Source organism: Toxorhynchites rutilus, chromosome 3, assembly GCF_029784135.1.
Source record: "Toxorhynchites rutilus septentrionalis strain SRP chromosome 3, ASM2978413v1, whole genome shotgun sequence".
Lineage (NCBI taxonomy): Eukaryota > Metazoa > Arthropoda > Insecta > Diptera > Culicidae > Toxorhynchites > Toxorhynchites rutilus.
Window position 1 is genome coordinate 70,406,449 of NC_073746.1, and position 288,358 is coordinate 70,694,806.

The 288,358-nt window shown below is 39.4% G+C and overlaps 8 protein-coding genes and 4 non-coding genes across 15 annotated transcripts; 4 read left to right on the plus strand and 8 right to left on the minus strand.

The window, feature by feature from the left end:
- Positions 1 to 2,216: 2,216 nt before the first annotated feature.
- On the minus strand, positions 2,217 to 2,298 carry Trnal-aag (transfer RNA leucine (anticodon AAG)). The gene has a single exon. It is a non-coding gene; the product is annotated as a tRNA-Leu (tRNA).
- A 24,827-nt stretch (positions 2,299 to 27,125) lies between these two features.
- On the plus strand, positions 27,126 to 67,543 carry LOC129777283 (insulin-like growth factor-binding protein complex acid labile subunit). 2 transcript variants are annotated; one of them, XM_055783487.1, is made up of 5 exons: positions 27,128 to 27,188; positions 27,257 to 28,736; positions 28,840 to 29,397; positions 43,092 to 43,283; positions 61,264 to 67,543. In XM_055783487.1, exons 2-5 carry the CDS (start codon positions 27,828 to 27,830, stop codon positions 61,357 to 61,359), a joined length of 1,755 nt encoding a protein of 584 aa, XP_055639462.1. In that variant the 5' UTR covers positions 27,128 to 27,188; positions 27,257 to 27,827; the 3' UTR covers positions 61,360 to 67,543. The 2 variants fall into 2 exon arrangements, with proteins under 2 accessions (XP_055639461.1, XP_055639462.1); XM_055783486.1 differs by lacking the exon at positions 61,264 to 67,543 and having other exon boundaries at positions 27,126 to 27,188; positions 43,092 to 43,576.
- A 2,930-nt stretch (positions 67,544 to 70,473) lies between these two features.
- On the minus strand, positions 70,474 to 164,555 carry LOC129777280 (very long-chain-fatty-acid--CoA ligase bubblegum). Its single transcript, XM_055783482.1, has 10 exons — positions 164,308 to 164,555; positions 147,762 to 148,091; positions 122,622 to 122,756; positions 122,195 to 122,405; positions 90,359 to 90,460; positions 89,899 to 90,299; positions 89,386 to 89,836; positions 89,043 to 89,312; positions 88,863 to 88,983; positions 70,474 to 70,973 (listed from the first exon to the last, which is right to left on the minus strand). Exons 2-10 carry the CDS (start codon positions 147,998 to 148,000, stop codon positions 70,900 to 70,902), a joined length of 2,004 nt encoding a protein of 667 aa, XP_055639457.1. The 5' UTR covers positions 148,001 to 148,091; positions 164,308 to 164,555; the 3' UTR covers positions 70,474 to 70,899.
- A 12,049-nt stretch (positions 164,556 to 176,604) lies between these two features.
- On the minus strand, positions 176,605 to 177,454 carry LOC129777288 (BLOC-1-related complex subunit 8 homolog). 2 transcript variants are annotated; one of them, XM_055783494.1, is made up of 3 exons: positions 177,305 to 177,454; positions 177,071 to 177,248; positions 176,605 to 177,011 (listed from the first exon to the last, which is right to left on the minus strand). In XM_055783494.1, exons 1-3 carry the CDS (start codon positions 177,348 to 177,350, stop codon positions 176,699 to 176,701), a joined length of 537 nt encoding a protein of 178 aa, XP_055639469.1. In that variant the 5' UTR covers positions 177,351 to 177,454; the 3' UTR covers positions 176,605 to 176,698. The 2 variants fall into 2 exon arrangements, with proteins under 2 accessions (XP_055639469.1, XP_055639470.1); XM_055783495.1 differs by having other exon boundaries at positions 177,071 to 177,194; positions 177,305 to 177,436.
- Positions 177,455 to 184,820: 7,366 nt separating this feature from the next.
- Positions 184,821 to 186,914, plus strand: LOC129777284 (COP9 signalosome complex subunit 2). 2 transcript variants are annotated; one of them, XM_055783488.1, is made up of 5 exons: positions 184,821 to 185,056; positions 185,238 to 185,432; positions 185,490 to 185,615; positions 185,670 to 186,505; positions 186,639 to 186,914. In XM_055783488.1, exons 1-5 carry the CDS (start codon positions 185,003 to 185,005, stop codon positions 186,781 to 186,783), a joined length of 1,356 nt encoding a protein of 451 aa, XP_055639463.1. In that variant the 5' UTR covers positions 184,821 to 185,002; the 3' UTR covers positions 186,784 to 186,914. The 2 variants fall into 2 exon arrangements, with proteins under 2 accessions (XP_055639463.1, XP_055639464.1); XM_055783489.1 differs by having other exon boundaries at positions 185,691 to 186,505.
- Positions 186,915 to 191,873: 4,959 nt separating this feature from the next.
- LOC129777281 (slit homolog 1 protein-like) lies at positions 191,874 to 210,310 on the minus strand. The gene is made up of 6 exons (XM_055783483.1): positions 209,965 to 210,310; positions 194,040 to 194,179; positions 193,680 to 193,983; positions 193,086 to 193,612; positions 192,915 to 193,024; positions 191,874 to 192,859 (listed from the first exon to the last, which is right to left on the minus strand). The coding sequence occupies exons 1-6, from the start codon at positions 210,264 to 210,266 to the stop codon at positions 192,317 to 192,319; spliced, it is 1,926 nt and encodes a 641-aa protein (XP_055639458.1). The 5' UTR covers positions 210,267 to 210,310; the 3' UTR covers positions 191,874 to 192,316.
- Positions 210,311 to 232,063: 21,753 nt separating this feature from the next.
- On the minus strand, positions 232,064 to 234,370 carry LOC129777282 (probable ATP-dependent RNA helicase pitchoune). The gene is made up of 5 exons (XM_055783485.1): positions 234,149 to 234,370; positions 233,948 to 234,067; positions 233,212 to 233,886; positions 232,853 to 233,154; positions 232,064 to 232,787 (listed from the first exon to the last, which is right to left on the minus strand). The coding sequence occupies exons 1-5, from the start codon at positions 234,213 to 234,215 to the stop codon at positions 232,140 to 232,142; spliced, it is 1,812 nt and encodes a 603-aa protein (XP_055639460.1). The 5' UTR covers positions 234,216 to 234,370; the 3' UTR covers positions 232,064 to 232,139.
- A 16,547-nt stretch (positions 234,371 to 250,917) lies between these two features.
- Positions 250,918 to 252,531, plus strand: LOC129777285 (short-chain specific acyl-CoA dehydrogenase, mitochondrial-like). Its single transcript, XM_055783490.1, has 2 exons — positions 250,918 to 251,146; positions 251,199 to 252,531. Exons 1-2 carry the CDS (start codon positions 251,125 to 251,127, stop codon positions 252,380 to 252,382), a joined length of 1,206 nt encoding a protein of 401 aa, XP_055639465.1. The 5' UTR covers positions 250,918 to 251,124; the 3' UTR covers positions 252,383 to 252,531.
- A 5,716-nt stretch (positions 252,532 to 258,247) lies between these two features.
- On the plus strand, positions 258,248 to 258,319 carry Trnae-cuc (transfer RNA glutamic acid (anticodon CUC)). Its single transcript has one exon. It is a non-coding gene; the product is annotated as a tRNA-Glu (tRNA).
- Positions 258,320 to 258,433: 114 nt separating this feature from the next.
- Positions 258,434 to 261,197, minus strand: LOC129777279 (glycine--tRNA ligase). Its single transcript, XM_055783481.1, has 4 exons — positions 260,716 to 261,197; positions 258,975 to 260,655; positions 258,729 to 258,916; positions 258,434 to 258,671 (listed from the first exon to the last, which is right to left on the minus strand). Exons 1-4 carry the CDS (start codon positions 261,073 to 261,075, stop codon positions 258,561 to 258,563), a joined length of 2,340 nt encoding a protein of 779 aa, XP_055639456.1. The 5' UTR covers positions 261,076 to 261,197; the 3' UTR covers positions 258,434 to 258,560.
- Positions 261,198 to 273,375: 12,178 nt separating this feature from the next.
- On the minus strand, positions 273,376 to 273,447 carry Trnae-uuc (transfer RNA glutamic acid (anticodon UUC)). The gene has a single exon. It is a non-coding gene; the product is annotated as a tRNA-Glu (tRNA).
- Positions 273,448 to 287,363: 13,916 nt separating this feature from the next.
- Trnal-uag (transfer RNA leucine (anticodon UAG)) lies at positions 287,364 to 287,443 on the minus strand. The gene has a single exon. It is a non-coding gene; the product is annotated as a tRNA-Leu (tRNA).
- Positions 287,444 to 288,358: the final 915 nt, after the last annotated feature.

Here is a 288,358-nt window from a genome sequence, read left to right on the forward strand (position 1 = left end):
ATGATACACAAACATAGGCATGTGAAAACAAACACGATGTTTATAATTCAAGAACATCATGTACAAACATATCACCCGATGTCGCAGTATTCATTGCTTTCGTTTCGTTTCTTTTCATACACGGAAAGAAATTATTCATCCCAAAACATTTCTTCGTAGAATACTTTTTCACAGAAACGAACTTGAAATTTAGTTCGCATTTCAAAAATTGCACGAACTAAGAGGCTATAAGTTCATGCACCAAAATATATATATTTATTAAGGCTCATATGGCGTCAGCCTAACGGGGCCGGGAGTTCAATATTCTGACAATGTTTGCTTACAACTATATTAGTAATATGTAACCGATTACTCGCGGTTGGCTCGAGGTTAGTATTACAAGTGTTCTCATAATTGGGATGTTGCAGTCTTCAGTGCTCTGTACGTGTGCCCGACATGGGATACTTCCTATTGGGATGCAGCTGACCGTTAGTCTGCACCCCATATCCAGCGTGGTACGTCTTTTTCGACTCGAGGAATCCGGGATAGAATGATCACTAGCCGGCGCAATCATCAGCTCGTGTAGAGTTGTCATGAGCTGTACAACCTTTGGCTCTTGTTGAATCATCAGTGGACTGCACAACCTTCGGCCCGTGTATCTGTAAAGAGTGTGTGTATGTATTGCCGCGACTAAGTAGAAGTTTATAGATCGTTCATGCACATTTTGCAAGTCTGATTAAATAATCCTTGGTTTCGTTCAAAGAAAACATTCTCTGAATAGAAAGAAGCTTTCTATTTTTTTTTGCGTGCATGTTGGCAATTAAAGTCTGGGGAGCCGACTGCATAGCGGGCGACGTCGTACAAATGCTGACCAAAAAATAAATACCCAAAAACTAGTTTTAGATGCAACCATCAGCGGCACACAGCAGAACCAGCAGAGAAATTTCAGCGGCTAAAACACACCATTAATTTCTCGATGTTATCACAAACTGAATGAAGGAAAAAACTAAAAGCTACACTTACACTGCACCACATATGCTATGTGTGCATGCGATTGCATCATCCTTTCTTCTCCTCTTCTCCGCTCGTTTTATAGCTCGGGTCGCGATCGTCGCGAACAAGCAGTATTGGCCATTTGTTTTCAAAGATCCAGCCAAAATTGTTGCTCCCGTGGTCGAGCGGTTAGCGTCACGCCTAACATGTCACTGCTGAATAATTCAATTTTAGTACTTGTTCAAATAGCTAATAATGGCGAATGTTACATGAATTCAATATATAAATTGATGCGTGCACTAAATAATGATATCAAATGTGAAAAACTCTCATGTCAATCGATGTTTATTTTGTTCAGAACAGAAAAAGAGGTTCATTTTATTTGCCCAATATTTTTGATGAAGCACCCATTGTAATGAAAGGAAAGCATTTTTTCCATGTCAACATACCAACACACCACGCGTTGAGTGGTGGTGGTGTGGTGTCCGATTCGCTTCTTCTACTCTACGCACTGCCGGTGCTTGGGGTGAAAATGCAAGAGAAACTGTACACCATGTTCGAACATCATGTGAAACATTGGGATTAAACATCGTATGTCCAAACATACCACGAATACAAACATGTCACATTTTCTAACATAGGTACGAAAAAATCATGTTTGTACTCAAACACAAAACTGTGAACAGCAGCGTGGACATGTTTATTCCGGACGCAGTGTTTTTTGTGAAACATGGAAGACTGATGGCAGCTATGCGAAAATCGCTATTTCTATTATCAGACTTCCAATTTTAATTACGATTGATTTTTATAAGGGAATATATTAAGAATTGACCTTTTTTCCAAAAATTCATAACTCCCAAATGTCAGATTAAAATACGATGTACAGAAAAGCTGTTGAAAAACCTGTGAAGTGTTTACGAAAAATCACATTTTAAATACACTCCTAAAAAGCTTAATCAAATATTGAATTCAATATAAAAAATGTTTATAACTCAAAACAAATCCCGTTCAATATTTTTTAATAGTTTCATTCGAAACCCTTTTTAAGTTTCGCGTATAGTGATGCCGTGTCTGACACACCAAAATAAAGATGTGAATATTTGAATGCTTAATTAACTTCAATACTTCATTTTACACTCGCATGATATGTATAGGCAAAATCTAAATGTTCATATATTATCATCGTCAATAAAAAAATGAATAAAATATCATCATCAATTAATATCTCGAGACTAAAATATCATTGGCAGCGGTGGGATTCGAACCCACGCCTCCGAGGAGACTGGTGCCTTAAACCAGCGCCTTAGACCGCTCGGCCACGCTACCACGGTGATAACGTATCAGTGAATACACACCTCGATTTAAACTCGCTTCCGAACAACCAGACCTCGCTTCTTTCCATATCGAGCGAAGCTGTGAACGTCTGAACGACAAACATCATCAAAACAACATCCATAATTCTCGCCATTTTGCCCGAATATGTCGCCTTTCCGTCGACACATCTCATAAATTATTCAAAAACTCAAACAATCCTACATGCCGCCAAGCTCCGATACGGCTTCACGGCTACTCGGCTTCTCGCTTAGTGACAGCGCGCCACCAGCCGCTGCCGGATTAAAAAATATGCCCATTTTACGCTTCTGCACTGAGCGTAACCCATCTGCACTTATTTAAAATATCGTTCTCCTTCTCCTCCACCAGCTTTGCCCCAATTTGTTTGACAAATGTAATTAAGAGCAGGAAAATTTCTCTCCAATTTCCCTCGACGGTGTATTCGAATGTTCGCTTCTTCCTCTTGCTGTGGCGCGACGACAAGACACAATGGATTCCATTGTTCTTCTATCCCGTCGACGTCGTGATGAGCGACAAAAGCGCAAACGATGACTGCAAACGGTTATCAACAGAGAGACGTGTCACGCTGGGGAAATTCGATAACCTGCAGATGAGAAAGGTGAATTTATGAGTCATATTTTGGGAAAGTTCGCGACAAGCCAATCCCAGCCATTCATCCATCCATCCGTCCATCCATCCATTCGGGAACATGTGGTTGCTAGAGTGAGGGCATGCTCCCAATTGTAAGGAGTGGTTCCAGTTTTTACCTCGATTAATATCGCATATGATCTGTTTGGAGAAGGGGTATGGAAATGTGATATTTGGAAACGTATTAACTCAGCAATAACCCAAATCAATTACCTATCTACCGATATAGGTAGAGTTCCACTGTTCCTCGTACAAAATAGATTAACTGTAATGTAATTGGATTGTAATTTATTTAGAACCAGTTGTCAGCAAATCAAACTTCTAAATATTTTGTATTAGTCAATGAGCTTGGTACACACCGCTTCAATCTTGTATTGTACACAGTCGGAGTGTCGTCAAATGTTTTATATTTTGATTTTTATAACAGATTAATTGTAGTGGAAATTTTTACATGAAATTGAATGTTTCTCTTAACATATCTTAAATTATTAAAATTCAAAAATCAAAAACATGTGAATAGATTGTTGAAATTTTTAATTGATAGAAGAGTGAATAATTCAACTTGTTGGCCCCTCAACACAGTACCACTGTTGAGATCGGTATCAACGACGGCGGAAGTTTGTTTCCGTTATAGATACTTACAGGTCATTCGCGTTTAAGCTTTATTCAAAGTTAACCTGAATCCTACAATTTTGGATTTTACAATTGCTTTTACAATCCTTTTACTGTTTCCTTATCATTTTTTAAAATATCTTCTAGTGATCTTGTTATTTTGTATTTCCCTCTGTCTCTTTTGTATGCTACGCATTCGAATAATAAGTGTTTCAAAGTTGATGTACCATTACATTTTACACAACGGGAAGGATCTTCATGTGGAGTAAGAAAGTATACATGTGCCCAATCCTGATCCTAGTCAAAGCTTTTTACTAGTATGTATGGGTGCGATGTAACCATTTAACTACGTCCCTTTCAATTTTGTTTAGTTGAGTTCCTGGATTTGCGGTATTCTATTCTTGTCTGCCATTGCCTCTCTAATATATTTATTGAATAGAAAATTTACATCACTTCTAGTTCATTTATCATTATTTATGCTGGAGTATCTCTCGTCCATAGCTAATTCATCCGCTTCGGTGTTTCCTGGAATTCCAGCATGTCCTGCAGCAATGTCCTGGGATCCAGACCATCTTTGTATGTTTCGTTTTTATAGATTCGACGCAACTATGAACCTACGAGTTTTTGAAAATTCCGCTTTTCACAGTTTGGAGGCCGTCGCACGGGTGTCAGTTTTTGCAGAATATTTCGATATTGCCATATTCAAAGCCATGAATGCGGTCAAAGTCATCATTGAGCATGCCTTTGAATGAGAATGCTGTAGGGTAAACTCCATAGCCGGTATTACCGCCCTGTCTTAGACCCATTTACAGTGATACAAACTCGTAATCGTACTCCACCGTGCAAATCTCTTTTCCCTTCTTTTGAAAGTCGAAAACAAGGTTTCGGAACATTCTATTTAGATGAAGTCATAGTGTCATGTGTGAGTTAAAAGGTTTGCTATCTGTTTTCAGAGTAATGGTTTTTATTTTTCTAAGAATTGAGAAGTATGTGCGAATGTATGAAAATTGACTCAAACTCATAATCGTACTCTGGTTGAAATTTCAACTCGATTCATAAAGCGTTAATCAATTTCAGGATTCCATCATTAGTATGGTATCCCTTGTTCATTGCAACTATCTTTAGCTGTCTTTAGCCGTTATCTACGAGTTTTTTGGTGTATTCTGAAGGAATACTCATCCATTTTTTGATCAAGTGGTTTTTAAAATCGTTATTTTTGGAAATTTGATGGTTTCTAAATATCCTACACAGATAACTTCCATATTATTTAACTGGGATTGATGGTGGGAGATTGGGGAGAAGTATCAATAACTTTTGAGCAATTATAATGTAACCATGTGCGAACTATATGTGACTTATACTTAGGGTCATTGTCTTGGTAAAACTTGAATCCTCCATTCAATCTCATTTTGTTCACACTTTGCTACAAGTTTTTCTTTAGGATGCTCAAGTAAACATTCTGATCCAATACACCATCGATGAAAATCAAATTGAACAAAAAAAAAGTTTGTAATGTGCCGTGGAAGAACATCTTGAATGTCCGAGCACAGACGAACCGTTCAACGGTAAAATAAATCAGTAACTCCAATTTCCATTTTTCCAAACAGCATGAAACACACCAATGTCTTACTAGTAAGATGTAGGTGAGTCGAAATTTAATATTTTTGACTCCGATGATTGTCGTTTCGTATCGAGGAAGCCGAACAATGAATTGAGCATAAACATCTGAAAGCAACGTATAAACATGTTGGTGGTGGAGGGATGGTATGAGGGTGCATGTAGGGGGTAATTTGGTTTCCATCGATGGTGTATTGGGTCAGAATGTTTAATTGTACACACCAAAGAAAAACATGCAGCAAAGTGTGAACAAAATGAGATTGAATCGAGGATTCAAGTTTTACCAAGACGATGACCCTAAGCACATGTCACATATAGTTCGCACATGGTTACATTATAATTGCTCAAAAGTTATTGATACTTGTTCCCAATCTCCCAGCATCAATCCCAGTTAAAAAAATATGAAAGTCATCTGTGTAGGAAATTTAAAATAATCAAATTTCTAAAAATAACGATTTTTTTCTAAAAATAACGATTTTTGAATCACTTGATCAAAAAATGAATGAATATTCCTTCCGAATGCACCAAAAAACTTGACTAAAAACAGCTAAAGATAGTTGCAATGAACAAGAGATACCATACTAATGATGGAATCCTGAAATTGATTAACGCTTTATGAATCGAGTTGAAATTTCAACCAGAGTACGATTATGAGTTTGAGTCAATTTTCATACATTCGCACATACTTCGCAATTCTTACAGAAATAAAAACTATTATTCTGAAAACAGATAGTAAACCTTTTAACTATCATATGGCACTATGACTTCATCTAAATAGAATGTTCTGAAACTTTGTTTTCGACTTTCAAAAGAAGGGAAAAGAGATTTGCACGGTGGAGTACGATTACGAGTTTGTATCACTGTATATATACTTCCAAATACTCCATGTGTTTATCTCTCAATTTTCCTCGAAAACAGGGATAACCTTAGCTGGATAGCTTTTACTTGGATAACAGTCAATCTTGGGGGCGTTATAGTCCCCTTTCTGTGGTCCCCATCAGATGAGTGGAGTATATTGTGGAGAAACCAATGACACTATCAAAGAATGTTATCGCTTTTTGCATCATGATCTATAGCCGTTCCGAATTCCACTATCGGTTAACCATTATATTGTTTGCTCTGCAACCCACTAAACAGCGGGTTAAATGCCATCAAAAACAGAGTTTCTGATATAGTTAGACCTTGTGGATCTCCTCGTGGTGTTGAGCAAAACAATGAAATGATTGATCCGATTCTTCTATAAAATTCTTCCAAACTTTTTTTTCTTTTAGCTTCTTTGATAATCACCCCTATTCTTGTTTTCGAACGAAAAGAAAACATTCGAAAGTATGCCCCATTTGTATACCGTCATCCGAGGGCAAATTGATCACCCAGGTGAAATTGATCAAGCGTATTACTGAAAACAAACATAAATTTTCAGAGGTATTATGCAATTTAATTTTAAACTTTTTTGATCTGACATGTTCAAGAATCATCTGAAGATTCTGTTTTGCCAATGGCTCTCAACGAATCACCTTTTAAATTGCATAAAAAACATATTTTTCTAAATAGCATTTTCGTTTTCATTTTTAACTATGGTAAGGAAACATATATTTTCAACAAATCAAAACAATATTTATAGACGCTAAACATATTAATCCACTTCTAGCCGATACTTGATGGGTTGAATAAGCATTCAAATACTTGTAATTACTATTCAAACAAGTGAGAAAAACTGTTTTACAAAAATAGCACGACGAATGACCAGAACCGAATCCCATCATGCGACATATCGAACGTCTTGGTTTGGCAAAACTAGCTCATTGGTGACAATTTCAAGGATTTTTGACCACATTAGGATAATCGGAATGGTCTCCGGATGACCTACAGATCAGTGTTTAAATCGAGTTATGGAAAGGCATGACCCCAACTTTAGGTGGATTAACTCAGGTTTTTGTATCCTCAAATCCTTGAATTATCATTAAAATGACCGTAGGTGAAGAAATAATAGATTTTGTATACATTTTTGTGCATATGACACTAGAAAATCCTGAAAAACATATATCGATCAATTTCACCCTGAAGCCAAATTTTGAAATTTTTCGAATGATTTATCCGCGAACGAGCCTCTTGTAACCCGCGACGCCGGGTAAGCGCGCGCGAGTTTGTCGCGACCGGAGGGTTTTCCGCAGGTAAGCGGTTGGCTTAAGCGCCACTCCCGCGAGGGAGACCAACCGCCGTGTTCTTTTGCCTTGCCCGGCAATGAGACACCCAACACCTGAGGGCGGGTTTTTCCTTCGTTCCAAACCCCGGTTTGCTCCGCGACTTGCACCTGCGCACAATTCCACAATTCAAGTAAGTAACAGAGGCACTACGGCACTACGGTTGTTTCCAATGAACACCGTTTATGCCAAACTTCTCATCATTGAACCTACGCAATGATGCCAAACCCACCCACCTTGAAGTTTCAGAGGACGAGGTGCGGAGGTTGAAAAGTTGTCCACAACAGAAGAAGAGCCCCAACCCTAGGCTCGTGACCTATCAGGAAACTTAATCGGGTTTTTAGGCTACACCGCTAGCCAGTAAAATTGCACAAAGTCTCGTCTACTTTACATTAACATTAACACTAAACTAATCACGGAAACATTTATTCACCTAATTTAACAACATCATCTATATTCCCACAAATCTATGTTATAACATCTATCTTATATACGGCATGATTACAACAAAACTACATCTAACGAAAAATAATTGGGACTAAATTTGGGGTTTGAACATCGGACCCATGAATTCAAGTCCAGAGATCTTTTTGTCGAACCTAATTCCGCAACTTGTGTTACCTTGAACTGGTAGCGATCAGTATGTGCGGGCTGTCGATATTGTTCTACGCTTCGATTGCATGTGGCATTGTTGTGTGGCGTTGTTAGTTGTGTGTGGTTTTATTCTTTGGTTCTTTTAACCCTACATGCGCATGTTATTTTAGGGTAAAAATAGGTTTCTACTCACACTACCTAGGTTTTACGTGGAGAATCTACCTTATCGCCGTTCCATACCAGGCGATGAATGGTAAGTCCGTAGGCGTATGTAATGATCCGTCTACGTTGAGCGCGCATACGACGTGTAGTGGTGCCGTGCTGCGTCTTCCTTTGATGCGCGAATGACGATTCGCGCTTCACGCGGCAACTTGGATTTGACGGTCGTAGTGGCGAAGCTCCAATCTCTGATCGTGGGGTCAGAAGCGGCTTTTTCCTACACACGACAGTCAAAAGAACACCACACACAGGCCACAATTAAAATTAATGCTAGCCACATGTCACATGCCGAAGCTTACCTTCAGTTCCGCTCAATGGGGACACAAGCGGAGAGTTAAATTCACGGAAAACAACTACTGGACTAAATTTAATTGCTATTCTAAATATGAAAATAAAAAAAATCACAAAATGAAACTTTATCATACTGACTAGCACATGTAGCCTTTCACCTAAATCTACCTTCGGATTTCAACTCGCGACACCAGAACAAACTAATCCGCTCCTGCCTTTTTCACTTTCGAAGTCGGAATGGCAAGCATATCTCAAGATCCTCAGATCAGCGAGACATTCATTGGAACCGGAATTACGTAATAGTTAACGATGTTAACTATTTTGTATTCAAACCGAAATTCCCCTGCGCTTTCATTGGTCGCGCATTCAAGCATTCGCGGGCGATACCCTTTAACCTCCCGAGCAGAGTTCAAGTCGAAGCGCTCGCCGGGTTTTGAAATTTGAAGAACAAGAAAACCCCGCCGAAAGACTCTGCTATTTGGGGGAAATATCCAAATGAAAAAATAGCAACAAAAAAAGAAAGCATGAGTGTTTGGGAGTGTTGGTATGTGGGAGTCTTGGCTAAAACAGCCGCCCAGTCACATCCAGCACCCATTATGGCTAGTTGCTCAAATCTAAAATCGGGAGCGGCACTCGCGTTGCCAAACATCCAATACATAGAAAGAAGAGAGAATCCCAGATCCATACAGGAGAGATTGTGTTGGATCTGAAATTCAAAATAACGAAACGAGGGGCTTCCAAAAGTCGAAATCAGTACCGTGCTACATTCTATCTAATGCTCCAAACGAAGGTAGTACTAATAGATCTAGTTCAGCTACCTCCGTACATCACAACTTGCCCAGCAACAGTAACCACAATATTACTCGGAATACTACTGGGACTTTGAGTGTTGCCAAAGTCAGACAACCGACTAACGACATGATAGATTTCTACGTGACTCCATTCGCCCCAGAACAAAAAGAATGTGGTATAAAACAACATGTTCATGAGATCGCAAATGTAGACCCATCGTTAGTCAGCGTAGTCAAGCTGGTTCCCCGTGGTAAACGTCTGGAAGATCTATCTTTTGTCTCTTTTAAAGTGACCGTGAATAAAGCTGTGTCCAACGTAGTAGGCGATACTTGGTACTGGCCAGAAGGAGTCACCATCCGTGTTTTCGATTACGACCAAAAAAACAGCCCTACGTCATCTCGACAGAACTTGTCATAGAATTTACTAAAGCCGATCAAATATTATCAACATCGATCATCGAGGCCAACCCGGGACGCACACAAACAGGCTCTATGGACAGCCCTTATCCTTTCGACACAGTCGAGCCATATCTCATCGGTTCCTGCCGCAGTCGTCCCGGCCCTGTGTTCGATAATGGAGATAGGGCAGTCCAGCCTGCTCCATCAGGCGAGTACAATTTTTTTCCAAACAGACCAACCTCTGATTCGTTGCATGGTTTCAGCATTACACCGTTCAATCGTCAATCATCAAGATTTTCTACGCAACACGCTTCAACTCCAGGACGCAATGAAACTGGCCGCATGGAAACCCCTAATCTCCCCACCACAGTCGAGCTCTTCCAACCATCGTTCAGCAATCGTCCTGGGCCTGTGTGTGGGATCAGAGAAGGGGTCTTCCACCCTGCAACTCCTGGCAAGTCCGACAATGTATTTTGTAGTTCAGCTTCTGATTCACCCACCGGTTCTAGCGTCTCAACCAACTGTCACGTCAGGGGGTCCGATTGTTCACGCACCACGGCAACAATCAGTGTCAAAAATGGTGTGGCTCAACCTGATCAAAAAAAATTATCTGTCTTCTACCAGAACGTCAGAGGTCTACGCACAAAAAAGTCACTCCAGAAACTGAAACTATCGTGCTGTGACTACGATATAATCGTCTTCACTGAAACGTGGCTCAGGTCCGATATCTGTAACACAGTGCTTACATCGGACTACACAGTATTCCGGTGTGATCGCAATGAGGCTACTAGCAACCTTTCGAGGGGTGGTGGCGTCCTTGTAGCTGTGAAATCTAAGCTTCAATGCACGACGGTTTCCTTAGCTGATTGTAGTCAGCTGGAGCAGGTTGTTGTAAAATTAACACTTCCTCAACGTTCGCTGTTCATCTTTGCTATCTACCTTCCTCCGGGCTCCGATGTCGGGCTATATTCGACTCACGCTGTGGCTGCTCAAAACATATCGGATCGTTCATCACTCAACGACGTTATTCTGCTCATTGGAGATTATAATCTTCCTCATCTGCAATGGTGTTTCGAGGAGGACATCAACGGATATTTACCCTCTAATGCATCCAGTGAGCAAGAGACAAATCTAGTAGATCCAATCTCGTCGTGTGGTTTGGTTCAGGTGAACTCATATGTCAACTCTAACAACAGACTTCTGGATTTAGCCTTCACGAGTTCTCCTGATATAACTGAGGTATTCGAACCACCACTTCCACTGTTGCCCATCGACACACATCACCCACCGTTCATTCTGGTGGTGGACATACAGAGTTCGGTCACATACCACCAACTTCACTCTGCTACGGATGAATTCGACTTGGACTACAGACGTAGCAATTTCGACTCGCTGAATGCCGCGTTTTCGTCCATCGACTGGTAATATTTTCTGAATAGACGACAAACTGATCGAAATAATCCGCTCAAATGTTCGGCGCCGTCGTCGTAATTCAAGCAACGTTAGTAAAAAACCTTGGTGGACAACTAAGCTTCGCAACTTGCGTAACCGATTGAGGAAAGCACGCAAACGATTTTTTGCTCTCAGGTCAGATGTGAATAGAGAGTGGTTACGTGGAATCGAGTCATCGTACAATGAATTAAACATCTCCACCTACCAACAATACTTATCAAGAGTGGAAGTAAACTTGAAACAAAACCCATCGATGTTCTGGAGGTACGTTAAAGGACAAAAAACTAACAACCGCGTCGTGCCAACCAATGTCACATATAATGACTACACAGCCAGCACAGCTAACGAAGCTGCCAATCTTTTTTCTAACTTTTTCACTGCACGCTCTTTCATATGCGTGAGTAATTTTCGTGTACGAAAACGGAGCTCACCTGCAGTATATGTACTCAAACATCGATACTTGCATACGTGATACATGAAAGAGAGAAACGAATTCATTTTGGGGGGAGTTACCTCAATATGCATTGAAGTCCATTTGACGGGGAAGAATGAAATGCAATCGTCGAGTCGTAGAGTGAGATAGCAACTAAGCGCCCGAACCACTGTTAAGCCATGTTGACGGAAAACTGCTGGATGAAGTCAAAACTCATTTCCAATTGAATGCGAAGGCGAATTTCTTCATAGTCCCCTGACTATCCTCAGTTGAATATGACTTTGCCGAGCTCTGATTACAAAGTCATTTTCCGTTTAACAGAACAATAAGCTAATAGAAATAAAATAGTCGTTTTATTCCCATACCGGGTGAGAGCCGGATATCCTAACCACTAGACAATATGGGAGATGTTACGTGAACAATATGAATATTCGACATACATGTATAGAAAAATGACAAGAATCCTCAACCGCACAAAATGTTTCGGTCGCTGGTCGTTAGTTAATTGTTTTTCTTCTTTCTGCTCTAGATGCGGATGAACTCTATAAATTCAACAGATCTTCATCATCATCTCTTTGCTCTCGTGGGGTCTCAGAATAGATTGCAAACCACGAGACAGCTGCAGCTGTTAAGCAGTTAAGTTTAAAAATAAAGGAGTGAAAAAAATGTAATTAAAATTTTCATTCTTATATGATCCGACTCATCCGATTCTCATGTGCGTGAGAATATTCTCATATCAGCATCATTTGTGGCAAGTATCAGTACTTACTGCTAGCCACAGTGTATTTGCACCTTTACACAGCGCCTGGCTTCGTCTTTCCCACTCTGACCCAAGCCCCATGCATATGTATATACGGTGCATATTTCATGCAATTTCCCACAAGTAAACAATATTTACATAGGATATTGCCTGCTCCTGGGAATAAATTCCTGCAATGCACGTAAAACTACCTGACACACTCCGCAGAGGATGCGATGGTTTTGTTCCAGTGTCAAATCAAGGCGTTCGGTGTGAGGCACAATCACACCTGAGGTATTCTTTTCCAATTTGACCCTGGCCAATAGGCTGGCAGAGGCTGCAGCATCACCAACGGGCGCTGGAGCATACCCGGTGCAGTGTAGCATAGATATGCTTGTAAAGCGCTGTCGGTTTATGATACACCATGCGAGGATTTTTAATAGATTTAACTCCCCAGGAAAAGTATACACCACAACCGAGACCGTTATTAGTGCAGTTAATGCCTTCCTCCTTAGTGGGGTTTGTAGCGTAGGAAAATGTGCGTTGGGGTATGGCATCCTTGCCGGGTTGTTTTTTAATGGGGAGAAGAAAAATTGAACCGTTAATGATGTATGCAGCATAGTCTTGTGAATGTAACACACGAGAGAGAAAAAAATTGGTTTTATGTTTTCCAACAAGGTGTTGTGTGCGCATATAAGAAGCGTGATGAAGTTCTACGACAGGGTACTTTAAGTTTCTAATGCGTGTTTGTTAAACATGACGTAAGTTTACATAAAACCACAAAGATCTCTTGGAAAAATTAATATAGACTACTTCATCGCCAAATCAGTCGGACCCTGTCGTTTTTTTTAACTTTGTACATATGGTGTAATCTATCTATCTATGTATATAAAAATGGAGTGATGTCTGTCTGTCTGTCTGATTCTTATAGACTCGGAAACTACTGAACCGATCGACATGAAAATTGGTATGTAGGGGTTTTTGGGGCCGGGGAAGGTTTTCGTGATATTTTGAGACCCCTCCCCCCTCTCTAAGGGGGGGCTGCCATACAAATGAAACACAAATTTATGCATTACTCGGAAAATAACCAAGCAAACGAAACCAAAGTTGGCATGTGAAAGTTTTAGGGTGCAATAAATGTTTCTATGATGGTTAGACAGTCCTTCCCCCACTCAAAGGGGGGGCTGCCATACAAATGAAACACAAATTTCTGCATTACTCGAGAATTAATCAAGCAAATGAAACCAAATTTGGCATGTGGAGGTTTTAGGATGCAATAAATGTTTCTATGGTGTTAAGATACTCCTTCCCCCTCTCTTAGAGGGGCTGCCGTACAAATGAAACACAAATTTTTGCATTACCCGAGAATTAATCAAGCAAATTAAACCAAATTAGGCATATGGAAACTTTAGGGTGCAATGAATGTTTCTATGGTGGTTAGATACCCCTCCCCCCTCTCTTAGGGGTGGCTGCCATACAAATAAAACACAAATTTCTGCATTACTCGAGAATTAATCAAGTAAATGGGCGGGACGAAGCTTGCCGGGTTAGCTAGTTCCGAATAAAATCGAACTAAAAATGCAGATTTTTAAATCTTGTATTTTTGATTCGAACGAAAGTTTATATTCCATTTGGGTTGAAGGAAATATGAGTTTTCCACAACATTTGGGATTTTTTTGACTCAAGTGTAACTTTTGGAAAGCGCTTATCGATTTTAATAAGAGAAATCTTTCATAATTTATATCTCAAAAACTATGAGTCCATCCGAAATAGTGTCTTAGAAAGAGTTATATTGATGTTCAAACGTGAAAAAAATACACTGAGACAAAAATAGTACTTTTTTTTATTCACAAAAAAACTTTAATTTTTATTTGTTCATATAGAATACAAGTCATGTACACAATTTGAAAAAATGGGGACAAGGTGGTAAAACTATTTTTGATAAACTTTGTGGAACATCGAATTTTTATGAATTTTCGAAACTTCGAATTTTTGTATGTTAACAATCATTTTTAGCCACAAATTTTGAATTCTGATGTGATTTTAAACAAAGAAGCTCTTTATAAATTTTTTTCTAAATGCAGCCATTCTCAAGATATTTGAAATAATATTTCTAATATATATTAAACAAAAATATTTTAATTTCACAGAGGCTTTGCAGGATAAAGAGGAAGACGTTTCTTCCAGTCTTCCAGCAAATAGCAATTTCGTTCGATGGCAGCACCGGGTCGACTTTCATGAGGTCTGTCGAGAGTGCTCCTGTATTTTTTGCAAGGCACGCACACTTTGTTGTTCTTATTTGTTGCCAAAGATAGCTTGGGAAGGTTAAGAAATGTACAATGGGGTTGAGGGAGCGAATATATGATCGCCTGTGATCGAGTGTGTCACCGACTGTCGCGAAAGGAGGTTGAATAAAACAAACATGGTGACAGTTGTTGTACTTTATTCCCTAAAAGTATGAAGACGATCGGTTCAATTGGTGAATTTTGCCAAATCTTTTTTGTGATGCAATTTGACTCGGGACAGCCTTTATTTCTCATTTTCTTTTCTACCTTCCTAGGTCCATTTTTTACGCTACCTTTAAGAGGAAAGGCAATTTTGTTTTCATTGCAATTTATGTGTTAGGTTTAGGGCAAACGTAATAAAAGGGGCAAAGATGGGCTAATTTTTACTCTTTTTCATATGATATTTTCATTTATCCTTTCATGCTAACATAGGGACCGTGGAAAACCATTGATTTCATATCATAAAATGTAATTCTTCTCAATTATTTCAGATGATTTATTAATTTTTCAGAACCATCTGCTTGTTACTGTCTCAATCTGATACTGCGTGTTTCAATATGCGATTAGCAACAGTACTACGCGCATTGATTTTCAGTTTCGGCGAATCGGTTTTTTATGGAAGAATTCTTTCGGTTCATTTCTCTAATTATCTTCCGCGGTCACTTCTTGAAATACATTGGTATTGTACAATATCGATTTCTTTATGTTCCTGTGAAAATTGAAAATTCGCATCACACACCGCAGTGAATCCACGTTGATATCCACCCTTCCCAAGATAATCGCAGGGGAGCCAACGATATCATAATGACATCTGCTAATCCTCTCCTACTGTTATGACTGTATAGACAAGTCCAGCTTCGTTATTGACTACAATTAAATATGAGATTTCGTTAAATTCTGTTGACATAGGCGAAGCTCCTATATTATTTATTCTGCCAATTTGAATTATTCCATATGCATACACAATCATTTGTATAATTACAAATTAATTACAAAATAACCCAGACTTGAGCCAGAGATACAACCTATGTGTATTTTGCATGATTTATCAAAAAGATTCGAAACAATTCATGAGGCCCTTGAAGACCTACCTTCAAGAAAAATTGATTGAACTATTTCAGTCTAGTTATCCTACGGGTCAAAGTTCCAAAAGGAATGCTTGATAGGGCCTGGTGGGGTATGGCAGTAAAAAGTGCCCCCAAATCAAATCACTAGCTCTATGGAAATATCGTATAGGGTTCCAAATGAAAAATTTTGACTTTTTTTAACCTCAATGTGGATAGTGGAAAACGGTTTTTTCGATTTTTTGCTCGTCATTCTAAATACAGTCAACTCTCCCAAACTCGATGTTCTGTATCTCGATATTTTCCCTAACTCGATGGATTTCATGGCACCTTCGATTTTACAAACATTCTTCTCTCCATAACACGATACCTCCCTAACTCGATGCCTCTCTTACTCGATGTGTTTTGATTCATTTTTCCATGGATTTTCACCTCCCTAACTCGATTGATTTTCGCGTACATGTTTTTGTGCGTTATTACCTCAGATTTCAATTGCCCTTGAAAGTGAAGACGGAGTGTTCGTGTCATCAAACAATTTCTTTTCAAGTATGGAAAACCACGAGAAACCTTTCAAGCGAACAATCAAAACGCTAACCATTGCGCAAGGTTTGTGCATCATCGAGCAGGTCGAAAAATATGGACGGAAGGGGTCTGAAGCTGCAAATAATTTCAGTATTGCACAAAGTGCGGTATCAACACTACTCAAACTAAAGTAAAAATGGAATCGGAATGGAAAATTGTATCTAGACCAAAAGCATATAAGGTTGGTCAGAATCGAGAAGCTGGAGCGGTCAATGAATTTTTGTCTTGTCAAGCTAGACAAAATCATTTACCCCTCTTCTATTCTTCGGGATATGGCTTGAGAATTTGTCCAGAAACTGGGAAATCCTAACTTTAAAGCACAACCAACATGGACGGGAGTGATATTCCGCTGGCATAATTAATGTGTCGTGAGCGATGTCGACGGTACAATACCGTTCGATTGCTCAATGTCTTTTAATAATTAGTGCAAAATGGACCAAAACGTGAATTGCTGTGATCTGATGCCAGATACCGATATACTAGAAAGTGTTGAAAAACCTGAGAAAAACGTCGAAGATAGTAGTTCTATTGAGATGTTAATTCGAACGTTAAATCAAACCTGAAGAATATGTCCGGAATATTGAAATCAACTGAAAATGTTCCTGTGAAACTATTCGAACATTTCTTTGTGATTGAACAGTTCCTGCGTGATCGTTACAATTCAGTTTGAGTAACATACTTAATCAATATTTTCTTTGTTAACCTAGTGCCTCGTGCAAGTCGGACTCGATTATATACAAACTCGATGATATACAAACTCGATTATATATGATTCGATTATGTAAAATTTAGGACTCGATTGTATACAGTTTGAAAAAAAAAGTTTTTTTTTATAATTCAAATATGAGTAATTTCAAGAAAAAAAAGTAACCTTTCAGCATTAAGGTGAAATTTAAGTGGCTTTTATAAGTACAGTGGATTAATCAGAATTCAATTTCTTCATCAGGAATTGTTTATATCGATATTGCAGCGAAATTAAGAGAGATAGAAGTTTGTTCGTCAAAGAACAAATTGTAGAGAGGTTAGAGAGCTTTAATTCAATTGATAGAAACAATCAAGTTTAGTATGAATTTTTAGGATAAAATTAATAATTACAAATAAAAAAAAACTTTTAAATTTTCCACTTCAAAAATGTTATTTTAATCCACTAATTTAGATGTTCCACTACTATATCCTGTACTAAATTGTCTCATCTTTCAAATGAAAGCAACAAAATCGGATTACGTAGCATACTTTTCAATGTAGAGTCAGTTTGAGCCTACAGAATCCGAAACAAAGAAAAAGTTTTATAAGTCTGTCATCGTTGAAATTCTAACATATGCGTAGAAGGATTTTTTTCGTGAAATATAACCGTCTATCACCTCCTGAAAGATTCTGGGAAAAATATTTTTGACGTAGGACTACGTCTAACCGGAAGATATAGGGGGTGAAATGGAAATCTAGGCACTGAACAAGTAGGAAAAAAATGCAAGATTTGGAACGTTTATAACTCGAGCATTTCTCAATAGATCGCAAAGGTTTCTGCATCAATTGATAGGAAATATATCTACGCATCTATCATAACGAATAACATTTCATTTTTCTTGAGATAAATAATTGAATAATTGTGAAATATCAAGCATTGTCCAAATGCACTATGTGCCCATTTTTGATTGGTCCATTTTGTGCTCCTCAAATCGTACCGACCAAAACGGGCAACCAGAGCAGCAGCGAAATAGAATGAAGCACGATTGGAAAGGAAAAAGAAAAAAAAAGAACGAAACATTGGTCGCAGTCTCACACATGCGTAATTCTCGAGCCAGCCAGTCAGCTTAAAAATCCCCGCTCCGCTGCCGTAACGATCATTCTCATTCAAACCGTACACCACATCAGTTCGCATCACAACACATCAACAAACCAAACCAAGCAGCCAAATCTGGACATGGCAAAGGAAGAAAAATTAAGGGAAAGGCAAAACCCGCTCGAATCGTGTCGGTCTGGAGTTCCCCGCAAGGGTAGCTAGGCCGAGCGCATTAGTACCAGTGCACCAGTCCACCAAGCCGGCGTTATATAGTTTCGGCCGCCGAAGTGATCGAGTTAGCTGCCAAAGCTGCTCGCGCCGAAAACAAAACCCGCATTCGGAACAGAACACATTCGGTTCGGTGGACATCAAGTCAACAGGCAGTTGCAGCGAGTGGTGAGTGGCAAACGCAATCGCAAAACGGCAGCTGGTAGCAGAAGAAAATAGTTTGTTCTTTATACAATCTGCTTTGGTGGCAAATCCAGAACAAGGCGGCATCGAGGGCGTTCGAAATGGTTTTTTTCAAAACCACGAGTACAAAGTTTTCTAAATTGGAACCATTCCATAAAACAAGGCGCTTATCAGGGCCATTAAACCTTTCAAAAAAGAGTTTACGAAATATAGTTCAATGCTTTCTAAAATAATATCCAAAATAATAATAAAAAACAATTTGATTTTTTCATAATTTGTTTGCCAGGATCTGCTGAGTATGTGAATTTGGCAGTTGTTCTGAGCTTATTGATAGTTGGGGACTTTCCTGATTATTCAATTTACACCAATTCTTAAATTGTTTCCAGATTGAAAGTACAGTAATTTACAAATAGTTCGACATTTAGCTAATTGGACGGACATGTAATGCGACTTATTTAGTTGGACATTTTTGTAAACATAGAGATCCAAATTATGACCCCACATTGAAAGTCGACACTGTACCACTGTCATCGCAAATGTTCAATTACAGGTTGAAATCGCCTCCAATGCGACACTGAGTGGCTCTTCGGCACGTCGCATTGAATGTAATTTACTGTAAAATATGTCACAAGCTGGATGGGAAGAAATTTTCCAACTGTGAAAGCTGTGGCGAGTGGCAAATGCAATCGCTAAACAGAAAGGTTTAGCCGAACAAGATGGGGATATCGAGTGATAACAAAACAATAAACTCTTTAGATTGAAGATAATTTTGTGATCCTGAAAAGGACCCTTTTTAGCCTGCATGTGAATCCAACGAGCGAACAAATCATAATGAATGTATTTTTTTGCCATCGCTGCCTTTTAACGCTCATTCGTTCGTCTCGTTGGACTCGTCCCTTTGGCTGAGTCTGCCGATTTGTCTCTATCCTGTGAGCGTGTACCGCTAGAGTATAAAGCGCGCGGATCCAAAAAAAAATATCTCATTTTCTTTCAAACCGTAAACCAGTGTGGTTGTACGGCATCGTTTAGCATCGCATCGCATCACATCATTAAAAGAAAACAAGCAGCAACGTGGACGTGTTGACATAACAAAGGAGGACAAGTTAAGGGAAAGGCAAAGTCTCACTCGAACCGTGCATGTTTCCAGTTCCCTGTTGGTCGCATTCATTGATTGCTCCGCAAGGGTAACTAGGCCGAACGGATTGGTGGCGGAGCACCAGTATACCTAACAGCGGTTATAGAGTTTCGGCCGTCGGAGTGCTCGAGTTGGCTTGCAAAGCTGCTCACGACAATCAGAAAACACGCATCAAGAACAGAGCAGCTTCAGTTCGGCGCTCGTCAAGGCAACAACTAGTTTCAGCGAGTGGCAAACGCAATCGCAAAACGGCAGCAGGTAGAAGAAAGAAAAAGTTTGTTTATACAGACCGCTTTGGTGGCAAAACCAGCCACCGTAAAACACGGCGCTTTACAGGGCCATTAAACCATTCAAAAAAGAGTTATTAAAAGTTTTTCACAATACCAATGCATTCTAAAGTGACATAATATGACATATAATATAAACTGTTTTGTTTTGTTTATGCTTGTTCTTGAACTGGTTGGGGTTTTTTAAATTGATCATTCAGTTTTCACAAACCCATGTACAGTTTCCGAATTAAAAGTGGCTTCAAATTACAACACATTGTATGCAGGATGGCATTAACGAATTTTCTCGGTAGCAAGAACTGCTTTCTTTGGTTGACTGACTGACGTTACATCTGCATTGTATAGGAAAATAACTAAGGAGCAACATGATGAGCTATGTATTTCCTGCTGCTCTGTTCTTATTTTAAGTTCTTATAGTTCGTTTATTTTTCAACAGATCGTCTCCAAAACCTCAGTTCTTTTTTATTTTTATTTACTTTGTTTACGGATACTACAAATCTTACAATTCATTCGTCTCCGAAACCACAGTTTAAGGTACGGTAATGTGCTCAATAATGAAATATATGATATTGAATGAGTTGATGACTACCTATGCATTCCCTATCACAGCCATCATTTTGATTGTACGATATATGCATACGCCGAAAGATGCCCGGCGTTGAGCATTTAATAAGTACAAAGCCTTTAGAAAAAAATCAAGAATCAAGTTTGTAAAAAAAAACGCAAAAACACAACACCAAAGGTTCTTTTCAGACCCCCCAACATGTTCATAAAAAGTAAACAGTAAAGTAATTCATTTTTCAGGTAGATAGGTAGGTAGAAGAAAATAAAACAATATAATTAAAATATATATTTAGCAAAAGCTGTCCCCTTTGTATAGTCCTACGTCACTCCGGTTATGTCCCCGACATTACCCACCCGTCTTTTTTATATGAGAAAGGTGTTTTTTCACTTTAAGGGAATGAATCAAAAATTCAAATTAATATCATAATTGGGACACTTACCCTAATATATGACAATTTAAGACATAAAAAAAATTAGGAAAAAATGTTCTGTATCTCGATACCTGCCTAACTCGATGGTCCCTTTGGATATCGAGTTAGGGAGAGTTGACTGTAGTTTCGAAATAAAAAATTGGAAAAAAATACTGAACCACACCAATTGATAGAAAATATAGTAAAAGAGTCTTACTAAATTTACTGAATTTCTTCTCTTCTTCTTCTTCAATGACACTAACGTTCCTAGAGGAACTTCGCCGTCTCAACGTAGTATTACTTGCGTCATTTTTTATTAGTACTTAGTTGAGATTTCTATGCCAAATAACACGCCTTGAATGCATTCTGGGTGGCAAGCTCTAGAATATATTTTTTTTTTTTATCTGTATTATAGTGATTTTCAACTCATTTGGCTGGTTCGTCACTTTTTACTTCCATTTTTGGAAGAATGTCGGGAGTGAGAATTGAACTCGTGACCTTCAGCGTGAGAGGCATGGATGTTACCACTACGCCAGATCGCCTCCACAGCTCTAGAATACGCGTGATCACAGTGCAAAGTCGGAGGAAATTTCTTTGACGAAAAATTCCCCCTACCAGAACGGGAATCGAACCCGAACACCCGGCATGTTAATTATGACGCTAACCACTCGGCCACGGGAGCACCATTGACTGAATTTATTAAATTAAATTTACCAATCGAAAATGGCGACACAACGTAAAAATGAGGTCCATGATAGTATAGTGGTAAGTATCCCCGCCTGTCACGCGGGAGACCGGGGTTCGATTCCCCGTCACGGAGATCTCTTTTTGGACGAACATTCATATGGCCTCAAATCACCTAGTACAGGCTGCAGTACAGAATCACGTTCATATAGCATCAGCGCTTGCTCTCTGAAGATATTCAAACAAATTTATCAACACACGACAATCAAATGAATCAGTCGCTTCCCATATCGAGCAAGACGAGAGCTGCCCTCGGAAGCAAACAAGCAGACAGACGACGCCGAGAATAACAACCGTGAATAACTCTTTTACGATACGGCTCTTAATCATCTCTCACCTTGATCTCGTCCCAGGCACATATGGGTTATCCCTCCACAAAGAGCCCTCGTGCTGCTGGCTGGCGCCAGAACCCGTTGATATCGCACTGAGAAGCTGCTATCATCATCATGAATAGCAACAAGAACAACGGCAATAGCTACGTTTTGAATATACAGAGATTCACGAAAACAGCATTTAGCCGCGCCTATGCCAAAACAGTACCGCACGAAACAACGTTGCGCCCGAGACAGACCCACCCGAGGGCTGAAGCCTACAGGGCCCGTGCAAAATCCCTCTAATCCATCACCTCGAGGCGTCGAGCGGAGCGCACACAAACACACACACGCGGTCGCGACGGCTGTGTCATAAATTACAGAACCGTAAAATGCGACGAGAGTGTTTCTCGGTGAAAAGATTTTCAAAGACACCCACAGAGTCACGGGAAAGCCACGGTCGGAAGGGGGCAGGTAGGTGGAACAAAGATAAGGGAAAAAACGCAGAAAAACACAAACGGAGCGTGTCTCCCGAGAGTAGATGTGCTGATGGAAAGCCGTGACAACAGCACGGTGGGTTGGTGGACGTGTTTTCTTGCGATTAAAAAAGTTTTACCCTTGTTTTTTTTTTCAAACGTTGCATTGCTAGGTGCAAATTGAGACGCGTATAGTGTGAGTAGATTGACGCGACATAGCACCTGTTTTTGTGGCTAACAAAAACAGATAGATCGACGCAAATTGGGCAGGCGACGCGAAATAGCGCAGCACTCGTAAGGCTAGGCGCAAATTGAGACGCGTACAGCACGAGTAACTTGGCGCGATATAGCGCTTGTTTTTGTGGCTAATGAAAACAGATAGAACGGCGTAAATTGGTCAGGTGACGCAGGATGGTACAGCGCTCAAAAGACGCGACTCGGTTGATGCTGTAGCTGAACCACAGTTTCTCGTGCTGATCGTGCCGGGTGTGGTGGTTTGGTTGGTGAACAATTATGTAGCGCTGGGAGTCTGACATTGTATGGTTGTGCTGATCGGGTAATTGTGTTAGTAAATAAATATATCGCGCAACTATGTGTGAGTTAGACATTGTATGCGAATAGCACGTTATTTACACTAAACTGCGACTCAATATGCGCACCACCACGCGACGTGTGTTGCACATATGAGTCGGGTTGGTTCGAGTCGGTTTACGACACCTCGGCAATACAACCCCCCCCCCACACTCCTTATCGGCGGATTACGTAATTTGTGCACGACGCCCTACTGATACTTCTATCGTATTTAGGTTATCGACTCCCCCGAGTTAAATGGTCGAATGTAGCTGCCTGGCGAATCGCTGTCCGATCATTAAGAATCCAGAACCTTCGCCGAAATACGTTGATCATTGTTTCTCAATTGGTGTATTTCTCTTGGTAGAGCTGAATGAGCTTCTCCGTAGTCGCATACTTTCATGGTAAGATTCTCGTAAATCTTTTTCAAACGGCATCTGTACCCTTTCACCCATTCGAAGCACGATGTCTTGGTCCGGGAACAGAACCAGTTTGTAGGAGCAGCTGGCATTCTTCATCGTTCCTTTATCCGATTGTAGATCCAGGTTCTGGGCGTACGTACTTATCTCATATGGGAAGCCTACGCGTTATGCTTGCTTCCACAGAATGATGTATGTTCATCGCGAGTCTCGCGAATGTTCTACCTCCTCTATTCAGCCCATATTTGGCAACGGCTCTTCCAAATCTACTATTCAGTGTTTTGCGAAAAACAACATCATTTACGTTGAAAAAGACGTTTACGTTGTCCAAAACTGCTACCATTCGTATATTACTGGAAAATTATCAAGGGCATATTCAAACATGGTGGTACAGAGCCTCAGATTTATCATGTCAGAATTCTGAGATGAATTGATTAGTAGCGTCCAGGAAGTATACGAAGACTTCTGTGCAGAAGTCTGTGCAGGTTAGTAGCGTCCAGGAAGTGTACGAATTGACTTAAAAATTTGTTTCAATAGCTTAAAAATTGCTTTCAAAACAGGCTATAGAAATCACCAAATCTGTATATAAGCCGGTGCCCGCTCGAAAACCCATTTAGTCATGATTTCCCTGTGGAAGGAGCATATTCTCGCTGCCAGTCAAAGCAATGCGCTCTCCCAGACCGATCCCGTTTTCCTTTTGCTATCAATCTGAATGAAGCCTAACCTAGCGAAAAACGATGTTTGGATAATAATTCGAGAGGGTAGCGATGAGTCAAATAGTGGTCAATACGGAATGGGATAGAACATATTTCACCATGTCAAAGAGTCCGCATTATTTCGCTGGTTTACATTAAATATTCATATTTGGTCGGGGTTCTGCCAAAACGAACCTAGCGCCAAAAACATTGTTCAATTTGAAGTTTGGACTCCCACAAATTGACTGTGTTGGATCAAATCTATCATTCTATCACTCACGTGTTGCAAACAGAATGTCAAACATAATACTCCATTTCATGCTGTGAGCACACATCTTCGTCAATTTCTGATTCAGAACCTTTAGAAACAATAAATAAACAAAATTATGTTTCTGCTAGACACGTAAAACTTCGTTTTCTATGCAGCCAGAGCGAACCAAGTCCATGCTGGCTATTGACATAATATCATTACTGTTGGAGAAACTTTATAATTTTCGGATGGTTCCCTTGGTTGAATGCAATTTCGTTTTTTTTACAGTCTGCAGGAGCTGTTGTCATTTATCCTAGAGATGGGAGAGCGCTCACGATCCGCTCATTTGAACCGGTACGTTAGAAAGAGCGTACGATACACGGTTCTTTAAAAATGAGCCGCGGCTCTCAAATGAACGGCTCTTAAATGAACCACGGTTCAAAAAAGACCCACGGTTCTTTTATGAACCGTGGCTCTTTTTGAACCGCGGTTCATTTAAGAGCCGTTCATTTGAGAACCAGGGTTCAAAAAAGAACCGTGTTTCTTTCAAGAAACGGCTTATTGATAAAGAACCGTGAATCGTACGCTCGTTCTGACGAACCGTGGTTTGCGGCAGTGCGGAAGAAATATATGTTTCCCATGCTGCTTTTTAAGCGGAACTGTTTGTATGTTTGTAAATTTTGGTGGATTACATATTTTCTCGAAACCCCATAAATATGGGTATATAATGAAAGGACTTGACTAGTAGGACACAGTTATTTATGTAAAATGGAAATCCAAGATGGTGGTCGTTACAAAATGGCAGACAACTAATTTCGTCAAAACCCCATCAATATGGGTTTCAAATGAAAGGGCTTAACTAGTAGATCACAGTTATTTATGAAAAATTTAAATCCAAAATAGCCGCCACCCTCGAAATATTTTAAAAACGTTTGGGATATAAAACGGGGAGAAAACTGTGTCGTTATTTAAGTTATTTATAAATTTAAATTACACTGATTATTGTCTTAAATCTTATTTTTTACGTTTTCCATTCTTTACATATCCGAATAAACCAGTTCTTTAAAAGAGTCGTCGAGCCGCTCAAATGAGCCGGTTCTTTTCATTGAGCGCACGGCTCTGAGCCTCTGCATGCAATGGTGTAAGTAACTCAATTTTGGCAGAACCCCGACCATTTGTGTAGTGAGATCTCATCAAGAGGCTATTTTGAGCGCTAATATATCTTTGCCAGCTGAGTGAAGCATAAAATGAGCAAAATGAGAGAAATAGAGACTGGATTGATGAGGGGACCACAGTGCTTTGTCTAGTTGCTTAAAAGGAGAAGGGGAGGAGTGTGCAATTTGTGCTGGATACTTTCAAACAGGAATCGATTGTGCCGAAGATTTTGTTGTGCCGCTGGTTTACACAGAAAAGGATCATGTTGGTTTTTACATCAACGTTGTCGGGATCCTTTCGGATGGACATGATAACTGCTTGAATTGACTCTTAACATTCATTTCCGTCTTCTTTTGACAATACATTCATACCATCTACTTATTCCATTTCGTTCCTATTTTTATCTCTTACTGCATATCTCCCAGGACGTTGCAAGACAAAGTTCATAAAACCTATCTCAAGATGTTGATGGATTTACCTCCAACGAGGCTAAATCCTGAATAAACAAAGTGGACGATAATGATCGTCTGTACCACAACAACGTTATCAAACACTTCGAATGGATCCATGCGGAAACTTCTATGGGTTCTGGAATTTTAGAAATATTGTCATCATAGCTTATCCCTACAGTATCAGAAAATTATTCATTTTTGTGAAACCGACAATGTTGATATCTCTTTGCCGGTTGAGTGAAAACAAACATTTCACTCGAAAGATGAAAGGTCTATGAAATACCAAAAAAAAATGTTTCAATAGCTCAAAGATTGCTTTGAAAATGAACTATTGAAATCAAAAAACAAAATCTATCATGATTGTTTGATGGGTTAAGTATACTCGCTCTGGCTAATTCCGTTTCTATTTTGCTATCGAGTCGAACGGACAGTAAAAGTTTTCACCTCAGAATGCATACGCAGAATATGCATGAAAGAAGATATATTCTTGCACTTGCTTCGACTTTTCAGTGATTCTTCAAAATATACATTTATTGGGAATTAATTCAGATGTAATTTCAAACGAATGACTCAACGGTAGTCCTACGTCAATTTTGCGGTTGTATCACATATATAACCTACCCCTAGTTTTTTTGTTTTTATGAATAGGGTAGTGGTGCTTTGCAATTTTTCAAAAAACAAAACATTTTGAAATCTTTGGATAGTTAAATTAGCATGTGGAATCTCTGAAAGGTGGCTGCATACACTCGATCAGTCTGCAAGTCATGTTGATCTCTCAACATATACATCGATGCCGGATGATTCCGAGAAAAGAATCACACAACCCGCGGACGCGTATGAAGATTACGACATCTTTGAACTCTTGCTTCCTTCTGTTTATCAGTGGTACTGTGAACGCGTAAATTTCTGTAAGCTGTAAGCTAAGGTTTGGTTAAACTTTTTTCACCGCATGTAGATCTCTGACGGGTCGTTCAAGTCCAGACTTTGGTTTAATTTTCCATGAACCAGTCTTCTCGAACCGATTTATGAGGCGTTCGCTCCGAGCACAAGACAGTTTCAAAAATCTGTGACATTTACTCTGTATCACCCTGTATTAGCCTAGTAATATATACAATTTATATTTTTTAGAGTAAACGCCGAAAACAAACCATTATGAATTTTCCACATCAAATGGCTTACCAAACCCACCGTGCACTTGTTCCCGGCGCTGCGGGGCGACTCCGCCAGGGTGTGTGTTGTGCTCGTAGCATATGTATGGACCATCAACTGCGCGGGAGTATATCTTCAGGGAGAGCAGGGTGACAAAAACAAAACATTAAAAATAGGTACTTATAAATTATATTCTCGCTCTCCCGCTCCGATGTAGATGGCCACTTACTCCGGCGCTTGAATCAAGTGCGCGCGCTCGTTTCGCTGTCCATCCGCCCGCCGCAGTCGATAAGAAGTGGTGCTCAAGAAGCGTGCACGTTTTGGCCAATTTGTGGATCAGCAGGATCATTGATGAATTTTCAATAACGCGAACCTTGAGAGAATAAATAAACACTGTTTCAGCTTCGCTTTTCCCCTCTAGGGTGGAAGGAAAAGTTTGACACTAGCAGAAGAACAAGTTTGCGACCGGCCTTCGCGGCTAAGAGTCGTTGTGTAAATAACTGCTGCAACAAAATAGTAAAATTATCACTATCACATCTTTGGTTTGGGTTCGAAGTAAAAAGTTCGGAAGCGGAAACGTCGGAGAAAAACTGACAGCAGAGCAGAAAAGGGTCTTATTTTCCCAATTTGCGCATCCGGGAGAAAGAAATCGGAAACAGATCGCACGACCAGTCTGCTACTGCTGCTGCTGTTGCTGAATAATTTAAATAAAATTGCAAAAGTTTTATTGCAAAGGAGGGGTGGCGGTATCTCTGATGTAACATAACCTCAAAATTAAACACTAAGCAATGTTTGGTTGGTGGTTTGTCATTGCCGTTCTAGGAACGTTGAACGTGAGCCCCCGGTGGAATTCCGTTAGTGCCGAGCGCCGCAATGCTGCCGATATCGAACTGAACGAGGAACATCATGTGGTTTCGATGAAAGCGTGTTATGTGGAAGATTTAAGAAATATTCGAGAGTACAACCAAAGCCCGCTGACAGTACTCATAAACCACTGCTACCTTCAGGAGCTACCGAATGCAATATTTATACGCTTCGCGGACCTTAACACCCTCGAAATATGCGACAGTAGATTGAATAACTTGCAAGATTTCGCCCTGAATGGGTTGAGGAATCTGGAGGTTTTGAATTTCTCCAGAAATAACCTCACGACAATCAAGTCCTGGAGCGATCACAATTTGGAGCGTCTCCAAACTTTGGATCTACGACGAAACTTACTGAAAGGCATCAACGCAGAATCGTTCAGAAGGTATCCAAACTTGGTAAAATTAAATTTGGCGGCCAATTTGATAGAATCGATTCCCGAAGGAACTTTCAAAGTGGTTCCCAATCTCAAGCACCTGAATCTCGGTCGAAATCTATTGACATCCATCGAAGAGACAACCCTCAAAGGGCTTAGTAAATTAGCTCACGTATCCTTCCACCATAATCAAATCAAGTTCGTTGACTTCTTTGCCTTCGTCGGGAATAGCCACCTGAAAACGCTTCAACTACAGGGAAACCAAATCAGTGTATTCGAAACGGATCTCCTGTCCAATTTGCCAAGATTGGCCTTATTCAATATCAGTGATAATCGATTGGACAATCTCGCTGAGAACACATTCAAGAAGAACGCCGACCTCAGAGTGTTAGATTTGAGCTACAACAACATCGAGGTTATCCACGAGGATAGCTTGAAGGGATTGGCCAGCTTAGAGGTAATTAGACACACGCTGTGAATTATGGGGCGATTTTACGACCGACAATGTGCAAACATCTCGCCACCAGCGTATCTGATGTGTTATCTTCATCCCAACGCAGGTCTTCAACGCCAGCCACAATCAACTCAACAAACTGAACAAGTACATGTTCAAGGATTTCTCAGCCGTTCGGATTCTGGATCTATCCGGCAACCGGCTGCCGTACATTGAAAATAAACTATTCGAGTACTCCCCCCGCTTGGAAGTCCTGAATCTCTCCCGCAATGCAATCACCGAAATCGAGCCGAACATTTTCGAAGATTGCCACAAAATGCACTCCCTGGACCTATCCCACAATCAGCTGCAGGAGGATGCATTCCTTTGGCCGATCATCGAACTCCAGCATCTGAACATGAGCCACAACAAGTTCCACCGGCTGAACACTTCCTTCCTGGAGGGTGTGGAGCAGGTGGAACTGTACGGCAATCCCTGGAGCTGTCGGTTTTTGGTTTTGGAACTGATGAAGCACGGCAAGAACGTGCGATACGGCAGGAATTACGTGGTCCAGACGAGGGAAAGCATTCTCAACGCCGCGGGCATCGAGTGTACCGACGAGGAGGGAAAGCTGCGGGATTTCGTGATGGTGGAAAGTGCACCCAAAGCGGATTATAGTTCTTCGGTAAGTTTGCAGCTGATATATGTGTGGGAGGCAGAGATGCCAGTTTTTTCTCACGATTTATACAAGTTTTCGAGTCTATTGTCAAACTTCGCGATAATAATCAAGCCGATTTCAGTGGTTCATAAGAATCATTTTAAATACGAATGTTGTTTTCTAATAACGGAAAATTCACTGATATACAAGTCTGTTTGCTTAAGAATTATTAAGAGATGCAATGAGGAGCCATTGTTTGATGCAACCAAAAATTGTGCAAATTACAGGTCAGATTCAAATTTTCTACCAATGAAAATTAGATTAATAGAACAACTACGCAATTTCTTGTTTCAACAAACGGTAACGCCTCATAAACTGACTAAAATTCACCATATCGGAATTTTAGAAGAAAAAAATAGTGGATCTCAAACTAAAGTTGAGGTTAGTCATATTCACAAAAATAGATGGAATAAAATCGGGTTTTTTCTTGAAAGTATTACCCGTCGTCATCTACAACCTTTTCCCTTTTTTTTTTTTTGACAGCATATGCATTCCTCGTCTGAAAGAGTTCTGGTCTTTCGAAGCGATTGGATTATTTTTTAGCCTTTTCGTAAAAACAGAGGTGCTATTGAGACATGCCATGTGTCATCGATGGGACAAAAGATAAATGGAAGGGACAATATCTGAAGAATTGAAATGATTTCAGATAATTTTAAACGACTTGAGCAAACATGTAACCAAGCGTTGTCCTATAGCACAATCACCCTATTACTGCATTTCCATCAATGCTCACTTATCCACCAATGTTCAAATCAAATGTATAAGTTATGTCCGGTAGCGAGCTACGGTGATAGTTTCAATAATTAATAATATGCAACGCTGAGTTGTCCCCCCAAATACAACATGAGTTTCAAATCATGGGGCCTGACCGACGATGTTGATTTTTCGCTTTGCACTGTCGAGATTCACTTTTCGTCTACTTCCGTTTCAATCTTTAAGGAGCAGTTGTTCACCTGCAAACCAAGGCCGTTCAACGTCGCTTGGATTTTATTCGTGTTGAATTAAACTGTCGTACTTTTGGATGACTTGGATAGAAGGTCGCAAACGATACAAAAATGCCGATGATACTGCCAGTTGCGTACGACTCAACTCATGAAGAAGTTTCTCAAATTCTGCCTCTCAAAACGTTTTCCCATTGTGGGGAGCTCTTGTATTCGATACTAAAGTTTACACTTCTGGAGCGTTGAAGCTATTCGATACAAGTTCTTCCACCAATAGCGGTCTCGCTACTTCAATCGCAAATTTCTTTGAATTACCAAGTGCGCACACAATTTTCAGGAGAACCATAAAATATTTTTATTCGAAGTAATCCCTATTTGATACTACATTTCGCCTATCTAACATGCAAAACGGTGGATTCCGTTATAATAAGCAAACGTTCAACGAAAACGCCGATCCATTTTCCGACATCTTTAAATTATACATCGACATCTTTTTATGACCATGACCAGGGGCCAGCCCCGAAAAATACGGCGGGTGCAATAACGTTCCTCAGTTAAGGTTTTTTATTGCGTCCTTTATGGCTTGAGCAGTGTGCGCCGGTACGTTATCATTCTGTAATATCACTTTAAAGTGTCTTCGGTCCCATTCCGGTTTTTTTTTCATCAATATGAAGTTTAAATTTATCTTTTTTTCCGTTCTACGCATAGTTGTCCCATGTTCCAAAAACAGCAACTGAGAAAAACGCATTCAAAGTTTTCTAGCATATTTGTCTAACAGAAGCCTTCAGCATTTCGGTTTAGCAATACACTGGGTTTTTCATAAGCAGAGAACGATTGTTTAATGAAATGTGAAAAGATCACTTCATTTGAATCAACCAATCTTTGTTACAGGCTTAAAAACACATCGTTTTATGAAGAAAGGAATGATCTGCAATAAATTGCAGAGTATAAATCTCGTTGTTGTATAAGGGATTCGCTAACAAGGTGTACATAAGGGTGGTAATGGATGTATGGAAGAAATTTCATCATCAATTTCAAATACCGACCATGTACATTTAGGTTATTGGCCCAAAAAATTACCTGTGCAAAATTTCAGCTCAATCGGACATGATTTAGTTGTGGCTCGAAGCACTCAAAGTTTAGGTTTTTTTGCCACTCAGGCCCAAAAAGTAAATTTCCGGTAAATTTTGTTCCGAGATAACACCAAATCTCGAGGTTTTGTGCGTTTTTAAAACATTTGGCATCGAAAAAAAAATCGATTTTCCAAATTTCCTCTATTACTCCCTAGGAAGATTTTCGAGGTTTAAAAAATCAAAACTTTGAGCGCTTTGAGGCACCACTAAACCATGTCCGATTTAGCTGAAACTTTGCACAGGTCATTTTTTGGGCCAATAAACAAAATGTACATGGTCGGTTTTTGAAATTTGACATGACCATTTTCGCTGCCACCATTGTATTGTATACATGTGTTCTTTTAAACTTTTTTTCATTTGTTTGAGAATTAGTTCGTTCTTCCAAACCAGAAATGAGTACATTGGTCCTGCTCTAGGTAGTGCGGACTGAATCAAAACGGCTGTCAAAAAAGATCCAATTGAAATGTCAATAGAGATCCAACGATCAGGAGTGTTATTTTTCTTATGATAATCAACACTATAAAAGAGGTATTGTTGTCAAGGGCAAAAATAAGTAAAATTATAAAATAAACGAACTACATTTTTCCGTCAATTGTTTAATTAACCATTGCATCTCTAAAAGAGCATCTCAGCCTTTCACTGAGCAACGCATTTTTAATGTCCCCTCTCTTTGTCATAACGTTTTTCCGAACGTAATAAAATCAAACAAAGTCAGAGTCACGTAAATGTTTGCTCCTGCGATTTGGAAATATTCGATAAAAAAATGGAAGGAAGAGCTGCCAGATGATTTTTTTAAAAAGTATTTTTTTAATTTGTCATTAGGGTGCCCATTTCCATTTTAGGGTGATCCCAAAAATCATTTTTTTCCACTTTTTCCCAAAATGACTTTTTTCAAAAATTTATAACTTTCGAACCACTCAACCGATTTAGATGATCGACATATCAAATTTAAGCCAATGAGCTTTAATTGAGAAATATTTAACTTGCATATAATATGGATCCTATTTTTAATATGGATTGAAAGCTGAGAATTTTTGCATAAAATATCTCGATATCAGAGATGCTATTTTTTTCGTTTTTGAAATATGATTTTGCAAAACTAATAGATGGTTCGAAAAACAAATTTTCCCCATTTTTCCATAACTTTCGTCATAACTTTCGAACTATTGGACCGATTCATATCATCGACATATCAAATTGAAGCTTACGAGTTATTTTTCTTTGAAAAAATATTACTTTTGCGAAAAAATAGAATTTTGTGTTTGTAATTATGGATTGAGTTAGTTTTTCATAGTTTTCTCGGTTAAAGATAGGAGCGCTATATTTTTTTATATTTTTTATGGAAAGCTGAGGATTATTTACTTAACATATCTCGATATCAGAGATACTATAATTATCGTTTTTAAGTTAGAATTTTGTAAATTTAACATTTTTTAAGTCTTCGATCTATATTCATATGTGACTAAACTAGACCTATGCTACTAGAATCCAATCTTCCCGCAAGTGTGAATTTTGCTTATTGGCTTCAATTTAATATATCGATCATCTAAATCGGTTCAGTAGTTCAAATGTTATGATTTTTTGCAGAAAGTTATTTTTGGACAAATGGGGAAAAATGATTTTTTTTAAAAATCATATCTAAAAAACGAAAAAATAGCAACCCTGATATCGAGATATGTTGTGTAAAAAATCCTCAGCTTTCAAGAAAAAATATAAAAATATATAGCGCCCTCTAGTCCAAAGTCATAAAAAAATAAAAAACGACTACAATCAATAATTACTAAAATATAATTATGTTTTTCGCAAGTTAAATATTTTTTTATAAAAGGCTAGGTCAATTTTATATGTCGATCATCTAAATCGATTCAGTGATTCAAAAGTTATTAATTTTCATTTGTCATTTTTGGGAAAAAGTGGAAAAAAATGATTTTTCGGACCACTTAATAACTTATGTGCTGTAAGTGTGTTTAAATGTTTCAACGATCTACACATACATACATACACATACATACACAAACATACGCGTTGTTAATTTTTCTCCGTTGATACATTGGACATCCACACATGTCGTTTTTATTTATAAAAAGTCACAGGAGGGTTGTGTCCAAGACACGACCGCATAGTTGACGTAGGATTCCGTTAGGCTATCTGCTGCATGCTGATTTTTGATATGTTTGAAGAATTACATTGTTAAACTCTTCGATAATGATTTGGGTCCGTTTTATCTGGTTGTAAGGTATTGTTTGTTCACTCCACCAGTGTCCATAACCGAGTGATAATGCTAGAAAGATGGTGATTATTCATTAGATGGTGCGTATCACGAACTAAAGCCGCCCTCTGTGGTCCTGGACGAGATGGCTCCTATGTTATGTATAGATGGAATTAAGAAAAAAAAAGCTCATCAATGTAATATAAGATAATTATCATTATCGAACACAAGTTTTCTCACCAGAAATGAAGTGTTACTTTAGTATAGAGAAAATATATTTGAAATGGAAAAGGTAATTTCATTTATATTTTTATTTTCTGAGTGTTTATACAACCCATGCTATTTGCCTCAATACAAATTTCAATTAGGCTAACAACACCCAATACGATATGTAGAGCATATGTGAAATCACTTTTTCGAATATTCCTTCATTTTTCCAATTTTGCTCGTCGCATGAACTTTCCTTGGGAGAAAAAAAATCGTTTCATATTTCAAGTCATTTTAACACAATAGCTACCATATACAATTTTACTCTTACAGTTGTGCTAAAAAATTTACAATACATGATCGGTCATTGATATGAAATTTCACGAAACATGGAACAAGTGAGCTTGATGTTGTTTTTTTAAAAGCTGGGAACAAACTATAACTTTTTTTGAGTCTAGGCATAAAAACATCGTTTCATGAAGACAAGTGAAAATTTTCAAAAAGTAACATGGTACAACTATGTGTAGAACGGCAGTTTTGTTGTCGGTAGCGATGTCCCATAGCTCACTGCTCCCACCACACACAGAGCATCGGCAGAAACGATTTGACTTTGCAGTGGATCAGTGGGCTTCATTAAAATCGTCATTTTATGCGCTTAGGGTTCTCAAAATAAATCTATTTTTCGTCATCAGTCACAATTCGATGCAGAATTGATGCCGTGGAAGAAACATTTCACAAATGGTTTTGCGTTGCTCGGTTCGCCTGTCGCCTAAATGTTGTGATACAATTTTTCCGAGCTTCTGGATCTTTCCCATGGCTTCCAACCTATGACCAAATCCTGTTCGGGACATATTCAGTGTTTCTGTCAATTTTTGTTGTACTATACCTGCGTCTGCTTCCACCAAATCCTGCAATTCTTCGTCTTGAAACCGTTTCTCTGCAACAGGATGATCATTGTCCTTCAGACAGAAATCCCAACTTTTGAATTGCCGAAACCATCACTCAAATGTTTTTGTTTTGAAAATATTCAATCGTTCGTTGCTTCATTAAATTTCTCTTACATCGCCAAACGAAATAATAAACATTATTATATGCTTGTAAATGAAATTATTATTGTTATTTAAACATGACTGTTGAAACACATGAATGTATTTCCGCGTGCTGAATCAAAACAATTCAGAAAACCATCCGGCATAAATGCTGATGATTGATAATGGTCCTTTTGTTACCTTTGTCATCGCGAAGAATTATTTCTCGTTGCGTCTATTAGTGGATTCATATTTATATCCTTGGATGCAAAAAAATATCTCGGAAGTTTTATCAAGAAACGTTGTCTCGGCCAATATTTCTGAAGGCATTTTATTTGGCTAGTGCTGGTTCTTCTGTTGTTTAAGTTCAGCATATCCTATGCATCTTCTATGTTGGATTTCAGCATTCAATATTTGTTGTATATTATATTATTAGAATTCATATTAGTTTTAGTTTGTGTACAATTACATATTAAATTCGTTTTTTTTTGCATTCCGTCCATTATGAAAATGTACACTATAAATTATCCCATGGTAGTTATGCAATTGTGTGGACAACCGCAAATTTCAACTGAGCTGAAGAGCTGTTCCAAATGACACTCACCATGATGAGCTGATTTGCCCATCTCTAGTCGACGCAGGATGCATCGAACAAGGGTAAAACATACAGTTTGACGAATCACGTATCTGTATGTGATGAATAATTGTTACAATGATCTTCCCAAAATTAATGTCTCTGTTCTTATTACAGCTTCATTTACCTGCAATTCAGTATGTAGCAACTGTCTAATAAACTGAAAACCGTCCAACCCTTAGTATAAAGTGTTTCGTTGGTTCATTGTATAAACTGTATGAAGATGTTGCGATGAGTAAATCGTAAATTGTATTCTTAGATTCTAATGTTTAGAATCTATATATATAAAAATGGAGTGATGTCTGTCTGTCTGTCTGATTCTTATAGACTCGGAAACTACTGAACCGATCGACATGAAAATTGGTATGTAGGGGTTTTTGGGGCCGGGGAAGGTTTTCGTGATATTTTGAGACCCCTCCCCCCTCTCTAAGGGGGGGCTGCCATACAAATGAAACACAAATTTCTGCATTACTCGGAAATTAACCAAGCAAACGAAACCAAAGTTGGCATGTGAAAGTTTTAGGGTGCAATAAATGTTTATATGATGGTTAGACAGTCCTTCCCCCACTCAAAGGGGGGGCTGCCATACAAATGAAACACAAATTTCTGCATTACTCGAGAATTAATCAAGCAAATGAAACCAAATTTGGCATGTGGAGGTTTTAGGATGCAATAAATGTTTCTATGGTGTTAAGATACTCCTTCCCCCTCTCTTAGAGGGGGCTGCCGTACAAATGAAACACAAATTTTTGCATTACCCGAGAATTAATCAAGCAAATTAAACCAAATTAGGCATATGGAAACTTTAGGGTGCAATGAATGTTTCTATGGTGGTTAGATACCCCTCCCCCCTCTCTTAGGGGTGGCTGCCATACAAATAAAACACAAATTTCTGCATTACTCGAGAATTAATCAAGTAAATGGGCGGGACGAAGTTTGCCGGGTTAGCTAGTGAACAATAAAACATTGTTTTTGAAATGTATCTTTATATAAAATTGAATTTTAATTGCACTGCAGAAAGAAGATTTCAAATTGTCGGTGCTGATTCCATTGGTAAATTTTCCTTGTAGCCATACAGTGTTACCATTGTACGTTCAAGTAATTCCTTATTGAGCTTGATATGCATAGTGTTTTCTAGTGATTCATCTCCTCGATGATTAGACAGAACAAGAGCCACAGCGCTGAAACTTCTCTCAACGGAAACTTGAGTGGATGAGATTGAAAAGACCACCACAGCTAAGCTCTGGATGTGTATTTTTTCGCTCTTGCCAGTGACGCCAGACATCGTAATCATGATGCTGTCGAGACTCAGAATCGAAAGCTTTCAATTGTTCAATGAAGGACCTGTCCTCAATGTTACTGGGCTCCATTCCTCTGAACGTTTCGGTCAGGAAATCATCGAATTCGTGACTTGTGTTCGTCACCTGCTCGACTGATTTCTCGATGAGATCGGGTTGTGTCAGTTGACAGATTCGTGTCCAAGTATCCTGGATGTATCCATAAAAGACGAAAATATATTAGTAAGCAAAACAAACAGCAACGCATGGCATGCATATTACTTGTATTTCAGGGGCTTAGAATGCAAGGGGTGTAAGTGACTTGATCGATTTCTCTTCATCAACTTTTTCTTTTTGACGGCGCCAGTGGTTGTATGGTTAGCGTAACAGCCTCACAATCCGATCGGCCTGGGTTCAATCCCAGCTGGCGTCGTTGGGATTTTCTGAGGCGAAAAATCTCTGGTTACGTCTTCCTTCGGAGCGGAAGTAAAAGAAGTTGGCCCGGCTCATGAGTTGTTGAGTCTGATAGGTAGGAACAGGTGGAGTCGCCTCCCTGATGTCGGTGATTGGCACTAAAGTGGCGGAAATAGGCCGACGAAAAATAAGCGAAGATAAAAAAAAAAAAAACTTTTTCTTTAGTTAATAACTCAATTACAAAAACGTTCCAATTTAAATTTGCTATAGAGTCCGATAGATGAGGTTCTGACCTATCTTCCACATTGCCAAATACAGTACGGAATGTATTTGCAGCTAAGTTATGACCAAAAGAGAGAGTCGATGTAGAGAAATCGATCAAATCACTTACACCCCTTTCATTCTAAGCCCCTCATTTGATCCTTCTCTCCGACGCTGAAAATTTTACTGTTGACTCGTGGATCCAAGTATAAAGACATTTTGAGCGCTCGGGACTCTCTCAACTTGGTCAACCTGTTCGTCAATGATTCAGTTAAGGCTTGTACGAATGGATTCGAGACTTGCTTTTTTATATCATTAATGACCTTCAGCCATCGTATATGAAATTCTGACAATGACATGTGTACGGCTTGCATGTCCTTGATGCAAACATGAAGGGGCTTAAAAGCCACATGATAATCGTTTATAAATTTCCAGTGATTTGAGAGATCTGAAAAAAACAACATATTTATATTGGTTTCGGGTATCTGAACACGATAAAATTTCTACCCAATTCTGGAAACTCTTCTTCCAAATTTTTGAAGAAAATTTTTTGAGATTCGAAATTGTCAATCATTTTGTATACTCCACCAGTCCATCGAGTTTGGCACCAGATTGGTGGATATTTAGCGGTGTGAAATTCGAAATACGTTTTGTACTTTATGTTTCTGCAGCGTTTGGCGATCTCAATGATTTCTTTCACATTCTTATCCATTTTGTTCACAACATCGAATATTGCGAGTTGCAGTATATGAGCCGAACACCTGACAAGATTTATCTGGTTTTGTAGTTCCTACGATAGCTCATAGGTTAGTTTTTGCTCGGTTGCATACTCTCCATCTTCATCGTAATCTCCGATTATCAACATTTTCTCTAACTCTTTTTTGAGTTGCTTCGCCCCGTTGTCCACGGTTATGACAAATATTTGGTCAAGGGTTACACCATAGCATCTAATTACTTCCAGAATTTTTTCCTTGAGCATTTTAGCTGTTTGGCGCTGATTCACCTCCAGCATGCCTGTTCATGTGCTCCCTTGGCCGAGTGGTTAGCGTCATAACTAACATGCCGGGTGTTCGGGTTCGATTCCCGTTCTGGTCGGGGGAATTTTTCGTCAAAGAAATTTCCTCCGACTTGCACTGTGATCACGCGTATTCTAGAGCTTGCCACTCAGAATGCATTCAAGGCGTGTTATTTGGCATAGAAATCTCAACTAAGTACAAATAAAAATGACGCAAGTAATACTACGTTGAGACGGCGAAGTTCCTCTAGGAACGTTAGTGCCATTGAATAAGAAGAAGAAGAAGATGCCTGTTCATCACGAAATAAGAGACGATGGAAATATATTGGAATAATATACCTTATTTAGCGTATTAGCGTACGGACGAAGACCTCGCCATCCATTTCAAACTGTGCATTTATACCTAATACTTTCCGGTTAAACCTCGACGCCGAATCAACCTCGAGACAAACCAACTGTCCTTGCATTTCTTCGGTCAGGAATAATCGAATTTTTTGAGCAATGTTTTTCAGATGATCCCTAATATTTGTTCGATTTAATTTAACACCCAACACTGTCCCAATAGGGTAAGATAACTGTTTGAAACCTTCCCATTCAAAACAGTTGAATGGAAGGTTATAGAAGCTAACAAGTTTTACTGCCGAGTCAACATACAGTAGTTTATCGATAGAGAATGACCGCTTTGATACCTGTCGAGGCTTTCTGGCGAAACTTCCATTATCCGAGAATAAGTTTTGTGACTTTGCTACTTCAAAATGTTGTGTACAAACGTGTCTTATAAAGTTTCCAATATCGTCTGATGTTTGGGTGTATGTACATCTACTGTCTGTATCGATCCGGCAAGAGGCCGCATTGCCGTTCCTTATTATGAATTTGGAAGCAATAGATGTCATCGAAGGCTTTTTTGTCTTGCGCTTCCTGGATTTTCCGCTCGACTGTGAAGGTGAATCCATTTTTTCACTCCGATCCTATAACCTTCGAGGAGATCTTGGTCAATGACAAACGAATGACTAAATAAGCGAGCAAAATTGACAATATCGAATATGACTTTCAAAACACTTTTTTGTCAGAGCAAAACGACACAAGAATGAACTTAGAAACAACCGTAATGAATGACATAAGCATACAAGGGTCAGTGCCAGTCTAGCGATAGAATCATTTGTTTTCGAAATGTCAAATGTGAGCCTATCAAAAGTTGCTGTGAAATATTAAGGTATGCAACTGATTGAAATATTCCAATTTTTTCAAAGATACTCGCTGGCAAAAAAATAACACAGAGATGTAATGAAATTTTCGCTTCGCTTCTTCTCTTCCATAAATTGTATTGAGTAGAACTATTGTGTGTGATATCAGCATTAGGAAAGACTGTTGTCTACTTGCTAGCTGGTGAAAGTCTATGATTTGAAATTATTTAAATGTTTCCTCTTTCAGTGATGAAAAGTTCGTCACGATTTGTTTTGTTTCAAATAAATTATACGTGATGGAAGCCGCGAACCGAATATTAGTTTTGGACACTAACTTCGAAAATCCGATGTCAGGTCAGGTCAGGTTCGAAAATTTCGACGTCGTTGAAATTGGCTAAATCGACCGTGTGCAACGTTCTAAAACATTTCCGTGAGCAGTATACTATCGATCGGCAGAGTTATAACAATATCCAAGGCATTCACTGAGTCATCATACACCGCATAACTTGCAGTCTGGCATCAACTTCATGGGACAGTGCGGTAACTCGGCACATCAGTTTCGTTGAGATACAACGATGCTTTCAAAATCCATGCTGACCGTCGAAGTTTATAGGAAACGTTACGTCGTAACGCCTGCATTAAAAAAATGGACAATTTTCAGATAACGATAAAAAAAACTACAAAAGATAATTTATTGGGACAAATTTCCCATGAAACATAATGTTACTGACCATTTTACAAAAATATTTGGACGTCCTGTCGGGTGGCATTCCGGCGGTTGACCTGAACTTTCGCCATTGCTATCGAAAACATACTTTTTTGGCATGTTTTTCTTCTCTGTTTTCACCACGCAATTGTGGGAGTAGGCCTTCCACTTCAGGTTAGGCAAGAAATTCTCGATGGAACGCAGCTGGGGACGCTCGGAGAGTTGGCGGACTTCGGAACTACATCTATCTTCAAGCGGTTCATCTCCTTCAGCGACTTCTCCGCGTAATGGGCGGAGGCCATGTCCGACCAAAACACCATATCTTCGCCTGGTTGATATTTTCGGATGAAGTAGGCCTTGGCATCCCCTTTTCGGTGCGGTTTTTTTCCTACTGTTTGGCCCCTTTGCTCTGACCTCCCGGCCCAAAGCCCTGAACGATGTAGCCACCTTTTCCTCTGTCTTCTGCTTTAGCTACAGCTGCAGTTTACGATCGTGTGGCACCGTCAGACGATTGAAACCAAGCTTCCGTTAAATTATCTCATTGTTCTCCAGACATGTAAGGATTTTATAGATACCGGACGGTATACTCAAAGAAATTAACCATTTCCACTTTCTTCGCAATTGGATGAAGCTTCCAGTACGCATCAATCCCTCTAGTTGCAGGTCCAAGTGTTCGTGTTTAAACCCTTTGAGATACAGAATTTTGGAGAATAAAAATATCCATGCTGTACAGAAATTTTATATCATTAAAAATGGAAAAAAATGGTGTGTTGTCATAGGATAATAAACCTTGACAACGTAATTGAATATATTGCTGACATTTGCTAATGATGTTGCCAACTAAAGGGTGTGTCACATCAAATTGCATCACGGAAAAAAGGCTGTAGAAATTTAATTTTTAGGAATTATATCTTCAGCATTCGCTTATAATCAGATAAGAGTGTATAGATCACGTTGGTCATGTTTCACTGTCAATTTTTCGTAAATTTGGAAAAATGTCGTCGAACGAAAAAGAGCGTCGTGAATTAATCCTGTGCACTCATTTCGAGAATCCGGAGTTGTCACATCGGGACATCGGTAAGATGCTGGGAATCGTCCAATCCACGGTCAGCAGAGTACTAAAACGATACTTCGAGAACCTAACCATCGACCGGAAGGTGAAGAACGGCAAAAATGGATCCGTCAGTGAAAAAGATCACAAGCGCGTAGTTAAGCAGTTTAGACGTCATCCGAGAAGTTTGGTCCGGGATGTCACCAATAAGCTGAATTTGTCAAGTTCATTCGTCCAGCGGACCAAGCAGCGGGAGGACCTGCGTACATACAGGGTCAGAAGGCTCCTAACCGCGACGAAAGGCAAAACATGGTAGGGAAGACGCGAGCCCGGAAGCTGTACACCGAAATGCTGACGAAGCCGCATTGCCTGGTAATGGACGACGAAACCTACGTCAAAGCGGACTTTCGTCAGCTGCCGGGCCTGTTATTCTTCTCCGCAGAGGACAAATTCAGCGTTCCGGAGGAGATTCGCAAGCAGAAACTATCCAAGTTTGCCAAAAAGTACATGGTGTGGCAAGCAATCTGCTCTTGCGGGAAGCGGAGCGCCCCCTTCGTGATGACCGGCACGGTAAACGGGCAGGTTTACCTTAAGGAGTGCCTACAGAAGCGCTTACTACCTCTATTGAAGCAGCACGAGGGCCCGACCATCTTCTGGCCGGATCTCGCTTCGTGCCATTATTCAAAGGACGTGTTGGAGTAGTACGAAGCCAACGGGGTCACCTTCGTGCCAAAGGAAATGAACCCGCCCAACGCGCCGGAGCTTCGCCTAATAGAGAAATATTGGGCGATTATGAAGCAGGCCCTCCGGAATCGGAGGCGAACTTCAAGAGAAAATGGATTTCTGTTCAAAAAAAACTACAACCTGACGTTGTACAGAACCTTATGGACGGGGTAAAGAGGAAGGTGCGAGCATACGGGCTTGGACTCGGAGTATGAATAAAAAGAAAATGCCAAAAGTTGTTTAATAGTTTTTATTTTACTGTCTAAAATTTTCAAAAGGATCGGTCTACTGGGCGAATTTCTACAGCGTTTTTTCCGTGATGCAATTTGATGTGACACACCCTTTACTATGAATAAGATGGTTCCGAAAAAAATTATGACCACGCAGCTATTCTAATATTTCTAGGTGGGTCAACAATTGTCCCACCGTACGTTTTTACGTATCAAAAAGGTGGAACATTTTTAATACCACCGTGCCCCCAAAGGGTTAGGCGATGAACATAATTTTGAACAAAACAAAACTGAGCGTGTTGATGTCTTTGCCTTCGGAATCGAACTTAAACGGGTTTTAGTTTTATGAGCCGTTCCCTAAATTTGGCATCTCTGTCAGTAGGACACATTTCTTTCAGGGAACTGCTTTTGAGATGTAAAGCAGCCAAAATTTTCACTTTATTTTGTAGTTTAAAGAGAACCATGAAAAATAGACTTTCGTTATATTGGCGTTTTATTATATTTATTGCAAGTTATTCGTCAAAAGTCCAACATCGTAATGCCATATTTGTACTCACATGTATACACACACACTGCCCAGTTTCTCCAGCGGAACTCACCCTCTCGGAATCAATTAATCAACCCCCTTTCCGTTGTCCCTCTTTCCAGGAATATCACCGCTACAAATTCTTCCACGACTCCCACCAGGACACCCGCCCAATCCAGGATAACTTTGACACCAAATCCACCATTTTGTGGCTAATGTCGGGCGTGTTTCTAGTGTTCGGCGCGTTCAAGCTGATCCAATTGATCCTACGGCAGTCGGAGCATCAGAGCGAAAAGTGGCGCCTCGCACAGCACGTGAGTAAACAAGCGGAAGCTGAATTCGTCCTGTCACCAGCAACGACTGCGTCGGCCACCAGCTTCCTGTTCCCCCTGGCCCATTCGGCCAATCAGCGGCAGTACACTCCAACGATAAGCTAATCAGTGTATCGACCGGCGCTAATGTTGCGGGAAAATATGTGTAATCATCTAACAGAAACGTTGTTCTGTCCCTACTAATGCTGTTAATGTTATTTATTTAAATTATAGATAAAAGTGTTATGTTTACCTAAACTGTGTTGTCTATGTCCGCTGTCCCCCAGTCTTTAATGTCGATCGATGTGAGTATGTCGAGCAAAAAATTGCTGTAGATCCGTTTGTGTCCCCTCTGCTGATGTACGAAAGAACTCTCTTTCGTTTGCTTCTCCAATGTCTATCTAAAACGAATAACAAACTTTCTAATTACGCATTTAATCACTTCTGAAAGTCATTCGTCATTGGATCAGGCTTTCGATCGGAAAATTTTGCTGGGATAAACACCCCATTCAGATACACATCCAAACATGGAAATATATGGAGTTCACTTCCAAAACCATTTCATAATGAACTTCAGGGATATAAATTAATGTTTCACTCGAAATGCACATCGGAGCTGCATCCGATAGGGAAAGTTTACCTCTCAATAAATAGCTATTTTGCAAGGCAAACTGAAATCCAAAATTTCATCCCGCCTTGGGGCGCAACAGAACGATGAAAAGAGGTGGGAGCACAGAGTTTAGCCACTATCTCTGACAAATAGTAATTTATTACAATATACGGGATCAATACCGAATCGGAACAATGGTTCGATTGACTTTCACTCCGTTTGCTTCTCGTGGAACTCTGTACAACTGTAGAGGGCAGCACATTTTATTGCCAGCGTAATGTTCGGTTCACCTACAGTAAGAGATTTGTCGAGAACATGGTTTTGATACGAACGAACATTTATTGACATTATATACATAAAGATTAGCATTTCTGTCTTTTCCGTAATGAACATGAGAAATGGCCACTCGTGATGTCCTACATTCCTTCCTTATTTGTTTGGAAATATTAGGCGATTTGCTTAGGGCATCCCCACCGATGGGTTGCTATAAGCGTTGGAAATTTGACAACTTTAATCGTTGCTACTTTGGATAGCAACCCATTTTTGCACCGGTTGTTGCTATCATGGTTGTCATTCCAGTATTTTCTTTTTCGCACCGGTGGTTATCAAACGAGGATGATATGATTGTTTGCTCCGAGATTTGAGAAACTCACGCGTCGTGGAAAGAAAAGCAAAAATCACTGTTTTATACAACAACTTAATCATAACCATCGCAGAATGGAAAGAATCGAAACAAAATTCTGACTTCTGCTGTAAATAGCAACCTTGCGATGAAGTAACTACTGCGTTCCCAAATTTTTGAACCGGCTGCTACTTTGGGGGTGCGTTGTTATTTTACTCACCCGAATGGCAACTCCCGGTGTGGTTGCCAAGTTATGGTGAAGGGGTGCCTAATCGTTTTTAGCAACCGAATTTAGCAACTGGTGGGGATGCTCTTAGGTGGTCCAAATTCCCTCCTTTTCCCCTATATATAAAAATGGATTTCTGTCTGTCTTCTTATGGACTCGGAAACTACTGAAATGATCGACATGAAAATTGGTATGTAGGGGTTTTTGGGGTCGGAGAAGGTTCTTATGATAGTCCGAGATCACTCCCCCCTGTTTAAGGGCCATACAAATGAAACACAAATGTCTGCATTACTCGATAATTAATCAAGCAAATTAAACTAAATGAAGCACATGGAGGTTTTAGGGTGCAATAAATGTTTCTATGGTGGTTAGACACTCCACCCGCCTCTCTAAGGGGGAGCTGCCATACAAATGAAACACTGAAGCATACATTTCTGAAGCATTTCTGCATAATTTAAAAACTAATCAAGTAAACGGAACCAAATTTGGCATGTGGAGGTTTTAGGGAGCAATAAATGTTTTTATGGTGGTTTGACACTTCTTTCCTCCCTCTAAAGAGAAGGGGGAGGGAGGTTGCTGAACAACTCGATAACTAATCAAGCAAATGGAATTAAACTTAGCATATAGAGGTTTTAAGGATCGATAAACATTTCTAATTGATAAGATAATTAATATATATCCTAAAAAAGGATACCCCCGGGACAAGTGAGGTAAATAAACAAAAAAGAAAGTCGTTTAATTCAACCGCTTGCTAATTACTTAATAGCTATTGAAAGAAATACTCAATATTTAATACTGAAACCTTACTATGATAGCTTTCAATTTTCGTTCAATATTTATTTTATACCACTTCTTATAGAAAACTCCCAAAAAGTCGATTTTCGGCAAAAAGTTTTTTTTCCGACACAACACCAGATCTCGACGTTTTATGCATTTTTAAGTCATTTGGCATCGAGAAAAAAAACTTTACTCCCCCCTTGGAAGATTTTCGAGGGTGGAAAAGTCAAAATTCAAATTTGGTCAAATTTGGAAAATCGAATTTTTTTTCGATGCCAAATGACTTAAAAATGAAAATGAAAATGAAAAAAAAAATTTGGCCGATAATAGACCTTTTGGGAAAGGCAATGAAGGTATGGAGGAAAAAAATCGAATTTAAAGAACCGACCATGTGCATTTTGTTCATTGGCCCAAAACAAAGACCTGTGCAAAATTTCATCAAGTTTCAGCTCAATCGGACATGATTTAGGGTGCCTTAAATTGAGAGCTTTGAGGCATCCCTAAATAATGTCCGATTGAGCTAAAACTTTGTTCAGATAATTTTTTTGGGCCATAAACAAAATGTGCATGATCGGTTTTCGAAATTTGACATGACCATTTATCGCTGCCACCCTAATCTATATAAATAAAAATGGATCACCGAATGTGTTGATAAGAGCAAAACTCGAGGAAGGAATCGTCTGATTTAGGGCTGTTATTATTCTATCATATTTTCTGTATCAAATATTTATTCCATGTAACGGAGAAACATGCTGTTTGCAAGTGGATGAAAAATCTTGAACGGGAATTGTGTCTGAAAATAATCTGATATTGTAATGACGAGTTTTGGTAGAAGTACTAGGAATTTTACAGTGAAAGTAATGTTAAGGGGTCTATTAGAAGACCAATCAATGAGCAGTTCTGCGATTGGACCCATGAACATGCACTTTGTAAGAAAACGTGGATGTTTGAAGGCATTGATAACAAAAAATCCATTTTGGGCGGGCCGAAGTTTGCCGGGTCAGCTAGTATATTATACAAATGCTGTGCCAGTATGGGAAGATAGCAAATTTTCTGTTATTTTCAAGCCCGTTTCATATTGTATATCGGAATGTCAAAACATGTGTAATTTTGGGTGTAGTATCTGTAAGTCCGATTCCTCCAGGCTTCTTGATACTGGGCAAACATTATTTCGCTATTACTCTGGTTGCTTCTTTTAATCAGTACAACAAATCGGGCCAACCAAAACGTGGGATTCAGTGCGTTCAGATGATACTTGACATTTCAAAATTATTCAATTGTATATCTAAAAAAATTATTCATTGTAATATTAGGTTGGGGAAAAAGTTATCCATTATTTTCTCGTTAGCTGGCTTTAGTGATCGATAACTCGCGTAATATCTATCATACAGTTCCAAGTTTAGGCTCTTTGTAAGAAGATATTTCTCACTAAAAAAAACTGTAGTTGTTCAATTCAGTTGTGAGGTACAGGGCGTTAACAATGGAGATCAACAAACAGAAAATTCGGTACATTGTACACTTTTTATTTTATAAATGCGAATATGCAAGCCAGGCCGCTGAAATTGTGATTGACGTTTATGGTTTATATTTATATTTATTCATTTGCCAACAGATACAATGGTTATCCCAATGACATGAAAATTACGATACTACACATATTAATTAAAAACTCTACGGAAACAACTCTTATTTCTACAACGTGAAACATTAAAGTCAAACACATCGTAGTATCTGTTGAAGACACGGCACATCCTTCGCATGGGCTCGTTAAATCCATAATTTGTTCGCGAGGGATGGACGCATAAGAAAACGTGAGAGCGTAAATTACGGCGGCTGATGTTTATGTTAAGACAGCTTAACAGCGAAGTACAGTCGATGTTACCTTGAAGCAGGTCACCAATGAAGCATGCCATCGTGATGTTACGTCTCGCCCCAAGTGATTCCAAGTGTATTAACATGCAACGACTTTTGTAGCTGGGCAAGTTGTGGACGTCATTCCAAGGAAGATGCCTCAGAGCGAAACGGATAAACTTTCGTTGGATTGCTTCGATGCGGTTCACCTCGTTTTGGTAGTATGGGCACCACACTACAGCCGAATATTCCAGTATTGGTCGAACCAAAGAACAGTACAAAGCCTTAAGGCAATATATATCCTTGAAATCTGTGGCGAAGCAGAACATGAACCCGAGTTGAGATGAAGCTTTCGACACCACGTAGGCGACGTGGTCCTTGAATGTAAGCTTGGAATCAAGTAGTAATCCAAGATCCTTGACCGTCTATTCCCGTTTCAAGCTTATCCCCCATAGAACATAGTTGTGTTGAATCAATGCACGTTGTCTACCGAATGAAATTATAGAGCATTTCGATGCATTGAGTGACATGCGGTTTAGTTGGCACCACTCGGCGAAAGCTTCTAATTGCAGCTGTAGAAAAACAGCATCGCTTGGTTTCCGTATCACGAGATACAACTTGAGGTCGTCGGCGTACGACGACTTACGGCATTTCAGAATGTAGTTGACGTCATTCATATACAGCAGAAACAGGAATGGCCCTAGATGGCTGCCTTGAGGAACGCCAGATGTCACGGGGAAGGAAGGAGCAACATAGTCCGCAATTTTGACAGACATGCTTCGACCAGTCAAATAAGAATAAAGCCAAGCAAGCAGGTCGTTCTGAACACCTAACCTGTCATGTCGTGATTCATTCTATCGAATGCTGCAGAGAGGTCTGTATATATAGCATCTACTTGATGGCCTTGCTCAATTTCACGGATGATGTAGGAAGTGAACTGTACTAAATTGGTAGTCGTTGAGCGCTTGGACATGAAACCATGCTGGTCCATCGAAATGCAGTGAGCGAAGTTTTGAACCAATTCTTCGAGAATAATTAGCTCGAGAAGTTTCGACGTAGCACTTAAAGCGGCTATTCCACGATAGTTCGATACAGTCCTTTTGCAACCTTTTTTGTGAATCGGAAAAACGGCACTACGGTGCGATATGCAAAAACACAGATACAGCACAGGACCGATAGAGAGGCTTCGTCAGCTTATGGGCGAGAACAAACGGGGTAAAAAAAACACGTAAAAAACGTAAATAAACAGGACTGTAGAAAAAACAGAAGTCCACACAAAGCAGTGATGCCAGAAGTGGTACCGATACTGCAACAGTAAAATAGGTGCAATTTAATTTATTTTCAAAATAATTTATTTGTGATTTTTGTTTTTATTTTTTTCAAAATTTTTTTTTCAATACAATACACTAAATTATGAAATCTACTGTCAACAAATGGACCGTTTGGCAGAAGTAGCTTGATGAGGATGTTTTAATGCATCCACCACATAGTTCGGACCTGGCACCAAACGATTATCACCTTTTTCTCACATTGGGAAATTTCCAGAATGATACGAAATTGGGATCAAGAGAAGATTGTAAAAATCTATTGCTATGGTTTTCCGCTAATAAGGACCAAGACCTTTATGATAGAGACAATATGAACTTTTGGAATGGCAACAAATTTTCCAACAAATCTGTGTATATTTGACCCAAATCGGACAATCCGAAGCATATTAAAAATAGTTTTGAATGTCACCTAAAAATAATGGATTACTTTTTCTCCAACCTAATAGATGCATAGAAATAATTCCAAAAAAGTATTGCAAACATCTTTGCGATCTATTAAAAATTGCTCGAGATATAAGCATTCGAAATATTCAGTGTTTATATTTTCACTTTACCCCAACATATTCATGTTGATGTAGCCCTACGTCAAAACTGAATGCTGAACGCTATACTGTGCTTCTATACACATGCTTCTACGGAAAGACTAGAAATGTTATCAGGCCTGTAGGCAACCCAACACAAAAGCCTCAAACAACAAACAGTGGCCAGAATCCAGGCTCGTAAGTTGTGCGAAAGTCGATTTCAACCAAATTTCGGGGTTCAAATTCTAGGATCATGCTCGCGACCAGGTTTCTGGCTGATTTATGTTTATTTTCGCGAATTTTGTGACTGATAATACCATGCATTCGGAAATATACAAAAGTAAGTGCTTCACCAAAGTGGGTCCCACATTTAATTGAGTCCCATGACGACCCAATTACTTATTACGTTGTATTGGTGTGGCAAGGCGCTGTCATTTTATGAATCACTATAAATTATATCGCTTAGATAGTCAGACGAATTATTATTAAAATGATTGACAATAAGTGTCTTCAATAATGTGAAAGCTAGGCTTTCGACAGTCGATCTAACCTCAATCCATATTTTGCCACCTTACACAGTCAATATCGCCCTCAACCCGAGACAACGAAAGTATCCGCGATGGCTAGTGGCGACATTCGAGTTTGGGATCCAAACTATTCTCCATCAGATTAGAAGGCTAAAAGGCCATTTTCAATTGGTAAAATTTGAATGAAAATATCTACTTTGTATAATTTAATTAGTGGAAGCGCGTAGTCCTAACCCTAACTTAACTTATTTCCTCTGAATTTTCAGATATTCCTACTAAAATTAATTATTATAATACTAGCTGACCCGGCGAACTTCGTCCCGCCCAAAATTATTGTTTTGATATGAAATCCACGTTTTACAATCTTTACAATTTCCATTTACTATAAATTTTCTATTACTTCTACCAAAACTCACCACTATAATATGAATTTATTTTCAGACATGATTTTCGCTCAAGATTCTTGACGCACTTGCAAATAACATGTTTCTTCGTTTTCGCTTCATACTAACGGAACATGGATCTTAATTCCGCAAACGAGAAATCCAACTGGGCTAACAACAATGTCATAGTGGAACCAATGAGAATTTCTAACTTTCTCTCAAAGCTTTTCAAAAATTTCAAAACTTTTTCTCACCATAACATTGATCTACAGGCAGAGACGAATACAACAAAATAAAGACAGCTCAATTCGGATCATTCCTTCTTTGGATTTTGCGCAACACATTTGGCCTCCCATTTTCATTTATATAGATATAAAGTCATTACCGGACACGGTTTTTGTGCAAGTGTTTTCCCACTTGCAGAGATTGTATTACCTTTTTTACATAGAACACATTTGATATATAGAGCTAATTTAAAATTTAAAATTTTCGTTTTAAAAGCGTGTTTATTCCATCCAAAAATCAAAACCATTTTTGGTTCACATAAATGGAACACCGAGCTCAATGTCGACTATGTCGAATTGTATGGCAGGGTTGCCACATTTGCACAACTCGATTGGTTTTGAGTCGAACGGATTACAGAGTGCAAAACTGCAATCAGTTCGGGTAATTATTGACTCTATCGGATTTCAGAAATCGGGCTAGTAGTTGATCAGTAGACAGATTTGGAATTTCTAAGGAAATTACATTATCGGTATCCTCAGGGTCTATCGATTTTGTCGCCTAACCAAACTAAAAATGTGTGTATGAGATAATCGTCATATCTTCCATTGTATCGAATACATCCAGCAATATGTGGGACCGATCCCGACACGACTTAATTTTTTGTTTGTACATACGCTCTTTACCTTCGCGTGTATGTCGATCATAAATTGTTGGGACTGCTCACATCGTAGAATGACGTCGTCCTGATCATATAGAATCAGCATATGATACAATTCAAAATAAGAAATTATGTTCATAATGAATGAATTACCTTTAGCTGGGTCTCGTTTCATGTTTGTGCAATATCCATCTTGTCCCTTCAGAACATTTCTCGGATTTTTCCTCTAAGAGGCCCTTCTGACTTAACGCTTGCAAATTGAATTTACATATGTGTTCTCCAGCAGGTGTTTTATCAAGATTGATGACAATAGCGTGATTGTCATTTTGAAAACAGAGCAAGTGAGATTTGAAGTATGTCAATAATTCGTTTTGCTCATTCAAAAATACATTGGCGAAAAGTCTGGCTTCAGACGAAGTGAGGTTCCTTGCGAATGTGTGGATGAAAGTTCGATGTAGTGGACGTAGCGCCATCTGTCATTTAACAACATAAATTAATTCGTTCGGTTTAAAAACGAAGGACGGTTAAATTATTTGAATATTGTTTATACAAAACTACAAAAATCACCATGAATAATAGGGTATGGGGCATAAATTTATGGTTATGTAAGGCTGTCAAAAAAGTCCTGCGGTATTTTTTTTGAATTTTCATTTGTTCATAAAATTAGTTACAATCATCTGTTTTAAGTCAAATATGCGCCGTTTTGTTCGATGACTTGTTCCCAACGAGATGCCAACTTCATAATACCCCTGTCATAGAAGCTCGCTTCCTTATTGGCAAAAAACTCGGATAGCCAATTTTCATAGGCCTCTTTTGTGGCTAACTTCTGACTACCTAGCTCGTTCGCCATGAACAAAAACAGGTGGTAGTCACTTGGTGCAAGGTCCGGACTATACGGCGGATGCAAAAGAACCTCCCATCCGAGCTCCCGGAGCTCCCGGAGCTTCTGGCGCGTCACCAAAGAAGTGGCCTGGCGTTGTCCTGATGCAAGATAATGCGGCCTCTGTTTATCAAAGATGGCCTCTTCTTCATGAGTGCTACCTTCAAGCGGTCCAGTTGTTGGCAGTACAGGTCCGAATTGAGCGTTCGGCCATAGGGAAGCAGCTCATAATAGATTATTCCTTGACAATCCCACCAAACACACAGCAGAACCTTCCTGGCCGTTAATGAGGGCTTGGCCACCGTCTGAGCCGCTTCAGTGGGCTTCGACCACGACCGTTTGCGCTTCACGTTGTCGTAAGTGACCCACTTTTCATCGCCAGTCAAAGATGTTTTTTTGCGTCAACGTGTGTGGCACCCATACATCGAACTTCTTTGTGAATCCAAGCTTCTTCAAATGGTTAATAACGGTTTGATGACTTATCCCCAGCTCTTGGCCGATGCTACGGCTGCTACTATGCCGGTCTTTCTCGGCTAATTCAGCGATTTTGTCGCAATTTTCGACGACAGGCCTTCCGGAGCGTGGCGCATCTTCGACGACCTCTACACCAGAACGAAAACATTGAAACCATCGTTGTGCGGTGGAAATGGAAACTGTATCGGGTCCATAAACTGCACAAATTTTATTGGCAGTTTGAGATGCATTTTTGCCTTTGTCATAGTAGTACTGTAAAATATGTCGGATTTTCTCTTTATTTTGCTCCATATTTGCGACACTATAACTCACGAACGACTTAACCAAACAAAACACTGACAAGGACTATATTATAGCGCGCAAAAATACCTTTCCAACAAGCTATAGTATGACTCGATACAATGAATACAACTAGAACTACGCGCTTACAACGACACCTCGCGGAAATACCGCAGGACTTTTTTGACAGCCTAATATCAATTACTTAAAACCAAATTTAAGAAAAAAGTTATTCAGATTTTTTTTTCGGCATAGAGCCACCTTAATCGGTATTAAATATAGAGTATTCGGTATCCTAGCGGTATCGTATATAGTTTACAACCTATTCTCATGCCTATCAAGTTTTTTGATCATAATTTCATCAAAATCGGTCGAGCCGTTTCGGAGGAGTTCGACCACGAACATCGTGACACGAGATTTTTATAAATATAGATTTATATATATAGATAACATAAATTTCCGACACAATTTTTGTATGGGATTTTCTCACCACTTGCAGAAAAGAAGTGATTTGCATTCACATAGAATACTAATTTGACTCGAAAAAGTTAATTTTCATTCATAATTTACACTTTAAAACTCGTTTTTCCTTCTCAAAAACACATCATAACACTCGCTTCACAAATACAGACTGTTCTTCTAAGTTTCAAAGATGCCAGATTATTTTAGTTTGCGAAAATATATGCAAGTTATATTATCTGCAAGCGAATGCTTTTATTCCATACATGAGACTATGACAGTTGAACCCCGATTATCCGCGAGCGGGTGATCCGTCGTGCGGATTATTCGCGACATAGTAAATCAATAGGCCTTTCCGGAATTCGTTAGTGAGTAGTAGGCCCACGATCTTTTGTTGTGGTCATGGCTTTTACATTATTTAGCCACTGCTATACACGACCTTATAGATGGATAGTTTGATGATTTCTGTATTGATAAAACATAGTTTTTATGTTGAAACATCTTTTTTCGTATTTGCATATTTTTTTTGTCCTTTAATGGGTCATTCGCGATTTTCGTTATTCGCGGTAAGTTTACTCGACTATTCCGCGGATAATCGGGATTCTACTGTAACTTTAATTAACACGTGATGATTTTTCACCTGTGATTTTCCCAGATCTTCTCATTCTCCAAATTTTATAGCGGAGTGTGAAGAAACACACAACTTAGACTTAAGTGTCTACCCCGCTAGTTAGCGCAAAAAATGACCGAGTTCAACGTTAAAAAAAATCCGAAGACGTTGTTAATTTTCATTAACTTCCTCACCATCACATTGTCAGTTTACTTTGAGGTTTTGATTTGTTTCGTGAAAAGTACCGTATTTTGCTATAATTTACATTTGATGCGACATTTTTCTAACTGGACTTGTAATGCGACACGTTTAATTAGACATTTATGTAAACATCGAGTTCGGGGCCCAAATTATGGCCCCACATTGAAGTTCGCCACCAGACGTCGAATCTGTACCACTCTCATCGTCAATGTCCAATTACTGGTCAAAATCGCCTCCAATGCGACACTGAGTGGTTCCTCGGCATGTCGCATTAAATGTAATTTACTGTATCAGTTTTCCAAACCAAAAGCTTTCATTTATTATTCCTACATTTACAGAAGTTTATAAATTTTAATTGCAATCGCAAAAAACACTAACAAAAATTAAATGTCCGCTTGCAAATCTGGCAACTCAATCTGGAAGTCTGTCAGGGAAAACCGTCAACATCATGCATCCATATGAAATGTCACGATATTGATGCCCGAAAATCAGAAAATCCGGATTTCTGCGTTGTCGGTCATGTTCAGCTACCATTATGCTTTCAAATGTCATAGTATTGTCAATAAAGTTGACCGTGTAAGGTCCGCTTATGAGAGCTTTATTGGATCATCGCAGCACTAACTTACCAAACCCAATTAAGGGAGGAAGGTATAATATAAAAATCTATTGAAAAACCAATATTCCATATTTGTGCTCTCCAAATAGGCAAAATCATAGGAATTATAGCTTTACGCTCCAAAAAATTATATAATATGCACCGGAACTTATCAAGCTTACACAGTTACTTATTTATTTATCACCGTCTTCGCCCTAGCCGCACAGACTGAAATTATTACTTAACTTAAACTACTTAAATTATAAAATATTCCTAATCCTTCTTTGAAACGAGCTTTTGGGCAAATTCATATCGAACTCATCACTCACGTTATTGAAAGCACGAAGACACGAGTCGAACGGATTGTTGTAACCATAATTGGTCCTGTGGCGGGGAAGTGCCAAAAACGAGGAGCTCCGGAAACGACGCGGTGGAACGTAGAATGGAATTTGTTCCAGAAGTTCAGAGCAGTCAATGTAGCCTCGTAGCATGTCAAAGGCGAATAAGCGCTGCATGTAAACCCGTCTGCTGGATAGGTTACCCAGGTCGATCAGCTGGCAACGGTCGGAGTATGGAGGAAGGTTAACAGGGTCATTCCATGGAAGATGACGTAGTGCAAACCGTATGAACTTCCTCTGTATGCGTTCAATGGTGATTATCTGCGATGTGTGATACGGGCACCAGACAGGAGCAGCATACTCCAGGATACTGCGCACCAGAGAATAGTATATCGCCTTCAATGCGTGAACATCGGTGAAATCGGAAGCGTGTCGACGGATAAATCCAAGAACAGAGAAAGCTTTGGCGGCCGTGATTTCTATGTGTTCGTTGAACCTAAGTTTAGCGTCGATGGTCACTCCTAGATCGCAGATGGATTTGACTCGATCAAGCGATTTTCCTTCCATGGAATACTCGTGGTAGGCAGGGTTATAACGTCGACTGAAGGTGATAATCTTGCATTTCTTATTGTTTACCCGCATACCGTTATCGCCACACCATGTCAGCACAGTGTTTATGTCGTCTTGCAGGGCGGCATGATCCAGAGGCGAGGTAATACTCCGATAAAATTTGAGATCGTCGGCAAAAGATAGCTTAGACGAAGAGAGCAGTGAAGACAAATCATTTATGAAGAGATTGAAAATCAGCGGGCCGAGAACACTACCCTGGGGTACGCCAGATGAAATATTGAATGGTCTAGATTGTGAAGAATTCACCACCACATAAGCGGAACGATCCGATAAGTATGACCACAGCCACTCCATAAACCAATCGGGAAATCCCATGTGTTTCATCTTGCTGATTATAAGGATATGCGGAACAGTGTCGAAAGCCTTCGCAAAATCGATATACACCGAGTCTACTTGCCGCCTGAGTTCTATTTCACGGGATACAGCGGTGACGTAACACATCAGATTAGTTGTAGTAGACCGAAGTTTCATGAAGCCATGCTGGGTATCAGAGATGATTGGAGCTGACACGTTGTGCAAAGCCTTGTGCACTAGCTTTTCGAAGACCTTGCTCAGACAGCTCAGTATTGATATGCCACGGTAGTTGCTGACATAAATGCAGTTTCCGGATTTATGGATCGGAACAATAGAGGCGCGTTTCCATGCAGCCGGAAACGTTCGGTCGCGCAGTGAACGGTTGAGTATAAATGCGATGGGCGTCGCCAAGGTGGAAGAGCAGTTTTTAAGAAGCAAGGGAGGTATTCCATCGGTACTCGATATTTTCTTGGTGTCAAGTTCTTCAAAACATTTCCTCACATCTTCAATGGTGAATTGCAAAACCGGGAATGCGATGTCATACGATGGAATGTTAGCAAAGCAATTGCGACGACTAACGGGCGACACTTTGCTGAACACACTCTCAAAGAATGCAGCAAAAAGTTCCGCTGCTTCTGCATTTGAGCTTGCATGAGATTTTCCATATTTAACATGGTATGGAATACGAGTGAATGATCTTCGTTTTTTCACAAAGTCCCAGAAGAGCGAAGGATCACTTTTTACATTCGACTGAATCCTAGATATATAATTTTCGTAGGTGGACAGAAGAAGTGCTCTGTAATTTGATTCCACTTCGCGAAGTTTGTTGCGTTCTCTCTCAATTCTCGTCCGGAAGTACCTTTTACGTACTTTCCTAAGTTTATTGCGTAGGTGCCGCAGCTCAGGAGTCCACCATTTAATTTGCCAATAACCGAGGTAAATGCGCGTCTTTTTCGAGGAACGTGTTGAATGAAAACTTGATACAACTTATCGTAAAAAGTCGAAAGTGATTCGTCCACGGTTCTGTCACTCATTAAAGCGCTCCAGTCGATGTTGGTGAGTATGTTGTTCAAACGGTCAAAATCACAAGCTTGAAAAAAGGTGCTGAATCGTCCACGTTTTCGTCAAGTATTAAAATAAAAGGAGGGTGATGATTGTCCACAGGTAAAATTGGAATAGGCGGTACTATGAGGTCTAGTTCATCTGGCCTATTAACAAATACTAAATCCAGAAGTCTATTATTCGTGTTCACGAGATTGCAGATTTGTTGGAAGCCAGTAGTAAACATGCTTTCTATAAGAGACTGCTCGGCCTCGGATGAAACGTTCGATGGAATGTAACCATTTATGACATCGTCGAAAAGCCACCGGAGATGAGGAAGGTTAAAGTCGCCTACCGATATGACGATGTCAGTCCCAAATAAACGATCCGCTATGTGTTGCACTGCGTATGCGTGTGCGAGATATAAGTCTGGAGTAGAGCACGGTGGGAGATAGATGGCCACAATATACATTGAGCGATGTGCGGTTTTCACACGAACTGCGATTTGTTCAAGCTGTTCGCAATTCGGAAGTGGAACATGCTCATATTTCAGGTGCTTTTTCACCGCTATCAGCACCCCGCCTCCCATAGAAAAATTGCTAGTTAGACTACTACGGTCGCATCGGAAAAGCGTGTATGCAGATGTAATTTCGGCGTTATCAATATCGGATCGCAACCACGTTTCCGTGAGAACAAGCACGTCGTAATCGCAGCTGAGAAGCAGTAATCGTAATTGAACAATTTTAGTACGCAAACCTCTGATGTTCTGGTAATAAACCGAGAAAGGATGGTCGGTCGATTCGGGGATGCTTCTCGGTATCCAAACTGATGATGAGGATGGATCAATAGACGGTGTCGGTTCGCTGGAATCGTATGGAGTATCAGGTACAAAAATCAATTGCGTTCGAACATCGGACGTGTACTTGCCTGTGGCGACAGTGTGGAAGTCCCCGTCTCCATACCCAAACACAGGGCCGGGACGACTGCTGATCGGTGGTAGCGTAGGCTCGACTGTGATGGGGGGGATAAAGGGCTTCCATGTGTCTAAAAATCGTTGCGTCCCGGGATGAAAGCGTCATGTTTGATGATGTGTTTGTAAATGTCGGCTTCAAATGCGTTGTTGTTGATATTCGGGTACTCGAAATTTTTGGGAACCGTAGTCCTCAAATTCGCGGAATACTAAACCCTCGTACCATGTTGCAGGATCAAGGGCCTTGTTTTGATGTAGGACTACGTCTTTCATTTCTATACCGGGGTGTAAAATCAAAGTTTCGAAAACGAAAGCGTTACGCCGGAGACCGAGATTTTGAGTGTTAATAGCTCCTAAACAACTGAACGAAATGGTATGATAAACACTTCATTCGAAAGATAAAATGTCTACGCGTTCTATACTTGTTACTTTCTGATCCAAAAACTTGTTTCAATAGTCTTAAATTTGCTTTCAAAATAGGCTATTGAAATCACCAATCGGTATATAAGCGAGCGCCGCTCGGAAATCCACTCAGTTCTAATTGAACAGCGATTGGAGCATGTTGTCGCTGTTGTGGGGAAGCTCTTCGTTTATCATGAAAGCGCTGATGAACGGTGTCACCAAGAGCCTGTTTGTGCACCTTAGGCCAGAAGGGAATCCATCAGGAGGAGAGTGATGCTACAAACGGTTCCCCGGGAAGATCTCGAAGCAGCCGCTACACACACACACACATACACGCACGGAATTCTTTCCGTTTGGATCGAGAAAGATCCGGAAAATAATCTGCCAGTTCCTCTAGGAATTTAAAAATACATTCATGTGAAAGAGTTTATTTGAATGTTTTCTATCCATGTAACACTGTGACCAAATTTGTTTCAATCAAGTGCTATTAACAGATGGTTATCGAGTTAGCATTAACCACTGGTGGGCTTCCAGTATCGAGGAAAATGTGGAAATATCTAATCGTTACTGAAAATAATCTGCCAGTTCCTCTGGGAATTTAAAATTACATTCATATGAAAGAGTTTATTTTAATGTTTTCTATCCATGTAACACTGTGACCAAATACATTAGGTTTTGTGATTTTTCAATCAATCGCAATCAACAAGATAGCTTCTGAAGATTATTCTTCCCCATCAGTAGGATATTTCGGTATCCAATATTGGATGCATAAAACCTTGTGCATCCAACGTAACGCTCTCGTTTTCGAAGTTCTCCAAATATTCATTCATTCAGAATGAATTCAGATTCAACTTCATACAAATGATCTCTACGAGTCCTACGTCACCCTTGCGGTTATACCATAAATATAACCCACTTCCTGTTTTTTAACGACTGATCAAGGCCGATTTTAAAAGAGACGAAGGACAGCGTCCCTATTTCCTTTTCTCTGGGGACGAGTTTCATCACCATAGGATCGACGTCGATTTCAAGATTGGCTTTAACTAAAGCAGTAACGGATTCAACTGTGACGTCTGGTCGAATCCTCGAAAGATACAACCAGAACTTCTGGTCGATATCGTTGTTGCAAGTGGGAACCATCACAGCATTATCTTGTGGTTTCTTGCAGCCCACACGGCATTCAGGGACACGAGAAGCAGTGTCAAACTCACGCAGTCTTTTAGTAGGCCTTCGGGGTTCGATAGCAGGCCACTGCACACTTGCTGCTTGTGAGGGCGGAACTGCAGGCTTAGAGTGCAGCTCTTTGATCTCAGTTCTTAATTTGGTGATAGCTGTCGTCAAAGAACGGAGTGGAGATTTATCATCAGCTACATCCGATATAGCACGGAAATGTGAGTTTTCAAATAGCTCCGCGCATCCGTCGCACATCCAGAAAAGATTTTTCTTGTGGGATGTGAAGTAAGATTGCATCGCACGAGTTACCCCGGAGCAATTATTAATATGAAATAAAGCGCCACAGTATCCACGACAAACTACGACGTCGATACCGGTGATTGCTTCTGAGCACTTCGCACAATTTTTAGCCATAGTAATGCGCCTACGCTTAGATGATACAGCTGATGCTAAAGCGCCTGTGCTTAGGTGATACAGATGACGAAATCGAGCAGTGTAAATCAGCTTTGCTGTCGCAGGTGGCGGTTTACTCCAGCAGATGTCGCTTCGGGTTGAAACAATAGACGAGGGGAGTGGGAAGCAATCGGTGAATGGCTGAATATCAACAACCAAACTACTGCTAATGCCCAAAGCAGTGTTTTGATATTTTATCTCTACGGCGGATGTGCGAATTAGAACAAACACACACGATTTCACTTCACGGCACGTACATAGAACATCAAACAGCGATGGAGTGATTTTACAGCTCGTAATTCACGGATAATAGTTAAGACAAATCACAGTCCATGGAACAATGATACAAAACGATAGCTCTTCGATAGAAAAAAGAGGTGCTGTTATTGAATATTAAAATTTCCCACAAGTTTTGCATTTATACATTTCTTAGTTTCTATGAAATTCAATTGAGCCGTTTTGCTTGACAGAAGCGTTTTATACCATTCTCCCTCAAATGCAATTAGTGGGGGTACAACATTAACGTTGGTCAGCAAAACAATAATAACTACAAACCGTTTCATTTCTCCCCCCAAATGTGTATCCTATTACCACGAATTACTAATCGTGTGGCAAATTATCTAATTTAATTACTATCCCTTATGCTTATGCTTATGCGTGAATTTCCGTGGAAGTTTGTGGGTGCGGTGTTAACCGAGTTTGAGTATTTCCCAGCGCATGGAAAAGCATACACGGAACGAAAAGTTTCCCTCTCGGTTTGCACGTTTTTCGTCCAAAAATTCGTTGATTTCCTATCGTTGTATATATGTCTTGGGTGCACGTGCTAGTGTTCGCAAAAATCCTACGGTGGCGGAATGGAATGAGAGGAAATCGGTTCCGGGTATCGTGTGGAAATGGGAAAACGGAAACTTTGCCATTAAATTGATACGCCAATTGCGAGGGGAGCAGACGGTTTAGCAAATGAGTTGGTAATTGAGAATTGTTTAGTGTTTTTCGTACGATTTGTTTTCTTCTGGCCATACCAGGTTTTCAAACAGGATTATCACCATTTACAATGGATGTTTCATCATGAACATGTGTGTGTGCGTTTGTGTTGTTTCCAATTTTCTCTGCTTGAGTTTTATTTGATTTATTTAATTAACACATTTCTCTGTTTTTTCTATCGAAATATCGGTCAAACCGAAAACCTGCATCGACTCGCCATTGAACACGAACACCTCGCTGTCAACAACCATTTTCATACGCAAAAACACCAAACCCAACTCGTTATAAACCTGGACCGCGGCCAACGTGAACCTCACCCCATCGTGTGCACCGTTGCTGCTGGTGCGCAAATCCGGGAACTGCTGTCGTCGTTTATCCCACTGGAAACTCTTTGCACGCCTGGGGCATTACAAATGGTGCGATAAATTTTGCACAACACACAACCCGGAACGGACCGGATGATCCGATGCAGCTGGAGGAGTTTAATGAAGCCGACGAGATCGATGACAACCGAAAGTTCGCTCTGCCAGTGCAGTCCCCGGTCCACGGAGGAGGCCACTCGCAGTGAGACCGCCGCTTCCTGTGTTGAGTGTTGAGGCCTGTGGACCAATAATGTCTCCCCCCACCGACTGACTGGTGGTAGATCAATAATCTGGCGCGCTTGTCTAGAAACAATTTAGGAAAGTTAATTGGAAATCACTGCTGGAGAGAGCGGCTATTTTTCGGCGCTTGCTAAACACATTTATCATATTTGCGTTGTTTATAACGGTCATTTTGTTTAATGGGTTAGTTACGGCAGCCGCAGAATATACTGCATTCAATTTATTTTGTGTACTCGCTCGGCTCAGATGACAGTTTTGTTGCTGCGCAGTGATTAATTGTACTCGCGGGTTTATATCTATTTGTAGTCAGCAAAAATGGTCCGATAACGCATTCCATTAGGTTATTCACAGCCAGACTCAATTTCAAATCAAGTTTTAGGAAAAAATGTATAACGCTATCAGAGTTTTCACTAGTTAATGAATTGGGAATTTTTTGAATCGTATTGACGTCATACTATGGAAAAGCTATCTTCAGCTAATACTTTTTTTTAAATTAATGTAAAAAAGACATACAGTGACTCAAACTCGTACCCCGCCATGCAGATCTTTTTTCACTACTGTTGAAACTCGAAAACAAGCTTTCGGAACATTCTATTTAGATAATGATACATACATCATTTCAAAGCTTAAACTTTCGGCTTGGGAATATTTTACGAACATATTTTTGACTTGATGTGTGTAGATGCAGCGGACAAAAATATCGAGAAGAAATCGATTTGTATCGGTTTTTGACGCAGAACAACGTCTTTCAGGAAGGGTGACAAATCTGAAAACAGGTCACGTTTTTATGAAATAAAGTTAACGTTAATAACTATTTTCACTGTGAACGAATTCTCATGATTTGGATACCAATCAAATCGAAAATTCTCTAAGATTTGTTTGATATGCTATACATTACAATTCGCTAATCTCTAAACGGTTTAAATACATGAAAACTGGAGAGACTTTCTTTTTCCCATACAGTTGCTCTGCTGATTTGTGTGCTGACCCTACCCGTATTTCGAATGCACCTATCTTGAATATTTCTTAACAGATCGGAAAGATGTTTGCATCAATTGATAAAAAATATTTCTACGCGTCTATCACAATTAATAAAATATTATTTTTCATGAAATGAACAATTGAATAACTGTAAAATTTCAAACGTTTTCTAAACGCCCTAACTGCCAAGTTTTGACTGGCCCGCTTTACGGTTTCCCCAACACAGGCTTCAAAATCGATGTACCTGTGGAAATCCGCTCTGCAAATAAACATGCAAGTCGGAGATATTTTTGTCCCCACTGAGCTGTGTTTCCCTAACACGGACTTCAATATTAATGTGCCTGGAGGAATCCGCTTGGCACATACATGCAAGTCGGGGGTATTTTTGTTCCCACCGAGCTGTGTTTCCCTAACACAGACTTAAAAATTAATGTGCCTGGGGGAATTCGCTTTGCGAATACATGTAAGTCGGGGGTATTTTTTGGAGTTTAGTACTTTTGTACTCGCTTGTCGTTGTGCAGACCGGAATATGTTTCCCTAAAACGTACTTTGAAACTGAGAAGCCTGGGAAAATCATTTCAGATACTAGAGGTGAATGAACTTTCGATATTCGAGAACTACGTAAACATGAAATGTGCAATATTTTCAGAGGGAAATGTGAAATACAATGATCGTTTGAAAATTCTTCCGTTCACATATTTTGGTAGTCCAAGGCATCATATCAAGCGTAAAAGGACGTTCATCAAATTTATTCGTACCGAGGAACATAATATATTACAACAATTTCGATGCATTTTTCGAAGTGGTAAACAAGTGGATTGCATAGTATAATTGCGTAGTTCTACGTCGAAAATATGCGGTCGTGTCCTAGATACAACGCCTTACAATTTTTTGAAAATCGAAAAATCACCCAAGGAGGAAGGAAAGGAAATTGGGGTTTTCCAAAAAAAATTTAGGATGCCAAATGCCTAAAAATTGCATGAAACGTCGAGATCTAGTGTCATCTCGAAAATTATTTTTTTTTTGTCAAAAATCGACATTCTGGGTTGTTTTTTCGGAATACGAACGAAACATATGGTTTTGGGTACCAATGAAAATAGTTATCTCGATTTTTCATTCGGAACTTGCTGCAAAATGTTGATTTTCACGATAATATACCCTTTGCAAAATATTAGCTCATTTGAACATTTATATTATTTATATTATATTATTATATTATTAGTGTCGCAGACGTAAAAATTATTATTAGTGTCACAGACGTAAAAAATTGAGGTTTTTTTTTAAAACAGAAGATCACCGAAAATTGGGGTTTTCAAAAATTAAGTCTCAGAGCGTCGATTTTTGATAAAAAATTGTTTTTCGAGATGACACTAGATCTTGACGTTTCATGAAATTTTAAGACATTTGGCATCAAACAAAAATTCGAAAACCCCGATTTCCTTTACTCTCTCCCCTTTTGGGTGATTTTTCGGTTTACAAAAAACTCAAACTTTGACCACTTTGCGCCGCTCTCCCTTAAGTCCGATTGAGCTGATATTTGGCATTGGGTGTTTTTTCGAGGTGTTAAATATTTTGTATATGGTAACTTTTTGAATTTTAGGGGCGGTTTTTTCCCATACATTAATTGGCACCCTAGTGTAGATGCAGTGGACAAAAATATCGTGAAGAAATCGATTAGTTTCGGGTTTTTTTCAAAAAGCTCGTGAGCTAACACCTTTCTTCCAACTAAGTCAATAGTAAATCCATTTAACCTTATCAAGCAACTTTCATTTGATTCCTATAACGTTTCTGTGGGATCTTTCAATACATAAATATTTGTATTTGAATGAAAAATTTACCATTCATGTTTGATGATGTTTGTGGGTGAGGAGTGCTTGTATATGTGAAAATGCGTATGCATACGTATGCGTATAATCACTCCTTGTAATCCTCGTACCTACAAACGTATGGAAACGAAGGTTGCGAATCGTTCATTCTGAGAGTACGCACATGGCCACGCCATATCTGCAGAATAATCTGTATTTTTACAGATTTTTCAGACTTTTTGAAACCAAGAATCTGTAGATACAGATTACAGATTTTTTTGGTTTCCATACAGATTTACAGATTTTTTCAAAATAACGTTCCAATATTAGTTGTGGCTTGATCTCAATAATATTTTTTCCTAACTCACCAATGTTATTCACATATCATTCGAATCAATCTGAATGAGAGCCATTATATTATTCATATGCGGTATCTAGTACTGCTTTCTCATGTTCAATCTAAGGCGAAAAGATGCAAAAATCTGCGTCATCGGCTAGCCTTTCAATAAGAGCCGCAATATATGGGATTTTCCATTAATCCTTTCCTTGAGCACGGGTGGCAATTTTTATTCATACTGAGTACCGTTATCCATTATTCCTAGTAGTACCGTTTTGCTTAAACTTCGTTTAGAAAAAGTTTGAACTGATGAATTGTTGCATAAATTATAGTATTAGTATACCTTTTGCTGTGGTGACTGAAAGTAGACAAACCACCGTAAAGGGTTAATACAGATTTTGATACAGATTTTATGAGAAAAAAACACAGATAAAAAGATTTTTTGAGACCAAAAACACAGATTTTATTATGGCAACCCTGTGTACGCATAGCATTTTGAACCTCTGGTAAAATATGCGTTGAAGTGCTCCTTTAATTCACTTCAAAGTTTGATCGACGGGCTAAAAAAACGCTGAACCTATCAATATGAAATGTTCACAGGTGTTTTGCGGATACACTAGACTAAAAATGTTCGTGCTAACATTTGAACTAACAGCAATACTTGCAACATTACAGTTGATCTTCAGAAACAATATTGAAAATTGATGCAACGAAATAAAATAAATTTCCTTTCGTCAAAGCAACAAATTAAATCAATACAAAATTTATTTCAGTTCTCAAAACTACTTTTCGGTTTGCATTGTTTGTTGAATTATTCATCATCAAATACGAAGGGGAAAATGTTTCATTCAAACAAAAATGTCTCTGTATGGAAAGATCCTACATGAATGTTATAGGAACCAAATGAAAACTGATTGATTAGGTTAAGGGAGTATTCTAGTCTAGAAATTTCAAAAAAATCAATTTTTTTCCCTTCATATTTGTGTAGCTTAGTTATATTCTGTAAGAATATACCCTAGAAAGGACTTATCGAAAATCCTATTATCAACAGAGTTAGAGCCATTTTAGTTATGCGATATGTAACCTGGTACGCCTATAACAATGAACTTCAAACTCGTTTTTCTCGAAACAAGTATTTTCAAACTGGCATGGCTTGGCCGAGGTTTCAGAATCTGTTCGATTTTTCTGTTTCAGATAACCAGAAGGGCTGGAATACGCCACCCCAGATGGGCTGGAATACGAATATACGCCATGGCACAACTTTTTTTGAGGCCTCTCACTTCATCAACTCTTAACTATTCTAGTTATGAATATTTATTCTCCGTTCAATTTTTGTTTTATTGTAAAAAGGTAGATGAACAAATAATGATATAATGGATAGTAAAAATATTCTTTGTTCTATTCTTACGGAGCTTGAAAAAACGTCCGGAATTCGTGTCTCTACACTAAAATACCTTCTCAATTGGATTTTGTATTAAGTTGGTTAGCAAAAAAATATGTTCTTTGAATAAACAAAAAAATAGATTTTTTTATTTCTTCCTGATTTTTTTCAAGATAGAAGTATTTCGTAAAATATTCCAAAAGCTAATGTTTTGAGCTTTAGAATGATGTATATACCACTATCTAAATAGAATGTTTCGAAAGCTTGTTTTCGATTTTCAAAAGTAGTGAAAAGAGATCTGCATGGCGGAGTACGAATTCGAGTTTGAGTAAATGTATGAGAAACTTGTAATTCACGCGACGGAAATAGTGGAATTGTAAGATTAGTTGAATAAATGCAAGTTCAAACGTTCAAATTCTTATATTCCTCTTAATAAACATTGAAAGCCACTAAATCTCAAATTTTAGATAAGACACAAAAAAAGGGAGAACTGTTTCTAAATTCATTGTCACGTCAGTAGGATTTATTCTCATTCGACCTTCGTGTCTAAACCCACTAGCAAGAGAAAAATGGTGAACAAAAATTATGATATAACCTTTGTATCTTCTTCTTCTTCTTCAATGGCACTAACGTTCCTAGAGGAACTTCGCCGTCTCAACGTAGTATTACTTGCGTCATTTTTTATTAGTACTTAGTTGAGATTTCTATGCCAAATAACACGCCTTGAATGCATTCTGAGTGGCAACCTCTAGAGAATACGCGTGATCACAGTGCAAAGTCGGAGGAAATTTCTTTGACGAAAAATTCCCCCGACCAGAACGGGAATCGAACCCGAACACCCGGCATGTTAGTTATGACGCTAACCACTCGGCCACGGGAGCACTCCAACCTTTGTATCAGTGATCGACGAATAGAGAAAATAAAACTATGCATTAGGGTAACCATGAAAAAACCAGTCATTTTACTCTAACTTTTATATTCAAAATTCTACATCAAAATTGTTTTCGTACGACTTTTAGATGCCAACATTTTGCGAGGCAGAATTCGTCAATATCTTAATCCTGCTCAAAGTTATTGATGGGTTTTTCCCCAGAAACTCATGAATTCAATTTTAATTTACTCAAATACAAAAAACAACATATCTTTGAAAATCACATATTTTATAGAGTGAAGTTTGTTCTTTCAAATTCCGTCAACAAACATTTTTTATGTTAGCACCAGAAAGAACGGCAAGCAATTGAAGAAAACGTATTTTTTGGGAAGAAATATCATTAACTTTGAGTGAAGTTGAGAAAGTATTTCGAAGACAGTTTGTGTGTAGAATTTGAAATATAAAAGTTAGAGCAAAAAACAGTTTTTTTTCATGGTGACCCTAACGCAACTTAGAAAAAAGTCGCTATATCGGTTATTACAAAGATGTATCAAATAACTTGGACTACAACATTGTCGAACTATATTAACCTCTATCTTTAAAGATAAGAAAGTTAGTTTTTTTATTTCATCGAAATTGTTGGTCACCCTATTTTTGGCAAAATGAAAATGAGCGCTCTATCATATGTAACAACTTTGTCGAAGACAATTTTTGTCTAGAAAATAACCGTCAAGTAAAAACAAGATAATAAATACGTTATAATAAATCATCGAGTATTCTTTACCAAATACAATAGAAAGTGTCATTTTATCATCGAATTGGGCCAGAAGTTCCTCTTTTTCACAAAAGAACTTAAGGATTATGAGTCCAATGCTGCATTTGTGATTCATAAGTGTCGGTGGCTCATAGCGGTATTTAGATTTAGCAGAAGTTTGAAACCAACAATGAAACATTGCAGGTATATTTGATTAGGAAAAGCATATTCAAACACCGAAACATTGCCAGAATATCCGAATGACATCCACTTCTAAATCCTTGCTGAACTATGGGGTGCAGAAATTCAGCCGCTCAGAAAATTTGGGTTGCAGAAGCTCTTACGTTCCATACCCGTGGCTTGTACTTCGGTACTATTGCACTTGATGTTTAATGACCCTGGACCCACCAAAAAATCTCCAATGCTCGTTAAAAGATAGAAGTCATCATCTCCGGAGTATTTTCACCGCATAGATCGTCCAAGTCATATGTTAAATAAATAAATGTTTTAATTTAATTATATCTCAAAGAACCCCAATGGTTTGGCCATAATTGTAACTGTGACATGTGTCCTGATTTTCAACTCCGACCAGCTGGTATTCCTAGACATACAAAAATTGTTTGTAACAAAGACCTACACGATAAAGACGTGAATTGAGCCCGCATTGGTCGATCTTTGGGGATAAGCGAGTCCATCTTCCAAGATCATCCCTCCATTGATTCTGCCAACTTATAAATGCCTGTTTGTCCGAAAAATAGAGAATAATTCGTGATTCGCATCGATTCACATTATGAGCTAACGCCGAATTGCAGGCAAAAAGATTCCAAGTTGCGTCGGGAAGGAAAGTGAGTGGTTAGTGCAATCGAAAAAACATACCCGTTTTAATCTTTAAATTGTTTAATTTTTTGCTATATTTTCTGTTCGTGCTTCAAGCATAACACAAAATATGTCGCAATAACGATTTTGAGTAACATGCGTTTAAAATCTCCTTATGAATCGTTACATTTTTCGTAGAGTGATCCTTTTTTATAGAAATCAAAGATATAGTCCTATGTCAAAACTCTCGATTCTGAGGTCGTGCAGAATCTTATGGCTTGGGCAAAGGCAAAGGCTCGCGCATTCGGATATAAATGCCAAATAAATAGAATGAATGATGTGAAAATTAACTTTAATTGTTTCTGATAAATTTCTAATTAATTGTTTCTGATAAATTGATGATAATCGAATGAAAATTCGAATTTCGAGAATGAATTTTTTTTGTGCGGATTTTGAACGATACACCCTTTATTGTAGTGATTGTAATAAAAGATCAAGATATTCGCTTGGTAATTGATTGCAACGTTTCAGTAAACAAGTCGACAGTAGAGTCGATATAATAATCAGGATATTCTAGCATTTTTGGCGGGAGAGAAAGTTGTTTGTAATCAACACTATCAAAGGTCTCTTCCATTATACGAGATTACCACAGGGTGCATCGTGAAGCGCCTCAATTTTTCAAAAGGTTAGGGTTCAAATTTTGTGATTTACTATTTTGTAATCTTGACGACGTTTTATATGCTGGGGTTGACTACGAAAACTGTGGTAGAAATCTTTATTTAGTTTTAGGCTGTCTTTCTAAAGCTAAAATAAAGATAAATCTCGCGAAATACACATTACCTCTGGTAAAGGTTTAATGCCATGTCCGCTGAACGTGGAAATTATTTGTGCAGCTAAATCGCAACGAAATGTTTCAGAATTAGAAACATCGTTGGGACTTCTGAACATTTATGTAAAGCTCATTCCCCATTTGTCATCCCGTTTGTGTTGTCTTTACAAATTATTGCAAAAATACTAACATCAGTTTGTTCAGCAAATGTCAGAAAGTCTTTGCAGAAATGCAAAGATTATCTTTTGAAGGAAAATCTTTTGGAGTTTTGTGATCCGAAGAAACTGGTAGTGGTGGTCTCGGACGCTTCCAGCTATGGGATAGGTGGTGCTATCGCTCATGTGGTTGATGGCGTAGAAAAACACATTTCTTTTAAATCATTTTCCCTAAAAAATACTCACAATAGTAACACAAGTATCCAAGCATCCTATTTTCGGAACATACTGATTTCGAACTTTCAGAGCAAATAAATTGAGTTTGAAAGAACTTCAAGGTCGCGGAAGACGCCTCCTGTAATATTCGTGCTCCAATTCATCGTATACCGTCTGCAGCTAGACCAGTGAATGAAGCAAATCAAACTGACAAATCATTCTCCGGCACAGCAGAAACCACCCCGAATAGAATATTCGTTAAATCAATCAATCAATCAATTTCCTTTTTTTTTTTCTCAAAAGCACTATCTCTTCCGCATCGTTGAGTGGAATTAATCATCATTTCCCTTAACGTTGCCAACCAGACGAAGTTCGGTGCAGAACTAAGGCTCTACGACTGGGCCAAAAATCAAATGCAACTTTGCTGAAGTTACGTCTTTTCCCAGAACGCAAACCACGAATCCAAATCTCGTTTACACATCTCAAACAACCAGGACCGGGAGTGCTCTCACTCTCAGTCCATCCAAAATGGGCAACGGAAAATTCCGTTGAAGGGAAGTTTAATATTTCACTAATAGCCGACAGGGGCGAAAAGTTCACCAATATGCTTCACGCACGCTTTGCGCAACCACACGGAGACACGGAGTTCAGCCCCAAAGAGGCCGATCCTGGGGGGTGAAAGCAAACTGATGTGATGAATTTTAAATGCACTGCTTTCTGGTGCTGCTGCTGCAAACCATCCTTCTTCTCTCGAGAAGTAAAACTTTCACAAGGGCTGGTTCCTCTAATACAACACGCTGACGCACACACCCACACACCCACGAACCGAAAGGACTGGTTGCGAAAGTTGGCTATAATACTATTGATTCCCTTACGCCCGCCAGCATTCGAAACATGTTCCTTCCCTCATTATTTGCCCATAAAACTTAAATGACTTATAGGAAAATTGATTTTATTCAATTAACATCTAACCTAACGCTCGATAGAGTGCTTTGTTTCGATTTTATCCTTCCGCCGAAGGCAACGAATAACAGCAATATAACACTAATGAGGTACAAATTATATATCCCGGTCCTGGCTTTTCTCAAGTACAGAAATTCTCCCTACTAACTACACTTAAAATCTAGCACTAAATCAACATTTTAGATTTACACAACAAATAAACAAAGGATTCAATGTATCTAAGTCTGCATTTAATCACGCGCCCATCGTATGTTATTTAGGTTGGCTGAGTAGCAGGTGGTAACCAGAAGCGCAATCGCTACGTAAAATCAACGGAAAAACAGGAAAAACTTCTCAGTACCGGTGGCGCAGCGTTGTCATTTATTGGTATCTATCACGAGATGACTGCCGGAGAGTTGTTAAGCGTAGAACTTTTCGATGATGTCCTTATACTTTGCCGCCACAACATTGCGTTTCACTTTGAGTGTTGGTCCTGCAATTATAGAGAAGAAAAAAGTGTTCAAATTTTGAGAATCGGTAAGTTTGTACACACATGTTTCAAAATTATATGTATGTAAATCAATATGGAATATAAATGTATGCAAATATGTACAATTCTCACGGAACTATTTACATAAGTCGAAGATTAATCTTCTGTACATTTCCTGGCAGTAAAATTATATTTGTTTTTTTGACAAAAAAAAATTAGTCATAATTCAACGTTCTGATAGAGAAAACAACTCTATTTAAAGTAGGGCATAGTTACATGCTGATTTAAAAATTCAATGAGTGCCACATGCGATAAAAACTGGATTCACTATAATTCTTACTAGACTGTTCGGACACATCCCAGTCAAGTTCAATCCTAGATGCTAACTAGAGATGAAACGGATTTCCGGTAACTATCCGGTATGCAGCCATTGTTTGCCTTTTGCCTTTTGCCATTGCCATTGTTTGCCGAGCGTCGTTTTTTTTTATTAAATCGTTTATTTTTACAGGCTCAGTTACATAAGTTTAAAGGAGTCAAACTCCTATCTGTATAGCTACAAGTATATATAAACATTTTTCATTAATTTTAATGTTAATGAAGTAGAGAACCGATTACTCGCGGTTTGCTCGAGTTTAGAAGGGTGACATTTTTTCCAGGAAAAGGATGGGATATAAGGATATGTTGACAATGTTCACACTCACATTCATCATACTCAATTCTTAAGCCTATCTTATATCTAATATGTATTTACATTTCACCTTATTCTATTGTTAGTAAGAAGGGATTTGATTTCTCGTGATGGAAAAGGAAAAGGAGAATATAAGGATATACGGACAATCACACACGAAGATCGATAGCTTTCAGGAAGACATATATTTGAGACATGTAATCAAGGTCTAACCGAGCCAACACATCTCTCACCGGCACATTGGGCTGCCTTCCTCTAGCCCGAAGAGAGTTTTCTAAATTCGATCTGGCAACAAGATAATCCTCGCACGACCAAACAACGTGTTCGATGTCGTGGTAACCTTGGCCACAAGCACAGATATTGCCATCGGCAAGATTGAAACGAAAGAGTAGCGCGTCTAACGAACAGTGATTGGACATGAGTCGAGAGAATGTGCGAATAAAGTCCCGACTCAAGTCCAGACTTTTGAACCATGGTTTGAGGCTAACCTTAGGGATAATCGAGTGAAGCCACCGACCCAATTCATCTTCGTTCTACTTACGTTGCCAGTTAGCGATGGTATTTTTACGGACTAAAGAATAAAATTCATTGAAGGGAGCGTCGTCTTTAAACGACATGAAATTCATACTGCTCTTCGATCACACCAGCACGATGTGCATACTTTTCGGTGCAGTGCTCCGTACAGGGGTAGCACTTCGGCGGAGCACACTGCCGTAATGAAAGAGTTAAAGATAAACTCTAGCAAATCCTGCCGATTGCTTAGAATTTAATGACCACCAGATGTAAGAATCGTGAATGCGAACGTTTTCAAATAAGTCAATTTTTGACGTAGGACTACGTCTTTCATTTCTATACCGGGGTGTAAAATCAAAGTTTCGAAAACGAAAGCGTTACGCCGGAGACCGAGATTTTGAGTGTTAATAGCTCCTATACAACTGAACGAAATGGTATGATAAACATTTCATTCGAAAGATAAAATGTCTACACGTTATATACTTGTTACTTTTTCATCCAAAAACTTGTTTCAATAGCCTTAAAATTGCTTTCAAAACAGGCTATTGAAATCACCAATCGGTATATAAGCGAGCGCCGCTCGGAAATCCACTCAGTTATAATTGAACAGCGATTGGAGCATGTTGTCGCTGTTGTGGTGAAGCTCTTCGTTTATCATGAAAGCGCGGATGAACGTTTTCACCAAGAGCATGTTTGTGCACCTTAGGCCAGAAGGGAATCCATCAGGAGGAGGGTGATGCCACAAACGGTTCCCCGGGAAGAGATCGGAGCAGCTGCCACACACACACACATACACGCGCGGAACTCTTCGTTTGGATGCCATTCAGCATCGAGAAAATTCCGGAAGGATCTAATCGTTGCTGAAAAATAATCTGCCAGTTCCCCTGGGAATTGAAAAATACATTCATGTGAAACAGTTTATTTTAATCTTTTCTAACCATATAACACAGCGACTAAATACATTTGATTTTGTTATTTTTCAATCAAGTGTAATTAGCAGGAAAGCTTCTGAAGATTATTCTTCCCCATCAGTAGGATATTTTCGTATTCAATATTGTATGCGCGCGCAACGGAAAATGTTTCGTATCGCGAAAAGTATATAATTTTCAATCGATTATTGCTCAGTCTCCGAAAGTTCCAAACTCAGAGAGTTCATTTCCGTCTAGTTTGCCTTCCAAATTGCCATCGTAAACCACACCTTCTCTCGATTCAATCACGCACACAAAGCATACTTAAGCGATATTCTGGTGGTGAAACGCATTCATTTTTCGTGAGGACATCAACAAGACAACATCGTTACTGAACGAGCTAGACGGCGAGGGATAGAGGGATTCATTACCTGGCCTGACCTGACCTGAAAAGCAATCAGTTTGTTTTAACTGTGAGGGAGCGCAGAAAAACCGATCGACCAGAAGGAGAAGAGAAGGTGACCAAGAGAGTATCAGCATCGAAAAACGGTTTCCCGGGAAGATATCGAATCAGCCGCCACACACACACACACATACACGCGCGGAATTCTTTTCGGTTGGATGTCATTCAGCAAAGATCTAATCGTTGCTGAAAAATAATCTGCCAGTTCCCCTGGGAATTGAAAAATACATTCATGTGAAAGAGTTTATTTTAATGTTTTCTAATCATATAACACAGCGACCGAATACATTTGATTTTGTAATTTTTCAATCAAGTGTAATTAGCAGGAAAGCATCTGAAGATTTTTTTTAATACCCTCCACTAACCCCCACACCAGAAAGCTCGAATAGAGAGCCCCCTGGTAGTGGACTCTTGCTAACAGACAACAAACATAAGAAGAAATAGCGGAGAATATAACAACAAACGAAGAAAACAAAACATGTGAAATCCCAGTGGAACATTAGAGTTCCTTTGAAGGGATCCACCATATTATAAAGGGTCAACAAATTGCATCACGGAAAAAAACGCTGTAGAAACTCGCCCAGTAGACCGATCCTTTTGAAAATTTTAGACAGTAAAATAAAAACTATTAAACAACTTTTGGCATTTTCTTTTTATTCATACTTCGAGCCCAAGCCCGTATGCTCGCACCTTCCTCTTTACCCCGTCCATAAGGTTCTGTACAACGTCAGGTTGTAGTTTTTTTTGAACAGAAATCCATTTTCTCTTGAAGTCCGCCTCCGATTTGACAACTTTTGGGTTCTTCCGGAGGGCCTGCTTCATAATCGCCCAATATTTCTCTATTGGGCGAAGCTCCGGCGCGTTGGGCGGGTTCATTTCCTTTGGCACGAAGGTGACCCCGTTGGCTTCGTACCACTCCAACTCCAAAGGGTCGGGCCCTCGTGCTGCTTCAATAGTGGTAGTAAGCGCTTCTGTAGGCACTCCTTAAGGTAAACCTGCCCGTTTACCGTTCCGGTCATCACGAAGGGGGCGCTCCGCTTTCCGCAAGAGCAGATCGCTTGCCACACCATGTACTTTTTGGCAAACTTGGATAGTTTCTGCTTGCAAATCTCCTCCGGATCGCTGAATTTGTCCTCTGCGGAGAAGAACAACAGGCCCGGCAGCTGACGAAAGTCCGCTTTGACGTAGGTTTCGTCGTCCATTACCAGGCAATGCGGCTTCGTCAGCATTTCGGTGTACAGCTTCCGGGCTCGCGTCTTCCCCACCATGTATTGCCTTTCGTCGCGGTTAGGAGCCTTCTGAACCTTGTATGTACGCAGGCCCTCCCGCTGCTTGGTCCGCTGGACGAATGAACTTGACAAATTCAGCTTATTGGCGACATCCCGGACCGAGCTTCTCGGATCACGTCTAAACTGCTTAACTACGCGCTTGTGATCTTTTTCACTGACGGAGCATCCATTTTTGCCATTCTTCACCTTCCGGTCGATGGTTAGGTTCTCGAAGTATCGTTTTAGTACTCTGCAGACCGTGGATTGGACGATTCCCAGCATCTTACCGATGTCCCGATGTGACAACTCCGGATTCTCGAAATGAGTGCGCAGGATTAATTCACGACGCTCTTTTTCGTTCGACGACATTTTTCCAAATTTACGAAAAATTGACAGTGAAGCATGGCCAACGTGATCTATACACTCTTATCTGATTATACGCGAAAGCTGAAGGTATAATTCCTAAAAATTAAATTTCTACAGCGTTTTTTCCGTGATTCAATTTGATGTGACACACCCTTTACATTAGAACGACGCAGGAAAAAGAAAAGTGACGGAAAATATTATTAACCAAAGCATACATATACATAAGATGGTCGGCACATTTACAGAATATATTGATTTATGTGGATCGTCATATACTGTTTCAGCTTATTTTAAAAAATATGTTTATTGCTTATTGCTTTCAGATTATTGGGAAGCACGTTGAATTTTAATGGACCGTAACTTTTTATGCGCGTGAGTCCCAATTTCGTAAAAGCTCTGGTTCTCATTAAGTCATTTGCATTTCTCGTATTCAAACGGTTTATTCGAGTAGGGAATGTGATATCATGGTGAAAATTATGGTTATGCAAAATATTATGAACAAACATGATACTTTAAATATCACATAGGCCTGAAATAGGAATAATTCTATTTTGTATAGTAGTGTAAAGCGCAACTGTCGGATATAAGTGAGGAAGATTGAAAACTACTTTCACACATCTATTTTGCAGCGTTTGAATTTTTTTCAATTTTGATTTGGCAGCATGACCCCAGACTACAATTAGGTATTGGAGGATGGAGTGGAAGCATGCAAAATAAAACTGTAACAATTCTTTTTGGTATGAAACAGCGTACTCTTTTCATGAGACCACATAAACTTCCAACTTTACTCGATACATGTTTAATGTGAGTATCCCAGGAAAGGGCAGAATCTAAATACAATCCTAAGTATTTGAAAGAGAAGACTTTTTCAATAGACAGGATTCCCACACATGGATCACGGTGTTGAGGTATTTTTTTTTTCGTGGCGAATGGAAGACCATATACTTTGTTTTAGTGAGGTTAATGGTTAGATAATTGCCACTGAAATATTCCATGAGTTTCACTATATCTGATTCCATGTCCGCTACAATAGTTTGAATATCAGGACGCGGATAGAATAACGCCGAATCGTCTGCAAAAAGTCTTGGTATTCCGTGGAGCGTTAAATTACCAAGATCATTGATAAAAATCAAAAAGAGTAGAGGACCTATGTTGCTTCCTAGAGAAACTCCTATATCAATCGGATTATTCTTCAGAACAAGGTTTTTTGTATCCAATATTGGATGCATAAAACCTTGTGCCTCCAACGTAACGCTCTCGTTTTCGAAGTCCCCCAAATGTTCATTTATTCATACATTCAGAATGGATTTAGATTCAACTTCAAACAAATGATCTCTAAATCAATGATAGTCCTACGTCACCCTTGCGGTTATACCATAGATATAACCCACTTCCTGTTTTTTAACAATAGGTTTTTTCCCTGATGCTGTTGTTTCTGTTTTAAAAACTCCTAAATACATAGTCTGACTTAAACTTCGGATCCAAAGAGGTTATAATTAGGTAATCTGGATATTCTCCTAAGTGGTTGAAATGACTTCCCCATCCAGCGTTCAAAGATGCTCACGTACGATATGAATCAGGTGTTCTATGTGCAGTCTTATCATTGTCCAAATACTTTTTTTAAGGCAGCAATATGCGAAATTACATCAGTTATACAGGAGAGGCCAGAACTTTTAATTTTTTTTGTCATTTCTTCAAACGGTTTCAGAAGTCAAAGGCACTGCTCCACTGTTGTTGCGTTAAATTAATGAGTGTGTAGCCCCCATTGATAGTTTTTATTTGTAGTAAAGTAAATGTACCCTCTCTCAGACTATCATCACTGAAGACAGTTTTAAGATTTTTAATCTAGAATGAACATAATCGATTGATGTTCTATGCTTGTTTAAGTTCGTAGTACCTACTCTTTTTCGACCAGTATTCAAATTATTTCAATACATCCAAGAAAATAACATCGTTGTAATAGAAATTCCTTATCAGGAAAAATTGTTCAAGATTTCTTGTAGAAAACTTGATATTTTTCTGATAAGGATTTTCTATCACAATGAAGAGATTTTTGTGGGGTGTGTCTTCAGGGATGATAATCCGAGAGACTTCACTGGAAAACATGCTCCATGGATGTATGGAGCAATGCGTTTGTCTTCTAGTATCGTTTGATGAAATAACAAGGATTGTAAGTTTTAACCTCTCCTGTACATTCGAGGTAGTGTATCATTTTTCTGCATAAAAAGCATTTGAACTAAGATATAGTCATATTGCACATATAGTCAGATATGGGTTCAGTAAAAATATTCCAATCCTAACAAAATCGACTGTTATGTGAAAATACTTCGAATCGATCGCAATCAGATCTCTACATTTGGTGGCCATTCTAAGGAGTATCGCCAAATAACAAGATTTGCTAGAATAAATATTAATTTAATTTTGAAGAAAAAGCTGGCATTTCAGTAATAAAATTCTTTTCAATTATGAATGAATGATGTTAATGGGCTATTTATTTATGATTTATCTTGTGGTAATAAGAAATTATTTCTATTTTCTAATATCCGGTATCCGGCCGGATAGTATGTCCCTATCCGGAATGAGACCGGATAGCAAATATTGGCGATAGACCGGATACCGAATAGTTACCGGATATCCGTTTCATGTCTAGTAAGTAGTGATTGTGACCGAAATTAGTGCCGCACCTGCACATAAATGTTGAGTGGATTTTAGGTGAACTGGTTTTTTACGCTGACTTTCTAATTAACGCGGATTTTCTAATTAACACGTTTTTTTGCGCAGTTTTTTACGCAGTTTTTTTACGAGGTAGAGGAAGTGGGAAATACATTTTTCGTCATTAAAAAGAAACAAAGTTGGAAAATCGTTTCAAATCGTTAGTTAGTAAAAGATATCAGATTAAATAAACTGAATTTCATGAGAAATTTCTTAGATACGATGCGCACAGAACTACGGCGGAATGGCTAACGAGAGAGCAATTTCTGTTTTTATTTGTATTTTGACATGCGACAGCTCTACTGAAGTACAGGATGGCTCAAAATTCCTGAAACTCATCCAACATAAGGTGACTATCTATAAGGCAGCTATAGTTAATAGTTATACTATCGAAAAAGCAGGTGACCCATTTGCCCTCACTACCCCTACGTATCACCCGCGTAAAAAAATGGGTGGGTTGTATCTATGATATAATTCCCGATATAATGGGTTGTATCTATGATAATAATATGTTGTATATATTATAATAAATTTCCGAATTCAATTGAATTCAATATATTTGCTTTGTGAGTAAAAAGATTGTATAATGCCATGTGAGGTCAATCATTTGGATAGATTATGTCCTTCGTTACAAGTAAATTTAATGACAGTCCTTTTACGTTTGGTATGATGACATCTTGGTTTTGAAGTCTGTGTTAGACAAAAACATTTCAGTCGGTACAAAAATGCCCCCGATTTGCATGTATTTGCAATTCCGAGTTCCCCAGACACCATCGTTTAGAAGTCTGTAATAGGTAAACACATTTCAGCCGGAATAAAAATGTCCCCGAATTGCATGAATTTGCAATGCCCCACGCTCCTTGGATTTAAAGTGTGTGTTAGGGAAACACATTTCAGTCCGAACAAAAACAGGAAGTGGGCCATATCTGTGGTATAACCGCAATGTTTACGTAGGACTATCGTTGATTTAGTGATCATTTGTTTGAAGTTGAATTTAAATCCATTCTGAATGAAAGAATAAATGAATATTTGGGGGACTTCGAAAACGAGAGCGTTACGTTGGAGGCACATGGTTTTTCGCATCCAATATTGGATACGAAAATATACTATACTACTGATGGGGAAGAATAATATTTAGAAGTTTTCCTGTTAATTGTACTTGATTGAAGAATCACAAAACGAAATGCATTTGATCGCAGTATTATATGGACAGAAAACATTAAAATATACTCTTTCACTTGAATGTAATTTTAAATTCCAGGGGGAACTGGCAAATAATTTTTCAGCAACGGTAACATCTTTCCGGATTCTTCTCGATGCTTGATAACCACAAAACGAAAAGAGTTGCGCGTGTGTGGCGGCTGCTCCGATGCCGCAAGCGGAACCAATTTTCGATGCTGTTACTTTCTTGGTCGCCCTCTCAATGGCATCACTCTCCTCTCCTACACCCGACCTCCATGAATTTGTAATGAAAATTTCCTCAGACACCTTGGTTCTGAAGTTTGTGTTGGGGAAACACATTTCAGTCGGAACAAAAGTGCCCTCGACTTACATGTATTTTCAATACCAATTTCCCCACGCTCCATGGATTAGAAGTCTGTGTTAGGGAAACACATTTCAGTGGGAATAAAAATGACCCCTACTTGCATGTATTTGCAAAGCGGATTCCCCCAGGCACATTGATTTTGAAGTCCGTGTTAGGGAAACACAGCTCGGTTGGAACAAAAATACACCCTACTTGCATGTATATTCGCTAAGCGGATTCCCACAGGTACATTGATTTTGAAGTTTGTGTTCGGGAAACCGTGAATCGGGCCAATCAAAACTAGACAGTTAGGGCGATTAGGTAACGCTTGACATTTCAAAGTTATTCAATTGTTTATCTAACGAAAAATAACATTTTATTAATTGCGATAGAAGCGTAGAAATATTCCGTATCAATTGATGCAAACATCTTTTCGATTCAGTAAGAAATGTTCGAGTTATAAGCATTTGGATTCTTTCAGTTTTTTCTGCATGTTCTGTGTTTAGGTTTTCATTTTACCCCCCATATACTCCGGTTAGACGTAGTCCCACTTCAATTAACCTGCACATAAATGGAAAGGGAAAACATTATATTTCCCTCGTTTTAAAAAATAAATTAGACTTAGAAAATTATTCTCAATCATGTCAATAATAAATCCAAAATTAGAGGGCAATATCATTGAAAATTGTACCGAATTTACAGAATACTAAGCGTACCCTTGATATGAATTATTCGTACCTTGCGTTTCCATACGCTTGCCGATATAAAGTAGAGTGCCAATGAATGTAGAGAAAAGAAGTGGCCTTTGAATTTTCGAAGGGACTTTCTGCATAATTTTGATTGCCGCAGAAAATACCCTATGCAAATTTTCAACTCAATCTGTTGTTTGTTGCAAAGACGTCATAGTTTGAGTTTATTGAAAACCGTAAAATCATTCAAGTGGAGAGTACACGAAATCGGGATTCAAAAAACAATATGCCAAAATTAACTTTTTGGCCCTCGGCCGTTTTTTGATTTATTTATTTTTTTAAATAACAGTAAATCTCGACGTTCCATAGAATTTTAAGACATATAGTGTAAGTTGAGGTGATTTAATCATACGGGGTGATTTGAACCACCCCTTTTATCTCGAAAAGTACGGCTCAACTTGGATTTTTTATGATGTCATATCCTTTTATTGTTAAACCGGATGTACCTAACGTAAAAAAAAAGTTTGGTAAAATTTAACAGGTGGAGGGAAACGGTAGCACGAACTTAGCAAGCACTTTGTTTGTCAGAAAATGTGAGTTTTCCGATCGTGGATTTAAGGTTTTTTCGCTGATTAAACAAACTTTTCGTGTATTGTGCAGTAAAGTTATGTTCGCCTACAGAAGAGGAACAATTTGATGCAGCGAAACTGTAAGTTTGATAACAATAAATGAAATTATTTTCATCTCATTTTCTGCATGTTGTATGGGGTGAATTGGTCCTACAGGTTTGAGGGCTTTTCTTTGGTCTAATTGATTCCAGATGCCGCTGAATTACAAAAAAAAAAGGATGGACAGACAACTTTGAAACAGAAATGAGCTTGAAAGAGCAACGCAGGCCATCAAGGAAGGATTTTCTTTGACCGAAAGTGTTTGAAAATGTTCGAACAGCAGTGAAAAGATCCATGCAGAGTTCGAAAAGGTCTAAATGACATTTGCTGATTGTCACACACTGGACCAAATCATCCCGCATCATATTTTAATGTCCAAAAATCATCTCTTTCACTTTATGATATATTTGGTAGTTTGAAGCTTGATACAGGTCGGACTCGATTATCCGGAGTATTGAATTTTTTTCACTCCGGATAATCGAATCCTACGGATAATCGAGTCATAAAAAAACGATTTTTTTTCTCGGTAAACGTGATATAATTATGATTTCCACTTATTTGTTAAACAATTTTTTCTAGGTTGACCCGTTTGTATTTTTGTGACTTTGTTACTTTGTCTGTAGCGCTGTACCACATTAATAGAAATTTAACCCCCTTGCAGTTGACCGATTGATCTGAAATTTGGAACACATCTTTGTCTCTGGTGCCATTGTAAAACTGCGTATTCCATGATCTTGAAAATCCAAGATGGCGGTCGCTACAAAATGGCGGATTATGTACATATTTTCTCAAAATCCCATCAATATGAGGTATCGGGTATCGAATGAAAGCAGTAGAACACAATTATTTATGGAAAATGTAAATCAAAAATGACGACCGCTACAAAATGGCGGATTACATATTTTCTCAGAACCGCTTCAATGTGGGTATCAAAAGTAAGTTCTCGACTAGTAGAACATACCAGATCATAAAAAATTCAATTCCAAGAAGATGGGCGCAGTCCCCGAACATCTAATTACTTGTTAATTCAGCTTGACCTGTTTGTATGTATGTTTGGGTGTTTGTAGGGTTGTCACAAATTAATTGAAATTTGACCCCGTTTCTCATCACTGATTGATCTGAAATTTGGAACATACCTTTAATTCTACTGTCATTATAAAACTGCGTATTCCATGATCTTAAAAATTCAATTTGGCCATCGCTAAAAAATGGCTGAATGACTTGACTTGGAGAACACAAAACATAATAAACAACATAAATTCAAAAAGGTCGCCGCCACTAAATGGTCGACTATGTATTTTTTGCAATCCCCTCAATATCGGGAACAAATGAAATGAATAAATCCGACATTTTTCATAAATAAGTGTGTTCTACTAGTCAAGCCCCTTCATTTCATACCCATTTTTTTTTTTTTAATTCGTTTATTTTTACAGGCTCAGTTACTTAAGTTTAAAGGAGCCGAATTCTTAAATATATTTTTAAAACTATATATATATATAGAAACAATTTTCTTACATCTATGGTTAGTAAGGTGGAAAACCGATTACTCGCGGTGTACTCGAGTTTAGAAGGGTGACATATTTTTAGGAGAAGGATGGGATATAAGGAAATTGTAACAATGTTGATGAGCACTCAATTCTTAAATCTATTCGTATATCTATAGTTTATTTACATTTCAACTTATTCTACTATTTATAGCAAGGGGACGAATTACCCGCAAAGGAAGGAAAGGAGGGTATAAGGATATAAGGATGTAGGGACAATCACACACGAAGATCTATAGCTTTAAGGAAAACATATATATGGGACATGTAATCAAGGTCTAACCGAGCCAACACATCTCTCACCGGCACATTGGGCTGTCTTCCTCGGGCCCGAAGGGAGTTTTCTAAATTCGATCTGGCGACCAGATACACCTCGCACGACCAAACAATGTGCTCGATGTCGTGATAACCTTGGCCACAAACGCAGAGATTGCTGCTGGCAAGATTGAAACGAAAGAGTAGTGCATCTAACGAACAGTGATTGGACATGAGTCGGGAGAAGGTGCGGATAAAGTCCCGACTCAAGTCTAGACTTTTGAACCACGGTTTGAGGCTAACCTTAGGGATAATCGAGTGAAACCACCGGCCCAATTCATCTTCATTCCACTTGCGTTGCCAGTTAGCGATGGTATTTTTGCGAACTAAAGAATAAAATTCATTGAAGGCGATTTGACGCTGATAAATATCGCCTTCAATTGCACCTACCTTTGCCAATGAGTCAGCCCTCTCATTACCCGGAATTGAGCAATGTGAAGGGACCCAGACAAAGGTAATGACATAACAGCGTCTGGATAAAGCACTCAAAATTTCTCGTATTCTCTCAAGGAAGTACGGCGAGTGCTTTTCCGGCCTCACTGAACGGATAGCTTCGACAGAGCTAAGACTATCCGTTACAATGTAATAGTGTTCAACAGGTCGTGAGGCGACGCTGTCCAGCGCCCAGTATATCGCTGCCAATTCAGCAATATATACCGAGCAAGGATTCTGAAGACTGTGTGAGGTGCTAAAAAATACGTTGAACACTCCAAATCCTGTGGACTCATTCATAGAGGACCCATCAGTAAAGTATATATTATCACAATTGATACGCCCATACTTTGCATTGAAGATTGTAGAAACGAACCCCAATCTAAGATAATCTGGATTTTCATGGATTTTCTCCTTCATGAACAGATCGAAATGTACAGAGGAATTGATGTAGTCAGGAAAACAAACACGGTTGGGAATATACGAAGAAGGAACAACCTGCATAGAGGTGAATTCATGATATGAATTCATGAATCCAGAATGAAAATTTAGCTCGATCAATTGCTCAAAATTTCCGATCACCAATGGATTCATAACCTTACATCGGATGAGGAACCGAAGAGGTAATAAATTGAAGCGATCTTTTAGTGGGAGTACGCCTGCCAAAACCTCGAGACTCATGGTATGCGTTGAGGGCATACATCCCAACGCAATACGGAGACCAAGATACTGAATTCGCTCGAGTTTAATGAGGTGTGTTTTGGCAGCTGATTGAAAACAGAAACTGCCATACTCCATCACTGAGAGAATAGTTGTTCGATACAACATAATAAGATCTTCGGGATGGGCTCCCCACCAGGTGCCGGTAATTGTACGGAGAAAGTTTATTCTTTGTTGACATTTTTTACTCAGATACCTAATATGGGCCCCCCAAGTACATTTGGAGTCGAACCAGACCCCAAGATACTTGAAAGACATAGCATGAGTGATCGGTTTACCCAAAAGTTGAAGCTTTGGTTTTGCTGGTCTATGCTTCCTAGAAAAAACCACCATCTCTGTTTTCTCCGTGGAGAATTCGATCCCTAGCCCAATGGCCCAGGTTGAAAAACTGTTCAAAGTATTTTGTAAGGGTCCTTGCAGGTCGGATTCGTTTGATCCTACGACAGACACCACTCCATCATCTGCAAGTTGTCTTAGGCTGCAATTTTGTGTAAGGCAATTGTCGATGTCGCTTACATAGAAGTTGTACAAAAGGGGGCTTAAACATGAGCCCTGGGGGAGGCCCATGTAAGAGACCCGACTTACTGCCGAATCTCCGTGAGAAAAGTTCAAATGTTTCTCACAAAGCAAGTTATATAACATATTATTCAATAGAGGCGGCAGACCCCGAGATTGTAATTTGTCTGACAAAACCTCTATTGAAACAGAATCAAAGGTCCCCTTTATGTCCAAGAATACTGAAGTCATTTGTTTTTTTTTCGGCGTAAGCCATTTGAATATCTGAAGAAAGCAACGCAAGACAATCATTCGTCCCCTTGCCCCTGCGGAACCCATATTGTGTATCTGAGAGTAGGCCATTCGTTTCAACCCATCGATCAAGGCGAATCAAGATAATTTTCTCCAACAATTTCCGTATACAAGACAGCATTGCTATTGGGCGGTACGAATTGAAGTCGGACGCGGGTTTTCCGGGTTTTTGAATAGCTATAACTCGTACTTGTCTCCAATCATCTGGGACAATATTATGCTCCAGAAACCGATTGAATAAGTTCAACAAGCGATGTTTCGCCACATCAGGGAGGTTTTTCAGCAAGTTGAACTTAATTCTATCCGATCCCGGAGCAGAATTGTTACATGAGAGCAGAGCAAGAGAGAATTCTACCATCGAAAACTCGGAATCAAGATCGCACCTACCTTGTGCTATATCTCGAACAATTTTTTGCACAGGAGCGGAATCAGGACAAACCTTCCGTGCAAAATTCAAAATCCATCGATGTGAATATTCTTCGCTTTCATTCGTTGAAGAACGATTTCTCATGTTTCGAGCCACTTTCCATAATTTTTTCATTGACGTTTCTCGTGATAAACCTCCCACGAAATTTCGCCAATAAGCACGTTTTTTCCCTTTGATCAAGTTTTTAAATTGATTTTCAAGGTCCAAATACGTCTGAAAATTTTCAGGGGTTCCACGTTTCCGAAAAGCTTTAAATGCATTCGATTTTTCTACATAAAACTTGGAACATATGCTATCCCACCATAGATTGGGAGGCCTTCGACGAATAGTGGAACCTGGGATAGGTTTCGTTTGAGCGCGAACCGCGCTGTCATAGATGAAACGAGAAAGGAAGTTATACTCCTCCAATGGAGGTAAACCATCTCTGGAATTGATGGCTAGAGCAATCGCGTCCGTATATTTTTTTCCAGTCAATGTGTCTTGTGAGGTCATATGCCATGTTTATAGATTCAGAAGAATTCGACCCAATGGTGATGGAAATTTTGATTGGCAAGTGATCACTACCGTTGGGGTCCTGGATTACATTCCACTTGCAATCTAACGATAGTGAATTCGAGCAAAGCGAGAGGTCAAGAGCACTTGGGTTAGCAGGAGGTTTAGGCACACGTGTTGTTTCCCCAGTGTTCAAAACGGTCATATTGAAGTTGTTACAAAGGTCATATATCAACAATGAACGATTGTCGTCGTACTGTTCCCCCCAGGCAGTTCCATGAGAGTTGAAGTCTCCCAAGATCAATCGTGGCTCAGGAAGGAGTGAGCACATGTCATCAAGTTGTTTGCGGCTAACCGCAGCTCTCGGAGGCCAATACAAGCTGACAATACAGAGGTCTTTGCCTCTGATGTTTGCATGACAAATTTCATACCCATGTTGGCTATTCAATTTGGAATTATTATACAAATTATTCAAAATTTCCGAAAATCAGAAATAAAATACTCCGGATAATCGGATCCCGGGATAATCGAGTCCGACCTGTAGAATGATTAAACATTATTGATTGAGAGAAAACAAGTATAGTTCAGTGTTCAATGTGACATTTTTTATTTAGACGTATTTTTTAGACCGTACAAATTACCCCCACTTACGCCCCTTTTGGATGATTTTTCGGTTTTAAAAAAACTCAACTTTGACGTCGTTGTGATCCATTTTTTAAAACCCCCGAAAAACATTCAAGCGGGACGTACATGAAGTCCCCCTTGAATGTTTTTACGATTTTAGAAAAACTCAAGTTCTTTGACGCCCTTGCGACATTAGTAAAATCCAATTGAGCTGAAATATTGCACAGGGTATTTTTAAGCGTGAATAAAACTTTGCAGGAGGTCAGATTCGAAAATTTGAGATGGCCATTTTCATTGGCACTTTAATACCGTTCTGAATCATATTTATGTGAAAAATTCAAAATTCATGTGAAATGATAGTGAAACCAAGAGATTACTCTAAAGAAGCAATTGTGATATTAATTTGATAGTTATATCATCAGTGCATTAAGCATTTAAAGATATTAGAACAAAGTGTCCGCAATATGATGTTGTCCGAAATATGATTTAGAACGGTATACAGGTTGTAAGGAGTCAGGACACTTACATATTCAGCCATTTTATGCCAAACCGATATAGTGGTTCTCAGATTTCCGTGGAAAGTGGTAGTTTTGTTCTTTATCGCAAAATATTAGACCCGTATTTTTTTTATTTTTCAGTTAGGGTTATCATCTCCATTTTAGAGAGGTCCGTAAAATATTTTTCCCCATTTTTTTTTCAAAAATGACTTTTTTCTAATTCATAACTTTTGAACTAGTGTACCGATTTCGATTGTCATATCAAATTAAAGCCAATTGGCTGGTCATTTTTGGAAAAATAACACACTTCCAAAAAAGTTGAATTTTGTTTTCAAAATTATTGATTTAGTTTTTTATAGTTTACATGGTTTCGGGACCAAGGGAGCGATAAGGAACAAAATTACCATTTTTCACGAAAATCTTAGAACCACCAAATCGGTTTGGCGTGGAATGGCTGCATATACATAAGGGTGCCGATAAATGTGTAGAAACACATCGATTAAAAAAATTCAAACCCCATTAAAAATATTCACCACGTCGAAAATTGACCCTATGCTAAATTTCAGCTCAATCCGACTTAAGACAGAGTGGCGCAAAGCGGTCAAAATTTGAGTTTTTTGAAAATCAAAAAATCGCCCAATAGTACAATAGTTTCATGGAGTACGTAAAAATTAGTTTTCTAAAAAAAATTTTGATGCCAAATCTATTAAAATTGCATGAAACGACAAGGTCTACTGTCATCACGAGAAAAAAAATTTGTTAGAAATCGACACTCTGTTGGACTTAGTTTAATTTCGGAATACCAGACAAAACATATGGATTTGGGTGCAAATTCAAATAGTTATCTCGATCTTCATTCGGAACTTGCTGCGAAATTGATTTACACGATAAAATACCCAATGCAAAATATTAGCTCAATCAAACTTCAATTACTAGTGTCGCAGGCATTAAAATTTAAGTTTTTTTAAGCCGAAAAATCACCACAAATCAGGGTTTTCAAAAAAAAATGATGCCAAGCGCAGCCGAGCTACTTCAAAGGTTTTTGTTTTTAAACGGACGAGGTCTTCCAGTTATAACGGAAATCGAATATGAAACGAAATAAATCAAAATAAGCGACACTTTTTATAAATATAATATAATAAACATTCTGGAAAATTATTGAAAAACTGGAATTGGGATATCTGTGATATAATCGCAAGGTGGACGTAGGACTAACGTTAGTTCAGTAATCAAGAAGTATATGCTTGTTACTTCTTGATTGCTGAACTAAGACAGTTTATCTTTCGAATCAAGTGAATATCATACCACTTCGTTTCGCCGGAAAAGAATTTTTAACGCTCAAAGGAGGAATCGATTCCTCATCGGAAATACTCAGCGCAAAAAATACCCCCTCCTCAAGCCCCGACAATTGCAATCATTGGTCGATAGCGGCATTGGTGAGCATTCGATAACAGAACTTTGAAAATGAACGGAATTGGGAGGGAAGGGCATAATTCATAGCCGTGTGAGCGTGACCATTATTATCTCACATCGGAATAACAATTAAATGGATATCCGAGCGGGCGCCAACTTATATACGGATTTGTGTGATTTCAAAAGCCTGTTTTCAAAGCTATTAAGCTATTGAAACATGTTTAACATGTTTCGAATGTAGTGATTGTCGTACCACTTCCTTCAGCCGGCAACGAGGTATTAACGTTCAAAACCTTGCACTCCAAGCGTCTCGCTCTCGTTTTCGGTACTTTGAACTTACACCCCGGTACAGAGATAAAAGACGTAGTTCTACGTCTAAAACATTATCATCATTTTACTCGCTGCCTTATCTGGTTGTAAATCTAACGTAGATTAGTCAATAATGTGCAAGCGATAAAGCAAAATCGCTCGCAAATCGCTCATGGATTATGATATTCAAACTGAAACCGTCGATTGTTTTATTCTTTTTTTACTCATAGTAAACTACATGCAACAAATGTCTGTTGTAATAATGTGTGTAGAGGTTCAACACTTTATGTTGGCAAAACTTTTTATGTGCGCCATATGCCATTTTGATAACAAATAAGAAATACGCGCTCAAAATCGCACAAGTTTTCGTGACGAGACCGATTTTTAGATTTTCGATTTACATCCCAAAATGTTCCAGAAATACTAAATGATTCATCTTCCACAAAGCATTGGACAGAATGAACCCAATAAAGCAAACGGAATAACTGAAAAAAATATTTTTTCCAACTCACCGAGCTCACCGCCAGGCACGGAAAAGTCCACTGGAAGAAGCGCAAACTTCTGTATCTTTTGTGCGTTGGAAATAGCTTTCTTGTTGGCACGATCGATACCCTCCTGTATGGCTTGCAGAACCTAAATTAAGAGTCACTGTTATTTAAACTGAACAACTGATGTCGCTAATCAATCATCACCTTCGGACAGGGACCAGCCGCATGGATCTGGCTCAGCTTAGTGTACTCCACACCGAGCCCCTTCAGCCACACGATTGTCTCCGGCGCCAGCTCATCTTTCGGCTCGCCAGAGCTCAGGTCCACCACCGTTTTGAGCGAAACGAGCATCGTCAGGAATTTCCGCTTATCGCCAACGAGAAAGGCGCTGCTGACTTGCATCAGTTCATTTTTTACCAGATTCTCAACGTGCACCGGAGGAATGTTCTCACCGCCTGCAGTGATAATCAGTTCCTGGAAGATGAAAAAATAAATTATGTGCATACTAACACACCAACCAAGGTACAGCCCAGCCACCAGTGTATACCTTTATTCTTCCAGTGATGTAAACGAATCCCTGCTCGTCCACGTACCCAACATCCCCGGAATGTAGCCACCCCTCCTCGTCGATGGCTTCCGCAGTTTTTTCCTTCTCCCCGATGTATCCCATCAGAATATGCCGCCCTCGCATACAAATCTCGCCATGGCCACGTTCGTCCGGTTTGTCGATTTTCGTCTCACATCCTCCCAACGTTTTACCTATCGTGGCAAAATTGTAACTGTCTGGGGCGGTAAGCGAATGAGCTCCCGAGGTTTCCGACATTCCAAACGCCTCCATGATTGGCATATCCAAACTCATGAAGTACTTTTTCGTCTCTGGATCCATGGGTGCGGCGGCTGTCACCAGTGTCATACAACGGCTCAGCCCCAAAGCATCCTTGACCTTAGAAAGAAGGAATCGTCGCACCAACCGGTACTGAATGGAGTTGGTCGGTTTTCTGGAACGAGACCAAAAATCTGAGTTATTCTGAAGTTTGCACTTTGGAAACACCGAACATACCCCTCCATGGCGTTTGTGTGATGCTGAAGGGTGACACTTTTAGCCCAACCCGCGACAAGTTTCTTGGCAGTGCCACTTTGTGCCCCAACTGCCATCATTTTCTCCTGAATTTTCTCGTACACCCGTGGCACACCGACCAGTCTCGTGGGTCTCGCTTCCTGCAGGGTACTCAGCAGCGTCCCCTTCATGGCGTCCTTATCGGCGAAGTATACCGTGCAGGCGAACTGCATCGACAGGAAAATGTCCACCATCTGAGCGGCAACGTGACTTAAAGGTAGGAACGAGACCAACACCTCCTGCCCGTACTGTATCTGATCCAAACGCTTGCCAATGGTGTAAGAATCCCATGTGAGGCTATCGTGAGACAACATGACGCCCTTTGGATTGCCGACAGTCCCAGACTGCAGTGGCAAGATGTAATCAATAATTGAATACTGAAAATTAAATTTGGCACACTCACCGTGTAAACCAAACAGCAGCATCGATTAACGGCAATGTTTGCCAAACGTTCACTGAATTCCTCTTCCTCGCCATCGGTGTTCATTTCCTCCAGCTCAGACCACTGAAATGGAAAAACGACAGAGAGAATGAAGAATTGCATTACCATCAATTTGGAATTAAATTAAAAACTCGTTCCCACTGAAAGCAACTGACAGATTTGTATCCAATTCTGCCAATTTCATTCCGAAGCTTATTCTCCTTTGTTCTGGAGCACACCGTCGCCACTGTCGTCATCACTATTATCATCACATCATCATCATCATCATCATCGCTATCATCAGAAATTGATGTGGTTCGAAGGGATGCGATTCAACTCCCGAGACGCGAGATGATGCTGATGATTGTGGTGGTGGGAGCAAGTGCAAAATCTTGCTATTACACAACCGGAGAAGTCAAGAGAATATGTTGGAAAAGTGCGCAATGAAAGTGAAACACAATAAGTTCGCGATTCATCCGGGAATCGAGAGGAGCGCGATTGGGGTTCAAACTGATAAAAGTGTGTCGCCAATTGATTCAGTCGCCCCCGGGTGGGAGGATTTGCTGCTGCACCTTTCATATGAAACAAGAAGAATGCTTAATGAAGAAAATTAGATTTCTTGTCAGACTTCATAACATAAAATTCTATGCATCTCTGCGTCATATGAATAATGCTGAAACAGAAAATCATTCTTATTTTCAAACGAATTCTCGGATTCTAGAAATTCGTTTCTTGCCAGTTGGGATGGAATGATTTTTTCCATGTTTTTCACTCATTAAACACAAATCCTTTAAGCATTGTCAACCCATCAAATAAAATGAGTTTTCATCTCATTGGATCTCTGTCTTTTCTGAAATAGACTTAAATACAATTCATTTATACTGTTGTGTTTCCCGTAGACTAGCCTTCCATTTTTCATCATTTAGCTACATTGTCTTTTCCAACAGGACCAATAGATGTTTGAAAGATCACTGACTAATATCTGATAAAAAATAAGTTAAAAAAACTTTTTAAGTTAAACGGTTTAATTGTGATTAAACATAATAATGTACTAAAAGCTAGAAAATAATTAGGCAAGTAGCAGTTAGCAGTTATCACACTTCTCCTTCATTAGTCTAGGGCATTGATAAGACTAAAATAAAATCGTGGGACATATGATGAAGTCGCTAATTGTGGATAATGGAAATCCAACGTGCACCACGATTTTATTTTAGTCTTATAAATGCCCTAGACTAATGAAGAAGAGGTGTGATAGCTGCTAACTGCTACTTGCCTAATTATTTTCTAGCTTTTAGTACATTATTATGTTTAATGACAATTAAACCGTTTAACTTTAAAAGTTTTTTTTACTTATTTTATTTTCTAGTTTTAAGTACATTATCTGTTTCATTAGAATATTTCTCTACAATAAAACCATTGTACTGTATTCTATCAGTCAAAACATTTCATTTGATACCGATATTGAGTGGATTGCAGAAAATACATAGTGTGTTCTCCAAGTCAAGTTCGTTCGTTTGATACACATATCTCAATCAACCTTTTTTTTGAGATGATATGGAATCAGCTATTTTGTAGCGGCGCCCAATTGGATTTTTCAAGATAAGCAGTTTTAAAATGACTGCAGAGATAAAGGTGTTTTATAAATTCGGTCAGTTCCTATTGGTCAAATTTGTATTATTCTGGGACAACCCTACAGACATACAAACAGTTCAAGCTAAATAAAACCGTTTAATAAATTAATTTGCTATTTTGTGATTGCGGCCATCTTGGATTTGGATTTTTCATGATCTACTGTGATCTACTATTCAAGCCCTTTCATTTGATACCCATATTAATCGGGTTTTGAGAAAATATGTAGCCCGCCATTCGGTAGTGGCAGCCATCTTGGATTTGCATTTTTCATGAATAACTGTGTTCTACTAGTCAAGCCGTTTCATTTGATACCCATATTAACGGGGTTTTTACATAATACGAGGGTCACTATTTATATTTCGGGAATAGGAACAAAAACAAATAGTTAAGCTGCGAATATATTTTTATTGTTTTTCAAAGTACTCGCCACGATGATCGATACACTTTTGCATGCGCTTAAACCAATTTTCAAAGCATTTATTCCAATCGACACGAGCCTTTTTTTTTGAGCGATTGTCAAATTATGTGGGATCCAACGTGAACATAATTTTCGCACAACTAAGTGTTCATGTAAAATCACATATATGCTGGTGGAACTAATGCTTAGGGATGCCTCAAACTCACAATAGGTTACATGACGATCTTGCTTAATCATTTCGTGCACAGCATCGATGTTTTCTGACACTACAGCCGATTTTGGACGACCTTCGCGAAACTCGTCGGACAGCGAACTACGACCACGATTGAATTCACTATACCAGCGATACACAGTGGTTTTTGACGGAGCTTCGTCGCCAAAAGTCAAATTAAGTTGATTTACGCTCTCTTGTTGTGAAAATCCTCGTCGAAAGTCGTAAAAAATCATCGCACGAAAATGTTCACGATTCAGTTCCATTTTTTTGCCGAGACAAAACTTTCAACTAAATATAAAATAAACAAATAGCGTCCGTATGACAAAATGTTCTGAGTACGTATATCGTCAAAAATGTCAAAAACTTTACGATGGAACCGTCAGATGGACTCACATGACATCAGTGTTGCCAATTCCCGAAATATAAATAGTGACCCTCGTATTATATGTAGTCCGCCATTTGGTAGTGGCAGCCATATTGGATTTGCATTTTTCATAAATAACTACTAGTGAAGCTCTTTCATTTGATACCCATATTGATAGTTTAAAAAAAAAAATTATATATGCCGCCATTTTGTGGTGGCGACCATTTTGGATTTGCATTTTTCATAAATAACTGTGTTCTACTAGTCAAGCTAGTTCATTTGATACCTATATTGATGGGGTTGTGGATAAACCCATATTGATAAGGTTTTGAGAAACTATATAATCCGCCATTTTGTAGCGGCCGCCTTCTTGGATTTTCAAGATCATTAAATACGCAGTTTTATAATGACTACATAGATAAAGGTGTGTTCCAAATTTCAGATCAATAGGTCAAATTTCTATTATTTCTATTAATTTCTATTATTAGAAATTACAAATGCATCCTAAGAAATTATTTTTGGACCCATTCTGTATAATATTTATACTGCGAACTGCGTTGATGGTATTTTGTCCCAATTTGCCGATGACACTGCGATTTTTATTAAGGGTCGCATCACCGGTGCTCTGACAAGCCATCTGATTTTAAGGTCTAACGTTGAAAAAATCACCACAAAATGTAATATTCTGCTGCGGTCTTTGTACTCTTTGATTGGCAGAAATTCCAAACTTTTTCTGGAGAATCAGAGAGTCATCGTTTGTTCTGCAATTGAAAACAGAGCGTTTATCCTACGATTGAATATGCGATTCCTGTCTGGAAGGGATGTGCCCGGACACACAGACTTAAACTCCAACGTATTCAAAATAAATTTTCACAAGTTCATAATGAACTTGCCTGCCTGGATACCCTAGATGAGAACATTCAGACATGCATCCAGACATTTGGAGAGAGGTGCTCGTATTCCGAGCATGAAATTGACCGGAATCTGTTCGTTGTACAGTAAGATAATATGTTTAGGTTGAGGTTAAGTTAGGTTGATAGTTCATTTTTATAATTTTCTAAAAAATCAATATGTTTAACATTCAAAATCATAAAAAAATCCAATCATGCAAAACAAGCTTTTATATGCATTTTTTATCTAGACTTAAGATGAATAGCAATAGCTGATCACTTAATATGTTAAGAACTTTGTACCAAACAAAATAATATGAAATAAATATATTTTTTTATTCGCTTAGTAAGCGATCGATCGTGAGTTCAAAACTCAGGGCCCTCATTGACCATCTTTGTGTTGTTACAGAATAGCTAAGTCCACGCAACAATCATCAGCGATGGAGATCGATCCACGGTCGAAATAAGATCGATTCATCCATACAACTGTTCTGCTCTGCAAGACACATCGGGCTGCTGTTCTATAAATAACTCAACAATGATCAATCAACTGTCTCCGTTGTCCGATGGAGAAAGAATACTCTTACGCCTAAATGGCTACTGTGTGAATGTACCATATGTAATGGTATAGAAGGAATACTGGCGAATGACAACTGTGTAATGTGCTAATTATAGATATGATAACCATGTGACATGTACACGATTAAAATTCGGCTCTGTTACATCTAAAATGCTAATGAGCCTTAAAATAAATAAATGGGATAAAAAAAAAAAAAATATATATATATATATATATATATATATATATATATATATATATATATATATATATATATATATTTATGCAAAAAAAAAAAAAATAAAGTTATTACAAGAATTTTTGAACTTCTTCGAATATTCTGATTGTGTCAGATGTGGAAAACCAGGTGTCAAAACCGAGGGGTGTATCGATGAAAAAACACGATATAACAAATTTAGGCAAGTTGATTTTTTATATCATACCTTAAAAGACATCATTTAGGAACAAAAGTATTTTTTTTTTGTTTTTCCAAAAAATGAATCAACGATACTAAATTGGCAAAAATGATTTACCAATCACCTACTTTTATGTAGTACTGACGGTGGTGGAAGCATCATGGTGTGTGGCTGTTTCTCGTGGGCTGGGGTGGGAAAGTTAGCGCAAGTCAACGGTATTATGACTGCCGATGGGTACGCGATGCGAGAACCTGGAAGTATCCATGCTGAAAATGGGGATGGAGGATAACTACAACTTCTAGCAAGATCATGACCCGGAGCATACTGCGAAGAAAACAGCAGCCGTATCAATCCAATGGAGTGGCCACTCCAGGGCCCCGACTTGATTCCTAATAGAAATTTATGGGCTACTTTGGACAAGCAGACACCAAGCAGATCCTCAGCCAGCCGACAAGTTCCTTTTTACTCTTAGAAAACACTGATCAACTTAATTTTACGATGAGGTGTAATATCACGCATTTATGCAACAGCACCAGTAACTATGTGGATAGCGTGGTCGTGTAAAACAGCCTCTTCTAGCTGGCCTTGGTTCGATCCCCATCTGAAGGTTATCCGGTGAATATTCGACTTAAAATGAATTTTTAGTCATCATTTTTGTCTGTTGTTTTCTTTTTTCGGGTACGGTGAGGAACCCATGTGGCTTCAATTATTTTAATTGTAACATTCGTGGGATCGGATAACGATTGGAACAACACGCGGAATTGTTTTAGGTAAAAGTTCTTGTATTTTCTACAAGCTATCCATTTATATAAGAAGAGAAACAATAGTGGAATTTAAAAAGTGTTGCATTTCGAATGTCACGCAGGGGCTGCAATATATTTAGCAGATGACGCTATATCAATATTCTAAATGACTTGAATATAATTCAATATAAATGTCACGTGAAATAAGAATTCATATTGTCTGAGTTTCAAGAACGATTTCCATTCAACCGTTTGACATAGAATGGCAGGTATGGTCCCACAAACGTATTCATGAATGACAGTCACATATGTGTGACTGTAACCTGTGCCACAACGCTGCTTAGTAGATCTTCAGCTATCGTTTTACGTTGACTAGAGAAACAATTGAGTAAGCGACGATGAGAAAACTTCCGAAAACATTAATTCGAGAATGAAGACAAACGAAATAGTCCCAGCAGTTTTATTGATTGTTACCAAGGTACGAATCTAATTGAATCTCACACAGGAAACCCTTCGAAGACCGTCTACCCAGAACCGGAGGGTTTGTGTATTCAGCAGAAGCGTGAGCATTTCATTGGGCCATTGTATGCTTCCAATAAATCCGGGCTTTTCGATGTTGTCTTTCCGTCCTTGTTGTTGCGCACAACGGCAACGATAGAAAAGCACAAAAAATACGGTTGCCCTCGCTGTTAACATGCTGCCTCCCTCCTTTTCGATGCTGTGTGTCATCATCATTAGTGTGTCACATTCCAGTCGACCTCATGAAAAATTTAGAGCAATTTTTCCCCACGATTCCCGCATGTCGTACGCCCCATCCCTATGGTAACCCAACACAAAGCCAGAAAAATGAACCGGGACTTTTCACCTGTGTCGTCTGCGCTTCTTCTTCGAAGGGGGTGGGGAGGCTGTGGAATTGGCGCGCAGTCTTCATTCGCTCTGTACCTTTCCCTTCCGATTCAATGAACAGAACGCTCCCGGTGAAATATGCCAGCATATGAACAACAATGGGAATGGGAAAGGAAAAGTCGGGAAAATTATTACCGAGTTTGTACAGGAACAAAAAAAACTGAGTAAGAAAAATTGTCCACAGAGGCTCGGGAGCAGGGGAGGATAATTAGATTTCATTCCTCTGTGTTTATTTTGAAGGTGTTCTGTATAACAATATGATAATAAAGGGGGATGAAAGTAAGTTGTAAGAGATTCTAGCGTAGGCTGTGTAAGTGCAATGAGTCCAATTGATTGAAACGAGAAAAAATATATCGAAATTTGATTTAGATTGGATATCAGTGTTTTTTTATAAATAAATATATATATATATATATATATATATATATATACATATATATATATATATATATATATATATATATATATATATATATATATATATATATATATATATATATATATATATATATATATATATATACGTTACACCACAACCGACCGACCAAGGCGTCCCAGAAGTCAAGACGTCAGCAAAAGCCCAGCCGAGACCCATAGCAACAGACAGAGGCGTCAAAGTTACACCGCGCGTGTAAACCAACATTTGCCGACGCCGCGGAAATCAATCGAACGACGCGAACAAAGGTTCGATCAGGTTCGAACCACCGACGGAAATAATGAGATCAGCAGATGTAGTCTATTTAAGCCTTGTAATACGATTATAGAATTTAGTCTTGAGCGTAGCCGAGTTGAATACGGGCATAAAGGTTTATGAACCGAATGTAAAGTGTTATAAACGAATAAAAAGGGTAATTAGAAATTAAATAAAAGTTTTTTTTAAACCGCGAGTTAAGTCACGGCATAATTGGCGCAGTCATTGGCCAAGTGGTACAACGAAGTGAGTAGTGTTTATAGAGCGGATATCTGGAAGCACCGCCACCGAGTTAAAGAGGAGAAGTTTACATCTACTGAAGAAACCAAACGAACAAGCGAGAGGACCCCCTGAGCGAAAATCAAGGACTCGCTGCCGTTAGGAAAACTAATCCCGCCACCTGGAACGAACGATCTACGAGGAAACCGATTCAACCTACCCAGACTCCAGGAGATGAAAGCAGTAATCTTCCTGTAAGTAAACACGAACAATTATCTAAACCTAACACAACAAAATACTAATTCAGAAGTGCGAGCCCCCACCAGTGGTAAGCGGACACTTGATATATCACAAAGTGAATAACTAATTCATTAACAAGTGAAGTGTAGAACAACACATTTTCTCGCGCGTATAAAGTACGTAAGATTTTAAAAAAAAAAAAAAAAAAAAAAAAAAAAAAAAAAAAAAAAATTTCGATATATTTTTTCTCGTTTCAATCAATTGGACTCATTGCACTTACACAGCCTACGCTAGAATCTCTTACAACTTACTTTCATCCCCCTTTATTATCATATATAGGTTCTCAAATGGGGATCAACACTAGGGTAGGAGCCTGCCCGTTGGTCTCAAATGTTCCTATCTCACGCCTCCACGAAGATCATATGACGACATTTTTAGATCGGGCGTGAACTGGAAACACACACCTGGTCTTGGCTCCGAGAACGGGTGTCGAAAGTGGCTAAGTGAGGGGGTGCGAGCGAGTCAGAGCGCTATATCTCTCCCGGGGAAGGCCTCCCGGGTCATGGAGGCCTTGCATACCCGCTGTCTCCCGGGCAAAGGAGATACACCCAGAAAATGGAGCTACGTTCACGAAGAATACTTAGAATGCGATCGCCCGAGGAGGGTCCCCGAACTGGAGCTGGTCCTGGAACGGGCGTAAGAGCGAGCGGCCAGCGGCTGGAGGGCGATGTGCAAGAGCGGGCCACCAGCCGGGTTCAACCCGAAGAGCTACCGCCACACGGAAACAGCAGCCATCGACATCACCCAAGAAACGCTGCGCCTACGAGACGTGTTGCGACTGCCAGACGACAGTCGTCCACACTTGTGGGTACAACTAGGCGCCGGATCATGTGGACACACGAAATGAACGAATTCGTGATCCGCGCCTATTACATCTGCACTGCTTTGGAGACGGACATGAGCGGTCGCCCTCGAATACTAACAATGTTCGAGGAAGCGTATCCAGAGTTCGTCGGGAGGCTTGATCAGAACGCGATGAACGCGAGGCGTAGAGCGATAGTACGCAACAACATGCTCTCCCAAACGCAAATCGACGAGATCAAGCAGCAGGTGCAGAGAGAAATAAGCTCCAGGAACAACAGAGCAAGCGATGTGTCGAGACGAAGTTCAGTACGGCTGAGCAATTCATTCGCGAGTGGGGCACGCGAATCAGCACCAGTGGAGGCCACAGTACTACAACCCCCTGAGCCGGAAGACCCACAGCCAGATCAACAACTACTACGCGATCTGGTCTTCCACTACGACGAGGCGATCTCACAGTTCCGCGACACAGACCCATTGTCGCGCCCCAGGATCCCGAAGTTGCAGCATTCCCGCAGGCTGACAAGTGCAGTAAAGCTCATGAACGAGCACGTTCTTCCGCTGCACTTGGTTGATGCTGAGAACATGGAGGAGCTGCAACTGAAAGTTTACTGTGCTGCTGTGGCGACCGCCAAAAGTTTAGGATACCGTATTAGGCCAAGAGGCGGACTGCTCCAACATCTCCGTGAAAGGCGTGAGCCTCCATGGCGAAGGAGATTGGAGCAACGGATCCTAAACAAGCGCGCCGCAATTGGAAGACTGATGGCGTACAAAAGAGGCAGCAGATCGGCGAAATTATGTCGCCAAGTTGCTGTGATCGTGCGGCCTACTGAACTTCGCCAGCTGGGAGCTCACCAGCTGACGGAAAAACTCGACACACTGGTACAGCAATTGAGCGTCCTAACTAAACGGCTGAAACGTTACTCTGACTCTGCAAAGCGCCAGGAACAAAATCGGATGTTCAGAGATAACGAAAAAGCGTTCTACGACCACATTAGCGACGAGAAGCCCGACTACCGCGAAGGTTTGCCAGATATTAGCGATGTGACGAACTTCTGGGCTGGTATTTGGGAGACCCCAGTACAACATCGCGACGGGCAAATGTGGTTAAGACGGGAGGAGGAGAGTTGTGGTGAAATTGGAGAGATGCCAGCTATCATCGTCGAAGAGAACGATGTCCGCGAAGCCTCGCGGTACCTGAGGAACTGGGCAGCACCGGGCCCCGATGGTGTCCAGAACTTTTGGCACAAGAAGCTGACCGTCGCACATCCAAAGATAGCTGAGTGCTTCAACAAGGTGCTACGTGACCCACACAACCTTCCTGAATTCGCCACCCGTGGCGTCACCTTCCTCCTCCCGAAAGACAGCAACACATTGAACCCATCAAAGTACAGACCGATAACGTGCCTATCGAGTCTGTACAAAATACTGAGCAGCATAATTACCGCCAAAGTTTCTGCTCACTGCGAACAGCATCACATCATCGCAGAAGAGCAGAAAGGATGCAGGAAAAATACGCATGGCTGCAAAGACCAGGCCATCATCGACGCAGCCATAGTCGGCCAGGCGGTATATAACCAGCGGAACCTAAGTATGGCCTACATCGATTACAGGAAGGCTTATGACTTCATACCTCACTCGTTTCTCGTCCGGGTATTGGAGCTCTACAAAATTGATCCCGTCGTCGTTAGGTTCCTGCAGCATGCGATGAGGCAGTGGAGCACGTCTCTGCACCTTAGTGATGGGGAAAATGTGTTGCAGTCTAGAACGCTGCAGATAAAGAGGGGGATATTCCAAGGCGACTCTTTCAGCCCGCTTTGGTTTTGTCTGGCACTGAACCCCCTCAGTAGGACGCTCAATAGAAACGGTCATGGCTATAAAATAAGGTATGGCGACGGCGCCCACGAAGAAGTGACCCATACCTTTTACATGGACGATCTCAAGGTCTACGCTGATTCACGTCAGCGTCTAGGTGTAGCTATCCGGGTTGTCGAAGACATAAGCAGGGACATCTGTATGGAGTTCGGCCTCGACAAGTGTCGCTGTGTCCACCTGCTGAAAGGACAACTTACCGAATCCGGAGGCTACGAGGTCTATGACGGCGAGTTTATAAGAGACATGGTTCGTGGCGAATCCTATAAATATCTTGGATTCCGACAGCTCACCGGGATTCGCCACTCCGACATCAAGACGGAGCTGCGAGACAAGTTCTTGAGTCGAGTGAACTGTGTCCTGAGGACTTTCCTCAACGCGGGGAACAAGGTACGCGCGATCAACACATTCGCGGTTCCCCTGCTGACCTTCAGTTTTGGTGTAGTCAAATGGAGCAAAACTGACCTAGAGGACCTTGAGAGGAGGATGAGGAAAGCATTCAAAGAGGCCGGAATGCACCATCCTCAATCGGCACTGGAGAGAGTTTCACTACCACGCAAAGAAGGGGGACTTGGAATCGTCGATATTTCTGCACTGTGTGTTGCCCAGGTACGACAACTGCGCGAATACTTCGCAGAACGCGCCAACCAAAACGCGCTATACCGGGCTGTCTGCGCCGCTGACAGAGGATACAGCGCTCTGCACTTGGCGCAAGCGGAGTACCAACTAAATTGCAATCTGCAGACAGTGGAGGAGAAGATTGCAGCTTGGAAGCAGAAGGCAGTGCATGGTGCCCACCCCCATCAACTGGACCGGCCACACGTCGACAAGGCCGCATCTAATCTGTGGCTAACGCGTGGTGAACTCTCTTCAGTAGTAGAAGCCGACATGATAGCCATCCAGGACAGGATAATGCCGACGAGAAACTGCAGGCGGTACGTCTGGCATCAAGACGTTGATGACATTTGCCGGATGTGCCATCAACCAGGTGAAAACATAGAACACATTATGGGAGGCTGTCCCGTTTTGGCCAACGCAGCCTACACCGAGCGCCACAACAACGTGGCCCGTATTGTTCATCGACAACTGGCGCTCCAATGTGCTCTACTGGAAGACAACGTACCAAACTACCGGTACCTGCCTGCACCTGTCCTGGAAAATGACCGTTTCAAGCTGTACTGGGATCGCACTGTTCTGACCGACCTCTCGATCCACCACAACCGCCCAGATATAATGGTTTACGACAAGAGCGACCGCAAAGTCACCATCATCGATGTCGCTATTCCACTGAACCAGAATCTGGAGGAGACCCACGGTCGCAAAATCTGCAAGTACCGACCATTGGCCGTGGAGCTCAAGGAAATGTGGGGGCTAAGGGAGGTCCCAAGAATTGTTCCAGTCGTTCTCTCTGGAACTGGAATTATCCCGAAGACACTTCTGGAAGCGCTAAAGGTGTTGAACATCGAGAAGGAATTGGCCGGCATCCAAAAGTCGGTCATCCTTAGCACCTGCGCGATTGTCCGACAATTCCTCGGTCAGGACTAAAACAGCACGAGCATGCAGATACGTGCATTCCGCAGAGCCTAGTCCCCCTTTGGCATTCAGAAGCCCGGGGGCAGGTGAAAATTCTGGCTAGGTTCGCCTAGTTAAGAAGTGAGATAAGTCTGCCAAAAAAAAAAGACGGGTGGGTAATGTCGGGGACATAACCGGAGTGACGTAGGACTATACAAAGGGGACAGCTTTTGTTAAATATATATTTTAAATATATTGTTTTATTTTCTTCTCCTACGTGAATACCTACCTATCTACCTGAAAAATGGATTAGTTTACTGTTTACTCTTTATGAATATGTTGATGGTTCTGAAAAGAACCTTTGGTGTTGTGTTTTTGTTATCACTCGATATTCCCATCTTGTTCGGTTAAACCTTCCTGTTTAGCTATTGCGTTTGCCACTCGCCACAGCTTTCACAGTTGGAAAATTTCTTCCCATCCAGCTTGTGACATGTTGTTCAGTAAATTACATTTAATGCGACGTGCCGGAGAAACACTTTGCCACTCACTGAAACTAATTGTTGCCTTGATGAGCGCCGAACCGAAGCTGCTCTGTTCTTGATGCGGGTTTTCTGATTGTCGTGAGCAGCTTTGCAAGCCAACTCGAGCACTCCGACGGCCGAAACTCTATAATCGCTGTTAGGTATACTGGTGCTCCGGCACCAATCCGTTCGGCCTAGTTACCCTTGCGCAGCAATCAGTGAATGCGACCAACAGGGAACTGGAGACCTTCACGGTTCGAGTGAGACTTTGCCTTTCCCTTAACTTGTCCTCCTTTGTTACGTCCACGATGCCGATGCCGTACAACCACACGGGTTTACGGTTTGAAAGAAAATAAGATTTTTTTTGGGGTCCGCGTGTTTTATACTCTAGCGGTACACACTCACAGGATAGAGACAAATCGGCAGACTCAGCCAGAGGGGCGAGTCCAACGAGACGAACGAATGAGCGTTAAAAGGGAGCCATGGCAAAAAAATACATTCATTACGATTTGTTCGCTCGTTGGATTCACATGCAGGCTAAAAAGGGTCCTTTTCAGGATCACAAAATTATCTTCAATCTAAAGAGTTTATTCCCATCCAGCTTTGTGACATGTTGTACAGTAAATTACATTCAATGCGACGTGCCGAAGCGCCACTCAGTGTCGTATTGGAGGCGATTTTAACCTGTAATTGAACATTTGCGATGACAGTGGTACAGTGTCGACTTTCAATGTGGGGTCATAATTTGGATCTCTATGTTTACAAAAATGTCCAACTAAATAAGTCGCATTACATGTCCGTCCAATTAGCTAAATGTCGAACTAATTGTAAATTATTGTACTTTCAATCTGGAAACAATTTAAGAATTGGTGAAAATTGAATAATCTGGAAAGTTCCCAACTATCAATAAGCTCAGAACAACTGCCAAATTCACATACTCATCAGATCCTGGCAAACAAATTATGAAAAAATCAATTTGTGTTTTATTATTATTTTGGATAATGTTTTAGAAAGCATTGAACTGTATTTCCTAAACTCTTTTTTGGAAGGTTTAATGGCCCTGAAAAGCGCCTTGTTTTATGGAATGGTTCCAATTTAGAAAACTTTGTACTCGTGGTTTTGAAAAAAAAAACCTATTCGAACGCCCTCGATGCCGCCTTGTTCTGGATTTGCCACCAAAGCAGTTTGTATAAAGAACAAACTTTTTTCTTCTGCTACCTGATGCCGTTTTGCGATTGCGTTTGCCACTCGCCACTCGCTGCAACTGCCTGTTGTCTTGATGTCCACCGAACCGAATGTGTTCTGTTCCGAATGCGGGTTTTCTTATCGTCGCGAGCAGCTTTGCCAGCTAACTCGATCACTTCGGCGGCCGAAACTATATAACGCCGGCTAGGTGGACTGGTGCACTGGTACTAACGCGCTCGGCCTAGCTACCCTTGCGGGGAACTCCAGATCAACACGGTTCGAGCGGGATTTTGCCTTTCCCTTCACTTTTCCTCCTTTACCATGTCCAGACATGGCTGCTTGGGTTGGTTTGTTGATGTGTTGTGATGCGAACCGATGTGGTGTACGGTTTGGATGAGAATGATCCTTACGGCAGCGGAGCGGGGATTTTTAAGCTTACTGGCTGGCTCGAGAATTACGCATGTGTGAGACTGCGGCCAATGTTTCGTTCATTTTTTTCTTTTTCCTTTCCAATCGTGCTTCATTCTATTTCGCTGCTGCTCTGGTTGCCCGTTTTGGTCGGTACGATTTGAGGAGCACAAAATGGACCAATCAAAAATGGGCACATAGTGCATTTTTACAATGCTTGATATTTCACAATTATTCAATTATTTATCTCAAGAAAAATGAAATGTTATTCGTTATGATAGATGCGTAGATATATTTCCTATCAATTGATGCAAAAACTTTTGCGATCTATTGAGAAATGCTCGAGTTATAAGCGTTCCAAATCTTGCATTTTTTCCTACTTGTTCAGTGCCTAGATTTCCATTTCACCCCCTATATCTTCCGGTTAGACGTAGTCCTACGTCAAAAAAAAAAAAAGAACAAACTCTTTTGAAAAAACAAATTTATTAAAATGGCCGAGCGGGAGCAAATGATTTCTCCGGAACTTCTGGCCCCGGAATTGGATGATCATGCACCAATTCCGCAACAAGAAATAACAATTCAAGGGTTACTCCAACACATAAGGAGCCTAACTCACAATCAGAACGAACTGATTGGGCAATTGAGAACACTTAAAGCAAAAGCGGAGGATCCGTTTATGCAGTTTAGAACTCCGGATCCTATTAAGAATTTACCAACATTCTCCGGAAACAAACGGGAAACAAACGCATGGCTTGAAGACGCCGAAAACACCCTGCATCTTTTTGAAAGATACAGAGATGATCCGGTCTACAGCCAATTGGTCAGAGCGGTAAAGAATAAAATCGTGGGAGAGGCCAAAGAAATTTTGATTGCTGCCGGCAACCCGAACAGTTGGGCAGAAATCAAAGAAATTATTCTAAATTCATACGGCGATAGGAGAGATTTGACATCTCATATCCAATCGTTGTTTTATATAAACCAAGGAAAAAAATCCATCACTGAATACTACAACCGAATCAAAACCATAGACACTGCTATTAAATCCACAGCAGCGACAATGGATGATTATAACAACTCTACAAGAGCAATAAATAATCTAGTGAGCCTTATGACTCTCACTAGATTCATAGATGGGCTCACAGAGGAATTGTCTATGCACGTGCGAAGCTACAGACCTAAAAGTCTGGAGGAAGCGTATGCAATCACCATACAATATGCCAACGCTGCATATAGGCAGAAGTTAAACCAAAAACCATCTGACACAAATAAAAATATCAGATCCAACAATAGTAACGGTTCACATAATTCGAAACCGTCTCCCAACCCCAATAGTAATGGCAATCACTTTAACGCGAAGCCATCCACCTCAAATTCTAACAATAACTTGCATAATCAAAAACCATACGGGTCTGCGAAATTCAAAGCTAGAGCTCCACCGCCAGATGACGATGTCTCGATGAGGACAGCGAAATCGCGGGCAGAGGTTAACAGCCACGAAACAGCAGAACACAGCAAAAATCATCAAACAGAACCTGACACTTCGGAACAGCTGGACGAATCCGTCCTCGATTCGGAAGATGACGATTATTTCGTCAACGATGAACTAAATTTTCACGTGGCCGAGGCGCTACAAAAAGAAAAATAATGAACGATAATAACTTTATTCCCTACATCACCATTGCAACATCCAAAGGCGAGATGAAATTTTTGATCGACACAGGAGCGAACAAAAATTACATATCACCCGAGCATGTAAACATAGAAAACTGCAAAACAGAACCGATTTCAAAAGTAACCAACATTAAGGGAACCTTTACAATCGATAAATCCGCTTCCTTCGACCCATTTCTTATAAATAAAAAACTGAAATTTTTCATTTTCAAATTTCATAAATTTTTCGATGGACTCATCGGATACGAGTCATTGAGAAATTTAAATGCTAAAATCGACGTCAGTAAAAATACATTGAGGATCGGGAGAAAAACTTTCGCAATGAAAAAGAGATTTCCCGAGAAACATAAAATCAATTTAAATGAACAAGAATATCAGTTCATAAAATTGAAAACCAAGAAAAATGGAGATTTTCTTATAAAGGAAGAAAAGCCTCACGGAAAATTTTCTATCTTGCCAGGCCTCTACAGAAGTGCTAATAACACAGCCTTTGTAGCAGTGCAAAATTATACAAAAAAATCGATGGAAATCAATTCGAACGAGATCAAGCTTTGCAATGACTTGGATACAGAGGTTGACCCATTCGAGCTGACAGAGCTACCGAAAAAGGTTGACTCTGAAAATTACACCATAAGAGACGATCATATGAATGAGGAGGAGAAATATACCCTCAGGAAATTGATCAGGAAATACAACGACGTTTTATATGTGGAAAGTGATAAGTTATCATTCACCCATAAAATTAAACATAAAATACGCACCGTGGACAGTATTCCGATACACTCCAAATCGTATAAGTACCCCTACGTGTACGAAAGCGAGGTGCAGGAGCAAGTTAAAAAGATGCTGAAAGACGGAATCATAAAAGAGTCAATCTCGCCTTACACGTCACCTGTGTGGGTGGTTCCTAAAAAGTCCGATGCATCTGGACGAAAAAAATTCCGTTTAGTGATCGATTACCGAAAACTAAACGAGAAAACAATTAATGACAAATACCCTATACCAGAAATTACGGATATTCTGGATAAATTAGGAAAGGCGAAATATTTTTCAACAATCGATTTAGTTTCTGGCTTCCACCAAATTCAATTAGCGGAGGAAGATACAGAAAAAACTGCTTTTTCCGTAAACGGTGGCAAATATGAGTTTACTCGTATGCCATTTGGCTTGAAGAATGCCCCAGCGACTTTTCAAAGAGTCATGGATTGCATTCTGAGAGATTTAGTAGGAGTATGTTGTTTCGTCTATATGGACGATATCATCATCTTCTCCAGCTCGCTTCAAGAGCACTTGAAAAATTTGTCGCAAGTCTTCGCAAAATTGAAAGAAGCAAGACTAAAAATTCAGCTGGACAAATGCGAGTTCTTTAGGAAAGAAACGCAATTTTTAGGTCATACAGTCTCTGAAGAGGGAGTACGACCAAACAGCGACAAAATTGATGCAATAAGGCAATGGCCAATACCTAAAAGCGAAAAAGAAGTGAGACAATTCCTAGGAATGCTTGGCTACTACAGGCGATTTATTAAGGATTTCGCAAAAATTGTAAAGCCGTTAACAGCACTTCTCCGAAAGGATATTGAATTCGAAATTACACCAGAAGTAGTAACATGCTTCGAAAAGTGTAAGCAACTTCTGACGATCGACCCGGTATTAATTTACCCTGATTTTAGCAAAGAATTTTCACTAACAACGGATGCGAGTGACCACGCTATTGGTGCAGTGTTGTCACAAGGGCCAGCAGGTAACGACCGACCCATCGCATACGCCTCACGTACTTTGAATAAAACGGAAGAACGATATTCCACTACCGAAAAGGAGTTTCTCGCGATAGTATGGGCAGTGAAACATTTCAGACCATACCTCTATGGTAGAAAGTTTAAAATGTTCACCGACCACCAACCACTAACATTTTCTTTCACGAACGCTAACCACAGAATAATTAGAGGAAAGCTGGCTTTAGAGGAATTCGATTACGAACTAATCTACAAACCGGGAAAACAAAACGTTGTCGCCGACGCGCTGTCGCGCGTAAACATAGAAAAACACCTGAACGCACACTCGCAATCATCGCTTTCCCTAAATGTTGAACCTTCTGAGCGAGGAAACGAACCTTCAGACGACGAAAGTGACGGAACGACAGTACACTCAGCGGATACGAGTGATGACTACTTTATTCGGTATACTGAGAGACCTATCAACGTTTTTCGGACACAAGTCATATTCAAAATAGGAAATGTAGAACTTGCAGCCTACGAACAAATTTTTCCAAAATATCACAGACACACAATAGTAAAAAGAACATACACCGAAGAAGACATAGTTGAAACGTTGAAACGGACCCTGAATCCGAAGGGTTTGAGTTGTATAAAAGTACCTATCTCATTAGCACAACTAGTGCAGGAGACGTATAAAAAACATTTTTCCTCAAATATTATTTACAAAGTATTTATTTCAGAGACCATGTTGGAGGACATCAGAATGGAAGTCGAGCAAGACGAGATCATAAGAAGAATTCACCAATACGGACACAGAGGAATCAAAGAAAACCGGAACCAGATTCTACAAACACACTTTTTCCCGCAACTCGATCGAAAGGTCAAAATTTATGTCGATTCCTGTGATATTTGCAAAAAAGCCAAATATGACAGAAATCCACCCAAACTAATTAGAAAAAGCACATTTGGACAGAAACCTTTCGACAGAGTCCACATTGACATTTTCTTCCTAAAAGGTCAAAAGTGGCTCACCATAGTTGATTCATTTTCAAAATTTGCAAACGCGATTCCATTAAGCACAAGAACAATAGTTGATATCAAAACCGCAATAACCGAACACATTCGAAATTTTGGAAGACCTCAAACTATAGTGAGTGACCAAGAGCCATCTTTCAGGTCCATAGACTTTATGGGATTCCTAAATGATCTCAATATAGAGATACACCTCGCAAGTGGATCCAATTCAAATGGTATCGTGGAACGTTTCCACTCCACTTTAATTGAAACCTTCCGCACAAACAAAGCAAAATTTAAAGATTTAACATTAAACGAGCAAGTAAATATCGCCATCGACATTTACAATAATAGTTTCCACTCAGTAATAAAAACCCAACCGCGAAATTTGATTTTTAATAACTCTGGATCTACGAATATGGAAGAAATATCTGAAAAATCTAAAAACCTGCAATCTGCAGTTAAAATCGAACTAAATAGACGAAAAGATAAATACGAACAACAAAATATGAATAACGAAAAACCTGAAGATCTTCAACCAGGCGAAATTAAATACATAAAAAACTCTCAACGTTTAACAAAGGACAAAGATCCGTTTAAAATAACAACGATTAAACACAACAACGAACTAACATTTGAAGACGTCAATAATATTAAAATCCACAAAAATAGAATAAAGAAATAACCGATAAATCAATTATTTAACTCTCGTTGCAGATTTTCATGCATCGTCATAATAAATTGCACAAAACTTAAAGATCTATCTCACAACAATGGTATAATTGCCATAAAATTAAAACAAGTCAGGATTAGGATAGGATTCGAGAGAATTATCCAAAAGATTAATATCCACTCTATCGAACATAATATCAATTACATTGAAAAAATCGCAGGAAATATTAAAGTTATAGACCACTTAAGAAGTACTTTAGATTTCAAAATACAAAACTCAAAAGGTAAATTGATGAGCTTGTATTCCCACAGAAGTAAAAGAGCATTAGTAAACGCATTAGGAACAGCAATAAAATTAATAGCAGGAAACCCTGATAATGACGATTTAGAAATTATAAACCATAGTTTGGGAACTTTAGAGAAACAGGAAAATTTACTATCGAAATCTATATCAAGACAAATAATCATTAACGAAAAAATACAAAACAAAATTAATAACATAACAGACGTACTCAAAAAGATCAATAAACAGATTGTGGAACAGAGGAACAATTCTTTGGTAACCAGAGCAGATTTGGAATATATCAACATGATTGTAAACCTTGACTCTATAATTCAGATTCTCGGAAATATTGAAGAACAAATCGAGTTTGCTAAACTCAACATTTTAAACAGAAATTTATTTTCATTTGAAGAGAAGAAGTACATTTTCAACAGACTCAATGCTCAAAAGCTAAAGCTAGACTATTTAGATCAAATATTCCAGTACAGCTCAGGAAGCGTTATTGTAAGCCAAGGTGAAATTATAATACTGGTGAAAATACCCATCCTCGGGGACAACGAGTTCGACCTGATCAACATTCAGACGCTCAACATAAACAGTACACGAATCAGCACAGACGTAAAACTGGTGGCAAAGCATGGAGACATCATTTACAGACAAAGCGAACTTTGCGACATTTGCGAAGCTACAACCCTTCTCGAAAATGATTGCATCTATAACCTTCTGAATCACCAAACACCAAAATGTATCATAAAACCCGTCAGACAACCCATCCGTGTCGAAGAAATTAGGAAAGGAGTCATACTTGTTGACACAAACAAAAATGTATTGATCTCTGATTCATGCAACAATTCCAGACTGATCAACACCCCGACAATCATCGAAACAAACAACTGTACAATCAAAGTGATGAACATCACCTTCAATAACCAAGTAACTTTTGGAAATAGTGAAGAATACCTTCTCCCAATATACGGAAATAAGTTGATACAATTAAACTATACAGAGGAGAATAATGAAATCAACCACCTCAAATTGGAAAACCTTAACAGTCTGCAGGACATAAAGTTAGACCTGCATCGTTCAAAAAGGACAACAACCATCGGAGGAGGAGTCCTCCTCATGCTAATCATTATCTGTTCTTTTACCATTTATATCATCGACAGAAGATTCAAAGCGAAGGAAAGAGCAACTCCGGAAATTCGAAGGCATGTTGGAACCACCACGGAACTTAAACAAACCATTGGAAAAGGAGAATTTGGACCATTACCGAGTCTCGTCCTTTTCGAAAGATCGTCCGAGGACGGACGAGAATCTAAGGGGGGAGGCGTTACACCACAACCGACCGACCAAGGCGTCCCAGAAGTCAAGACGTCAGCAAAAGCCCAGCCGAGACCCATAGCAACAGACAGAGGCGTCAAAGTTACACCGCGCGTGTAAACCAACATTTGCCGACGCCGCGGAAATCAATCGAACGACGCGAACAAAGGTTCGATCAGGTTCGAACCACCGACGGAAATAATGAGATCAGCAGATGTAGTCTATTTAAGCCTTGTAATACGATTATAGAATTTAGTCTTGAGCGTAGCCGAGTTGAATACGGGCATAAAGGTTTATGAACCGAATGTAAAGTGTTATAAACGAATAAAAAGGGTAATTAGAAATTAAATAAAAGTTTTTTTTAAACCGCGAGTTAAGTCACGGCATAATTTATATATATATATATATATATATATATATATATATATATATATATATATATATATATATATATATATATATATATATATATATATATACATATATATATATATGTCCTCGTATACATATATATATATATATATATATATATACATATATACTAGCTAACCCGGCAAACTTCGTCCCGCCCATTTACTTGATAAATTCTCGAGTAATGCAGAAATTTGTGTTTTATTTGTATGGCAGCCACCCCTAAGAGAGGGGGGAGGGGTATCTAACCACCATAGAAACATTCATTGCAGCCTAAAGTTTTCATATGCCTAATTTGGTTTAATTTGCTTGATTAATTCTCGGGTAATGCAAAAATTTGTGTTTCATTTGTACGGCAGCCCCCTCTAAGAGAGGGGGAAGGAGTATTTTAACACCATAGAAACATTTATTGCATCCTAAAACCTCCACATGCCAAATTTGGTTTCATTTGCTTGATTAATTCTCGAGTAATGCAGAAATTTGTGTTTCATTTGTATGACAGCCCCCCCTTTGAGTGGGGGAAGGACTGTCTAACCATCATAGAAACATATTTGTTGCACCCTAAAACTTTCACATGCCAACTTTAGTTTCGTTTGCTTGGCTAATTTCCGAGTAATGCAGAAATTTGTGTTTCATTTGTATGGCAGCCCCCCCATAAAACACAAATTTCTGCATATATATATATATATATATATATATATATATATATATATATATATATATATATATATATATATATATATATATATATATATATATATATATATATATATATATATATATATATATATATATATCGGAGCATTTCATTGGGCCATTGTATGTAATATACAAAAATACCTCCCACCATCTATACCTTCCCCAGTAAATTAATTTAATTAGCAATCTAGTTCAATGTGTCATTATTATTATCGCTGGTATAACCATAAATTATCACCAGTTTGCACATCTGTTCGCTCCACTCCTTGAAGGACATTTCTCAACTACCGTTGATTTCAATCATCACCTACTTGCTTTCTCCCTCAACAGTTTTTTTTCTTCCTTCGCCGCCATCCTTCCTATCCATTATCTCATATTTGTCACCCGCAGTGCCGTGAAATGTTGATTTCTCATTTACTTGAAGTTGAAGTTTTCGTCGCACAGTCGCCCTCGGTTCTTTCCGATGATCTACGACATTCCGACGAGCTCTCGATGGGGCGCTTGCCGATGCCGTACAAACCCACACTCCGACGGACGCTCCTTAATCATCCTTCGGCGTGTCCTTCAGCGGTCTGCACTAGCTAGCGCCGGCAGAAGCCAAACACTTCACGAGCAATTTATACCACAAATGTGGGAGTACACATTAATCATCGGCCATTCGGCTGGTCGTAGTTACGCACTGTTATACAACAGAGATGATGGTAGTAATATCGTTCGTTCGTTCGAAAAGGTATCAAACTGACCATGGATTTATTTATGAGCAATAGGATACTAGTTGGTAGGATATTAGGACTATAACTTAGTTTCCGCCCGAAAAAAAGTCCGTTCATGAGAAAAAAAAATTATTCAATGAAGGGTTCTCTATCACTTTCTACAATTATCCCCATCTCTCCATGTGCGCGAGCGAGCGTTTATCATTCAATATCTACAATTATCGTTTGTAGACATCGGCAGTTGTTCGGTTTTAGCAGCTCGTAATACTGATCTGCTTGCTGATATCTCCAAATACAAAACTTTTCACTATAACCAGTCCCGTTTAAGCTATTTCGGTTTTCCTGGGTTTACCTGCGTAGGATTTTGTACTTCTGGTACGATTCGCGATTGAATGATCCTCTAATTTACTACAAATTTGGAAAAATCGGATAGAAAATGCGTTTGAACGTACCAATATGAAACGTTCACAGATGTTTAGGAAATACACTAGGCTAAAAATTTGCCTGAAAACATTAGAACTTACTGCGATATTTGCAGAATTACAGTACACTTTGTAAAGCACTATAAAAATCCTGTTTTTGGCACTTTTTTGATATTGGTGCAAAAAAATATTTTTTTTTTCGTCAAAGTAACAATTGTGCAGAATTTATTGGAGTTTTTTTTCCGCCTTTCGATTCGTGGTGCGATGGTTATTTATTGAATAATTTATCATCAAAGACGAAGGGATAATTTTTCATTCAAACTGAAATATCTCTGTATGTGAAGGTCATACAGGAACATTCTAGGAACCAAATGAAAGCTGATTGATATGGTTAATTGGATCTCTTGTTGAGGTGATTAGAAAAAAATTTTGTTAGTCCAGACAATATTTAAAAAACAGAGAAAAATCGATTTTGAATTTCTTTCCGATATTATTGCACACTACACCTACGTTAACGTTAAATATTCTAATACCTGAAAGTTATAGCTTCAAAATTATGTAGATCCTATCGATATGCGTTGATTTTTCACGAAGAGACAGCATATCAAAAATCGCATAAAATTTCCGACTTCGCACTCTGTTCCTCTAATTTTTTTGTCGTGTGTACCGGGAATTTGTTTTTTACAAGAAAAGGCTTTTATCGTCTAAATTTATATTATCGTCATCAAAATAGACATTTTCTGAAGCAATACACATATTCCAACGAACAATCCAGTCATCGAAACACTTTTTATAGCAGGAATTACTTTCAGTTCACGCAGCGAATTCGTTTTTATGTTTTCCATGCTGTCAAAATGGACCCCACGCAGCGGTGTTTCGAAAAAAGGAAAAAGTCACACCCATGTCTCATAGCCAACAATTATGCGTTAGATGAACCTGAAATCTGCATTTGATCGTTGAAGCATGTTTTCAGCCACTTTTTTTTTTATCTTCGCTTATTTTTCGTCGGCCTATTTCCGCCACTTTAGTGCCAATCACCGACATCAGGGAGGCGACTCCACCTGTTCCTACCTATCAGACTCAACAACTCATGAGCCGGGCCAACTTCTTTTACTTCCGCTCCGAAGGAAGACGTAACCAGAGATTTTTCGCCTCAGAAAATCCCAACGACGCCAGCTGGGATTGAACCCAGGCCGATCGGATTGTGAGGCTGTTACGCTAACCATACAACCACTGGCGCCGTCTATTTTCAGCCACTTGACTGCAATGAAATTTTTGAGGAAAATTGAGCTCTTCTGGCACTAGTCGTGCTGTTACTTTTCTCATGACCAAAACATCCAAAAATAGACGGCCTCATGAAAATAATTCAATTGTTTTGATGCTAAAAATTTACGATATCAATTTAGGAGTCATTTTTGTGTCTCGAAAACACGATTTTAGAGCACCGGCAGAAAATTCGGTTTAAATTCGTTGAAAATTCAACAAGTTGATAAGTTTTTAAATAACATACATGGTGCATTCGATAAATAAAGGGTGTGTCACATCAAATTGCATCACGGAAAAAACGCTGTAGAAATTTAATTTTTAGGAATTATATCTTCAGCTTTCGCTTATAATCAGATAAGAGTGTATAGATCACGTTGGCCATGCTTCACTGTCAATTTTTCGTAAATTTGGAAAAATGTCGTCGAACGAAAAAGAGCGTCGTGAATTAATCCTGTGCACTCATTTCGAGAATCCAGAGTTGTCACATCGGGACATCGGAAAGATGCTGGGAATCGTCCAATCCACGGTCAGCAAAGTACTAAAACGATACTTCGAGAACCTAACCATCGACCGGAAGGTGAAGAACGGCAAAAATGGATGCTCCGTCAGTGAAAAAGATCACAAGCGCGTAGTTAAGCAGTTTAGACGTGATCCGAGAAGTTCGGTCCGGGATGTCGCCAATAAGCTGAATTTGTCAAGTTCATTCGTCCAGCGGGCCAAGCAGCGGGAGCGCCTGCGTACATACAAGGTTCAGAAGGCTCCTAACCGCGATGAAAGGCAAAACATGGTGGGGAAGACGCGAGCCCGGAAGCTGTACACCGAAATGCTGATGAAGCCGCATTGCCTGGTAATGGACGACGAAACCTACGTCAAAGCGGACTTTCGTCAGCTGCCGGGCCTGTTGTTCTTCTCCGCAGAGGACAAATTCAGCGTTCCGGAGGAGATTCGCAAGCAGAATCTATCCAAGTTTGCCAAAAAGTACATGGTGTGGCAAGCGATCTGCTCTTGCGGAAAGCGGAGCGCCCCCTTCGTGATGACCGGCACGGTAAACGGGCAGGTTTACCTTAAGGAGTGCCTACAGAAGCGCTTACTACCACTATTGAAGCAGCACGAGGGCCCGACCATCTTCTGGCCGGATCTCGCTTCGTGCCACTATTCAAAGGACGTGTTGGAGTGGTACGAAGCCAACGGGGTCACCTTCGTGCCAAAGGAAATGAACCCGCCCAACGCGCCGGAGCTTCGCCCAATAGAGAAATATTGGGCGATTATGAAGCAGGCCCTCCGGAAGAACCCAAAAGTTGTCAAATCGAAGGCGGACTTCAAGAGAAAATGGATTGCTGTTCAAAAAAAACTACAACCTGACGTTGTACAGAACCTTATGAACGTGGTAAAGAGGAAGGTGCGAGCATACGGGCTTGGGCTCGAAGTATGAATAAAAAGAAAATGCCAAAAGTTGTTTAATAGTTTTTATTTTACTGTCTAAAATTTTCAAAAGGATCGGTCTACTGGGCGAATTTCTACAGCGTTTTTTCCGTGATGCAATTTGATGTGACACACCCTTTAATACAAATTTTAATTATTTTTTTCGTTGAAACTCTATAGAATAAAACAGTTTTTTCGCTGCACTAGAGATATTGTTTTGATTTTAGCATAACCAAAGGTGCAATTAGGCGAATTTACAAGGCAGCTGCAAACAGTGCATTCGGGATTAACGGATAGTTAATTATTTTTTCATCAATGGTAGATATGTGTTATTCCTCATATGAGAAATATGTTCTCTGAAGTTGGAGTCGATTCGTTGCCTAGTTTCCACGTCCTTATAATGGTTAAATGACGATTTCCGAGCATCATTCCTTTTATTTTGTCGATGTTTTCATCAGTTGAAGAGGTTGATGGTCGTCCTTAACGTGACAAATCGTTCATCTTTTCTTGGCCGTCTTCGAATGCCTTATACAAATCATACATCCGTGTTTTCGATATAGTTTAGCCACAGATGTATTCTGCAACCTTTTCAACGTTTCGGCACAAGAAAATTTTGTTTGCAACATAACATTTCACGCTTAGCTTTTCAATAGGACCTATCTGTTTTGATCGATTCTCTTCATCGATATTCTTTATCGCTAATAACTCAGCGGGAAAAGCAATCCCTAATCTGTTCGATGATCAGGAGTGTAGAAGGAATCCTCATTTATCAAACTGTGTGGTAAAACTAGCACAAAATCTGTATGCCAGGCCGTGGTGATTGAAAGAGAAAGTCAGTAAAGAGAATCGATCAAAACAGATAGGTCATATTGAAAAGTTAAGCGTGATATCACACAATATTTTAAACCAATAGAATTATCAATATCAAAAATCACCAAGCAACGAAAAGTTAACTTGTTTTTAATGACGTTGTAATCAAGCTTAATGACAGATCGCGCTCAAAATTCTTATCAAGATCATTGACAGTAGTACAAACTTTAAAAAAAATTAAAAATGTTCAGCGGGAAGATTTTCATTTCCCGGTATATATTTGACATAATATAAGTTTTACTTCCATGATATTTGATAAGATAAACGAATTGCTTCGAGTACTCAAAGTCGTTTCGAAGATATGTTTTTTTTAAATAAATTTCTTTAGTTGTAGAAGCATATATCGCAGTGTAATAACATTCCATTTTTGAAAAAATGAATCGAAATTTCCTTTTTGTATTTCGAAATTACAAATATATAATTTTTTTAATTTTGAAACTCACTTTTTGCTCATTCGTATGTTTTTTTTTAAATATTTGTGTTTTATTTTTTAATTTAAAGGTTCAATGCTTCAACTGCATGGCATGAAGCAATTCCTCGTCAAACAGCCGATTTTGACACGAACATATCCTATATTATTTTATAATTTTAATCATCAGATGATCAATTTTAATCGTGGCTGATTTTTTATAATGGCGTATCCAGAATCACTGACCTTTTTTGCAAAAAAATCATAATTTAAAATCCGAATGTCTGACTACGAAAACGAAAAAATGAATAAACATTCGGATGACTACGAAAACGAAATGTGATAAATCAACACATGCTGATGGGATGTACATTTTACAGTTTTTTGAATAGTCTACGAACATGTTTTTATCTAGGTGTGTGTAAATGTAGTGAACAAAAACATCGAGAAAAAATTAAAAATCGTTTTATTTCTGTTTATACAAAGATTTTGTACACTAACACAATTTTTGTGCTTAAGGTTGATCTTGGGTAGACTGTACATTTTTAGTTGCTCTCCGCGATTGACCTAAACCAGCGAAATTGATTTGTAGACTAACCCAAATTTTGCCAACTAAGTCAATAGCAAATCCTATTATTCTTGTCAACCAGCTTACATTTGATCCCTATAACATTCATGTAGGATCCTTCAATACAGAGCTATTTTTGAATGAGTTTGAGTTTGAGTTTGTCACTCCAGAATACATTCAAGGCGTGTTATTCGGCATAGAAATCTCAACTAGGTACTACTAACAAAAATGATGCAAGTAATACCTATGTTGAGAAGGCAAAACTTCCACTGGGAACGTTAGTGCCATCCAAGAAGAAGTTCTACTGTTTGCAGAATTTTTTTTATTATAGTGCATTCTCAAAGCCCCTGTAAGCGTTTCATATTGATACGTTTATTCATTAGAATATACTTGAAAGTTGAGGCTGATTTTTTACCTCAAGATTTTCTTCCCTCAATATTGTTGTAAATGATCCAAGTTTCTCCAAAAACGCTGTGCCGGATATGAGTTTTTGTCGAATCTCCTGAGAATGATAATCCTGATAATCTTTATACATAACAGACAATTGCCCATAGACTGGGAGTATGAAGAAGTACCGGAATACAAGAAGACAAATTTCGAAGCAATCAAATGTAACCTACAAGCCATAGAATGGCAAACTTTATTGAACAGCGAACGAGATGTCAACTTATACGTACATATTCTTCACGAAATTCTGAATAACATAATAGAAATGTGCCGAAGAAAAGAAGACAAAGAAATTCAACCAGCAAATATCATTTTTAGTTTACCGCTAAAATAAGAAATTTAAAGAATAGGAAACAAAAAGCACACATTCATAGAACACTACAACTCTGTAATCAATAAGGGAAATAGTGTGTTAAGTTTTGTCAAATAACGTCCAAGACCCATACACAATAAAGCTTTTATTCATTTATTTATTTATTTAGTTACATGTAAGGCCGTTCTAGAATACTATAATATCGTTTAGAACCCGTATATGGTCGTACATGAAGAACGCATTGAGTCACTCCAGAAACAGTTTCTCTTATTTGCACTCCGTAAGTTGAACTGGACCTCATTTCCACTTCCTTCATATGAAGCACGCTACATGCTCATAAACATCCGAGCACTAAAAGAACGCCGTAAATTCGCAATGCTTTGTTTTGTTAATTACCTAATTTTGCAACGAGTACAATCAGCTGAATTACTAGAAAAAACCAAATTTCTATGTACCTGGCCGTCAACTAAGAACACGCAATTTTTTTCTAAACAAAACATCCAGAAAAAACAATGCAAACAACGCCCCTATCAATTGCATGGTGCGTATTGAAAATCAGCGAAATAATTGACACAACAATGAATAAAAAAACAGCTAAAAAAACACCGTAGAAGTAACATATAAACTAAGAAAACATTGTAACATTAACTTATAAGTATGTAGTCTACATTTGTTTGACGAAAGTGATTAAATAAATATATAAATAAATAAGACTATATGACAACAACATGAAAGGGCAACAAAAATACGCAATAAAATGACGGCCGTCGACCCGCTGTCGGATGCGGCCTCTCGCGAGCAAACCTGTGTTCCACTGATTGCCCGGTTAATTTGAAACATAGGAAACAAACCTATAGCATGGTTTATTTTTGTTTCGAAATATGAATTATATGTTTCAAAGCAAACATTAACCGAGCAAATGTAATGCACTATATTTTGTAGATATCTCATAGATTATTTCTTCTTTGACAAATTAGCTACTCTGTCGGGTGGTGTTCAGCAGTTTTTAATTTATTATCAGAGTTGTTACTAAAATTAAAATCTTCACCATTCGACAATGGTGCAGGAGACGTATTTAGGTGGAAATTAGCAATTAGAGCTTGACAGTTATTCTCTAGACAAAGTCAAAGTTATTCTCTTGACAGTTATTCTCTAGTCTTAGACAAAGTTGTTACATATGATAGAGCGCTCATTTTTATGTTATCAAAAATAGGGTGATTAAAATTGTCGATGAAATAAAACATCTAACTTTCTTATCTTTAGAAACATAGTTCGACAATTTTGTAGTCCCAGTTATTTGAGACATCTTTGTAGAACAAAGATTATCTCTATCTCTTAAACTAATCAATATAGCGCCTTTTTTCTATGTTGCATTGGGGTGACCTTGAAAAAACATGTTTTTTCTGCTTTAACTTTTATATTTCTAATTCTATATCAAAACTGTCTTCGTACGACTTCTAGCGCTTATCGATACCAACATTTTGCGATGCAGAACTTGTCGATATCTCAACTTCACTCAAAGTTATTGATATTTCTTCCCAAAAAATACGCTCGCTTCAATTGTTTGTCATTCTTTCTGGGGCAAACATAAACAAAGTTTTTTGGCTGCATTTGAAAGAGCATATTTCACCCTACATGATGTGTGATTCATGATGTGTGATCAAAACTATGTTATTTTTCGGGTTTGAGTAAATTAAAATTGAAATCATGAGTTTTTGGGTAAAATACCATCAAAAACTTTGAGTAGGATTAAAATATAGACAAGTTCTGCATCGCAAAATGTTGGTATTGATAAGCTCTAAAAGTCGTACGAAGACAGATCTATAAAGTTAGATTTTTCATTTTATCGACAATTTTGGTCACCCTATTTTTGATAACATAAAAATGAGCGCTCATATGTAACAACTTTATCTAAGACAGTTTTGGTCTAAACAATAAATCTCTCCCACAAAGTTGTTTTTAGCGCTTTCTATGTGAGTTGCATTAGGGTAACTATGAAAGAACGGATTTTTTTGCTCTAACTTTTATATTTCAAATTCTACATCAAAATGGTCTTCGTACGACTTTTAGAGCTTATCATGACCAACATTTTGCGATGCAGAACATGTCAATATCTTAATCCTGCTCAAAGTTATTGATGAGTTTTCATCCAAAAACTCATGGTTTCAATTTTAATTTAACATAGTTTTTAACATTTTAATTTAACAAAGATTTAACAAAAAATAACATAGTTTTGAAAATCACATATTATATAGAGTGAAATCTGTTCTTTCAAATTCCGTTAACAAACATTTTTTATGTTTGCCCCAGAAAGAATGACAAACAAATGAAAAGAGCGTGTTTTTTGGGAAGAAATATAAATAACTTTGAGTAAAGTTGAGGTATTGACAAGTTCTGCATCGCAAAATGTTTGTATTAGTGAGTTCTGAGAGTCTTTCGAAGACAGTTTTCATGTAAAATTGGAAATATAAAAGTTAGAGCAAAAACACAGTTTTTTTTCATGGTGACCCTAACGTAACTTAGAAAAAAGGCGCTATATCGATTATTTCAAGAGATAGAGAAAAACTTTGTTCTACAAAGATGTCTCAAATAATTAGAGCTACAACATTGTCGAACTATGTTTACCTCTATCTATAAAGATAAGAAAGTTATATTTTTTTATTTCATCGACAATTTTAGTCACCCTATTTTCCAAGTTTTCCAACTTCTAGTTTTTTCCTAGTTTTCCAACTTCTATCTCTTTCAATGCGTTGGTCTGTCTTATTTTCTTTTTGTTTTTTACCCGATTTCATTATTTCATGACTGCTTAAAATTGACAACTTTCTTCTACGTATATGAGGTGATTAAAATTCGGGTGGATGTCTTTCGGGTAAATGTTACACAATCATCAAATGTTCCTCGGTCGAATTTTGTGCAATCCATGCATTGTTGCGATTTACGCAACCAAGCTCCACAAGATGCTCATGAACAATGGTTTATGATATCTATAGAGAGTCGACAAATTCACGTGTGATATACCGATAATTGTTCTCGATTTGGGCGTCTTTGGTTGCAGCACGAACCACCCTATATAAATGGAAATTTTTATTTTGAAAAATTTGTCAACATTTCCGAAAGCTGATGTTGAAAATTAGGGTGATCACAAATATTTTTACCAGAAAGACTAGACTCTGACTGAACGTAGTTCTACAATCCAAATGTCGGAGAAATAACATAGTATTCACAATAATCAATAATGAAATAAACTGGGACCAACTCGAACTCCCTTGATTCTGATTCAAACAACGGCGCATGTATACATCTATTTCAAAATAAATACACTTGTGGTACCCTCGGGGGAAATCTATTGCGTCACACTCGAATCCAACAACGGAACGCAATTCCAGAAGGTAGCTATGAAGTGAAACTTTCAATTTGTGCCAACGCTTGCGACATATATTTGTCGCCCCACAAGAAAAAAAACCACACAGCAATTGAGCGAAGCATGGCAAGAAAAACAACACTGAAGTGAAACACTTTCACCGAAGATCGAGTGTTGAAAGATGAATGAAGAAAGGAACCCACAAAGGCCACCTGCATCAATCCAATCCCGACCACCAGAGCTGTCAGAGCCATGGAACGAAATGTGTTATAAATTGCTGCGACAGAGAGCAGACATGTCTTTCATTTCCGCGCGGTTTCCGTACTCTGCCAAAAAGGACACATCCCAACACAAGGTTGAGATAACGCAGGCAGATAAGAAGCATTGTTTTCTTACATTTCCGCCTGGCCCCCCGCAGTCAATATGCTGCTATGATGGCTATGTCACAGCAAACATGACAGTCTCTGACGGGTAGTTTTTTTTCTCTTGTGAGATACTCCCACAGCTTTAATTTTGCCCCAAATTCGATGGTTTCAGGTGAGTCGAATAAAGGAGAAATTTAGAACTAGTTTTAAAGTAACTGTGACATACCCTATAATATCCATCCTCTCGTCTAACGTACGGCGCGTATGGAGCGGTTGTCTGGATAACCGCCTTCAGATGCGGTAGCTGGCTCTTGATCGAATGAATTTTCTCCATCTGCTTGGCATCGTCCACAACCACAATGTTGGCCCGGGAGCTCTCCAGCACATGTCGAACCGATTCAGCAGAGTTGGTTGTATACACACCGGTAATAATACCACTAATGGGGTGAAAAGAGTGAAAAAAGCAATCAACAAAGAACAACAACAGAGAACCGGGGAGCGGGATAAGATTGATTATCATTCCACATCAGCATCATTCTCGCCCCTCCCAATTTCTGGACCGGTGTATGTATGTGTGTATGTTTGTTGATTGGCTTTGCTGATTAGGGACGATAAATGTTAGTGTTGGGCTCACTTCTCGAGCCGATACTTACCCGGCGTGAATGGCCGCCAGCTCGGAGACAAACCACTCGGGACTATTGAAGGCCAGCACACCGACCGTATGGTGGGGCTCCAGACCGAGCTTGATGAAAACCTTCGCCATCTTATGCACCCGGTCCCGGTATTCACTGGAAGAAACGGAGTTGGGGAATCATGTTAAATGGCGCATTTGGGCGAGATGATCAAAATAGAAAGAGACTCTTTTTATAGACTACCTTTCGAAAACATATTTTTTTTAATTGATCAGAAAATAAAATACAATCCATAGAACAAAAATAACAATGTAAAATACAAACTTAATCAGGATGTTACATTCACTTGAATGTCTCACATCAACCCTTATGTACTTTTTACTCGAAAATACGCAAAATTTTATTGTTATAAAATACTTGTATTTTTGTTTCCCACAAGCGTCATCCAAATCAGTACATTTGACTTGTGCGTTAATTTCTGCCAAAAAAAAATACCTTTTATTGGATAGGGCAACAAGAATAATAGCAGCGTTGAATTCTACCTTTTTGAATGTGATGAGGCAGTGACAGAACATGTCCGTTTTTCTCGATATCAAAGAGGCATTTGATTCAGTTTCCATGGAAATTCTCTCAGAGAAGCTTCATAATCGTGGACTTTCACCAATTCTGAATAATTTCCTGTACAATTTACTGTCAGAAAAGCATATGAATTTCTCTCATGGCAACTCAAAATCTGCTCGTTACAGTTTTATGGGCCTACCGCAAGGCTCCTGCCTAAGCCCCCTCTTGTACAGTTTTTACGTCAATGATATAGATGATTGTCTAACTAGAGACTGCACGCTGAGACAACTTGCAGACGATGGAGTTATTTCCATCACGGGTACTAATCCCGTCGTTCTGCAAAAGTCGTTGCAAGATACCCTGAACAATCTGTTCACGTGGGCCCTCAAGCTGGGTATCGAATTCTCTACGGAGAAAACTGAAATGGTCGTTTTTTCTAGGAAGCACGAACCCGCCCAATTCCAGCTTCACCTATCCGGCAAAACGATCCAACACTCTATGTTTTTCAAATACCTGGGTGTATATTTTGATTCTAAGTGTACCTGGGGGAGACACATTGCGTATTTGAAACAGAAATGCCAGCAAAGAATCAATTTTCTCCAAACAATAACCGGAACATGGTGGGGTGCCCATCCAGGAGACCTCATTCACTTGTACAAAACAACGATATTATCAGTGTTAGAATATGGCAGTTTTTGCTTCCGATCAGCTGCCAGAATTCATATTCTCAAGCTGGAGAGGATACAATATCGTTGCTTGCGTATAGCCATGGGGTGTTTGCATTCGACACATACGATGAGTCTCGAAGTTTTGGCAGGAGTACCCCCGCTTACTCTTCGGTTCACAGAATTATCCTACAGATTTCTCATCCGTTGCAAGATCATGAATCAATTGGTGATTGATAACTTCGAAAATCTACTACAACTGACTCCTCAGTCAAGTTTTATGTCTTTATACCATGAGTACCTTACCCACGACGTGCACCCTTCACCAGGTATCTCCAACCAAGTTTGCTTCCCATACTTTTGCAATTCCTCTGTCATTTTTGATCTGTCCATGCGACAAAAAATCCATGGAATACCAGATCACCTACGCTCCAATGTTATTCCGTCGATATTTTCGGAAAAATATGGGAAAGTTGGATCTGATAAAATGTTCTTTACTGACGGTTCATACATAAACGGGTCCACTGGCTTCGGCATCTTCAATGAAAATTCCAGTGCCTCTTTCAAACTCAAAGATCCTTGTTCCGTGTATGTCGCAGAAATGGGTGCGATATACTATGCTCTAGGGATCATTGAAACACTGCCCATCGACCATTATTTTATTTTTTCAGACAGTCTCAGCTCAATAGAGGCAATCCGCTCAATGAAAGTTGATAAACGCTCATCTTATTTCCTAACAAGAATAAGACATCTATTGAGTGTTTTGGTCGAAAAATTCTTCAAGATTACCTTAGCATGGGTTCCCTCTCATTGCTCGATTCCGGGGAATGAGAAAGCGGACTCGCTAGCTAAGGTGGGCGCTTCAGAAGGCACACTTTTTGAAAGGCAAATTGCCCATAATGAATTTTTTTACATTCCTCGTCAGGACACACTCGTTAGTTGGCAGCGCATGTGGAGTGAAGATGAGTTCGGTCGTTGGTTACACACGATTATCCCTAAGGTCTCGACGAGTGCATGGTTCAAGGGATTGAATGTAGGTCGTGATTTCATTCGCGTGATATCTCGGCTTATGTCCAATCACTACAACCTAAACGCGCATCTCTATCGCATTGGGCTCGCAGCAAACAATCTTTGTGATTGTGGCGATGGCTACCACGACATCGAGCATGTTGTCTGGTCGTGTATCCGGTTCCATGCTGCTCGCTCTCAGCTCTCTAGAGCACTGAGAGCACAAGGCAGACAATCGGATATCCCCGTCCGGGATATCTTAGGTAGCCGTGATCCTGATCTTCTGCTTCATCTATACTTGTTCCTCAGAAACGCCGATGTCAACGTTTAATGATGTTTCCTTCGTTGTTTCCCCGTTTCATATCCCTCCTATCCGATCGATAAACTTTTACTTAGTCGCGGCAATACATACACACACTCTTTACAGATGCACGGGCCGAAGGTTGTGCAGTCCACTGATCATTCAACAAGAGCCAAAGGTTGTACCGCTCATGACAACTCTACACGTGCTGATGATTGCGCCGGCTAGTGACCATTCTATCCTGGATTCCTCGAGTCGAGAAAGACGCACCACGCAGCTACATCCTAATAGGAAGTATCCCGTGTCGGGCACACGTACAGAGCATCGAAGACTGCAACATACCAATTATGAGAACACTTGTAATACTAACCTCGAGCCAACCGCGAGTAATCGGTTACATATTACTAACATAGTTGTAAGACAAAAATTGTCAAAATATTGGACTCCCGGCCCCGTCAGGCTAACGCCACATGTGCCTTAATAAAAAATATATTTTGGGAAAAAAAATGTATGAAATTTGATTACAAACTTTATTCAATTGTTTAAATGAAGTAGCTTCTTCTCGTAGAAAAAAAATCCAGAGATTGTATCGAAGACACGATCGCTTAGGACGTAGGACTACGCAATCTTTTTTTTTAATTTGTTGGTTTATCATTCCGAATATTATTTTCTCTTTTCGCCGTCCCCCTTCGTTGTTTCTATTCTAGCGGCTGCATAAGTTGCCCGTTGTTGACAGCTCTGTTCGGAAAAGCACACAAATGGACAGAACAAATGTATGGGGAAATGGGATTGCTTCCAATTTTCATCAATTTCAACTATATACAGACTACGGCAGTCTTCCATTATTCACAAAAAACACTGCGTCCGGAATAAACATGTCCACGCTGCTGTTCACAGTTTTGTGTTTGAGTACAAACATGATTTTTTCGTACCTATGTTAGAAAATGTGACATGTTTGTATTCGTGGTATGTTTGGACATACGATGTTTAATCCCAATGTTTCACATGATGTTCGAACATGGTGTACAGTTTCTCTTGCATTTTCACCCCAAGCACCGGCAGTGCGTAGAGTAGAAGAAGCGAATCGGACACCACACCACCACCACTCAATGCGTGGTGTGTTGGTATGTTGACATGGAAAAAATGCTTTCCTTTCATGACAATGGATGCTTCGTCTAAAATATTGGGCAAATAAAATAAACCTCTTTTTCTGTTCTGAACAAAATAAACATCGATTGATATGAGAGTTTTTCACATTTGATATAATTATTTAGTGCACGCATCAATTTATGTATTGAATTCATGTAACATTCGCTATTATTAGCTATTTGAACAAGTACTAAAATTGAATTATTCAGCAGTGACATGTGTGAAGGGGGGATAGATCAAGACTACAGTTTTCGGATATTAAACGCATCAACTCGCACGGGATACTTTTTAGAGACTGACCATTTTATTTCTGGGTAGTAGATATATAAAAATTCTTTGGACAAAGTGTAATTATGTAAGTGTTATATGCACTGTGGGTTCATCCCATTTCGTATAATTGTTACATCCGGACACCCAGACTTCACCGATGTCCTCATCGAATTCAAATAGTTCACAAAAACACGAGTAATTTAATTTTCAACAATGTTTTCTTCTTCCTCATTGTCATCGTTGCTACGCACTGTTTCCTCCAAATCGGCTACATTGCACCAACGTTTCATCCGGTCCGCCGAGTAAACCGTAGTGAACTTTCTCGGCGCCTCGAAACCAGGAACAGTCCTGATTTCGTCATTAGCACACACCTTGGACACGATGAAAGGACCTTTGAACCGGGGCTCCAATTTTCGACTTCCACCCGGAACGTACTGATCCTTAGCCACCAGGACCAAATCGTTTACCTGGTACCTTTCTGCTTCACGTCGATGATCGTCAAAGTATCTCTTCTGCCGCGCTTGATTCATCTGCGTGGCGTGCTGCACTCGTTCACGTAGCTCCCTTGACGGCATCCGGACATCGTCACTTTCCACCGTTATTACCGCAACAATTTCGTTCTGGACGACATCTTTAGGCCGGTACGACAACACCAGAGAAGTTCGTCGTTGCGTTCGGCGCTGTATTTATCGCACTCTGCACTGATTTCACCTTTTCGTCCCACTTTCGATCAGCTTCATCCACCATGGTACGAATGGCGGTCAATATGGTGCGATTACTGCGCTCTACTTGCCCGTTTCCTCTCGGGGTTCCTACCGCTACCAACACATGGTCTATGCCATAGTCTCCACAGTACATCCGCAGTATATTCGAGGTAAATGCGGATCCTCGATCGGTCACAATTCGGGACGGTAACCCAAAAACACTCGACATTTCCTCCAGCATCCACACCACTGGTTGAGCATTGGTTGACTTCACTGCCTTCATCAGGAAGAACTTTGTAAATCCACAGATTAGCACCAGAATATGTTCATTTCCCTTCGAGGACCTAGGAAACGGTCCTAAGTGATCCATATGCTTTGTATAGAACGGTATGGGCGTCTTAGGGATCGGATTGAGGAATCCCTCAGGACGGCCTTGCTTCTACTTGAAAAACGCACACTTTGGGCACGCTGCGATATACGCACGTACGTACTTCCGCATCTTCGGGAACCAGAACAACTCCTGGATCATAGCCACCACTTTCTGCTCACCAAAATGTCCTTTCTCATCGTGGTAGCGTTTCACTATACGCCAACGTACATTGTACGGAACTACCCAGCACTTTTTGTTCCCCACTATTCGATACAGTCGATTATTTTCCAATGCATAATTCTGTTGTATTTGACGGTCTTCATCACACATCGGGTCACGATTCAGCTTATCAATTACGTCCGTCAGCCGACTGTCTTGCCGCTGCATACTGACGAGGAAATCCATGTTGGATAGCTCCAGAACCATGATACACTCGGCCACGGTTTCGATTTCTCGCGGTTCTTCAATCGGTGACCGGCTCAGGGCATCGACATGCTGCATCTTTGACCCAACTCGGTGCTCGATACGGAAATTATACTCGAGCAATTTCAAAAAGTATCGGGCTACCCTTTTGTTTAATTCTTTCTTCGAATACGCATCACGGATGGCCGAACAGTCCGTTTTAATCACAAAAAATCTGCCAACAAAATACTGTCGAAAACGCTCAACGCTCGCCACCACAGCTAACATTTCGAGCTCATAACTGTGATAAACCGCTTCTGTCTTCGAGTTTTTCTTGCTAAAGTAGCTCACCGGCTTCCAACACTCATCCACTTTTTGCAGCAAAATCCCCGCCACTCCTGCGCTCAAAGCATTCATATGCAATTCTATTTCTGCATTCTGATCGTATAGCACCGTATAGCATACTAGTATAGGTCGGGTCACCAACAAGCTCTTTATCCGCTCAAACGCCTGCTGTTGTTCTGCTGCCCACACAAACTCAACCTCTTTCCGCAGTAAGCGAAACAAGGGTTCCGCAATGATACTGTAGTTCTGCACAAATCTTCTGAAGAACCCTGACAGCCCCAGAAACTGCTGGACCGTACGCACATTCTCCGGAACAGGGAACTCAGAGACAGCCTTAATTTTCGTCTCACCGGGCCGTACACCTACCGCACTCACTTCGAATCCCAAAAAATCGACTTGGCATTTAAAGAACTGGCTCTTTTTTAAGTTTATCGTAAATCCTTCTTCTCGCAATGCAAGTAACAGTTTCTCCAACTTAGTCAACAATTCTTCTCCACTATTGCCCGGCAGAATCAAATCGTCAATGTATGCCACCGCTACGATTTTCTGTTTTCGTAACTTCTCCACGATCTTATTCATCGCCCTTTGAAACACTGCACACCCGTTAGACAAACCGAATGGCATGCGAAGGAAGCGACAATGACCATCTACCGTCGAGAACGCCGTATAGTTTTGGCTTTCGGGCTCTAGTGGAATTTGATAATATCCACTGTAGAGGTCAACCGTCACAAACAGTCTCGCACCTGCCAATTTTCGGAGACACGACTCTATGTCTGGCATCGGGAATTTGTCTTTCACGGTACGCGAGTTCAACAAGCGGTAATCAACTGCCAACCGAAATTCGTTGTTTTTCATCGGAACCAAAACAACTTGACCTCAAGAACAACAACCAATCAATACACACAATGTCTTCGCTACGTTGCCAGTTGACGAAATGGAAGCGGATACAGCTAACGGGGGCACGCCGTTTATTTCTCAAGGGAATTCCCGGCGCAAAAATGTGACCACTCCCAAAGTTCAAGGACAAGTCCCTCCGGTGATACCCCCTGTTAGCTTGCCCAAAAAATCGAGTGCAGCGGATAAGCAAAATCAGGTCCCTCCTGGCCTCCGTGGTAATAGTTCACCTTCGAACGACCCAGCACTCGAGGGGACATCAAAAACCCCAACTGTCCCTGTTTTTCCGTCAAGTTCAACTTCCCAATCGGGATTTATAAAGTTGTCTGACCTTGTGGATCAAATCTTCACGTGTTTTAATGTTTCCGACTCCATCAGAACCATTGTCACCGCAATGCTTCCAGTACTAAAGACAATTTTGCAGCAATTGATGCAAACATGGCCCCTCCTTGCAATGATTATCTCTCTTGATGTCTAATTTAAATAGAGAGGTCGGAGATATCACTGTTTTACAGTGGAATTGTCGTAGTCTTATCCCTAAATTGGATACATTCAAATTTCTAATTCATAAACTCAATTGTGATGTTTTTGCTCTATCCGAAACCTGGCTCTCTTCTCAAAATGATCTCTCTTTCCACGATTTTAATATAATACGCTTGGACCGTGATGACAGATACGGAGGGGTACTATTGGGGATCAATAAGTGTCACTCATTTCTTAGAATTGACCTTCCACCTATTGGAGGGATCGAAGCTGTTGCTTGTCATGCAAACATCAGAGGCAAAGACCTCTGTATAGTCAGCTTGTATTGGCCTCCGAGAGCTGCGGTTAGCCGCAAGCAACTTGTTGACATGTGCTCACTCCTTCCTGAGCCACGATTAATCTTGGGAGACTTCAACTCTCACGGAACTGCCTGGGGGGAACAGTACGACGACAATCGTTCATCGTTGATATATGACCTTTGTAACAGCTTCAATATGACCGTTTTGAACACTGGGGAAACAACACGTGTACCTAAACCTCCTGCTAAACCAAGTGCTCTTGACCTCTCGCTTTGCTCGAATTCACTATCGTTAGATTGCAAGTGGAATGTAATCCAGGATCCCAACGGTAGTGACCACTTGCCAATCAAAATTTCTATCACCAATGGGTTGAATTCTTCTGAATCAATAAACATGGCATACGACCTCACAAGACACATTGACTGGAAAAAATATGCGGACGCGATTGCTCTAGCCATCAATTCCAGAGATGGTTTGCCTCCATTGGAGGAGTATAACTTCATTTCTCGTTTGATATATGGCAGCGCGGTTCGCGCTCAAACGAAACCCATCCCAGGTTCCACTATTCGTCGAAGGCCTCCCAATCCATGGTGGGATGGCCAGTGTTCCAAGCTTTATGGAGATAAATCGAATGCATTTAAAGCTTTTCGGAAACGTGGAACCCCTGAAAATTTTCAGAAGTATTTGGACCTTGAAAATCAATTTAAAAACTTGATCAAAGGGAAAAAACGTGCTTATTGGCGAAATTTCGTGGGAGGTTTGTCACGAGAAACGTCAATGAAAAAATTATGGAAAGTGGCTCGAAACATGAGAAATCGCTCTTCATCCAATGAAAGCGAGGAATATTCACATCGATGGATTTTTAATTTTGCACGAAAGGTTTGTCCCGATTCCGCTCCAGTGCAAAGAATTATTCGAGATATACCACAAGATAGGTGCGATCTTGATTCCGAGTTTTCGATGGTAGAATTCTCTCTTGCTCTCCTTTCATGTAACAATTCTGCTCCGGGATCGGATAGAATTAAGTTCAACTTGCTGAAAAATCTCCCTGATGTGGCGAAACATCGCTTGTTGAACTTATTCAATCGGTTTCTGGAGCATAATATTGTTCCAGATGATTGGAGACAAGTACGAGTTATAGCTATTCAAAAACCCGGAAAACCCGCGTCCGACTTCAATTCGTACCGCCCAATAGCAATGCTGTCTTGTATACGGAAATTGTTGGAGAAAATTATCTTGTTTCGCCTTGATCGATGGGTTGAAACGAATGGCCTACTCTCAGATACACAATATGGGTTCCGCAGGGGCAAGGGGACGAATGATTGTCTTGCGTTGCTTTCTTCAGAAATTCAACTGGCTTACGCCGAAAAAAAACAAATGGCTTCAGTATTCTTGGACATAAAGGGGGCCTTTGATTCTGTTTCAATAGAGGTTTTGTCAGACAAATTACAATCTCGGGGTCTGCCGCCTCTATTGAATAATATGTTATATAACTTGCTTTGTGAGAAACATTTGAACTTTTCTCACGGAGATTCGGCAGTAAGTCGGGTCTCTTACATGGGACTCCCCCAGGGCTCATGTTTAAGCCCCCTTTTGTACAACTTCTACGTAAGCGACATTGACAATTGCCTTACACAAAATTGCAGCCTAAGACAACTTGCAGATGATGGAGTGGTGTCTGTCGTAGGATCAAACGAATCCGACCTGCAAGAATCCTTACAAGATACTTTGAACAATTTTTCAACCTGGGCCATTGGGCTAGGGATCGAATTCTCCACGGAGAAAACAGAGATGGTGGTTTTTTCTAGGAAGCATAAACCAGCAAAACCAAAGCTTCAACTTTTGGGTAAACCGATCACTCATGCTATGTCATTCAAGTATCTTGGGGTCTGGTTCGACTCTAAATGTACTTGGGGGGCCCATATTAGGTATCTGAGTAAAAAATGTCAACAAAGAATAAACTTTCTCCGTACAATTACCGGCACCTGGTGGGGAGCCCATCCCGAAGATCTTATAATGTTGTATCGAACAACTATTCTCTCAGTGATGGAGTATGGCAGTTTCTGTTTTCAATCAGCTGCCAAAACACACCTCATTAAACTCGAGCGAATTCAGTATCTTTGTCTCCGTATCGCGTTGGGATGTATGCCCTCAACGCATACCATGAGTCTCGAGGTTTTGGCAGGCCTACTCCCACTAAAAGATCGCTTCAATTTATTATCTCTTCGGTTCCTCATCCGGTGTAAGGTTATGAACCCATTGGTGATCGGAAATTTTGAGCAGCTGATCGAGCTAAATTTTCATTCTGGATTCATGAGCTCATATAATGAATTCGTCTCCATGCAGGTTGATCCTTCTTCGTATATTCCCAACCGTGTTTGTTTTCCTGACTACATCAATTCCTCTGTGCATTTTGATCTGTCCATGAAGCAGGATATCCATGGAACATCAGATTATCTTCGATCGAGGATCGTTCCAACGATCTTCGATGCAAAGTATGGGGATATCAATTGTGATAATATGTACTTTACTGATGGGTCCTCTATGAATGAGTCCACAGGATTTGGAGTGTTCAACGAATTTTTTAGCACCTCACACAGTCTTCAGAATCCTTGCTCAGTGTATATTGCTGAATTGGCAGCGATACACTGGGCGCTGGACAGCGTCGCCTCACGACCTATTGAACACTATTACATTGTAACGGATAGTCTTAGCTCTGTCGAAGCTATCCGTTCAGTGAGGCCGGAAAAGCACTCGCCGTACTTCCTTGAGAGAATACGAGAAATTTTGAGTGCTTTATCCAGACGCTGTTATGTCATTACCTTTGTCTGGGTCCCTTCACATTGCTCAATTCTGGGTAATGAGAGGGCTGACTCATTAGCAAAGGTAGGTGCAATTGAAGGCGATATTTATCAGCGTCAAATCGCCTTCAATGAATTTTATTCTTTAGTCCGCAAAAATACCATAGTTAACTGGCAACGCAAATGGAACGAAGATGAATTGGGCCGGTGGTTTCACTCGATTATCCCTAAGGTTAGCCTCAAACCATGGTTCAAAAGTCTGGACTTGAGTCGGGACTTTATTCGCACCTTCTCCCGACTCATGTCCAATCACTGTTCGTTAGATGCGCTACTCTTTCGTATTAATCTTGCCGACAACAATCTTTGTGTTTGTGGCCAAGGTTACCACGACATCGAGCACGTTGTTTGGTCGTGCGAGCTGTATCTTGTCGCCAGATCGAATTTAGTAGTCACCCTTCGGGCCCGAGGAAGGCAGCCCAATGTGCCGGTGAGAGACGTGTTGGCTCGGTTAGACCTTGATTACATGTCCCAAATATATGTATTCCTTAAAGCTATCGATCTTCGTGTGTGATTGTCCTTATACCCTTAGTTTTTCCTTTTCCTTTTCCTTTGTGAGAGATCGGATCCCTTCTTAAGAATAAGATGAAATGTAAATACATATTAGATATAAGATAGGTTTAAGAATTGAGTGTGATGAGTGTGATTGAGAGTGTGAGTGTGATCAATGTCAACATATCCTCATATCCCCTCCTTTTCCTGAAGAAAATATGTCACCCTTCTAAACTCGAGTTGACCGCGAGTAATCGGTTTCCTATATTATTAACATTAGAATTAAGGAAAAATGTATATATACTAGTAACAATACAGTAAGGAGTTCGGCTCCTTTAAACCTATGTAACTGAGCCTGTAAAAATAAACGATATAAATAAAAAAAAAAAAAAAACAACTTGACTATTGTAAGGCGACTCGGTTTCGGCTATGATTCCAGCTTCAAGCATCTCATGTACCAACTCCGATAAAACACTCTCTCGGACATACTCCTGCGTCCGAGGTTTCACGTATACAGGCTCATCACTGATCAAACTGATCTTCATTTCGGCTGAAGTAGCACAACCTATCTCACTCATCCGCATGGCAAAGCAGTCTCGATAGCTGTTGACCAACTGGCACAAACGCACATTGTAGCCAGCCGGACCATCGCTTTTTATCTGCTCTTCGGTTATTGGTTCTACTTCGGATTCAACGTCGATTGTATACATGCGAACCACAGAGTCATCATTACTACCATTCGCCCGAGAATGTTCACCCGATGGTGATGAGGGTTTAGCTGCAGCCTCCCATTCAAACTTAACGTCCCCTTTGCGTTTCACCATCACAAGTCCGTCACGATCGATGATATCTTCGCCCAAAATCACTGCCGTATCTTGGGCCCAGGTCGGCACCACCTGAAGCTCAACAGGTAAAATCACACCGTCTACCTGCAAATCAGCGCACACTTTCGACGTAACGTTGATCTCTCTCTTCCCGAATCCTCGGAGGACTTTCTGGCTAGGTTTCACTTCTCCCACATTCTTCGCCATCTTTTCCTGTATGGTCGACACCTTTCCTCCTGTGTCAACGAGTGCTTTCATCGTAACACCATCCACCAGCACATTTTTGACGAAAATATTCTTCTGGTCCAACATCTGCATCGTCTTAGAGTTTAGACCTTTTGACTCCCGTTTGTGGCTAGTCTTAGGGCACTCTTTCTTCATGTGACCTTCTTTTTTGCATAGATGGCACACCACATTAGGACAACGTCGTGCAATATGCCCCGGTTGGTGGCACTGCAAACTGCAAACATCAACAAAAGACTCACTGTTCCGTTGACTAGAATGCCCAGGCGGGCTAGGTTCGAATTTGGGGAGTACTACTGCATCAACACGATCGATCCACCGGAGCTCTTCAAGCAACTTCTCCACCGTATCTACCTTGCCTATCGTCATTCCCGCACGTTTCACATATTGACGAAGTCCACTTGTAATGTACGTCACCGTGGTTTCTTCGCCGAAGACACCTTTTCTCCCGAATGCCAGCATCTCATACACATACTCCTCTACAGTCTCTCCGGACTTCCATTTGCGAGAGGATAGCAGATTGTGATAGTAGATGGGGTTTTTCTTCAACGGAAACCCCTTGACGATTTCGGCTTTGAACGATCTCCACTCTCGCCAAGCCTTCGGACAACCGTCCAACCACAACTTCGCACAACCACCGATATTCAATCTAGCGCAGTGTAATCGTATGGCCGATGACCACTCGTACACATCACCAATATCGTCTATAAACTTTACCCATGTATCGGCCGATAAACTTGACGGTATCTTCGGGTCAAACGTGGAGACATACTCTTTCAGCTCACGAAAATCGAGTACTCTTGCCGCATTTGCACTACTACTACCGCTGACCACTACTTGCGAACTACCTTGTGTCGCCTGCTTCACCTGATCAAGCTCCAACTTGAGTGCTTCAATCTGGGCTCGTAGTTGTTCTTCCATCTTCCAGCTCTTCGCACGTTTGTATTTCTCCTTTCGATCAACTACGTTCGGCGGTAAACCACTGTTAAGTTTTTTCGGGATTACTGTCGATTCAGAGTGTTCATCGGAATCACTCGCGATACTCAAATTCAGCAACGCTTCTTCGAAGAATAGCTCAGGATCACTGTCACTCATAACCCTCGCTCCAAAGCGAGTTCTCCGCAGTAGTGCAACGTGACGAACTCTTCTCACAGCCCTCACGTATAGGCCACACTTGCAACATCCAACGTGTCGCACCGTCGGTTAGAGTCAGAGTTGAGAGAGTTGAATACTACCCTGTCAGAGCTATCCGTCTATTGTCTCCGACGCACAATAACCCTTTCAGCCAGTACTCAACTGTACTGAATAACACGGCTCTAGTTCGACCACGCGGTCGTTGGTCTGGGATTAGTAGCAAGAAGCTAACTCTATTAAATCCACCACTTCAACTAGCTTTACGCTCACACAAAATAGCTAGCTACACCGCTCGATTCTAGCTATATTGCCCTTGCTACCACTTCGAATGATTAAGCGGCATGCGGTTTTGCAGTCTCGATTCCGTGCCTCACACGTACTCTAGCGTATCACCACCGCGAAATTCCTACACGGAATATATTCGCGATTAACACCACCGACTAGTTTTACACGCTCTAATTCGGCATTACCCGAGTTATCTATCCTGTCTACAGTATGTGAAGGGGGGATACATCAAGACTACAGTTTTCGGATATTAAACGCATCAACTCGCACGGGATACTTTTTAGAGACTGACCATTTTATTTCTGGAAAGTAGATATATAAAAATTCTTTGGACAAAGTGTAATTGCGTAAGTGTTATATGCACTGTGGGTTCATCCCATTTCGTATAATTGTTACACATGTTAGGCGTGACGCTAACCACTCGACCACGGGAGCAACAATTTTGGCTGGATCTTTGAATACAAATGGCCAATACTGCTTGTTCGCGACGATCGCGACCCGAGCTATAAAACGAGCGGAGAAGAGGAGAAGAAAGGATGATGCAATCGCATGCACACATAGCATATGTAGTGCAGTGTAAGTGTAGCTTTTAGTTTTTTCCTTCATTCAGTTTGTGATAACATCGAGAAATTAATGGTGTGTTTTAGCCGCTGAAATTTCTCTGCTGGTTCTGCTGTGTGCCGCTGAAGGTTGCATCTAAAACTAATTTTTGGGTATTTATTTTTATGGTCAGCATTTGTACGACGTCGCCCGCTATGCAGTCGGCTCCCCAGACTTTAATTGCCAACATGCACGCAAAAAAATAGAAAGCTTCTTTCTATTCAGAGAGTGTTTTCTTTGAACGAAACCAAGGATTATTTAATCAGACTTGCAAAATGTGCATGAACGATCTATAAACTTTTACTTAGTCGCGGCAATACATACACACACTCTTTACAGATACACGGGCCGAAGGTTGTGCAGTCCACTGATGATTCAACAAGAGCCAAAGGTTGTACCGCTCATGACAACTCTACACGAGCTGATGATTGCGCCGGCTAGTGATCATTCTATCCTGGATTCCTCGAGTCGAAAAAGACGCACCACGCTAGATATGGGGTGCAGACTAGGGGGGCGTTGCTGATTAACGGTCAGCTGCATCCCAATAGGAAGTATCCCATGTCGGGCACACGAACAGAGCACTGAAGACTGCAACATCCCAATTATGAGAACACTTGTAATACTAACCTCGAGCCAACCGCGAGTAATCGGTTACATATTACTAACATAGTTGTAAGCAAACATTGTCAAAATATTGAACTCCCGGCCCCGTTAGGCTGACGCCATTTGAGCCTTAATAAAAATATATATTTTGGTGCATGAACTCATAGCCTCTTAGTTCGTGCAATTTTTGAAATGCGAACTAAATTTCAAGTTCGTTTCTGTGAAAAAGTATTCTACGAAGGAATGTTGAGGGATGAATACTTTCTTTCCGTGTATGAGAAGAAACGAAACGAAAGCAATGAATACTGCGACATCGGGCGATATGTTTGTACATGATGTTCTTGAATTATAAACATCGTGTTTGTTTTCAAATGTTTATGTTTGTGTACCATTGTTCGTGTTTGGGATAGACAATCAACACTAGCGATAATCATGTTCGAATTCAAACAAGAACATGGAATTTTCACATCGCGTGGACATGTGTAAGTGTTTTTCGGAAGACTGGACTACGGGATTGTAATGTATAGCATATAAAACAAATCCTCGAAAACTACCGATTCGATAGGTATGCAAATCGTTAAAATCCGTTCGCAGCAAAAATAGTTATTAACATTTACTTTATTTCATGAAAACGTGACCTGTCTTCTGATTTGGCACCCTTAATGTAAGACGTAATCCTACGTCAAAAAAGAATAGGAATGGTGAACACGGCTATATGGGCTCGCATACATACTGAAAGGCAGAGAACACATTTTAAAAAATATCATTCGAGCGATGAATTTCACTCAAATTCCCTTTCCTATTATTTTTATTTTTAAATATTTTTATATTTTGTATAAGGTGTTATGAACATTACCGGGAGTTTATTAAAAACGGTAAAGCTCACAATTGGAACTGTTATTCCTTTTATCTGGGAGTATTTTCTCAAACCTCAATATCTGTTCATTTAGAAGCTACCTATTTTTACGTAGAACTACGTCTTTCAGTAATGGTGCCAAATCAGAAAACAGGGCACTTTTTCATGAAATAGCAAATGCAGCGTTCGTTCAACGGACAATGTGGATAGAGAAAATATAGATATAAATAAATTTACGCTCAGCTCGTTTTCAATTGATTGAGTATCAATAAGCTATTCGTTATTTCACAGCATTCATCATCTATCTAGCGACAAAGTACCGTCTGGTGGAGAGTGTTCGGTATTCTTGAACCACATCATTACTACATCTCTACTGGCGTATGAATGATGAACGAAAGCGTATTTTTGGGTGTAAAGATTGGAATGTTAATACCTCTTTGCCGACTGAATAGAGAAGACATTGTTACATTTCCATTATTATGACATTATTACATTCCCATTATTATTATTATTACATTTAGGGAATGACAATCACTTTCGAAAAATTAAAGTTGTAAGAGTGATGTTTGTTACTAACGGGTATTAAATAAAAAATGAGAATTTTTTGAATCACATATAAAAAAAATTTTTTTTTTTCATCGATTTCAGTATTTTTTATTAATAACATAATGTATTTTCTTCAAAAAATGTCAGTGAATGTTTGAGTAAGGGCCGTGGTCTGCTGTTCGACGCAACTTTGTCGCGGTGCTCTCACAAGAACGTTGTACGGCACATACGTCCATTTTCCGGATACAATTCAGGATTCTTGTAGTCAGTTGCTTCGTGTCCTTGGCCCTCCAGTTGTTTTTATACACTAGGGCACTGAGTGAGCCAAAGAAACCTCTATTGAGCGGCACTGGGGCAAGTTTGTTGGGTTACGATCTTTCGGCACGAACGGTATCTTTTTCTCCTCAAGATACGCCAGCGTCTTCTTGACGTAATGGGAAGACGCCTTGTCCGGCCAGAAGACGTACTTCCCATCCGCGTGTTGCTCGTTCAGGAATGGCAGCAGAATTTTATCAAGGCACTCTTCTCGATAGATTTGTTGGTTGATTGACAGACCGCTCGGCTTAAACCAAGGCTTTGAAATGCCTCGGTCGGAAATGGCGATGTACAACATAACCTTTTTTTCAAACTTGTGCTTGAACTTGTATTTCATTTCAGGCGGTGTGGATGACTTGTCGCTGGAGTAGTAATTATCATGTCCTGGAATAAGCGTTTTGGACAGCGGAAAATAGCTTTCGTCGTCCAGAACGAAAGACGTCCCGCGGTATTTTTTGATCATCCACCGACATTGTGATTTAACCGTCTCAATCTGCTCCTCCGTGTACTCCGGCGACCTCGTCTTCTTCCTGCAGACGATTCCTTCCATCTTGAGGGTCCGATGGATCAATACGTGGGAGCAGCCATATTTCCGACCGGCGTCACGCAGGCTGGTTGCGTCCTTGTTATCAAACAGCTTCTTTAACGATGTCTTCCTCTGCTTCGTCATTATCGTCACCGGACGACCACTTCCGACCTTCCGCTCTACATTCAGGGAATCCAGGATACGATATACCGTACTGACAGGTACATTTTCTTCCTTAAAATGTGCCACCGTGAACTTTTTTCCTTGCTGGTAATGCGTTTCGTAGAACCGTACAATGCGTTCGCGGAGCACGTGCTGTTTCGACGCCATCTTTGCTTTGACTAAATTCAAACTAGCAAAACCAAACACGCCTACTGTTTCTAGGGAGCCCAAAGAGCAATTTTCTTGGAGAAAGAAAATTTTACGTTCTTTATTTGAGTTACTGAAAGGTATTGAAAAAAATCTCATTTTTCATTTAACACCCTTTAATTGACCTAAAAACCATTTTCAAAATGAGGGACAACATAAACTTTTTGAATTGTAATGAAAAGCCGGGTAAACTGTTCTTTAATTATCATGGTTTGAATTCAACCAATTGTACGATACCCAGTGTTTTATGATGAGATAAAGTTAGTACAAAAAAGCAAAAAGTATTTACTTGAATTCGGAACATCAGTTTTTTTTTCAAATCTGCTGACAATAAATTGGATTAAACACTACTTCAATGGAAATATTTAATTGAAATTGTTACCAAAGCTCCTGCTCATATATTAGAAATTATCAAAATCATTTGCCACAGAAAGGGTCAGGTAATAATCACTTGGTGCCATGTCCATATCAGTCCATCGGACTATAAGGAGGATGCATCAGAACCTCATAGTGGCGTCATTCACAAAATTAAGATAACAGTTCGGCTGAAAAGTTTATAAGGTAACACTGTAAAACTATTTTTTTTTTGCAAAATTCAATTTTATTATTCAACATAATTGCCTTATTCCAAAGTTGTAATAGCTGGAACAGAGTCCGGATAACGCTTATCAAGCCATGCTTTTGTTTGCACTGTATTTTTTTTTTCAATCAAAAAGCAATCAATACACGAAATTCGGATTCTCCATTTTTTTTACAATAACAAAAGTTGCTTCACTCTCAATGCTGTAATTGTTATGTACGTGTCAAATTTTGACACGTATCCATTGAAAGATGGTGCTTTGTGATAGTCAAGTAGATTTTTGCAAGAGGCGCCATCTTATAAACTTTTCAGCCGAACGGTTATCAATAGTTTTTAACCTTTTAACTTTTATTTCATTCCACTTCAACCAGAGTCATTTAGGAATGATAAATTTCAATTCATCCGGTTGAAGGACGAATTGGTATTCACTACGCATATTGCATCGCATCGATCCTATTATTTCGGTCATTTCTGTTGTCGTTTCCTTTCAATTTGGAAAGTAGAAACTTTCATTGAAACTGCTAGGATAAGCTATATTCATTATCATCGTTTTTTAATAGTTTAATAGTTTAACAGTGGCGAAAAACTGCTCGCAGACCGCGGACCGTCTTCCAAAAGGTGGTTTAATACACACGACACACATAGCACATAGGCATAGCAATTACGCTTACCACTACAAATCAGCAGCGGTAACTGATTATCCAAACAGACCTAAGTCATTAGCGAGTACGTTTCGAATACAGCAATGAAACTTCTATTTGTATATGCACTGCTCGAATAGATCAATGTTTCGAATCACTTAGAGAAGGGCGATCCAAAATTTCGCTTCAGTGTGAAACATGAAACGAATGAATATATTGAGCTAATTGCTAAACTGCAACTTCAAAAGCGGCAGTTTCATAATGAGGTATCGATTCGTCAATGATAAAGTAAAAACTAACTAAGCTTTCTGAGTACCTGGCAATTCATTATCGATGGAGATTTACACTTACTTTTGTTTTAGCGTAGGTCTTTTTTAAAATCTCGACAGTTTTTCTATAAATAAAAACAGTCTTCGACAGAGTTATTACATTCTAGCTGATCCGGCGTACTTCGTCCCGGACAAAATTAATTGCTTGATATGCATTCTTTCGAACCTTCACGTTTTCCTACTAAGCGGACTAAGCGGAACACATTTGGCCTTCCATTTTTGTTTATATAGTATCTATGTTATAGATGAGAGAGCGCTCATTTTTATGTTCATATAGGGAGACCAAAATTTTCGTTGATATAAAAAATCTAACTTTCATATCTCTATAGATAGGCACAAACATAGTTGGACAATGTTGTAGCCTCAGTTATTTTAAGCATGACAAAGATAGGATAGAGTTTCATTTCTATTTCTTAAAATAACCGATAAAGCGCTTTTTCCTAAGATGCGGTAAGGTCACCAAGTAAGAACGGTCGAACTTTTGCATTTCGAATTCTACAGTCCTGCATCGCAAAATGTTTCTCTTGATATGCTCTAAAAGCCGTCCGAAGACAGTTTTGACGTAGAATTTTAAAAATAAAAGTTAGAGCAAAAAAGCGCTAAATCGATTATAATTCTTCTTCTTCAATGGCACTAACGTTCCTAGAGGAACTTCGCCGTCTCAACGTAGTATTACTTGCGTCATTTTTATTAGTACTTAGTTGAGATTTCTATGCCAAATAACACGCCTTGAATGCATTCTGAGTGGCAAGCTCTAGAATACGCGTGATCACAGTGCAAGTCGGAGGAAATTTCTTTGACGAAAAATTCCCCCGACCAGAACGGGAATCGAACCCGAACACCCGGCATGTTAGTTATGACGCTAACCACTCGGCCAAGGGAGCACAAATCGATTATAATAAAAGACAGAAAAAAAATTAAAAAAATACTTAAAATAACTGAGGCTACAACATTGTATAATTAGGTTCGCTCAATTTAAAAATTATCTCTGTCTATAAAAATAAGAAAGTAAGATGTTTGATTTCTCCTAAAATTTTAGTCACCTCATTTTTGACAACATTGAAATGAGTTAGACCTTGATTACATGTACCAAATATATGTTTTCCTTAAAGCTATCGATCTTCGAGTGTGATTGTTCATACATCCTTTTCCCCTCCTTTTCGTCCTTCGCGAGCTATCGGTTCCCTTCCTACTAACATTAGAATAAGTTAAATTGTAAATACATATGAGGAGGCGATCTGGCGTAGTGGTAACATCCATGCCTCTCACGCTAAAGGTCACGAGTTCAATTCTCACTCCCGACATTCTTCCTAAAATGGAAGTAAAATTGACGAACCAGCCAAATTGAAAATCACTGAAATACATAAAGAAAATCACTATAATACAGATAAAAATAAAAAAATGTAAATACATATTAGATGTAAGGATAGTTTTAAGAATTGAGTGTGAAGTGTCAGTGTGAATGAGAATGTGAATGTGAATGTGAGTGCGAGTGTAAACACACATCTCCTTACATCCCATCCTTTTCCTAATGAAAATGTGTCACCCTTCTAAACTCGAGTCGACCGCGAGTAATCGGTTTCCTATTTCATTAACCATAGAATTAAGGAAACAACATGTTGATATATGCTAGTTGAAATATAGTTAAGAGTTTGGCTCCATTAAACTTATGTAACTGAGCCTGTAAAAATAAACGGATTAATAAAAAATAAATAAAAGACGGGTGGGTAATGTCGGGGACATAACCGGAGTGACGTAGGACTATACAACGGGGACAGCTTATTCTAAATATATATTTTAAATATATTGTTTTATTGTCTTCTCCTACGTGAATACCTACCTCTCTACCTGAAATATGGATTAGTTTACTGTTTACTCTTTATGAACATGTTGGGAGTTCTGAAATGAACCTTTTGGTTGTGTTTTTGCATTTTTTTTTTGTAAAATTTTTTTTTTAAATTTTTTTCTCACTGTCTTATAGTTGATTCTTGATTTTTTTTCCGAAGGCTTTGTACTCATTAAATGTTCAACGCCGGGCATTTTTCGACGTATGCACATATCGTACAATCAAAATGATGGCTGTGATAAGGAATGCATAGGTGGTCGTCAGTTCATTGAGCACATTACCGTACCTTAAACTGTGGTTTCGGAGACGAATGAATTGTAATATTTGTAGTCTCCTCAAACAAAATAAATAAAAATGAAAAAGAACTGAGGTTTTGGAGACGAACTCTACAATCTGTCGAGGAATAGACGAGCTATAAACGTTCTGAAAAATCAATGTGAATACAGGGACGGATGACCTTCGAATTAAAGTCCTTTAAAATAAGAACAGAGTAGCAGGAAATGCATAGCTCATCATATTGCTCCTTAGTTATGTTTCTATACAATGCAGATGTAACGTCAGTCAATTTTCAACATCAGTTATCAACTAAAGAAAGCAGTTCTTGCTACCGAGAAAATTCGTTAATGCCATCCTGCATACAATGTGTTGTAATTTGGAGCCACTTTTAATTCGGAGACCATGTATGGGTTTGTGAAAACTGAATGATCAATTTAAAAGACCTCAACCACCAATAAGTTCAAAAACAAGCATAAACAAAATAATTCAGTTCATATTATATGTCATATTATGTCACTTTAGAATGCATTGGTATTGTGAATAACTTTTAATAACTTTTCTTTGAATGGCTTAATAGCCATGAAAGGCGCCGTGTTTTACGGTGGCTGGTTTTGCCACCAAAGCAGTCTGTATAAACAAACATTTTCCTTCTTCTACCTGCTGCCGTTTTGAGATTGCGTTTGCCACTCGCTGAAACTGATTGTTGCCACCGAACCGAATGTGCTCTGTTCTGTAGGCGGGTTTTCTTATTGTCGTGACCAGCTTTGCAAGCCAACTCGAGCACTCCGGCGGCCGAAATTCTATAACCGCTATTAGGTATACTGGTGCTCCGGCACCAATCCGTTGATGCGATGTGATGTGAAACGATGCCATACAACCACACTGATTTACGGTTTGAAAGAGAATGATATATTTTTCAGCGGATCCGCGCGTTTTGTACTTTAGCGGTACACGCTCACAGGATAGAGACAAATCAGCAGACTCAGCCAAAGGGGCGAGTCCAACGAGACGAACGAATGAGCGTTAAAAGGCAACGATGGTAAAAAAATATATATATCAAGGTGCTACTGACATTCAACCGATTCGGACGTGTTTTTAGCGCCCTTGTAAAAGAGTACGGAAAAATAGGAGTTTTCTCGCACAACTAATCAAATGCTTAGAGCAGCCTTTCTGAAGGCTTGATTAGTCCTAAATACAAATTGATTTTCAGCATCGCAACCCGAGGATAGCAGAAGAGGATATCAACAAACGTTCACTGCGGTGGCGGTGCTCACCGGTTCGCCGGAAAAAGCGCGCGCTTTTTCGGCATCACGCCCCTTTCTGGATCGGCGGAAGCCGTTCGAAAGGCATAAGCTGTGTGATAGTGACTAGTTTTTGGTAGTGATAATTATTAATAATATTTTAAAAATATATCCGCATACTGACGGTGAAGTGAAGAAAAATTCTAAAACGAAAATTTTATAGTGAATCGCTCGCGTTCTTTCGAGCACATTGGTGGTTCTTATAAGTGCTTTCAAAAAAATAGTGTATTTCTTGGTACATATCCGCAAGTGATTAGCCCAATATTCAATTTTTTCATAAAGTGCTCTGCAAAAGAAAAATCTTTTCTCCGGCTACACCTAAGGTGTAGCCGACAATCAACATGGCTTCCAGTAGCTCAGGGCCTCCGAGAGGCCGGGCTACAAACTTCTATGAAGGTAAGCCAACCGAAGCCACCGCTCCACTTTGGGCGGACCCATCGAATGGCAACCTGCAGATACTGCTCTTGAGGGCTACAGGAGACAAGGCTCTCCCATCCAACCCCTTCGTAGTCAGCAAGACTATAACGTCGGCAATAAAAAATTTCAATAACTGCCAAACCACAGAGAGACGAAAAAAAGAACCTTCAATATATTCTTACCACCAGGGACGAGGAATCAGTAGGTAAGCTTCTCCAAATTAACAAACTTATTGACAACACACCTGTAGAGATTATTTTCCACCCCACCCTAAACCAACGCAAATGCGTGGTTACATGCAGAGACGTGATTAATATCACCGAAACCGAATTGCTGAAAGAGCTTTCCGATCAGAAAGTGATCGATGTCAAGCGAATCACCAGAAAGGTAGGAGAAGAAATTATCCCCACAGCTACACTAATCATAACGCTTCGTGGAACCGTTGTTCCCGAATTCATTTATTTCGGTTTCATTCGCGCTGGGACTCGGAATTACTATCCGAATCCAATGCAGTGCTTCAAATGTTTCAACTTCGGACACACCAGCAAAAGATGCAAGCGTGAGAATCCGCTTTGCAGAAATTGCAGCAAAGAGCACCCCAAAGATTTTGATTTTAAATTGTGTAATACACCAGCACTATGCATTAATTGTCAAGGGAACCACTCCTCTTCCAGCAGGAAGTGCCCCGTATGGCTAAAGGAAAATGAAATCATAAAAATAAGAATCGATCGTGGTATCTCTTACAAAGAAGCAAAAATCATTTCCAACACCCAAAATGGTCCAACTTATTCGAGCGTCTTGCAAGACAGGCTCAACATTCGGGAACCAGTAGCTGGCTGCAAGTGCAAATGCAGCTGCGCCTCGGCCGTTTCGGCCGCTTCTAGTCGCGAAAGCACCCCCTCAATCATAGACACAACCATGACAGAATCGTCTACTGAAAGTTCAACAACCGAATCCGATAGTGAATCGGTAATTTCAATGGATACTTCTGAAGGCCTGAAAAAAAAAAAGAAAAATTTCGAAAGGTTCATCCTCAGATTCAGATCCAAAATCTGAAGATGAAACCCAAACTAACAAAGACAAGAAAAGAACAAAAAACGATCTAAGAACTACATCACCAACAAATAACAACTTTGCAACACCAACAAGAAACAACAACACACATCAAACAAAAAACAACAACAACAAGGCACATACCACAAAAAACAACATACACACAACAAACTCTCCAAATACCTCTACACCAAACAAGAACGACATCAATACCTCGAAGAAAGCTTCTCTTTCCAAGGGTAAAGGACCATCGAACTAATCCTCTTTGGATAGTTCAAGCATACACACAATTAAGACTTAGGAATTAGAGTTAAAAACACCAACACATTCACTCCAACACAGAAATTCGGGATACAATGGAACATCAGAAGTATCCGACGAAATATTCTAGAATTGAAAATGCTTATTTCAAACTCTAATCCCACAGTCATAGCCCTTCAAGAAACTATGACTCCAAACAACTTCGATAAAAATTTTATTTCAAAGTACATCACATACTTTAAAGAGGGTCCCAACCCCTCAAAAAACGGAGTTGCAATCGCAATCAAAGATGGCACTCCACATGATCTTCTTCCCATTACCACTGATCTTCAGGCAGTGGTAGTGCGCATTAAACACCCCTTTCCAATCACCGTCGTTAGCATCTACATCACTAATGATTCCGATCCGAACACTCTACGCGGACAACTGGACCATCTGTTCGCCCAACTTCCCGCCCCAATCATGCTTATGGGTGATTTCAATGCCCACTCACACGCCTGGGGAGGTGCATACCTCGATCGAAAAGGAGGTTCCCATAGTGTACTACCCCCGTGTAATTCTACTCAAAGTTATCGAACGTTTTTTACCCAAAAACTCATGATTTCAAATTTAGTTTACTCAAATGCAAAAAAAAATAGTTTAGAAAATTCCATATTATGTAGAAATTGCCGACAGTATACTTTTTTTTCATTATTGCCCCATAAAAAACGACAAACATACATATACTCGTCATTGCTTGATTTGTAATCAATGCTCTATGACTCTATGGTGGATTTAAAAATATTATTATAGGTGACAGCTTTATTCTTGTCAGAGCAATTATTATACGGATAATTTTCTTGGTCCACTGCAAAATCATGAAGCGCCCAAAACGACAAAGGCAAATAATATAACATAGTCAAACTGAGTCAATCGCTTTGCGTTACAACGTGTCATTGAAAGCAAAAGCATAAACTATCAAACCTGCCGCTTGCTTCTCAATCTCGTCGCATAACGCTTCAAGAAACGAACGAAGCAACACATCTATGCTAAAGTATGCTTCGTTTTCCTTCCTTTGTACATAGCAATTTGCCTGTCGTTTAAAAATGTCTTCAATAAAGACTGCTATCAATCAATCAAACTTGAAAGCAGCAATAGATATAGTCGAAGCATTCTATGTTCACTTATAATGCCACAAAGTCAAGTTTAGGCACCATTGAGAGATACCTGGGGATGTAGCTCAGATGGTAGAGCGCTCGCTTAGCATGTGAGAGGTACGGGGATCGATGCCCCGCATCTCCAAAGGTTAATTTTTGGTTATTTGTTTCGACTGAAAAGAAAAATCTTTTGCCACCAAAAAAACGCTATGCACTAACCTGTAAGTGATTTTCTGCCAAAGCTTCTGCGGATTCCTAAATACCATAGCCGGATGATCGGGATAATCCCGAACGGTGCGGTTCATCAGGTCTGGTACCGACATCGGATCCAACGACGCCACCCCTTCCTTTGCGATGCGTAGCTTCACCGGAACGCCTGGGTCGGTGCTGGTATAGTTGTCGGCCGGTAGCACACGTGCATTCGGCTGGAATGAGTCTTCCTTCAGTTGTTCAGACATTGTTTTGGTTTCTGTGGTGGGGTCACTCCAACACGACTGTCACTATACTTTTCTCAGTTTAGATTGTGAGATGTTGTCCGATTGATATGTACTGGAACGAATGACAGGAAAGGTAACAATTAGCGGTCGTAGTTATTATTAGTTGCTAAACCAGCAATTTAACTCTTCGGCTATCGAAACAACAGAAAAGCATAATTTGGTAGCGATTCTAATTACTACATGTGACTTGTGTGTATATTTGATTTTTTGATGTTCATTTCTGTCTTTTTCGCAGCATCAATCTCAAACATTACATCACAATTTTGTATGTGCTTCATTCATGACCAATTCAATTGATACTATGAATTGTACCGCCATACGAATCAGTGATAGCGCATGGCTTCCATGTCAGTCGAATGTAGAACGATTTTGCTACTCCGATAAGATTACGTAAATGACGACAGATTGAAGTGAGACATCTACATTTTCAGTTAATTATCCTCACATTGACGAGTGTTCGTAATTGTCAGCAAATGACAACAGATGATAATTGTTTTTCAACATTTGATGCCGGTTGCCTGCAACCTAGCCGGCTGCAGTTTGTATAACATTAAAATGTCGATAAAATGAAAATGCATTTCACGTAACTATTGCCTGAGTGTTCTTCTATGCAAAAAGATTTTCCTTTTCCACAAGCGTTTCAAAACCTCGTATGTTCACTCAATAAAAATCAATTCGTTTCTTTGGATTAAATTGAATAATGTTACATCTCATATGATAATTTATGAACGTCACTAATTCGAATACAAGAATTAGCCGCCCTTCCCCAATAACAAAATCGAATGAATTACGGTTATCGCGTTTTACAACATCAACCAGTCATCAATCACAATAAATATTTTTGACCGATTAAAATATAGGCTTAGTAACCTTGAAATTTTTTTATACCCGTATGATTATCGCTCCATAGTATCTACGATGACGATAACATTTTTTCATACCTAACAGTAGTGACAGAATTAATAGGAACAGGTTCGGGTTCTACATCTTTTTGAAAGTTTAAAAATTTGAGGGTTGTGTTACAAAATGTATTACAAGGAGAACTTCATTGCGAATTTTGCAAGGGAGAGTACCAGAGAAACATGTGAAAAGAACTATTTATTTTATGGGCAAATTGTATTCGTTATATTTAGCTACAAAACTATAAAAAACTACAAAAGATTTGAAAAACAGAAAAAAGTATTTTACTCTCTTTTCCGATAATTGACCATAAAACATACGCACATATCACATATCATTCATCTATTGCTATTCATCCATCATCAGGTTACAGATGTTTTCAGAATTATGACTACGATAAAAATTATAAAAATGATTCGATAACCAGCTATGCTTCATCTAGGTCTGATTTCTTACCTTTCCGTATTGCTCTTTAAGGTTAAGAGATCATTTAGAAATGAACACGGGCTTTGGAATATTTTTCTCGAAAATGATAATAATGTTTAACATAAGAAATATAAAGCATAAATGTCTTGAAAATCAAAAACAATGAATTGCCGACATTACTGCATGAAAAATCAGCTAGAATGTTTGAAGAACTTAAAACGAGCCAAGAATTACTGAGGCAACTGTTTCCAAAAGTGTGCCGTTTCAATATCACAACTATTTCAATTTCACGGTTTCTATGCTCTTCAGGAAAAAGAACAGTTTCCTGTGGCATATATAAAAATCTACAGCTGAAATACGCTTCATGACTCTTATGTTAAAAATTTAAAAAAATGTCACACATCTACACATCATTCGTACGTTTTGCGCTATTTAAAAAAAAACGCTTCCTGTGAATATTACTGGCCCCGTAAATAGTTGCGTTACTTTCTCATGCTCGACATAAGTGTAGCTGTTGTTCTTACTGGAGAAAGCATTGCTACTGGCAAGCGAAACCAGATCACAAATAAAATTTCAGAACGACATTCATTTTATAAAAACTCTTCCCGTTATTCTGATTAATCTCGGAAAGAGTTGCGTCGCTTCATTATGCTCAAGATTAGCGCAGATGTCAACCTTGTAATTCACCGCATCAGTTAAAAAAGTTCGAGGGTTTTTTTTTAATTTGTTGGTTTCTCATTTCGGATATTATTTAGGAATACGTTAAAATTTCATAAATAACTCTTTAGTAAAAAGTTCCGGGGACCCTGAAAAGGTTTGATCCCTTGCGTGGTTTTGTAGAATCATCTCGAGAAGCAACGATTATTTCTTGCCTTTGCGAGAACAATACTCTAATTGGTCATATGTCGCAATTTGTTTCTTTATATCAATGAACGTATTGCACAACGCATAACAAGAGGCATCTTCCGTGCATCGCCATTTAAAAACTGAACTTTTCCATGCTTGTTCACATGTACAGGAAATGAACAAGTTGTAAGTTTCGCGAAAACAAGCAGCACACTCAAAGCCAAACACTGATGGCTAGAAACGACCTACAATCATTTGCACTCTTCTCTTTTTTCGCCTGATTTGCCTTTCGGATGGTGGTGTTAATTGCAATGTCAGGGGCACTTCAAGTGAAATATTGGCTAGCGTTCACAGCTCGAGGGGAAACATCAAACACAAAACGAGCAGAATAAGAGACCTTTGTTGTTTCGGGCACAGAAAAATTCTGAGAACTTTTCTCAGAGGAGATGCAATACTTATACGCTAGCCACAGCTTACCTACTACGCAAGGGTGGAGTTTACTTCGCAAATATTCTCTTTTCGCTATCCCCCTTCGTTGTTTCTATTCTAGCGGCTGCATAAGTTGCCCGTTATTGACAGCTCTGTTCGGGAAAGCACACAAATGAATATAACAAATGTATGGAGAAATGGGAATGCTTCCAATTTTCATCAATTTAAACCATATACAAACTATGGGATTGTAATGTACAACATAAAAAACAAATCTTAGAAAATTTTCGATTCGATTGGAATGCAAATCGTTAAAATGCGTTCGCAGCAAAAATAGTTATTAACGTTAACTTTATTTCATAAGAACGTGACTTGTTTTCCGATTTGCCACCCTTAATGTAAGACGTAGTCCTACGTCAAAAATTGTGTATGGTGATCAATATTTGGACATTGAGGCCACGACTCAATGTTAAAACCCAAAACGCTTTGAAAGTCACTTTCCAGAGCATAGTTCTGTTTTTGATTTTGATCAGGAATGTGACAAATTTGATGATAAAATTTCCAAAAATCATGATCTCCTTCGCAAAGTATATTTCTTCAAATATTTCTTCACCGTAGAGAATGTTTTGGTCTTGTGTGCCCCGTTTTCACTCCTGAACTATTTGGTCAGCGTATCGATATGATAAGAAATGTTATTAGGAAAACATGCCACATTTACGTGAAGTGAACCGGAATATAAACACAATAGATGGGTTGGAAAGCCAACCAAAGTTCGTAAATCTCCACTAGTTGTCACATATGTATTACTATATTAAGCGTATACATCCTTCGATTTGTCAGGTCAGCTTTGGTTTACAGTTTACATATTCAAAACGGAAAAAAATCGAGCTCCAATAACATCGCCTGTAAGAAGGTTTAAAGGCGAAGGAAATTTATAACCAAATAGTAAATTCTTCAAGCTTTGGAAATGATCCTCGCTCCTGAAGTCCAAAAAACGCTAGTACTCAAGAAATGATTCATTCTATACATGATATCGCTATGATGATTTCACAAAGTATTGAAATTAAATATATTTTCAAAAATTCATATCTCTATTTTGATGAGTTTACAATGGTTCCACTGTACATAAAAATTTGTTAAATTGGAAGATATTTTCAACAAAATTATTCAAAACATATCAAAGGCAGGTGATTTGCGATATCAAAGTTTTTAATATTAACCCTTTGCGGTCGTATTAAATTTGGTCATGGGTATCATACTGGTCGGACTTATTTTTCCTTGAAAAAGTAGTGATACCAGCAAGATTATGAAAAATAAACATTTTTTATTGTTTTTGTGAACTATGTGTAAGTATTAACCTAACAATGTATTTTAATGTGTTGTTTTTGTATGAAAATTATAGTTTGTAATTCGTCTTCGTGTGAAATCTTTCTAAGCAGTCTCCAAGAGTAAATCATATGAAGTATAATCAATACATAATTTTATTTTTATCATCCGTTGAATATGAGACACTTTTGCCATTGATGCAATAAATGTGTAATTAATGCCAGCAATGTGTATCTGAAAAGATCAGCACTTTTCACTTTTAACAAGCAAAGATTTTTTTACATGAGATTATTCAGATGACATAAGACACTTATGCAAACAATTATTCTGCTCTTTATAAATTCAAATAACATGAGACATTTATGCAAAGAGTAGTTCTGATACTTATGAACAATCTTTTCCATCACACCAAAGTGTTACAATGGCTAAATTCTACTGTTATGATTTTTGTCCCACATTACTATGCATTCAATGCACTGTGCGTTGTCTCACCCGCACAGACTACTTTGGTTTGATACTGAATACCGTTATCTACTACTCATAGGAGCACCGTATTGATTCGTGAACAGGTTCACTAGACATCAAGCTTCGTTTAGGAAAAGCATAAATTGATACTTGGTTAAGTAAAATATAAGACTAGCATGGTTTCTTGCTGTGGTGGCTGAGAGCAGACAAACGACCAGAACGGTAAAAAAGGGATGGTGGCGACCACAAAGAGTTAAATCCAATTTTCGAGTAAGATTTATCAACAGTGTAACGTTTTCCTAAATTGTTCATTAATTTTCCAACAACTTTGTCATACATCATATTTTAATCAGACATCAGAAGTTTGAGTAACGATTTTTAACGATAGACCAATGATTTTGAATACGCCCTTTTAAAAAAATAATTCATAATTTTTTAAATCAGGTAAATGAGAAGATGAGAGATAAGTTGAAAAAGAGCGTTATCTCTAAAATGTTAAAATACCAAAACAAAATAATAGATAACTATTAGAATCCAGATAAGTCTTGGAACCCAAAACAAAAATACAGAAGTTGTTCTCTGGATATGGAATCTGTAACTAAAATCTTCATTTCAAAAGGTTATTTTGATACCAGAATCTACCATTCAAACTAAGAAATGGATCTGAATCTAGGATCTAAAATTCAAGATGTGTAATCAACTGAAATAAACTACGATTACTATTACGACTGTTATGATAGATTTGGGATTTATATGCGCTTAAAAATGCAACTAGCTCTATCCAAAAGGTCGACATAGCAAACATGCACCAGCAAATAAGCTTATGTAGTTAACACATATTATTCTTAGTAAAAGAGAATACTGAGGATCAATACCTGTGAAACAGAGTAAACAGACTACATGATTTTTTTTTTTTGCGGAAAACGTTAATTGCATGACTATACACACCTTTTATGAAAAATACAGCGTATGCTATCCGATCCAAACGGTTTTCAACGATCGGTATTATCAGCTTCATCCAATGATGTAAGCTGTCATCTAATGCACCTGATGCACCTCTTTATCATCTAGCGCACCCCCGAAAAAAAGATCCACAAAACAACCCACAAGCGAACGAACTGAATGATTGATAGCGGATAATTAGCTGAAAGGCAAATATAATAATTGAATTTAAATCGCACCGATCACAACGTGTGACGTTCATGCAATATGCATAATTTCGAGACTATCGCCAGGCATCCTCGGTTCGCTTCCCTCGGCGTCAGCATTTCCGATAACGGAAATGGGGCTTCAATTGAAATTATGCAATTTGAATGAAACTGTTCAGCTTTATTTTCGTTGCGATAAGGATAATCAATGAGCAAAAATGTGCTGCTGGCAAAAAAAAAGAGATTTGTGATCCTCGATTGAGGGGGGAAAGGTGTTCCATTTGTTGCATTTGATTTCCGAAGAAGGGAGAATAGCTTTCAATTTATATTGGCATGGCACAAATCCACTCGTAAACAACAAAATCGAAAGCATCCCTGATTACCGGATGTGGACGAGCGCATTCATGTTTCATCTACTTACGAAGCGGTATCGATTGATGGTGGGAGGAAAAGGAAACAGGAAAATCCAGGATCCGAAACTGTAACACAATGGGTAAAGTACACCCAAGACCATCAACTTTCGGAGCAGTGTCTACAGCATCATCCGCTTGCTCCTGTGTTGTTTTGGATCTTTTTGTCGAGCATGCACTTGTGTGTCAATGGCACTCATACTCATAATAGTGTGATCAGATCGGAAACTTTTTGCATATAAAACACTTACGCCGGTCGAATGAGGCTGGCTTTCGTGCAATGTGGCACTTGAGATGAACAAGATTCCTCACGCCGAGAGGCTAGCGGAGAGAGTGGAAGGGTTAGGGAATGGTATTTCCCCGGAACCACATACATGCAATGTCTAACATTCTATCTTACAGTTTTGAGTGGGTCGGATAGAAGTTTGTGGCGGGGTAATCGCTCTCATGGAACAAAGTATATGACCCCAGCAAATTTGCTGGATATGGCACCCTTACGAGACTGTGGCTGGAGAGAAAAAACTTTAAACTTTACAGCACCAACATCCAGCCCCAAGAGTGCCCTCAACAATCCGTTTTGGGGACCTTTTACACAATCAAGATTAGTGTAGTTGTTGTAACTTTTGCCCCAAAAACAAAATAGTTTAGACTATGTACGGTAATTCACAAAATGTTCCACGTCATGGCACAACAATATATAATCCTCGTCAATTGCAATCAAAACATCCAGCGATTGGCACAATTTTGACATTGAGAGGCAAGTGAATCGAAGGTCACGACTCATTGAGCTGTTTTCAAAACGTGCAGATTATTCAACAAGTTGCCCGATAAGAAGTACATAGACTGAGCACTTGCTAATACACGTTGAAAGTGATCATTTCAATGTGGAATTAGTCCGTGAAGGAACCATTCCTCATTATTATATGACCAATTTTAGAAGAGATTTTTACCAAACCATCTATAATTATTTTTATAATTTTTTTATTTGTATTATTTTATATTTTTTATTTGATCTAAAGGGGGAACCCCCGTTTGGAAGATCAAAAAATAATGAATTTTTGTGATTTTTTTCGGATGTTAGGAATAATGTGAAGCGTTCAGGTATTTTGGTTATTATTTGAGGTATGTTTGGAGATGTATTTTCAATTTTTTGAATGCACAAATAACGATTATTGACAGCTGACAGCTGGTGGTATCTTTAGTTAAGAATGAGTTATTTTTCATGAAAAATGGCTATATAGACGCTCATTGTTACGGAGAGTAATACTCAATCTGCATTGCCCTCGATATAATGACATCTCAATACGACGACAGTTACTTTCCGTTCATTGTTCTCATTAATATGATAAAGGCCAAAGTGAATGCTAGATAGATACAGGAAAAAGCCATAGTGGATGCTGTAGAGCGGTAAAGAAATTCATACAGATTATTAGATGAACGAGAAGTACACTCTCGTGATATGTGACAAATTATAATTTAACCATTTAATAATATATTAAAATCAATGTGATTGTTAAGATTAGAGCCACGAAGGACCCAATACGAAAGATCAGAATTACTTAAAAGAGGTTAGGAACGAATGTAAGTTCACACTATGATGTATAGTATGACCAACACTATTAATAAAATTATATTATTAGCTTTTAGCTATATTCGTCAAAACCGGATTTGCTGAAAAGACTTCCGGAATTCTCCTTCCGTCAACACTCATAAAACGGAGATATGAAGAAACGGCAATGTAACGCTTTAGATAATTCATGTTTACATACTGATAATTAATTTCAACCAAATCGATCGAGTAGATCCAGAGATATCGATACCACCAGCTGAAAAAATCATGGTTTCGAGAAAAACACGTTGAAAAATTCATACAGCAATACTATATCCCTTGAGGTGACCTCATACCTTTGACTGTAATTTTTCAACGAAATCAAATATCGAAAAATACTTTAAAGACAAAAATTTTGAGGACATAAGCTTTCCAAAAATGCAAAACAAAATCGAGTTTTTCGACCTTCCAGACCAGGCTTCCGAGGAGAAAAAAAATTAAAAATGTACCGCGTTGGTTTCCATACCAGTGAATCACACGTACCCATTATTGATTTTATGCAACGCCTGTTTGTATATCATTCTCGCGAGAGTAAGAATGAATTATGAATCAGTCATCTTCAACTGATTCTACAAAATCTCGCAAACCATCGGCATTTTTCAACACCAATACATCCTACTAGAGAGTTATTTAAAAAAGTCCTATGCATTCTAGAATAACATACGAAGTGATAAAAAAGCGAAATTAAAATAATTCCGAAGTCCTACGTCAGCAATGCGGTCTTGCTCGGACACCTCCCCTATATTTTTTTACTGTAAATGTATTTCGATGTGTTTCATTCCAAAAGGATCGATGTGCCTCTAGGATGTGTTCGATATGCTCTACATTACGATTGCCCAATCTCAGTTTTGTTTTCCACTAGCAACAATCGCACCTCGGTAAAACTGGATGACAATGCAAGTATTGAAATTGCTGCCGTAGCAATTGTACTGATATTGGGCTGTAAATTAAAAATGGTTGAAATCAACATTATTAAACTGCAATATTTTGCCGAATATTTTGAATTTTATGAATCAATTTCATAGTTCCTTCATCTAAAATTTGTAAACAAACCAATCTGTCAAAGATAGATTCGGACGAATCGTGTAGCGGTGAATCGAATGTCATCGAGTGTCGAAGCAACGAATGACAAAAATCCTTTGACTCGTGCCACTCGCGTTGGAAGGTAATCCACAACGAACGGATTACCTTCCAACGCGAATATTCGACACACGATATTGGAGGTTCGTAGCTCGTCAGTCGACTACACGATGCGTTGAATCATTGAGCGTCCAGCATTCGAGGGTGTTCGTAGCATCGTGTAGCGCTGGCTTTACGATATCGCCACTGTGCAAAGCTAGTCCGTAGATAGTTTAAATTGACGAAAATGGGAGACATCCCATTTTTTCCATGCATATTATACATTTGGAAACTCAAATAACTGTTATGAACATAAGATATAATCGTGTAACTGTAACACAGTGTATATCAGCTACGAAAAGGACCGAGAATGAGTTACGAGATATATGGTTTTGATCTTCTACTGGTCTTTTTCGAAGCCTAAGACGAGTGAACTGAATGATTTAACTTAATGTGTAACTTAATGAAAACGGGGTCTTCTTCTTCGTTTTAAAGAGGCTTTCAACTTTCCAGTTCATTCGCCTCTAGAAAACGGGGTCCAAATATCGCATTTGTAGCGTTGCTTCATTTATATATCGCGCCTATGAATTCTGTTTTACACGATGGTGACGATGACAGCTTTTATTTAACTCTTTTTACCACAATATAAACTTCAACTTTTCACTCCACAAATCAATCCAGTGCCCCGTCAACCTTCGATAATGCTGGTATTCAACCAGATAGAAAAGCTCAACTAATCAACCAGATGTTAAGTACAATGCTGTTGTTTACATCTTCGAAAAAAAATGTAAAATAAAGAGTCATGATTCATGATTGGAACGATTGACAGAATTATTACGTTTAGAATAATTTTTTGGAAAATAATCATAGCCACGGGTGGAATTAGGATTCTGTAGAAAACTAGAGTTATTAGGACAATGATTGGATCAAGTTGAACCGCTCAATTGCAGTAAAATGTTCTATACATCAAAATCAATTTTTCGAAAGTAAATCATGAGCTTTGACCGAAAATTATGCATACAGCAGCCAACACTCATTAATAAAAAATAATCGAAACCTCTGGTACATTGTTTTTGTAGAGAGCACACACTTTTCCCTTTCACGATTTTGGATGTGAGGCTCGTTTTCACCCTTATTTTGCTATATAGTCCAGCAAGAATGTAATGGTAGCAATTTCGATTTGTCGTATGACTTTTAGCGAAGAGACATAGTTTCATGAATATCAAAATACAATGTCACAATTATGTGACAATTCCTACAGTTTAGACATTCTCACAAACACTTAACGGGCGATCAAATCTAACTGCATTTTTCCGTTATTGTCATCTATTCTGCATAAATATGGTGAAAAAACATATTCATCAACAACAATCCTGTGGGTTTTTATCGGGACTTGTCAATTTCGAAACTGAAAAATGAAAATAACGTTTCCACTTGTTCCGATCTTTCCAAGCAGAGTCATTTTCGATTGAGTTCATTATCTACGCATACTGAAACATCTATTCTTCGATTTCATCCTTTCTGCTGTCGTTTTCTTTGAATTTGAAGAGTAGACATTTTCAATTGACAGGTAAAACTATTTTCACGGTTGAAACAATATTCATAATCATTGTCGAAGAGTTTTTTTTCACATGCGAAAGGACGCTCGCTGCTTTCAATTCGATTTCACTTCTCCAAAATGGATTTTTCCGAACTGCCTTCCAAAAAAAAGTGCACCAAAAGATAGCTTAATTCACTAGCTACCACTTACATTCAATTTTGTATAACTTTATTGGAAAAAAAATTTGATTCAAAGCAAGTATGTCTGGGAGGTGTTTTCAGTTTCAATTGAAAAACTAATAAAATACAAAAATATGTCAACTTTTTTACAGTATTACATTGATAAAAGAACATATATTGTGAAATAGGACAAAAATCACTTGATTGAGCTCCATACAGGAAAATAACAGCCAGGGAAATTGAGTTTTCGAAAAATCGAACGTTGGTCATAACGAACATTTTTTTCTGCTGAATTAATACCAACACATCTGACCTCCGTAGCTCATTCTAGTTTGTTTACTCTGGAAGACGGAAGGTTTTTCATTTACTTCAGCATTTTCAATTGTGAATGTTCAAATCACAAATATTCCTACTCTCGAGTCTTCGTTGAGCCGGTTCGACATTAGCGCTAAACAGATCATGGCAGCTGTTTCGCGAATGAAAACGTCCACTAATCCGGGCCCAGACGGAATACCATCGCTCTTCCTGGAAAAATGCATCTTCAGTTTGTTGACACCGCTGCAACACGTCTTCCAGCTTTCTCTAGCAACTGGTCGTTTTCCAAAGCTATTGAAGTCCGCCACGATATTCCCGATCCACAAAAAAGGCGATAAGCGGAATATTGATAACTACAGAGGGATTTCAAGCCTTTGCGCTATGTCAAAACTGTTTGAATTGATTGTTATGGATCCAGTGTTCTCATTTTTCAAGCACTATATTAGTTGGGATCAACATGGATTTATGCCCGGACGGTCAACGACCACAAACTTGCTGTCTTTTTGTAATTACGTCGTCGACAGCATGGTCGAAAGGTCCCAAACCGACGCTATATATACCGATCTAACAGCCGCCTTCGACAAAATTCATCACGACATCGCTATAGCCAAGTTGGCAAAGCTAGGCGTCACTGGAACTTTACTAAGTTGGTTCGAATCCTACCTCAAAGGACGCCGATTGACTGTTTCAGTTGGAGACAACATCTCGGAGCCGTTCGGAGCAACTTCTGGGATACCACAAGGAAGCCACTTGGGTCCTCTAGTTTTCCTGGTTTACTTTAACGACATTTTTTTGGTGCTAGAGGGACCCCGATGCTATCTTTCTCCAACGGCAGTTGGATACATTCGCTTCTTGGCGTTCTGTCAATTGTATGTCAATCAACCCTTCCAAGTGTACGACGGTTACCTTCGGTAGGAAGAAGGAGCTAATTATGCACAATTATACCATATCTGATGTCAAAATTGAACGGAGAACGGAGATTAAAGATCTTGGAGTGGTTCTAGATTCAAAATTGGAATTTAAGCAACACGTTTCACACATCGTTGGTAAGGCATCAAGAAATTTGGGTTTCATCTTCAGAGTCTCCAAAAGTTTCACCGATGTCTACTGTCTCAAATCATTGTATTGCGCTCTGGTTCGTCCAACCCTGGAGTATGGAAGCGTCATATGGAACCCGTGCTTTCAGAACGAGGCGACGCGAATCGAATCAGTGCAACGACGGTTTGTTAGATACGCTCTCCGACTGTTGCCTTGGCGTGATCCGCTTCGGCTTCCAAGCTACGAGAGTCGCAGCTTGCTGATCCATCTGGACTCTCTGCATACCAGACGAAATCTAGCGAGGCCATTGTTTGTTGCTGAGCTCATAACCAACCGCATCGATTGTCCGCAACTCCTGGAAAAACTGAACTTCAATGACGTCTCCACGACGTCTGAGAAATACACCGTCCATGCGAATGTTACCTTAGCGATCGAATAACGGGACTACAGCGCACCTTCAATACGATTGCTCCCGTATTTGATCTCAATTCCTCCAGAAGCATATTGAAGCAGCGATTCTTACGTTTAATTAGGTAAAGTTGAAATCATTGGGACCTTGGAGGTCTGTTGATATAAACAATAAACAACAACAACAATAATCGACATTTCTGTCCATGATAACCTTAGGTGATGGCGGTCCGTAAAATTTCGTGTTTGGGGGAATTGGAGGAAATTATCAGTGGGTGGAACAATGATTCTAATGAAATTGCTGGTATGAATATCCTTCCGTTGGATCCAGTGGACGATATAATATGATGATATAAATGGTGATTCTATTCAACTGAATTTGTGAAACCCCTCAACTCTCAATGTCATTGTTTTTCCACAGCGTATTTGTACTTTGTAGATTTTGGAAAATGTTTTATTTTTCAGGATATGGATAATCGGAAAGGAATAATCTTTAAGTATTGAAATTTCCCTACCGCTAACAATAAAAATAATAGCAATAGCTTTTCTTTGAAAGAAAAATTATGTCGGTAATAAGTTAAATCGACATGGAATGAGAAATGTCACATCTCACTATAGATGGATTAATTCAGGTTTATACTTAAAGACTAAAAAAATGCGGGCTTCGACCAATGTTCGATTTTGCCACAAACGCTCTGCCGTTTGTAGCAAGAAACATCGAACTATTTGTGCTATTGATTACATAACATTGGAACCCTCGTATGAATTATTTCACTCTATGGAACAGCTGGACAAAATAATAAAATTAAAATATATAGGGAATTGCTGATTATTTTCTATTCATACCAGAAGTATCTTTGGGAACTGGGACCGACACTGATATTGTGCAAATGCTCTCGGTGCGCGCTGAATGAAAGCGCAGCAAGAAAAAAATCGGTGCTCAACTTGTTAAGAGAAAAACGCGTATCGTGAAATGAGCTCACTTGATATTTTGAATTGTGAAATGAGCTTACTTTATATTTTGATTTTGTTAGATTACACACTTGCTCTCCGTGATTGACAAGAACCAGCGAAACTTTACAATGAACACAATAAATATTGCTTGGGAGTAACTTCAAATAGTCCATCAAGTGCAGGAATTTTTTTTTTTTTTTTTAGCTGTATTATAGTGATTTTCAACACATTTTGGCTGGTTCGTCACTTGTACTTCCATTTTTGGAAGAATATTGGGAGTGAGAATTGAACTCGTGACCTTCAGCGTGAGAGGCATGGATGTTACCACTACGCCAGATCGCCTCCTCAAGTGCAGGAATTATGGCGAGCGTACATTTCACACGAAAAGCTCGTCGATTGTAGCAGAAATCGTAATAAAATAGAACGACCAGCGGGCACTTTCAAGTCGTAAAAGTCGTCGAGTCGCCGAGTGAGTAAAACTACACCCGATTAGGTTCTTTTGTAAGTGAGAAACATGTACATGCAAACCTTTTTTTGTGCGGGGGACAGGGACCGCACAAAAAAAAATCGCATAAAATAAAATCGTGCAAAACTTCACCAGCAGCTTTAAAAAATCGTGTTCGGTACACATTTTGAAAAAAAAACTTTTTTTGTGCGGTAGATAGGGACCGCATAAAAAAAGTTTCCCCAAGAAAATAACTCAAATTCACGCAGTTCACTGTTCAATTTTCTTTTGTTTCCCTGCTTTGCGAAGGGACACTTTGCCTTTTCGGTTGCGCGTGGCTGTTTTGTGCTTTTGGTTGCATGTCGAAACGTGTTACTGTTAGAAATCATATCATAAAAAAACTTAGGAAAACTTAGAGCGTTTGATGGGAGGAGGGGAATGATTTCAGAAGTGGACAATTGAGACGCAAATATGCTTTTTTTCGTACTGAAATGATTATAAACCATCGAAAAAAAACTAAATGGACGATAACTTCGTCAAATATGCTTCTTTTCATATACCGCACAAAAAAAACCGTACAAGAACAAAAAACCGCACAAAAAAAATGCACACAAAAAAGACCGCACAAAAACAAGTTTTACTGTATCTAGATAAATTATAAACATAGCGAACACAAGCATTTAGAGCAGTGGTATTCAACCTTTTTAGAGGAGCCACAAACACTGTTAGTCAAGGTATCGCGGACCGCAAAAAAAATAAAAAAGGATGGTGTCCAAGATACGACCGCATTGTCAACGTTGGACTATGAAATTATAGCCGTTCGCAGCCAAGAATGAAACTCTTTAGTACAAACATCTGGTAGCACTGACAAGGGCCGATGTATGCCTTCACTAAGTGAGGTGAGCGAAAATCTCGCGAAGCAATAAAACGCTAATTTGAGCACATTTTCAAATTAACTCTCAAAATTAAAAAGTATTGTTGTTTGCTCGCTGTCTGAAACACTGAATTTTTTTTATATCCAAATAGCTTTTCAGTATCTCTTGGTAAAATGACATTTCCAACGCTACAAAAAAAAATGAGAACGGAAACAGAAAATCCGAACCGAATTGTGTGTATGGTGGGGTAGCGATGTCGATGCTCAAATTTTCACCTTCAGTTTTCCACCGAAGAACACAGCTCTTACTGCTGAAAATACCTTCTTCACATCCGGCTTGAAATGCGCCGCACTTTGACGCCTCTTTTGACATTCAAGAAAATTGATTGATTGCTCCGAAGAAGTCACCAAAAAGACATTCACGGTTTGTCAATCATCCTGCTAGAGACCAGATGGCAGCGTCAGCGAGGCTTTCCAAATGGCGTTTCTCAAGGTCGTTGAAGATGGAACATGATTTATTTTTATTCTCGCGAGATCAATATACGGGATTTGTGTTCTTACTGCCAAGTAGTGCTTTCAGTATGCATTGCAAATATTCTTATCGCTCTAGACACAATACGGCCCGAGGGTTTAACATGTTGGTTCCTCCACCACCACAATATTAATAATGCTTTCACGGCCATCTGAGGACATATATCAACCGCTGATCTTTCTTAACTTCGATGGACTTTCAAGTATATTTGTAGGTATTTACGATTTCACCAGTATTTATAGATTTTTGTGGTTCCAATTGTTCCTCTCGGTACTTAGCGGTACCTATCGACATCAGCATTGAGACAGAATGTTGTCCGCTAGCTGAAGCGAGACTGTGACATAAACAATGATAATCATGGTTTAAATTATTGAAGCTTTAATATTTTTTCAATTCATTCGCCTCTAGTCCTGAAAAAAGACAACTAGGAAAACTAAACTAACCAGTCGGCTTAGAGAAAGGCCATTTGGAAAACTTTGCTGCTGTCTGGTCGTTAGATAGATGACTGAGGAATTGTGAATGTTGTGAAATCCCGAATAACTTTTTAATTGTCAATAAATTGAAAACGGACGGAATTTAAATTGCAAATTACAATAAATGAGGTAATGATTTTTTTATGCTTTCAGACGTATAATAATGATCTCTTAGGTTACATACAAATCATCAATACAAATGCCAGGTGGGGTTGGTGGTACTTTCTGCTTAGATATTAATATGGCCTTGATTTTACAGGGATTTATTTACTAATTTTACTGGTATGTTATCTAGACCTACATCGTTAAATTCAATTGATTACACAGTATTAACAATTTCATAGTAAATGACAGGTCTAAACGTGAACCCGTAGCAATTTGATGCAGTGAGCGGAGTCCAAATCCAACGATCCAAACGAAAATCCTGGGTATATAACTGCGAAAGCATTGAAAATACTCGAATCGTTGCTAGACTCAATTAGACTCTGGCAAAAGACCACTCGAACTGGCTAGATTCCATTAAAAAGGGCGACGGTTCGTTGACAAAAACTCCCTCAGAAGTACTAGACTTACTGAAGAAGACTCACTTCCCGGGACATCTTAAAATGATGAATGGTTTCAAAAAAAAAGAGATATAATTAAAACCCTAAATAACTAAACTCTTTTTTTATATCCAGCATCCTCCATATATTCGTTTTTTCTATTGCTTACGACGGTTAAAATCCGATAGCAGGACACTTTTCTATCCGGAACATTTCACAATGTAGCACCATTTGAATCACATAAATGCAAATTGTTGTAGAAACTCTACCGCCCAAGGAAACTAATTTACCTAGCTTTGTGCTGCTCCACACACCAGAGAATTGTATACTTCCACCAAAAACCGTTTCCCTGAAACGTGTTTATAACCTCAGTCTTCAATGTGGAGCCCGGCTTCCAGTCACACTGTTGTCACTTACACTTGTCACAGTTGTCAACGTCGCTAAGATGCAATCATTCGAATCGACCCGCAAACTGAATACGCACAGTACCGCACGATTTGATACTCCGTCTGGGACTGAACTAGCCGAACTGATCCTAAGCTAATACGACCTTCTCCCTGGACTGCTTCCGAACGCACCAACACACAATTAGCTAATCTCTAACTACACATCAAGAAATGATCATACAAGGTGGTATTGTTTAATCCAGTCGTCATATCAGTGAATTTGTGTATACATTACCCTGCTCATTTCGAAGAATGCCTGGAAGATGCGCCTTTCCATACAAGTGGGTTCTGATAATGAGTGCATAGAATCAAAGTGCGCCACTGATGACAGCGCCGGGCATAGAGATCAGCACCTCCCGACATAGTCGTCAACCCAACAAACACAAACGCTAAGCAGCCTAATGGAACTCGGGATTTGGAGAGCCGCGCCGGTGCATTTGTGATAACCACTGATAGGAACGTAAAAAGCGCCGCCGATACTCAAAAAAAAATAAAACGCGTATTCACACCACGCACCATCGAGATGACTACGGTTTAGGTCGAGGTACGAAGGTTGCTGCTTGCGTAGAGCCGGTTTAGACGCTGCTTCCGTTTGAGAAACAATTGGATTTTGTTGCTCAGCTCTAATCAGCTTGACTATGGTATAACAGCAAGATAAAGTGTTCGTGACGAATAATGCTGTTTCAAAATAAGCGCTTCCGAAGCGTATTGTTGATATCATGCTTGACGGAAAGTTGTTTACCAATGGTATGTTTGAAAGTAATTTACGACAACTACCAAAAGTCCACCTTAAATACTAGTCGGATTCAGTCTTTGCAAATCATTCTGTTTTTATCGAAATACTTCCATAGTAAACAAAACCACGAAAACAGAATTTGATGTAATCACCTGCCTTCGTGTATCCACGAACCAGAATTATCAACATCCTAAAACTAATTACGTACATACAGAAGCGAATGACAATCCGCCAAACGGTTTCTTCAAACCTAATATTAGTCACAGCTAATCGGCCTTCGTACTGTTTTTGTTCGATCACGCCACGAGCATGACGCCGTTCGTACACACTCACAAGTACCTACCCGAGGTTTTTGAGTTCCCTAACACTAAACAATGACATCCACTGGTTGTGAAAAACCACACACGGAACGTTTTGACTGACTCAACAATGGGAATCCACTGATAAAGTTCTTCGCATTTTTCGACACAAGAAACTCTTCTGTCTACTTTGTTGGAGACAATGTCACACTTTCACACAACAATCGTGTTAGGATTATCCGAAACTTACAACGCAACTCCACCCGCAATCACACTTTTACGCGCTACGAGACACGTCTGTCTCCGCTGCGCATTCAAAACGATCTAGCAGCACTATTGCTGATCGCGTGATTTTCGACGAATCACACTTTGCGAAACAAACACGTGGCGATCTACGGAGAGTATACGCTTCCAAAGTTGTTGTAAATGGGCGAGGAAAGATGATAGCAAAACAAAATATCGCGGCCTCCCCGAGAGTGAGTGACTTCTGGTTTGGAAGATGCTTTGCGCGAACCGAACGGTGCGAACAAAGCAAGCGCGATTGGCGATAGGGTTCCAAAGCGCTTGGGGAATCATTTTAGGCGTTAGATTTTCAAAGTTTAACCGTTTGAGTGCGGAGCATATATCAAAAACGCGGATGAATTTGGGTACAGGCAAACCTATTTTTGTGCGGTCCCTTCTGGCGTGATTCCTCGTTTGTGCGATTTTATTATGACATCGGGTCTTGAATCACGCAAATTAATTGCACAAATAACAAAATTGCACCTAAACAGTCACACAAATGAGAAATCACAGAAAAATCAACCGCATAAAAACAGGTTTGCCTGTATATTTATAAGGACTGATAAATTAGTGCAAAAATCTATCAAGTCCATCGAAGAATGGATGAGTAATAAGCGAAATAATCTCTAGTTTTTCAATTTGTACCCCCAATATGTTCTCGAAAGACAAAATTCTACGTTATAAGGTGCCAAGTCATATAACAAAAGCAGTCAAACGATTAAAGAAAATTGAGGCTAGGGCTAGCATTGCATGGACAATCTTAGGAGAACGTACGTTAATTTTTAATGATTAAATATCAATACTTTACGAAAATAAAAGTAATTACTTTGCAATAAAAGTATATGAAGATTATTATTTTATGATTAATCGCTCTCACGATGTAATATATTATTCTCGTGTATAATGAAAGGCCCATTTTTGACGTAGAACTACGGTTTTTTTTACGTGCCAAATCAGAAAACGGGTCACGTTTTTATGAGTGAAGTTAACGTTAATAACTATTTTTGCCGCGAACGGATTTTGATGATTTACATACCAAAAGAAACGGAAATTCTCTAAGATATGTTTCTTATGCTATATATTACAATCCCCTGGTAAGTAAACGGTTTTAAATTGATGAAAACTAGAAGCATATCCATTTTCCCATACATTTGTTCTGCTCATTTGTGAACTTCCCTACCCATGCCGTCAATAACGAGCAACTTATCGGCGATCCACGAAGTGGAATGATTTAAAGTCTCCGTGAACAAACAAAAGAAGAAGAACGAAGAGGAATATTTTCCTAGAGCAAAATATTGGATCTCGCTGAGGCAAACTTTCAGTATCGTTCTAGATACGAAGCAATGAACATCGTTTGTTCTTCATGTTTTGCGTCCTCACATGTCTTCGTTTCGGATTGAGCTGTGGACGCGACCAAATTACTTACTCGATGATGTCTCTGGCATTGCAATCATTACATCAAACTGACGCCTTTCCATTAAGGTTCTGAACTACACAAATGTATGGGGAATCATCAAACTAGGCTATCATCGGCTCACCATGAAAATAATTGTTCAGAAATGTTGTGTGTGATTTGGTTTCCCATAGCAGTAGCAAAACTATCTTCACCAAGGATGAAAGCTAAGCTAATCGAGACCGGAATTATGAATAGAAAAGGCTTCTATTGAGAAGAGCGCAAAGCGAAGATAAGTGTGTGTTAAGTTGCTTCAAGTCATCGATATATGACTTTGTGTGCGTACATGCGTGTTTCATAACTCGTATGTACAAATAGCGTCTTCGCTACGCTGAAACTCCATTTGTATCTGCTCCCGTGTGCATTGGCCCTGTCGCGATGCAACAATCACCTAATATTTTGATGCTATGATGGACAATTGCTTGGTGGTGCAAATTATGCAGGCCCGATAATAAATATAGACAAAGAGAGAGGTAGCGGAAGAGGAATATTCATGAATAATGAATAATAGATCTCTGCTGAGGCAAATATTCAGACTTTTTCTTTATTCGAATCAATTAACATCGCTTGTTTTCCGTCATCATGAGGGCTTCAATGGTGCCCTTGACGGTATATCAATGCATCGAACTGACTCTATGACGAAGCAGGCGTTAAGGTTGTGCGCCACATAATTGTTTGAGGAATATCAAGCTAAACCATAATGAATGTCGTGCTGGAATGTTTTATTTATTTATTTCAACGCCGTCTTTTAAAATAGCACAGATTGAATTATTTACTTATAAACCAAAAATGACTGTTAATTTCATTTTCAAGGCATTCTTCACCAAGTTGAAATCGAAATATCACATACAACATTGGAATGGAATCTCAGTTTTGAGTCTATCCTAACTCTAAGAACGCAGATGGCCGTTGTGCGATCCACAATCGACAATTCCATTTTGATAGTGGAAGACTATGAGCCTGTTGGAGCGACCGAAGGAAACCTCGAGTGATGAAAGCCGTGCGTACAAATTGTTCATGAATATGTTGAACAGAAGTGGACCCAGAACGCTTCCTTGTGGTACGCCAGACGTGATATTAAGCTGCTGGATCCAACTGCATTGACGACGACATGTGCTGAGCGGCCATAAAGGTAGGATGAAATTCACTCCGTTATCCAGTCAAGAAAGCCCATGTATTTCATTTACTGCGTTACTAGGAAGTGTGGGACTGTGTCAAAAGCTTCCGCGAAGTCGACATACACCGTTACAACTTGCCGTCTCTCTTATACCTCACGCAGTGTCTTAGAATATCAGCAAATATTCACGAGAAACGAATATGATTTTGTTCCAGTGTAAATGACTTTTTTTCAGCTTGAAACACACTGCGTTCATTATATTGATGACAATAACAAACGAGTTCATTTTGTTCATATCGCTGTTGCATGAGCAAATTTGCTATAATGAATGAATGCGACATTGGGTGGGGTTCATAACTTCGCTGTTATTTATACTTTGGATATCAAAAGCAACAAATTGACATTTATCACATCCGAAACGATATTCGTTCTGGCAGTGAATTTAAGTTCAAAATAAATTTTATTTGGCCAGACGGTAGCAACGGCATATGCCGAATGGATACAACGAGTGGTTTTAACTACCGTCAAGTCATTTGCGACATCGGGAATTTCATAAGGTATTTCCGATTACGGCATCCGGCAACTGCAAAATCCAACCGCACACAGCAACCTCAGGATAGAAGTTAACAACAGCTGATATTCATTTGGCTGAAATGAAATTCAGTTCTGACGTTTCCGATATTCAAGATGAAAATGACACTGGGTGGAAAAAATAAACATCAAAACATATTTAAGGACAAAAGTTCATTTGCTCATATTCAATGGTTGCCTGGATCTGTCATTTTAATTTTCGTTTGGAATATATAGGTTTTCGATGCAACCTAGCCCGAAAATCTGTACATTTGATCTTAGCGAAGATGATTTTTTCCAACACTGATCTCACGTGATAGTGTGGTGACGTAGCACATCAAATTCCATGTGGTTGAACGGTTCCTCACAAACCCTTGTTGGCCATTGAAAATTATTGAGGATGCCTCGTTGTATAAGATATTATGCATTAGTCGTTCAAATACACTAACTAGGCAGCACAGCATAAATATACCACGATAATTTGTCACCTGAGTGCAGTTTCCCGATTTGAAAGCCGTTTTCCAAGCCATTGGAAAAGTTTTCTCCTGAAGCGTTGAAGAGGCGAGCAATAGGGTTCACAAGTTCAATAGAGCATTTTTGTAGTAACAGGGATGTTATGCCGTCTGTACCAAGGGATTGCTAAGATAGCCGCCTTTCTGTAGAAACTCATGAGCATAGAAATCATAACCTGAAATTTAAAATGATCCTGTAGCAGTGATTTTAATTGCAAATTGCCAAGAAACTTCCGGATGGGTATCCAAACATCGTTTGCCAAAGGACTACTATCCAACGTAATCAAATAATAACATATATGACTCCAAACAGTAAACAATACGTGAGCCCCCTCAGCGCGAGCCCTGGGGTGGCATTGCGCATTTCAAAACGAGTAACTCGTTTCGAGAAAATTCGAACTCAAATCGAAATGTATATTTTTCAAGTTCATATTTTCAGTGTACTAGATTTAGAGCAAAATTTGTCTCGTAGAGATATGTAATTTTTTTGGGTACGTAAACAAAGCTGGTTAAAGGCATGTAAAAATGGTCGAAACGAACAAAAATCACTCTGAATCACTGAATATGAGCAAAACAGTCACGTTTCGATACTGTTGTGAGTTAGGCCAGACGCAAATTGAGACGCGTATAGCGCGAGTATCTTGGCGCGATATAGCGCCTTTTTTGTGGCTAATGAAAACAGAACGCACATACTGGCGAGGAGACGCGAAATGGCGCAGCACTCGTGAGAGACGACTCGCGTGACGCTGTGGCTGAACCACAGTTTCTCGTGCCTGTCGTGCCGGCTGTGGTGGATGTGTTGGTGATCAATCATATAGCGCCGTGAGACTGGCACTGTATGGTTGTGCCGGTCGGGTAGTTGCATGCGAGTGGCACGTTATTCACAGGAAACTGCGACTCAATATGCGCACCGCCAGGCTACGTTTGTGGTACATATGAGTCGTGTTGGTCGTCTTGTGCTAGCTCACTAGCGCTATACGCTTCTCAATTTGCGCTTAGCCTTATTTGGGTCCGCGTGCCAATCGCAAACTGCCTTCAAGGATGGCATTTGCGCTAATCTTTATAATAATGAATCAATGCAACTCTTTTCGAGGTTATTGAGATTAACAGACCGAAATTATTTCGTTTATTTAGTCACCAAGAAAGTGAATGTCGTTCTTGAATTTTGTATGTAATTGGATTTCACTTGACAGTAGCAAAACTTTGTCCACTAAGGATAGCAGATGCGCTTATTTCGAGCACGAGAAAGAAAATCAAATCGAAAAAATCGAGGCCAGTAATATCAACAGAAACGCTTCTTTGGAGGATAGCGCAAAATGATGAGAAGTGTTCATATTCTTAGTCGCTTCAAGCCACCAATGTATGGCTCTGTATGAATACTATGTTGAACACTTGTGTGACGCTGGTTGGTTTACGTTGTACGAACAATGTCTAGAGGTGCGATTCCACTGAGACAATACTAAAAAACATGTACCATGATATTTGATACATGTCAGTATTGCCATTGTTGTTGTTTCCATTCAGTACCAAAGAAAAATTTATGTAGTTATTAGATGTGGAATAATGGTGCAACAAGTATATAATCGCCTGTAGCCGAGTATATGTCAATTGCGAAAAAGGCCACCGGAATAGCGCTCGAGGTAAATTTTCAATGCATTGAAATGAAACAAAGTGCGACATGCGATCCGCTTGTGTATTATTCCGCGAGGGTAAGAATGAATCATCAAAGAATTATCGTCAACTGATTCTACAATAAAAAACCATTTCAGGGCGACCAAACCATTATTCTCAACAGTTATTTCTAAACTTTCGCAGCATTCTAAAATAATATCACAAGTTATTAACAAGCGACTTGAATAAAAAAAACAGCGTAGTGCTATGTAAACAATGTGGTCGTATCTTGGACACAACCTCCTATATTTTTTTCAAATGAAAAAACAAGAGTAGTGGATACCGAAATTGCTCTTCATCCGGGACGAACTCGACATTTTTGATACGCTGAACAACCAAGTTTTGTCTTCACAAAAGACGAACTTTTCATTTTTCAGTATACTCCACCGCAGTATCGTAAAATCATCCACAGTTTCAAAAAATTTCGTTTACTGTGTTCATCTAAATCAACTAAACTTTCAAGACCACTTTGCTCCTCACTAGTCAGAAATACTTCCACCTTTTATGTTGAAGAGCTCTATTTTTTTATAAATCGTTTATTCATACAGACTCAGTTATATAAATTTGATGAATTCTAAATCTATTTTTAATTCTGAAGTATATTTTTCAATTTGCTTACTCTACGGTCATTATGTGGAATCGATTAAACGCAGACGACTCGAAGTTAGTAGGGCGACTTATTTTTATCATAGAAAGTAGGGAACATATGGAGATTTTGACGATTTTGATGTCTACACAAAGAGATCGATAGTTTTGAGGAAAAGATAGATTTGGTCTAATCGAGCCAACACATCCCGCACCCGCACAATCGGTTGTTTCCCTCGGGCCCGAAGAGTTTTCTAAATTCAATCTGGCTACAAGATACACCTCGCACGACCAAACAACATGCTCAATGTCGTGATAACTTTGATACGAAATAACAGAACTCTTTCTCAAAGCTATACAAAAATTTCTAAACTTTTGCTCATCATAATATGGACCTACGGGCAGAGTACGAATACAACAAAATAAAAACGGCTCAAATCGGACCATTTCTTTTTCGGGATTTGCGCTTAGCAACAAATTTGGCCTTCCATTTTTATTTATATAGATAGTCTAAGTAAATTTTTGGTAGCGACCGTATTTTTTTTTTTTTTTTTCCCAAAATATATTTTTTATTAAGGCACATGTGGCGTTAGCCTGACGGGGCCGGGAGTCCAATATTTTGACATATTTTGTCTTACAACTATGTTAGTAATATGTAACCGATTACTCGCGGTTGGCTCGAGGTTAGTATTACATGTGTTCTCATAATTGGTATGTTGCAGTCTTCGATGCTCTATACGTGTGCCCGACACGGGCTACTTCCTATTGGGATGCAGCTGACCATTAATCAGCAACGCTCCCTAGTCTGTACCCCATATCTAGCGTGGTGCGTCTTTCTCGACTCGAGGAATCCAGGATAGAATGGTCACTAGCCGGCGCAATCATCAGTTCGTGTAGAGTTGTCATGAGCGGTACAACCTTTGGCTCTTGTTGAATGATCAGTGGACTGCACAACCTTTGGCCCGTGCATCTGTAAAGAGTGTGTGTATGTATTGCTGCGACTAAGTAAAAGTTTATCGATCGCTAGGAGGGATATGAAACGGGGACACAACGAAGGAAACATCATTAAACGTTGACATCGGCGTTTCTGAGGAACAGGTATAGATGAAGCAGAAGATCAGGATCCCGGCTACCTAAGATATCCCGGACGGGGATATCCGATTGTCTGCCTTTTGCTCTCAGTGCTCTAGAGAGCTGAGAGCGAGCAGCATGGAACCGGATACACGACCAGACAACATGCTCGATGTCGTGGTAGCCATCGCCACAATCACAAAGATTGTTTGCTGCGAGCCCAATGCGATAGAGATGCGCGTTTAGGTTGTAGTGATTGGACATAAGCCGAGATATCACGCGAATGAAATCACGACCTACATTCAATCCCTTAAACCATGCACTCGTCGAGACCTTAGGGATAATCGTGTGTAACCAACGACCGAACTCATCTTCACTCCACATGCGCTGCCAACTAACGAGTGTGTCCTGACGAGGAATGTGAAAAAATTCATTATAGGCAATTTGCCTTTCAAAAAGTGTGCCTTCTGAAGCGCCCACCTTAGCTAGCGAGTCCGCTTTCTCATTCCCCGGAATCGAGCAATGAGAGGGAACCCATGCTAAGGTAATCTTGAATAATTTTTCGACCAAAACACTCAATAGATGTCTTATTCTTGTTAGGAAATAAGATGAGCGTTTATCAACTTTCATTGAGCGGATTGCCTCTATTGAGCTGAGACTGTCTGAAAAAATAAAATAATGGTCGATGGGCAGTGTTTCAATGATCCCTAGAGCATAGTATATCGCACCCATTTCTGCGACATACACGGAACAAGGATCTTTGAGTTTGAAAGAGGCACTGGAATTTTCATTGAAGATGCCGAAGCCAGTGGACCCGTTTATGTATGAACCGTCAGTAAAGAACATTTTATCAGATCCAACTTTCCCATATTTTTCCGAAAATATCGACGGAATAACATTGGAGCGTAGGTGATCTGGTATTCCATGGATTTTTTGTCGCATGGACAGATCAAAAATGACAGAGGAATTGCAAAAGTATGGGAAGCAAACTTGGTTGGAGATGCCTGGTGAAGGGTGCACGTCGTGGGTAAGGTACTCATGGTATAAAGACATAAAACTTGACTGAGGAGTCAGTTGGAGTAGATTTTCGAAGTTATCAATCACCAATGGATTCATGATCTTGCAACGGATGAGAAATCTGTAGGATAATTCTGTGAACCGAAAAGTAAGCGGGGGTACTCCTGCCAAAACTTCGAGACTCATCGTATGTGTCGAATGCAAACACCCCATGGCTATACGCAAGCAACGATATTGTATTCTCTCCAGCTTGAGAATATGAATCCTGGCAGCTGATCGGAAGCAAAAACTGCCATATTCTAACACTGACAATATCGTTGTTTTGTACAACTGAATGAGGTCTCCTGGATGGGCACCCCACCATGTTCCGGTAATTGTTTGGAGAAAATTGATTCTTTGCTGGCATTTCTGTTTCAAATACGCAATGTGTCTCCCCCAGGTACACTTAGAATCTAAATATACACCCAGGTATTTGAAAAACATAGAGTGTTGGATCGTTTTGCCGGATAGGTGAAGCTGGAATTGGGAGGGTTCGTGCTTCCTAGAAAAAACGACCATTTCAGTTTTCTCCGTAGAGAATTCGATACCCAGCTTGAGGGCCCACGTGAACAGATTGTTCATGGTATCTTGCAACGACTTTTGCAGAGCGACGGGATTAGTACCCGTGATGGAAATAACTCCATCGTCTGCAAGTTGTCTCAGCGTGCAGTCTCTAGTTAGACAATCATCCATATCATTGACGTAAAAACTGTACAAGAGGGGGCTTAGGCAGGAGCCTTGCGGTAGGCCCATAAAACTGTAACGAGAAGATTTTGAGTTGCCATGAGAGAAATTCATGTGCTTTTCTGACAGTAAATTGTACAGGAAATTATTCAGAATTGGTGAAAGTCCACGATTATGAAGCTTCTCTGAGAGAATTTCCATGGAAACTGAATCAAATGCCCCTTTGATATCGAGAAAAACGGAAGCCATTTGTTCTTTGCGAGCAAATGCGATTTGGATTTCAGAAGATAGCAGCGCGAGACAAGCATTCGTCCCTTTACCTCGGCGGAAGCCAAACTGCGTATTTGACAGCAAATTGTTCGTTTCGACCCACTTGTCTAAACGAAGTAGAATAATTTTCTCTAACAATTTGCGAATACAGGATAACATTGCAATCGGCCTATACGAGTTGTGATCGCAAGCCGGCTTGTTGGGTTTTCGTATGGCTATCACTCTCACTTGTCTCCAGTCATGCGGGACAATATTCAGCTCCAGAAACTTGTTGAACAAGTTCAGCAAACGCTGTTTTGCCAAGTCGGGAAGATTTTTCAACAAGTTGAATTTAATCTTGTCCGACCCAGGAGCTGAATTGTTACATGAGAGGAGGGCAATTGAGAATTCTACCATCGAAAAATTCTCATAATCGCATTGGAGCGGAATATCGCGTACGACGCTTTGTGCAGGAACAGAATCGGGACAAACCTTCCTTGCAAATTTACATACATACATTTGTTGCATTTCATTACCCGGGGTACAAACAATCGAACAGGTAAACGAAGTGCCCCTATTGCAACGTAATTTGGAAGGGCGGAACCCTCAAAAGTCACACGAAAAGAGTTTGTCCGATTGAGAATTCTTTTGTCATTTTTATGTGACACAGATTTCAGTCGATCGCATGCAAGAATCTTCACAGTTTTTAGTGTGGAGTTCTTGAAGCGACCGACACCATCAATTATCTCTTTTCGGGTCAAACCCTTTTCTTTTATTACGCCGTCTATTTCGACGTTGCAACAGGGTACGTATACACGATACTCAATCGCAAAGAGGTCGCAGCGCGTTATTTTGTTCGCTTGGGTCCTGCTTGAGACGACAACTCGTAGTTTGTCTGGCCCCATCCGTGTAATTTCGGTAACGTCAGAAAAATGTTGAGTTAGTTCCTTCGAGATGCGAATGACATTGAGAGGTTTGGATTTTCGTCTAAAGTACACAATGAATGGGCCTTTGGAGCCTTCAGGGTATTCTTTAGGACGAAAATCCTGTTTCTCGTCGATTTCCTCATCTTCGGAACTATCAACTTCGTAAACAGAATTTTCTACCTCAATTTCTGCTTCATCCTCCTGCTCTTCAGGAGGAGGTTCGGTATCAGAAATATTCAATTGCGTCAACGGGGGGTCCTTTCCGCCCTCAGCCATATTAAAAAAAATCGGCCAACTGTTCGATATGAACAGAAAATAATAATTATCAAAATGAATAAGTAAAAAAAAATATTATAAGGTTATGCTGCGGATAATATTTATATTAATTTATTTTATTTATATAAAATTCTAAAATGAAAAAAAAAATCCAATAAAATTTCAACGGTAATGTAACCAAGAAAAAATAGACACCCCTAATGCCAACGTTTGCCGATTTGGTAAACACACAGATGAACAATGGTGTAAATCGAGCACAGATGGTAGAAGGAATGATAGGAGGACAAAAGAAAAATAAACTTATACTTGCCGCTGCTGTGTGGCGTGTGTGATGAATCTGTACGAATTGTATCCTCTGCGTCTCGGTCGCGCACCACTTTAAGCTTCGCTCTACTCGCAAGCGCAACCGATGAAAAAAAACACAGTCTGATTCGATGTGGAAAAAAACACCTTTGTTGGATCGTTTCGAAAACCTATCCGATCTACTTGCGAGTTATCGAACGAAATGACCTTATAACACAAGCGACCGTATGTTATAAGCTTATTTTGATGAATTATTTCGCTTGTTTCTAAATGATGTAAACCTAAAACTTTCGGTTTATTGGAATATGCAAATGAGACATGGCATAAATCAGTATTATAGAACTACTGTGATTATGGATTCAACAAAAAGTAAAAATAATTTAATAAATCGTCATCAGGTGCAATAATAATATAATCAGACTAATCGGAATCTGAAGCCGCCCCCTCAATGGAGCGTAGTATACGAGCGCTGCATCTCGGCTGGCCCCGTTCCAGAACTATTTGAAGAATGTCTCGCCTGGGACATCATATGTTCCACTCGATTGGTAGTTTCCCGCACAACTCCGGAAATGTCCGGCAGCTCAGGTAAATCCAGCGTTATGTGGGCCGAAAATCGCTTGTAAACGGAGCTATTCGAATCCTTTTTTGGCCTGCGTGATTCCACATATTTGAGCTGCTGCTTGAGGAAGATTGCGTTCTTCAGTGCTTCCTGTACATTTTTGAACGATTGATCCGCCGCTTCAATCTCTTTCACAGCTCTAAATGGATGTGGAAGTTGATTTTCTAAAGATTGTTTTAGTTCAACAACACAACTCACCCAATGGCATACTCCATATCATAACATTTTCCCTGCAAATCTTGCTGCAGTTGATAAACTTCCGCCCTACGATCGACAATCAAGGGAATGACTTTCCGGATGTGTTCCTGGATTCGGTAGAACGCTAAACTTGGCTCATTAGCAATAATATGCATATTTTCAGAGATTTTCTCAGTGGCTTATGGAAAAGCAGAAAATCAATACATGTTTCATACATTTTTAAAGGTCACTCACTTTTTTTCGCTTTTACGTGTAGTTCAGGATCGTTTACAGAGGACATTGTTGAAAAACTTTGTTGTAATAAAATTTAATTAGCTGCTGAAAACTGAACGGATCAAAATACTGAATGTTTACATCACGGTGGGCTCGAATTTGCATATATTCATTTTTACTTGGGGATAGGAAAGTGAGTCAAATCAATGTATGTACCTGAAAACACAAGGTCGAAATTAACGATTGACGAATCTATGTTAGACTCACAACCAGATGACGCAACGAGAAAAATTATGATTTTGGTACGTATATGACAAGATAATCTGGACTGGTCAGGGATGACAGGTGATTTTTTCAGATTGGCGATCTAACGTACAAATCTACACCTAGGCGGCGCTGTGGTGAAAGTGATGATGGATTTAAATTTTGCCATGTGAGCTTATGGAAGGTTTGTAGTTCTTTCCATAAATTACAATGTTATAATCATAAAAGATTATTTGATTGCGATGAGTTTGTAAGAAATTTAATGCTGCGCAATTTTGTATATAACATGTTATTTATTTACCTCTTTCAGTAGTGAAAACTATAAAAATGTTGACAATGGTTGAATTAAAGAAGGAAATTCGAGAACACAATCAAACACAAATAGAAAAATGCACGGTTCCTGCATGTGAGAACTACCTTGGAAAGCCCGGAAGTAAAATATACGTGATTTGTTTTTGAGTTTTAGGTTACATTAGCATCATTTTCTTAGTTCAAAAACAAAATCCAGATGTTTCACCGATCGTTTACGTTTTGCGTTAGATCGCCAATATCTTCATATGGTACGAAAAAATGTCTTCACAGTCACATCGGAGGAAACTGAAATTCTTATTTTTGAACAAAGTTTGATAGAATATTCAATGTTTATTATGATTGGTATTGCTATATAGCGTATTTCAATAAAATTACCTTCAGGGTTTGAAGATTATTTCAATAAATGTGAACAAAGAATAAATTGCGCAACTGTGAACTACATTTTATGAGTTTATAAATGATAATTTGCTTGATAAACCATTGATTGAGTGTATATAGAATCAGTTTTTCTACTAAAAATGGAACTGTGATAACTTCACATGTTTGTTTCAGCTTTAAAGTTTTAGTTGTAACTCATTTGGTATGTAACCGGAAAACCTTTGATTTGTGAAGTGGTCGTTTGAAAGAGCAAGGTTAATTTTGTTGTACAGTTTAGGCCCAAAATAATAAAAATACAATGTAACAATCATTCGAATAAACTAATGTCTACTTGAGACAATATGTATTCAGACCGCTTGAAGTCCTTCAGAATTTATTCTAAATGCTTGTGGATTTTGCTGGGAAAAGTTTGAAAAAAGCAAGTGAATGATCCCAAAACAAAAGTCTTTGTTGATTACTAAGAACAAAAGTAAACAAGTGACACTTATGAAAAAGCAAGCGGATGACACTAAGACAAAAGCCCTTCTTGCTTTGATGATATTTTCGGCCAATAGTTAGAATTTCACGGAAATAATATCTCTCAAAAACCCACGTGTAGGAGATGAGATGAAGACAAGAGAAGAAATGCGAAACAATTGAAATATAGGTATATGTAAATATAAATCGATTACAAAATCGTTGTGTTTCATCTACTCATGATCTATGGTAAAGCTTTGGCTTTGTATGCAAGTGAATTCTTGGATTACCCATACACGTGAGAACATTCCTCCACAAATAAGGAGAGGAAAATAATATAAGAGCGAAATGAGAAAAAGCTCTAATCTGTCTCTGTTCCGATCAGCGTTGCCAAATGTCTTATACGATTATCCGGATGCATTAGAAGTAAAAGGAACATAATTCGGAAACATTGGCACCATTTGTCCGGAAGAGTATCAGCTAATAAGAATGAGAAAAATGAGCAATTAAAATATCTCTTTGGCTGATGCATGCCACTAATTCGATGGAACGTCAGTCTCTAGAATAAAGTTAGCAGAAACGGTCACTGGAATTCAACGATGCTTAAACGGGAACAGGACACCACGTACGTACTGAAATGTCTTCATATATTTCTCAATGTCTTCACAAATCAAATGTCTTCTCAGTAAGCCAAATGTCTTCAAAATGAGGACATGTCTTCAAACCTGGCGTCTCTGCTCGTAGTGTGTATCGACACGATTCACTTAGGCACTCTCAACTATGACATCTAAGCTTTGACGAAAAGTATCGACGGCAAAGCAATTTAAGCAATCGTCTTCTTTTTGTTGTTGAATATATTACGTGTTTTGCTACTTTTGACGTAGAACTACGTCTTTCATTAAGGGTGCCAAATCAGAAAACGGTCACGTTTTTATGAAATAAAGTTAACGTTAATAACTATTTTTGCCACGAGCGGATTTTGGCGATTTACATACTAAACGAATCAGAAATTCCCTAAGATTTGTTTATTATGCTATACATTAGAATCCCCTGGTTTGTAAATGGTTAAAATTCATGAAAACTTTAGTCGTTTCCATTTTCCCATACATTTTTTTTTATCTGTATTATAGTGATTTTCAACTCATTTGGCTGGTTCGTCACTTTTACTTCCATTTTTGGAAGAATGTCGGGAGTGAGAATTGAACTCGTGACCTTTAGCGTGAGAGGCATGGATGTTACCACTACGCCAGATCGCCTCCATTCCCCTACATTTGTTCTATCCATTTGTGTGCTTTCCCGAACAGAGCTGCCAATAACGAGCAACTTATCGACGACCAACGGAGGGGAAATCGTAGGATTTTAAGTCTCCGTAAACAAAGGAAAAGTACAAGAATGAAGGGGAATACTTGCCTTGAGTATAAACAGTGGATCTCGCTGAGGCAAACTTTCATTCGGCATCGGACTGATGAGCAATTCAGTTCACTTTGCTTTTGCTGCGCTTCGATCTAAGATTGGACCCCACCAGTGGTAATCCAACTTGGATATCGTCGTTGGGTTCGTCTGTCCATTTTTCGCGTTATTCGTGTCGTGTGTTTTTCTTTCCGTGTCATAAATTGGACGCTTTGCGTAGTGTGTGATGATCAAGAAGAAGAGGAAGGCAGGCTCGAGCCCTGCAAAAAACGAACGCGAAATTTCGAGGTAAGCGTCATCTAATGATGCACGCGGTGTTGGTGCAGTGAAAAGGCTCGCACTGAACCGAGCCTTCGCGAATGTGACACCGCACCGAACAACAGCGAAGTAGGCGATTTCGGCGCGTCGGTCGAAAATGTAAACGCCCAGGCAGCAACCAAAATCAAGCTCCCCCCGCTGGTGGCAAAGGCGGTAGCTCTTGACAAACTCATCAGCGAATTCGCATCGATGGGTGTTACAGCAGAGTACAAGCTGTGTGGCATAATTAAGCCTTTCTAAGCAGTTAACATTGTTTGTTTTCCGTCATCATAAGGGCTTCGTTGGTGCCTTTGAGAATGCATCAATGCATTAAACTGACGTTATGGCAAAGCAGACGTTAAGGTTGTGCGCCGAAAAATTATTTGGGGAATACCAAGCATCTTGAATGTCTTACTGGAATGTTATATGTTATTTGGGTTCGCGTGCCAACCGTAAAACTGCCTTCAACTAGGATTGCATTTGCGCTAATATTGATCATAATGAAGCATTGATACTGTTTTCGAGGTTGTTACTAACAAAAAGAGTTTATTTCGCTTGTTTAATCACCAAGAAAGTAAATGTTCTGGAATTTTGTATGTGATTAGGTTTTGCTTGCCAGTAGCAAAACTTCCTCCACTAAAGGTGACAGCTGCGCTTCTCTCGAGCATTAGAAAGTTTTGCAATTCTTTTCGAGGCCAGTAATATTAACAGAAACGTTCTTTTTGAACATAGCGCAAAATGCTAGAAGTGTGCTAGATATTCCTAGTAGTTTCAAGCCACCAAGTAAACCAAGAAATAAATTGCGACATACGATCAGCTAGTGTATTGTTTTGCGAGGGCAAGAATGAATCATCAATCAATTATCGTCAACTGAGTCTATAATGAAAAAACCATTTGAGAGCTTATTCTACTAAACAGTTGTTTCTAAGGTTTCATAGCATTATAGAATAATATCCGAAAGTATAAACAAGCGACTTATATAAAATAACAGCGTAGTTCTACGTCAACAATGCGGTCGTATCTTGGACACAACATCCTATAATTTTTTTTCTTTGAAAATACGTCCAAAATACGTGAGATAGAGGAGTTAGTGAAACATTAACGTTTAAGGCTTTTCGGAGTTGGTACCATGGATATGTTGTTCATGTGCTGCTTTTTGAAACTGGTCTTTATACGGTGGCTCGACTGCGACGGAATATATATATAAAATATTTCCATTTCAAGACAACTCTATGGCTCGATGTATGGCACCCGGATGCGTGAGCGTTTGGTCATCAATTCCCGGGTCCGAGTCCAATATGAATTATGAAAACATAGAACGATTCCGCCAGTTCTGATAGCTTATCCCATGCACTGCGGCAGGAGATATCAGAAAGCTACTGAGAGCTTCAGGAAGCTAAAATCCGAATTACCAAACCACAATTTCTTATTTAGACAAATTTGTTATACCGCTCCATGATACTTGCAAAGCTAACACGTCACAGCTTCACTGTTACTGATGCATTAGTCAGTCCGAACTACCTTGGCATATACGTACCCTGGATTTTGGTTTGAAATTCGTTTGAATTTTTTAGAAAAATCAGAATGTTTATTCAAATTTATTAGTTTCAAGTATGCTTCCTACGCTAAAAAGGTCAACATTTCACATCGTATTTTCATAATATATGAAGAATGGCTTGGTATAAGTATTGTAATTTACATTTTTTTTACTTGAAACCAAGAAATTAAAAAAAAGGCTGATCCTAGAGACACGGACAGAAACTTGACGTAGAACTTTGAGGAGATTTTGTAAATGTTCAGATATCCGTCAATTTAACTCATTCAATACTCCAAATGGTGGTTCTTGAAAAACCATTTGTTATATAAACTGAGCTGAACTCAAGCGGTTTGTAAGAGTTGTAGTGGTAGAAAGAATCCAGAATCATTAATTATAATTCTGTCTATTTTCAATATTAAACTGTTGAAATCAGATAGATATTCCATCATTAACACGAAACTATCAACATCCTCGGGTTTTTCATGTATCGATGTTCATCAATATACATGAAAATCCTTATCAACCCCTTCTCGTACGATTTAATTTATAATTTATAATAAAATAAAGAGCGGACCAAATGCAAACGCTTCGATGGGTCACGCATCGAGTAATTTCACTACTCTGCTGAGCGTCTGAGCGCCTTGTGATATACAAGCGCGCCACGAGAGAGAATCGATATTGTACGTTTTGGCACAATCATTCCATATCGAGTGATACTCGATGTTGTACGTGATAGGGTTGATAAAACCGTTGAACAATTAATCATCGAAGACGAAGGGGACCTTTTTCATTCAAACAGTGATATCTCTGTATGGAAAGGTCCTACAGGAACGTTATAGGAATCAAATGAAAGTTGACAATGCTAATTGGATTTGCTCCACAGCTATTCATGTCCTGACATTGATATCGTTAGATTAGGTTGGACATTTTCTAATATGTACGGAATTAATTTTCCGTTAATTACTAGGAGAAGAAAACGTGCTTCTTCGTCGAAAATTGCAAATTTTATTTAAAAATATCTCTCTTGAAAAACCGAGCCAAAGCGTTGCATTTGTGCCCGCTTTTGTAGACCGTGTTAGCAAAACGAATTCCGGACTGTAAAAATGCATGGAGGTATGAAAGTACTGCCGAATTGCATGTATCTGCAATGATGATTTCCCCGCACTCCATGGTTTTGAAATCTGTGTTAGGGAAACACTCTTACTTGCGAAAACGCAAGCGAGTACAAAAATACCCGCAGCTTTGCATCTATATTGCAATGCCGATTTCCCCAGGCACCATGGTTTTGAAGCCTGTGTTGGGGAAACATCCATTCATCCAGCGATCGTATCCCAATCGTTGCGCAATCATAACTGAGTGGATTTCCGAGATGCACTCGCTTATATACCGATTGGTGTGATTACAGTAGCCTGTTTTGAGAGCAATTTTAAGGCTATTGAAACAAGTTTTTGGATCAAAAAGTAACAAGCATATAACGGGTAGACATTTTATCTTTCGAATGAAGTGTTTATCATATCATTTCGTTCAGTTGTTCAGGAAGTATTAACGCTCAAAATCTGGTTGCTCCGCGGTAACGCTGTCGTTTTCGAAACTTTGAACTTACACCCCAGTATAGAAATGAAATACGTAGTCCTACGTCAAGACGTTGTCAATATGTACAAAAAAATTGTACATTCTACTGATGTTTGCATTACCAAAGGTATTCGTTAGTTTTCTACCGAGGATATTTCTAATACTTATGACAGACATACAACTGTACTAGCGTTGTACTTCGAAAATTGTATGTCTGTCACCATGTACAGCGCTAGAACCATGCAAGCAACTCGGTACAATCTCTGTATCTGTACCGACCTGTTTTACCGTTGTACATGGCTACAGTTGTACTGTGTGCAGCGTATTGAACATTCTTTTCATTAGCTTTCTCTTGAGTTAATAACTCAGATAGAGAACTTGTTTGTTGTGTTTGATAGTTTAGACGCTGAATAAAAACTTTTTTCATTGAATTATGTGATGAAAATTGGTCAAATTTCTGATTGTCAGTTTGACATGCAGTACAATGTACAACCAAAGTATGTCTGTCATGCTATGATGGTACCCGTAGAACGCTGTAAGTGCGCTACACATACAACGTCCCGTCACCGTGAAGTCAACGCAAAGGAATAAAATGTCAAATATTCTCCCATGGAAATCGTATGGTAGCATTCACATACACAATCACCGGCAACTTTGACGTCGGCAAAATAAGTCCAAGAGAATAGTTGACGAGACGGTGACGGTGACGCTGTATGTATAGCGCACTGTACACGTACAACGCTAGTACAGCTGTATGTCTGTCCATCTAGTGATGTCTAAATTTTTCATTTATTCGATTATCGAGTAATCGAATAAATTTTCAATATTCGATTAATCGAACGAATATTTATTTTTTGTAATAATCACGTATCACGTTGTCATTCAGGTCGCGTGGTCTATCGGGTTGTCGATGTTAGATGGTTGGATAAAAACATTTAATAGCCTGATTCTTAACCTAAAATGTATAACTTAGAGAAAAATTTGTTCTTTCATTAATCGCGAATTGCCACTGTAGGCAATTATTCGATGTATACATATATTGATTTTAAATTATTCGATACAAAATTACTCGATTATAATTTCCGACATTCGATTATTTGAATTAATCGAACGATTAACCGACGTCTGTATGTCTATCATGGACAGTGTAAAAAAATGTAAAAAAAAACAAACGAATTTCAAACCAAAAAAAAAACCAAACATCATTTTACTCGCTGCGCCATCTAGTTGTAAATCTAACGTAACTTGGTCAATACTACATATACACTTAACCAAAAACTTATGCCCAACCTTGCATGAGGACCTTGTTCAAAGCCGATGAGAGAACAAAATCAGATACGATGTCAAAATAGCAGTAGCGATCTTTGTTACCATTGCAAATTTTCCGTTCTCGCTTATTTGTTTCGTCGGCGTAGGAAAAAGGAAAAAGCTGAACGATTTCTCCACGATCCAGCGACACCAGCTTACGATAACTTGGGCCACAAAACGTCGAAATGTCCGACATTGATGATGATTTCATGTGCGAAGATGAGGAGGATTACGGATTGGTAGGTTGTATTTTTTGTATTGTGCGTTTTTTTCCTGAAAGAAATTGCGGTGCAAGGGGATTTGTGTGCAACTGCGTGAAACTACTTATTTTTATATTCGATCGGAAGACAGAAATGCACAAAGAAAGATTCTTTGTGTTGCGTGGTTACGATGATCCTTATTTCGATTATGGTTTCGTAGGAATATTCCGAGGATAGCAACTCGGAACCGGATGTGGATTTAGAGAATCAGTACTACAATAGCAAAGCTCTGAAGGAGGATGCCCCACAAGAGGCGCTTAAATCCTTTCAAAAAGTCCTTGATCTGGAGAATGGCGAAAAGGGCGAATGGGGCTTCAAGGCGCTCAAGCAAATGATAAAGATTAACTTTAAATTGGTATGTTAATCAGAAGTGGTAGAGTGGTAGCGTTATATTAAATGTTTTCATTAACAGCAAAACTATCAGGAGATGATGAGCAGGTATAAACAATTGCTGACCTACATTAAGAGCGCTGTGACGAGGAATCATTCGGAGAAATCAATCAACTCGATTTTAGATTATATTTCAACTTCGAAAAATGTATGTTTTTGATTTTTTCTATTGAAATCTGCTCTCTATTAGGCTGAAATTTAGAATGTTTACGTATCAATTCAGATGGAGTTGCTGCAAAACTTTTACGAGACTACGCTAGATGCGCTGAAGGACGCCAAAAACGACAGGCTCTGGTTTAAAACCAACACAAAACTGGGTAAGTTGTACTTCGATCGGAACGATTTTGGTAAGCTGCAGAAAATACTCAAGCAGCTTCACCAGTCCTGCCAAACTGACGACGGTGAAGATGACCTCAAAAAGGGCACGCAACTGTTAGAGATTTACGCTCTAGAGATTCAAATGTATACCGTGCAGAAAAACAACAAAAAGTTGAAAGCTTTGTACGAACAATCCCTGCACATTAAATCCGCCATCCCGCATCCACTGATTATGGGTGTAATCCGAGAATGTGGCGGTAAAATGCATCTTCGGGAGGGCGAATTCGAGAAGGCACACACTGACTTTTTCGAGGCGTTCAAAAACTACGACGAATCGGGCTCTTCTCGACGCACAACGTGTCTGAAGTATCTGGTGCTCGCGAACATGCTCATGAAATCCGGCATCAATCCGTTCGACTCGCAGGAAGCCAAACCGTACAAGAATGACCCGGAGATTCTAGCCATGACCAATCTGGTTGTGAGCTATCAGAACAATGACATCATGGAATTCGAGGCGATCCTGCGGAACAATCGCAACAACATAATGGCCGATCCGTTCATTCGCGAACACATCGAAGATCTGCTGCGCAATATTCGAACCCAGGTGCTGATCAAGTTGATTCGGCCGTATACCAAGATTACAATCCCCTTCATTTCGAACGAGCTTAACATCGAACCGGTGGAGGTGGAAAGCTTATTGGTGTCGTGCATTCTGGATAGGTATGTACTGGTTGAATACTTTCATCATAAGATGGGCAGATATCAGTTTGAAATATTTTCAGTACAAAACACTATAAAATCTACAAAAGAAAAGCTGAGAATGATAACTCATTGCATTTTTGCTTGTTTCTAGTACCGTCCAGGGTCGTATCGATCAGGTAAACCAGGTGCTTGAGCTAAATAAGGAATCACGCTGTGGGGCACGCGACAGCGCAATTGAGAAATGGTCCAACCAGATTAACTCGGTTCAAGCGGCCATCATTAACAAGATGGCCTAAAACCGGCCGTAACTAGCAGTGTTGGTTGGCCTGTCCTTCTCCCATTAGAGCTAATATTCTACAAAAATATTATTAAAAGCAACCCATCAAAAGCAGATTCTACACGATGAAAATAAATTGTTATGGTGATACGATTGATTTTTTACAGGAAAGAAAGTACTTTTTTCCTTTCATGAACTCAATATTATACGCTTTGACCGTGATGACAGATACGGAGGGGTGCTATTGGGAATCAATAAGTGACACTCATTTTCTAGAATTAATCTTCCATCTATTGGAGAAATTGAAACTGTTGCTTGTCATGCAAACATCAGAGGCAAAGACCTTCAGCTTCTCAGCTTGCATTGGCCTCCGAGACTTTCGGTTAGCAGCAAGCTACATGCTGTCATGTGCTCACTCCCTTACTGAGCCACAGTTGATCATGGGCAACTACCCTCCCACCGAGACTCCCACAAAATCGCTCAAATTCACTATTGTTAGATTGCAAGTGGAATGTACTCCAGGATCCTAACGGTAGTGTTCGCTTGTCAATCAAAATTTCTATCACCAGTGGGTCGAATTCTTCTGAATGTATAAACATGGCATATAACCTGCCAAGACACACGACTGGAAATAATATGCGGACGCGATTGCTCTTGTCAACAATTCCAGAGATGGTTTACCTCTATTGGAGGAATATAACTTATATTCTCGTTTGATCTATGACGGCGCAGCTCGCGCTCAAACGAAACCCATCCCATGTTCCATCATTCGTCGAAGGCCTCCCAATCCATGGTGGGATAGCCAGTGCTCCAAGCTTTATTGAGATCAGTCGAACGCATTTAAGGCTTTTCGGAAATCCTTGAGAATCCAATCAATCAAAAATTTGATCAAAGGACAAAAGAGCTTATTGGCGAAATTTCGTGGAAGGTTTGTCACGATAAACTTCAGTTATCACTGAACACTTGTTTTGATCGTTTTGAGATAAATAAGGAGTTATTTGCTTAGCAGGGGTTTGAAGCTTGAAAAATAAGGCCCCCATCTACTAATATGGTTACGTTAAGAGCCCACAGGTTCTACATTGATATCCGTAGCATTCGAAAATTAAGGGATGATTCGTTAACGCAAGAGGATACAATACACATGTCACCTATACACATCAAATTTAAACATGCAGACACTGCAATCAAAAGGTTTTACTTCGGATCAAGCTGTGCACAAAATCGAGTATTTTACAAATTCACAAGAGATCGTCATCACTCTTATCCAGAAACGTCCGACATCATCGCTTGAAGACCACAACAACCGAGACAAAGCACCGAAGATTTTCAAACTGCTTACCCAACGTACGATGCTGCAAGTCACAAGTAAACAGTTTTAGCGATTAGGAGGCGATTGGAGGAGTCGTTATGAGCATTGTACTACCTATACGCATACAAATAACTCAAATGCCGTTTTTAGGGTAAATAAGCGCTTACTATCTGATCAAAATATGAATGAGCTCAGATACAAATGGGTTTACTGGACATGACAGAGGAGGCGTTACGCAACGTGGGCGGGTTGATGGTTTTCTTGTACCAAAGAAATTTTATCTTATACCAAAGATAAAATTTTATTTTATTGATGGAAATTCTATCGCTATTCAGACATTCATTACACAATGGGATTCATGTCTGGAAAGTGCATACGAAAAGCACAAGGACCAAGTCTTCACAACAGAAATAAGTAAGCTTTTGCTATTGGCGATCTAACGTACAAATCTACACCTAGGCGGCGCTGCGGTGAAAGTGATGATGGTTTTAAATTTTGCCATGTGAGCTTATGGAAGGTTTGTAGTTCTTTCCATAAATTACAATGTCATAATCATAAAAGATTATTTGATTGCGATGAGTTTGTAAGAAATTTAATTCTGCGCAATTTTATATATAACATGTTATTTATTTACCTCTTTCAGTAGTGAAAACTATAAAAATGTTGACAAGAAGGAAATTCGAGAGCACAATCAAACACAAGTAGAAAAATGTACGATTCCTGCATGTGAGAACTACCTTGGAAAGTCCGGAAGTAAAATATACGTGATGTGTTTTTGAGTTTTAGGTTACATTAGCATAGATTAGCATCACTTTCTTAGTTAAAAAACAAAATCCAGATGTCTCATTGATCGTTTACGTTTTGCGTTAGATCGCCAATTGTATTCACGTAGACGGCATTAAGCTACGTGTGCTTTCATTGGGAGGCGAAAATAATGATGGATATTCAGGTGGAATAAACATGTTTTCAGAATCAAAATTATGAATGAAAATTGTCTTTAACGTATGGAGTATTTATTTTATGTGATGAAATAAGAGGTTTTTTTTTTCGATATCACAGGAACATATTGAACGAAAACTGTTTCCAATGATGATTTTATAATATAATAGTAATTGTTTGTGAAACAAACAGGAAATGCATCGACAAATAGTTAAGTGAGTGTCAGAACTACATGTATTAGGTAATCAAACAATATGAAGTAAAAATTTTCATTCAAACTTTTATATTTTTACACTGCACTTGGCCCTTCTGATCTGATAGAGAATAATTTACCTCCCAAGCACTAATATCGCCACCAGACGACGACACTGTACATTTGTCGTCGCAAATATAAACAAATCATACACTGAGAGGAAAATTGAGTATATATGACCAATTTTTTGGAAAATATTACCAATTCGCTAGTCCTTTTCTACCCTACTAATCATTGGTACATCCTACGAAAAAAAAATGGATAGACACAAATGTCTAACAAAACTATGGATTGTAATTCCAGTGTTGGCTCAATTTAGGCTTCAGTAATGGCTGATTTGTTGGCCCTTGTGTTGTGTAGCAATTGGATTTTTTATTTCAAATATTTTTATTCTTATTAATATTCTTATTCTATTCTTATTTTTAGTGTGCGAAAACGATAATTTTCTTCACACTGTTTCGCAAAATTATTGATTTTTGGGCGAGGAGTGAGGGAGGGAGATGAAAGAAATGAGCGCCATTGTGGCAGCCATTTGTGGCTAGCTTCCACCTTCACCTTAAACATACTACCGATTCACGTCCCGGAGGATTTTCGTTTCGTCTCACGTATTTGTTGTTTCAAAGAATTAGAAAAAACTCCAATTCGCAAACGCTATCATAAAAATTTATCACCGACTACATTCCAATGGAATTCCAACAATCGATGGAATAAAATACTGTACTTCTTTGGTGAATAAATGTACCGTTCTGAATCATATTTCAGACGCTTAAGTCATATGATGCAGAAAACAGATCTAAACTTTTTGCACAGGCATTATTTGGTTGATATTTTTAACAAATTAGTTCAATATGCTGCTAAGCTTTCTACTTTGGTACCTATTTGATTGATAACATTAAAAAAAACATCGAATAAAACACTTTTCAAATGAAGCCAATAAGAATCAAACTTCGGACACTATTTATAAAAAAAATCAAATTTCGGACACTCTATTTTGTGATTTTTTGAGCGAAAATTACATTACACTTGATTATATTTTACACCCATACCTCGCTACACGGCCGCTCTTTATACGGCATTTTGCTGTAACGACCCTCTTCAATTCAGGCACGTTTTCGATTTACGGCCTAAAATGTTTCGTTATAACGGGAAAAAAAAATTGAGGATTGGTTCAAATATCAATCTTGTACAGAAGTGAAAAAATATTTGCGAGACTATAACTTAAGCAACAAAAAAATAGGTATGTATACATACTCATATTTTATGTAACATGAAGTTGTTTCATTTTTGTTCATAGATTATTGTTGGTTTTTATGTATGTATTGTATGTTTTATGTTTATGTTAAGGATGTATTTTTTATTAAATTAAATAAATTTAAATGAAAAGATAAAATGCATTTTGAATGATAAGCCATGTTACATACTTGACAAATTTGGAACCGATCTGATTGAATTTGTATGAATTTGTATTAGAATAATTGATTATTTATACGGCTTTTCTTTTTGCGACCAAATTTCATGTAACCGATCTAGGCCGTAAACCGAGGTATGGGTGTATAGTCAACTGCGAAACGCTTACCAAGCAATGACAGTAAACTGTTAACGATCATGATAACTGATGAAACACGGAAGAAATTCAAATATTGATGAACGGGTAAATTCTACGTGCTCACGCTGAGCACACGTCAAACACAAACGATAATGAGTTGTGTCGTCATATTTTTGCCGATTATGTTATAATTCAACTGTAGTTCTCATATGAAATGATAGTGAAACCAAGGGATTACTCTGAAGAAGCAATTGTGATATTAATTTCATAGTTATATCATCAGTGCATTAAGCATTCGAAGTTATTAGAACAAAGTGTCCGAAATATGATTCGGAACCGTACTTCGGTATCTCGTGTGGATTGATCTTGAGAAACGGCACTGGCCGTACATCTCATTCCAAACAATCACAAAGAAAGTTGGTCAGATTCAAACATAGTTGTGCTGTGCTTATGAAAGTAGTACGAGGTAAGTAAAAAAAACTTTTTGCACGCTACGCGAATACGGCTAATCACTAGAGGCGGTATGAATACATAAAAATATTTTTTTTGGCCTAGTTCTTATTTTTTGTTCAATAATTAAACGATGAGTTGAAATTTGCGTATTATTTTCTATGTTTCGAAAAAAGTGATATACACGGAACATTTTCAGTGATAAAATCGAGAGTATAATGAAAGAGACGTGATAAAAACGCCCAGTGATATAATCGAGACGTCACTGTAATTTATGAAACTACAGACTTCAAAACCATGCTGCCTGGGGGGAAATCGGCATTGCAGATACATGAAAATAGGGAGAGTTCAAAGAGTTTAACGATGTCACATATCCAAAATCAGCAAGCAACAGATAGACTAACGGAATCCTACGTCAACAATGCGGTCGTGTCTCGCACACAACCCTCCAGTGACGTTTTTTCCCTTAAAGCTATCGATCTTCGTGTGTGATTTTACTTATACCCTTATCCCCTCCTTTCCTACCTGCGCGAGCAATCGGCTTCCTTCTTACTACGAATAGAATAAGTTGAAATAAAAATTCATATTGGATATAAGAACAGATTCAAGATGTAAGTGTAATCATCAACATTGTTTCAATCTCCTTATGTTCCCTATTTTTCCTGAAAAAATATGTCATTTTTCTAAACTCGAGTCGACCGCGAGTATTCGGTTTCCTAACTTACTAACCACATAATTATGGAATGTTCGTATATGTTAGTACACATATATATTTAAGAGTTTGACTCCTTAACCCCTTCGCGTACGATTTAATTTTCAAAAGATCGGATCAAATGCAAACGCTTCGATGGGTCACGCATCGAGTAATTTTACTACTCTGCTGAGCGTCTTGGCGCCATGTGATATGCAAGCGCACCACGAGAGAGACTCGATGTTGTACGTTTTGGCACAATCATTTCACATCGAGTGAGACTCGATGTTGTACGTGAAAGGGTTAAAACCTAGGTAACTGAGCCTGTAGAAATAAGCGAATCATAAAAAAGGTACTTATTTTATTAATATTTTTGATGCATTAACCACACGCTATCTGTGGAACTCTTCCGGCGATCCCGCTTCCTTCGAATGACAATGAAGATCACCATCGCGAGGCACAAAATCAGCGTAAACGCAACTACACTACAAACTATCACCAATCCTAGCCCTTCGTGAGCATGCAAGCATTCCGGATCATCTACGGAGCAAATTATGTCGCTAGCAAATCCTGCTCGCACCGTTCCATCCGAATCGCGCACTGCTGCCGGCGATCCAGCCATTTGTAGCCTCTCCATTCTTGGCCCGCCGCAGAATGCATCAACGTGATTCAGATACTTTACCATCCGAGTACCGTTCCGGCTGCTCGGACTGCTGCAGCGAAAATCGTCCAGGAGATATTGGAGCTCTTCTCGATCGTATAAGGCAGGAAGGACTTCATCAACAAGCCACTTGGCGGAACAACTACAATCCCATGGGTTTCCTTGGAGATTAACTCCACCAGGCATACGGTTCCAATCTGCCAGGTCTCGGGGAATGGAAGTCAACTGATTGTAACTGAGATCGAGCTGGAAGAAATCATATTTGTAATATTTCACTCTCAAAATTGAAGATTAATCATACCATGCACAAAGTTGTCGCATCAAATGCTTTGGGATCAATATGGCGCAATTTTGGACAGTTGGAAATGCTCACTTCAACACAACTATGCTCGGTTCCATCCTCGTGTTCAACTGTTGAGTAAAGATGAGTTCAATTTTAAATAAACACAATCGATTTCGCATCATTACGTACCCAATTTCCAAAAGCTTAGCGCATCAAGTTGTTCCAAAATAGGCATCATGTTCAGCGAGAGTCGCCTTAGCATCACTTCATCCTCAAAGAAAACTCGGTCTATGGGATTGCCGTCCAAAATCAACGACACTAATTGTTTTCCCAGATTGCGCGGTATGCCCGTTAGGGCATTAAATGATAAATCTAGTTCTGTTAGCTCGGGAAACGAACCACCAAAGAATGACTCGAATCGATTGCTGCTGGCGTTCAGAATGAGCACATTAACCGACTGTCCGATGCTTAGATCCGGAAGATGGTTGTCCTGAATCTCCAGTATCCGTAGAGTGGAGGGAATTTTTTCGAACGGCCACAACTCCATACCGTTCCCAGCCACATTGATCATTTGAAGTCCCAAGGGGAGGTGCATGTTCGCATCGAGGTTTGTGATTTCATTGTAGGAAATATCCAACCGCTCTAGTCGAACGAGATCATCGAATGCCTGCGGATCGATGACACGAATGTTGTTGTTGTTGAGATAAAGTGCTTCTCTGTGAAGGAAACAGTTCGAAGAAATCAATCTGCATAAAACATTGGTTCAGATCTTGGATTACTTACAATTGTCTCAAATTTGAAAATGTACCAGCTAAAATCGCTGTCAGTTTATTCCAACCTAAGTGTAATACCTTCCAACCCAGTTCGCCACCGTGGTCCCAGCTGTAGATTTCACAACCCTCTATGCGAACAACACTAGCGTTTTGCAGAACATTTAACAGTTGAATTGACACGATTTTCAAGTTGTTGTTGGATAGATCAATCGATTGCAGGCTGTTGAACCGAGCTCGTTCAAGGGCCGTTATCACCGTTAGAGAATTGTTGGATAGATCCAAATGAGTGAGATGGTTCCTATAAGCGAAGAAATCTATGACAAAATAAATTAGCCAGAGATTATAAGAGTTTGATAAAACTAAATTTTACCTTTCTGGATTACACCAAGATGATTATCAGTAAGTGTAACTTTTTGCAAGTTTTTGAAATTAGCAAAAGGTTCGTTGGCGAGCATCTCAATTCCATTATTGCGGAAGCTTAATTCCACCACGTTTGAGCTGACGGGTAGTCTGCAAATAGGTTTTAATATGTTAGGAATTTGCAGAAATTGGATGCCAATATATTCGTTGATTTTAATATGTTTTTTTCATTTTCATTACCAACGGAAAATTGTAGACCACATAATATTCATAAATTTAAAAGAGAAACGCATCCACTAAGCTACTACACATTGATAGGCCTTCAAATTTTTATCCGCATTCCTGCTCCAACCATCCTTTTTATTTTTTTATTTACAGTGGTTCTACATCCCACTGAGATTAGATCTTCTTCACATCATTCCGACAATAAACCCGGTCCATGGCTGCAGTTCTGCTACTCTTGGCGACACCCTAGTCGTGCTCCACCTGGTTCAACCACCTCGCTCACCGGGGCTGCTATTCGGTATGCTAACATGTCCAGCGTTGGCGACTTTCTGAATACTAGGTTCGTTTGAAAAAGGAGAATGAACCACAAACTGGCACAAATCTAGCCAGTTCGTGGTTCATTCTTCTTTTTCAAACTCCAATTTCCTGTACACCGCCGTACACTTTTCTCCATCGTTCATGTTTCATGCTCATAGAGGACTACCGGTCGGATGTGGGATTTGGACATGGTATACTTCGCAAAGGATCGGAGTGTGTTGGACCTTAGGGATTTGTGAAGCCCATAGTAGGCACGACTTCCGTTGACTATGCGTCTTTGAATTTCACGGCTGTTATTGTTGTCAATTGTTATCAACAGGGCAAGGTAGATGAACTCGTCTATCTCCTCGAGATCGTCGCCGTCGATTAAAACGCTACCAAGATGGAATCTGTTATCATTAGCCCTTCCTGCTAACATTAATTTGGTCTTAGGCGTATTGATTCAAGCCCAATCAGTCCTGCTTCTTGTTTCAGTCAGGTATACATGTCCGCTACCGTCGCATGTGTTCTTCCAATTATGTCCACGTCATCGGCAAAGCAGATAAACTGACTGGACTTATTGAAAATCGTGTCGATACCCACTTCTCACAAATCTATTTACTATTGGCGATAGACGGCGAAAGAGAATCTGGGATAAAATTTTGTAGACGACGTTCAGGATCGCGATTGCACGGTAGCTCTCAGCTTGTCACCCTTTTGGATGGATGGAGCAAATCACCCTTCTTTTCACTCCTTTCCACTATTCCGGTAGTTGTTCTGTTTCCCAGCTCCTGACTATTAACCGGTACATATATAAATTTTCCGGACCTCTGAAGAACTCCGTTACTAGACTATATTTACCAGCTGTTTTGTGATTCGTTAGCTTATCAATAGTCCCCTTAACTTCACTCATCGTAGGGGATGGTACGTCGTTGTTGTTCACTGCACCGGTGTAGTCCTCATACTGCCTCCCTTCTTCAGGTTTGCTGCCTTCGCCTGTGTGTTTCATTTTTACGGATGGCTTACAGTGCCTACACCAACCCCCGGAAGACCATCGTGCACAGCTCTGAGTGAGGAACAGATGCTGTTTTGCCTCATATTCATAGCCCCCTATACGCATGATATTCAATTGACGTAAGAACATAGATCTTGTAACCGTTTTATACTAGTGATGGGCAAATCAGCTCATTATGATGAGTGGCTCAGAGTTGTTTAGCTCATACAATTAAGCTGATCATTTGGAACTGCTCTTCAGCTCAGTTCAATTTTGCGGTTGTTCACACAATTGTATCTGAAGCGTAACTACTATGAGACATTGTAGAGCGAATGTTTTCTAAATGAACCAATTGTATTTGTAAATATATACAAACTAAGGCTGATACTGAATTCTAATAATATAATATGCAACAAATACTGAATGCAGAAATCCAACTTTGGAGATGCTGAATTTAAACAACGAAAAAACGGAAGAATGAATATTCAAGATTTATGGTTTTCCTCATATTCGTCTTTCTCATATTTCCTTCTCTCCATACTTTTTTCTCTATTCTTTCCTTTTTTCTATTTTCTTTCAGAAATATATCCTAAAACAACGTTTTTAGATAAAACTACCGAGAGAAACTTTTCTTTTGCATCCACACTCGTAAGGATAATTATTTTTTTCACTGATATGCACAACGCGAAATAATGATTCGCTATGACTAAGGTCAAAAAGATACAGCCACCCTCTATCTCTATTAGATTAGCAAATGCGAAAATAGTAGTATTTGTTTTATTCTAGAAGTCTGTTCCGCATAGAAGTCCATTGTCATTATCAATCCATTACCAATCAATCGTCAGCATTGATGTCGGGTAATTTTTTAATTGTTTTGATTCATTCATTTTTAAATGAAATATAATATTTAAATTCAATTTCAAACAGTTATTGATATAATAATGATTTTTATTTTATAATGCGTTATATGGAAAATATAATTAAAAACGAGCGATTTAATATAATTCTTTCGCATCTTCAAACTCACACTCTCTGCAGCTCTGCCGCTCCACAGATCCGGAGCTCTTCAGATCAACAGCTCTTCAGCTTAACAGCTCATCAGCTCAGTAGCTCTTCAGTTCAACAGCTCATCAGCTCTTCAGCTCCGATGTGAGATGAAAAGCTGCGTTTTTTTTATTGCGAGCCGATCCGAATCCGCTCACTATGATGAAGCGAGTCGGATGAACAGCTCATGAGCGAATGGCACATCTCTATTTTATACCTCGTGAACAAGGATGGAAAACAAGGGAGCATGATGTGATTTACGATTAATCGCAAACTGCACAGATCGTAATCTGTGCAAACTGCGACTAACTATTAATCCTCACCCATCATAACCAAATGATTTTCTCTTGGTAACTCTGAGTTGACCAAAGCATTACTAGACTGAAACTAGTCTGAATAATTGAGTTACTCTCCTTCCTCGTTTTGCTTTCAACTCCTAACAGGATTTGCTCCATGGGAATGAGTGTCTCTATGACGTACGATTCTCGCTCTCTCATCCGGGCGTTCAATTTTCCTTTCCGAGCGCGTTTACTTCGATGAAACTGGGTAAAATAAAAAAAAATGCGCTACAGCAGATAGGACGACTTTAATGTTTCATGTTTCACGGAGGATTTCTCAGATGGTGTTTAAATTAATCAAGAGACTACAAACAATAATCCCTCTCAAATCACTAATTTTATGAGTTAATGTAAATGCGTTATTGGCCAAGGCTTTTACGACATCGAACACGTGGTCTTGCGAGATATATTTTTCCGCCTGCCCAAATACAGACCACTTTTTTCGGGGCCGAGTAAACTGGTGTCTAGAAAAGACCTTGATTACCTTGAATTAATAAAAAAACATAAATTAGCGCAAATATGTCAACATGTGTTTTTTTGTTTAAGCACGTAAATATTTGCTCATAATTTTTTTGGATTGTGGCACTCTACATAATTTGTATGCAGATAGACTATCCACAGTTTGTGGGGGAATGGAATACTCATACAACTCAAATGGATAATGATTATCTGCTATCACAAAGCCGAGAAATTTTTTGACGTTTTGTTTTACTATTGATTCATTCAAAAAAAAAAGCTTTATTTTTAAATGTTTTCTTATCCTGAGACTGGCTCACCATATTGCACTGCTACTAAAACCGTAGGCTAACTTCAAGGATATTTTTTATTCATTTTCGGCGAATAATCAATAGAGTGCCGTGTTATGAAACATCAGAATAATAGCAAAAACAATATAACGATCATAAGGTGTTGGACAGGTTATTCCAGACGACATTGGAATATATTCCATCTGATCATCTTTAGAAAGGTTAATGACCTTCAAAGGATAAATTTATCTTGGGCACATTGAATTGATGTTCATGACTTCCAGTCGGACGTTTATTCGCTCTGATAATAATTGTGTGGTCCTCACAAAGCATATATTCCAATGCCGTCAGTTCACTGAAATTATTCGCATACCGTTTGATGATAAGGTAGGATGTTGATAATCATTTGCTGCGATACCTATTGTTCCAACAGTATTCATTCGACAATATGAAGACTGAATACCTGAAATTAACCAGATTCTACCATGCAAATCTGCGGTCAAAGCAGTATGTACACTTGAGAGATGCAACAAGTTTGAAGGGATATAAAAAAACATTAGTCTTTCGACAAATCTACTGCCACATATGTCGGAAGTCCACGATACATGAATATCATACGTCCATACTATTTCATTACATTTATTCGCAACGAAGAACGTAACCACACAGAATTGAATTAATCAAATATGTGATCCGTTTTATCTACAAAATAAAAAAGGGTCTGAAATTCAATCGAATTCGAAAGGTGTTTCGTGAAGTCACTAATTGAATTACTGTTGGAAAAATTATTTGGAGAGAAATGTGAATGTTCAGAATTATTGGAATCTAAAAACAATTTTGGGCGGGATGAGATTCGCCCAAATCTGCTGGTAATAAAATTAATCAATTGCATCCATTACCCGTCTGCTGTTTATCAGGCGGGAGACGACAGCAAAATAAAATCGACACGAGACTGAGTCAGCCACTCACTGCGGACAGTGCAATAGAGAATTAAAAATCCCTCGATGAGTGTCGTAAGATTTCAGTTGATCGTCTCTTGTTACACTTTCCGATCAAGAACTCATCATCCGCTCTATGGAATGGGATTAATCGTTTGTGGCTTGCACTCACGATAAAACCTGAGTAGTAGAAGTAATGCTTCGAGAGTGCAAGCAGTTGGGATTCCGCTCTCATATTGCTTTTTTGAGATCTTGGTAGCTCACCGTTCCAAGTATTCTCTCTGTGTACATATGAAGAATAAAAGAGCCTCGCCTGCTGGGGGTGATTTAAAAACATCCGACTAGAGGGATATACTTATTCATTGATCGTTGAATGTGATTTTTTACCATCCCTGCTCGTGAATGACTCATTGACAGCTTGGTGTGCGCTAAGGTTCTTGCCTTTTCGAGGGTGATATCGGCAGTGGCTATTTAATAATTTTATTCATATTTGATCGGTTCATTCTGCACCCCTAAAATCGTGCACCCGGGGGCGGTCCGCACCCCCGCTCAAAAGAGAAATCAATTCCTCCTCGGAAATACCAACAGTTAACATTCGCTCAGTTAAAGAGCAGTCCAGTTAAACCAGGTTCAGTTATCGAATGATTACTGTATTTGGAAGACAAAACGACAGAGCTGGACTGCCAGAATCAACGTTGAACAAGGCATGTCAAAAAAAAAAACTGGCAGAGTTTCAACGCTTATCGCCACATCTCCCGTTTATGCTCACCCAAGCTAGGATCAAAACTCTCGTGTTTACTCCGAACCAGGAGCAGGAATTTATCCATCACCTACTTGATCATGAGAACCGTCTGGCTTTTGAATTGGCCATATAAAACAACGTGAAACTTCCAATATAAAAAACATTAGAGCTGGCTGAGGTTTCTAGAGCCTCTTGATACTTTGAAATTATTCTAGCAAGTTTACATTCTATTCTATAAAGGTGTGAGTTTTACCCCGACAGGGGGTCGCACTCCCTTTTATTTCACCTTAAAACATCATTGTTTGGATTCTATCAAAATTTGAGATCAACTCAAAAAATTATCAACAGATACTGTAGAATGGTTCGTGAATAGTTGAAGAGAGGTTCTGTCACGATTTAAAGTCTAAGAAACATGAGAGGTCTAGGAAATATGTGGAAATTAAATCAATTGAATTCGATATCGTTTCCCAGTGATAATTTCATTCGGTTTCAATAGATAAAATTATAAATAAAACAGACCTGACGCTGTCAAACACACCATAACCTTCCAACGTTAATATTTGAAAGAGCCAAAAAAGTAGACAAATGTGGAGTAACTCTATCCGCGTTGACGGCATTGAGCTTCGTATTATGAAATGGGGGAGTAGGCGTGACAATATGGGTTTGCAGAAGAAATGAACGTACTTTGAAAATAAAAATTATGAATGAAAATTATTTTTACCAAACCAAGTTAGTACTCTATGTAAATGAAAATCACTTTTGCTTGCATGTAGTGAAAAAATATCATACACAAATTGTTTCCCAAGGTCATTTTGTATTATAATGGTAAGTTTTGGTGAGGAATATCTGAAAATTCATAGAAAATAGTTTAAACTAGGGTCAGAACAACGTACTTCTAGTAGGCAAATAACGCCAAAAAAAAATTTCATACAAATTTTAGTAATTTAAAACTGCCTTAGGGTCGACTAATTTGATAGAGAATAGTTGGCCTCATACAAACTAATATCGTATCCAGAAGTCGACACCATTCCGCCGTCAACGCGAATTATGAAACATCTGCTAGTCACCAGTGACAATACGTTTAAGGTGAAGGTGGAAGCTTGCCACAATGGCGCTCATTTATTTCACCTCCCTCCCTCACCCCTCGCCCGAAAATCAATAATTTTGCGAAACAGTGTGAAGAAAATGACACATCCCATCGAGTAATATCAACCAAACTCTGATCGATTACTCACAAGATATTAAATTTTCATCTGCTGCCGCATTGTATAGTGAAAAACGTCGGAAAACTCGAGCTAGTGCTTTGAAAGTTAAATTTTCATTTTTCAATTTTCGTATATGGTTTTGTTTGTATTGGTGAAAGCAACGTTAATTTTTCGACACTGATGCCAGACAACATCATCGAAAGAGCTACAAAAACCACTCAATGAAATGTTATTCCTGAGCCATAGCGTTTCATGTCATGGAAATCAATAGAATAAAATTGTGTTGATATCAATACATTTATTATTTTTACGTTCAATGGGTCTATAATGTAAGTTTTTGCAACATTAACATTGGTTAAATAAATTGTATTGCAGAGCTCGGGACACTGCTACGGCTGCCTATGCTTTCAAAAACAGTAAAAGAAAAGTACTACATTCAATCAAAATGCCTCGGCCAACGAAGAGAAGTGTTAGGGCTCTCCAACGTGAATATGTGAAAACAATACGATCAACGAAGGAAAATATTGAGGAATTATCAACATCGAGTTACTATGCGGAAGAACTTGTTAATACCAAAAGAGCCCCAATTCGCATGTGTTATAAATTTGCTCATGTTACGCTCACGTATAATCAAAATTTTACTTCATTTGCAAATGCACCTTCTATATATATTTATATTTGCAATTGAACAACACATCGTTCATACATTTTACTTTAGTATTGAATTGTTATTTTTTACAAATGTATTCAAAGACTCGTGTCAATGAAGCGCCACACAGTCTGATAAGTGAATTGATCTATTTACGTGTGCTTTGCTCTTCTCTTACAAACACTATTACCCCACAAGTTCTTCATGGCATGGATCCTCATCGAGCAATACCTTCACCTCAGTGTCTTCGAAAGGTTTTTGTCTTACTGTTACGTGAACGGTTGTCAACATCGAAATCTAGGATAATCTATATATATATATATATATATATATATATATATATATATATATATATATATATATATATATATATATATATATATATATATAAATGTAAGGCAAAATCTGTTGCTAAGCGGAAAACTCAAAGAAGGGATGGTCCGATTTTAGCCTTCTTTATTTTGTTGTGTTCGTCTCTTCCCGTAGATCAATATAGTGAAGAGAAAAATCGGAAAATTTTCGGAAAATCCTGAAGGAAGGTCGGAAAATTCGGAAAATTGAATTTTCCACATGTTCGAAAATTACATCATAATAAGCGTTGTTAGTCCATTCGATATTTGCGCTATCGAAATTGATCTTTGTTCGTAAGTGGAAATGGATTTTCAGGTGAAATAACGCATTTCCATATCTTATATCTATATAAATAAAAATGTAAGGCAAAATCTGTTACTAATCGGAAAACCCAAAGAAGGGATGGTCCTATTTTAGCCTTCTTTATTTTGTTGTATTCGTCTCTTCCCGTAGATCAATATAGTGAAGAGAAAAATCGGAAAATTTTCGGAAAATACTGAAGGAAGGTCGGAAAATTCGGAAAATTGAATTCCCACATGTTCGAAAATTACATCATAATTAGTGTTGTTAGTCCATTCGATATTTGCGCTATCGAAATTGATTTATGTTCGAAAGTGGAAAAGGATTTTCAGATAACGCATTCCTATATCTTCTATCTATATAAACAAAAATGGAAGACCAAATGTGTTGGTGTGCCCTAAACCCGAGGAAGGAATGGTCCGATTTGAGCTGTCTTTATTTTGTAATATTCTCTGTATGAAACATGTATTCCATGCAATGGAGAAACATGTTATTTCCAAATGCCTGAAGAATCTTGAACGAGAATTGTGTCTGAAAATAATTTTATATTATAAGGACGAATTTTTGTAGAAGTACTAGACAATTTATAGTAAAAGGAAATTGTAAAGGGTCAAAGGGTAATCAATCAATGAAGAGTTCAGTGATTGAACTCACTAACGTTCACTTAGTAAGAAAACGTGGATGTTTGAAAGTATTCAAATCAAAAAATCTATTTTCGGCGAGACGAAGTTCGTCGGGTCAGCTAGTAATCGATAAAATCACTAGTGCGCTAAAGTAGTTTGTTTTCCATATGTCTGCGCTTGGTGAATGAGGTATGGATATGTCGAAATCAATTCACAATTACTACTGGAGCCATCTATTGAAACACAGCCGGAACTTTGTTGCCCACCTTTTTATCATGAAGTCCCATTATATTTCACTATTGATGCTATTGATGTGAGCGTGCATACACAAAACAGAACCTCTCTAATCAGGAATTACCTGAGCGTGGGATTGCTTAACCGTTTGAGGGCAGGGAGCGCGATAGCGTTCCTCTTATATATAATTTAATTTATTTTCAACTGGCTCAGCAACGTTAAGCATCAATGAGCCGTGTTTATGTATAGGGAAAAGCCTCTGTGAGTAGAACTATGCAAATGTTCTTTCTCATAAAGGCATAAAAACCCTATGATTTTTCCAAGAAATAGAACAATATAAATAATTATACAAAATTTATTATGAAATATTATTTAAGACTTCTTCTTGAGGATTTTTTATAGAGAAAACCACCTCCTTGAAGATTGCGAGCAATTGCGTGCATCTGAGTATTTTTGAGTTCTGAGGAAAATAGTTGAAGAAAAATGAAAACGTTAATAACCATATATTATTGATAAATAATAAAAATATTCATAACAAAAAACAAAAAAGTTGGAGAAGTAAACGATAATCAAAAATAAAAGAAAAATACACACATACTCATACTTGAAAGTGTATGGATTTGAGGAAGTAATAAATCAACATAATTGCATCGAGATTACGAGTAGCCAGAACGTCACGGATCGAAACATTGAGTGGCATTCCCTTTTTGCGAAAATTTTCTATTAAAGATAACCTTTTATTTTGAAATTCAGAGCAATACCATACAATGTGATCAATATCGTGGTAACCTGTACCACAAATACATAGGTTACTATCACTGATGTTAATTCGAAAAAGATGTGCATTCGAGGAATAATGATTAGACATGAGTCTGCACACTACTCGAATGAAATCACGAGAATAATTATATCCTTTGAACCATGGTTTGAGGGAAACTTTAGGAATGATAGAATACAGCCACCGACCTTTATCACTACCATTCCAACTTGTCTGCTAACATTGAAGTGCACGTTCACGAGGAAAATGGAGATATTCATCAAAAGTAATTGGCCTATGACATAACAGTCCTTCCGTAGCGCCCTTCTTAGCAAGAAGATCAGCTTTTTCATTTCCTGGTATCGAACAATGAGAGGGAATCCATACAAAAGTGATATTAAATGATCTACTTATCAAAACACTTACAAGATGTTGGATTCCAGACAAGAAATACGAAGAATATCTAGACCTTACCGAACGAAGTGCCTCTAAAGAGCTGAGACTATCAGAAAAAATGTAAAAATGTTCAGGGGACAAGGTCTGAATATGTTGTAATGCAGTGTATATTGCAGCCAATTCCGCAACAAACACCGAACAGGGCAAACTAAGCTTACGGAATATGGAGAAGTTAATATTAAATACCCCAAAACCTGTGGAACCATTAAGACTAGATCCATCAGTAAAAAAAATTTTGGTTGAGTCAATATGTTTATATCTTGACAAGAAAATTGCAGGCATGACTATTTGGCGGAGATCACTGGAAATACCACTCACATAAACTTTCATTGACAAGTCAAAATTAATAGAAGGATTGAACAAAATTGAAGGAATGGTCTGGAAACCAAGTAAAGCAGATGGGCTTTCCAGGGTCAGAAATTCAAGATATAGCGACATTCGCTTAGATTGAGTGCCTAAGGTTAGCATTTTTTCAAAGTTTGTTATCACTATCGGATTGAGTGTTTCACAACGTATCAAAAAAAGAAATGATAACTCGAAAAAGCGCACAGAAAGAGGAAGGATACCAGCTAAAATTTCTAGGCTCATTGTATGTGTTGACTGCATACATCCTAGAGCAATACGCAAACAGCGATATTGGATCCTTTCCAGTTGCATAATATGAGTACGGGCAGCGGACCTGAAGCAAAAACTTCCATACTCCATAACAGATAGAACGGTTGTTTTATACAACCTAATCAAATCGACGGGATGCGCCCCCCACCAAGTCCCTGTTATGGATCGGAGAAAATTTATTCGTTTCTGACATTTTTGTTTCAAGTAACCTATGTGTTTACCCCATCACACTCTAGAATCAAACACAACTCCTAAATACTTGAATGACGGCGAGTGCCTAATTGTTCTATCCAAAAGTTTAAGTTGCAATTGTGCGGGACGGTGTTTTCTTGAAAACACAACCATTTCTGACTTTTCAGAAGAAAACTCAATACCCAATTTACAAGCCCACTCAACCAAATTATCAAGAGAAATCTGCAAGGGATTATACAGATGAATACTGTCTTTGCCTGTTACCGACACTACACAATCATCTGCATATTGTCTCAAAGTACAGTTTCCTGATAAACAAACATTGATGTCATTTACATAAAAGTTGTAAAGGATTGGACTAAGACATGAGCCTTGAGGAAGGCCCATGTAGCTAATCCGTAAAACTGACGAAGAACCATGGGAAAAACTCATATGTTTTTCACGCATTAGGTTAAACAAAAAACTATTTAATTTTGGAGAAAACCCATTTAGATGAAGTTTTTCAAAAAGAACCTCAATGGAAACTGAATCAAACGCACCCTTGATATCTAGGAACACTGATGCCATTTGTTGCTTACTACACAAGGCTATGTCAACCTCTGATGAAAGCAGAGCAAGACAATAATTAGTTCCTTTACCTCTACGAAACCCGAACTGCGAAGGTGAGAGGAGGTTGTTGGATTCTATCCAGCTGTCTAAGCGACATAGAATCATTTTCTCTAATAATTTTCGAATGCAAGAGAGCATTGCAATTGGTCTATAAGAATTATAATCAGACGCAGGTTTACCAGGTTTCAGAATAGCTATAACTTTAATCTGTCGCCACTCATGCGGAACAACGTTCTGCTCAAGAAAACATTGAACAATTTTAACAAACGTTTCTTCGCATTATCAGGTAGATTTTTCAATAAGTTGAATTTGATCCTATCTGACCCCGGCGCCGAATTGTTACATGACAGAAGTGCAAACGAAAATTCAGCCATACTGAACGGAGGCGCAATATCATCAGATGTCTCCAAGAAGGGAGGTGGAGCAGGTGCTGAGTCTGGACATATCTTCTTGGCAAAGTCAAAGATCCACCTTTCAGAATATTCAACTTGTTCATTTGAATGAGTTGAATTTCTCATCTGTCTGGCAACTCTCCAAAGAGTGCTCAAGGAAGATTCTCGGGAAAGCCCATTCACAAAATTACGCCAATAGGCTCTCTTTTTGGCTTTTATGAAGCTTTTGAATTTACGCTCCAGATAAATGTAATTGTCGTAACGTTCGCAGGAGCCTGATTTACGCCAATTCTTGAAAGCATTCGATTTTTCTTTATAGAGATTTGTACAATCTTGATCCCACCACAGATTAGGAGAACGTCTGCGAAACGAATTCCCAGGAAAACGTTTCGTTTGGGCATCAATAGCACTGTCATGAATTAAACCAGCTAGAAAATTATATTCTTCTAACGGGGGTAACTCATTAACTAATGCCACTGATTCTGAAATAATTGAAGAATATCTCTTCCAATCAATGTTTCTAGATAAATCATGCTGAACATTTATAGTTTCAGACGATTTAGAATAATTTGAAATAGAAACGGTGATCGGCAAATGATCACTTCCATGTGGATCTTGGATAATCTTCCAATGACAATCTAATGATAAAGAGGAAGAACAAAGGGATAAATCTAAGCGACTTGCGCGGCCTGATGAAGGAGCAATTCTTGTTATATCACCTGTATTTAAAACTGTCATGTTGAATTCATCGCAAAGATCATATATAGAATTAGCTCTTCGATCATCAAAAGATTCACCCCAGCCAATGCCATGTGAGTTGAAATCTCCCAAAATAAGATGAGGTTGTGGAAGAAGCTCAATTATATTCACAAGGTTTCGATAATTAAGCATTGTACTTGGTGGAATATAAATAGAAGCAATGCACAAATCTCTACCCTTGATGCGTGCCTGACACGCAAGAATTTCAATTCCTGTGACTAAAGGCAGGGGAATCCTGTAAAATGGATAACATTTTCTAATACCTATGAGAACTCCTCCATAGGAATCATCACGGTCTAAACGAATAATATTGAAATCATGGATGTTTAATATATTGTCCGAACGAAGCCATGTTTCAGAAAGAGCAAACACATCGCAATTCAAAAAATGGAGCATTTGCTTGAAAGAGTCAAGTTTTGGAAGAAGACTTCTACAATTCCACTGTAGAATAGTATAGAACTCTCTGACTCATCCAATAAATTAGGCATCGAAATTAATGAAGGAGAGGAGGGGCCACTTTGCAACCATTTGTTTAGCTAACTGACTGATAGTAGGAAGCCAAGCAGAAATGAGACATTTCAATGAATCTGAAATTCCGAAAATATCAAAGATCCATCTAACAATTGAAGAAAAGCAAATACCTCCTGAAAATGATTGGGGTTCAGGAACCGATCGAGAAGCAAATCTGGGATGACTTGACAATTCAGGGAAATGAACGTCATAGTTAGAGGATCCCCAACCAGGAGGGTTACTGTTGGAAGGAGCAGAAAAATGAGAAGAAGCTTCTGGTTGATTAGAGGATAATCCTCTTTTTTTAGCAGGCTTGGAGGAGGAAGTATTTTTTCTCTTCCTGGTTCTTCCCGCGATTATTGGATCGAAAGTAGTATCCGATTCATCATCCTCTGATAAAGCAGAGAAACGATTTTCTGAAATCTCGGATACCTGAGCTGCCTTGAGTATATCAGCAAAGGATCGCTTAGAACGATCTTTAAGTGACTGTTTAAGTTTAATTGAACGGGATTTGTATTTTGGACAGTCTTTAACTGTGTGAGGAACACCTCCACAAAGAATGCATTTATCAGCATCCTTGTTGCAAATACTTTCATCATGATCGACTCCACACTTAGAACATTTAATTTTATTGCAACAGAAGGTTTTAGTGTGACCTAACTGTTTGCAATTAGTGCATGACATTATTTTGGGAGTAAATAATCAAACTGGAAGACGAAGCTTATCAATGAGCACATAATTTGGAAGAGCTGTGCCCTCGAAGGTGATTCTAAAAGAACCAGATGGGAAATATTTCTTCTCGTTGCCATCAATTATAAATGAATTCAGCGATCGAACTTCTAAAATTTTCACATGAGGAAGTTTTACATCATGAAAAATACCCTCTGCTTTTTCGAAATCTGCTAGTTGGAGAGATTTTTCCGAAACCACACCATCGATTTCAACAATGTGTGCCGGAATATACACTCGATATTCAGCAGTGAACAAAGAATTATTTACAACTGCGTTAGCGTCTTTACAATCCGAGAGCACAACACGAAGTTTGTCTTTATTAACTTTTGTAATCTCCAAGACACTTGAGTAATTAGATTTCAAGTCTTTACAAATTTGGGTCACTCTTAACGGTTTCCCTTTGGGACGGAAGAATACCACCCAACGATTTTTCGATGAACCCGAAACGTTCTGGTATTGTCGTATTCGAGAAAGATTCTTGGGAGGAATATTCTCAATGATTGGATGTTGAGGAGAATTAATTAGATTTTGAACCGAACTGAGTGAAACAGAATCAATTGTTGGCTGTGTCGAATTTAACTGTGATTGTTTTTTATTTTTCTTCGAAGGACGAACTTCAGAAAAACAATTACTAGGAGAAGCTACGATGCTCATATCAACATCGGAGGGTTCGTTCCCCTTTAGATAGAATTGTGTAATAAAAATGAGAGCAGAGAGAGCATAAAATGCCTAACACTCACAGAAAATAAAACTATTATTTTTGTATATATAAAAAAAATTAAATAAAATTAATTAATTAATTAAGTAACACAAAACAAAAACTTAGCTGTTTTATATTTTCCAGAGGCAGGGAATCTTCAGAAATCCTGCACCAAGGTTCAATACAGCGGGAAGCTTCACACACACCGAAAAACACTTGAAAATTCAAAATTCGTATATCTTCTTCGGGGAATTCCACTCGCTAAACAAATGGCTCCAATAACTTCACAACTTCTTCGAGAAATAGTCTTCAAAACACTGAAATGACCTACAAGAAAAAAAAATCACGAAGAAAATCTGCAATATTCGTTTTGATGAAAATTATACGTCACCTTTACTCCACGGCTTGCTGATGAGCGTTCCTCTTATTATATGCCAAAAGTGAGGAGAGTGCGATACCACTCTTCTCGTTTGACACCGTTTTCGTTTTTCGTTTCGTTTTTACGATTTTATTCAAAGAAAAATTATTATCATAGTTTGTCCACCTCTGATTATGGTTTGTCCGAAAAATGATCATGGTTTGTCCGGTTTTAGAAATTACTATTTATGAATGAAGAAATTCGAATTTTCTAGTTGATGTTGCATTTCTTGTTAATTTAGACTTTCTTCGAAATATTACATTTGCTTGGCCATTTTGAAGATGAACAGAACTCAACACAGATAAACTTTATTTCTGCTTTGCACGAAGGACAACAAACAAAACAAACAAACTGCAGCGCGCCAAGCGGTTGCCAGAGTATTCATGTGGACAAACCAATATCAGCGCATCGGACAATCCATGATCAGAATTGTGGTCATCGAGATGCTACAATTGCATGACTTAGACATATAAATCTTATACAAATTATTAGCAAGCATGATGTTTACAAGATTTGTAAGTATTATAATCCAGAAAAAGTCTAAATACGTACCAAATAATCATCAGTGGTTGATTAAAAGTTAGCTTAAATGAGGGGCGCTTGACATCAATAGAAGATGGACTTTATAAACCTTTAAAACATATGAATCCGTAAAAATATCCTGTAAAACTACTGAAGATCATGAAAAAGACAATTTTATTGATATGTTTGGGAACATTTGAATACCTGATTTGACACAGGTGCGCTGAGCATTCAACCAAACCAAACCAATATCATATTTTCGACTGGACAAACCAAAACCATTTACTCTAGTGCATTTCCGTGTGAAACATTCCACGTTAGTAATGCGCGATCGACGCTATCATATTTCACGAGCAATAACATTCGCACCACAAACGCTCTCTGTTATCTATCTTTTGATATCACGGCGCTTGCAATCACTTCACCCTAATTTGTGTCATAAAGGTTCGCATTGATAACATAGCTCGGCAGCGCATACTCACGCCAAAATTGATCATACCTTTTTCCGGGGATATGTACTAACTTTGCGCAACAAACATCCGCTACTTTGTCTGACGCATCATTCCAACAAAATTTATTATACTTACGCGGGTAAATACTTCAATTCCATATTGTTGAAGAAGGCGCGCACTTTTGGCAAACCGTTTTTCGAATCGCTTACAACCGGCCAAACTGTATGGTGCAAATCCAGATAGTGCTGTGAAGCGTGCTGCTGGTGGGAAGGACTTTTTCCTACACATTCCACTATCATTGTATCCCCATCCTCAGCATCCTCCAAACAACGACAGAGAGAGCATATATCCACCGTTTCGACATTTGATACACTTGCATCCAATAGAAGCACCATGGATGCTACCACTATTGTACCACAGATTAGAATATGAGGCATCTCGACAGAGAGCGCGAAACTCGTTCCGTGTGCCTTTGCGAGCCAGAAACTAATGGAACATATTCAACGGCTGGAAATAGGGTTGCGATTTGCGTAGCACAATCGATTCTTTGTACCGTGTTTAGACCATTAGTAGATAAGATACACGTGGCGTCACTCAGTCCTGTGTCTCTTATCGGAACGGTTGGCGTTCGTGGTTTTTTTTTCGAGGTTGGAGAATATTGTGATAATACTTCCAATGTTGACTGTGGTCTTCAAGTAAACAATTTGCAAACCCCCTTATTTGAACGATTGTTTGATAGAATAGTTAACCGAAGTTAACGCTCTGAATATTTCAGAATCAACAACCAGCGCAGAATTATTTGATATTGAGTTCGTTTTTTTGATTTATATTTGTTTTCATAATTTTATCTTGACTCTACGTTAAATAGGATTCGACTGATTGGGTGGGCAATAATGTTTGAAGGACTGGTTATGTTAGGCATATGGAAATGGGGTATCGTTGTCTCAACCAAGGATTGCCCTGCACACTGTAACATTGTGCATTAGGACCAGGGATAGCATCTGGACAAATCAACAAACTAATAACGAAAAAGGAGAATACATAGGCATTCCATTCTCATAGTAGACCTTTTCACAAAAACATAAATCGACTGCATTTAGCAGACCTCGCAGCTCCCAACAAATCCCTGATAGGAACATAGATTTGTCTTCCTTGGGCCTCAAGCGTATACAAAAGGTACTCTATGACGGCGTGATTCTCTGTACATTGCCAAACTGCGTGATCGATGTCATAGGGCCCTATTATAGAAATCGAGGCGATATGAATTTTGCTCGTTAGCTCTATTCATTTTGTTTTGCTTCGGTTTGCGTACTTGATATTTTCCTTTGGGAAACATTTCAGAAACGCTTAAATATATGCAATTTTCAACACATGTTCGTTTGTTTTGTTCAGTATTTGTTTTACGGTGCTGCCAGAACAGTCTATACAAGGTAAGTGTTCAATCCAGCATTATTTATATTAATCATGCTATAATTTAGAATGCAGAACTTACTTCCAGAGCATATTTCAGTGGCTGAAAATGAGTGGAAGTAAATTTAATCATATTCTTTGAATTAATTATTCTTCTTCTTGAATGGCGTTAACGTTCCCTGTGGAACTTTTGCCGTCTCAACGTATGCATCAACTAGCGTCATTTATTAATACTTAGTTGAGATTTCTTAAGCCAAATAACACGCCTTGAATGTATTCCGAGGGGCAAGCTCTAGAATACGCGTGACCACAGTGCAAGTCGAAGGAAATTTCTCTGACGAATAATCCCCCGGCCAGAACGGGAATTGAACCCGAACACCCGACATGATAATGTGAGACGCTAACCACTCGGCCACGGGTGCACTCTTTGAATTACTATCAACCGAATTTCCTATCTAAAAAAGACGGGTGGGTAATGTCGGGGACATAACCGGAGTGACGTAGGACTATACAAAGGGGACAGCTTTTGCTAAATATATATTTTGAATATATTGTTTTATATTCTCCTCCTACGTGAATACCTACCTATCTACCTGAAAAATGGATTAGTTTACTGTTTACTCTTTATGAACATGTTGGCGGTTCTGAAAAGAACCTTTTGTGTTGTGTTTTTGCTTTTTTTTTTAACAAACTTTCTCAATTTGTTCTCACTATCTCATAGTTGGTTCTTGATTTTTTTCTGAAGGCTTTGTACTTATTAAATGTTCAACGTCGGGCATCTGTTGGCGTATGCACATATCGTACAATCAAAATGATGGCTGTGATAGGGAATACATAGGTGGTCATCAGCTCATTCACTATCATATATTTCATTATTGAGCACATTACCGTACCTTAAACTGTGGTTTCGGAGACGAATGAATTGTAAGATTTGTAGTCTCCGCAAACAAAGTAAATAGAAATACATACATAGCTCATCATGTTGCTCCTTTGTTATGTTTCTATACAATGCAGATGTAACGTTAGTCAACATCAGTTATCAGCCAAAGAAAGCAGTTCTTGCTACCGAGAAAATTCGTTAATGCCATCCTGCATACAATGTGTTGTAATTTGAAGCCACTTTTAATTCGGAAACCATGCATGGGTTTGTGAAAACTGAATGATCAATCGGTTTATATAATATGTCATATTATGTCACTTTAGAATGCATTGGTATTGTGAAAACTTTTAATAAGTCTTCTTTGATAGGTTTAATGGCCCTGAAAAGCGCCGTGTTTTACGGTAGCTGGTTTTGCCACCAAAGCAGTCTGTATAAACAAACTTTTTCCTTCTTCTACCTGCTGCCGTTTTGCGATTGCGTTTGCCACTCGCTGAAACTAGTTGTTGCCACCGAACCGAATGTGCTCTGCTCTGTAGGCGGGTTTTTTTTATTGTCGTGAGCAGCTTTGCAAGCCAACTCGAGCACTCCGGCGGCCGAATTTCTATAACCGCTATTAGGTATATTGTGATGTGAAACGATGCCACACTACAACCACACTGATTTACGGTTTGAAAAAGAATGATATATTTTTCAGCGGATCCGCGCGTTTTGTACTTTAGCGTTACACACTCACAGGATAGAGACAAATCGGCAGACTCAACCAAAGGGGCGAGTCCAACGAGACGAACGAATGAGCGTTAAAAGTCAGCGATGGCCAAAAAATACATCATACTGATTTTAACCTCCGACCGAGAAGGTCGATTTTTCTTTCAGCAGCTCGGAGTTTTGGCGTTTCTGGACAGCGGACTGGGACGTTCCCCCTGGCGATTGTGGAAGGAGATTTGTTAGAATAAGTTTTAAGGTGACAGCAGAAGGAGAGCGGGAAAAGGCAATAGCTCGCTTCGACCGTGGAGAGCGGGCGCTCACCGGCTTGCCGGAAAAAGCGCGCGCTTTTTCGGCGTCACCGACGCCACGCCCCCTTTTTCTTTCGGGCAGTGTTGCCAGTTATATTGTAGTGTAGTGAATCTTTATTATTAAATAAAATCTAAAAAGAAAAACACGCATACAAGCAAGTGAAGTGACGGAAGCAATTATTATATTAAGTGTGATTTGCAATTTTCCGCACCCATTGGTGGCTTTTCAAAGTGCTTTACTAGAATAAAGTGTAATTTTCTGGGAACATACCCCTTAGTGAATATCTCCCAATAAGGAATTTTAGTGATTTCATATCCGTACCTGCTGACTATAACCTAGGTATAGTCAAGCAGAAGCATGGCTTCAAGTAGCTCCGGGCCTCCGGGAGGCCGGGCTACAAATTTCTATGAGGGCAGGCCCACCGAAGCCACCGCTCCACTATGGGCGGACCCCTCGAACGGTAATCTCCAGATACTGCTTCTGAGAGCCACAGGAGACAAGGTGCTTCCAACAAACCCCTTCACAGTCAGCAATACCATCAAGGCAGTTGTAAAAAAATTCAACAGCGCCAAACCACAGCGAGATGATAAAAAGAAACTCCAGTACATCTTGACAACCAGGGATGAGGATACAGTCGGTAAGTTACTTTCGATTACCAAACTGATTGATAATACTCCTGTAGAAGTGATCTTCCACCCAACTTTAAACCAACGCAAATGCGTTGTGACTTGCCGCGAAGTTATCGACCTTCCGGAATCCGAACTGGTGAAAGAACTCACCGCTCAAGGTGTGATCGGCGTCAAACGCATCACCAGAAAGGACAACAACATTGTTGTGCCAACGGCCACTTTAATATTGACCATTCGCGGAACTGTCGTTCCCAATTTTATTTACTTTGGGTTCATTCGAGCCGGGACTAGAAATTTTTATCCCAATCCCATGCAATGCTACAAGTGCTACAAATTTGGACATACGAACAAGCGATGCAAACGCGAAAATCCGCTTTGCAGAAACTGCGGCCATGAACATCCGGAACAACAAACAGACGCAAACAAAGTATGCGATGCTTCAGCTTTTTGTGTCAACTGCCAAGGGAACCACTCCTCTTCTAGTAGGAATTGTCCCGTATGGCAAACCGAAAATAAAATCACCAGAATAAGAATCGACAATGGAATCTCATACAAAGAGGCAAAGGAACAGCTGCAACTTCAAAACAATGCTCCAACATTCGCAAGTGTTCTGCAAGACAGACTTTCCAACTTGCAAAAGCCAGCACCCAACTGCAAATGTAACTGCGCCTCGGCCGCTTCGGCCACTTCTAGTCGCGAAAGCACCCCCACAATTGACACTACATTCGATACAACCATGACAGATTCAACAACTGGTAGTTCATCAACTGAATCCGAAAGCGAATCAGTCATTTCTATGGACACGTCTGATGTTCCAAACAAAAACAAAAACAAAAGAAAAATAACTAAAGGATCATCCTCAGAGTCAGATCAAAAATCTGAAGATGAGACCCAAACAAACAAGGACAAGAAAATAACTAAGAATGAACAAAGACAGACACCAACAACAAATAACAATAAAACCCCAACAGAAAACAACAACAACAACACACATCAAACAAAAAACAACAATAACAACAACAGCAACGCACATTCAACAAAAAACAACACAAACACAACAAACACTCCAAAGACTTCTACACCAAACAAAAACAACACCAATACCTCAAAGAAAGCTTCTCTTTCCAAGGGTAAAGGACCATCGAACTAATTCTCTTTGAATAGTTCAAACATACACACAATTAAGACTTAGGAATTAGAGTTAAAAACACCAACACATTCACTCCAACACAGAAATTCGGGATACAATGGAACATCAGAAGTATCCGACGAAATATTCTAGAACTGAAAATGCTTATTTCAAACTCTAATCCCACAGTCATAGCCCTTCAAGAAACTATGACTCCAAACAACTTCGATAAACACTTCATCTCAAAATATATCACATATTTCAAAGAGGGTCCCAACCCCTCAAAAAACGGAGTTGCAATCGCAATCAAAGATGGCACTCCACATGATGTTCTTCCCATTACCACTGATCTTCAGGCAGTGGTAGTGCGCATTAAACACCCCTTTCCAATCACCGTCGTTAGCATCTACATCACTAATGATTCCGATCCGAACACTCTACGCGGCCAACTGGACCATCTGTTCGCCCAACTTCCCGCCCCAATCATGCTTATGGGTGATTTCAACGCCCACTCATACGCCTGGGGAGGTGCATACCTCGATCGAAAAGGATCCATCATTGAGGATTTCATATCCGACCATTCTCTTCTCCTTCTTAACAACGGCCAACACACCAGAATCCATTATTCTGGTACTACTTCAGCCATCGATCTCACTATAGTATCAGACAAACTATCTTCAAAACTTTCTTGGAACATCCACGATGATACTTGCGGAAGCGATCATTTTCCAATCTTCACTTCCTTCGGCCAAACTTCTCCAGAGTTTTCAACAAGGCCAAGATGGAAATTTGAATACGCTGACTGGGCTGGCTATCAGTTTGACATTGAAAACCGCCTCTCCGCTAAACGAGATTGGACAGCCAAGGAATTCTCCAAAGTTGTCCTAGAAGTTGCAATGGTGCACATCCCCAGAACCAGTGGCATCCCTGGCAGGAAATGTGTCCCATGGTGGTCGCCTGAGCTGAAGGCAGCGATCAAAGGTCGACGTAAGGCCCTACGCAAATTAAGAAAGGCCCATCCGGACAGCCCACTGAGACCCACTCTGCTTGCAGAGTTCCAAAGGGCTCGCAAAGAAGCTAAGACTGCTATCAACACAGCCAAGCACAACAGTTGGGTTAAATTCGTCAGCGAAATTAATCCCAACGCGTCAACAAAGGATTTATGGAGTAAGATTGGCAGGCTTCATGGAAAGAAAAGAAGCAAAGAATATAATCTTCTAATTAACGGTCAATACACCAATGACCGGAAAATCATCGCCGAGGCGTTTGGAGATTTCTTTGCTTCCGCCTCCTCCAATCAAAACTACGACCAAACCTTTCTAACCCACAAAACGGAATGCGAAAGAATTCCCATCGATTTTCATACCGATGTGGAATTTGACTTCAACAAAAACCTCTCCCTCAAAGAGCTCGATTGGGTACTGAACAAAGTCAAACAAGGATCCACAGGACCTGATGACATTAGCTACCCTATGCTTAAGAATCTACCCCATCTCGGGAAAAAAGCACTTCTGAAGCTCCTCAACAAAGTCTGGGACAGTGGAACCCTCCCCAGTTGCTGGAAAGAGGGTTTAATGATCTGTATCCCGAAACCAGACATGAACAACCATCTTCTTGACAATTTCCGCCCCATCACTCTCCTAAGTTGTGTTGGGAAAGTCTTGGAAAAAATGGTCAATCGACGCTTAACGACTTTTCTAGAGTCAAATAAGCTGATTGATCCCAGACAATTCGCCTTCCGTGCGGGAAAAGGTACAGAAGATTGCCTTGTAGCAATCGAAAAAATCCTAGACGACGCAACTGAAAAATTACACCACATTGATATTGTTTCCCTGGATTTATCCAAGGCCTTCGATCGGGCATGGAGGTACCCAGTGCTGAAAAGCCTTTTCGACTGGGGGATTCGTGGGAGATTAGGTCTCTTCGTTAAAAGTTTTCTAGAAAACCGGTCTTTCAAAACCGTTATTAACAACCACCAATCTTCTCTAAAAATCCCAGAAAATGGCTTCCCACAAGGCTCAGCACTTTCACCAACCCTCTTCAACATTGCCATGCAATCTCTATTCGAGATTATCCCGGACCATATAAAGGTCATAGTCTATGCAGATGACATCACTCTTATCTCTACGAGCTGCTTCGGCTTAATTCAGAGAAAGAGGCTTCAAAAAACCTTAGACTCCATCCAAAACTGGGCTCTAAAAACAGGTTTTAAAATTTCCCCGGAGAAATCCAAACACATACATATCGGAAAAGCTCTCAGAAGGAGAACCTATCTTCAGCTCAACAAAATCCCGATCCCTACAATGAGGACATTGAAAATACTAGGGGTTACTTTCGACAAGAAACTCAACTTCCTATCACATTCCCAAAAGACCAAAATAGCCACCAGAAAGAAATTGAACATCATCAAGTCTATCGCAGGCAACCTAGCCTCTGGTCATAGAAAGACGTTGCTAAATGTTGTAAATGTTTGGTTGGTCCCACAAATCCTTTACGGAATAGGCACCTTCAGCCGTGGAGGGGACAGGGTGTTAAACACCATTCAACCAATTTACAATAAAGCAATTAGGCTCGCAATTGGCGCTTTTCCCACCAGTCCCACTCTTGCTGTAATGGCAGAAAGTGGGCAACTTCCCTTCACCCACCTGGTAACAAAAGCCATCACCAATAAAGCCATCCGTCACTTGTCACTCCCCGAAAGCGACCACAATGTCCCATTAATACATAGAGCTAAAACATGGTTCAAAAATCTCACGAACAAAGATCTTCCCGATATATGTGAACGTTCATCTGCGACGGGAAGAAATTGGAACGTCAAACCGCCGAACATTAACCTTGAACTTCTCAAGACAGTTCGAGCGGGAGACCCTTCTCCAAAAGTCAAAGCCTGCTTCAATAACCTCGTTGCATCCAATTTTCAAATCAACCACCAGGTATACACAGATGGTTCAGTCAGTGCCGATGGAGTTGGATGTGGAGTCTTTGAGAGTAGATACACTGGTAGCTTTTCTCTTCCACCGCAATGCTCCATCTTCAGTGCGGAAGCTTTCGCCCTTTTAATAGCTACCCAAGAATGCACCCATGAGTTTCTTCCTACCACAATATTCTCAGACTCAGCTAGCTGTCTCCACGATCTTCTGAGTGGAAACAGCAAACACCCATGGATTAAGCAAACAGAAGAGGCTGCTTCAAATAAAAACATCTCCTTCTGCTGGGTTCCTGGTCACTCAGGAATCCGTGGAAACACAGCCGCCGACATACTGGCCGGCAAGGGCAGCAAAATAGATCCCCCAGACATGCCCTGTCCTCCATCTGACATTGTCCGCTGGGTAAAACAGCAAGTCCGTAAAAGCTGGGACATAGGCTGGATAAACAGCCGTCCCACTCATCTTCATAAAATTAAAAATTCCACTCTCCCTTGGGATGACCGCCTCAATAGTAGGGAAAGGCAAGTCCTTACCCGTCTTCGAATTGGGCACACTAACTTCACCCACTCACACTTGTTCTGCAGAGCCGAAAAACCCCAATGTGCTTGCAACGAAGCTCCGGTTTCCGTTAGCCATCTTTTACTTGAATGTCAACATACCAAAGATGCTCGAGTCCGACACAACATAGGTCAGAGTCTCCGAGATATTCTCAGTAGAGACGAGACCCAAGAAACCAATTTAATTGCGTTTCTGAAAGAAACCGACTTCTTTGGTAAAATCTAAACCGAAATACTAAATACCTTGGAAAGTGCTTATTAAAGTTCGCCACTTCACAGTCATGTATGCGTGTTTATGTGTGTATACACATGTATGTACGGGTCGGAAGGAAGGTATTCATACATGTATATACACGCATTCAATAATATTAAATAACAAATAATATAATATATACTTTCATACCCACATCTATCTTCTATCCATTACATTATACTTTAATCAACTTCCTATTCCTACAGCCACACTCACCAAGGAGAATAAATTCATTAAATAAACCTCTCCATTTTTCAGCTATACTATATACCATTAAATTCAAAACCACTATATTTTATTATCTATTCAAACTGTATTTCATTTCATTTCACCCCACCCCACACCTACTCCTCCCCTCTTTCCTTCCCATACCACTCCCACCCCCTCCCAATCCACTAATCCCACCCAAATCCTTTCCACTCCTTTCCTTCCTATCCTCCTGAGAGGGGCCGTTTTGTTTTTTGGCTTTGGAACACGCCTTTCGCTAGGTCACTTGTGCTTCGTTACTGCTTTGGTCCTCGGATCAGTAAATTTTTACTTTTCTTTACAGCATATATTAAATGTCTTATGAAGCATAGGATCCCTTCCTACCTTCTTCTTTAACCGAGAGTCGAGCGGACGGGTCTGATGAGTGATTTTGTTGGTTTCCCTTTCGCCAGTCCCCGCTGGACTGGTTTTATTGTGGCTCTTCACTGGGCTGGAGGCGAATGAACTGCAAAGTTTAAAGCCTCTTAAAAACAAAGAAACAAACAAACAAAAATACATTCATTACGATTTGTTCGCTCGTTGGATTCACATGCAGGCTAAAAAGGGTCCTTTTCAGGATCACAAAATTATCTTTAATCTAAAGAGTTTTTTGTTCTGTTATCACTCGATATCCCCATCTTGTTCGGCTAAACCTTCCTGTTTGGCGATGGCGTTTACCACTCGCCACAGATTTCACAGTTGGAAAATTTCTTCCCATCCAGCTTGTGACATGTTGTACAGTAAATTACATTTAATGCGACGTGCCGAAGCACCGCCCAGTGTCGCATTGGAGGCGATTTTAACCTGCAATTGAACATTTGCAATGACAGTGGTACAGTGTCGACTTTCAATGTGGGGTCATAATTTGGACCCCGAACTCTATGTTTACAAAAATGTCCAACTAAATATGTCGCATTACATGACCGTCCAATTAGCTAAATGTCGAACTAAATGTAAATTACTGTACTTTCAATCTGGAAACAATTTAAGAATTGGTGAAAATTAAATAATCGGGAAAGTCCCCAACCATCAATAAGCTCAGAACAACTGCCAAATTCTCATACTCATCATATCCTGGAAAACAGGATTACGAAAAAATCAATTTGTGTTTTATTATTATTTTGGATATTGTTTTAGAAAGCATTAAACTGTATTTCGTAAACTCTTTTTTGAAAGGTTTAATGGCCCTGATAAGCGCCGTGTTTTATGGAATGGTTCCAATTTAGAAAACTTAGTACTCGTGGTTTTGAAAAAAACCATTTCGAACGCCCACGATGCCGCCTTGTTCTGGATTTGCCACCAAAGCAGTTTATATAAAGAACAAACTTTTTTCTTCTGCTACCTGCTGCCGTTTTGCGATTGCGTTTGCTTCTGCCTGTTGTTGTCTTGATGTCCACCGAACCAAAGCGTGAGCAGTTTTGCCAGCCAACTCGATCACTTCGGCAGCCGAAACTCTATAACGGCGGCTAGATGGACTGGTGCACTGGTATTAACGCGCTCGGCCTAGCTACCCTTGCGGAGCAATTGGCGAATACACCTACGGAAAACTGCAGTCCAACACGGTTCGAGCGGGAGTTTGCCTTTCCCTTCACTTTTCCTCCATTGCCATGTCCAGACATGGCTGCTTGTGTTAGTTTGTTGATGTAATGCGAAACGATGTGGTGTACGGTTTGGATGAGAATGATCGTCTGGCTCGCTCGAGAATTACGCATGTGTGAGACTGCGACCAATGTTTCGTAATTTTTTTTCTTTTTCCTTTCCAATCGTGCTTCATTGGATTTCGCTGCTGCTGTGGTTGCCCGTTTTGGTCGGTACGATTTGAGGAGCACAAAATGGACCAATCAAAAATGGGCACATAGTGAATTTGGACAATGCTTGATATTTCAGAATTATTCAATTGTTTATCTCAAGAAATATTAAATGTTATTCGTTATGATAGATGCGTAGATATATTTCCTATCAATTGATGCAAACACCTTTCCGATCTATTGAGAAATGCTCGAGTTATAAGCGTTCCAAATCTTGCATTTTTTTCTACTTGTTCGGTTCTTAGATTTTCATTTCACCCCCTATATCTTCCGGTTAGACGTAGTCCTACGTCAAAATGCTTATTCCTGCTAGCGTACATTAGTAAATGTCTTGCAAAACAATAATGTTTTTTTTAAATTACAGATTTGGATTGACATGAGGTAAAAGGTAAAGAAAACACTAGCACACCACAAGCGAGAATTTAGGGCCACAGGGGGTGGCCCAACACAATAAAGCTAGTGACGCCGCTACAACAAGAAATCGACGCTAAAAGAGAGTCACATGCAAAAAAACAATTTTGTCAAGAAAAGTGGGATTCATGCGTGACTCCTTACGGAATTCCATAGATTGCAGTTATGAAAATACATGAAAAAGTTCATTTTCTAATAATTATATTTTTTTAGAGCAAATTGTTCCATGATGTCGTTTGTCCATGAATGCATTACGCCTATTAATCTTCATTCGTTGAGGGAATACCAGTTTTCTCCAAAACATAATCATATTAACACTTTTGGAAATATAGATATTTATAATTTCATAGCAGATGTCTCAAAAAAAGATTTGGCATCCTTTCTATAGTGCTTTGTGAAACATTTTAAACTCGTTTCAAAATATTTCAGCACGGCCACTGACATTCGAGCAGAGTAACGAATCCAGCTGTTTTCCTCGATTTCTATAATTTCAGATTTTACTCGGTGTGATAGTGATAGTGATTGTATCGAATCCTCGATTCGATTTCTATAATAGGGCCCAACATTTGTACGGGTCCCCTCTCATTGCATTGGTGCATGTTCTCGAAAAGATGGGTTCCCAGGAAGGGGAATTGTTTGATAGACAGATTCCATACCATGATTTTTTACAATTTCACGAAGAAATCTAATCTGAGAAGCGTTTTCTCGCAAGTGCGTCAAATGGACTTAGGCGTCGTGCACAAATTACGTAACGCTAAAAACACCGAATTTGTTACCACCTAAACCCCCCCCCCCCCCAACGTAACACAATTTCCTATATCTAACACATAGAAAGTAACACAACCTCGAACCCCCCTTCCCCCTCCCCCTTATGTCGTTACGTAATTTGTGCACGACATCGACACCTTATAGGGTTCCTCAAACTAATTATTCAATTACGAAAACAAGATCCAAATTCAATGTAAAGTGTAATATTTTTTCAAAGAACTAGCTAATTGGCTTTAACTTGATTTGTCGATCATTTGAAAAAAAAGGTTCAGCTGACAAGTTCGGCCATTTTGTATGTTCAGTAAATTGGATAACTGCTTTGCTTGCACGTGTTTTGGCTCATGACCGGAATAAATCACCGTCGAGCGGCGGTGTCTCGCACGCAAACCTGTGTTCCACTTATTGCCCGGTTGGTTTGAAACATAGGATACGATCCTTTAGTAATGCCCGACCGAGCTTTAGCGAGTGTCGGACGGCATACGTTTGCATGGTGCATTACGTTTGCCCGGTTAATTTTTATTTTGAAACACAACACCGCGTCATAATAGCCTACTATCCTTTTTTGAGTGGTTTTCTCTGTTGCAGTCGTTTTCTGCGGCGGTTCGTTTCAGGAACCCAAATAGATCTCGCAATCCTTTATGACCACGACATCTCGCTTCGCCGGAAAGATGTTTTTCACCAGCACATTCAGTCGTTTCTTCTGAGTGACTGCCTGCTGTTTAGACACGACTGGGCTCGACTGACACTTAAAAATGTCTATTTTGGCCAGGTTCTTCTTCAGCGTTTGATCGTTTTTTCCAACCTCATGGTCCAAAGTGCGGTACAATGAGACCTCCTTACTCTTGGTCTTCTTTTTCAGCTTCTGCTGCACTCAACGGTCTCACAGCACCGTCGGGCATCCGGAGTCAGGCTCCCGTTCGACGCTCTCGCCTTTCTCAAGAAGGAAATAGATATTGGTAATGCCGGATCGGCTATATCCGGCAATTCAACCGATAAAGACGTCGAAGTATTTTTGTAGAAGATTTAATAAACCTAGGATTTGAGCAAAATTTGGTCCATGCGATTATCTTCTGTAGTTTTTTTTCATCGCCATTCGAAATTAGTCTATTTTTAATGCACACGTTAGCAGGAAAAATGGTCTCCAATAATTTACAGTAGGTTAAAAAGACAATGAAACTCACTAGTTCACAAGAATCTAACAAGAATCTAAAAAAATGCCTTATTCAACTCTCACGCCCTCCTACAAGAGATCAAGGATAAATTACTTGAGGATTAAAAACTTGTTTTTCCTGAGGTGCTTGTATTTTACTTAGATGTTGTTCACACCTGGGTCTTGATCTGAAGTCACATAGAAAACCGGGTCTGGCAGATATGCGTAGAAGCAATCGGTATAAGATCCTTCATGCTTGTTAAGCGTCTTTGGGGTAAGATTTATAAAAGGCCCACATAAACTAGTTATAATATTTTTCACGCATAAATTACGAGCCGAGGTATTCACCCTTATTCTTTAATACAAAACGTTCGATAGTATGCCTCATTTATATTCTTGGTTTCCCGAGCCAAAATGATAATGCACGTGTTGTAATGGGCTTAACAGCTGCCTGAAAGCAGGCACTGAATAATGCATCTCTAGTTTGGCTTAATCCACCGGATCATGATTTTGTCATAACTTCTAAACATAAGCTTATTCCGTCTGTTATGCAAGGATGCTAAATAAAACTGGGACAAATTGGCCAGTTCAATATAGTGGTCAAATGTACGTTGAATTTCGTTCAAAAAGGCACTGTTCTTTGAACGCATTTTCTCATGGGCTCGATTTTAAAAGGTTGTGCGAGCTGCCTGAATTCGGGAATATCGGGATTAACCCATTAAAGACCAAGCTGGAAGAAATATTTTTGCCATTGGTGTAATTTTGATTATTGGCGTTACACAAACCCCAATCTTCAAGAATTATTTTTTTCCATTCTTTCGTTTCCCAGAAAGTGACAAAAAATCGAAAAATACATTACATATTTATTACATATTTTTGAATTTTATAAGGTTTGGATTTTTGTTAGGTTATGTGAGGTTATGTACTTTTCGCACATAGTTGCTTTAAGGTGAAGGTGGAACGAAGCCATTGTAGTAGTATAGGTAAAACAACGTGTAAAAATGGGGTAATAGTGTTTGTGTGAGAAGAGCAAAGCAAACAGTTTGTTTTGATTCTGTATGGCGCTTCACTGACACACGAATCCTAGAACACATTTGAAAAAAAAATAACAATTCAATACTGAAATAAAATGTATGAACGATGTGTTCCGATGAACAATTGTAAATATAAATATATATAGAAGGTAATATGAAGTAAATGAAGTAAAATTCTGATCATACGCGAGTGTAACATGAACAAATTTACAACACATGCGAATTGGGGCTCTTTTGGTATTAACAAATTCTTCCGCACAGTAACTCGATGTTGATGATTCCTTAATATTTTCCTTCGTTGATCGATATTTTTCCACATATTCACATTGGAGAACTTTAACCCTTCTCTTCGTTGGCCGAGGCATTTTGATTGAATGTAATATTTTTCTGTTTACTATTTTTGGCAGCAGAGGCAGCCGTGGCAGTGTTCCGAGCTCTACAATACAATTCTATTAACCAATGGTCAAGATGCTAAAACTTACATCATAGACTTATTAAACGTAAAAATAATAAAGATCTGAAATAATAATAACGGTCTGAAAGATCAAAAAATCGAATTATTTATTTGCATTTTTGGGAAGCTTGTTGAAGAAATGTTATGATTTTTTGATACATGAATTCGTTGAAAACATACAGCCAAAAGGTCACCTCAAGGGATATAGTATTGCTGTACGAATTTTCAAACGTATTTCTCTCGAAACCATGTTTTTTGAGCTGGTGGTATCTTTCAGGATCTACTCGACCGGTTTGGCTGAAATTTTTTATCAGCATATAAAAATTAATTGTCTATAGCGTTACACAGCCGTTTTTTTTATATTTCATGTTTTCGATATCTTATAAGCTTCTTAACAGCGATTTTCCATGAAATATAACAAATTTTTGTCTATGTTACGCTTTAGGTATTGTCCTAAAGTTTCAAAATATTCATTGGAATCCGTTCCGCGACATCCCGTTATTTCAGAACCGATACCACTAGCAAGGTACCGATTTTCAGACAGGACCTACGCATCCTGTCTGATGCATTAGACAATACAGGCTTATAGCTCAAAAGCTGTCGAACGACATTTCCAATTCGAAAAATACGTTAGACAGTGGCAAGATTCGATCCGCCAACTTCCGTCTCTTATAACAGGTCACGTTTTTATGGAATAAAGTTTACGTTATTAACTATTTTTGCTGCGAACGGATTTTAATGATTTGCATACCAATCGAATCAAAAAATTTCTAAGATTCGTTTGATATGCTATACACTATAATCCCATAGTTTGTATATGGTTTAAATTGATGAAAATTAGAAGCATTCCCATTTCCCCATACATTTGTTCTGTCCATTTGTGTGCTTTCTCGAACAGAGCTGTCAACAACGGACAACTTATACAGCCGCTAGAATAGAAACAACGAAGGAGGATAGCGAAAAGAGAATATTTGCGAAGTAAACTTTACTCTTGCATAGTTAGTAAGCTGTCGCTAGTGTCTAAGTATTGTATCTCCTCTGAGGAAAATTCGCATAATCTTTCTGTGTCAGAAACAACAAAAGGGCTGTCCACATATCATGTGGACAGAAAAAGTACGATTCTGGACTCCCCCCTCCCCCTCCGTGGACAAGCGTGGATATTTCTTATACCCATCCCCTCTTTGTCCACGTGGACATTCTTATCTTTTGACGTGGGACTACGTCTAACCGGAGTATATGGGGGGTAAAATGAAAACATAAACACAGAACATGCAGGAAAAAATGAAAGATTTCGAATGCTTATAACTCGAACATTCCTTACTGGATCGGAAAGATGTTTGCATCAATTGATAGGGAATATTTCTACGCTTCTATCGCAATTAATAAAATGTTATTTTTCATTAGATAAACAATTGAATAACTGTAAAATGTTAAGCGTTATCTAAACGCCCTAAATGCCTCATTTTGATTGGCCCGATCTACGATTTCCCTAACACAGCCATCAAAACCAAGCAGCCTTGGGGAAATCGGCATTGCAAATACATGAAAGTATGGGGATTTTTGTTCTCACCGAAATGTGTTCCCTAACACAGACTTCTAAACCAAGCAGCGTTGGAGAGATCGGTATTGCAAATACATGAAAGTCGGGGATATTTTCGTTCCGACTGAAATGTGTTTCCCTAACACAGACTTCAAATACATGGAGCTTAGGGAAATTGGCATTACAAATTCATGCAAGTCGGGGGCATTTTTGTTCCGACTGAAATGTTTTTGCCTAACATAGACTTCAAAACCAAGATGTCTGGGGAAATCGGATCAGTAAATAAATGCAAACTGCGAGTACTTTTGTACTCGCTTGCCTTTGTGCAAACTAGAATATGTTTTCTTAAAACAGTCTTCCGGGGGTACTTCTGCACTCGCATGTTTTTTGACGTAGGACTACGTCTTTCATTTCTATACCGGGTTGTAAAATCAAAGTTTCGAAAACGAAAGCGTTACGCCGGAGACCGAGATTTTGAGCGTTAATAGCTCCTAAACAACTGAACGAACCGGTATAACACTTCATTCGAAAGATAAAATGTCTACGCGTTATATACTATTTACTTTTTGATTCAAAAACTTGTTTCAATAGTCTTAAAATTGCTTCCAAAACAGGTTATTAAAATCATCAATCGGTATATAAGCGAGCGCCGCTTGGAAGTCCACTCAGTTATAATTGAACAGCGATTGGAGCATGCTGTCGCTATTGTGGTGAAGCTCTTCGTTTATCATGAAAGCGCGGATGAACGGTGTCACCAAGAACCTGTTTGTGCACCTTAGGCCAGAAGAGAATCCATCAGGAGGAGAGTGATGCCACAAACGGTTCCACGGGAAGAGATCGGAGAAGCCGCCACACACACATACACGCGCGGAACTCTTCGTTTGGATGCCATTCAGCATCGAGAAAGTTCCGAAAAGATCCAATCATTACTGAAAAATTCATTCAGTAACGATTCTAACATTATTCTAATGTTTTCTATCCATATAACACTGCAACCAAATACATTTGGTTTTGTGGTTTTTCAATAAATCGCAATTAACAGGAAAGCTTCTGAAAATTATTCTTCCCCATAAGTAGAAAATTTTCGTATCCAATATTGTATGCGCGCGCAACGGAAAATGTTTCGCATCGTGAAAATTATATAATTTTCAATCGATTAATGCTCAGTTGCCGAAAGTTCCAAGCTCAGAGAGTTCATTCCCCTCTAGTTTGCCTTCCGAATTGCCATCGTAAACCACACCTCTCTCCATTCAATCACGCACAAAAAGCATATATAAGCGATATTCTGGTGGTGAAACGTATTCATTTTTCGTGGGGACATCGACAAGGTAACATCGTAATTGAACGAGCTGGACGGCGAGGGATCGAGGGATTCATTACCTGTCCTGACCTGATCTGAAACGCAATCAGTTTGTTTTAACTGTGAGGGAGCGCAGAAAAGCCGATCGATCAGAAGGAGAAGAGAAGATAACCAAGAGAGAGGAAAACGGTTCCCCGGGAAGACATCGAAGCAGCCGCCACTCACACATACACGTGCGGAATTATTTTCGTTTGCTGGTTATCGAGAAGAAACCTGGAAAGATCCCATCGTTGCTGAAAAATAATTTGCCAGTTCCCCTGGGAATTGAAAAGTACATTCATGCGAAAGAGTTTATTTTAATGTTTTCTAATCATATAACACAGCGACCAAATACATTTGATTTTGTAACTTTTCAATCAAGTGTAATTAGCAGGAAAGTTTCTGAACATTATTCTTCCCCATCAGTAGGATATTTTCGTATCCAATATTGTATGCACGTAACGGAAAATGTTTCGCATCGTGAAAATTATATAATTTTCAATCGATTATTGCTCAGTCGCCGAAAGTTTCAAACTCAGAGAGTTTATTCCCCTCTAGTTTGCCTTCCGAATTGCCAAACCACACCTTCTCTCGATTCAATCACGCACAAAAAGCATACTTAAGCGATATTCTGGTGGTAAAACGTATTCATTTTTCGTGAGGACATCGACAAGACAACATCGTAATTGAACGAGCTGGACGGCGAGGGATCGAGGGATTCATTACCTGGCCTGACCTGACCTGGTGAGTGAGGGCAGAAAAGCCGAGCCATCAGAAGGAGAAGAGAAGACGACCGAGAGAGTATCAGCAGCGAAAATTGGTTCCGCTTGAGGTATCGAAGCAACTGCCACACGCATACACGCGTGCAACTCTTTACGTTCGCTGGTTATCGAGAAGAATCCGGAATGAAGTGATCGTTGCTGTAAAATAATCTGCCAGTCCCACTTGGACTTGAAAATTATATTCAAGCGAAAGAGTTTATTATAATGTTTTCTATCCATTTAATACTGCGACCAAATACAATTAATTGTGTGATTTTTCAATCAAGTGCAATCAACAGGTGGTTATCGAGTTAGCATTAACCACTGGTGGATTTCGAGAAGAATCGAGGAGAATCCGGAAAGATGTCGTTGCTGCGAAATAATCTGCCAGTTCCCCTTGGAATTGAAAATTACATGCAAGCGAACGAATTTATTTTAATGATTTCTATACATATAATACTGCGACCAAATACATTTAGTTCTGTGATTTTTCAATCAAGTGCAATTAGCAGGAAAGCTTCTGAAGATTATTCTTCCCCATCAGTAGGACATTTTCGTATCCAATATTGGATGCATAAAACCATGTACCTCCAACGTAACGCACCCGTTTTCGAAGTCCCCCAAATATTCATTTATTCATTCATTCAGAATGAATTCAGATTCAACTTCAAACAAATGATCACTAAATCAACGATAGTCCTACGTCCCCATTGCGGTTATACCATAGATATAACCCACTTCCTGTTTTTTGCACTCCGGAAGGTGTTTTCCTAACACGGATAACAAAAGCGGGTACGAACACCACGCTTTGGCTCGGTTATTCAAGATTGCATTGAAGGATATTCCTTCATATCTTCTGCTCACTGAATTCCTACGAATACCATTTGATTAGGCAAGATGTTGATAACCAATTGCTGCGATTGACACCTATTGATTAAACAATATGCGTTCGACGTGCATGTCAAAATCGAAACTGAGTGCCTGAAGTTCATCAAATCAAGCAAATTCGCGGCTCGAGAAATACGTACACTTGAGACTTGCAAACTTCAGAAGGAAACGTTAAATAAAATAATTGTTTGATAATTCTTCCGTTCACATGTTTTGTCCTAGGCATCATACCAAACGTAAAAGGACTGTCATTAAATTTATTTGTAACGAAGAACATAATCTATCACAATGCATGAATTGACCTTATATGGAATTGTACAATCTTTTTACTCACAAAGCAAATATATTGAATTCAATTGAATTCGGGAATTGTTTCATTCAATCAAAAATTTAGTCAATACAAACAAATGATTGCTACGCTAAGATAGTCCCACGTCAATCTTGCGGTTATATCATAGATATAACCCACCCATTTTTTTTGGAGAAAAAATCGAATTTTTCTTCTTATTTGTTTTTTCTGCCAAGAAAGTTGTAGGGTTGTATCCGAACCATGACCATGTAGTAGTTGACGTAGGATTACGGTACGATATTTGTTGTATGTTGATTTCGAATATCTTCGAACAAGATGAGATTCTAGATTCTAACAACATCATCGTGAAATAATCAAGGGGCGAGATTGTGTTACTTGTTAAGTTTCAGGAGTATAGCTTGCGATACGTTAAGGAGCAGGGAAACCTAAAATCCATATTTTCTGGCGTTATGCAATTTGTTAACAATACCATAATATCGATCTATTCACTATTCTTAAGTTATTTGTATCACTCTTCAGTTTCTTCCGAATTCCATTTATGTTGTCTACAGTTAGCTTCTGTGCATGAAAAAAATGCTATAACTATTCCTGATAATGCGTATACATTCAGTATCTCAAAAATGTTCAGTGATTTCGTTTTTAATTTACGAAATGGTCTGCAGTTAATTGCTCTACTCTCGTTTATGTGAAGCTCCCGTTTTACCAACATCCCAAGACCAGAAAAGTTCCAAATTAACTCAACTCCTGATCACACTTTCTTAAAGCTTACGCTTGTCGAATGTTCACAAATGCTACAGTAAGTGTATTTGATAGTTTCGATCACATAGTTGTCGAGCTGTATTTATTGGAATTTATCGACTGATTGTTTGTAAGATACTCATAAAAGGAACGTCAGACCTCATGTCTCCTCGACAATCTGGCAAGCAATTTTGGAGCACAGGAATGTGCTTTTCCTGACATAGAAGATAACCTTTTTGCGGATGAGGGGTGACTTTGGGAGTTGATAACGGTAATCCCAAAAATTTTCTGTTCAAAATTGTTGTAAATTATATAAAGACTTTTCATCGCCCATAACGATTTTTTACAAAAACGGCGTTTTTTAACGTTTATAGAACGAGTCGCAGATAAAGATTCATTGTGTTTATTTCGGTTAAATAATGTGGAACCCATACGCCGTAGCAATTTGCTAGCTGCACCAGATGCTCAGGGACGGTGGTTTTTGGATATTTGTAGTGAACCTGTTAATTGATCTCTCGTGTACCGCATATTATTCTTAATGGATTCCTCGATTTGATTGACATCAATGGCGGCCCGAACTTTCCGGCCTAACCCATAGAAGAGTATTTCACAAATTACCACATTTCAATAGAGGGCAATAAAAAGCTTCGCTGTTAGTAACCCTTCTTCAAAGATACGAGCCTTGCACCTTTAAAAGAATTTGTTGTTCGCCTTCCAATTTCGCAAAAGCTTGCAAGTTCTGAAGAGATAGAAACGAAGTGGTTTTTGTATCATGAATAGCCCGCATCTAAGAAAACAATGTCGACCATTTTTTATATTACAATATGAAGCCTGTGATGTTATCTTCATCCTGACGGAATAAATCATCCTTTACTAACAATGAAAATAAATCGATCGCTCGCAATTTATGTGCATTAGTTTCAGGATATATATTTCAAAGAGAAAAAAGAGAGATGTATGGATGCCTGACCGGCACTCTCAGAGTCTTTTTACACAGTGCCAGCAACTGCTGAATCGTTCGAATCGATTAGAAACGAGTGCGAGTCGGTTTTGAAAATTACATTCTACCTATTTGAATGTTTTTGTTTTGTTTTGACACGGGCCATTCGCCACAAGTGTGGACATTTCGTGACCCCTACTCTCCCTAAAGTTGTCCACGTGGTATGTGGACAGTCCCAAAGGTCGTTTATTTTGCTCGTTTTTTGTTTTATGTTTCCCCTAGAGCTTAAATACTTAAATACGTTAAATACTCAGTGCAATGCGTGCATACAAATTGCGACATATGACCAATTAGTGTATTGTTCTCGCAAAGGCAAAAAAGAATCGTTGCTTCTCAAAATGATTCTACAGAACCACGCAAGCTATTAAACCTTTTCAGGATCCCCGGAACTTTTTACTAAAGAGTCATTTATGAGATTTCGACGTATTCGCAAATAATATCCGGAATGATAAACCAACAAATTAAAAAAAAAAAGATTACGTACTCCTACGTCCTAAGCGGTGGTCATCGATTTTTTTGGTCATTTGGGGTTTTCCGGTCACTGCTCTCCAACGAAATAGTTGTTCTCACGCGTAGTTTCTCGCTCGTAGTTTTCTCGGCGGTGGTATAGTTGAATACTTTCACGGGAGATGGCGAAATGTATTGTATAACAAGGCCAATTACAGTTCTCAACCTGGGATTTCCTAGAGATGTTTGCCTCTCAAACCGTTTGAGTGATGCCACAGCTGGAACATCCGTTCCCTTCCTATTATTGTCTACCACTCCATTGATCTCTTGCCCTTTTAAAGGCTACCGCTTTGTATTTTGCTGTCCGCCGAACAACACGCTTACATTTCGCGGTCATGTCTAATGTTTACCACGTCTAATGAACCGCTTTAGCGTGTGGAACACGTTCTTTCGCTGCGACTCCTCGAACACCATCAGTTGGACATAGTAGAATGGTATTGAGAAAGAATGTAAATATTGTAAATAATGATAAACATCACTATTGAATGAATATTTGATTCAAATAGTTTTATTTATTACATAAAATATAAACATTATTCCTAAGAGTGATTAAATTATCACTCGTACTCAATTTTCTTCAACTCTTTTCGGTTTTTAATGTGCTTAAACTTCATTCCTGGCTTCTCTTTGTTTAGTGTTTTGAAGTGACCCATACCCCGGTTACCGGCACGTCGCTCAGAGTTTTGAATCTTGAAGCTTTTGCCGAAATCAACATACGGTGGTTGCGTGAAACCAAAATTCTTAGCCACCTGGGCAAGATCCAAGTTTCCCACGTTGAAAACATCCTTCATGTGGTGCCCCTCATACGCACGAACGTACGATTTGAACGCCAACTTGCCGGACTGATTTAGGAAGTAATTTTTCGACAGCAGGTTCTCCAGCTGCAACTGTATATCGGCAATCTTGCTCCAGGAAAATTCAAACTCATTCAGCGGAACCTTCGCCTGCTTGAGGTATCTCAGGAAGCCTACTTCCTCGGGTCGAAGAATCAGCAGAGCATGGCCGCACAGATTCTCACCACGGGCTGTTCGTCCCACCCGATGAATATATTCCTTGGTGTCATTCGGGGGATCGTACTGTACGATCCAGTCCACCGCTGGAATGTCCAATCCACGAGCAGCTACGTCCGTACACAACAGGATTCCCGATTCGGCGTTGCAGAACTGGAAGAACACCGATGTGCGCTTTGCTTGTTTTTGTTTGCCCTATTGATGAATTGATATATTGCTCATATCATTGTTCAACTGCTCTGATGGAAAAAAATACTTACATGAATTGAGTTCACCGGCAGATCAATATAATTGAACAGCTCGTGGTGAAATTTAACAGATAAACAGGACGAGAAAAATACCATAACCTTCTTCTTGCGGTTCTTTTTCAAGAATGTGAACAGAACGAGTAATCGTTTCTCCGATGGACACACAATGTAACCTTGTTCCAGCCCGCTCACAGTAGCTTCTGTCTTATTATCATCAACTCCTACATAGATGGGCTCTGATTTTAGAGCTAGCTTACTTAGTTCCTCCGTTCGAGAGGTTTGTGTGGCGGAGAAAAGCATTGTCTGGCGTTTTTCTATATGAAAAAAAAACTCAATGAACAAAACTAAATAAACAAAATATACGAACTTACTTGGCAGAATACTGATAATCTGTTTCATATCTTCTTCGAAACCAATTTCCAAAATACGATCGCACTCATCTATCACCAGACACTGCAAATTCTTGTACAAGAAGTTTGGAGTATTTTTCAAATGATCCAGCAAACGTCCGGGAGTCGCCACAACGATGTTCAACCCTTTGGAAAGCTTCTCATTTTCCGTGTGACGACTCGCCCCTCCCATCAGCAATCCATAGGTATGATGTTGATGAGCCATCAACTCTTTCAAAACCCCAAATATTTGCATGGCCAATTCACGTGTGGGAGAGATTATGATCACACCCGTACCATTCCGTGGCTTAAATTGAAGCTTGTATATCAACTCCACAGCTGGAATAAGAAATGCAAGCGTTTTACCGCTACCGGTCTTGGCGGAACCAATCAAGTCGCGTCCCTCCAATAGAGGTGGTATTGCTTTCGCTTGAATCTCCGTCATTTTGGTGAATCCCATCGCTGATATCGCTTTCAGTGTATTTTCGGAAACCTTTCCCTTCAGCCCTTCAAATTCTTGGTTTCCGAGAAGAATCTCGTATGCATTTGCCGAACCGACCTCCAGCTGTTCCTGATGTCCATTTTCAACTTCTTCGCTATCGGCAGCGTCTGAATTGCCATTTTCTTCCTCGTCACTATATTTAGGCCGTTTAACGACTGCAGAGAAACTTCAATAAAACTCTGTCTATTCTATATGAGAAGTTAAAAAAAAACTTACATGCTCCGGCTGCCGATTGTGACGCAGCTTCCTTATTTTTACGCTTCTTCTCTTTCATCTTCTCAGATTTTGATAGTTCCGGCTCCAGTTCGAAATTTTCCTCCAAATCCTCTATCGATCCTGGTTTATTTAAAATAATCACATTACTTCAGCAGGATGTAAACAAAAACACGTTTCGGTTGGGCATGAACTTGAACTTACCTTTGCCATTCTGAGGAACGGTGTTTTGGCCGTTGATCTGCTTTCTCTTCTGCTTGTTCTTGCCCATTCTAGCAAAATGAGCTCTTTTGGGTTGATTTTTCTTAATTTAAACAAGAGTTGGAGCAATTATTTTGAAATTCGCAGATCTGCCGGACAGCAAATCGACACACGTGTGAATACGAATCACTTTTCTAGACGTTTGTTGAATCCGTTCGATGTCGTTTTATTTATGACAGCTTGACATAAACGTACACACTCAAATTAACATACCCGGCATCAGGTAAAATTTCAATACAGTTAGTTACCTTTAATTCGACATCTAGATAATTGGACAAGGTGGCCGTACACTTTTTGTCCGGAGGCTAAATATATCTACAGATAAAGTTTGGTTTGAAATTTGTATAAACACTATTTTGTTTGTCATTCTTCAATTATCGTCATTGGCAAACAATGTTAAACATCAAACTTGGAAAAAACACTCGAGTGAAATATTCAAGGTAAACCAATCATGTAACGACAGAATTGACGAACAGACCGGGAAAAATATCTTAGCCATCCGATAACTGAATATTTGCTTATCATGTTTTGAGTCGAATATATTTGATCAGTACACGTTGATCAAATTTTATCTGTCAGAAAGAGTCAAATAATTCGTTAATACTTTCTGTCTACTGTCTGATTTCTTACAGAAGTTGCAAGGTATAGGTGATCAAATAAATTCGAGTGAACTAAATTATCACGGAGGGCTCAAAAATGGATTACATATGTTATTGGGTAGATATATTTTCAATTCGTGTTTATAAACACGCTGAATGTGCTTTGCTTTCAGAAGCGAGAGAGGTTATCTTCAATTAAGAGCAGGATTTAATGTCAAATTTTAAACGTCTTCGGCCTCATGGTTGTACAGACTGATTAAAGGGACTTAATTCTATTCTTATATACTAATCTACTAATATTAAAATCAAACATTTCAGATGTATCGTTGAAGACGCGACAGCAAGCGTTTAACGGATTATTTTGTCCATACGTGGTACGATGACTAGGAATCGCCAGGAGTCGATGATGACGTAACTGTCGGGATGGTGTGTGTAGGCTAACGTTACGAAGCAAACAGCTGCAATCAGTTCTGTCCGTCAATAAGTCGAAAATAAAAATTCGTTATAGCACCAATCGTCGGCTTTCCAGGGTTTGCATTCCAATGAGTGCACAGCGCCCTTCATAGGGTGGTAGGTTGGTGGGATCGCCGTAGAGCATACCTTACGAAGCGTTTCTGAACACGTTCGATGCGATGAATATGTACAGCGTGATATGGGGCCCAGACTTGCACTGCGTATTCCAAGATGCTGCGGACGAATGCACAGTACAACGACTTCAGAGCGTGAATATCATCGAAATGAGCTGTGTTGCATGTCAGAAATCCCACCATCGCGTTCGCTCTCGAAATTGTGAGCGAGACGTGTTCATGGAAGCGCAGCTTGCTGTCAAGGAGAACTCCTAGATCCTTGATTCGATTGACTCTTTCCAACGGTGAGAGATGCAACATGTATCCGTGTACAATTGGCGAGCGAGAGCGCGTAAATGTTATGGCCTTGAATTTTTCAGTGCGTGCCGCTTCTCGACACTGTTGATCAACATGTGCGTATATGCCATAAGGTTCGTGGTTGTTGCGCGTTTTTTAACGAAGCCGTGTTGGAACTCCGAAATCACAGGCTGTACAATCGGATACAATGCACCATGAAGTAAACTCTCGAGTACTTTTGCTAGGCAGTTTAGAATAGATATCGGGCGATAGTTTTCCACATTATGAAAGCTGCCTTTCTTGTGGACAGGAGTTATCGACGCAAGCTTCCAAGCCCCAGGAAAGATACCCTCGCGCAGAGATTGGTTGTAAACAATTGAAACCGGTCTGGCGAGCATCGCTACACAGTTCTTGATGAAGACCGTATGAATAAGATCCGGACCAGGCCCTTTCATTACATCCACTGAACTGACTGCTTTATGAACATCATCTTCATCAAACGTAATGAATGGGAAAAGGAGATTGTAAGCTTGGTTGTGGTGAACTGCTCTCATACATGGTTTGGAAAAAACGGCAAAAAGATTGGCAGAAGATAGTGGCGAGTCGGAGTTACTGGATAAATAGACAAGTTTGTCTGGTATCCGTGTCAAGTTTTTCCGGTTCCGTACAAAACTCCAGAAAGATGACGGATTTTGCTTGAATGTGCTCTGAAGAGCATTTATGTACTTGCGAAAACATTCAAGCTGCAGATTTTTGTATTTTTCCTCGACCTAATGTAGTTCTCTCCTGCGTATTGGGTTTTTGTTATGAAGAAATCGTTTTCTCGCTTTTCGTAGCCGATTGCGGAGATTCCGAAGCTTGGAGTCCACCAGGGTTCATTGAAATTGCTAGAACGTCGGGCTTTCAACGGAACTGTTTCTGATTACGTTCGAGTGTTCATAGAATATAGATACAACGTTGTCAACTGATACATGGTCAAGTATGCGGTCCCAGTCCAGAGAAGAAATTTTGTTATTTATAGTATGGTAGTCGCAGCGGGAAAAATCGAGCTCAGAGCGAGAATAATAGTTGTCTTCCATTTGCGAACGAAAGTTAACAATTAAAGCCAACGGCTTGTGGTGATTGTCAACTTTTAGGAGCGCCGATGGGTAATCGACGAGACTTACGCGGTCAGGGTCGTTAACGAATGTCAAGTCAAGAAGCTTGCCGTTCACGTTCAGTAGGTCGTTAATCTGATGCAACCCAAACGACAGTGTTGGTTCTACTAAAGGGTGTGTCACATCAAATTGCATCACGGAAAAAACGCTGTAGAAATTTAATTTTTAGGAATTATATCTTCAGCTTTCGCTTATAATCAGATAAGAGTGTATAGATCACGTTGGCCATGCTTCACTGTCAATTTTTCGTAAATTTGGAAAAATGTTGTCGAACGAAAAAGAGCGTCGTGAATTAATCCTGTGCACTCATTTCGAGAATCCGGAGTTGTCACATCGGGACATCGGTAAGATGCTGGGAATCGTCCAATCCACGGTCAGCAGAGTACTAAAACGATACTTCGAGAACCTAACCATCGACCGGAAGGTGAAGAACGACAAAAATGGATGCTCCGTCAGAGAAAAAGATCACAAGCGCGTAGTTAAGCAGTTTAGACTTGATCCGAGAAGTTCGGTCCGGGATGTCGCCAATAAGCTGAATTTGTCAAGTTCATTCGTCCAGCGGACCAAGCAGCGGGAGGTCCTGCGTACATACAAGGTTCAGAAGGCTCCTAACCGCGACGGAAGGCAAAACATGGTGGGGAAGACGCGAGCCCGGAAGCTGTACACCGAAATGCTGACGAAGCCGCATTGCCTTGTAATGGACGACGAAACCTACGTCAAAGCGGACTTTCGTCAGCTGCCGGGCCTGTTGTTCTTCTCCGCAGAGGACAAATTCAGCGTTCCGGACGAGATTCGCAAGCAGAAACTATCCAAGTTTGCCAAAAAGTACATGGTGTGGCAAGCGATTTGCTCTTGCGGAAAGCGGAGCGCCCCCTTCGTGATGACAGGCACGGTAAACGGGCAGGTTCATCTTAAGGAGTGCCTACAGAAGCGCTTACTACCACTATTGAAGCAGCACGATGGCCCGACCATCTTCTGGCCGGATCTCGCTTCGTGCCACTATTCAAAGCTTCGCCCAATAGAGAAATATTGGGCGATTATGAAGCAGGCCCTCCGGAAGAACCCTAAAGTTGTCAAATCGGAGGAGGACTTCAAGAGAAAATGGATTTCTGTTCAAAAAAAGATACAACCTGACGTTGTACAGAACCTTATGGACGGGGTAAAGAGGAAGGTGCGGGCATACGGTCTTGGGCTCGAAGTATGAATAAAAAGAAAATGCCAAAAGTTGTTTAATAGTTTTTATTTTACTGTCTAAAATTTTCAAAAGGATCGGTCTACTGGGCGAGTTTCTACAGCGTTTTTTCCGTGATGCAATTTGATGTGACACACCCTTTAATGCTAGTTCCTGCTCCGTGGATGCGTTAAGAGGTAGAAATGAATTGAGATCATCGTCGAAGGTTCACACTAGATTCGGGAGGTTGTAGTCACCGAAACATACGATAACATCATCAGGGCTGGCCATTTTTAGAATTTGATGAATGGATTCGACATGACGGGCGTACATATCCACATGACTGTTCGGACGAATGTAGATGCCACAGATGTATAGTGAAAACTGTGGTAGAATGATGCGTACCTAAGGGTGGGTTTAGACTAGTGATATATTCATGTGAAGAAATATGATGAGATTTATAGAAATCGCATCAACCGTTTACACTGGCGTGAACTTCTATAATGAATTTATTCATATTTTCGGTGAATTTATTCACCTGAAGTAGAACTGCATACAACTTTAGTGATTTCTCACTATAATAAAAATATAACGATTCATTAAGAGTTTTCAAACGCATATTACTCAAAATCGTTATTGTGACATATGTTGTGTTATATACTGTAAGACATGAAATTTATCCAGAATTTTTTTGCTTGAAACACGAACAGAAAATATAGTAAAAAATAAACAATTTGACTATCAAAATGGTTATGCTTTTTCGATTGCACTAACCACTCGCTTTCCTCCCCGACGCCTACAATCGGACGTTAGCCCACAATGTGAGTCGGGCGTATCATGACAATCTTTTTCGGACAAACAGGCATTTATAAGTTGGCAGAATCAATGAAGGGATAATCTTGGAAGATGGTTTTACTCTATTATCCCCAAAGTTCAATCAATTCGGGCTCAATTCACGTCTTTATCGTGTAGGTCTTGCTACTAACAATTTATGTAATTGTGGTCCAGGATTTCATAATATCGAGCATGTTGTTTGGTTACGTAAAAAATACAATGAATGAATTTAACTGGCTGCTGATTCAGAAGTTCGAAAGGGTACACTCACGTATATCAGATTATGATATACTGAGTAGTCGCGATCTTAATATTATGTTCTGTATATATGTCTTCCTTAGAAGCTCGAATGTACTTGCCCAATCTCCTTTCTCTTTTCTATACTTAAGCAGAACTCAGCATCCAATGAGATCAGTTCATTACAACAGCTACACGAACTTCCCAAGAGAGCACTCATGGTCATAGGATACTCAATATACATCACCTGGTCATAAAGTTATTACAACCCCCTACAAATAATGGTAACGTGACAACGAAGGAGAAAATGATATTTTTACCCTTAACACATTTTTGTAGTCATAGTTTTACTTGGCTTAGGCTTATATTTATGAAGATCTTAACTATTTAGACTTGTGTTTTAAAATGATAAATGATGATGTTCACATTTTTTAACAGAATGTGGTTTCGGGTTCTAACACGTTATCTTATCTAATTCATAAGGGATACAAGTTCATTTTCAGGGCTTCCATTTGATGTATCCAGTGGTGCACCCCTGGCAGAGTGGTTAGCGTCTCACATTATCATGCCGGGTGTTCGGGTTCGATTCCCGTTTTGGCTGGGGGATTTTTCGTCAAAGAAATTTCCTTCGACTTGCACTGTGGTCGCGCGTATTCTAGAGCTTGCCCCTCGGAATACATTCAAGGCGTGTTATTTGGCTTAAGAAATCTCAACTAAGTATTAATAAGTGACGCTAGTTAATGCATACGTTGAGACGGCAAAAGTTCCATGGGAACGGTAACGCCATTCAATTTGATGTATCCAAAGAGAAAAAATTACAAATTTTGAACAATAAAAAAAAATCACAGGAGGTTGTGTTTAAGACACGACCGCATTGTTGACGTACAACTACGCTGTAGTTTAATTCAAGTCGCTTGTCGATGACTGTGGATATTATTTTAAACTGTTACGAAATTTTTGAAATAACCATTCTACCAGTTTGGTCGCCCTGAAATGTTTGTTTCATTGTAGAAACATGTGACGATAATTGTTTGACGATTCATGCTTGTGCTCGCAGAACAATACATGCTCGAGATAAGCGCAGCTGTCATCTTTAGTGGAGAATGTTTTGCTACTGGTAAGCCAAACCAAATCATATACAAAATTTCAGAACGACATTTACTTTCTTGGTGACTAAATAAATGAAATAAACTCTATCTGTTAATCTCAACAACCTCGAAAAGAGTAGCACTGCTTCATTATGATCATGATTAGCGCAAATGCAATCCTAGTTGAAAGCAGTTTTGCGACTGGCACGCGAGCCCAAATAAATTAATAACTTAATATAACTTATTGAATAACTTCATACTCCTCAATATATTCCCGTTCGTTCTTCTTCTTTTCCATTGTTCACGGAGACTTTACATCTTACGATTTCCCCTTCGTTGCTCGTCGATAAGTTGCTCGTTATTGACAGCTCTGTTCGGGTATGAGTAAATGGCAATGCTTCCAATTTTCATCAATTTAAACCATATACAGACTATGGGATTGTAATGTATAGCATATCAAACAAATCTTAGGGAATTTCCGATTTGTTTGGTGTATAAATCGCCAAAACACGTTCGCGGCAAAAATAGTTATTAACGTCTACTTTATTTCATAAAAACGTGACCTGTTTTCTGATTTGGCACCCTTAACGAAAGACGTAGTTCTACGTCAAAAATTCAATTCAATTGCAATTAATACACACAATCACAGTCCTATGCCAAGATCCCGTCCGTGCCCCTAGGCTCAGACTCATCAACTTTTTGACGTAGGACTACGTCTTTCATTTCTATACCGGGGTGTAAAATCAAAGTTTCGAAAACGAAAGCGTTACGCCGGAGACCGAGATTTTGAGCGTTAATAGCTCCTAAACAACTGAACGAAATGGTATGATAAACACTTCATTCGAAAGATAAAATGTCTACGCGTTATATACTTGTTACTTTTTGATCCAAAAACTTGTTTCAATAGTCTTAAAATTGCTTTCAAAACAGGCTATTGAAATCACCAATCGGTATATAAGCGAGCGGCGCTCGGAAATCCACTCAGTTCTAATTGAACAGCGATTGGAGCATGTTGTCGCTGTTGCGGTGAAGCTCTTTATTTATCATGAAAGCGCGGATGAACGGTGTCACCAAGAGCCTGTTTGTGCACCCTAGGCCAGAAGGGAATCTATCAGGAGGAGAGTGATGCCACAAACGGTTCCCAGGGAAGACATCGCTACACACACATACACGCGCGGCTATTAACAGGTGGTTATCGAGTTGGCATTAACCACTGGTGGGCTTCCAGTATCGAGGAAAATGTGGAAATATCTAATCGTTACTGAGAATAATCTGCCAGTTCCTCTGGGAATTTTCAAAATATATTCATGTGAAAGAGTTTAATTGAATGTTTTCTATCCATGTAACACTGTGACCAAATATGTTTCAATCAAGTGCTATTAACAGGTGGTTATCGAGTTGGCATTAACCACTGGTGGGCTTCCAGTATCGAGGAAAATGTGGAAATATCTAATCGTTACTGAAAATAATCTGCCAGTTCCTTTGGGAATTTTCAAAATATATTCATGTGAAAGAGTTTAATTGAATGTTTTCTATCCATGTAACACTGTGACCGAATACATTTGGTTTTGTGGTTTTTCAATCAATCGCAATTAACAGGATAGCTTCAGAAGATTATTCTTCCCCATCAGTAGGATATTTCCGTATCCAATATTGTATGCGCCCGCAATCGATTATTGCTCAGTCGCCGAAAGTTCCGAGCTCAGAGAGTTCATTCCCCTCTAGTTTGCCTTCCAAATTGCCATCGTAAACCACACCTTCTCTCGATTCAATCACACACAAAAAGCATACTTAAGCGATATTCTGGTGGTGAAACACATTCATTTTTCGTGAGGACATCGACAAGACAACATCGTTGCCTAACGTGCTGGAGGAGGTGGACGGCGAAGGATCGACACATACACGCGCAGAACTCTTTCCGTTAGGATGCCATTCAGCATCTAGAAAGTTCCGGAAAGATCTAATCATTGCTGGAAAATAATCTGCCAGTTCCTTTGGGAATTTTCAAAATATATTCATGTGAAAGAGTTTAATTGAATGTTTTCTATCCATGTTACACTGTGGCCAAATATGTTTCAATCAAGTGCTATTAACAGGTGGTTATCGAGTTGGCATTAACCACTGGTGGGCTTCCAGTATCGAGGAAAATGTGGAAATATCTAATCGTTACTGAAAATAATCTGCCAGTTCCTTTGGGAATTTTCAAAATATATTCATGTGAAAGAGTTTAATTGAATGTTTTCTATCCATGTTACACTGTGACCAAATACATTAGGTTTTGTGGTTTTTCAATCAATCGCAATCAACAGGATAGCTTCTGAAGATTATTCTTCCCCATCAGTAGGATATTTCCGTATCCAATATTGGATGCATAAAACCTTGTGCCTCCAACGTAACGCTCTCGTTTTCGAAGTTCTCCAAATATTCATTCATTCAGATTCAACTTCATACAAATGATCTCTAAATCAACGATAGTCCTACGTCACCCTTGCGGTTATACCATAGATATAACCCACTTCATGTTTTATTTTTGTTGCAGACTTTTTGGATATAACAATATTTCACAGGTTTTTGAAAAATGAGAGGCTCTATTCATCAAACCAAATATATTTTACTCACCGTATGACATTTTTCATAGTTTTAATACATAAAAAGTTTTTATTTTTAGTTTATATCAATACACATGACGTTAGTCCTATTTTTTGAGTCCTTCTTTAACATTTTGCCGTCCAGCGTAACCATAGTGGTTACGTGCGCAAAATAGGTCGCACCACAGTGATGTCGTGAGCATAGCATCGCTCAGTGGCCGACGACAGTACTCCAATGTCTTTTGCATTCTGTTGGTGTTTTGTTCGGTAACAAAAACGTCAACGTTTTTTATGATTTCATAAGTTCTTTTGTCCTGACATCATTGCACATAAGAGACGATACGATTCTCCACGATAAATGAAAAATTGCATTCATTTTCTACAATACTATACATTGACTATATTATACTTCGAAATTTCATAACAGTGAGGGAACAGAGTCGAGAGCCTATGAGAACTATTGATGAGATTGTAATTTCCCGACAATGTCAAGAACGGCCGACGACAAACCAAGTAAACCGAATTAGCGCTGCCGGCGCCAAGCGAATCATTTTTTAGCAAACGTGCGGATGGCAACATGTGCGTTGCTAATTTTCTTTAAAAATGACTGTCCTAGAGAGGTATTTTTTGAGCAAACGACATTGAGTTGATTCTCAAAGCGATAACATCTTTGAGTAATATTAAGATTGACTACATCCAAGCGATAACGGAGGCCGTTTCATCCCAGTCCTTAAGCATACCTTCAACCTCGCACTGTTAGCCTATATATATATCTATATAAATAAAAATGAAGGCCAAATCTGTTCGTAAGCGGAAAACCCGAAGAAGCGATGGTCCGATTTTAGCCTTCTTTATTTTTTTGTATTCATCTCTTCCCGTAGATCAATATAGTGGAGTGCAAAATCGGAAAATTTCCGGAAAACTCTGAAGAAATATCGAAAAATGGAATTCCCATATGACCGAAAATTACATCGTGATTAGCGTTGTTAGTCCATTCGATATTTACGCTAGCGAAGTTGATCTTTGTTCGAAAGTGGAAATGGTTTTTCAAGCAAAACAACGCATTCCTATATCTTCTATCTATCTATCTATATAAATAAAAATGAAAGGCCAAATGTGCTGCTAATCGCAAAATCCGATTAAGGAGAGGTCCCTTTTGAGCCGTGTTCATTTTGTTGTATTTGTTGTATTCCGCTCATCGTACAATGTTATGATGAGAAAAAGTTTAGGAATTCGTTCTAAAGGACTCATATCAAAACAATAATTTTGAGCGGGACGAAGTTCACCGGGTCAGCTAGTATATATACAGCCATTCCATGCCAAACCGATAAAGTGGTTCTCAATGGGAAAAATGATTTTTCGGACCACCGGTTAACTTTTCAAAATCATATCTCAAAAATGAAAAAAATAGTATCTCTGAAATCGAGATATGTCGTGTAACACATCCTCAGCTTTCTAGAAAAATATGAAAAATATAGCACCCTCTAGTCCAAAGCCATGAAAACAATAAGAAACAACTACAATCGATAATTACGAAAATAAAATCCATTTTTTTTTGCAAGTTCAATATTTTTTAATAAAGAGCTAGGTAATTGGCTTCAATTAAATATGTCGATAATCTAAATCGGTTCAGTGGTTTTAAAGTTATGAATTTTTGAAAAAAGTTAGTTTTGAGAAAAATTGGGAAAAATGATTTTTGGGACCACCCTAAAATGGAAATGGTCACCCTAACGAAAAAATAAAAAATACGGGTCTAATGTTTTGCGATAAACAACAAAACTACCACTTTTCATCGAAATCTGAGAACCACTATATCGGTTTGGCATGGAATGGCTGTATATATGCGAAATACATGTAAGTTGTCAGCTTGAGTGCCTAGTGGCACACACAAAACTCCCTGTACAAATTCCTCAGGGTCGGTTTACGTACGACTACGCGGTAGGGAAACACCTAATCCGTGCAATCACGCTATCTTTCCACCCACTTCCTTAGCCTACACTCACCTTTCGTTTCCGGGACTCTGGGCCAGGGTGGCGTGTAGACGACGGACAGTGTCGTCTCTGGTACCTCTATGACGTCGAGGAGATCTCTTTCAGCCACTCGCGAACTATGGCTTCAATCACGAACACTCTCGAAACCGCACCACCGAACTTCCTTTGCCCAACCGCCTTTTAATCACGCGGCTATTCTCGATACCTTTTCTGTTCGCGCGACCCTTGGTCCAATCCAACCGTTCGGTACAAAGGGTTCTTTAGAAGTCCCCTGTTCTTAAGTTTCTGGGCATTCACCTTAGGTCTCGTGAATACCCCCTAGGCCCGTACTTAGGTACTCGGTACCCGTCGACATTCGCCCATACAAATAGTGCCACCTAGTGGCCGGTGCCGATGTCCTCGGGCATGGGGAGTGTAGCGTTGTCTCGGCGTTGTGAGTGTGGCATGAAGCGGTGAACCATCACGCTTATCTACGCTCAGATATTTCCCATTTAATGTTTTTATATTCATTATTCGACACAAGACGCGCTAGTTTTGTGCATCTCACCCATGCACTTACACCAACAGTTACATACACATATACAAAATATACAATAATATACAAATAACAATCTTACGTGCATCGCGATGTACAAAGTATTAATGAATCTGTGAAAATCAACGTTAAAAGACATTTCAACAGATCCGTAACTTTTACAGACATTTCCACATTTTTAATAGACTTTCACATATTTTTACAGATATTTTTTAAAAATCATCTGGCAACTCTTCGTTCCACTTTTCATCGGATGTTTTCAAATCGCAGGAGTAAACATTTACGTGACTGTGACTTCGTTTGTTTTTATTTCGTTCGGAAAAATATTATATCAGGGAAAGTGGACATTAAAAATGCGTTTATCAGTGAAATGCTGCCAGAATACTAGTGAAAATGTTCTCGTATGCTTTTATCGTATACCCTCAGAAACGATTTTACAGACTCGCTGAGTCGATTTTTGCGGAGATGACATGACAAACTAGTTCCGAATAAGGGTTCCCGTATCTGTGGAGTAAGTACGATGTTTGAATTATTGAAAACACACATTTTCAGGATTATTTTCAACCGGAAAGGAAACCTCGTGAGAAACCGTAATGCCTTCTCCACAATTAGGTTGGTAGTTGACTCAGAAGATTACGTCCATCATCAACACGAAGTGCAGATTGCTTTACCCTTACATTCATCACCAGCACTAGCGGATCATAATTTCGTGGATTTCATTTGGCCAGCTTCATTAGCAAAGCTGTTTTCACCGACGTTAGAAAGAAACGTCCCCAAAACATTTCACTTTTGATATGTATGTACGTATCGAAATTCGCCCATGTCGAATTTGACTCACACATTAAAATCTTGGAGTGAATTAAGCGTTATTCGTAGATTGTTGATATTCTGTCAAGTTCTGATACCTTGCAATATGGGATGCTCTTTAAGAAATGCAATGGTCAATTAAACAATTGACGGAAAAATGTAGTTCGTTCATCTTATAAGTGTATTTATTTTTGCCTTAGATAAAAATACCTTTTTTTAGTGTTGATTATAATAAGAAAAAATAACACTCCTGATCGTTGGATTTTTTTTGACATTTCAATTGGATCTTTTTTGACAGCCGTTTTGATTCAGTCCGCACTACCTAGATGGGTACGGCTGTTTGCTCCAAACTCTCACAGTCTACTAGTTGCACCGAACTACAATTGAGCTCTAATTTCACTGCAATCAGTACACCACCGCCACGGGACAAGTGGCTTGTGAGTGAATTACGATCACAGCGATACACCACGTAGTTACTTGATAATTCAGCACTTAAAATTTGTCCTTCATGGAGGATTAGCGACTTGATCTATCGTGCAAGAGTGGCGAGGCGAACTATCACGACGTCCTACTGAATTGAGCACAAGTTAATCGCAGCGATTGTATTGCATCGATCGTATCTGCCGCAGTGAATTCCAATGTATCCTCGTGTGCACCACTCAATTTAACTCACATATATGAAAGCATGCCTAGATAATCTGAATTCCATCTACTCGTTAACAATATTCAGCATGCTCATAATCTAAGATTGCTCACATCACTGTATATGAAATCTAGTACTCATCGGACAATCATGCCACCGCTATAACCAGCTCGTACAACAAGTAATAGCTCTAGTAACGAGCGAATGCTTCCAATGTTCTATCGCCAAAGCGACATGCAGCAATTGATGATCCTGGTTTTGAAGACTTAGAAAAACAGAATCTCGCACATCCTATCAAACAAACATCTTTTCGAAAACGGATAGAAAACAGAAATCTAAATTTTTATTTTAACCATTTAACCATTTAATTAACCATTTTTATTGTTGTCATAAGGCAATACGGAGGTATAATAAGGAAATAATTTTAATACGTGCATTTTCGGCGGGAAAATATAGTCGATATAATTGCTAAATATTATAAAAGACGGGTGGGTAATGTCGGGGACATAACCGGAGTGACGTAGGACTATACAAAGGGGACAGCTTTTGTTAAATATATATATTTTAAATATATTGTTTTATTTTCTTCTCCTACGTGAATACCTACCTATCTACCTTAAAAATGGATTAGTTTACTGTTTACTCTTCATGAATATGTTGATGGTTCTGAAAAGAACCTTTGGTGTTGTGTTTTTTTTATCACTCGATATTCCCATCTTGTTCGGTTAAACCTTCCTGTTTATCTATTGTGTTTGCCACTCGCCACAGCTTTCACAGTTGGAATATTTCTTCCCATCCAGCTTGTGACATGTTGTTCAGTAAATTACATTTGATGCGACGTGCCGGAGAAACACTTTGCCACTCACTGAAACTAATTGTTGCCTTGATGAGCGCCGAACCGAAGCTGCTCTGTTCTTGATGCGGGTATTCTGATTGTCGTGAGCAGCTTTGCAAGCCAACTCGAGCACTCCGACGGCCGAAACTCTATAATCGCTGTTAGGTATACTGGTGCTCCGGCACCAATCCGTTCGGCCTAGTTACCCTTGCGGAGCAATCAGTGAATGCGACCAACAGGGAACTGGAGACTTGCACGGTTCGAGTGAGACTTTGCCTTTCCCTTAACTTGTCCTCCTTTGTTACGTCCACGATGCCGATGCCGTACAACCACACGGGTTTACGGTTTGAAAGAAAATAAGATATTTATTTGGGGTCCGCGTGTTTTATACTCTAGCGGTACACACTCACAGGATAGAGACAAATCGGCAGACTCAGCCAGAGGGGCGAGTCCAACGAGACGAACGAATGAGCGTTAAAAGGGAGCGATGGCAAAAAAATACATTCATTACGATTTGTTCGCTCGTTGGATTCACATGCAGGCTAAAAAGGGTCCTTTTCAGGATCACAAAATTATCTTCAATCTAAAGAGTTTATTGTTTTGTTATCACTCGATATCCCCATCTTGTTCGGCTAAACCTTGCTGTTTAGCGATTGCATTTGCCACTCGCCACAGCTTTCACAGTTGGAAAATTTCTTCCCATCCAGCTTGTGACATATTTTACAGTAAATTACATTCAATGGCACGTCGCATTACCACCACTCAGTATCGGATTGGAGGTAATTTTAACCTGTATTTGAACATTTGCGATGACAGTGGTACAGTGTCGACCTTCAATGTGGGGTCATAATTTGGACCCCGAACTCTATATTTACAAAAATGTTCAACTAAATATGTCGCATTACTGGTCCGTCCAATTAGCTAAATGTCGAGATAAGTGTAAATTACTGTACTTTCAATCTAGAAGCAATTTAAGAATTGGTGAAAATCAATAAGCTCAGAACAACTGCCAAATTCACATACTCATCAGATCCTGGCAAACAAATTATGAAAAAATCAATTTGTGTTTTATTATTATTTTGGATATTGTTTTAGAAAGCATTGAACTGTATCTCCTAAACTCTTTTTTGGAAGGTTTAATGGCCCTGAAAAGCGCCTTGTTTTATGGAATGGTTCCAATTTAGAAAACTTAGTACTCGTGGTTTTGAAAAAAAAAACCATTTCGAACGCCCTCGATGCCGCCTTGTTCTGGATTTGCCACCAAAGCAGTGTGTATAAAGAACAAACTTTTTTCTTCTGTTACCTGATGCCGTTTTGCGATTGCGTTTGCCACTCGCCACTCGCTGCAACTGCCTGTTGTCTTGATGTCCACAGAACCGAATGTGTTCTGTTCCGAATGCGGGTTTTCTTATCGTCGCGAGCAGCTTTACGCCGGCTAGGTGGACTGGTGCACTGGTACTAACGCGCTCGGCCTAGCTACCCTTGCGGGGAACTCCAGATCAACACGGTTCGAGCGGGATTTTGCCTTTCCCTTCACTTTTCCTCCTTTACCATGTCCGGACATGGCTGCTTGGGTTGGTTTGTTGATGTGTTGTGATGCGAACCGATGTGGTGTACGGTTTGAATGAGAATGATCGTTACGGCAGCGGAGCGAGGATTTTTAAGCTGACTGGCTGGCTCGAGAATTACGCATGTGTGAGACTGCGACCAATGTTTCGTTCATTTTTTTCTTTTTCCTTTCCAATCGTGTTTCATTCTATTTCGCTGCTGCTCTGGTTGCCCGTTTCGGTCGGTTCGATTTGAGGAGCACAAAATGGACCAATCAAAAATGGGCACATAGTGCATTTTGACAATGCTTGATATTTCACAATTATTCAATTATTTATCTCAAGAAAAATGAAATGTTATTCGTTATGATAGATGCGTAGATATATTTCCTATCAATTGATGCAAAAACCTTTGCGATCTATTGAGAAATGCTCGAGTTATAAGCGTTCCAAATCTTGCATTTTTTCCTACTTGTTCAGTGCCTAGATTTTCATTTCACCCCCTATATCTTCCGCTTAGACGTAGTCCTACGTCAATAACAAATATTATAAAAAATCGTTATATTTACTAATGCTTCCTTTAAAATGCAGGCTTTTAATCGCATGCGATATACTTACTCGCGATATTTTTCAGTGCAGCTCTTCACAATGGTGCGCGATATCACTCGATAATCTGTCATAATCTGTCCGTCAAACCTGCATCCCCCTAATTATACTGCCATTATTTGTTATGGACAATATCATACTAGATTGGCGAAACAAAATCGTATCGCTAGAAGTGTTAATGCAAGTATAAAATTCCCTCTAATTAATAATTGAAAAACTAACAAATTCAATCGAATATTAACAACATGATGAAGCGTTTGATATGTATAGAGCTGAAAATTTATTTCGATATATCGTTCCACCCATCTAGCATATATTGTTCCACCTGTCTGATGTATGTAGTGTCTCCTGTCAAAGGAACGCGATTTTCGCAGCCAAAGCTTGGAGAGTTCTATCTTTTTTCGCATTGTCATGGGTGATTTCGCGTTTTGCTCTGAATGGTTGACGAATAAAAATCGTTATTGAAGAGAAAAAAACGCGCTCATTGTGGATGATTGTAAACCCGGCATAATTAGTAGAAACGTCAAAAGACGACAAAAATCAAAGTACGTAGAATAGAAGGTAAGTGATATTACCTGTGTATACATACGGAGAGCGCATGTGTTACACACACAACGAAGTTAGTAATATAAAATCCTCAATTTGTTCGAAGCTCTGAAGTTTTTTCAATATTTCTCGATTTTAAAAGTTCTAAAAATCATAAATAGTGACGAAATCGCAAGTCGAGCCAACGTTAAACGCGATAGTGTATCGCTTTTTCACTGCAAGTAGGGTTTTATGTGATTTTTTATCGATTTCATACTCAACAGTTTTTGCTTACTTCAGCAAAATGTTGAAGTACCATGTCCCGCGATGCCAGAACAGAGTAATTTCGAATGAGATAAACTTATCGGATATGTTTTCAGCTATCCCATGCTTCGCTCTTTGGATCGGGAACGAGAACGACACTGCTTCGATATAACCTCTCCACACATTTGGTTTGCATTATTTTTATAGTACAGGTGCGATAATTTTACTGTTTAAAATTTTAACATAATTAAATGAACTGCTATTTCATCATTTTGAAACACATTTTGAGACATTTCTTGTGTTATAATTTAAAAAAAATTAAAAATGTTTAAATTTGTTTTTTTTCTTTGCCTACAACTACTTGAATAAAGCAAGGAGTAGACTACCTTCTTTTTCTACGTACTTTGGACAAAAATAGGTCTGAGAAAAATATGTTCAATAACTTTTTCGCATCATTTTGCATAATTTAATTTTATTGTGTTTCCTACGCATGAAGTAAACAAAACGGTTGTTGCTGTTCAAAGTTATTGATTCGGATACGTGACCTCTTGAATTTGCATACCGGAATAATTTTTCATTACCATGGTAGACTGACAACGAATTTGTACGAAATTTGATTTTGTAGCAGAATGTTTCGAAGAATTTTTTCAGGTAAACATCCAATTTAAAATAATACGAACTCAATTAAATATTTTTTTTTCAGGTAAAGTACAGGGTTATTTTATTCGTCAGTTTAGTGTTTGTGAGCTACCTCAGGAATTACAAGACATTCAAAAAACATGCCGTAATTTTGCAAACCGGGAGCTGAAACCTGTTGCTGCCGCACTGGACGCGAACAGTCGATTTCCAGCGGAGCAAATGAAGAATCTTGCAGATCTCGGCTTGATGCGGGTCACTGTTGACACTGAATACGGTGGATCTAATCTAAACATGTTGGCCCTGTCGCTAGTCGTCGAGGAACTGTCCAGCGGATGTGGGGCTACCGGTTCAATTGTATCGATCCACAACTGTCTATATGCTGATATGCTAAATCGGCTTGGCACAAAACAGCAGAAGGAATTATTCTTCGGCAAATATCCCCGCGAGACGATCGGGGTTTTTGCATTGAGCGAAAGCGATGCCGGATCCGATGTGGCTGCCCTGGATACCATGGCGGTAAAAGAGGGCGACTGTTGGATTTTGAATGGCACCAAGGCATGGGTCACCTCGGCAGCCGAGGCCAAAAGTGGCATTGTCTTCGCTACTGTAGATTCCGAACTGAAGCACAAAGGAATCACTGCGTTCCTATTAGACTTTGATCAAGCAGCTGGATTAAAAGTAGGAAATCCAGAAGATAAACTAGGTATTCGTGCAAGTTCCACTTGCAGTTTATACCTGGAAAATGTACACATTCCAGTAAAGAACGTTCTTGGGCCGATTGGTGGTGGTTTCCGGATAGCGATGGAGCAATTGGATCGAGCACGAATAGGTATTGCATCACAAGCGCTAGGCATAGCACAGGCCGCCCTGGAAACAGCAGTACAATATGCCAAACAGCGAAAAGCTTTTGGTCAGTCGCTTCTCGAACTGTCCCCGGTTCGAATGAGGATAGCGGAAATGGCTGTTCGAATAGAGAGCGCTAGATTGCTGGTACGCAAAGCAGCCTGCGAAATTGATAGAAATGGAAGGGCCACTAAGGCTTGTTCGATGGCAAAATGGATAGCAAGTGAGACGGCGACTTTTGCCGCCCACAATTGTCAACAGATACTGGGTGGGATGGGTTATGTAAAGAATATGCCTGCTGAGCGATATTATAGAGATGCACGAATCACAGAGATTTATGGAGGTGTAACGGATGTGCAGAAAGCGGTCATAGCGGAACTTACGATCGGAGAGATGAACGCTTGAAGAAGCGATGTTTCCAGGGTGAAGGTAACGTACTATTATTGGTTTTGAATTTAGGGATTAATTATGGGTATAATTCAACTGCACACATATGCTGTGAAAGCTACAATTGTTTCATGTTTTATGAAAAATAACAGTTATTTTTGAGATAGGTGCTCTTTGTTCTTAATCTGGAAAGAAAACCCTTCTTTATCGATATTATCATTGCTGGTAATGAGTTAATTGCACTGAAACAAAATTCTAATTGAGAAACTGAAAACCGGGTGCTTTTTGGCACTTCGTCGTTTCTTCGTTTGAAAGGTCGATTTTTAGCAAACAATCAGAGATTACAGTGAATCTATTCATGTCATTTTAAGACATTTGATATGAAAAAATGGGTGGGTTATATCTATGATAAAATCGCAAGGTTGATGTTGGGTTACCGTTGACTTAGTAATCATTTGTTTGTATTCATTAAGTATTGAAGCAATATACGAATTAAATTGAATTCAACATATTTGTTTTGTAAGTAAAGAGTTTGAACAAATGATAGGATCAATTCATGCATTGTGATAGATTTTGTTCTTCGTTACAAGTAAATTTAATGACCGTCCTTTTACGTTTGGTGTGGTCTCTAGGACTAGGAAAATATGTGAACGAAAGAATTGTGAAATGATCATTGTATTCCACATTTTCCTCTGAAGTTATCGCCTATCTCAAGTATACGTAACACTCTTTACAGAAGCACGGGCCGAAGGTTGTGCAGTCCACTGATCATTCAACAAGAGCCAAAGGTTGTACCGCTCATGACAACTCTACACGAGCTGATGATTGCGCCGGCTAGTGACCATTCTATCCTGGATTCCTCGAGGCGAGAAAGACGCACCACGCTAGATATGGGGTACAGACTAGGGGGGCGTTGCTGATTAATGGTCAGCTGCATCCCAATAGGAAGTATCCCGTGTCGGGCACACGTACAGAGCATCGAAGACTGCGACATACCAATTATGAGAACACTAGTAATACTAACCTCGAGTCAACCGCGAGTAATCGGTTACATATTACTAACATAGTCTAAGCAAACATTGTCAAAATATTGAACTCCCGGCCCCGTTAGGCTGACGCCATATGAGCCTTAAGGGGGTATTCTAGTGTAGAGACACGAATTTCGGACGTTTTTTCGAACTCCGTAAAAATAAAACAAAGAATATTTTTACTATCCATTATATCATTATTCGTTTATCTATCTTTCAACAATAAAACAAAAATAGGACGGAAAAAAAAATATTCATAATTAGAATAATTACATGCTGGTGAAGTGAGGGTGTTCAAAAAAAAGTTGTGCCATGGCGTACACGATTCCAGTCCTTCTGGTTATCTGAAACAAAAAAATCGAACAGATTCTGAATCAGTAAAGATGTCGCTATGGCATGAACCTCGGACAAGTCAAAAACATGGGTTTTAACAAAATGGCGGCCGTTTGAAAACAAAAATGCTGTTTAAAACGTTTTTTTTTGCGTTTACCGATTTTTTAAAAATAGTAAAATTAAAAAGTTATAATTTTTTATTGGTTCATGCGATAGAGAGATGTATGCAGATTATTTTCATATAAATTTGACATAAATCGGTTCAGTAGAACTTGAGATATCGTGTACGCCAGTTAGAAAAAAACTAGTTCCGAGAGAAACGCGTTTGAAGTTCATTGTGATGGCCGTAACAGGTTAGATACCACATCACTAAGATGGCTCTAACTAGGTAAATAATAGGATTTTCGATAAGTCCTTTCTAGAGTATATTCTTGAATGCCAAAACTACAGAAATATGGTAAAAAAAAAAATTTCGATTTTTTCAGATTTCTAGACTAGAATACCCCCTTAATAAAATATATATTTTGGATAAAAAAAAAAAGTATACGTACTTCTTGAATCGTGAATTTGCTTGATTTGATGAAATCAACATGTTCAACTTCTACTTTTTATAGAGGCTTTAAACATGAAAGTTCATTCGCTTCCAATACTTGAAATGACGATTTTTCAAGGCTCCTCAGTTTAGAAGTATGTGTTAGGAAAACATTCCGACCTGCACAAAAAAAGCGATTACAAAGATACACATGTTTTTGAAGTTTGTGTTAGAGAAACACATTCCCCTGGGAACAAAAATACCCATAACTAGCATGTGAAACTATTATAACTTTATTAGGGAAACATATTCCGGTCTGCACAATGGTATGCGAGCAGAGGCGTAGTGTATGGGGGGGGGGGCGGTCAGCCCCGGGTGTTATCCTTAGAGGGGTGACACCCCGATCATTATGAGTATATTATATTAAAACATTTTGAATTGAACCTGAATTGTGAAACCAATTCTGTTCAATTCTGTCAATAAAGTTCTGTGGGGCTCAAATACTAGAACAAGTGCATTGTCGCTCTTACGAGCTGGTCATAATTCTGTGTTATTTGTCCTTCAGATGCGATGTACGACGTGAAACAGATCCAGCGCAGAAATATTTGCAAATCGAAATATTATATCTGGGTATCATAGTGACCAGATTAAATGGTAATTTTCCTTGCTGGTGAAAGGAACAGTCTAGTTGGCATTAGTAAGGCTTTATTAAAATTCGACGATTATGAATGCGCTACTGAGAGGAAAATTTCTCATAAGGTAAACAGGTAAGTACAAGCTACCTACTGGACCTGAGCTAAGAATGGAGGAGAAATTGTTGGAGTACATTGGCTATTTTCATTGGGAATTAAAAGAGCGCTCGAAATCATATAAAGAAGTAGCTAGTTTTAATCGATTCAAGCTCAAAACATTGACAAACTACGGCGAAATTTCAGGAACCGAGCTTTTGCTAAATATACCAGATTCCATAGAAATTTGAAAACCGCTGAAATTAACCTGGACGGTGTTAGTCATATAGACTGCTTTGTGTTAGTTACAGTAACAGTCTGAGGGGCGACTTCCAAGAACTGCTTCCAGATCTTATAGTGAGTTTGAAGCGGTCACTGTTTGCGTTTCTGTTTCATCAAAGCTCAAATTACTGGGTTGGATTTGTTGTCAACTGAAAGTGAATGTGCTAACTTTATTGACTTTGTTTTGTAATTTCTTGTTCCTTCATCTAATACAGTAAACATTCACTAACTGGGCGAAAAGAGAAGACCAGTTATCGACGTCAAATAAAATCGAGGGGATCTTCAATGAATTGTTTGATTCGCGTTGATCATGAAATTGGATAAACAAAAGGATTCCAATGGAAGTTTTGCATTGAGTGCGACAAGAGGTATGAAATATAATTTGATGAAATTATTCTTCTGTAATTTAATCAATGTTTTTGTCATGCAAAAAAAATGTCAATTTTCATAACATTGCAAATTTCATTCGAGTGCCCCTCACAGCAAATCTTCTATTTGAATATGGCGTCGATTGTTTACGAAATTCTGCTTTTTAACTCGTCCAAGGACCAGTTAGCGAACGATTACTGCATTATAATAAACATGTTTTCTGGTTCGGTAAATTTGATTTTTCGGTAGGAAACGAAAACGAAGAATTGATAACAAGATTTTATTGGAGGTTACGTTACGCTATTGCATGCGAGTATAAAAGTTCTCGTAGCTAGAATATATTTGCAAACCCGATTTCCCAGGCTCCTTGGTTTTGATGTCTGTGTTGGGGAGACCGTATTTCGCTATTACTCCGGTTGCTCCTTTTGGGCGGCACAATTTGAAGAGCAAAAATCGGGCCAATCAAAACGTGGCATTTAGGGCGTTTAGATAACGCTTGATACTTCACAATTATTTAATTGTTTATCTCATAAAAATAACATTTTATTCATTGTAATAGATGCGTAGAAACTTTTCCTATTAAGTGGTGCAAACATCTCTAAGATCTATTAAGAAATGCTCGAGATATAAGCATCCGAAATCTTTCATATTTTCCTACATGTTCTATGTTTAGGTTTTCATTTTATCTCCCCATATATTCCTGTTAAACGTAGTCCCATGTCAAAAATTCTCTGATATGTGTATCCCTGTATGCTCATCCACTCACACTCTAACAAGAAAGACTTTCATGCGTTCTTTCAAATATGAAAATTTTCCTCAGAAGATATGCAATATTTATACGCTAGTGATAACGTATTTACTGCGCAAAGGTGGAGTTTACGTCGCAAATATTCTCTTTTCGTTATCCCCTTCATTGTTTTAACATACGATACATTGGTAGCCGGATAAAGCATTTCCACATTCCAGCTGGGAGGAAGGCGTAAAAAAAACGATGATAACGAATATGCGAAATGAGAGAGACGAAATGGTACAAAGATCCGAATCAATTGAACAACACGTGTACGAATGTTTCAGGGGCACATTTACCCTTTGAGTTTACGAACGGCATCATCGTGCAGTCAGAGAAAACAGCAATGACGACATTGAGCGAACTGTCCATCTGATCTCGCTTCTAAACGTCGATTTCAAAATACTCAGTAGAATCATGAAAGCTCGATTAGGACATGTGCTTCAAACCCATCGGCTTCCGAACGAAGCGCAAAGGTGCTGCAATCACGATCGCAATATATACCAAGCTACTCTCGCTATTAAATACAGGATAGCAGCATTGATCACGAAAAAGAGAAGAGGGAAGCTCATCTCGTTTGATCTAGACTGCGCGTTCGATCGGGTCTCGTATACATTTCTCCATCGTACGATGCGATTACTCGGCATAAATCACAGTTTCGTTGGTTTGCTACAGCGTATTGCCGAAGGTTCTATCTCTCGGTTGCTGATAAACGGTCATCTAGCAAAGTTTTTCCATCGAGAGATCGGTCCGCCAGGGCGATCCAATATCGATGATTAAAATTACAACTACCAGCGCTCAAATTTAATGCGCTGCTGATTAATCGGCATCTACAAAAAATGAAATTCATGCCGTTTTATAGTTTAGTTTTCATCCACGCAATACCTTCTTCCGCAGATTTCCCATGTCTGAGACAAATCCGTCAGCAAGTATCGACACTCTCAATTACGATTCAACAAAATCCGTCCAGTTAAATTTTAAACTACTACATTGAGCAAACCGAACAACCGAGAATAAAGCGCAGGCATCCAATGCTCGACTGGCGTCGCATTAGACGCAACATTGCATGTAAGCAGATCCCCTCAGAGCAGCGTAGTGGACTTTATTCAGTGATCAACGAAAAATCACAGCACCGAAAACTGATGCACACGACACCTCGGGCAGATGAAGCGAACTGCTTCCATTGTCACGCACCCGAGGAAACGCTAGTACATAAATTGAGCGAGGGCCCACAAGTTGCGGGAGCCTGGGAAATAATATAGTGGAAAATGGTAACTATCTTAGACGGATGGCAACAACCATCATGTGGAGAGTTATTAAGACCGGAGCTTCACCACAAAATTTAATTTAATTTAATGCAAGACTTAGTTCTACGTCAAAAACCAAATTTTGACGTCTGCGACATTAGTAAATCAAGTCCGATTGAGTTTATATTTTGCATTGGATATTTTATCGTGCAAATAACAATTCGCAGAAAGTCCAGTATGAAAAATCGAGATAACTATTTTCACTGGCACCCTAAACCATATGTTTTAACCCGTATCCCAAAAAAAAACAAGTCTCAGAGAGTCGATTTTTGACAAACACAATTTTGAATCAGATACGTCCGTAAACACAAGAATAAGGGTGATAATCAGAGTTTAATAATGTAATTTCCAAACATATCTACATCCTAACATCAAAGTCTAACGTAATTCTACGGCAACTATGCGATCGTGTCTCAGACACAATTTTCCTGTTACTTTTTGTACCTATGGTACTGTTGTTTATTGAATCGAGTAAGAGTATACTTTTTATAGCATTATGAGAGCTCCATTGCTCAAGTCCCATATTGTCTAGTGGTTAGGATATCCGGCTCTCACCCGGAAGGCCCGGGTTCGATTCCCGGTATGGGAAGTTTTTTTTTTATTTTGCGTACCTGTTTTATATGATTTGCATTTGTCTCGTCTAGCTTCATCTAATATAACTCGAGTTTTCGTTGTTTTTTATGTATGCTTCAATAAAATACAGTTGTAAGCAAATTAGTAAACTTTAATCATAATTAGTGTGCATTTACAAATTTACGGTATTCAAACGCATAAAAGTAAGTAGCTAAAAATGCTGCATGTTTTTGGGATTAACATCACAAAACAGATGTTCATTTCGAACTGGTTTCCTGCTGCTCGAATTTGGGATATTTCACTTCCACATTCGCCCAGTTGTGTCGCCCGGTGGCCAAGTCTCGAACTACTTCTGCGACCTCTTCCAGCTGGAAAAAATAGAATTAAAACGAAACAAAAACATTTATAGGGGGCAAATAACATACTCCAATTCGAATTTGTTTCATAGAGTCGCGTTCTCGCAGCGTCACACTGTGTGGTTCCTTGAGGGTGTCAAAATCGATTGTGATACCATACGGGATAGCAATTTCATCTGTGCGGGCATAACGCCGACCAATTGAACCGCTCGAGTCATCCACTTTGTGGGAAATATCAACGCTAGTTAATGCAGATGCTAAACAAAAGATAAAAATTTATTAAAATAATCGATCTAACCAAATGTGCAAACTTACAAATCTTCTTAACGAACGGCACAAATTCAATGTTGTTACTGAGTGGCAGTACGGAGCACTTGAGTGGAGCCACAACCGGGGGTAGCGAGAAGTAGCTTCGTTGTTCGTCACCTTCGCGCATTCGAAAACTATGCTCCAACAGTGAGTACATGATACGGCCAATACCGAACGAGGGCTCGATAACGCTTGGTGTGATTTCTTCAACGTGGACAGTCTTGGAGCTTGTTTTGACAGCAATCATGTCGCTCTTAAGAGTCACTTCCGAACCGTTGATCTCCAACGCATGCTCTCCTTTCTCGGCCAGGTTCTTGCCAATCGTTTCCACATCCGAGAGGCTTAACTTAGCCAGCTGCTCGGTTATGTTTTTCGCATCCTTCTTGAAAACCTTTCCGATGGCGGCCTTATTCGGAACCACCTCTGTCACTTCGATAGTTTTCGGAGCCGGGAGTTTCTTTTCAGCCACGAGCTTCACACCAGTTGCATTTGTGTGCTGGGTAAGATCGTACGCCGATCGATCGGCGCATCCAACGCACTCGATCCAACCGTAACTAGTCAGACACTCGGCATCCCAACAATCGCACGCATAGTGTGCCATCTCATTGCTCATATGCTGACGGAAACGAAGTCGTTCGGGCAGGATTCCAATCTTCAACATAAACTGTTGAATGCGGGCCATGAAGTATCCGAGAGTTTGGTTCGCAACGAGACCACTTCCGACTGCTTCTCCAATCTTGATCTGCTGTGCACTTTTGCCATCCATTTGATTACACGCGGAGTACAGAGTCATTACAACATCTTCTACGTTCTTAAATTTGGGATGGTCCTTCAGTTGTGGATCACAGAAGTGCTCAATTTCACACATAGTGAATTCTCGAACACGAATCAGTCCAGATCGGGGAGAAATTTCGTTACGGAATGAGTTACCAATTTGGGCAGCAGCGAAAGGAAGTTTACCCTGGTTGAACTCTAGCAGTCGCTTGAAGTTAACGAAAATTCCCTGTGCTGTTTCTGGTCGCAGGAATCCCTTCACTAACCCAGTGGGACCAATTTGGGTGCCAAACATCAGGTTGAACTCGATCGGTTCGGTCAAATCGTTTCCGGTGATTGGACTTTTCATGTTGAACTTCCGCAAAATCGCTGCCATTTCGTCCTTATTCATTCCGTCCAGCTTGATTACAATATCCGTGCATTCGTCTTTCAGTGCCGCTGTGGCATCCTTAGCGGCCGATAGCTTTTCGAGGTGATTTTTGATCAAATGATCCAATCGGAAGCATTCTCCATTTTTCGTATCTTTAACCATCAAATCCGCAAATCGATCAACGTGTCCGGATGCTTTCAACACCGGTTCTGGGGTCAGAATGGAGCAATCGACTTCCAGCATTTGTTCTTCCAACACGAAGAATTGTCGCCATGCGTTGATCATGTTAGACTTGAGCGCACATCCCATCGGGCCAAAATCATATTGACCTGTAATACCTCCGTATATAGCGAAGCTCTGGTCGTAAAAGAACCTCCGTTTCAACAAATCTTCCATCCGCGCCCGATCGAAGCTCGCTACCGATGGTGCCAAACTTAGCTCCTTGTCTTCCAAGATTTTTTTTCGAGCCTTCAACTCATTCACCGCTTTTTTGATGTCGATCTCCGGAGCACCTTCACCTTTCAGCTTCCGAACAAGGTCACCCTGCGATGCGAATGGATTTAGCGAGTGATCGATTTATCAAATTTAAATACCAAATTATACCTGTTCTTTAACTTCTTTCCGCAGTGGGGCTAAGATTTCCTCGATCTTGGGATCCATTGCGAAGTTTTCCAACAATTGAAGCTTCAGCTGAATATCACGGTGCTTCTTGTTGGTTCCCCAAATGAAAGGCTTCTTCGTCGATGTCGCCTGCTGGCTAAATGCTGCTACACTCCAATATCGATTCGGCTCGTAAAGATGATGAAATTTTCCTCTTCTGCACGCTGTTGTTGGCTCTTCTGCTGCAGACACAGGAAATGTGCTGCCGTAATTTGCCGGGCTGGAGATAAATCGGGATTTTAACCGAACGCCTATTCGGGGGGATGCTATTCTACTAATTATAAAGAGAAACGATTGGTGCATTTAAGAACAGTGCACTAACCGCTCTTCACAGAAATACCAGCAAATCGCACTTTTACTATGCTAGCACACGACTTTCACGTCAGCACGTTCTCCGACACTCTTTTTTTGCCAACCACAGAGAAGAACGAAATGGTTTTGACAGATTGCACAAAAAAAAAACAAATTATTCAGGGAGGCCAGATCATGTGGGAAATTATTGTTTTGTTGAGATAGATGTTAAGGCACTGTTACACCCAAGGTGCTTATATCAATGTATATATATAGGCACCTTGGTTACACCCACGATAAACACAATACGGTATATTATACGGTATACGGACTTATGAGAAAGACCTTTCAACCATCTTGGATTTTATCTGCAGTGTGTGTAAACAATATTTTGCATTTTTTTTGCTTTTGACGTTGGGCTACGTCTAACCTTTCAATATAGGGACCCATTTCAATATTTCGGTGTGAAAAAGTGTTCTGTTTTTGAACGCTAATACCTCCTCAATTAATGAATGTATTTTGTTTCCAAATACACATATTGGAGGAAATATCCTCAGCAATTGTTTATATGCTACACATTACGGTTTTTCAGCTCATATAAAGTTCAAATTGATGACAAATTGGAAGAAATAATTCCCTACTTTCCCATATATTTTGTCTGCGCTCCCGCAGCAAACCGCTATTCATTACAAGCAACCACGGGTACGAGCGAAACGTATGGACAAGGTGAAGAAGGGAGACAAAAAAGAGATTATAAATAAATGTAGACGGTTGCTACAACGTTAACTATATGGCTATCTAAAGTGAGCGATGGTGGAGCTTGGCCACATTCTATCATCAGACGCCAAGCAGGAAAGACACTATCTTGAAATTGATTTTCAGCATAAGAGATTGCTGCAATTGCCGGGGATGTATGCGGAGCGATACCGCAAGAGTGAGAGACAGGAGTTTCAATGGAATGTGGAGCAGGAGAGCCTATCGAAGTATCTTAAAAGCGGTGGAAGCGTCGCGCCGAGTGAGTGGCTAATCGCGATCGATTTGATAGAATGCTAGATTTTTTAAACGGTTTTATTTAGCTGTGACATATTTGTATGTTTGTATGTAACATGTTTGTCTATGGCGCTGTACCACATTAATTGAAATTTGACTCCTTTCCTGTTGACCGGTTGATCTGAAATTTGGAACACACCTTTATCTCTGCAGTCATTATAAAACGGCATATTTCATGATCTTGAAAATCCGGCGGATTACAATTTTTTTCAAAGCCCCATCAATATGGGTATCAAATGAAAAGGATTGACTAGTAGAACACAGTTATTTATGAAAAACGCAAATCCAAAATGGCCGCCACCACAAAATGGCGGATTACATATTTTCTCTAAACCCCATCAATATGGGTATCAAATGAAGGACCTGACTAGTAGAACATAGTTATTCATGAGGAGTGCAAAGCCCAACTATATCACGATACCAGACAGTAAATTCTTATTACGATATGCTTGCCATCAAGTATGTGTACGTTGCCGGCTGAACAATAACCCCTGCAACATTTGCACCGCACGACATTTGCACGACAAATTTTGATTATTTCGTATTTGAATCTAAACGTTTGAGTGTTTGCTGAGTGCTGAGGTTTTCTTTTATCCTTTGATTTTTTCTGTAATTTCGTACATGAAAAGTTGATAATTCTGGGATCTGTGCTCCATGATATTCGAATAATTGACACCCCTTGGTGTAGTCCTACGTCTCTCCGGTTATGTCCCCGACATTACCCACCCGTTTTTTTTGTGTATGGAATTGTTTTGGTTATACCCAAGACGGGTCTATGGTACTAGCTGAGGCCGTTTCGTCACTAAGTTGGTTAGGGGAGCGGTATATGAAAACAGTACGGAAGAAAGCAGAAGGGGAATTATTTCCTTGAAGCGTGAAAGAGACAGACTGATCACGAGCGAGCTTGGGCACAAGCGTATTGTGTTTTGTTTACAAACAAAACACAGTAGACTTCCAAGATGGCTGAAGAGTGGTTTTAGCAAGTTGGCCCACCTTAGGATATACTTCTACGCGCCTTGGTTATACCAGGTTATACCTATTCTGAATCAAGGCACTTATATCAATGTATAACAGGTGAAGCAACATCATCACTTCAATAAGAAGGGGATTACGGTTTGTGGAGCGGGGGTTGTTTGTTTTGTTATTGCTAGGATACGCCATTTTCACATTTTCACATGCGAGAGTAGTGGATGAGAATGAAATTCTACAAAATCATCCCTTCTTTTCCACATAAATTCGCAAAAGCCGAACATAGTAGGCATCGTTCGAATAAGCGCCGTGGCAGTTTGTAGAGAGCCGCCGGCAACTGTTTGTAAACAATACCGACAGCAATTCCAATATGGCTGAAAGTGCATTTCATATGATTGTTTCACCTGGTATATATAGAGGCGCCTTGTTCTGAATTTTTGCAGGGTGAGAGTGTTGATGGATAAGGGCAAAATTGTGATGTTAAAATGATTGGAACTGTGGCAATAAGGCGGCGGTGACACTGGATGCAGAAAAGTGGTCGTACGAATTGTATGCAATAGTGAAGCTAAACAACCACATTGAGTTGTATTTGTGTGGTTACATTGCTTCCCCCTTGCTTCGTTCGTATTCGTCAGCTTCTATCGAACAAAATTGTTTGTTTCTATTCGTACAATCAAATTTTCGTGCGTACTCCTATCCAAAGTAACCTTAGCCTAAGAGTATTGAAAGGTTGAAAGGTAAGTCTTTTACGGTTAAAGCTAGGTTTATAACATATTAGGGTGCCAATGAATGTATGGGAATAAATCGACCTTAAAATTTCAAAAAGTTACCCTATACAAAATGTTCACCACATCGAAAATCACCCTATGCCAAATTTCAGGTCAATCGAACTTAAGGGAGAGTGGCGCAAAGCGGTCAAAGTTTAAGTTTTTTGAAAATCGAAAAATCACCCAAGGGAGGAGTAAAGGAAATCGGGGTTTTCGAAAAAAAAAATTTAAATCCAAATGTCTTAAAATGGCATGAAACGTCGAAATCTAATGTCATCTCGAAAAAAAAAATTGTTTTAAAATCGACACTCTGGAACTTAGTTTTTCTTCGGCATGCGAAAAGAAAAGTATGGTTTAGGGTGCCAATAAAAATAGTTATCTCGATTTTTCATTCGGAACTTGCTACGAAATGTTGATTTGCACAAAAATATACTCTATGCAAAATATTAGCTCATTCAGACTTCATTTACTGGTGTCGCACACGTTAAAATTTGTGTTTTTTGAAAATCGAAATATCAGCGGAAATCGGGGTTTTTAAAGAAAATTGATGCCAAAAGTCTTAAAATTGCATATCACGTTGAGATTTTTTTACGTTTGTGTCCGAAGTAGAATTTTACTCAAGAAAGTGGCCAGTGTGAAAGAAAATGCGTTGTTCAGTGAAAGCCTGTCCGAATACGAGTGAAAATACTCGCGTAAGTTTCCATCGTTTCCTCTCGGATGCGTTTTTATGAATGCACTGTGTCGATAATGGTACATCTTCACTTCTAATTGGACATTTTTGTAAACATCGAGTTTGGGACCCAAATTATGGGCGATGAAAAAAGCTATGGAATACGATTTTGAAGTTCTACAAAATTTGAAGCAAAAGTCGCTTTGTTGTTGAATTCATTCTATATGTTTGTGTATTTTCTGCTTTGAAAAGTTTAAAAAAAGCACACGAATCACCCAGAGACAAACGTCTCCGTTGATTACTAAGAACAAAAGTAAACAAGTGACACTGCTAAGAAAAAGCTTGACACTTAGACAAGAACCCTACTTATTTTGACGGTATTTTCGGGCAACAGATAGATTTTCATGGAAATAATATCCCTCAAAACCCACGTACGCTATCATACTGAAATGTCTTCACATATAGGGTTGGGGAAAAAGAAATGTCGTATTTCTGATCGAAATTTGACGCTTTATTTAACATACTTAAAATTATCCAATTTAAGTCAAATATGCGCCGTTTTGTTCGCAAACTTGTTGCCATTTAGAAAGCAACTTCATTATCCCCCCCTTATAAAAAATAATTGACAGAAGCTCCCCTCCTCGCAAGCCTCTTTTGAGGCCAACTTAGTATTACCAAGAGTGTTTTGCATGGACCGGAAGAGATGATAATCACTTGGCGCCAGGTCCGGACTATACGGTAGGTGCAATAGGACATCCCATCCGAGCTCCCGTAGCTTCTGGCCTGTCATCAAAAATGTGTGAGGCCGAGTGTTGTTCTGGTGGAAAACAACACCATTCCTATTGATCATTTCTGGCCGCTTCTGGTTAATCGCCTGCTTCAAACGGTCAAGCTGCTCACAGTAGAGAACCGAGTTGAGGGTTTGGCCAGCTCATAGTGGATGATTCCCTTCCAATCCCATCAAACACACAGCAAAACCTTCCTGGCCGTCAATCCGGGCTTGGCGATGGTTTGGGTCGGCTCACCGTGCTTCGACCACGACTTTTTTCGCTTTAGGTTGTCGTACGTGATCCACTTTTCATCACCAGTCACCATCTTCTTCAAAAATTGGTCGAGTTCGTTTCGTTTCAGCAGTGCATCGCAGGCGTTGATTCGGTCTAAAAGATTTTTTTGCGTCAACTCGTGTGGCACCCATACATCCAACTTTTTTTTGGAATCCAATTTCTTGCTTGGTGGACTCTATCTTTGACGCGCTATAACTTAAGACTGAATAGGATAATCATGACACTGTCAAAACGTCACTTGTAGCACAGATTGTCATCTTTAAATAGCCGTATAGTATGACCCGATGCGATAAGTACAACACAAGATATGTTTAAGTGTTGCCATATATTGACAATATACGACATTTCTTTTTCCCCAACCCAATATTTCATAATGTCTTCGCAAAATCAAATGTCTTCACAGTAAATCAAATGTCTTCAAAATGAAGACATGTCTTCAAACCTGACATCCCTGATCTAATATACTAATATATAATCAATCGCAAAATTAAGTATACACCCCGTGTAGGTTTGTTATTTTTGAGTTTTTCGGGGTTAAAAAGTAAATAATTAAAAGCTCCTTTTCACTCTCATGTATTGATAAGAAAAAAATTAAAATGGTCACATTTCTACTTCATGTTTGAAAAACAATAAAAAAATCTTCGATTCAGACGTTGCAAAATTGAGTGTACAGTTTAAGTTTTTCTTAAAACAAAATTGAAATCAATATATAAATGTTAACAGATAACAAAAATTAACCCTCTTGTATTTGGTATGGCCCCCCAGTACTTCCTGCAAGCGACGAGGCGAGATTTCTGGTCACTGTAGACGGAAGTGCCTCCAAGATCTCCGTAATCGTCGTTTCAAGTTTCGCTTTGCTCCCTGGATTTTTATTCTTCAGATGGTTCTTGATTTCCCACCAAAGATACTCAATAGTGTTGAAGTCCGGTGATTTCGGAGGTGTTTTGAGTTGATTGGGACATTATAGAGCTGGTATTCCCGCATGATGAGGTCAGTTTGCTTCGGGTCATCATTCTGTTGAAAGTAGTGATCACGAGGGAGAGCCAATTTCTGCATGAGACACTGAAGGTTACCTTTCAGGATGTTCATCACTGAATCGCTAAACTTCATGGTTCCAGTTCCAGAAGCCGTCATCGTATCATACATCATCTGACTGCCGCTGCCGTGTTTTACTGTGGGAATCAAATGCTGAATCTGAAGCACCAATCCTGGTTTCATTCACACTATCTGTCCTTCATCCGATTCAAAGAGATTGGTTTTCACCTCATCCTTATGAAGGACCTTGTTCCAGAATTCCTTGGGTCAGTTTACATATGCCTTAGCAAACTGTAGTGGTTTTTTCATATTCGCCTTTGAGATTAAAGTCTTTTCACGGCCAACAAGACCTCTCAGATTGTTCCAGTATGCTGCCCTCCGGACAGTATCTGTGCTGACAGGTCTTCCAATGATGTCGTCTACTTCGGTAGTCAATTAAAGAATGTTTGTTTTAGAGTTAATTTGACACCAATCACTGACGAAAAAAAGTACGCTAATTCGCAAAGATCTTACTTACGAGGTTAATTTGTTCGGCGAAATTCAAGGTGTACACTCAATTTTGCGATGCCTAGAATAGAGATTTTTTCAATTCTTAGGAATAAACAATTAGCAGAAAACTTTTCGCGGAATTTTATTGCGCGTACAGCTAGTTAAATGTGTGAGTAATTAATATGCATCAAAATATTTTATACCAAATAAATGGAAAGTATCGTCAAGTAGCATTTGTACACTCAATTTTGCGATAGACTGTATTTTACCAACCAGGTAAAGGCAGGAGTCTTCAAACTTAGACAGACTGAACAAAAAAGGCACTTCGTATAACGGTTATAACCGAACCGACATTTACGGTCCATCTGGAGAAAGGCGAGAGGGTCGAACTGAACCCTGGTTCCGGTCACCCGACAGTGCTGTGCGACCGTAAAGTACTGCAAAATCCCAAGAGGAAGAGCGAGAGCAATATGGCTTCATCGCTTCTTGGGCTGGGAGGTCGGAGCAATAGGCCAAACGGTGAAAATGGACATTTTTATGCGGATACGTCAGTCGAGGCCGATCGTGTCTGAGCCGCAGAAGATCTCCAAACGAACGGCTGGAAAGGTTGGTGAAAAACATCTTTCCGGCGAAGCGCTGACTTCAAACATATCTCCTACACCATGTTCCCAAAGAAGGAGTTTCTGTGGCTGACCATGCGAAAGCGAAAGAGGATGTGATCTTTTGGCCGGACTTGTCCTAAACCTAAAGATTTTACCGAAGACCGCCAACCCTCCGAACATCCCCCAGTTGCGACAGATAGATTTTTTTTGGCGAACCTTAAACGGAGGATCTAAAGGGTGTGTCACATCAAATTGCATCACGGAAAAAACGCTGTAGAAATTCGCCCAGTAGACCGATACTTTTGAAAATTTTAAACAGTAAAATGAAAACTATTAAACAACTTTTGGCATTTTCTTTTTATTCATACTTCGAGTCCAAGCCCGTATGCTCGCACCTTCCTCTTTACCCCTTCCGTAAGGTTCTGTACAACATCAGGTTGTAGTTTTTTTTTTAACAGAAATCCATTTTCTCTTGAAGTCCGCCTCCGATTTGACAATTTTTGGGTTCTTCCGGAGGGCCTGCTTCATAATCGCCCAATATTTCTCTATTGGGCGAAGCTCCGGCGCGTTGGGCGGGTTCATTTCCTTTGGCACAAAGGTGACCCCGTTGGCTTCGTACCACTCCAACACGTCCTTTGAATAGTGGCACGAAGCGAGATCCGGCCAGAAGATAGTCGGGCCCTCGTGCTGCTTCAATAGTGGTAGTAAGCGCTTCTGTAGGCACTCCTTAAGGTAAACCTGCCCGTTTACCGTGCCGGTCATCACGAAGGGGGCGCTCCGCTTTCCGCAAGAGCAGATCGCTTGCCACACCATGTACTTTTTGGCAAACTTGGATAGTTTCTGCTTGCGAATCTCCTCCGGAACGCTGAATTTGTCCTCTGCGGAGAAGAACAACAGGCCCGGCAGCTGACGAAATTCCGCTTTGACGTAGGTTTCGTCGTCCATTACCAGGCAATGCGGCTTCGTCAGCATTTCGGTGTACAGCTTCCGGGCTCGCGTCTTCCTCACCATGTTTTGCCTTTCGTCGCGGTTAGGAGCCTTCTGAACCTTGTATGTACGCAGGCCCTCCCGCTGCTTGGTCCGCTGGACGAATGAACTTGACAAATTCAGCTTATTGGCGACATCCCGGACCGAACTTCTCGGATCACGTCTAAACTGCTTAACTACGCGCTTGTGATTTTTTTCACTGACGGAGCATCCATTTTTGCCGTTCTTCACCTTCCGGTCGATGGTTAGTTTCTTGAAGTACTCGTTTTAGTACTCTGCTGACCGTGGATTGGACGATTCCCAGCATCTTACCGATGTCCCGATGTGACAACTCCGGATTCTCGAAATGAGTGCACAGGATTAATTCACTACGCTCTTTTTCGTTCGACGACATTTTTCCAAATTTACGAAAAATTGACAGTGAAGCATGGCCAACGTGATCTATACACTCTTATCTGATTATAAGCGAAAGCTGAAGATATAATTCCTATAAATTAAATTCCTACAGCGTTTTTTCCGTGATGCAATTTGATGTGACACACCCTTTATTTTAATAAGTTCGTGGTCGAAACGGAGAAGCAACTAATCACCAAGGCCATAAGCTGAAGAAAATGCCGACATACATCTTCTCATCGCCCATGGCTAAAGTTTCGACCAACTGTTGTACCGCCGCACGGTAGGGTGTAGAAGAATTTTTGTAAAAGGCCTTATGTAGAATCTAAGTATTTGATTGGGGAATGAGTTCGTAGCGAAGTATTTGTTCAAACAAAAAAAATAATTATATCAATAAGTTAATCAATTATATATTCGCCGCAGTTCATTTGTACCGCCAATTCACAACTGGTTTGAGGACCGCTCTCCTTAAAAAGTGATTTGAGACATTCTTCATTGAATTCAGAAGGGGTTTGCCAAACAGCAAATAAATCGTTGTAAAATAAAAGAAATATAAAAAAGCTATGAAGTTATTCTCCAACCCAATCAAATTTGGTATAATACAGTGGTCGTTCGCTAACTGGACCTGCTTTTTAGCTGGAAAAACGTTGAACGTTAGCTGGGAGCAGAGTTGAAAAGCAACAATGTGTAAATGATTGACATCATATTCAATGTTTTTTTTTTCTGTGAGGGGTACTGAAGGAAATTTGAGATGTTTTAAAAATTGATATTATTTTCGCATGACCGAAACACTGATTAAAATACAAAAAAAAAAAATTTCCCCGAATTATATTTCATACCTGATGTCGCACTCTATGTAAAACTTTCAAACCGTGGAAACTTCTTGCACTTTGTCCTGACCCTAATCTATTTTCTGTTAGTTTTACTAAAACTTATCATTAATTATCATAATAAGAAGTCATCCTAAGACAAATTTGCGTAGAGGATGTTTTCACCACTTGCAGAAAAAAGTAATTCCCATTTACAGGGAATACGAATTTGATTGGGAAAAGTAAATTTCATTCATAATTCTCATTTTGAAAGTGTGTTCATTCTTCTTGAAAATTGATTATTGTCATTTCGCTTCTCAAATTCGGACTACAAAGCTCAATGCCGTCATCGTGAATCAAACAATTCATTAATTTCCCCTCGATTTTATTTGACGTTTTACATGCCGGTTCAATTAGCAAATGAATGTCAATGGCTGAGCTGCTTTTCTCGCTCTGTTAGCGAACGACTACTGTGTTATTGCTACCGGGTGTTGTTCATAGAAACGTTAGTCATTTAGTCTCAGCATTATAAAGTTAGTCCTCAATGAAAATATCATTTTTTTGCTGTAATAATAGGTTGAAAATATCGTGATATAAATGCCGGTGCTGAAGGGTGTTACGATCAAGATTTGGTTGACTTAAACTAGACACATTTCTTTGAACCCTTTCCCGTACAACATCGAGTGGGTAATTGATTAACATAGGTCGCTAGAACGCTCAGCAGGCTAGTGAAATCACTTGATGTGTGATGTATTAAATAATACGGGAAGGGGTTAATCGCACATTTAAGTCCTTCATTTTGTGGGTGATGACGTGATGACGAATGTACTGTGTCGACATCTGGAGACGACATTCGTGTTTACGAGGCAAAATACTATTTATCAGAATAGCAGTCCTGAAAGCAGCTTTGAGTTCAAGACAGACTTCAAATAGCTTCCTGTTAAGTGTTTTATACAGTGTCGGACAATAGAATAGGACCACAGCTCAATCCAAAACAGAAAGTGACAAAACTTTGAGAAAAAAATTTCCATTTAAGTGCATCAAACCATTTACAAATTGTAAATTCCATTCTTCGAAGAAATTAAAATCATCCGTAGTTAAACCAATTGTCCTTTATTTAAAAATGCGTTTTAAGCATACTTACTGACTAAAATAACGCGACATAAAATAGGACCGCTTTAGAATTCATGGTAAAAAAAATTTAAAAAAAAGGAAATTCATACCGTGATCGATTTGCAGGGTTAGTACTTGGTGGTATAACCCTTATTACGCATCACTTCTCGCACCCGGTTCGGCATCGACTCCACCAGCTTTTGGCACGTTCTCAGCGGGATAGCGTACCACACCGCCTGGATTCTCTCCCACAGCTGCTGCTTGTTTTTTGATTTTTCGGTGTACACCTTACGTTTAACTATTTCCCATAGGTTCTCTATGGGATTGAGATCAGGGAACTGTGCTGGCCACTCCATAACGTCTACCTTATTATCCTGGAACCACTTTTTAACCGTTTAAGCGGTATGTTTGGGGTCGTTGTCCTGCTGGAACTGCCACTTTAGGGGCATCTCCCACTCGGCGTGTGGCAGCATTACTTCCCGAAGTATCTGGGCGTAGAGATGCTGGTCCATAATCCGGACAGCCGAGTGGGCGATGGACCCGGAAAAGGAGAAACTATGGAGAAATGTGCTGTGGTCGGATGAGACCAAAGTGAACCTCATCGGCTCGGACGGAAAGAGTTGGGTCCATCGCCCACTCGGCTGTGCGTATATGCCCCAGTATACAAATAAAACATTCAAACATGGAGGAGGTAACATCATGGTGTGGGGGTGCTTTTCTTGGTACGGGGTGGGTCCCTTGTACTGGATCGACCGGATTATGGACCAGCATCTCTACGCCCAGATACTTCGGGAAGTAATGCTGCCACACGCCGAGTGGGAGATGCCCCTAAAGTGGCAGTTCCAGCAGGACAACGACCCCAAACATACCGCTAAAACGGTTAAAAAGTGGTTCCAGGATAATAAGGTAGACGTTATGGAGTGGCCAGCACAGTCCCCTGATCTCAATCCCATAGAGAACCTATGGGAAATAGTTAAACGTAAGGTGTACACCGAAAAATCAAAAAACAAGCAGCAGCTGTGGGAGAGAATCCAGGCGGTGTGGTACGCTATCCCGCTGATAACGTGCCAAAAGCTGGTGGAGTCGATGCCGAACCGGGTGCGAGAAGTGATGCGTAATAAGGGTTATACCACCAAGTACTAACCCTGCAAATCGATCACGGTATGAATTTCCTTTTTTTTAAATTTTTTTTACCATGAATTCTAAAGCGGTCCTATTTTATGTCGCGTTATTTTAGTCAGTAAGTATGCTTAAAACGCATTTTTAAATAAAGGACAATTGGTTTAACTACGGATGATTTTAATTTCTTCGAAGAATGGAATTTACAATTTGTAAATGGTTTGATGCACTTAAATGGAAATTTTTTTCTCAAAGTTTTGTCACTTTCTGTTTTGGATTGAGCTGTGGTCCTATTCTATTGTCCGACACTGTACGGCTAACGGAAGGGAAAAGGTGGCAATAGAGGCGAATGAACTGCAAAGTTTAAAGCCTCTTAAAAACAAAGAAAGAAAGAAAAGATGGCAGACATTTTCTGAGCATATGAAGCTGTCGAAGTTCACTAAGAAATATTCGGTTTGGCAGCGTATTTGTATCTGGGACTTGAATAGCAACATTTTCATTGCCACCATAACCGTTAACAAGGGAATCTAGAGTTTTACTATCTGGAAAAATCTCTACCGTCTTTCTTGATGCAACACAATTGTTCTGCGCTGTTATGATCGAATTTGACTGTATTTGAATGTACAGATGATGTTCTCGAACGAGAACCCTCCAATAAAACTATTAAACTATTGAATTTTTCCTATCAATAAAAATCTCATTAGGAATATATACTAGAATGCGAAATTATTGGTTTTTGAAAACGATTCCGGCATAAACTGCATATGCTCATATATTTAAGAAGACATCTGTTTTATTCCGACCAACTGGCTGGCTTCAATTTGTCGGAAATAAAATATTAATTAACCATGACACGAATTTTGATTCGGTGTTTGGCGTGGTGATTATTTGGAACATGTTTACGTTTGTTAGTTTACTGTTTTCGAGAGCATTTACTACTGTGTTTTGTAAACTGCTTTGGCATGTTTACCAAAGCTCTCACTCTAGTTATTCTGCCTCCACTGCGTATCAGTGTGTGTGGAGTGTCCCAAAATGATTATTCTCTACTATGTTCCACGGTCTCCGGTCTCAGCGTTGGGGTATTTGCTAATGATGTTTCTCTTCGCGTTCATTAGCTCGATTTTCTATGACCGAGACTAGAATGATTCACTGTTAACTGTTTAAGGATAGGAAATGAAAAAAAAAGATATCAGATTGAAAATTCAATCAATATCAGAACATTTGAATGAGCACAATCAAAAATATTTCCCATACCGGGAATCGAACCCGGGCCTTCTGGGTGAAAGCCAGATATCCTAGCCACTAGACCATATGGGACATGATGACGGATTATCACAGATCAATTTACATGGGGCCTATCATACTGTATTTCCACACACAGCCATGAACAATGATTGTGATAAAATGAGCATTGGAAGTGTTCACCACTTGTCGCTAATGATTGTGCGCCATAAATCATTTCCCCAGACAGAATCTAATCGTGCTTCGAAGTGGGAAGCACTGTCGCCAGTGTTTACTCTTAATAGAGTAATTAAATAAGTTTATGTGACTGACGGGATCGAATTACGCAGAATCGTCATAAAGCATTGGATCGTTAAAATCGTTAGCTATAACACTTGCAGCCTCTTAGTCGGCTGAAGGAAGGCTGATCGCGTGGGCGCTTACGGTGGTGATCAATATACATACGAGCGGAATTTCTTTATCAATTTCCAATGCGCTCCGAAGGACTGCACATATACACTTTGCGGAAACCATCAAACGTAAACAATTCTTTCTCCGTTTGGTATCACTTCGATATTGACCCAAGGCATAATGAGAGCAACATGAACTGCGGTACACAGTAGCTTAGAGTCATGCTACGCGATAACGTGAATCGAAACGAGATTATTGGTGAATGACGTGGACGAACGCAGTAAAAATGTGGAGTACTTGCCCATATACTGATGAAATGATTAGAAGTGGGGGAAGTGGGGGTAAGACGGTCATGTCAAGAAGAACTTTAATTGTATCTTTCGAAATTCAACAAGTCTTATTCATCACGAATGTCCTACAAGTGATATTGTGCCTTCCAGCAGTGTAAACGGACAGACCCTGAACTATTTTACTTTTGGTTCCAGATAGCTTGTAGACAGTCCATCTTTGGCGATTTGATTTCCGTTCAAAGACGCAGGGCATTCTGTAAGAATAGATTAAACTGGCTTTTCAAAGTCCATCTCACTCCGTTTCACCCCACAGGTGCGATTATTTCAGTAATTTAAGTTTTCCACTCACAAATGAATTTCCTTTTCGTATATAGCTAAAATCGCTTCTCTGTTAACTCACAGACCGAAATATAACCATAAGCGAATTGAATTTCGAAATTAAATTACTTAAAATGCTTAATATCGAAGCCGCAAAAATTTCATCCACACGCGGAATCATGTTTGATTTTCGGTTTTTGTTTCCCTTTTCAAATTTTGATCAGTATTCATTGACAGAGGGCGGTTTCAATATTATAGAACAGCATGTGGAAGGGGTTCTTATTAACAGAAACTTGAAACTCATAATGTAACTATACAAATCAACCACCTGTCCATCTGACCCCCACTGTTCATCTTACCGGTAGCTCCCCTACAGGCAAACCTATTTTTGTGCGAGGGATAGGGACCGCACCAAAAAACCGCATAAAAGAAATCTAACTTCACCACAACTTTACCACTAGCTTCAAACAATAGTTTCCGCTACACAATTTGAAAAAAATTATTATGCGGTGGATAGGGACCGCGTAAAAAGGTTAATTAAGTAAATGATCAAATCCTAATGATTCCATTCGTGATCAACGGTCGATTTGCTTTTGTTTTTCTTCTATACGTTTCTGCCCGTTTTCAACTTATTTGGTATAAATAAGCCGTCCGCGATTTAAAGCCACACTACTTTAAGAGACGAATGAACTCTCAGAGTTTAAAGTCTCTCTAATTCAATACCTTCCTTCCTTCCCTTAAAGCCACACCACTTCTCGTTTGGTGGTCATCCTAGCAACATCGTTGTCGGAGAGCGTCAAGCGGGAAGGGATTGTCATTCTCAAGATGATTGAAGGAGCATGGAGCAGAGTTTCTATCCACAAGGACCCTTCTCAGGACTAGAAGCGAAAAACAAAAATTGAATGGCATGAAACCACAGTTGCGAGCGAGCTAGCAAGCTCAGCACAACGGTTCATGCCTAATGCTGATTTCACACACACACATATACATACACAGCTCGATACAAAAAGAAAAAGCCTCTGTAGCGAAGTATGCTACGACAAAAAAGGTGCAAACGGGTAAGTTTTGTGCTAGTGTGGATATGGAAAAGTATCCAATATTTTGGAATATAGATATGTGTTGCATTTATTTAGATACAACGTAAAAGCATGGAAGTATACTTTCAAATTCCAGCATGGAAACCTTACTGTTGCATGAGGGGTTCGATCACACCTCAATCAGAATATGGGAGCAAAAGTGTTTATAGTTTGTGATCGATATATGAGTGAGAAAGAGAAAGTTTGATGCGAGTTGACAGTGTAGTTCAATCGTAAAGTGAGAACGGAACCAAATAAACGAAAAGTGCTGATAGCTTGCGACGATTCTGAGTCGCATGCATGAGTCGAGTCAACTGAGTAATAAAAAACTAAACAGCTAAAAAGTTGTTTCAAAAATTTCGATGTATTCTAAAATAATATCCGAAACGATAAACAAGTTCATTGAATATTGTAATTCTGTAGTTCTACGTCGAAAACCGCGGTCGTGTCCTAGATACAACCCATTACAATTTTTTAGGTAATCGCAAAAAAAATCGGACATACAAAAAGCGCACGAAAGGAGGTTTTACTGTAAACTGAATTCTTTTTTAACGCGGGTGATGCGCGCGTGCAAAAAATATCGCTTGAAAATATTGAATTATTTCGAGCAGATCGTGTACAAAAGATTTCCCCGTCATCGACGCGCACTCGTCACAACAATACTCGTGTTTCTTGCTAAATCGCGTAATTTCAAGAAAATCGCTGGAACAAAATCGCACAAAAAAAAATTACGAAAGTCGCATAAAAAAAGAATCTAGTGTACGGTAAAGAACCGACCATCTGCTAGTGGTGTGGATTTTGGATTGCGATTCATGCTTAACACTTATTGAACCCTAAAACCTCCACATGCTACATTTTGTTCCATTTGCGCGATTAATTCTCGAGTAATGCAAAAATTTGTGTTTCATTTGTATGGCAGCAACCCAACACCCCCCCCCCCACTCCTTTGCACACCAGCCCTTCGTGCAGCACCTTCCAACGTGATGTTGAATAGTAAACTCGAAAGCCTGTCACCCTGCTTTAGACCTTCCAACTTCACGAACGAGTCGGATGTTTCACCCGCTACCCTGACGCTTGATGCTGACCCATCAAGGGTGGCACGAATCAGCTTGATTAGTTTTGTTGGGAAGCCATGTTCCAGCATTATCTTTGGTCAACTGTGGATCGTCCCTCTCAAAAACCACGTTGGTAGTCGCCCACAAAAGGATTCCTGCAACGGCCTCAGTCTATGGAACAGGATGCGGGACAGAATTTTATTCGCTGAGTTGAGGATAACTCTCGATAATTGCTACAGTCGAGGTGGTAACCCTTTTCATAAATCGGGCAAATGAGTCCTTCCAACCAGTCCGTAGGTAGTTCTTCATCGGTCCGTATCCACTCGATAACCCGAAGCATACAACAAAGTAGCTGTTCGCCCCCCGACTTCTAATAGTTCGGCAGGTATGCCGTCCTTCCCAGCTGCTTTGCCGTACTTCAGCTCTTTCACTGCTTTCCTCACTTCAACTATAGTTGGTAGATGCACAGCTTGTCCATCATCCTCAATCTCAACCCTATTCAGATACTGCAGATACTGCTGCAAATACACGTTCGATATTCCTACGAAGCTCATTAATCGCCGCTGACTTGTTGGCATAGACCATAGACGTTCAAATCGCACGACCGAGGCGGCCAATTGACTGGGCCATTCCGTGAGATAACACGCTCACCAAACTTGGTTTTCAATAAATCGATTTTTAAATTCGCTGTGTAAATTGTGTGTGACACCGTCCTGTTCGAACCGCATATTGTCCAAGTCCATATCATCCAATTCGGGCCAAAAATATTCGGCTATCATTGAGCGGTAGCGATTCCAATTCACAGTAACGTGCCTGTCTTGTTCATCACGGAAGAAGTACGGCCCAATGACGCCGGTTGGCCATAAATCGCACCAAACCGTAATATTTTCGGATGCAATGGTGACTCATGGAGTACGTGTTGATTGCTGCCTGACCAACAACGCATATTTTGCTTATTCACGAAACCATTCAGCCAGAAATGAGCCTCATCGCTGAAGATGATTTTTCGATGAAAATCCGGATCATTTTCAAGTTGTTGTTTAGCCCAATTCACGAACATTCGACGCTTCTGGTGGTCAAGCGGCTTCAGTTATTGCGTCAATTTGATCTTGTAAGGATGTAGACCAAGATCTTTTCGCAAAATTCGCCACAACGACGTCGCAGAGATGCCAAACGCTTGAGAACGACGTGTGAGAGACTGATTTGGGTCTTCCTCAATTGAGAATATTTTGTACTGTGCCTGTGGATTCAAATTTTTCCACTAGACGCTCTATTGTTGATCTGGCAGGACGATTATGACTACCATAAATTGAACGTAGCGCTCTTAAAGTTGAGGCAGAATTTCGGCAGTGAATTTCAAGAATCTCGACTAGTTGTTGGATCGTATATCTTTCCATTATGAAATGGCAAACCTTACTGAAGAGAAATGTCAAGAGAGTAGGAAAAAATATGGCGTCGTTTGTTGTTCCTATCGGTTTACATTTGTAGCGTCCCTATTTAAATACCCGTTACAATATGATTGATAAGCTTAACCCATTCATTACGGCAGTGTGCTCCGCCGAAGTGCTACCCTGTACACAGCACTGCGCCAAAAAGTATGCACTTCGCGCTGGTGTGATCGAAGAGCAGTATGAATTTCATGAAAATGAATTGACTAGCGTTGACTAGTGAGGATGACTGGTGAACTAGTCCAGTCAGTTGTTATTTCAACTGACTCGAGTAATGAATACAAATCTGCCTCTCTATTCAACTGACTTCAATCCACACTTCCATTTCCCCCCTGACACTGCTTCATACCCGCGTACACAATATTATTCTTACGTCCATATAAAGAGGAACGAAAACATGATTTCTGATGCAAAAAAGAAGTTACCCCATCAAATTTATTGTCTACCCATCGTGAACTCAAACCAACGAACTTAGACATTGATCTAGTATGCTATAAAGGTCCTCGTGTTAGTATTAGATAGTATTAGGCGTACAAAATAGCGCACACACACTGCACGTTATTTTATATGTGTAAGTAATTTTCGTGTACGATACAAAAGAATCTAGCTCATCTGTAGCGTATATCAAACCACGTTCAACTCAAATATCGATGCATGCACATGTACATGGGAGAGAGAAAGTCACTTCAAAATGCAATAAGGACAATTTGACTGAGAAGAAAGAACTGATATAGTCGAGTCGGTAGAGGGAGATAGTGACTAAACGCCCAACTGACTGTTCAGTCGTTTTGGCGGAGAAACTGCGTGAAGAAGCCAAAAGTCATTACTAACCGACTATGGATATAGTCAGTCAGATAGTCATCTGACTATCCTCAGTTGACTATGACTATGCAGAGCCCTGCACACAGCTCGTCGCGCGGATGTCGTCTATAGACGACGCTCGTAACGAAAGGGTTAAGAAATATTCTTCATTATACTATATGCCCTAACATGATGACTTTATTTCCTTTGTTCCTCTCCTGGCATGCATTACTCCTCAGCCAACCAACGTGATAACTCACATAGTCTTCCGCAAATTGCAAACGGACGCCCGAAGCTTCGAAACTAAAGAAAGAGAAAGACACTCATTAACGACGAACTAATCAACAGATTGTTTTGATTACTTTCAGCTTGATAAAACTGTTTTTCAAAAGCGCTGTCAATAATACAGCTCTATAGCTGACAATGAAACATCTATTCATTTATAGATTCCAGCGCAGATTTGCGTGATGAAACGAATGTGCAGTTCAGTTCGTGGGACACTGTGTCAGCTTGCCTCCTGCCTTCGGCAGTGCAGGACACGCTCCATTTGATTTGAATTGCGGAAAATGCACTTTGTTTTGGCGTTTGATTCGTTCCGCCCAGAGTAGTGCCGATGTTTACTTGAGGACTAACTCATCAAGATTACAAACAAACAAAACTGATAGCACTGAACCGGACAAGGAATCGGGCTGATTACGGTTGGCGTCAATCATTCGGGACTTCCTGACCCGTTTCCGCCGGTCATGGAGAATTATTCCATTACAGAATTCACTGTGCACATGCAACAGTAACAGTAACGATAAGTGATTCTTGGGAAAATTTACCGGGGAAAAACCCTTTCTTTGTTATAAATAGTTGAATTCTCTGTTGTTCGCCCTTAGGTTGCCCAAAAGATTATGACAACTGGCGTGATAATTTATGTTTGTCTGGGAAAATGGAAATGGAGGAAACAAAGTGTTCTTTTTCACTCTGGTACCTCCCGAAGGATTTGAAACATTTGTTTATGGGTTACAATAAGTCTGACAATCGCTTGGAATATCTCATCGGCTGGCGACGTATGTTTTGCTGTTCAAATTTATAATTCAATTATTGGAATTGCTATCGGAAATAAATTATTTTCCGCGCACCAATTTGTTGCTTGTTAATCTGGACTGAGCACATGCCAACATGAGTAATCTGCCGCAAATGATTTAAATTTTATAACTTATAAAATATTTACAAAACCTGCGATGGCGGGGGCTAATAAATTATCATTTATTTTTATGCTTTCCGCTGTAACTTGCATCTCGACAACGCTTCGGCCACGTTGGCCAACACACCACCGCTGGTGACTGTTTCACCAGTCCATAAAATTACTCCACTCTGTTTTAAGTAATAATTCATTGGCCGAATAAAGCATTCGGTGGGCATTTGCTTACGAAATTCTCAAGTAGTTGGAGGATGTGAGAATTGTTTACACTGAACTTGGTCACCATTAATGTCATTTTTCCTGGTTCAGGTGTAAACAAGAAGCGTTCGCTGCTGGAATATTTATGGATTCGATCTAATTTGCAGTCAGTTTGAATAATCTTTGAAGAAAAAATGAATTTGAAAATTCAAATAAGGGAGAGATTTTCCTGTGCTGTTTTTGTATTTCTATTCCTCCTAGTGCTATTTTTTCCATTGTTAAAGCGAAACGTTTTTTTTCTTCAAATACTGAATCTTTTCGAAAGCGGATAATTTATTGATAGCTATATGCAATGAATATCTGACACGAAGGGTTTATAAAATTGATCTGGGGAACATTAAAAGGATCGTTCGTACAGGAATAGAAACAACGGAGGAGGAATTGAAAAGTGACTCAACTAAGTCTTGACTACTTCTAAGCGCCTTGGGACCGAGATCAGGAAATACGAGCTCGCATCGTTATCAACCGTCATTCCAAGTTTGTCAACCTGATAGAATCATTTTAACCGTTTGAGTGCGGGCAAATTTAGTAAGCACTCCAAAAATAGGGATGAGTTTTGGTATATTTAAAAAACACTAATGAAAGTAGATAACTGATTAGATGACAAAAATTATGTTAAAGGAAAAGACACATAAAAAGGGGATTTATGAAAGGGCCTGGCCGGGTAAGGGAGTAAAAAGTGCCCCCAAACCAAATCATCAGCTATATGGCAAATATTGTATAGGATATTAAATAAGAAATTTTGGCGGTTTATTTGAACTCCTATGTGGTTTGACGTAGGATCTATAGTGAAAAACGTACTTTTTCGTTTATTTTACGCCATTCTCAAAAGCTTCGAGATAAAAATTTGAAAAAAATACTGAATGTGCATCTTACTACGGTGTATCAATAAAAATGATAAAAAATTTAGGTACTAAAAAATATTGAAATTCTGAATTTTTTTATTTTGGGATTTAGAGATTCATAACTACTCTAATTCGTATTTAAATGTGTTCCTACGGCTTTTCTAGATATGTGTGATTTTTTTCAGTGTTTTCCAAAGGGTCTGGCTGGGTAAGGGAGTATAAAGTGCCCTCAAACCAAATCACCAGCTGTATGGAAAATATTGTATAGAGTTCTAAATAAAACATTTTGGCAGTAGTACCATATATTCGAGTCCATACATGGTACACCATAGGATCTATGGTGAAAAATTCTCGTGTTGAAGTGTTGAACCACCTTAGAAATGTTTCTTGCCCCCTAAAACCTCCACATGCCAAATTTGGTTCCGTTTGCTTGATTAGTTCTTGAGTTATGCAGAAATGCGGTTCCATTTCCTTGATTAGTTTTCGAGTTATGCAAAATTTTTAGTTTCATTTGTATGGCAGCTCCCCCTTAGAGAGGGGAGTAGAGTATCTAACCACCGTAGAAACATTTATTGCATCCTAAAACCTCCACATGCCAAATTTGGTTTCATTTGCTTGACTAATTCTCGAGCAAGCAAACCATTTATCATGACAATGTCATGCGAAAATGCGAAAACAGAATAGAAACTGAGAGAAGTTGGCGTCGACATCATGCCTCATACCGTATGAGTCATACGGTATGAGCAAGCAAACCATTTGTCATGACAATGTCATGCGAAAATGCGAAAACAAAATAGAAACTGAGAGAGGTTGGCGCCCATACGGTATGACTCATACGGTATGAGGCATGATGTCGACGCCAACCTCTCTCAGTTTCTATTCTGTTTTCGCATTTTCGCATGACATTGTCATGATAAATGGTTTGCTTGTTCTCGAGTAATGCAGAAATTTGTGTTTCATTTGTATGGTAGCCCCCCCTTAGAGAGGAGGGGGGGCGTCTCAAACTATCATAAGAACCTTTCACGACCCCAAAAACCCCTACATACCAATTTTCATGTCGATTGGTTCGGTAGTTTCCGAGTCCATAAAAATCAGACAGACAGAAAGACAGAAAGATAGAAAGACAGAAAGACAGAAAGACAGAAAGACAGAAAGACAGAAAGACAGAAAGACAGAAAGACAGAAAGACAGAAAGACAGAAAGACAGAAAGACAGAAAGACAGAAAGACAGAAAGACAGAAAGACAGAAAGACAGAAAGACAGAAAGACAGAAATACAGAAATACAGAAATACAGAAAGACAGAAAGACAGAAAGACAGACATACATCACTCCATTTTTATATACAGTCTATCGCATATTGAGTATACACCTCATGCGGCTTTGTTATTTTTGAGTTTTTTGGGGTTAAAAAGTAAATAATTTAATGCGACTCATATTCATCGTTAAATTGATCCATTTTACTCTCATGTAGTGATAAGAAAAAAATTGAAATTGTCATATTTCTACTTCATAATTCATATACAAACAAAAAATCCTCAATTAAGACGTGGCAAAATTGAGTTTTTTCTTAAAAAGAAAATTAGAAACAGTTCAGAAATGTTAACAGATAGCAAAAATCAATCCCCTAGTATCTGGTGTGGTCCTCCTTCGGCGTCCAGCACTTTCTGCAAGCGCCGTGTTGAGATTTCTGAACACTGTAGACGGAAGTGCCTCCCAGATTTCCGTAATCGTCGTTTTGAGTTCCACTTTGTCCCCTGGATTTTTATTCTTTAGATGGTTCTTTATTTCCCACCATAGATACTCAATAGTGTTGAAGTCCGGTGATTGTGGAGGTGTTTTGAGTTGATTGGGACATTATAGAGCAGGTATTCCCGCACGATGAGGTCAGTTTACTTCGGGTCATTATTCTGTTGAAAGTAGTAATCACGAGGGAGACCCAATTTCAGGACGGGAGACTGCAGGTTACGTTTCAGGAAGATCAATTAAACCATTTTGTCCATCGCCGAATCGATAAACTCCAAGGTTCCAGATCCAGAAGCCGCCAATGTACCATACATCATCTGACTACCGCAGCCGTGTTTTACTGTGGGAACAAAATGCTGAACCTGGAGCACGAATACTGGTTTCCTCCACACCATCTGTCTTCCATCCGATTCAAAGAGATTGGTTTTCGGCTCATCCGTATAAAAATCCTTGTTCCAGAACTCCTTAGGTCTGTTTACACATGCATTAGCAAACTATAGTCTTTTTGACGTAGAACTACGTCTTTCATTATGGGTGCCAAATCAGAAATCAGGTCACGTTTTTATGAAATAAAGTTAACGTTAATAACTATTTTTGCCGCGAACGGATCTTAGCGATTTACATACTAAACGAATCGGAAATTCCCTAAGATTTGTTTAATATGCTATACATTAGAATCCCCTGGTTTGTAAATGGTTAAAATTAGAGATCGAAATGCTCGCCGATTTGAGACGAAAAACATCCATTTTCACCCAGAGGGAAAAATAGCTGAGAATATAGGAGGCGAGAGAATGTTATACGCTCATTTCGATTCTCGCGAGAAACGCAAAGCCGATTTTTATTTTTCAGTGAGTTATGATTGCCGAAAAATGGTTTCGTTTTCAGTGACTCCTTGATGCCGATAATGGTTTTTCACTTCTTCAGTACAGCTGAAAACATGCGGAAATATTGGGTTTCATCGTGGAGTGAACATGAGATGGAGTAATATTTGTTCATTTCAGACGCTGTCCAAATGCAGATCGTTTGGACGCTGTTCTAACAGACTAATGTTGGTAAAGTTAGCTTTGATTTTTCGCTCCATATTTTCAGTACCAAATGAGAGACGAAAAAGCATTCTCGTTGAACTTCCGAGATAGAGATTTTCCACATCTCTTTTTCTTTGAAAAAGAATTTTTGGTGAAAAGGAAGAGACGAAAATATCAACAATACACGGTCCATCGAAAACTAGATTGAATGACTGAATATTCATCGCGCAGCCGAGCGAGAATTTCGATCTCTGGTTAAAATTCATGAAAACTTTAGGCGTTTCTATTTTTCCATACATTTGTTCTGTCCATTTGTGTGCTTTCCCGAACAGAGCTGTCTATAACGAGCAACTTATCGACGACCAACGAAGGGGAAATCGTAGGATTTGAAGTCGCCGTGAACAAAGGAAAAGTAGAAGAATGAAGGGGAATAATTGCCTTGAGTATAAACAGTGGATCTCGCTGAGGCAAACTTTCATTCGGCATCGGACTGTTGAGCAATCCAGTTCACTTTGTTTTCGCTGCGCTTCGATCTAAGATTGGACCCCACCAGTGGTAATCCAATTTGGATATCGTCGTTTGCTTTTTCTGTTCGTTATTCGTATCGTGTGTTTTTCTTCCCGCGTCATAAATTGAACGTTTCGCGTAGTGTGTGATGAGCAAGAAGAAGAGAGAGGCAGGCTCTAGCCCTGCAAAAAACGAACGCATTGCCAGGGGCAATGAAATTTCGAGGCAAGCGTCATCTAATAATGCACGCGATGTTGGTGTAGTGAAAAGCGCTCGCACTGAACCGAGCCTCCGCGAGTGTGACACAGCATCGAGCAACAGCAAAATAGGCGATTTCGGCGCGTCGGTCGAAAATGTAAACGGCTTCTTTGGTGCCTTTGAGAATGCATCAATGCATTAAACTGACGTTATGGCGAAGCAGGCGTTAATGTTATGCTCCAACAAAATAATTGGGGACTACCAAGCATCTTGAATGTCTTACTGGAATGTTATAAGTTATTTAGGTTCGCGTGTCAGTTGTGCACCCGTGGCCGAGTGGTTAGCGTCATAACTAACATGCCGGGTGTTCGGGTTCGATTCCCGTTCTGGTCGGGGGAATTTTTCGTCAAAGAAATTTCCTCCGACTTGCACTGTGATCACGCGTATTCTAGAGCTTGCCACTCAGAATGCATTCAAGGCGTGTTATTTGGCATAGAAATCTTAACTAAGTACTAATAAAAATGACGCAAGTAATACTACGTTGAGACGGCGAAGTTCCTCTAGGAACGTTAGTGCCATTGAAGAAGAAGAAGAAGTGTCAGTCGCAAAACTGCCTTCAACTAGGATTGCATTTGCGCGAATATTGATCATAATGAAGCATTGCTACTGTTTTCGAAGTTGTTGATATTAACAAAAAGAGTTTCTTTCGCTTGTTTAGTCACCAAGAAAGTAAATGTCGTTCTGGAATTTTGTATGTGATTAGGTTTCGCTTACCAGTAGCAAAAATTCTTCCACTAAGGGTGACAGCTGCGCTTCTCTCGAGCATGAGAAAGTAATGCAACTTTTTTTGAGGCCAGTAATATTAACAAAAGCGTTTCTCTTGAGAATAGCGCAAAATGATGAGAAGTATTTGTATTCCTAGTAGCTTCAAGCCACCAATGTATGGTTCTGTATGCATGCTATGACGAACGCTTGTTTGGCGCTTGGTTTACGTTGTACGAACGATGCCTAGAGGTGCTGTTGCTTTGAGGCAATACTAAATAACATGTAGCATGATATTTGATACTTGCAAGTGTTGTCATTGTTGTTGTTTCCATTCGGTGCCAAAGATGTATTGATGTAGTTATGAGATGTGGAATAATGGTGCTGGTGTAACATGTATATAATCGACTGTAGCCGAGTCTATGTCAATTGCGAAAAAGGCCACCGGAATAGCGTTCGAGGTAAATTTTCAATGCATTGACATGAAATAAATTGCGAAATACGATCAGCTAGTGTATTGTTTTGCGAGGCAAGAATGAATCATCAATCAATTATCGTCAACTGATTTTACAATGAAAAACCATTTCAAAGATTATTCTACTAAGCAGTTGTTTCGAAAATTTCACAGCATCATAGAATACTATCCGAAGGTATAAACAAGCGACTTATATAAAATAACAGTGTAGTTCTACGTCAACAATGCGGTCGTATCTTGGACACAACCTCCTATATTTTTTTTCATATTCATCTTTGAGATGAAATAATTTTCACAGTCAATACGACCTCTCAGATTGTTCCTGTATGCTGCTCTCCGGATAGTATCTGCGCTGATAGGCCTTCCAATAATGCCTGCCACTTCGGTATTTAGGAATGTTTGTTATAGGGTTCTTTCACAATGTTCGCATATTACTCATTCATCATCAGAAGACAGGATACCTTTGTTTCTTCTACTCGGGAGATTTTCCATAGTTTCTTCGTATTTCCACTTGCTGTAAAGTGAGTTCTTCCGACTATATCTGCTATTTCCTGCAGTGTATTCTCACGACAATTCATATTTATTATCATTGTACGTGCAACAATATCTATTGTTTTCCTCTAACTTGCCATTTTGATCAAACATGAAAAAATGCAAACATCAATAAAAACAAACACCAACACTGCCCAAGCAATGGTTAAGTGTTGACACCAATCACTGATGAAACACGCTTATTCGCAAAGAAACTTACTTACAAGACTAATTTGTTCGGAGAAATTTAAGGTGTACACTCAATTTTGCGATGCCTAGAATAGAGATTGTTTTAAATTTTTAGAAATAAACAATTAGCAGAAAACTTTTCTCGGAATTTTATTGCACGTACAGCTAGTTAAATGTGTGAGTAATAAATATGCATCGAAAGAACCAATGTATTCGAAATATGTCATACCAAATTAATGCAAAGTATCGTCAAGTAGCATTTGTACACTCAATTTTGTGATAGACTGATATAGATTATTTTTATTCCTCCCTAAAAATTAACGCTTTAGTTGCGTCATGCACGCATGCAGTGTCTCTCAGTTTCGTATTCGCAAATGGAGAGCCGACTATTCGGCAATCCGGCCTTTGAAGTGGACCGAAAATTTATCAACCATTATCCGTTTCATCACAAATAGCAAGTTTATTAATATTCCCAGGCTGAGTATTGCGATTGCCAGAGATTTGTTTCATCAAGCAAACCATTTTTCATTCAATACGCTCAAACGAGCCAAAGTTACAGACGCCATTGTTGAAATTCAATTCGAGCGTATTTTATCGTTTTGATATATTTGCCACTGCTGAGCTGTTTGCCTGTGTGGGTATAACTTGTAGCGAAACCGGTTCCAGTAGATAACGCTCCTCCCATTTCCTCTATCAAGCCGAACACAATTCACCCAAACGGGAGCAAGCACAGCGTGAATTCATCGCTAGAGCGAACAAGTGGTGTATTTATTCGCTTATTTTCAAAGAAAATGAGTTACAAACATGTTTTTATAATGGAAAGTAAATAATAATGATTTTGAAGATGATATAAAATATATTTGAAAGGCTCAGCAGCAAAAAATCTGTGTTGACAGCGGTGGGATTCGAACCCACGCCATTTCTGACTGGTGCCTAAAACCAGCGCCTTAGACCGCTCGGCCACGCTGCCTTGGTGGCGATGTGTGGCTATAAGCGAATGTAGCCCCGATTGATGGTTTCTATTCAAGTACGCACTCGCAAATCAGCAGCTCTACGCGAGAATAATACACAACCGAACCAATCGTGGAAATTTGACGTTCGTGCCGCTCAGCCGGAAATGCACATTAGTAACTGCAGCAAGCTGATTTAATTTTAGTTCCTACTGCACAACAAGACGGCATCGAACAGATTAAACCCTATCATTAGTCAAAACGCGAACGCAGCAGTTTAAAATAGTGCAACATGTGCCAACATTATTCATAGGCGAAGCAGAGAAGAGAATGATCGTCTCATAATCGTCATATCAATTTCAGTCACTTTTCCGCCCTCTGAATCCCCTCTCACAATGCAAGTGAAAGAGTTCCATCCTTCACGGGGAATACTGGTGGTATCAATGGCCATGAATGATGACGCTGTGACAACTAGTTAATAATATTTAAGATGTTTAGTATTTTATTTTCGAGAAACACAAACAAATTAGGAGCGACTTTTCAGTTCCCTGGACCCTTTTCCTCCGCCGAGGAAACGCATCCCATTGTCAACGTGTAGAATAGAATGAATGCATGCGCCAGTTGCGCCGAAAGCATCAAACCTGGAATCCCTTCCAACCATGAAAGATGAAATATGAGGCCGAAATGTGCGGAGAGAAGAAAACGGTAGCGCGTTCCTATTAACACTCTTTTCACAAATATGAAACTTATCCCTCCGGCTAGCGCGGTTGTAGGTGGAGATTCCATCGACTCTTCAGTTTCATCCGTTTCAATTTTTCCTCGTGCTTCTTTCCTACAATGGGTTTTTTTTCTCCGTTTTCCATCGGGAGCTGTCCGAGGCGAATTCTAACGTGAAGGAACATGTGTTTTTGAAAATGCATGTAATTTATTTTTCT

Coding starts and splice junctions, on each gene's coding strand:
- LOC129777283 (XM_055783486.1), top strand. CDS start 27,828: ATGTTTGGTTGGTGGTTTGTCATTGCCGTTCTAGGAACGTTGAACGTG. Junction 28,737..28,839: donor AGGGATTGGCCAGCTTAGAG/GTAATTAGACAC, acceptor ATCCCAACGCAG/GTCTTCAACGCCAGCCACAA. Junction 29,398..43,091: donor AAGCGGATTATAGTTCTTCG/GTAAGTTTGCAG, acceptor CCCTCTTTCCAG/GAATATCACCGCTACAAATT.
- LOC129777280 (XM_055783482.1), bottom strand. CDS start 148,000: ATGTCTGAACAACTGAAGGAAGACTCATTCCAGCCGAATGCACGTGTG. Junction 90,300..90,358: donor GCTGCTGTTTGGTTTACACG/GTGAGTGTGCCA, acceptor TTGCCACTGCAG/TCTGGGACTGTCGGCAATCC. Junction 89,313..89,385: donor ACATCACTGGAAGAATAAAG/GTATACACTGGT, acceptor TTCATCTTCCAG/GAACTGATTATCACTGCAGG.
- LOC129777288 (XM_055783494.1), bottom strand. CDS start 177,350: ATGTCCTCTGTAAACGATCCTGAACTACACGTAAAAGCGAAAAAAA. Junction 177,249..177,304: donor ACACGTAAAAGCGAAAAAAA/GTGAGTGACCTT, acceptor CTTTTCCATAAG/CCACTGAGAAAATCTCTGAA. Junction 177,012..177,070: donor GATATGGAGTATGCCATTGG/GTGAGTTGTGTT, acceptor ACATCCATTTAG/AGCTGTGAAAGAGATTGAAG.
- LOC129777284 (XM_055783488.1), top strand. CDS start 185,003: ATGTCCGACATTGATGATGATTTCATGTGCGAAGATGAGGAGGATTAC. Junction 185,433..185,489: donor TAAAGATTAACTTTAAATTG/GTATGTTAATCA, acceptor TTTCATTAACAG/CAAAACTATCAGGAGATGAT. Junction 185,616..185,669: donor ATATTTCAACTTCGAAAAAT/GTATGTTTTTGA, acceptor GCTGAAATTTAG/AATGTTTACGTATCAATTCA.
- LOC129777281 (XM_055783483.1), bottom strand. CDS start 210,266: ATGCCTCATATTCTAATCTGTGGTACAATAGTGGTAGCATCCATGGTG. Junction 194,180..209,964: donor GAATTGAAGTATTTACCCGC/GTAAGTATAATA, acceptor ACCTATTTGCAG/ACTACCCGTCAGCTCAAACG. Junction 192,860..192,914: donor ATGCGACAACTTTGTGCATG/GTATGATTAATC, acceptor GATTTCTTCCAG/CTCGATCTCAGTTACAATCA.
- LOC129777282 (XM_055783485.1), bottom strand. CDS start 234,215: ATGGGCAAGAACAAGCAGAAGAGAAAGCAGATCAACGGCCAAAACACC. Junction 233,155..233,211: donor GATTATCAGTATTCTGCCAA/GTAAGTTCGTAT, acceptor TTTTTCATATAG/AAAAACGCCAGACAATGCTT. Junction 232,788..232,852: donor TGCCGGTGAACTCAATTCAT/GTAAGTATTTTT, acceptor ATTCATCAATAG/GGCAAACAAAAACAAGCAAA.
- LOC129777285 (XM_055783490.1), top strand. CDS start 251,125: ATGTTTCGAAGAATTTTTTCAG. Junction 251,147..251,198: donor GTTTCGAAGAATTTTTTCAG/GTAAACATCCAA, acceptor TTTTTTTTTCAG/GTAAAGTACAGGGTTATTTT.
- LOC129777279 (XM_055783481.1), bottom strand. CDS start 261,075: ATGCACCAATCGTTTCTCTTTATAATTAGTAGAATAGCATCCCCCCGA. Junction 260,656..260,715: donor GGAAAGAAGTTAAAGAACAG/GTATAATTTGGT, acceptor TTCGCATCGCAG/GGTGACCTTGTTCGGAAGCT. Junction 258,672..258,728: donor TGAAACAAATTCGAATTGGA/GTATGTTATTTG, acceptor TATTTTTTCCAG/CTGGAAGAGGTCGCAGAAGT.